The following is a 275,124-nucleotide window of genomic DNA, read 5'->3' as shown; positions in this document are numbered from 1 at the left end:
TTGAGTCCGTGGCTTATGTCTCTTTAGTGGCGTCGATCAGCCAAATCCATGATTTCAGTCAGTAATTGAACACGGATTCCAGTTTTCTCCAAGTTGTTGTCCATCCTGCTGTGACGCTCCAAACCCGCAACAGTTTGTGGTTGAGCACAGTCTGAGTCTGAGTGTTGGACATCCGCGTTATGCCATCCTTAGACCGGCAGCCTCGTCCAATAGAGCCGCTCCCGTCGGTTGAATATTCGATAGATCAGGAAACTGCTCACACCAAACAGCAGCATACCTGTTATCGGAAGGCCGAAAATGTAGATGTCGTCCAAATCCTCAACGGACAGTGTTGACAGGCACACAATTCTCCGCTTCCTCCAAGGATCTAGGGTGTACCCAGCATCAAAAGTCCCCGAGGGGCAAGTAGGCTCCCCACTGCCTGCTCTTCTCATCGAGAAAATGTTGTCGATGGCATCGAGAGACCAGCCAACCAATTCCATGTTTGTTTTTAGGATGAAAATACGACAGGAGGCTAGGAAAAGTCAGACAAAAGACAGCACAAGGACTGAGTGGCGAGCAGGGAAGGGTGGGGGTCGGGTGGGGGACAGCGCAGAAAGCAAAAGCGTCCGCCTTCGTCGAGAGCCAAGCAAGAAGTTATATACTGTTCCGCACCAGCATGCACACAACACTGTCCCAATATCATGTTCAACTGCAAAGTTAATAGCCGAATCCTGCTCGAAAGTAGATTTTTTTTCTTCATGTTGATATGTTTTTATTTCAGTATCAGTAGTAGTAGGAAGGCGGCCTGGTGGTCCAGTGGTTCGTGTCGACCTCAGAGTACAGAGGTACCGGGTTCGATTCCAGCTCCGGCCTTCCTGTGTGGAGTTTGCATGTTCTCCCCGTGTCTGTGTGGGTTTTCTCCGGGTACTCCGGTTTCCTCCCACATTCCAAAAACATGCGTGGCAGGTTAATGGAACACTTGAAATTGTCACTAGGTGTGAGTGTGAGCACTGATGGTTGCCCTGTGATTGGCTGGCAACAGTTTCAGGGTGTCCTCTGCCAGCTGCCCGAACACAGCTGCGATAGGCTCCAGCACGCCCAGTGACCCTTGTGAGGATAAAGCAGATCAGAAAATTGATGGATAGATAGTAGTTGGAGTACCGGTAATTGTAATATTAATATTAGCTTTTGGGCAGGTTTCATTCAAGTCAAATTGTTAATGGTTCAGAAAAAGTGTTTTTGTCATTTATCATAACATATGAAAACCTGGATTGTTTTACTTGCTGCTTTCAGAATATAAAGTAACTAACACATCAACTGCATAGACACACGGTGGCTTGGCTCTAAAACAATAGATTTTCTCTTCCCATTAACCTCCGATTCCCACATTGCGCTCACACACACAAAGTGGGTCCAGGGCAATCCAATCAATTGTTTGTCCAGCTTAGAGATGCTAATGAAAAGCTGGCATCTCACTAGCATAAACATCCGCCCATTTGAATTGCATTTAGTAAAAAAACAAAACAAACAAACAAAAAAAACCCCACCTTATACATAATTATGTAGATTGTGCTTACCGGTACGTTGTTCTGAGGTTGAGGGTTTAAATCTATGCTCCTGCCTTGCTTTGTGGTGTTTGCCTGTTTGAGAAATATATGCATTTGCACTTACAAAATGTCAATTAGAACCTGATATAATATTTTTTGCAAGGGGAAGAAGTTAGGTGCAAGTCTACTTCTCGACGACTGTCAAGATGCTCTCGAGCAAGGCCCAAAGAAGTGCAGCAGTGTTTGTACACCCCTCAACCCTGTTTTAGTATCGCAGTCTTGAGTTCAAAAGAATATGTAGAATATCCCGTCCTTAAATTCAATTGTGGGAAAACTTCCTGGACTAATTTTCCTTTGGGACCACAAAGCATTGAACATTCAGCAGTCAATAGGCTATTCCATAGGGACGACTTTAATGAGGAACATCAATGTCCTATTTACAGCCAATAACGCATACCGTACACTGAGATCAATGTTCAGTTAATGTCAATAAAAATTTGACATTATTTTTTTTGCCAACACACACTTGTATTGGATATTGGGAGCTTGTGCTCGGGGACCTAATGCCAATGGATGGTATATACAGTCCCTGTATAGATACTTTTTTTTTTTTTAGAGCTCAAACATGACATGGAATCACATCATTCCAGCATCCTTATTTAATCTCCCCTTCAGGGTTGATTTGAATGTTGCGTGTGAAGACGAGAAGAGCCCATCAAGAACTGGAAGGTGTGTGTTGATGTGTGCAAGGAAAAGGACCATTAGAAGTTCCCTGGGGAGTTAGCACATAGCATATTTGCCTTTGAATCCCACCCATGGGAAGCAATCATGCACAAATATACAGGTGCTTTTATGTTTGTGAGGGGGGGAAAAATATGAGGTGAGGCTAGTTTCTGAACACACGGATGAACAGCTGTCACACGGACACAAGCAATTTTAAATGTGCAACGCAATAACAGTTTTTATAATTAGCCATTGAATGTAGCCATTTGCACACCACATCCTTGGCTGCCTCTCTGTATGTGACATGTCGTTATGCTACTGCTTAGATTAAAATCATAATTAGCATGTAGTCTCATAAAGAGGCATGTTAGAGAAAAAAAACACTGTAATTTTTGTTGTGCTTCATGCTAAGATCGACACTTGGTTGGAGAATGGGAAAAATGCAAGTTTTTAACTCTGGAAAACTGTTGTTGCTATCCATTATGGAATTAGCTTCATGCTATTTACTGTACTTTAAGATACAGTATATATTTTTATTAGATGTAGTTGATATTCAAAGACCCTGCTAAGTGAATTAAAAATGTGTTTCTTTGTACATTATACACTTTTGAGGGTTGTTGTTGTTTTTTTTAACATTCTAGTTTACCTTTTGTTTTAGTTGCATCCCGCATGAAGTGCATCTCCCCCACTATAAAAAAACTAAGTCAGGCATCAGTTGGTATCTGGCGCAACTGCAAGTTCCGACATGTTTAGCTAGCTATTGTAACAGTCCACGATTATAATACGGTATCACGTCTTTTCTGTAATACACCTCAGCTCACACCACCACATGTTACACTGTCTCTACCTATACCCCCAAAACTTCAAGTCTCTTTTTAGCTACTGTATTTGGAATATGTTGAAACATGAAGCATGTTTGGTATTTAACTGGCAGGAAGGATGTGCTCAAATGTCTGTCATAAAATGTAAGGCACAGGATGAATATCGTGTGCCCACTGTTTTCAATAAATGGTTAAATTTCCCTCAAGCGTCTATGGTATGTGGCTCCACGCACTCAAAAAACAAGTGCGCCGTCCTATCATAGATATCCGAAGCCTGTTAGCCCGCAAGCTAGCTGTTGCCTTACGCGTCTCGTCACAGCCTGGACAAAAACCAGCGACGATGTGGTGCGAGATACTACTACCGCTCATAAAAATATATTTATTACGCCCTCCTCTGTTAGGCCTCGTCTATGTGTGCCCTGCGATTGGCTGGCAACCATTTTAGGGTTGGCCAAAAGCAGCTGGGATAGGATTCAGCACGCCGTGCCCCATGTGAAGACATGCGGATTAGAAAATGGATGGATGGATAGTTATTAACACCTCTGCAATGGTATCTAAAAGCACGAGGAGACAATAAAAACATGCAGAGTTGATCATTTAGAAGCTCACTCAGCTCAAGATTCAAAAGGATCAGCCATGAAGTTTGACATTCTGGACCCAAATAAGAATTTTTATAGCCTTACAATGTAAGTGGATTAATCTAAACTGAGAAATGCTGTTTAGAACTAAAAGTCACCAAATAACATTTGCCGTCACATGGAAAAATGTACTGCTTGCATTTGCTTGTATTACTGACTTTTTTTTTTCTAAAGCCGAGTGCATACAGCAGCCAATTCTCATCACGATTCCAGTAAAGTTCCAACTAGGGGAAGACAAAGGAAGCTGGCGGAACATTTTCAATCTGCGTCGGCATGGAATGTGTGATAATGGGCTTGGATAAATTGGACTTGTTTGGCAAGAAAAACGTCTGGACGGGAACGAGAGCAATAGGCGTTATCATGCACAGTCCTGTTGAAGCACATAATATCAACTCTTTAAAGGCAAACATATTGGGTAAGGTCATGTCGAGAGCCTCCTGAGTCCCAAACACTCCAATTTGCCACAGTTGGGGAATTACTGCGGTCTTGCATTCAGTCTGACTTTTCCACACGGGACCCGCATTATCCCCATAGCGAGCGAAATTGATTCAGCATGCCGTTGTATAGGTACTAAAAAACACTATAGCAATATAATATCATACAATTTATTGGGCACACTATAACTTTCAGCCTTTCCTCATCTCTTCATTTGCTTTTGAGATCACCTCCCTTTTCTTGTTTCATACGCGACATATAGTTGACCTTGGGGCTTTCAACAGCTTAAATTGCTGTCATGAATAAGAACTGCTACCCGAATCAAATGCCTTAGCAAAGAAGCTTGCCGGCATTTAATCTGGTCTTGAGCGAAAATAGAAAAGAAAAAAAAATTGAAAAAGGGTAAACACAGATGCAAGGCAAGCCTGAATTGGACTAAATAGCATTTGCTGGTGGCTGTGGAGGAGGTAGCGCTACACTTCAAGCTCTAAGGAGGACATTTATATCGACTTGTGCTTGCCTGCACGCACAGATGGTTTCATGACTGTTGTGTGTCTGCCAGGGGAAAGCTGGCACAGCTGCTGGATGCTGCACAGGATCTCTAATAACACCTTCAATATGGCGCTTCCCGATGCTTATGGTCGAATCGCAAAACAAAAAAAATAAAAATAAAAATTAAACCTGTTGTGCTCAGTAGGTTATTCATCGTTTGGTGGTGAAAATGATGCTCCTATATAGGTGACAGGTCAAATAAAGAAATACGTTGTTGGGTTGTATACACGTTTCACATGCTATCAGGTTCTTTCGATTAAAAAAAATAACAAACAACTTTTTATATCAGTTGCCTCATATGTGAAGGGTTTGAATTAATATATAATGATTTATTGGTTGGGATATGTTTATTTTCATGAAAAATGTCAAGCACGGGCCGCGTGAATAGCAGTTTAGCTAGCAGAGGTTTCTGTGTTAACTCAATGCAGGTTTTTGACCTTTCAATTTTATTTCAGACTTTTATGTACCGGTAAACGTTTTTTCCTTGGCCTCGGTCTTCATTAGTAGTTTTCCCAGGCCATTTCTTCCCTCATTATGTTTGCTAGCAGGATTACATGAATACCTCACAACCAATTGTACTGAATTCTTTATGGTGGAGTGTTTTCGGTGGCAAAGAAAGAAACACTTACATTTTACTGCGCATTTGAATTTTAAAAAATACTCTTAAGTTGGAACAATGGAACTGTTCCCACCACTCTACAATGCAAATGGTCCATCTCAAGTCTGTTCTAATTTGATATTTTACATGCCATTGCCCATGTGCTCATTTCTGTAGAAATTTGTTACTGTCGGATCCCGATATCGATCCGATACGATATCAGAAGTAATGATACATGGTATTGCTTGGTTGGTTTGGTTGCTTGCTTGCACTACTTGAGAAACACTCCACAGCCAATGTCCATAAAACGTTTAAAAAGTTTGTTCTTTTCTTTTTTTTCATCATTTACAAGCAGAATGATACCATTTACCCTTGCCCAAGAGAACAAATGCTCAACAATTGTTTTTTCATTTGTTCTAAATGAAAGTAGCCTGCCAGGTAACATACCGGTGGACAAACACTAATACGACGCTCCACAAAAGACGGCGCTGTGCTCAAGTTGGAGCTCACCGGTAGCTTTGTTTTTATAATGACCCTTTTTCCACAGCAGTCTGTACAAACCTGTAAAACATTTACTCACGGACACAGCGGGTTAAAACAAGTGAGTGGAAAACCAATGTCCACAAAACTTTGCTACATTTCAACAACAAATTGAATTTCAATCCATTTTTGTTGAAAACCTGGTTAACGGCGCAGTTATTTTGTCACCATTAGCGTCATTATGGTACCGTGGGAACCATCCAATCGCCAGGATGATATGGGAACCTCCAGGCTATACTTTATGAAGGCCAACTTGGTAATCATTTCGCGTTTTCCATATGCCAACGTTCATTATCTTTCCCTCCGTAAAGTTAAATGCAGCCACTTGAGATGCAGGGCAATTTTTGACTTCAAAAGCTGATGTGTTACAACGCCGGTTAGTCTCCTCAGTTCTCATCATTTACCTTCCACGGGAGCGGCCAGCACAGCTGGTGATGCTGCACTTGTGCTACAAGAACAGCTTGCAGTCAGACGTACAGGACAGCAATGAAAAGAGACGTCAAAGTCTTTACGGCTCGGGGTTTCTCTCATCTGCAGGAAGACGGTGTGGCCCGACATGCTCAACGACTGATTTCCATCTGGGATCGACACCTTTATTTCATCTCACATACACGGCGAGTGTTGGGTCTCAAAATGTAACATATACATTCACATAAGGTGAAAAAGAAAGCTCGGTAAGAAAAGTCCCTCAGTACAAAAAAAATTGAATTAACTCACCTGAATCTACCTGCTGCCGGGATTTGTTGTTCCTATCTAAATAATTATTGTGTAAAAGAGGTTACATTCCAATTTACCATCGAGCGTTGCCTTTATAAATAAATAAAGCCTAAACACGCGCGCAGATACAAGCGGGGCTTTAACAAGGTGATTCATGCTTGCACATTTTTTTTTCTACTGTTATTGTGTGCGCGTGCGTGTCAACAGAAAATGGACCAGCTTATTTTAATCTTGCTTTTTTTTTTTTTTGCTGGTTATGGGAGTGCATTCCCGCATACATTGTGCAGATGACAAAGACGGTGCCGCATTCCATTATCAAGCCCTTATTTGTAAAACAATGTCGAAAATAATTTGGTATTAACTTGTCGGGATGTCATTGGAAAAAAAAAGGGATTAAAAACCTCACGAGGAGTCAGCTTGTGGTTTGGACGGGAACAAAAAAAACATGCGGAAACCAATCATCCGTGTTTCTTCGAATGTAGCCTCCCATGAATGTCGGACATGTGACACCCACTAATTACCACTGCATTTGAATGACCAAATATCTGTTGTCTTAATTGACATATTTTCGAAAGTTTCTGGTGGTTTGGCAGTGTCAAAGTTTGGATGGCAAGCTACAACGGTAGTGAGTTAATGGACAGGGCTGCAGTTGAGTGGCTTTAAGAATGTGTTCTTTAGGTTTGAGCAGTTCCCTGACTGTCATTATTCAAAACAGATTACATCTCTAAATTGCCCGTCAAATGCTTGACAGTTGCTGATTCAAAAAGTAATATTAAATGCAGTCCATTGTTCATAACAATAAACATTGGAGTTAAGCTAATTGAACCCTTTCAGGGACCGCGGTCACGACAGTGGACAGTTTATCATGTTTTCAGGTTAAGGGGTGCTTGAAAGGGTTAAACAGGTGGAAGATGAATGCATCCGCATGCAGAGCAGCAAATCTTGAGCTGGGACAGTTGCCTGAAAACAGACGTGGACATCAGAGAGCTTTGTGAAGATTTGAAAAAGACCCTTGGAAAAGTCACACCTGCTCTCATTTAACAGACAAGTTAGAGTGTTTAGTCACAGCCTCTTCACAGACTGAGATTTTACAAAGACTGTGAATTTTGCAGGCTCATTCTTTACAAGACTATAACTTGAGAACGAGATTCTTAGGCCATTTTTATTCCCCCCCCAAAATGTAAATGTTTTCCATCGTGCTCAGTTTCCTGTTTCCGATTTTGGTCAAGGTCATCTCAAGGTTGTTGGTTGTGTCACGTCACTGTAAAGCCTGAAAGACTTTTGATAACATCAAACACATTTGATATTGTCCTTAGGCCAATGACATGGATCGAAAACAACTGCAATTACATCACTGCAGTGTTTAGTCTTTAGACTGTGAAACTCATGAGGTGTAAGCCCAGCTTTAGCCGGACAGGTGGCCAGACCGTCGGACTGAAAGACTGATAACAAATGTGCACAGATGGGAGTAGAGACAAGCCAGGCTGAAATGGAGATGGAGTAGCGGCTGGACTGGGAAAACTGGTCAGAGAACTGGAAAGCAAACGTGCAGCCTGGACTTACTCGACTGAAAAGGCCAGATGGGAAGATTGGGAGCACAACATACTGCATTGCTTGTATGATTATTTCACAAAACTGGACAAGGCAAAGGTTGGATACCGGAAAGACCTTGAATGGAACTGGTGAGCTTGATGATGAAATGAGGCAGAATTAATTTGGAGATGATACAAATGAAACCGGACAGAGTGTTCGGGGGCTTGCACAGGAAGCTGCACAGGCTCAGCAAGAGACTGGACAGATAAGTGGGTGCACTGAACCTGAGACTGGGAACGGTAGGCGGAGCTCGGACATTAGACTTGGTTGTTAGACCTCATGTGCTACCACAAACTGGAACAGACTCTTGAATTAATGCGGAGATGGAACGAGGGATGAACTCGAGGCTGACGCTTGAGTTTTATAGACTTGAGAGACTCGACTGTTTTGCTGCAATGAATAGTATCAACTTTATTGGGAAAATAGAATTAATTCCAAGGCTCTGCGGGATAGCACACGACGGCGGGAGATGAACCAGTAGGGTTGATACTGAAGGAGCCAGGTAGACTAATCGGAACAGCTAAAAACGGAGGACAGAGCCAACAGGGATGGAGCCCAATGGTAGCATAAAACTATCAATTAAAACGCCAGATGGGACTGTGACAGATCCTTTATTTACATCAACTTGCTGGTGTCGTTTATCCTGCGCGCTGCAATCGTATACAATAATAATACTATAATCGTATCTCGTTTCATTGCCTGCAGCGTGGGGTAATTACAAAGGAAATGAACTCGTGCCCAGTCCAAGCCCATTCATAATGCAGGCAGATATAATATATAGCAGGACACAACCTGTATTTGATGAAATTACTTGAGTGTCTGGCTGTAACTGTGACAAATGGATCACGCTTGGAAGTCTGCCCGTCCCGACCCCCCCTGTTCGTAACCCTAATACCCCGGTAAACACCGGCAGCGGGAAATGAAAACTTCAAAAGGGTCAATTCAGGAAGAGCTCCAAAAAAAAAACAAAGAAGGACCCCCGCCCCCCTGCAGTATGATACTCGCCTGGCAGTTGCCACATCCAGTTAGTTCCACGACTCTGACAGCTTGCTTAAATTTAAAACGTGTTGGCGTTTGCTTATGTGAGCTTTCGTGTATTTTATATTCCCCCAGTCTGATTGTGTTTCGCCGACGTGTTTTTCAGTATTACAGCAGGTCATTGCCTTTATCTCTGTATGTTAGTGCATCTAGTTTTATGGTAGCTTATTCCGAGGTGTGTGTGCGTGTGTGTGTGTGCCGCTAAATTTGACAGCCACCTGCTTTTTATCCCGGTGGTGCCACTTTCTCCTGCCGGCTGCACTGAGAAATGTCACCAAAAGGATCGCAGATGACTCCCGGTCCTGAACAATGACATTCTCATCTCCATAATCCTGCCATTCCAGAAAAAGAGGAGAGGAAGTGAGAAAGTGCCTCAGACAGGAGGAGCAGAGACGCAAAAGAAGGGGGGAAGAAGACAGAGAAAGAAGAGATATAAAGAGGATTGGGGGCTGCAGAAAAGTAGAGTAGCGGCAGGCGGAGGAACGCGGCAGATGAGTGGAGCGCAGGAGCAGGAAACATGAGATTTTAAAACACACACGACATTTAATTTTGGCAAAAGAAATGTGTCTCCATTCAGACTTTCTTTTTCTTGTCTGAGTGTAAACGATACGTCCAACGGAAGTTGTTTATCAACTTTGTAAAATCTTTGTGGACAATGACGAAACAAACAAACGTGAGTGACAAGCGACTGTAATTAACCCTTCAAGCACGCAATAAAAATATAAAACACTCTTCAGTGGAACCTCGAAAGCGTAGAACCCAGCAGTCGATTCGGAGTCTCGTGAAAATAAAGTCCCACCAAAACCTGCCGTTCGACATTTTCTTTTGCCATTACTTCTTCCATCAATCAATTTCTTTCCCGTTTCTCCTCCCCTGCAAAGGTTAAATTATGGCAACTGTTTTGGATGAAGGATTTTGGATGAAGGATTCTGCTGCAAACATTTATCAGCATTATTTTTTAATGTACTGTTGGAAACGAGCATGGAGTTTACAGTAAATGACTGGGCCAATCCCATGCTTGTGAAAACCAAGGAGTTGATGTTGCTGGTTTCAACAAAATAAAATAAAGTTGATTGACAAGGAAAATGCCCATTCAGGGAAATAAGTGAGGCGAAATGAATGAAGTGGGGAAGGGGACACGGCAAAATAGCCGCAGGGGTCAAAGAGATTAAAAAAAAAAGGAGGGGTGGAAAAAAGAGGAAACGAGCCAGACTGTAACATGCCGGACCGTAACGATGCCAATCAAGGTGACCCTAAAAATGGAATTTGAGAATTCTTTGAACTGATGGAAGAGAAGTTATGGACAAATATATATATATATATATGTATATATATATATATATAATATATATATATATATATATATTATCAACAAACAGCTTTATGAGGTTTTTACTTGTGCACTCCCCAAAGTGGGAAAATGGAAAATGCACACACACAAACACACACACTATACAAGAACAAGTAATGCATCGAATGTGTGATGTCGTTTGTCCCAAATATAAACAAAGAGCACTCAGACACATGCGCACACACACGCACGCACACACACACATTAGCACGTGCACATAGCAACCCTGAGGCAACTTGGCAAAGCTCCTATATAAGACAAAAGTAAGTCGCCTATACAGCATAGATATGCATAATACCGTCTGTGTCACTGCATCAGGCAAGTGTTTGTGACGACTTAGTCAACCGTTAAAATGCGACACGAAGGGTTGCACTGGCGGGGCGTCGGCAGACTTCTGCGCATCAAGATCAAGGGGAAAAGGGATGCGGGTGTGCAGGAGGATCAAGAGAGAGAAACGAAGACGATTGTGAAGAGAGTAATAAATAAATAAAAAAATAACTTTCAGATGTCGCAAAATAGCTGCTGGCATAAAGTGGGAGTGATGAGATTATGGGAGACATTAAACTGGTATGATCGGATGTTGGTGTAGTTTTGAATACAGGTTACAGTGGTTAACACGGCGAGATAAGACATTTTCAACTCTTGTATCGGTGATTATGCAATGAAATTCTTAAACAAAGAATAGTTTTAAGAAGGGGAAAACACCCAATAAATAAAGAAAAGAACTGAGACGTTGGAGGGTCTGAGGTGCTGTTTTAACAGTTGTCAGCAGTATTGACACGGTTCCTCAGAGGCTTACGAATGATCAATTAGCCTGTTAACACCATAAAGTTGGATTAACTAACACAAAGTGGCATTTAGACTACAATTCGTGATTGTGGAAAGGTCTCTTGTGTACGTCTGTGTCACCAGGAATTTATCAGAGTGGCCGCTTTTACAGCAGCTCCTATACTTTTTGTTCTTCTACTTTCTTCCTCTCATAACTTTGCTGCTTTAAATTGGGGATTTCTCCATTGTGAGACGGATAAAGGTTTTCTTATTTCTTATTCTTGCCCTGTAATTTTGCCACATTTTGTAGAGGGATGACATACGGGCATCGGAATACACTCTTAGAAACGTAACGGTGGCGGAGGAGATTCTGATGAAAGTATACGCGGCATTCAACAAGTTGATATTTCTGTCGCTCTCAATATCCTGCCTGTGCTTGTGTAGAACTGCAAGACAGGCCGGGATTAATTTAACCACAAAGTGAGAAGCTGATGTGCACTGACAAGTAGTGCTATAGGTGGAAATGTAACTTGATGACACATGCGCTTGCAGTTTCGAGTGTTTGGCATTCAAACCCCGTTTAGTGGGTTGGGGTTAAACTGTGCAGTGCTGACTCACAGTCATTCTCAGACCTTTCGTTTGATCCTCGTAGCATCAGTCACAGTTTGCACTGTAATGCAGTGGTTCCCAACCACCGGTCCGCGGACGGAACCCGGGCCTTGGCCCGTTTGGGACCGGGTCGCGCGGCGACAGAACTGCAAGCTGTGAGCAAATTTACTCCATCGGACGTGACGTGGTAAATGTGCTAGCTAGCTAATCGGTTGGAAAGTTGAAATAAACAGAATCCGCCAATAAATGAAAGAAGAAGCAGTAAACGGAAAGGAACGGTCACAAATTAGACCAAACGTACATTGAAACACGTAGCTGATGGGCAGCAATGACTTCCAAGGATGACGCTATTTTGGCAAGAGAAGTTCCTCCGCTGGCGGTATCTCCAATGGGACGTGGAGGAGGAAGCTGTTGTGCTTCCTGTGTCGTCAAAAAAAGGCAATACAAAAAAACAGTTGAATCATTTGATCCAGTGGAAAGCATGAAAATGCGAGCACGTAAACATTAGCAGTTTAGACGCAAATAATGAGCCGGGAGCCACCGAATGAAAGCAGTAATGCAAATAGCAATGATGCTAACGCCGTATGTAGGACTGTCACTTCAAAAATGATTACAAGGCATATTTATTATATGTAATTGGTGCATTTCTTAGTAGTTCACGGTGTTATGTTATTTCATTCTTCATTTGTTGTGCGGTAGAATAACACTGTTTGAAAGGAATGAACGTTAAAATGTTGAATTACTCTCTAATTAGCATCGTCTGTACCAATGCGTTAAAACTGGCAATTTAAAAGCAACGGAGGGAAAAAAAATGGTTGCCAGTTCGTGTACAGCATGTACTTGTCTCAACCGGTCAGTGACACAAGATTGAAGACGTTGAAGATCCCTGGAGGATAAGAGACACTTTCAAGATGGCATTTGTCTCCACATCCTGCGGTTAGGTGATGCTCGAGAAAATTTGCGGCGGTAAACAAATTGCCAATGAGAAAGTTTTCCTGTTGCCGCAGAGCCCCCCCTCCCCACACACACTACTTGATAGAGATGTCTCGGCGAGACACCCCCCTCCTCATTCTTCACCCTCCCGCTCTCCCTTGTTAAGAGTGTTTGGCGCTTGTCGATCTGTCTTTCTCCTGCCTTTAATCTCCTAATTTCCCAATTTTCCCATTTTTTTTCCTCTGTGGTAAACAGACTCGTTTCCCACTGTAATTCCATCACCCCCCCTCTCGCTCTCTTCCTCTCTCTCAGTCAACATCTTTTTCGTCACCCTCATTTTCCCTCAGCCCTCTCATCCTCCCCTGCAGACCCCACCCCCCCACCCCCAACCCCCCCTGCATCTTATGCTGTCCTACTTTCCGCAGCCCACGTTATGAATTATGTGCAACTAGCTTGCTTCATGAAAGAATCATCTCGGCCGATGAAAAATAGATGCCGAGGTGAATAGAAGTGTAGGTTACAAACTGTGTTTACCCTCGCTGCCTTATCGACTGTCTTATCAATTTTACGGAAACATTTGACTGGTTCATTTTATCAAGCACGGCTGATAAAAAAAATAAATCAGCGATGGAGAGAAGGTGCATTTGCTATTACTTAGTCTTTTATTATCCTGATCGTAAAACTGTCATGTAGTTTTCGTCAACCCTGTCTCAGAAGCTTTACGAGAGCCAGTGTTAGACTGTAAACAGACTGTACTGCAACGACAATTGTTTCTTCCTTTTGACATCATACATTTCAGTTACTCTCTCCATATGCATTACGGTGTAATTTAGTTGACTCTACAATGTAGGATTTTACCAACTTGTGCGATTGTGAGTCGAGGGGTTGGGATGGATCACTCTAGCTCAAAAAGTACCCAGAGAAAACCCAGCCAAGGGCATAGAGAACATGCTAATTCCACACAGGTGGCCCTTAGCTGAGATTCTAATGTACTGTAGAGCCTCTGAACCGCAAGGCAGATGTACTAACAGCCACACATCGGGCTGCCCACTCCTAAATGGAATCTTTTATGTTAATATCGACATACCACGTGTTTTGACAGCAAAGCATCCAAATGATGAAGAGAGACTGGTGCTGAAAGTCACTCCAAGTGATTGAGATAAGAATGGATGAGAAAGTCTGACTGCAGTTTGGGCAATTTATCTTTTGTAAAAAAATGAAATTAACATGCAGTACGAATGCAAGAGGATCATTCGGTGTTATCCAAAATGAAGGCCTGTGGTTACTAGATGTGAAATGAAGTGTTACATTTTAAGATTCTGTGTGAAGAGTATGCCCACTACATGTTTTTTTTCGGGCCCATGACTACGGTGACAACAATATGCAACAACTTCTTGCAGGAGGTTGTAATAGAGTGCACCTCATGAATATGTTACCAAATGATTCAACGAAGTAGTCAAGCCGTAAGGGTGACATAGAAAGGAAAAAAAAAAGAATGTCGTGCAGCCATGGACGGTCGCATAGTCTTGGCAAGCTAAGAAGGAGAAAGAGCCAGCAGTTACGAATTGTCTGGTAATTATAGATCAAGAGGACGGTAATTCTACTGCGCCTCTATCCCTACAGGATGGGTGAATAGAGGAGGGGAGGGCCGAGAGAGGATGGAAGGACTCAGGGGTAGTGTGAAGTGAGACAGTGGCAGGGGAACAGAATGCTAGTTTGAAAAGTGTCTAAAAGGAGAAAAAAAAGCGGGGGGGGGGGGGGGTATGGGTAGGAATTACGGAGAAAGAGGGAAACCGGAAAGAGGAAAACCTGGAAAAAAATGTCTGGGGATGTGAACAGTTGTCACATGGCCCCATCGAGTCCTGCAGCATCAACAGGGCGAAAATCCAAAGATGAAAAAAAGTGTATATGTATGTATGTGTGTGTGCGGGTGTGTGTGTGTGTGTATATGCATCCATCCATCTATTTTCCGATCCGCTTATCCTCACAAGGGTCGCGGGGGGGCCTTTCCCAGCCATCTTCGGGCAGTAGGCGGGGAAGACCCTGAACCGGTTGCCAGCTAATCGCAGGACACACAGAGACGAACAGCCATCCGCAATCACACTCACACCCAGGGACCATTTAGAGCAGGGGTAGGGAATTCCAGTTCCTCGAGAGCCATACCTTGCCTGTTTTAGATCCCTCCCAACATCAACGCACCTGATTCAAACAATCAGCTCATCAGCATGCTCTGTAGAAGCCTCAAATGATCATGAACAATTGAATCAGGTGTGCTGGATTTGGGAGAGCTCGAAAACAGGCAGGAGATGGTTCTCGAGGAACCGGAGGTCCCTACTCCTGATTTTAGATGATTCCATTAACCTGTCAGGCATGTTTCTGGAATGTGGGAGGAAACCGTAGGACCTGGAGAAAACCCACGCAGGCACGGGGAGAACATGCAAACAGGAAGGCCGAAGCTAGAATCGACCCGTGCAGATCTGCACTCTGACCATCGGGCACAACTAATTAACTAACTAACTAACTAACTAACTAAATAAATAAATAGCATTACAATTTGGGAGAAAGAAATTCCACCATGGTCTTGTTGATTGCTATTGGAAGACACATTACACATTACAAAACGTTTGAAAATAGAATTTCCGTGGTATGTTGCCTCCCATAAATGATTGGTGCACCACCATTCGCCCTCTACAAAAACATTCATTGTCATTCTCTCTCTGAATAGAATGCACTGGTTCATTGAATCGCCAAACGTTGTTTTCAGTTGTGACCCGTCTTCCACCGCAACTGGTTATAAATGGATTTTATCCGGGACCATCGCTCACCAGCATATATAATTAAGTCAACATCGTGATGGTGCTTGAAACCTTTGTGCAGTTGGTCCGCAAGCAGGTGCGCGCGTCCACTCAAAAGAGGAACGCTTGGCTGAGCAAGACAGATTGTTGACAAGTCTCACTTCATTGAGTATGACTTCATGCTCTGCATTCGATTAATTTCCCTTAACTGAGTCGTGACCCCTGCAGTTTGTTTATTGCGTTCGGTCTTGCAGTCAAATCACGTGCACGTGCACGTATAATGCGGTTTTCCTTCGTAGTCGCGAGGTCCATCCAAGTTCAACAAGGACTCAAATCCATACACAGGATGAAATCAGCAATAAACTGTTGCAAGTTCATCTTAGCGCAACCAACACCACGGATAAATCACTCAAGATCATTTCTCCGACACATATGATCATGTGGGCTTTGCCGACTTTGATCAGCTGGGTGGCAAAAATGCTCCAATTCAATTCATCGTATTGTGTGTTGAGTGGTTTGTGGTAAACCTGATGGCCTGATTGTGTAAAAAAAAATTAACTAGACTGTGCAAAGAGGTATCTGATAAATATTTTATGATGACATCGGATAAGATGAACATGAAGCTACATATTTTAGGAATGGGAATGTTACCGGCACCTTGCTTTGAAGCTGCAGTTTAGATCCCTCACACATTTTAAAGCAACACTGAACATGTTGCACACGATTACTGGTACTGTTGTTATTGTTTTGGTTTTGTTTTTCTGCAGCTTTTGTTTCAATAATGAAAGTAAATGAATTCTAGCGATGGCACAAAGCATAAGTTCTCGCATGTGCTATCAAATACTTCTGTAATAACACTTCTCTGCCGTGTTTGACTGGTCGAAGCATCACTTCTAATCCGTTGACTTCATTAAATGATAAAGAAAGCCGTTAATGAGGGCTTGGCTAACTTTTGACATACTGCCGTTGAAAAAGAAAGAAAGACAAGTTGCGAACGAGGGCCTGGAGTTTGAGAATAAATGGGCGCATGAGTATGTCACAGCTGAAGAAAAAAACAACGGGAAACCTCAGAGCTGCTGTTACACACTTCTATTGCAACCGGAAAAGTGGCGTTACTTTTACAGTAATCCCTCGTTTATAGCGGTTAATGTGGACCAAAACCACCCGTGATAAATGAAAATCTGCGAAGTAGCGACCAATTAACATTTATACAGGTAAAAAATAAATAAAATGTTTTGTTTTTTTAAATCCGCAAAAAGTCCGCAAACGATCCGTGAGAAGCTGCAAAACAACAGCGAGTCACATAGAGCAACATATACAGTCATGTATGTACTCCATGTATATATACATGTATATTTTTTAAAAAACTTTTTTTTTATATGTTTGAAAAAATCCGCGATGCACTGAAGCCGCGGTAAACGAACCGTGAGGTAGCGAGGGATCACTGTATATGATTTGAAGGGTATTCCAAAGGTGGTTTGGAATACCACGTGGGGTCAAATATGAACATTAAAAACATAAGGAAAGAACAGAAACTTCACTCTGATAAATTCTCTTATCGATGTAAATGAACACCCCCCCCCCCCCCCCACCCCCGACATAGTTAACCCTTTCAGGGACAGCGGTTACTACAGCGGACATCTTATCAGGTTACAGGTTATCATTATTTGTGCATGAAAGGGTTATATTGAAAAGATTTTGTGTCTGCCCAGTCACAAGAGTGGAAAAATTAGTGGACGTTTCCACACGCCTCATAATACTGTCAAGGGAATATTTTGGTTTAGACTTTACTGCTTTGTGGGGTTTGGTGCAACATAGTTGTTTACTTGGAAAAGGTACCGGTAGGCTCGATTTAAAAAGGTAGACTTTTGCTTCAGCAGCAGTTCCGTCCCTGTGGACAAGCGAGAAGGCTGCTGGAGATCAGCAAGGAAGCCAACATGCTCGCATCAAGTCGGCAATGCGGAATAAAAAAGAATGGGCACATGCTTAAAGCATATTTTTTTATAAGGAACCCGTTTTTTTTCTCATACGATATAAGTGTAATTTCTTGTGTAATTAGGAAAAGTTGAAATGTTAGCCCCGCCCCCACCACCACACAAAAAAAAAAGTTGTTACGAGATGGACCTCACATTATAAATAGAATCCCCTAAACAACTCCTTCACCCATCGGCAACAGTGCTTTGGATTTTTGCCAAAGTAAAGCATTTTTGTGGTCGAGAGTAACGCTTGATCGTGGGCAGTGAGCTATGGCAGGATTAGCCATAGGCACCGTTTAACGATTAAATCATCCTGGAGCATTTTAGCACTTCGGTTAGTGCCATTTGATGTCTGTAAGATTTTGTAAGTATAAGATACATCCAAGACACAACTTCAGTGATGAGCCTGAGATCATCGGGGGTTTAGGGTCTTCCAAAAGTATACCTCCTCCCGCAGGTGACCCAGCCAGGGTTTATCAGGCACCGGCTTGTGTCGGAATATGTGTCCAAATTTCCACTTTAATTCACATGAGAACCGGCCTAGCGCAGAGATGCCTTTTTACCGATGTTGCTCACAGCAAAGGTGAATCTGGGTTCAAATCTGGGGGGTTTCGACGAATATTCTGGCTCCCACCCACACACGTGCCCTCTAGGCGAATGTGAATCGTATTTTTACCATTTAATGGGCGACCAGCGGTTTGGCAAGCAATCTGTTTTCTCTCCCCAACACTCATAGGGATTGGCAACACACAACCTTGGTTGTCGGGGTTCAGAAATGCTTGCATGACGTATTGTAGTCATGAATCACTATTATTTGACTTGCAACGTCTTCATGACAACAAAACATTATGCTTGGTGCAGTTTTCAATACCAGACTAAATTATACAATTGAGTGACGAAACTGTCGCAAAGTTCATCAGCTCTGCTTCCATTTTTGTCCGAGCACGGCGCTTACATAAAAGACTGCAAACGTCAATCCACGCTTGATGTCCCCTCAGCCAGACCATGAAATACCTCAGTAGTCTGGATCTCAAGCGATAACACATACATTAATAGAAGTCCAATTCTCATTGTCAGTAGTAATTAGCAAAGTTAATTTTTATGTGAGTGAAGTCCCAAAAACGTGTGTGGCTGCGTGTGTGTGTGAGTGTGTGTATTTCTCTCTCTCTATCTCTCTCTGTCTCGCTATGTATAGATCCATCCGTTTTGTAATCCGCTTATCGTCATGAGGGTCGCGGGCGTGCTGGAGCCTATCCCAGCTGTCGACGGGCAGTAGGCAGGGGACACCTTGAACTGTTTGCTAGCCACTTGCAGGGCATGCAGAGACGAACAACCATCCACGCTCATACTCACAGCTAGGGACAATTTAGAAAGCTCCATTAGCCTGCCATGCATGTTTTTGGAATGTGGGAGGTAACCGGAGTACCCAGATAAAAGCCACGCAGACATGGGGAGGGCATGCAAACTTCACACAGTAAGGACAGAACCCTGCACCTCTGCACTGTGAGGTCGACATGCTAACCGGTGCTAACCAGTTTATGGAGTACAACTGCATTAAATGCGAAGCTGAAATTCACAAACATCACATTATCCAGCTCTGCGAGGTTCTGTGTGGATTGCAGTGTTGGAAAAGGGCGTCATTAGGAAATTAATTAGTTTGACATACTGGATGTAAAAATGATTGAATTGTAACGATTTTTTTAGCTTCCTTTTTGCCACTGCTTGCTGTTGTGGATCTATTTACGTGCAGTTTTGGCATTTGTGTCATTTTCAGAACACTTTCACTCTCATTCATTCTTTGGTGAGATATAGGGGAGATCAAAAGGAGTGTTAATGAGTGTTAATGAATTAAACTTCGCCGCAGTAACGATGGGTTGTAAAGGGAAGGGGAAGCTTGATTTTCTGAATGTCAGCTGGCCTGAGGTAACTCTCGTGGCCGCCATGTTTGCGTGCAAACTTCCACTTAGTGTCGGTGTTCACAGCAGTGTAAACGCGCAGGCCGGCGTAGGCCTGGGTGCGTGTATTGATGTGAGACTCGCAGCGAGTGTCTGTTTGGTCGGGTGGATGCATGCGCTCATGTTTTATTGAGGCTCCCTCCTCGGAGTGTGGCTAAAGCTGGCACGTCGTGTGCCTCGAGACAGCTGTGTGTTTTGGTTGAGAGGAACTGTAGCAATCACACACGGATAAAAACATCACAATATTGGGAACGAGGATACCTCAACACAGGAAGAGAAGTTTTAGGGAAGATGGGTAGTGGGGGGGGGGGGGGGGTGAGCGTGTACACACACATGCTTGAATGTGCATGCACACGCTTATAGCGCAATGTAGTTTTGCATACAAACATATCCTAATCAAAGATGCACTTACCCAACGGGGAGGTCAAACACGCATGCAAACATGTACTTTTTTGCCTGAGCATGAACAAAATAAACAAGTTATATCCCCGCCTCCCTCTCGTCTCCAATCTCTGCTTCAACATCTGCGATAGCAGCTGGGGGCAGATTCTCCCCCTGAAATAGCTGCCTAATATAATTACAGATAATAGCATTATATGTCACACTATTTGCATGCCGGATGAATAAATTATCCCGCATCATCATGGGTTATTTTTCATAACCCTCATCCATATTCCTTCCCCACCTTCGACCATGCCTTTATCTTTATTAAATATTTACTTCTATACGTTATATTTCTCTTCATCTGCCGACACGTGCTATCTCTTTCTGTCCTTGGATTAGCTCTAGAAAGCACCATCCTCTCTTCACTGTTTGCCAACATAGTCATCTTCGTCTCACTTATGCGCATGAATGCTCTCAAAGCTGTAATCAGCAAGACACAACATGCCGGGAATGCCTTTGCATGACGGAACGTGCACATGTGGTTTGAGAGTATGTCTGTATGCGTGTGTGCATGTGTCCTTGTCAACTTAATGAACTGACTCTCACAAGTCAGTACGTTGGCGCCATATCAAGATATCAGCTAACACGCGCAAGGATTGGCGTGCAGATTGTCACAGCCTTATTAGCCTGTAAGACCATCGAGACAGACTTCAAAGGATGACATGATATGTGTACATTTTAGTTCAAGATGGATTGCGGGGGCACATTTAAGAGTTCAAAGGATAACAACCAAAACTATAATACCGTATTTTCTATACTATAAGGCGCTTCGGATTATAAAGTGCACCTTCACTGAATGGCCTATGTTAATACATTTTTTTATAGATATGGTGCATTGCCTTATAAGGCGCACAGAATAGAAGCTACAAAAGTAGCTGCAGTTGTGCTATGCATCCACTAGATGGTGCGACGCTAAAGGGAATATAATACAATACAGCTTTATTTATATAGAGCCTTCACAACCGCTGCAGCTGTAACAAAGCTGTGAGAACTGGTCGCAAACACGTATACTAAACATAGAAATACAAATGGCATTATAAAACAATAAATGAAAGACAAAAGTTATGAAGACCATTGATTCGACAAAAAGGCACACAAAACCTCATTGGCCCACATCCACAAGGGGTTATATATTTAGAAGTTTTGCTTGTCTCCTTCTTCCTTCATATCGTCAGTAGTTAACTATGCATTGTCGTCTTATGAGAAAATTGAATGCTTTTAGGTGCACCTTATAGTGTGGAAAATACGGTACATGTGCATTTTGCATAAGAAACTCGCATAATGTAACACATTACAATAGTTATTTAAATACAAAAAAATTCACAAGGTTGATGTAATTGAACTGACTAATGCTTGGGGGAAACATAAAAAACCTGCAGGGTAGCGGTCCTCGAGGACTGGAGTTTCGCCGTGATCTGGACCACTTACTGTATGTCTTGATACTGTCACCAAAGTGGTTTGCGGTCTTTTGTCTGTATGTTACCACCAGATTTCTCTTTTTGTTTGTCTCTGTTACTGGAGAATGTTATTACTATACTCCTTACACACTAAGGAGCCATTTAATTCATTCATTCATTCATTCATTCATTCATCTTCCGACCCACTTCATCCTCGCTAGGGTCGCGGGGGGTGCTGGAGCCTAACCCAGCAGTCTTCGGGCAGTAGGCGGGGGACACCCTGAATCAGTCGCCAGCCAATCGCAGGGCACACAGATACAAACAACCACCCACGCCCACACTCACACCTAGGGACAATTCAGAGTGTTCAATCGGCCTGCCAAGCATGTTTTTGGAATGTTCGAGGAAACCGGAGCACCCGGAGTAAACCCACGCAGGCCCGGGGAGAACATGCAAACTCCACACAGGGAGGCCCGAGTTGGAATTTAAAACCCGGTACCTGTGCACTCTGAAGTCTACGTGCTAACCACTGGACTATCGGGCCGCCCAATTTAATTCATACTGTGCTTTATATTTTGTGTTGACCTCATTGAAAGAAACAGATCGCCCACATGGAGGTATGCAAAGGTAGATGTCAGGGTGAAAGGGTGCCATGCACCATGATTAAAATGGCATCAACACATCCTTAAACAACCAGTCAAATAGAAGTTTTACTTGGCAAGCCGTTCCCATCGCGAAAGAAAGAATCAATGAAGTTTGAATTTCCTCAAGTTTTGCTGCAGAGGGAACAGATGAGACACCAAAGTGCACGGAGATCGAGTGATGGAAGTGCACGTCATTCTTAACTCGGATTGAATTGTTTGTGAGTGCACAAAGAAGAGTAGCTAAGAACAGAAAAGCTGAAATAGCATGATCTATTATTGATACTGATGCAGCTCGGCCCATGTTGAAATCAATTTGAGGTTTTGTTTGTACGGCTATTGTTTGTCTCAGATGGTGGCCAAGGCGCAAAATGTACAGTTGTCTCCAAAATCCACATTAATTTTGTTGGTTGTTGTTTGTAGAGGTGTGCAACTGCACTGCATCATACTGAGAACTCTTCCAAAGGGTGAAAACTATTTTTATTTTTTGGGGGGGTATTTCCTCATGGAACAAATTGATGTAAGTGAAATATTAGACGCAGCTCTCCCACAGATTTGATGAGGCAGTACAGTGATGGGTTTCTGTCATTCAAACCGAAAGCATTCAACCAATCCTGCTGCAGCGCAGACACGAAAAGAAGCGTGTGCTTATTTTATCCGGTCACACAGTCGCAGGCATTGAACAGAAAAAAAAACATTTGACTGAGTCCAAACTATTCCAACCAAGACAAATTGAACCTCTGGAATATACAATACTGTATATGTCTGGCGGAAATAAACTATACTTAGTGTAAAAATAACGATGACAGCCCCATTCCACATCATAAAATAAGCGTCTTTTGACTCGTCATCTGGCTGAAACACACCTTTGTCAGCTCCATCCCCCTTTGGCAAAATCCCTTCAAGCAAGGCCACGTTACGTTTTCTGAACATCTTCAGGGAAGTGCATAAGATTCGATCCATTCCCCCGACATCAACCCAGTCCATGTCCTACTGGATTTGACGGAATTCAAAGTGGCTTTCTTTACAAGGTTGTAATAATTTGTTTGCTTTATGAAGTCTACCATATTTTCTTTATCAGGCGACATTCTTTGCATTCAGCCTACTCAACTTGCAAATTGTTCTTCACACATACTGACCCTGGCCTATACCATTAACAACATGTAGGATATCCTCTGACCGGGTCAGCACTAATGTGACTGATGACATCTCAAAGTTGCCTACATCCATATGTGGGAAAGCATCCACCCTGAGTCTGTCCATGGCTTGACCGGAGCTGAGTCCACTTTCCGCATACAGCCGCGCAAGTCGCCATAAGATCTTCCTTCTAAAAGGGCCTTGACAGTCGACACAATGCATGAGGTCAACTCCCCGCATATCTTGAGGTGGTTGCTTAAATGGCACCAGTCTACGCACTCCTGACTCCATAACCCTAGTGCTGTGTGCTCAAGTCCCGCTGTTGCGAAGGTGATCGTGCCACTTTTTTCGCTCCGGCGAATGCTTGGGAAATGCTGGGGGCATCATGTTGGACCTTACGTGTACACACTGTCGGGCTGAGACATCCCAGCATCAGGCTCTTAGCAATATAAGCATGTCTCTTTTTGGTGGGGGGGCGGGGGGACACTAACAACGATGTTGAATTTTTGCATGGAAGCATCTTTTGATTATATTAAGAAATAGAGTGCACACACCCAACACTGCATAGACAGGTCCAACAGACTATGGCTGAAAATGTGCATTTATGCTAAGTTTGACGCATTTACATTGACACCGTTTATTTATGTGTTGATTAATGCGAATGATTATTATAATTAATGAAATTGATAAAATAAAAATTCTAAATAAAATAAACACATTAATGGGTGCTATATTAATTTCAAATGTTTTTCATACTGGGGACCTGATTTACAGAAGCCCCGCCCACAAGAGGTCCCCATGAGTGATGATGGGAAAAATAAATCACATTTTATATGTATGCGCCCAAATTGTGAGAATACAAAAGTATGCACAAACACACCCATATCCATAAACAAACATTTCACCCCTTTCGCCCCCCCCCCCCAAGTTTGCGGGCATCGCCGGTGACACATTTCACCGTATGTATCGCCATCTGTGCATGTCTTCTCCTCCCTTTGTTTCATTCTTATGTTCCCCCTTTTGCTCCCCACTTTTCATTTCATCTCCTGGCCTCTCTTCCTCCAGCCTTGTTCCCGCATTTGCAGCCATCTGAGGTGAGCCCCAACTGTGAATTTCCTCCACGGCACGTTGTGTTCGGTCCCAGGTGAGTCCTCCTTATGTGGACTTGCCGACTGCCTTTGAGCTTTCCCTTTTCCCTTTCCTTTTGAAGGCCTTCTAGCGTCTCTGTGGGAAAATGTTAATTGCTTCTGGACACCGAGTGGTGTTCATTAAACACTCGCAGATGCTTATTCAAGGAGAAAAATTAGTTGCGCGTTGCTTGTTCTTTGTCAATAAGACAGTTGTCAATAAGACTGTTTGTGTTTGCAAATTACTTAATGTGTTTGATTCCGGAGTACTTTTCCTCGCGTTTAAATAATCAAGCCACCACAAATCAGCAGTGAAGAGACAAAGTGGAAAGCTGCAAATCCGTAATCTAAAAACCGGTCTGACCTTTGACCAGTCGAAAGCTTCACATTTGGAACCTTAACTACGTATTGATCAAATAACATGACAAACACATAAAACATGACAATAAAATATTTACATCATCTTCACTAAAGCTGCTGATAATTGGAATGTTTTTTGCTAGTTGTACTTGACTTGCTCTGACCAACCAGTCAGAAAGGGTTTACGGGTATCTCTACTGGTGTGTATAGGTGCTACTTATTGACACGTACTCATCAAGTTGAGTAAGTCTCGTCACACATGAAGTCGTATTGTCATTGCATCAAAGCCAAAAAGCCAGAAATCATTTGGGAATGGAGATGTGAACGTTAAAATGGACTTGTGCTGGGGAAACCTGTCCACCATCTATTAATACCATTCTCAATGGATGTGATTAATTTCTAGGTCAACTCTATCAAGAGTGCAGACAACGATGACGCTGAGGTCTGATTAGTGCATTTATGTCCAGGTAGACTTTAATGTATTACGAGTATCTAGCGCACAGTGGCCGCTGTCGTTATTAATGTCATCATACCCAAATGGCTGACTTCTGGGTCTCCCCAATTCCAATTCATTCTCCCAAGGCATAATTATCCACGAACCCTCCTCAGAATTGAAAGATAGAGCAAATAATGTGGACACGTCATATCCAATATATAATAAAAGGGAGTTATTTCAAGAATCTGTTTTTCTTTTTCTGTTCCCGAAATCCTCCAGAGCTCACCTGGTCTAATATACCGCTTCCCCAAGAAGCAAAGGGGTGAGCTGGGATGTTTCACTTGCAAGTATAACTTGTAAGCGCCAAATGGGATCTTGTATTTAAAAAAAAAAAATATATATATATAAAAAAAAATCCTCGTCTCACCCCTCGGGTGGTGTCCGCCCCTCATTCAGCTCGGCTCCACTACCAGAGGCCAGGAAGCTTGAGGGTTCTGCGCAGTATCCTTGCTGTTCCCAGCACTGCACATTTCTGGACTGAGATGTCCGATGTTGTTCCCGGGATCTGTTGCAACCACTCATCTAGTTTGGGGGTCACTGCCCCGAGTGCTCCGACCTACAAAGCAAATAAAGATACATTTAGAGCAGTATTACAAATGATGTCTAATATAGTTGCATAACTGACAATTTGGGTTGTTAGTTTTGAGGTTTTATTGTTTGTTGCGCTGTGGCTGATTAGTTAGTTTGATGAGTTTCTGGGCTTCAGCCTTCCTGTGTGGAGTTTGCAAGTTCTACCCGTGCCGGTCTGGGTGTTCTCTGGGTACTCCTGTTTCCTCCCACATCTCAAAAACATTGTCAGATTAATTGACGGGATGCAGTTGTCCAGAAATATGTGATTGTGAATGCTCGTTTTTTTTTTGTGCCCTTCAATTGACTGGCATTCAAAGACAGCTGCGCTATAATAAGCACCAGCGTTTAAAAAAAAAAAAACTGGATGCTTGAGCAAGATGAAATTCATAATTTACCCATTTTACCCGTGTCACGTGGTCTCTTAAGGTCTGGAAACTTTACATGAGTGATGATGAAAATGTTGAATTTTCATGAAATGTTCTGAGTTCCTGGCTGACATATGAGCGTATTGTTTAATGCAGGGGTGTCAAACTCCGGTCCTGGAGGGCCGCTGTCCTGCATGTTTTTCAAGTCTCCCTGTTGCAACACACCTGATTCAAATGATCAGATCATCAGCAAGCTCTGCGCAAGCCTGACATTGAACATGTTCATTTGAATCAGGTGTGTTGCAACAGGGAGACTTGGAAAACATGCCGGACAGCGGCCCTCCAGGACCTGAGTTTGACACCTATGGTTTAATGGAATGAAACTGCAGCAGCAGCAACAACAACGACAAAACTACAATAAAGTCGCCCAAGTGAAACGATGAAATTATCCAATGGAACCATGTACACATAGCGCCCCCACCTGGTTGCAAGAATTTATGAATAAAGTGCATTTATGAGCCACATTAAAAAAAAATTATAGCGCCCACCAGGATATTTTATTGTTGCTGCTTGTTATTTAGTCATATGGAGAGTTCATTATCAGTGAAGCCATTCAGCAGGGCTACTGACATAAAGCTCACTGACAATTTTAAGATTTGGACCATTGCTCTTTAATTGTGCTGCTGCCTTAGCAGGCGTAGCGATGATGTGATTTAATGGGCACCGCTCACAAGCAGAACAAGCTATGCAAAACAGAATCCATTTATATGCAAGTATTATGGATTCTCTGACATTTTGTCCTTAATTATAAGCACACTGCTCACAACGTGTATGCCCACCTTTTCACTCTTTTGCGATCAACAAAAATGAATTTGCCCCTTAAAACTGTCAGAAATATTTTTTGGACGTAGTATTCATTTAACCGTTGATACTGTTTGCATTATGATCGAATTTTCTCGGGGTGTTGCTTATATTTTGGCAACATAAATTAGCAAAGGCAACATGTTTGAATGGGCTTTTATAGCTTAGCAGTGGTAAAAGTGTATTTCTACTTTCCTAATAATTTACAAAAAGCTTTTTTTCTCCCTCCTTTAATGTTTTCATTGTGGTCAGTCCAAAAGAATAAGACGATGCAATTTCTGTATTGGCCAGTAGATGTCAGACGCAGACAACCCTTGAAGCATACTGCTTGCACAAACACCGATGGTGCTTTCACTTATTATTCATTTTTATCTGCAAAATGCCACAATATGATATGAGTCCAACGCCTTCTTGTATGCCTATTTAATATTCTGTGAGTGTTTACTCAAAAGGTTTGGGGTAACGCACATCAATTATCTGACTGATCAACTGATTCTTGACTTGAGAAGTAATGACAATAGTTTATCGCACGAGTAAACATACTTAACGGTAGTTTGATTATCAGCGCCACTCGGCTGGTATGTGAAAAAAAAGGAACATAGACATATTGCAAAATACTTTGTATGCTTGTGCGGTACTATTCGAAGCTCACGTCATGACATTTTTAGCGACTAGTTGATATGACAACTGCTTTTTCTCTGTTTACGATTACAGCGTGTCGCAACATGTGCTCATGTCAGCAGAGTTAATTGTTTCAATGATTCAAGTCTAATCGTTGAATGATGACATTCTTCAGGTGTGTGCATGGATGACTCGTCCAGTGGAATGTTGTTGTTGAATGTTGTCTCGACTGAAAAGCGTTTCATCACAGATGATTGACATTTTTACGGAGCCCCCTAAAGTGACGTGGAAGAAAAAAAACCCCTTTGCGTTCCATCACAGTTTTGCGTTCCTTGGCAAAGTTTGCGAGATAACGCGGTTTTTTCTCCATGTCACCTAAGGGGCTCCTTCACATTTAAACTAAGCAGGCGGCAAAAAAAAAAAAAAAAAAAACCCCACTACAGTCAGCCTACTCAACAGTGCCTTGCCAAATGGGATATATATATATATATATATATATATTTATTTTTTTTTACTCTTTTGGACATGGTGCAGTTTAGAACAAAATTGATAATTATAACCCCCAGTGTATACCAGAACAGATAAGTCCTATAACATCTTAAATGCAGCATGTTGGTGATGGAACTGTGTAGGTTTGCAAATGTTGAAAAAAAACTGGCACTGCTAAACGGTTTCCGTTCCCCACAGTGGCGATGTAACTTTGAATCGTTCATCAGTCAGACTGTGCCGTTGTATATCAGTATCTTGCGCTATCGTAAAGTCATAATTTCAGGAATGTATGAAAAGTACGCATGCCATAAAAATAACCAAATGACAAAAAAAAATATTGTAACCTGTCCTTACAGTGACACATGTTCATGTTGATGCGCAATCGTTCAGTTTGATGGGAAAATGGAGGTCACAAAAGCAACTTATGAACATCAACGTGAGGATGACGGCAAACCGAAGTGATGTCAAAATTCAGGAGCTCATCAATTATGCGCTGATTGCTTTTTCTATCTAGGCCAGGCGGCAAGTTAGATGACATTGAATTTTGGAAGGTGATTTAGTGATAACTGCATGTCAATGTTATTTGAAAAGGTGTGCCAAAAACAAGCTTTACTGGCACAGGCTACTGAACCTTTTGCTTTGACGAGAACGTAGTGTGTACATGTGTATGCTTGTACTGTATACGTGTAAATATCATCAGGGTACGTCCCGTGTCTGTGTGCTCTCTAAATCATCCGCCTTCTGCTTGGCTCACCAGTCCAAATGTCAATCCATTGCTGAGGGCTTTTTTTTTTCTCCCAAACAGCAATTATTCACAGTCTACTTCTTGTGTTTATTATCCGTGCGGTCCATATGTGGGTGTCCATTACAGAGAGCCGTTTCGATGGAACGTTAAAAAAAAAAAAACAAAGTAAAAGGGAAACAGTGACTTCTTCCCTGCCATCCATTTCCTCAGAGCCACCTCCTTTTTTTAAATTTTCTTCCTTCCATCCTCGCTCACCCCAACCACGCTCTCCCCCATGCTCGGCAGTCCACTAAATTCCGACTCTTTGAAGCCTTTTCCATCCTTCCCTCCCCCCTTATCTATCACCTCACACAGAAACAACAATCCTCTGTGCCTTCTGTCCCCCGCATCTGATCCCTTCTTCCCGCTCTCAGCTCCCCATTGGATTGACCCTTATCACTGCTCCCTCAGCCATTGTTTCCTCAACTCGTCAAGATAAAATCAACAGTGGCGATACACCTGACGGATTGAACCTGTTATCCTGAATGCATTTTAAGGGGGTGGGGTGGAGGCTCCCTTTAACCTCCGTGACCTGCATATGGAATATATTCTTTGCTTGTTTGTCTTCCTTCCCACCTTCATCCAAATACCGTCAATTACCTTCCAAACCCAATCCACGTCCTATTTATCCAACCCTCTAACAGTAACCTTAATCTAACCTTTCCCCGCCACAAATGTCTTCTTTTTTTTGTGCATTCCTTTCCTCCAGCAGTGTACTTCAACTCGGGTGTTCACATGCAAGCAAGAGGGGGTACATAATCCCACCGGGGAGATTGCAGCAGTATCCTGGGTTATACTGGGAAGGACTTGAGTGAAAACCCTCCAATGTGAGATATGCGGCACATCTTGAAGTGGAATCACTTCTGTCTGACTCCTAAGCAACACTTGCAAATATTTGAACAGACACAGTTTGAGCACCTTATAATGCTTGGCTCCCTTTGTTCAACAACAGACAGAGCATAAGTTCCACATTAGGTGATGGCTAATGCAATATACAGCTAACAATCATTGAAAATCCCATTACGGTAGATAGCTCAGGCATGGCTTGGAGCAAAGATACCATTGCCCAGTGATTCTTCATGCTGACAATCTTATATATTGCCCAAAGAAAATTTGTTGGGAAAAGAAAATCACAGACATCACTATGGCTAGTCTTCTTGGGCTCAGGCATAAAAGTTGGAATGCGTGAATGCAAATTCAATCGGCACCATGGGTGAAGTATCTTCAAATCATATGCTCCCAGTGCATTTGTACATCATGCATAAACTACCGTATCGGTATTCTGTATGGTGCTGATGGGGTGGGAGCAGAGTTGTCACCTTGTACTCGCATGGGTTACAGTAAATTATAAAACAACAGAACACCCAGAAAAACAGATACAGTGTGCTTATTACAGTATTGGCCAGAATATAAGACAGTGTTTTTTGCATTGAAATAAGACTGAAAAAGTGGGGGTCGTCTTATATTCGGGGTTTAGACATTATACCCATTCACAATGCTAGATGGCGCCAGATATCATTGAAGCGAATGCTGAACTTGACTCCCAGGCCAAAGTGAACGCCTGTCACGAAGAATAAAAATTAAAATAGCGGTAGCACGAAGAAGAAAAATAAAAAATAGCGGTAAGAAAGAAAAGAGAAGAAAATAATAGAAGAGATAACAGAAAATGGAGAAACGTAGCGACAATCTGGAGAAAAGTGGGTCGAAGATCAGCCAGGTTAACCGGCAGCTGAGAAGTTATGTCATTTACATTTCAAAAACCAGAAGCCATTCATTAACGAATGTGATTGCACTTTAGTTTACATATTTAAATGTTCAGATATTAAGATTTGAGTGAGGCAAAATAACATGCTTTTTCTCTCAAATACATTGTTATAATAATTTATTTCAGATGTACTGTCATTATTTTCTGTATAAAAAATTATTTGGTATTCAAAAAGTCTTTTTTAAAACTTTAGTCTTGAAAAAGAGGGGGTCGTCTTATAATCAAGGCCGTCTTATATTTGGGCCAATACGCGGCCCGGTAGTCCAGTGGTTAGCGCGTCGGCTTCACAGTGCAGAGGTACCGGGTTCGATTCCAGCTCCGGCCTCCCTGTGTGGAGTTTGCATGTTCTCCCCGGGCCTGCGTGGGTTTTCTCCGGGTACTCCGGTTTCCTCCCACATTCCAAAAACATGCATGGCAGGCTGATTGGACGCTCTAAATTGTCCCTAGGTGTGAGTGTGGGCGTGGATGGTTGTTCGTCTCTGTGTGCCCTGCGATTGGCTGGCAACTGATTCAGGGTGTCCCCCGCCTACTGCCCGGAGACGGCTGGGATAGGCTCCAGCACCCCCCGCGACCCTAGTGAGGATCAAGCGGTTCGGAAAATGGATGGATGGATGGACGGTCATACTTCTCTGGCAGTATCAGTTGAATCTGAGGACCATTGTTTGTGTATAAGCCAGTATTTAAAAAAGGAAAAAAAATACAACATATAATATCAATTAATACTGACCTCCGAACAAGATAAACCGTAGAAAATGAAACAATGAATGCACTACAAATGCTCTTATAACATAACTGTCAATCCAGTGGTTGCCAGCTAAACGCAGGGGATGGTCAATTTAGAGTCTTCAAATGATATTGGAAGACAGTTAAAAATAAATGCATTAAATACCCCAAATGTAGTAATAAAGAAATAAAATATCGAAAATCACATAGCCAAACTAAAAATGTTTACTGGTTTGCGTGTCATATTTGGACAATTTTAAAAAGTCAATAAGTAATGAAAACAATGCGTCTGAATCGGGACGAGTGATTCATGAGAGGACATTTTCACACTGACACCCTGGGGGTGGAGGGTGTGTGCGTGTGGAATAGTCGCTGACTGACCTAAACAAAGTGTACTTCTTGCAAGAAAAGAAAGTAAGCTCAAAAAAGGAATTGCTAATTTCTTAAATGAAATCAGTGATTTATGTAGAAGTGATTCTACTTGAAGCAAAAAAGGATCCGTGCACATGACATTCAGTGGCATGTGTGAAGCAGTGACCCGTCTCGAGCGCCCTCAAAGATACCCCAAAGCACATTAGCACGTATAAATAATAAAACATACAAAGTCACAGTTCTTCCAAAATCCACATCACCCACTACAACCCACAAGAGTGGTGACCCACATAAGGAAACTTTTTAAAAAAATCTATTATTTGGTATCTTTTTAAGGCTGACTGGTTGCCTGTGATGGTCCAGTGTGCCTCGCAAAAAGCTATTTGTGCTTAATTTGTCACAATGTCTCACTTTCCAGAATGGAATTACCGTGATTGCAAACTAACAATGTTCCCCTGGTGGAACGAGGGAAGTTCATTATTTATCCAGGTGGTTACATCGCGCGGTATCTCACTCTCTCTCTCTCTCTCTCTTGTTCTCTTGCCAGACCTTCAGGCCATTATGTGATTAGGTCGCATCGCGCTGATGACCGTTTGACTCAGATGCGCATCTAATGACCCCTCGTTTGGAGTCCTGAGCCACATTCAGACGGGCGCAACGCCACGAAGGGATGCTCACGTGCACTCGCTGCAAAACGCAAGATGTTGAAAAGCACACTCACGCAAACAAGGTCCGGGCCGAGGGACGCTCCTCTCATCAGGTTTTCTCGATGATTATATGTCAATAGTGTGCGGTCCTTTCAAAGTGGCGGCGAAGCTAATAAAATACAAGGGCGAAGGCTGCTCTTGTTCGAGGAAGCTGCGAACACTGTTGCAATAAAGTTGTAATAAAGAGATTATGACATGGCAGATTGTCATGGGCACAGCTGATTGTAGTTTGATTCACGGAGACTGATTTATCAAAGGCAAAGTTATGTGATGTGAGTTATGTTAGTACAGTACATTGCATTGGCACATATGCCACTTTGCTGTAAATCTAATTGTGCCATGAGCAAAATGTGCTCCCTGCTTAAATTTCTGCACATCACATATTACACGTGTGAGCAAAGCAGGCGAGCGCAACCATTTCAGTTCGCACTTGCTGTTAGGCCATGCAGATGTAATAGAAATGAGAGCCCTTTTGCTACGGGAAGAGGAAGTCAACAGTACTTCAGGATATTGCTGTTTCTGCACAGATCATGTATGCAACTTTTTAGACTCTACTTTACTTTTCAATGCAATAAACAGTTGGATTACTTGAAACGATAAAAACAAAATTGATGTAGCGATACGAAATAACTGAGATGTCCCGCTTCTCAGAATGCAATGATGCATTATTTATTTATTTTTGCAGGTCATGTATGTATGATGTTCTTGACATTTTTCCACATCTTGGAAGACAAACGGATGCACTTGAGAGCTCTTTGCATCTGTTGCTGGAGGTTAAGGCATTCGTGATGGTGACTTGGGAGGTTTCATCTTGATTGTGACTTCTGTTGGAAATCTCCAAAAAAGACACATAAGGGAAACCAGATAAGGGGAGACAGACCCAAAAAAAAATATGAAAGGAAATTGTTGGATGTACAGGTTTTGGGAGGGGCAGGAAAAAGTACACTCATTCTGTAAATCAACATTATTGTGCCGTTTGCCAATTAGACCAGGGAACATGATCCGAATTGATTCACATCACACTCAGCCATTGAGAGAAAACTCATAAACTGCAAATTAGAGTCATTGCCAATCACGCCAAAGTCAACGTTGTGCTTACACAGACTCAACACAAGAGCCTACGAGAGCCAAAGGTTCCCATAATGGGGTCAGTTAGCGGGGTCAACCACAGCTGGTAAACCTCTATGTGCAGAATATGGTTCAGACTGACCTTGTCCTTGTATTCGTGGACCAAAGGATCAGTGATTCCCAACCAGAGTGCCGTGAGAGATACTCGGTGATGACGTGGGAAATTATCCGATGTCACGTACATTGCCTGAAAATTCTCATCTATCAATTACCATTATATCTGTGTTCGTCTATCGATGCCGGCGACATATGCTGACAGGAAGAACAATGAAAAGCTCTTTGTATGGGATATAAGGATGTTGTGCCGTGATGTATTTACCAGCTTTATCGCCTGCTATTCATTTTTTTTGCTTGTTTAATGTAGTACAGCAGAATAGAAACACCTGATTATGGAAACGTCAGGCCAGCAATTAGTCTCCACCGAAGATCTTGGCAGAGTACCAAGTCATGAAGACAATGATCAGAAAATCCATGAAAGTCAATCACGCCGATCTCAGTGAAGGCTGGCAGCAGATCCACGGTTTAATGAAATTAATAAAAAAAAAAAGAGAAATAAGCAAAGAATGAAAAAAATCCTGGCAAAAGGCTAGAACGTCGTTTGGTTTTTAAGAGCCGAAGAGACTCTGGCAGAATCACTTCAATCATCGCAGTGCGGCATGAAGGCTCACAATCATTTATCGTTAATGCCAGCCAAACTCATCTTCGAAATTTGACAGAAAAATCCAATGAAGTTTGACAGCATGTAACTTCAAAATAAAATGAAACGTTATAAAAAAACATTTCATTTGCATGTTCCAATGACTGTGTGTAAGTAAGCCAAGTACTAAAAGAAAAAGTGAGGTATGATTCTTTTTTTGCTTACTCGTTTCCATACCAAAACAGTGTCTGAGGACATTGAAAGAAGTTCGACTCTTTGATGGGTTTCACCTGCATTGTTGCTGTGGAAGCAATTAGTTTAAAAAGGGTCTTGTATCGAATGGATTAACTGTGTGTGCATGCGCGTGTGTAGGTGTGTTAGTCACCTGGGTCGGTTTTCCTCTCCGTGCGTGTCCCTTTAATCATTTCCCTCTGGTAGAAGCTTCCAAATATGTCAGCACAAATATATTACATACACTGAAAAAAATGGTGTGTGGAATTTACTTATCTGGTGAAGCGGTTGTAAAAAAAAAGAAAATGAAGAAAAAAAATCAGAAATCACCTGCATCAAGATATTTTTTTAAGTATGGTCTACTTAAAATAATGTATCTGATTTCAGATGATTTATATTTCGTGCTCTCACTTAACAAAATAAGAGAAAATTTAACAACTTTTTTTCAGTGTAGATATACTGTATGTCACACACATGCAACAGAGGGACACTCATATACGGCTAGTCAATACAATATACGGTTCCAATGTCTTGTGAATTTGTTTTTATAATTGTGGCACAATTCAAGTTCGATACGATATATATATATATATATATATATATATACACACAATATATATATGTTAGTTCCTGAGTTTCATTTCATCTTGCGGGTTCACCAGTCTCTTGCCACTTTGTTGTCCCCACTAAACTTGCGACCGTTGATGCTCAAAGTATTAGCTGCTTGCTCATAACTAAAGCTGACAACTTTGCCTTTCACCGATCCAGTATTCAACCCATTGGGTAATCGTAAAGTTGAAACGTTTGGGATGGAATGCTCGTTGCTAAGAAGGAGCAAAGTATTATTAATACGGCCCGACGATCAACTTCTGGTTGATCGTGGAAGTTCTAACATTCAAGCTTCGATGAAGCAATTGTCAGAAAGACAGTTTTCGACTTTATAATGAGCCACAAAATGTTTCTCCCGACACCAAATCCATTGAGCGGGCTCGGGCTTTGGAAAACTAATATTTGAGGAAGGAAATCAAGCAAATGTCAGCAGTTTATCTGTGCACGGTTGTTCCTTTCCCCCCGGTGTTGCTATAGTGTGCATCAGTCCCCCTCCCAAAGTTATTAGTTAAGCCAGTGCTAAAAGGCGAAGCAAAAAAAGTCACTTCTCTATCAAAATGTCATACGCTGTAATACAGAGGGGGGGGAGGAAACAAATCGTGGGTTCTCGCGGCCCTCTTGCTCAAACATTAACGATTACACCATGGCACTCTCATGAAAGGAAAAATGTGGAATTATGTGAGGAAATAAAAGTCTGCGTCTTTGATGAAAAACCCCAGAAGTCAGGCGGCAGCACTAACCGCTTCTGGACTATCATTCAGCTTCACGATTTGATTCTGTAACATCAATGCCCGTCGGCGAGCAGGCAGCCAAAGAATCCGAAAGACAAAAAAGATCAGCTGCAACAGCCAGACAAACTTCCTCCCACCCACAAACCCGGCAAGGTGAAGCGGGAAGGTGAGCAGATAAGATATCTGAAAGGAATACGCGCAGCCTGACAGAAATGTAGTCAGTCAGAAGGAGAAGCAAAAAGATCAGGTGATGATTCTTTCGATGAGAAGAATTCATTTTGAACTGAGCAGCAAACTACCACTAAGAATGAGCAGAAACGGAACTGTCAAGAGTTCAGATTACTTCTTCTATTATCTACTTGGGTGGAATAGTTGGAAAGGAAGCATGAGTGGTTGTTTCAGGCTGTCTAATTTTGACCAAAACCCAAGAAAAACCAATGGGAACGGTACATGCTGATGTCTTCTGTGCCCGAAACAATCCATTTAGCATTTATGTCAATTAATCACACTGAGCAGAATTTCTCTCTTGCCCTCTTTTATATTTCAAAGGTGAAATTAGACTTTTATTTCACATCTATCATAGCCAGAGGGACATTGAATTAATTCCTACTTTCAGTCATTTCTCTGATTAATTGACTGACTTCTTTTAATGTACCATGTACCATTTTATAGCTAGCTAGCTAGATAGCTATCCAGATAGCCAGATAGATAGATAGATAAATAGATCGATAGATAGATAGTAATAACCCATTTTCAATGAATATTTTTGTTTCTATTAATATATTCAATTTAATTAATGCCATCTTTCTGAGGTCTTTCCACATAGCCAAGAATCTAAGTCTCAAAAGGCTCATTAAGTCACTTTGCATTCCATACAACTGGCAGAGCTGACAGTTTGCAAACTGATGAAGGGGTCGTGACCCTGTCACATTGCTTTGACAACTTCAGATGCCGGCCCGGGGCACCTGTGGGAATGTGATCGGGACTATTGGGATAGTTTGTGCTCTTGCGTGCATCGTATTCTCCTTGGGATGCTTCCGTCTGTCAGGTGAAAATAAGTAAGTGTCTCTTCGTGTGTATCACAGGGACAAAACCTCTGTGGAACAAAAGAGTAAGCTTTGGAATTGAAAAGGACTGCCAGGTGAGGGATGCGCTTTCATTCACACGAAATCTGTACGTATGCTTCTTGGAGTATTGCAACTGAGGGGACAATTCCTTTATAATATATTTGCTGTTGACGGAAAATACACGGTCACTGATGGAGATGTGGTTCACTGGCCTGACTCGACTTCCCAAACAGCAGAAAAGAAGATGGAGTGATCTATGAAACGATTTGGATTGGAACATCAAAATATGATTCCACTTGTTGCTAAGCAGGATTCATAACCCTCATTTGGGACCCTCACGATGTTCGGTGTGTGTGCTGTAGAATATGATGCGTGATTTTAAATACAGTACTGCCTCCAAAATAAATCACTGACAATTAGATTGTTCAAGGACATGCCGTCACCTTGGAATAAGAAAATGTCCTACCTTTTGTCAGTCTGAAACATCTTTGGGGACACCTTTTGCCCCATGTGCGCCATCAACAGAAATGTTCCAATTTGAAATGGCAAAAGTGACTTTTTGATCCCCTCTTGAGCTTTGCTCTGCCCTCTTGCACCGAGTGAGATGTCACTTTGATGACTAGCTACAAAGGCAGCATGTGATGTTTTGCTTTTTTTTTCATCTAAAGGACTGTCCACTGATTTCCTGGGCAAAAAATAAAAGTGACATCACTTTCCCAACGTGACATGGTCATTTATTTTAAAAGGGGAAAAATATAAGCAGGGCCAGTTTTGATCGTCTTTGTGTTCAATATTCCCGAAAAGTGACAACTGAGTCCGCCCCCCCCCCCACACACACAGACACACACGAGTCCTCAAGTAAAATATCTTCTTCAACGTCACCTTGAATGTCCCAGCTTTTCATTTTCTCACCCTGCCTGAAATCCACTCTTAAATCGTCCCATTTGGTTTGAAACTCTGGAAAGCTCTTTCAAAGGCTGTTACCTCAGTGGCCTACCAGGAATTCTCACATCCCGAAGGAGCATAAAACATCGTTAGGTTTAGTGAGACCAAAGTGAGTATGAGCCCACATGAGCACAAAAGCACACAAAAAGAATAAATCTGTGGCTTTCACAAATGGGGCATTATACAGCTCAGCAGCCTGCATGCCAATATGCAGATACCGCAGCACTTTGGCCAAAGCATCCACGAGGAAAAACGCAAAGGTTATACACAAACGCTAATTCACATCTCACAGTGTATTTCTCGGCATCTTGAGTCGTGCACTTGAACAAGCGCCACTTTGGCCCGCGTGCCAAATTGGATTTCAAATTGTCGCAGTCGGTCCCAATCATAAGGCGTTATCCATGACAGTGCAGATATTTTTTTACGCGGCTTTCGCAGGATGAGTCACAATCGCCGCTAATGGAATGGCTTAATCTGTTTCAAGAGCCACCTTAAAGCGCCATTATGTGTTTTTCCTGCGATATTAAATCTAAATCGAATAACGTTCTGTATGGTGCTGATGGGGTGGGAGCAGAGTTGTCACCTTGTACTCGCATGGGTTACAGTAAATCATAAAACAACAGAACACCCAGAAAAACAGATACAGTGTGCTTATTACAGTATTGGCCCGAATATAAGACGGTGTTTTTTGCATTGAAATAAGACTGAAAAAGTGGGGGTCGTCTTATATTCGGGATTTAGACATTATAACCATTCACGACGCTAGATGGCGCCAGATATCATTGAAGCGAATGCTGAACTTGACTCCCCAGGCCAAAGCGAACCCCTGTCACGAAGAATAAAAATAAAAATAGCGGTAGCACGAAGAAGAAAAATAAAACTAGCGGTAAGAAAGAAAAGAGAAGAAAATAATATAAGAGATAACAGAAAATAGAGAAACGTAGCGACAATCTGGAAAAAAGTGGGTCGAAGATCGGCCAGGTTAACCGGCAGCTGAGGAGAAGTTATGATGTCATTTACATTTCAAAAACCAGAAACCATTCATTTACGAATGTGATTGCACTTTCGTTTACATATTTAAAGATTCAGATATTGAGATTTGAATGAGGCAAAATAACATGCTTTTTCTCTCAAATACATTGTTTTCATTATTTGTTTCAGATGTACTGTAATTATTTTCTGTATAAAAATTAATTTGTTGTTCAAAAAGTCTTTTTTCAAACTTGAGTTTTGAAAAAGAGGGAGTCGTCTTATAATCAGAGCCGTCTTATATTCGGGCCAATATGGTATTTTTATTTGAGTGCAAATGTTTCTACAATAAGGCGCTGTGAAGCACAGGTTTGAAGGCACTTAGCATTCACACTTAGCATTCACACGTTTTCATAATCCGGCATGAAACACAGTGAAAATCATTTGCATAAGCACGAAGTGACAATGTGATTAGGCACCATTTGTGGAACTCATGCTTTCAAAACTCCATGAGACCGTCTCCAATTCGCTCAGAATGCTTCTGCTCGGCTTTTGTCCACATCCCATCCCACGTCGCTCCTTCATCCTCGCACTGGCTCCACTTTTAAGATGCACTTCAAAAATTTAAGAGTCACTTTGAGACAGTGTTGCTAATTTAGCGACTTTCTCGCTATATTTAGTGACTCTTTTTCCAAAAAAGCAACGAGCGACAAATCTAGTGACTTTTTCTGGTGTGATTGGATACTTTATTGACTGAATAATAGTTTTGCTTTGGAGGAAATCCGTAGCAGGCGGCATATACTGTATATGGATTAGTACTCCTCGCTCATTACCCGAGCCACTGCATAAGATCAGCAAAGATGCATGCCCCGAGAGCAAAGTGCTCTTGTGAGCATGTCACTCAATCCCTAAAATACAAAAATGGGTAAAATGAAAAGATAAGTGACTCATGGCTTCTGAAGAGGAGCCAGCTCCTGAATTAAAATCCTGTGTGAGCTTTTAGTATGCCGAACACATTGTGGACCACTCTCCAACTGCGTTGGCAGCCTCATTCCCTCCCTTCCTCACACCCAGCCTTTGATGCCAGCTGAGTGCGAGAAAGAGATGGGACATGAAGACATGGCGGAGAGAGGGGCGGTGGTGGTGGGGGGGGGGGGGGGTCAATGCAGATGTTAAGTGCAGTGTAGAGTCGACATGAGGTGTGGAAAGTGTTTCATAGGTTTTGCAGGCTGAATGGATAAAGAGAAATTGCTGGGAAAGGTAGAATTGGTGCATTACAATGAGCATGATGACTGGACAAGGACAGATGCTTTTTTCATATTTGAACTAAGTGAGGGAAATCTGACTTGTCCGCCCACCACTTGATTTGAGAAAGTTCGAGTGAGACTCACTGGATATGGAGACATTAAAATAGGCAGTGAGGAAAAGCCCCGGCACATGCTGTGTGGTCCTGCATTGGTCACGAATCCTTCTGCAGTTTCGAATCAATACTGAGCAATATTTGGATCACCTCATGTAACTTGCAGACATTTGGACCATATTGTCTCCACCACGGAGACCACTATTTATTTTTTTTAAGCTTCTAATAGTGTCTTTAAAGTAAATGAGACTTGAGAAATTTTGGAGGGGAACATGAGCCATTCAGAACGGCCCTGCTTCAAACTATAGGGCAGCAGGTTTATTGCAGTCGCTCCAAATTGAGGTTCCCTTTTTGTGTTCGGCAAGTGAAGAGTAGCAGTGCCAGTGTTGAAGTTCATAGTTATAGCCAATGGGTCAAGCAACATGGCTCATGTCACAAGATGTCAAATTGAGTATTTCACCATGTTATCTCAGCCTCTGGCCTTTCTCGACTTCCCACTCAGACCGTCCACCATGAGATGGCAATTACGACTGTGTCGACACATGCTCGCTCCCAAGTCTTATTTATTAATTTTTGTTTCTGTCCTTGAGCATCTGTCTTTCACTCCGCCTCTGTCCCCTTGTCTCCTTCCATCAGCGTCGTTTCTGTCCTGCTCCACTTCGATGAACGCCGCCTACCCCCCGACGCGTCTCGCAGCACCTCGGCATCCATGCCTGACTCATCCTCACTTTCAAGTTTGTTTGTGAATTGCCACCTATCCTCCCCGCCATGCGCTCTCCTCGACTCTCCCTCCCGAGTCCATTCTCGCTGAATCCGAGCAGCTGGTTCCAAGCCCAACTTGGCCTGTTTGGATTCCTTTTTACAATTTTTCATCAAGAGCTACACCCTCATCTAGCAAACACTCTCGGGAGGTGTGATTGCCAGAGCCCGAAGGAAAGGCTGCACTGCTAGCTTCGTGATGTCAAAACAGCCTAATTTTACACTACCGTGGGAGGTTATGTCGGGATAATGCATGGATCTATGGCAATTGTGATCTAAGCTTGAAATTCCTAATGACAGTGAAAAGTGTTGTTAATATTGTACCCTTTGAAAAATTAGACGTGTTTGACAAGCTAATGTTTTCGCTTGATACAAAGTAACTAATACTATTATTGAACGGTAACAGGTCAGGATTCACCCTTCCACCCCTTCTCCAAATGGCTGACACGTTTCCGTGAAATTATCCACCAATAAGCCTGTACAGGCTGGAAATTTCAAGGGTTTTTTCCATAAAGTCAACGCGTAAAAAAAAGGCATCCCTTGCCCTAAAAACTCGACATAAATATTACAAATGCAACATTATTGTTGAGAAGAACAGTTTTAAGCAATAGAATAAGTCATAGACGTACAGTATATTTGTGTTAAGAAGAATTTTAGTCATGTGTGAAGTTTAGTAGTGTGCTCATTCCATCTTTTTTCTGGAAATATTCCACAACGGTGACAGCCGCCGGCCACATTGCTATTCACATTCTAAACATGTCAAGATTTGACAATTGTTAGGAATATGGCAAAAAGTTATTCGTTTGAAAGTCGCAAACTCCCCATTCAATTCAGTGTATCATGCAAATCGATGTACACAATTTAACTGAGCCAAGCGAATATTTGGCATTCATTAATTTCCTGATAGGGAATTTACAGTTGATTTTCCAAATCCGAACATGCACTCGCTGACTGCAGCTTTAAAATCTTGTATGCATGCAGCACAGTCACAATCCACAATACAAAAAATGGAAGATTAACAGAGCCCATTGGGTAATTATTCAATTTAAAATATGTGGCTGGTTTCCCTCATAGCGGGATTAGTGCTGGAATGTGGTCAACATCGCAGACACACATGCACTGCATTGAAAAAAAAATAAGAGCGTCATCCTCTCTGATATACTATTATTGATGTCAACGGCAAATTTTTGAAATTCTAAACAAGTCGATGATATTTGCTTTCGAGTCACTCACATACCCCGGATTGGAGAGAACGAATTATTCACAAATCTTATTCAAGTTCATTTACAGTATTATATTTACAGCATATCTATCAAATGAGTTAAATGTGCGGATATACTGGCGCGTGACAATGGTTTTCCAACATTGCAAAACTGGGACAAATCACGTACTCTTGTGAGGGAAAGAGGCCTGCCTTCATTTGTATAATCCTGTTTGTAGTGTGAAGGCAGGTGCACCCAAACACAGAAAAACTTTAGCTTTTGACAGACAGGGGGTGGGGGGTGGGGAGTGAAAATGAACACAGACGCAAACACATTTGACAGTGTGGAGAACTAAACGCTAACTGACAAACAGGAAAAAAAAAACAAGGGAAGTGAATACAAACGAACTAATCACAATCTGGCAGTTGGGAAAGTGAAGAACCAAGCAGGGATGACATGTCTGATTCAGAACGGAGACGCAAGTGAACTACAACAATCTTGTGCAGAAAGAAACTTGGACGGATTTTCTGAAGAGCAGAATGTAAATTGAGATACACGTGTGTATGGGTCCATAAGACAAAGCTTACAAATTAAGCATCTAAATCACAGAAGGGACACATGACTGTGTTTAATTATTGCCTTCGCTGACAATTCACCCGGCGTCTTCATTGTGAGCTGTTTGCCACGAGAAATTATGGCAAAACAAGGCGACACTAATAAGGAGTAATTGCAAACAAAATGCGTATTCATTGCTGGCTGTCATACGTGAAGTGCCCTCTGATGCATCTCAACTACCTCAGAGTAAATCACTCAGCACAGTGTAAACACTGGCAGACACACACACACACACACACACACAGAAAAATTATGCAGCTCCGAGCTCTATTTTTGTGACCAACACAAGTATGGTGAGAGGGTCTAAAATCTGCGCAGGCTAGCTTTCTTTTGGTATTTTCGCAGAAGCGTGTGACTTATTTTGTTCATTTTGCGCCGTTGTGGGTGTGAACACAACCAACTTGATCCACCACCAATCAAAATGGCTACTTTCATTCTCCTTAAAATTGGCACATGACATGGCAGATGAAGAAACGGGTTTTCCGGAGTTCATGCAAGAGGTCAAACCTTATAAAGGAACTGCAAACTTTACAACGATGATGTAAAGTTTGCCAAAACGATCACGGATCAAATTGCCGACTGTAAATAAAATGTGACACTAAATGACTGTATCGTCAGAGCGGTCACACTAGTACAAATGAACTGTATATCCTGACAAACCGGATCCAGAACTAAATTTGTTGCAGCATCCTGACCATAAATAGAACTGAATGAATAACTTGCGTGACATAACGTTTAGATGCTGACAAAATTTTGCAGGAGACAAATGTTTAGCCCTTGGAAGAGTTCTTGAATCTCATTTTCTTTCTTTTATGTTAAATGTTAAAATTCAAGAAATCCTTGGATTTTGACCTCAACCTGAAGCTTTAAAGCTAAAAATCAGATTACTTGATGTACAAAAAGCCGCTTCTGAAGTTATTAAGATTCATTTGAAGTAGCCTACTATGTCAAATAGGTCTAACGCCTCGCCAAAAAGCCAGCCCAGCTTCAACAAATTATGTTTATTTGTGTAGTCAAGATATGCACTTTAAAAGGTTTGGCCTTATTTGTGTCAATTGATTTGAGCAGCCTTGTGTAGAAAGGATGCTGTCAAACAAATTTGTCAATATAGATTGAGTCTTTTGCTGATTGCTGTCCCCATAATGCACTGGGTGGGTTTTACTTACTTATTACATTCATAAGAGAGGCAAATATAGCAAAGAAAATATCTTGTCTGTTTTGTCAGTTTGCCGAGAAGTATTTTTTATTTTCAGATTCTGCCGAAAAAATGACAAAGAACATCTAATTTATTTTTACAGACATTTTTACCTCTTTATTTTTTTAAAAGCGCAACTGTTGTAAATCCATGTGTATGCATGCATTTTATGGGCATAATAAAGTTTAGAGTGTTATTGATTTGGACTTGGTCCTGACTCACTGCTATCAGCTTCATCACCACGCCGACCTGTATTGACTGCATTAATTCCAGCGGACAATAAAACTTAAACCGTTCCACTGATCATCACTCCGAGACTCAAAACTGATTGTTCTGCACTATTAGACTGGGGTGGGGGAGTGGCAGTAGAGGTAAAAATGTTGGGAGCAGGGTGAAGGTAAATGTAGGCCAAATACATGTATCTAGGACAGTACAAGAGTGCAGGCTAGCAGGATTTTGAGATGGAATGAATTGAAATGCTGAATGAGAACCACAAACTTGTAGATTTATATGCCCTCACGCACTTCCGTTTGATCGCTTAAACCAAACTCGCTAAAACATGATAAAGAAGATATATGCAGGTAGCCGAAATACGGATGTTGTGACAGAAATATATTGTCTATGTAAAAAGGGAGTGGCTGGTCGACTGGTTAGCTAGTCCACCTCAAAGTAAAGAGGTCGTGGGTTCGAATCCGCTCCGAGCCTTTCTGTGTGGTGTTTGCATGTTCTCCCCTCCCCATGCGTGCCTGGGTTTTATGCGGGTACTCCGGTTTCCTTCCACATTCCAAAAATATGCATGGTAGGTTGCTTGAACGCTGTCCGTAAGTGTGATTGTGAGCACGGATGATTGTTTGTCTATGTGTGCCCTGCGCTTGGTTGGCAACCAGTTCAGGGTGGACCCTGCCTACTCCCCGAAGACGGCCGGGATAGGCTTCATCACGCCTGCAACCCTCGTGAGGATAAGCGGGTCAGATAATAGATGGATGTCAAAGAGGCAAATGTAAAAGCAGGATGGGAGTAAAATACGCCCCCATTCAATGGTTATTCATGTGTAAAAAGATGGAGAGTGAGGACAGGAACGGCAAGAACAGACAAGGTTGAAAAATAATTTTAAAAGTCGGGACAAAATGATGGATGTTAACCAGTTTGGTCTTGGACTAACTTGAATGGACTTGTAGTATCAAAATTAATGAATAAAGAAATGAACGCCCTGATGTGAGATTCATGCAATTATTCTGAAGAAAAGCAACGGCTGGAAATGTCCTCAGGAAATAAAAATGACAACATTTTAGACCACCTGGCTCACCTCTCCAATGAATCATAACCTTTTATTGGGAATGCCTCTTTAAACTTCTTCACTGGGAGAAATTTATGAGGTTAGAAGATTTTAACGTTACTGTCGCTTAGCATTTGGCATTTTTGTGAATGGGATCCTTCGGTAGCTGCATCGGCGTGGTGTCAGACACAAATTGCGGCGCAGCTCTCGAAAAGAAAGGTACATGAGCACACCAAATGGTTTTACAAAAAACTAAATAAAATAACAATAATAATAATAAGAAGAAGAATTCTATAAGCTGATCACTCATTTCCACTTTGGACAAATTAAGCAGCATTTGATATATTAACCACCACAATATGAAGCCCGGCATTATAACGGTCACATGACCAGTGAGCATACCATACAGGAACAAAAATATCTCAAGGCACTTTACACATTGTGCAGGTCAAGAACCACACTCCTCATGTATTAAAAAAAAAATATATATATATGCTACAGATGCTACGATTGCAAGAAGCAATTTCGGAAAAGTTTTGGAAGTCTGATATGATCTCAACTTTTTAGCCGCCACGACAATCGTGTAATTATAGGACAGTGTAATCGCTATCATAGTGCTGAGCAGGTCGCGTATGCCCTTGTCATCTCTCACTCACTTAACCGGAGTGCTTAATGAAGCTGCAGGCCGAGGCTGTCTTGAGACTTCCCATAGTCTGACAATCACAAAGAATGAGAATAGCCTGTAGCCATGTTGACTGCTCTGACTGATACACCGACTGACACGTGACAAATCAATCAGATTTAAAACAATTCTTTCTTTTTTTTCCCCCCCCACTGAGTTGGTGACATATTTTGTAGCCTGCATATTACAGTGTGCACTTTTGTAAAGTATATGAATTGTTTCCCCCACCAACTATTTTAGCTTGCAAAAATAATAGTTTGCCCTTCGACTGAGAGGAAAATGCAATTATGAGGCATCATTCCTTCTGTCACACCGGATCTCCATCCAGACAGAGCAGAATCAACAATTGCCCAAGTCCAACATGTTGCAGAGTTCTTTGTGAATTTAACAATAAGTACCACGAGTCAACAAACAACTGTGTGTCTGTCATCGCATATCATTTGTGATTCCGCCATGTTCAAGGTCTAGGAGGCAGACATACACAACCAAGTCTAGTCTGAGGCTTCTACCAGACTCACTCAGGAAGAGGATGCTGCACCGCACTTTGCTAAGTGGTAAAAGAATAGCTTTCATTTCTTTTTCGGGAAAACTGAGCTTCTACAAACTGTCAAACTAGCACTTGTCATCATAAGACAAGTAGTTAGTAGTTCGCTGCAGTACGTTGTAACACCATGGAGCCATACCGTAATAGTGCACAATGCTTGACAGCAACCAGCAGTGGCGACTAATAATTTACCGTATTTTCCGCACTATAAGGCAGACCTAAAAGCATTCAAATTTCTCAAAAGCCGACGGTGCACCTTATAATCCGATGTGCCTTATATAGGGATCAATATTCTGATTTTTTGGACGTAGTATTTTAAATGTTCTGTAAAGCGCTTTGCTACAGCTGCACCGGTTGTGAAACTTCTCTATAAACAAAGCTGTATTGTATTCCCTTTACCTTAACACCATCTAGTGGATGCATAACACAACCGCAGCCACTATTGTAGCCTCTATTCTATATGCCTTATAATGCGGTGCACCCTATATATGAAAACAATTTTAAAATAGGCCATTCATTGAAGGTGCACTTTATAATCCGAAGCGCCTAATAGCGTACACGCTTGTGTCTAAACATTTTTCACCATTTCAGATGTGCTGATTTTTTGGGGGGAAATGGCGCCCACTGATGCACTTGGCTGTCCCTTATAAGATAAGATAAGATAAGATAACATAAGATAACATTTATTTGTCACACACTGGGGAAATTTGCAGTCTACAGCAGCAAAATTGTGGGGGGGGGGGGTCTGGGGGGAAAGAAAAAAACAAAGTGATTATGATTTGTTCCGCCCCCACACTACATCACAACTAAAAGTTATTTAGTTGTAATCATTTGGACCATTTCTACAACTAGACTATACAATTAAGTAGCAAGCCTACTTTTCCTCATTAGAATATATATTGCAATAATGTTGCTGTTTTTTGCAGGTTGGAATGAATTCATTACATTTTCATTCAAATCAGCAGGAAAATATGATTAGAGATATGATGTTTGTCAAATGTGCTTTGCACCCCTAATGAGCATGAGCGGAGTAAAAAATGGATGGATCAAACCATCCATTTTCTTAATGGCGTATCCTGTTGAAGGTTGCAGGGAGCTCGAGCCTTTCCCATCTGACTTTAGGCGAAAGGCATACTACACGCTGGACTGGTCGCCAGTCAATCACAGGGCACATAGAGACAGGCACATTCACACTGACATTCACACGGTCACTGAGTTGGAACTGAACTCACATTGCCTGCAAGTCAGGCAAGTAAACCGCTAAACCGTCAGTGACATGTAAAATATCCATCCGTCCATTTTTCTATACCACATCCTCATGGAGCCTATCCACTTGGGCGAGAGGCGGGTATGGCCGATCGTTGGCGACAAGGCATAGACAACTATTCACACTCACATTCACACATCAGGACAATTAAGTCTTCACTGAACCTGTCATGCATGTTTTGGGACTGGAGGAGGGATCCAGAGAAGAGGAAATGCAAAACACCAGACAACACATAATATTTTATGTCTATTAACCCTTTCAGAGACAGCGGTTACTACAGTGGACAGCTTATCAGTTTATATGGTGCATGAAAGTGTCGAATGTGAAGTCAAATAATACATTGATCTCTCACTTTTCGCGAGTGATACATTCCAAGCCCGGCACAGCAGGTAGATTTCTGCAAAGTCATGGTTGACTGAGTGTTTTCAAATTTTCGGGTGGGCCAGGGGGAATTTCCACCTCTATTAAGCCATTATGAATCCCCTTACACGGTTTCCACTCTCCAAAACAGCTCTTACACTTAATATATGTCATGTGTTGACAGATGTCTGATACATCTCTGATTCATATCCACCTTCCCTTAAGGCATAGGTGTCAACCTCAGGTCCTGGAGGGCCGCTGCCCTGCATGTTTTCCAAGTCTCCCTGTTGCAACACACCTGGTTCAATGTCAGGCTTGCGCAGAGCTTGCTGATGATCTGATCATTTGAATCAGGTGTGTTGCAACAGGGAGACTTGGAAAACATGCAGGGCAGCGGCCCTCCAGGACCTGAGTTTGACACCTATGCCTTAAGGTTAAAGGGGAAAAAAGACAAATTTCCAGGAAATATAGCCTCTGGGATTTTTATATGAGTGAGCTAAAAGAAAACAAAGCGGCTCAACAAATAGCAGAAAGTGATTGCATCCACTCCTCATGTAGCCTGTTATTTTTTTTTTTCTTGAGGTTGCAGTCTGTGCTTGCCGGATGAGGACGGGTCTGCAAAATAGCAGACTGAGTCCACAGAGTTGCCCGGCGCCTCTGTGAGATTATGGCGAGTGCAGATTATGCAAGCAAGGAAATCACATTAACACCTGACCTATTGTGGCAAATCCTGCTGATGCTGCAGGTAAGAACAAGAGAGAGAAAGAGAGAGAGAGAGATGAAGACAGAAGACCCATCGCCGGAAAGAGATGCAGAGAAAGTAAGGCTCCACCCAACGAGACATTTTCAAACCAAAATTTGCCCCTGAATTTATGACTGATTTTTCTCTCATGTCGCAGTGTTATTAGCTAACTATCTTATTTAAACTTTGTGCGTCCTTGTGGATCAGGCTAACTGCCAGAAGCAGATGTGCACGCGTATGCGCGTGTGCTTATCTTTATAATTTTGTACACCGAGTGTTTTGCTGAGCCTCCAGAGAAAGCAGACAAACTGACACCCAAAATGATAAGCGACAGTGACTTCCCTGCTCTTTTCAACCTTCACGCCGACCCTTGGGACACGCGCTTGCGGAGCTGCGTACTCCACGGTCGATGCGCACGTTCACGTTTGAGCTGTAAAGGCTGCAGCTGAAGAGACGACTGTGTGGGCGCGGTCATAATCTAAATCGGATGATTTTCACCACGTCAAGAAGAGTCAAAAACATGTTGTATTCCTTCCTTTTAAGTTTGTTCGCATTGACGTCACTCATTCAGCAACGTGTACGTTGTCAGGCACTGTACATTTACAGATGAAGCACAATGCAAACGTGATTCTCATTTGTACCGTATTGTCCCGAATATAATATGGTGTTTTTTGCATTGAAATAAGAAAAAGTGGGGGTCGTCTCATATTCGGGGTCTAGACATTATACCCATTCACGACGCTAGATGGCGCCGGGTATCATTGAAGCGAATGCTGAACTTGACTCCCCAGGCCAAAGTGAACCACTGTCGCGAAGTATAAAAATAAAAATAGCGGTAGCACGAAGAAGAAAAATAAAAAATAGCGGTAAGAAAGAAAAGAGAAGAAAATAATAGAAAAGATAACAGAAAATGGAGAAACGTAGCGACAATCTGGAGAAAAGTGGGTCGAAGATCGGCCAGGTTAACCGGCAGCTGAGGTGAAGTTATGATGTCATTTACATTTCAAAACCAGAAGCCATTCATTTACGAATGTGATTGCACTTTAGTTTACATATCTAAATGTTCAGATATTAAGATTTGAATGAGGCAAAATAACATGCTTTTTCTCTCAAATATATTTTTATAATCATTTGTTTCAGATGGACTGTCATTATTTTCTGTATAAAAATTTATTTGGTGTTCAAAAAGTCTTTTTTCAAACTTGAGTCTCGAAAAAGAGGGGGTCGTCTTATAATCAGGGCCGTCTTATATTCGGGGCAATACGGTAATCGTATTTTCGGTGCCAAGAAACATCACCACAGTTTCTCAGGCTGATGACTCTTTGAATATTCCTACACCCACACCGATCATGAAAAAAATGGCACCCCAATAAAAGTGAACTTCAAATTTGTGTTTTGAAGTCTGTCAGCCCATTAGTCTTTATTAACAGTAGCTGTGGTTTTACAAACCAAGGCCAAGTGCACTCACAACTCTGGACGTTGCTATTTCAATTGCAGATTCCGTTCGATTCCCCCAAAGTAAATCACATGGCAGTCGCTACCCCTGTCTCAAAGAATTTTTTTGAAACTGAAAGATCAATTCTCTTTCCTTCACCTGTCAACATGTTTAACTTGTGGAGCCAAGATCCAGGAGGTGTCTGCCGGTGCTGGCACCCTCCAGAGGCCATCTTAAGTGTCCTTGAACAGCGAGCTGTTCCCCAGCATTGTTCCTGACGCTGTGGCGACACAATGACAGGTAGGCTCGGGTTTGCAATGAACTATTCAGGTTGTTGACAGCATATTTGCCGCATGGACCGAACAGCAAGAATAGCAATGAAAGCGGCCTTGTTACTTTTGTGACCTTTTGGATGTTTACAATAATATTCATGACCACTTTCCTGACTGTTTCGGTCAGCAAATGAATCAATATAAATAAAGAGTGTAGATTTGTGAAATGGAGACTTAACGGATTTGGTGGTGATTTTAAGTGTATAAAGCATATCCAACAGTGAGGAGGCAGACATTCTGGGGAAACTAGCGGCATGTCTCACCACTCACCTGGAAATGCCTTGATTAGGATCTGTGGAGCCGATAGGCTGAGAAGTTTTTAGCCACTCTGGCTTGGAGTGAAAAGGCCATATTTCTGCGACATGCTCAATCTAATGAGATGGATAGAACATTGAAATGTCTTAGCACGGTTCAGTGTTCAAGATGCATGAGCGTATCTTCGCTTCTGCCTTCCTTCTGCTTATAGGGCTATATTTGAACACCCAAATGCTAATCCGATTGATATGAACCCATTTATACTAATCCGAGCGACCCAGCAAGGAACAGGCCATTAGTAGGGCAAAACCCCGCGAGCTCATCAAAGATGTCGTGACCACGTCGGACTCCACGTCATTGAAATCCTCTGGTGTCACGTGACAGACTTACGGTGCATCCTGGGAATGCGAAGACACTTAATAATGACATTGTGTGAACTTCCTTTGTCACTAATGAATTTAGTGACAAAGGAAGATGGCCCATCCTTTCATCACCCACATACTCAAACAACAGTCAACACAATAGCCTGAGGGAAATGAAAGGATATCTCTTGCACTAGATGACAATATACTTCATGTCATTTTTATTTATTTTTTTTACAATTAATCATTAAAAATATCTGAACTGGTGTTTGCTCCCCCCCCCCCCCCGTCCACATCATTTCAATTAAAGCTTCCTCACAAACCAAATGGACAGTCATTCTCCAGCCTACTGATTTATTTAAATTTTCACTCGTCTTACCTAAGCAACTTTGATGGATTAGCAGACATATGGATAGATAAACAAAGAAATGTCACACTTTTTATTCACCTTGGTTACAGTAATTCAACCCTCACCCCATAACTGAAAATCGAAAAGTCATTTGTCATCCTCTGTTAACTAGGAAGTGGCCTGCTTATACACAACAAGCAGATATGAAAATACGGACAAACCGTGATGACTACAGATTTTTTTTTCCCCTTCCCGTGGCTAAAGTGTGGCTCCACCGTTAAATGGGGGTGGTGTTGAATACCTTTGAAAGGACAAAGCAAGGTACAGTGAGACAAAGCGGGATCTAAATGACACGAGAAGAATGGGAATGGGAGTCCAAAAAGGGGAATGGGTGTGGGGGGGTGGAGGGGGGAAGCAAGAAAGGAGAAGAAGCAGGAAGTGAACGAGAGAGAAAGTGCTTGGCTGGGCTCGGCTTAGGAAGACGTGCTGTCACGCTGCATCACCATGACAGACAGCAGACCGGCCACGTGGGAGTTCTAAAACGACACACACCCACCCACACACACACACACACACACACACACACACGCACACACACGCACACGAAAGCTAACACGCTCACAAAATAAGAAATAAAATAACTTGAGCAGCCCAGCAATCACATACAAACATGCATCACATGGAAAAACGCCTGCATTCGAATGTTACTTAAGCAGATTCAGTGTACACTACACACACACACACTTTCACTGCGTTTTCCCAGCTGGCTGCCCTGTGCATAAGGAGTTGAAGTTGACACGCCAATTTGCCAATTTCCGACGCAGTCACAGAAGTGGAATGCCACCAGTGTGTAAGCAGAGTGTGAGGTTTAACACCCGAGACGCATGCCCTTGTCGCTCGGTGCTGCTGACGTGCTGACCTCGCCATGCATCTGATAATCTCAATGCACATCGTAGCAATGGCAGTGTGAGCGCACACTTCTGACACGGTAACTTAAGCCGACATGAAGGCAGTGTGAACGTTGCGGCAGCACACAGTTAAATGACCATTTTTATTCTTTATTCTTTGTTTTTTACGTGATGCACAACTCTCATTTATTGTGCAATAATCTAATTGTAACATGTATTTGTTACATAGTTTGATCCATTTTTATGCTTTCGAAAAGATTTATGTCTGAATTTTGGGGGGGCTTGGAACGGATTCGGGCATTTACATGGAAAACAAGTCTCGACTTACAAATTATTCTAGTTAAGACATTTCTTCCAGAACCAATTTATTTCGTAAGTAGAGGTACCACTGTAGATTAGAAAATAAACATGCACGGAACAAGAACTGTACATTGTGTGTTCGAATCAAAGATGTAAAACAAACTCAAAACTCTCTAAGTGGAGCATCCTTCGAATTAATGACTCATTTAACCCTTTAAGGGACAGCGGTTACTACAGTGGACGGTGTATCATGTTATCAGGTTACAGGGTGCATGAAAGGGTTAAAGAGATTTTTCAGCTCTTATCCTTTGAAAAATAATCTGTAAACTGGCGTGGTGCCCCTTGAGGCGCTCGAGGTTAATGCAAGCATCAAGCTCAAAAGGATGAAACACTCGACACATACTGTAATTGACATGCATGACTTCAACACCGAAAGGCACCAATGTCAAATGATTAAAAGATATTAATTAAAATCTGCCCAGATCAGATACAGTCACTATCATTTGCCTGATCGTGCATGACAGACAGAGCTTGTCCTCGCTGCTCTGGGTGACATGATCCCATGTGTGTCATGTATGTGTGTGCGCATGTACCCCATCCCCTGCCCTCTCTTTGCTTCTGATAATGATGACATGTTCCGCGTTGCCCTCGAGGAAACCTACAGCCAGTCAGTGCTCTCACAGCTCTTTCTGCCTGAGTGTGTCTTGTGGAAACCTCGTCAAGTCATTTGAAAAGCCACTGAGAGCCCTGGTGGAATGAGATTCTGATCCACCTACAATCACTGAAAATGGAAGAAAACATGGATTTGATCAGTAGTTTGTTTCCAGGCCTATAACAGGGGAGTTGTGCTTGTGCGTCTCATAACACAGACAGCATCAAGAGAGACGATCTCTGCATGGCAGCACAGATCAATAAGGACATCACGCTCCTGGTCTGAATAATGACATGTCATCTACCTGTCTGTCCAGCCCAGATATGCACAGATGTTCCCTTCTACAACAGAAATTCCCTGCAAGTGATGTTGAGTCAATTGATGACTTGAGGTTTCTGTCCCGAGCATTGTTTTCAGGATGCTCATGTATCTTTTGAGTGGGTGCTTAACCCTTTCAGGGCCAGCGGTTATACAGTGGACATCTCATCAGGTTACAGGGTGGATGAAAGGGTTAACTTGGGTCGGCTAGTTTCCAACAGTTTCTGGACCGTTTGGGGGAAGTGTTAAGGATGGTCATGGCTGATGCTTTAGAAACTTAAAATCTCAAAGTTGCACATTCACAACTCACAGGCTGGCCAGAAGGCATCTCTTATGGGTGTGAAAGGCTTTTAGAGGTGAATGACTCCAACTTGCGATTTGTACATCAACATCAGGCTCGGAAGGGACTTGACCAAGGTCGTGTGCTTGCTATGTGTGATGATGCAGATCATGAAAATCCAAACAGGTGTGGGGAGGACATCCCAACTCCAAACAGGAAGGCTGGAGCCCAAATATAAAGCCACAATCTCTGAACTGCGAAGCGGAAATGCGAACCTGTCAGCAACATCCATAATGTTTTTTGTTTTTTTTTCAAAATGACTCCTGGTCGACGTCACACAGTGGTTTATGATGCACTTGTCGATATTTGTTTTTAACAGTGTTTCAACAGCATGATTGAGGAAAAAGAAATAATCCATCCCCAGGCACAGCGAACAAAATTGTTTTATAAAGTGTCATTTTCTCCACAGTGCAGAGGGGACAGTCCAGGCACAACAGAATTTGCTGATATTTCATTTTTCCATCCTATCACATTTTTCTATCTTGAGGAAGTGAGATACAGCTTAGTTATTCAGATATATTCATTAAACCGTTATAGAGTCACCGCAGATCCCATTCTAGCCAAGTCTCTGCTTATATATACACAGTATTTTTTTTTCTTCACCTGTTCCATACGGAGATTGGACTTGTCCTCATTGAAACCCCCCTAACATTGTGCCCTTGCGTGCCTCATAGAAATCCAGCATGTCAGACAATCAACTTGGACTGAACACAAGGAGTTGTCTGTCTTTCTCACTTTCATTCTCCCCCGTCATTTTTTGTCATGTTGTTATGTTGCCTCTCTTAGGTTGTCCAAAGCATAACGGGCATCATCCATCTTTTTCCAGTGGCTGTCTGTAGCTTTCTTTAACAGGTTAATTATAGCGACCTCGGAAAAGATGATTACCGCCACATCCGGTTCAATGATCCCACCACAGCACTTGTAAACTTTCATTTCGTTTCTCGCGCAAATGAGAAAATCCGGACAATTAAAGGTGCAATGAGAATGCATTACAATACCCAACTGGGTACTGAACAGATTGAAGGTGAACTTTTTCTCTAGTCGCTGAACTGCTACCGTCTCAGCAGAAACATACATTCGCTATCTGTAGAGACAGAAAGGTTTTGTTGATGTGTGTGATGATGAAAGCGTGTCACTATGTGAATGGCAAACTGAGAGAACGGAACGGAAATGCAAAAACAGGTGTATAAAAACTGAGAGGACTTGATTTGTACCGTATTTTTCGGATTTTACATCGCTCCGGATTATAAATCGCACCAGCCAAAAAAATGCATAATTAAGAAGGAAAAAACAAATAAATCGCACTGGAGTATAAATCACATTTTTGGGGGAAATTTATTTGATAAAATCCAACACCAAAAACATACATGTCATCTTGAAAGGCAATTTAAAATAAAAATAAAACTAGAGAACAACAGGCTGTGTGTACGATATGCTAACGTTACATGACGCTTAAACAACGAACTGTGAATGTGCCTCGTATGTTCACGTAACATATTAAACATTATTTAGACAACTATAGCACAAAGAACATGCTAACAAATTTACCAAACCATCAGTGTCACTCCAAATCACGAAATCCAATGAAATCTTCATGCTCTGTGTCACTTTTAAACTACTCTGCCAACTCCGGAGGTAGAAGATGCAGCGCTTCCTCTTCTACGTCGCTTACGTCACAGAGTCATCGTCAGTTGTTTTTCTCAGTTTCCGCCAACGTGGAAAGTATCAACACAGGCCGAAAGCACCCACTTGCGCTTTAATGTGAAAATAACATGTGAAGTGTACAATGTTCAACCATTTCACACATAAGTCGCTCCAGAGTATAAATCGCACCCCCGGCCAAACTATGAAAAAAACTGCGACTTATACTCCGGAAAATACGGTACTCAATTATTTCATGGTTAAATTACTTCGCATACAGCCCAATGAATGACTGATAATCGACTGTTGGCTATTTTGGATGGATTTGTGGGTATTTCTGTAAATAACTCTGGAGTATGCCTCAGGTTGATAAGTGAGGTGGTTTCATGTATAAAAGAATGAAGACAAATTCCACCAAAAAGTTTGAACCATTTCAGATATCACTGCAGTGGGTTGGGAATACATCAATATACATATAAATAAAAAAATATTTTTGAGAAGGGCTGACAAAGCCTCTTGGTGATCGAGAAATGTGAAAATGGGGATTTCAAAACGGAAACTGTGTTTGTGACCATTTCAGGCCAACTATCTCGACGTGGGGGGATGGGGGTGGGGGGAAGCGATCCTGCCGAGCCAGTAATCCTCTGCCTGTGCAAAACAAAAAATAGATAAATCCTGAGAAATGAAGTACGTGCTGACTCGAGTGGCTCATTGAAATACGAGACACCACAACGTCATTGGCCCAGCTGACACTGCGGGTGTGCGGGCCATTATTATTAGCTATTTAGATGAATGTGGCAGTACCATGCAACGCTGTCACAAAATCCCTGCTGTGTGTGTGCGTTACGGTAAACTTATCCCAAAATGACATGACGTGTTTTACTCATAGCACATTGATGCACAAAATATAAACGATTGAAGCAAGATTATAATTTCCTTTTCCATACATAATCAGAATCATCATGAAGGGCTGAGCTCAAGTGGCTCTGGACTTTAATGTGTTCAGGTCACGTATTTTCATTGGTCAAATATCTTCCACTCAGCGGGAGAAGAATGAGCCGAAGGTTAGACCATTGCCGACTAATCCTTTGCTTTGTGACTTGGTTGCTAGGATGACAATCTGTTTTATATATACAGATAAAACTTTCCCTCCCTGCATCTCATATCCATCTTTGCTAATTTTACATTTTCAGGTTCTATGGATGGATTTTTTCAAATCATTTCCATCTACCCAAATCGCCTGAGATAGAAGAACATTTGTGTTAAAGTAAGGCAATGTGCTGCACACTGTACTAAAGTGCGAGCGAAACATCGGATTAGCATAAGGCTAACGTCAGCATGAGCTGAGACCACAGGTCTGTGTCAAGATAAACTTTTTCATTTTCCCTGCGAGATACGTCAGGTACACATGAGCCGGTGGAACAAGTGACTCACTTTGAGTTCCCTGATGTTTGCAGAAGCAATTGTAAATGATGATGGTTTAAATTCTAAATTTTGTCGGACTTATAGGACATACGGTATAGCCACCAATTTCGGGGCATTCGACCTTGGAGGTGCCATTGTTGTCAAAAATAAGCACTCACATCGACAAACTGAAATTAAAATCAATCCAAACAAAAGCAGCATGTAGGATTTCCGAATAAACTTCTACTTGATATTGTACCTTCAAATGAGGTAAAAACAAATTCAAAAAACTCATCCTCCTGAAACAACTGTGCTTCTCATTTTGAGATCGGAGTGAACGTTTTCTGCAAACATCCGCAAAACAAAATGTTGAAATATGAATTTGAAGCAATGAAAATCGAATTGCTCCCAGAGTAGACTTTCGCAAAACAACTCCGGAGTACAAAAATAAAAGAGCGGGAAATCGGAAAATGTTTGTTTCTAGAAGGCAGAAAGTAATTTTAAAGTTATGTTTGCAAAGCTAACCAATGAGACGGATTAAGCAATTAAAAGTCCGTGTTTACTCATGGCTCAACTGTTTTAGGGATTCCATGCAAAGCAAAGTTGTCCAAATAGCTGCACAAGCTATTATTTATACCAGATCTGCAAAGCAAAATAAAATGACCTCCAATTGAATTTTAGTCTCTTCAAAAAGATGTGTCCAAAGCATGTACAGGTGTTATAAATGTCACATTTTTAAGGCCTTGAGCTCAAATACTGTACATGAAAGAACTATCCAAGAACTTGGAGACCTTTCTTTGGTCATATAACCACCCCACTAACAACACACACATATACCCTGTCAGAAGATTTGTGTGTGGTTCTTCTCTGCTGAGCCATGCTTTGATCAAATGTGCAGATGTGCATCGCATAAATGCTCTGACCTTGAAGTTTATCCTTATATGCGCTTTCAAGTTTCATCTAGTCACGAGCCCTGACACCGGCGAGGGGAAATGAGCCATGGAAGAATTAGGATTGCAGGTGTAAAGGTCAACAGAGTCACTATAAAGCAAGAGGACTCACAGAGATGGTAAACTCTGCAATATATACCAAGACAACAATGGAACCTCTCCATTGGAATTTTGTAGGTCTACGGGCTGCTCATTGTCATTTTACAGAAGTTAGGGTCAGGTGTTTCCTTTTGACGTTTTTCTCTATACAGTTCTTTTTTTGTATGGGAATAACCAGAGGTGGCAATTTATCACTCATTCGTCATCCTTAGGCGGCCTTAGGCACCTGTCCATCATCGTCAGTCTGTCATTTTTTTTCAAGGCTAACTAGATTCGGCAGTCCGTCATGTTATTTAGCCGTGATTCCATCATCGCTTCCGTCAGTACATTTCACCCGTATGCCAGTCCGTCAATCGTCAGCCTGTCAAAATAAATAAATCCATCCAGACATACATACATACGTACAGTACATATTTAAAAACAAAAACGTCATAGTCCAACAGATAAAAATTTCAATTAGATGAAAATGGTCGATGGAGTGCACCGAATATCATTGCATCTACATCATACGATGGCCACCCACAGAGCTTTATAAGGCCTCGCATATTTATTTGCCAACATAATCTGAACTGTTTAGTACAGCAGGAGTACGCTGGTGGCTGCCTGCTGCTGTTTCAACTCCAAAACCGCTGTAAAATTTTCATCTAAAGTTTAAAATGACTTACCAGGATGAGTATTGAGGTCAAGGTTTGAATCCAAGCCACATGATCTGTCAGCCCGAATGTGAGTCTTGGTCATTGTCTTCTTCGCTGCCTTCTCTTGGTTTACTGGGAGATTATAATTCTTCTGTGCATACCGCCACCTAGTGTACAGGAAGTGCAAAGCATTTCCATATACAGTCAATGCAAAGGTAGACAAGGAAGAGACAGTGTAAAAATCTGACAAGTGAGACAAAGGCCAGGACATGAGGCAAAAGTAACAAAAGGCTAAAAACGGCTTCACCTACTCAGCAGTGGGATTAAAATGGGGGGGGGGGGGGTGATAGGATTAAAATGGGTGACCGCTACACCATAGACAGAGAGAGAAAGGATTAACAGGGAAAACAAAGAGTAAGGCGGTGAATAGATAAGGGTGACATGCCTTTTTTGTTCCAAGTTTTTAACTGTCATCGAACATCCACTAAGGCTTTTGTACGGTTTCTACTGTTTTGACAGTTATAAGCAAAAACAAGTAACTAAACATATAAGCCTAAACATTGTCTAATATTTCTGGAAGATAGTCATTGCATTCACTTTTTGTATGTTTTGTGACTTTGTGACAAACTATTATGTCATATGCTACAAGAGTCGATAACAGTGCAATGCGTCTTCTCGGTCCATGACTTCATTATGAGTGATGAATGAATCATTTCCGGCACATATCGCCTTCAATCTTTGCAGCAATTTTTGAGCAGTTTGTCTCTGCTTGGTCTTCTTCTCTTCGTACGTCTTCTCCAGATGGTCTTCAGAGCATTAACGTCGGCGCCAATGCATTTGGTTGCTTCCCTCAGTGGCCAGGGGCCCTGAGGGTGGTTTTGACAGTCTGACAGAAAAACCTTCCACCAGCAGCAACTGTCAAATCTGGTTGGTTGCCAGCATTCCTGACTTATTCTCGGCACTTGTAGCTGTCAGTGGCGTCACTAAGCCTCTAAAATTACACCAATACCAGCATTTATGACACAACGGGTGAATAAAAATAATAATCAGATGTGAGATCATAAAGCAACAAATCTGAAGAATACATTGTTCAACTTTATGGAATTACAGTGTGAGGTATCAGAAATCAATTTACAATTCATCAGGATAACGGGAAAACGTTTGTCATGTTTGATAGGATTGCACGATCGGAATTGTGGCAAATAGGTTTTGTGTTTCGACCAAGTCTATTGAAGTATACCATCGACCATCAGGCAACAAGGCCTCAGACAAAACCGGATCCCTTGTAAGGCTTCTGACAAAATAGCCTCGCGCAAAACGGCAACTGACAAATGCCTTCCGACTAGCCATTTAGCTTCTCCGTTAACCAATAACCGCTTTGTACAAATTCCACGAGGTCACTTCCAGAACTTCAATGTGAAAGCGTCCGCAAAATGCAGTGTAGATGTAATTCTTGACCACACTTATTTAACCAAAGTTGAGTTAACCTAAATTTAAGCAACGCACTTGCTAACATTAATTAGCTCGCTAGTTTTGCCTGCATCCGTGTAGTATGACGGTATCATTTTATGGACATGACAGATTATTTCCTGATGCTGTTTTTCCTCATCCTTGATGACAAATCTGACACCCGAATGACTAAAACCTGTTGCTTTTTCTTCGCATATCTAACACCTGAGGAAGTTCACTTTACGATCTGTCTTCTTTATTGCATTTCACGATCTGGTCCGAAACATGGAGGTCTGTGCTCCATCTGCTTGAGTTGAAAGATTGGATTAGGTGCCGAGGTTAGATGGTCGGAACAATGCCTGGAGCAGGAACTTCATGCGTGACATAACATGTCACTTTGCCCCCGCCAGACATGACAACCCGTTTGACATTGATGTCCGACGTGTGCAGCCATTCTTCCTCAACTGATGCCCAAAAAAGTCACCGTTGTTATTTGAATACATGATAATTAAAATTAAATAAGAAAAGGTTCACCTCTCACTGCCACGGCCCAATTTTTTTCCAAACAACTTTGTCTCGGGCAGCACTTTAAGTGGGAACAAATAGATGCCGGCATTCCTCTTATTCGACGGTTGCATAAATAACGGGCCAGTCAGACGGTCATCACTCCATATCTTCTGACACGATCTCATCATCATTTAGGTTATGCGGCCAATTGGGAGCCTGTATAGGGAAAACAAACAATTGATTGGCTGCACAACACGAAACATGCAAATGTACTAGCTCGTTATATTGAAAAGATTATGAGGCACTTGACATACCTTGAATATTGTCACATCTCAAATTATACCCCCCCCCTCACAATGTCAATTGACAAGCCAAATATACTTTATAATTGGCAGCGGGCTAATTTTGGCCTGAGAGCTGCACGTTGCCGACTCCTGCTATTTGGGATTCATTCGATTAATCCTTCAGTATCAAAGTACAGCCTTGAAATAAATATTGTCTTATAAACAGTGAACATTGAAGCATGCAGCCAAGTTTGAACACCAAGTTAATATACCGGACAAAGGTTCAGAGGAAGCACTTGTGGCTGGAAAACAGCTGAATGTGTCACAACCAGGTGTGCCCATTTTTTTTGGAGGGGGGCGGGGGGGGGCTCGTGTATATCTCGTCTTCGTCTATTTTCGGACACTACTGGGGTGTGTGGGGTGTAACGCCAGTAGAGGGTTAAACCTCCTTGCAATGAGAGCCAATCCACTGCGCTCTCGTACCCGCACCGGTGTCAGTATTTGACGAGGACTCGAATCTGTCAACACGCGCTCCGCAGCGGAAAATGTGTTTTGTGATGTTTTAATACCTGTTGAGGCTATAGGAGCTCCTGCACTTTGGATGATAATGGGCTATTTTTCTTTCTCTGCCATCAAGCCGAAAGGAGGCTGCCACTCTTTTGGAGTATGTTTCTTAATGCGCAGTGGACATATTTTTGTCTTTCATATCCTCCTCTTTCCCCTGCGTGTTCTTTCTCGTGTCTAACGCGTGAATTTATTTATTTTTTTGATGACACAACCTGTTCACTCGCCTTAAGGCTTGAATGATGTAAATCTTTTGAGATGAAAAACGGCACTTTGGGGGATATTTGCTTGCCTGCGCGCGGCTGCCGCTTGTTGTTGGAGTGTTTGGAGGAACGCGCAACTTTCCCGGGAGCTGCACTCGCTGATGGACGTGGAACCGGAGCTGGATCCGTGGCTGCGGTTGTTCTGAGCGGCTCGCGGGGGCGACACTGTGGGGCCCAAAGGAGCGGCCCCACTATTGTTCCCATCTGTAGCCTGTCCGGGCATCGGGTTAAGTTGTGGTTTGGAGAGGATGAAGATGGGGCCGATGATGATGATAGTGAATGGCAGCGGCTCCTCTCTGTGTTTACTGATGTGCGTAATTGTCTTTTTCCCGCGGTACTCTTACTCGCACCCGCAGCCGTGTCAGGTTCTCAAGCGCATCGGCCACACGGTTCGGGTGGGGGTTCTGCATGTGCATCCTCGCTTCCTGCCCGACACCGGCAGTTCCGACGTTTGGAATAACGCGGGGAGTCCACCGGAGGCAAGAGATGGCCGAGCGCATGCGGGCAAGCAGTTCCCAAAAAGTAGCGGGTTCGAGTTCCGAAGCCTCCGGAGTCGAGGTTCCGCTCCCAGCCAGCGCGGTGGGAGTCGGGCTAAAATCCACACCCGGCAGCGAGGAGAGAACGCGTCGTGGGATAATCGCTTCTTTGCACCCAGAGAGTCCGTCCTGCTGGCGGCGGAGGCTGTGAACCGAGCTGGGATTCTTCCCTTCAATTTGTCGCTGGAGCTCGTCATGGCGGTTGGTTCGGGACTCGGAGAGCTTCCCGCATTCTCTTTCACCTCGCCGGGCAGCCCCGAGGACGAGGACCCGCTGTCCTTTGTGGAGAGCGTGTGTCACACGGTGGTCGTGCAGGGCATCTCCGTCATGGTGTCCTTCCCTCGGAACCGCGACGAGTTTGTCAAGTTGGAGTTCGTGTCTCAAGCCCTTCGGGTGCCGGTCGTCAGCGTTCTGCCGAGAGAGTTTCAGCGTCAAAGTGAGGTAATAAAAACAGCAATATTCATAGAAAAAACAAAACAAAACAAAAGTTGAGTCGTTAACAACATTTACACGTACATAAACAACCAATATAGCTAATATATATCTATATTGATCATTTTGGTAAATATGTAACAGGATGTGTTATTTCAGACTGCAGTGGTACAGTGGCGGAGATAGACTTTTATCCTAAAAAATGACAGAAAAAAAAAAAAGGCAATTACCTGGCCTGGCACATGGGGGGCAAGCATATTTCAGGGGAGTGGGAATGCCCCCCACTGCCTCAACAGCACAGCAAACAAGTGTTTAGCACATCACAGTTCGGAGGGTGAGGGTTCAAATCCGGGCTCTGGGCTTCCTGTGACATGTGGAGTTTACACGCTCTCTTTGTGCTTCCTGTGGGCTTCAACATTCTCAAAACATGCATGTTAAAACTTGCTGGAGACTCTAAATGACTCCTGCTACAGTATACAGAGCAGTCTTCATTCCCCAAAATGTTTGAAGGTCATCACCCATCAGCCAGTGATTCCACTGTTGTGCTATTATAAGGCTGCCAAGTCTGTGGAAGATGAATGCACGCACACGTACCCACGTTGTACAGACTGTTGTGTCGCCCCGGGATGGGCTTTCATCTTCAGTATTGATCTCTGTTGCTTCCCTCTCAGGGATGTGTTGAGCGCTCATACAATTAGTTGATTTGTGATTTGTGTACGTTAGAAAGATGATGTCATTATTATGGTCAGTTAACACCATGCTCTCCAGGTAGTTGTAAATGTGTGCGTTTTTGCACGTTGAGGAAACACATTGAACGATCCACCAACTCAAAGATTTCATGTGCAATTGTTCAGCTTACCTTGTGATATTTCATTTGAAACTATTAATCACATCGGCAAACGATTAATTATGGGTGTTGTGCATTTGTGACCCGCTGGATGAGTTTTTCGACATACGTGGATCGGCCATTTATTTTATTTTTTTTCCTTTTACTTGCGGGCACAAGCATCCTTGCTGTTTCAAAAGGACCTTTGGCCATTTTAATTAGGTGAAGGGTGAACTTCATGTCCAATGCACCTGTTAGATTTTCAAGATGAAATTAGTTCAAGATGTTGATACATGTTAACAAAATCTTTACATTGTCGAATTGAATCACTTGAATGGTAATTTATTGCACGGTATCATCCATCCCGACTCGGCCACATAAACCAAATTGATTTATTGCACACTCTATGCACACTCCTAAATTGCGCTGACGGGTGAGTCATTGCAAATCACCGGGAGAGGTTTTGATATTTTGTGCACACAGCTCAAAACAAAACACATATACGCGCATGCACACACGTGCAGTGGATGACTGTTGGAATGGATGGACGGATGATGGACAGTAGTGGATGCTTGATGTATGAAAGGCTCGCCGAGTGATACTGTTGCGCTATGCAGAGTAGCTATGTGGTTGGATGGATGATAAGGATGGACACTGGATGGTTGGTTGGCTGGATCAACAGGTAGAGGTTGAACAGATAGATTGATGCCGCATCGGGGAACGAGCATGGGACACAGGACAGATGGTTGTATTGACGGAGGCGACTGATGGGTTGTTGTTGGACGGGTTGTCCATTGATCCAATGATTAATCTAACCTTTGCATGTATTTTGTACATCCTTCAGCCATCCATCGAGTAACCAATCCAGTTAAACAACCATTTACTGTATCCTGTGACTCACCCATCCCATCGTCTATCCACGTAGTGACAATTTTGCCAATGATCTATCCAGTAATTAGTTCAACTATCCAGTCATCCGGTGTCAGCGTATGGATGATGGATGGAGAGTGGAAGTGAAAAGGATCAGTGGACACTAATGTGTGGATGTATGATTACTGCATCGTGGTGAGAAAACGGATGGATGGGAGTGACAATGGTAATAAATGGATGGAGCATATACGGCCGGTGAAAGGATTGCTGGACGAATAAAGGAACGGATGGATATGAGACGGACAGATCAGTTAATCGGGAAAGATGGTTTGAAAGATGAACGGCACATGCTTAGGTGAATGGATGATGCCCGGATAGTGGATTGATACAATACATGGATGACCGACGTGGCAGAACGTGCAATGTCACTACAAACAGTCAGACATCATTTCTTTGCAGTTGTCAATCTATCACTCTCAATGTGTCATAAAATGATAGAAAGGAACCTGACTCAAACTTGAAGAAGGTGTTTTATGACAGCATAAAGATACAAAGTTTGATATGAACACAAACAGCGGAGGCAAGGTCAGGGTGAGGGCAAATCTGGTTGCCAGTTAACTGCATGGCACACAGAGACAACTACTCACTCACCGTGCATGTTTATGGAATACGGGAGGAAACCGGAGCACCCGAAGAAAACCCACACAACCACACAGGAAGGCGAAACGAACCTTGGATCTCTCATCCCATCACCATTTAAAAAGTTTAAGAACATTTGTTTTGATACTTATCAAGCAGCAAACATTAAGAAATCAAGTTTCATCATTTGTGACACTTTCAGGAACTAATCATCCAACATGGGGACAATGACTCCAAATAATTAGCGGTCTGATTTGTCAGTCTGGTAACGGCAAGTTCCTTCAGTGAGGCAATTGATGCGACATTCCCCTCACATCACTCACTTCACAGCTGACGGATGCGCTCTGTGGAAATTGATGGAAGGTAGCTCAGTGACAACACGTTGGGGATTTTTACATGCATCTCATAGGAGGACGTGAACAGGTATCTGCACTGCAGAGCTTTTCTTTCCCCCCCCCTCCACCCCCCCCGCCCCCTCCCCTATCTTCTTTTCATGACATCAACCAACAAATTTAGGTGCTCGCAGTACAGTGAGAGCTGAAACGGGACCGTGTATATTTAGGAAAGAGAGGTTCGTGCCCAAACCCCACACGAACCATCGCATCATTTGTTTATATTTGAAACAGCTCTTCTAATCAGGAAACAGCTTATTTAATTGCCGCAACTGACGCTTATATCGGGACAGTACAGAGAGCAGATGAAGAATCATGACACGCCTATGGAGTGACTAATGTGATTAAAAGCTTTGGGTGGCTCTGATAGGTTTTTGCTTTGCAGGTTGTGTAAAGTCGATTAACACCAGGGCATATAGGGCACGAGTGAAATGTGAAATAAATAATTTTCTACGCCAAATTATCGGCTAGGTCCCAAGACATTCATCTGGCACGGTGGTTTCTTGGATATAAAATTAGAGGCACGAGCTGGGGCATAGGTCATATTGATCATACATACTGACTGTTTTAACAAATATAACAGAAAGGGATTTTGAAGGTGAACGCTCTCCTTTGGCAACAACTAGAAGATATAAAGTATGTGAACAACATTTTCGAATCGGTATGTTTCCTTTTTTAGTGTGTTTTTGCCTTAGCAATAAATACATGGAGTGTAATTTGTGATGTGAGTAATGATATTCATAGGAGCAGGTAAGTGGAGGTTGAAAATCCATTCTCTTCACCTCGGTGTCTGGTCTCAAGGAACAAATTGAATTCAAAGAGGGAAAGTAATTCCATTGCTGGATTCATAACCCATTTTTTAAAATTTCCTCTTTCACTTCACTCCATCTGTTTTCGATGCCTCATCTTCCACCCATCGCTCGCTACCTGTATGCCATCTCCCGTACTGTTAACGTCGCCCCCTGTCATTATCTGTATTTTTCCTTCATCTAATTACACTTCATTTCTTCCTTTGTTTCTCGGAGTCCTCCCCGACGTCTCTTCCATGTTCTTGCCCTCTGTGAAATCCAAATGACCCCCTCCAACATTTTATCTCCCTCGTTACCATTTGTTTATGACTGCTATCATCTTAACATTGTCATTTGCCTTCCTTTGCATTCCTAATGGCCATCAATTTTCCAAATGTCTTTAAAAAAGTCCTCTCTCTCTCTCTCTCCACCTCCATCTCTTTCTGTCCCTTCTCTCGCCTTGACCTCACATGCACCTCCAAAAGCACATCGCTTCATTTGACTTAAATGTTTTTTTTCCTCCTGCTAATTCATCCCTACTTATGTCTTCTTTTTTTTTTATCAGAATCCTCTTCATTTCCAAATGGCCATGCGAACAGTGGAGGCCCCGGCCCCCCTTCTTCTCTACTCGCTTCTGATGATGAATGGTTGGTGGGACATAAACCTGTTGCTCTGCCAGGAATGGGACATAAGCGAATTTATTTTCCTCATCAAAAATAACACCCGTTTCCACCTGGGCGCTTTTGTCAACTTGACAACTTCAACCTCCGCACTGCCTTCGTCTTCTGTACCAAACTCAGGAGGCGCATTAAGTCTCTCAACAGGAACAGAGTTGTCATCATCAACATTTTCCCACCATTTGTCTTCATCTGCTTCGACTTCTTCCACCAAAACGGAGCAACAGCAAGCTCTCATGCGGCAGTTGGAAGCCCTGAGAGAGCCTTCGTCCACAGTTGGCGTGGTGACGTTCGGGTGCGAGATTCGCGAGGTACGGCGCCTATGGGCGATGGCCACTCGGATGACGCTTCCAGAATTCCACTGGATCTTAGGGGACGGCCAGAATGTGGCTGAGTTAAGAACAGATGGATTACCCCTTGGTCTATTGGCTCACGGAGTCATGGCGTCACCTTCTCTGGATCACTACGTCCAGGACTCATTGGAGCTGGTGACACGGGCTATTGGAAGTGCTGCCCAACAGAATCCTTCTCTAGCGCTCATTCCTGGAACTACAAATTGTATGGATGAACAGCAGAGCAATGGAAGCTCAGGGGAATACTTGACAAGGTAAGGAATTGTGGCCGTCGTGATTTTTGTCACCTCTACCGTGAGATCAACTTTAATGAGCATGTACAGAATGAAAGACTGTGGTGAATGCATGAAAAGGTTTGAAAATATACTGCTTCAGCTTTGCTGATGACAATTAAATCCCAGCCACGTGTAGAAAGAAACACAATCTGACAAACATCATCTGTTTGTACAGCACTTCATTTTAGTCCTGTCAGAATTTACCGAAAGCCACAAAAAAGGCATAGAAAACGCATGTAAAAAGAAAAACAATTTATATAAATTGTTTTTAAAATTGAGAACTGAAGAAGCAGAAAAAAAATATAAGACCTATAAAAATAAACTAGTAAATATTATAAGAACCAGTAAAAGAGATCATTATCATGCACTATTAGAGCAGAATAAAAGTAACACACAAGAAATATGGAAGATACTTAACCAAGTAATCAGAAATAGTCCTAAAAAAATGGATTATCCAGAGTATTTTATCAAAGGCAAAAATACTATTTTGGAAAAAACTGCAGAAATAGCAACTGAATTTAATGAGTATTTTGTCAACATCGGCAGTAACCTAGCAAAACAAATTCCTGATCCAACAAACTTGTTTGAAATAGATAGATATGTAGAAAAAAACTCCTACACGATGTTCCTTACTGCTGTAAAACAAGAAGAAGTATCAAATATTATAAAAACTTTTAAAAATAAAAAGTCAACTGATTGCTTTAATATTGACATGACAATAATAAAGCAGATTATAGAATATGTAGTGCGACCTTTCACGCACATATGCAACCTGTCATTCAAAGCTGGTATCTTTCCATCAAAAATGAAAATTGCTAAAGTTATTCCAATCTATAAAAGTGGAGAAAGACATCGGTTTACAAATTATAGACCAATATCACTACTACCACAATTTTCAAAAATATTAGAAAAACTATTTTCTCGCAGACTTGATAGCTTTATACAAAAGCATGCGCTGTTAAGTGAGAATCAATATGGCTTCAGGGAAAAGCGGACCACCTCAATGGCAGTTATGGAGTTTGTGGAAGCAATAGCCACTAATATAGACAACAAAGAATTTACTGTTGGGGTTTTCCTAGATCTAAAAAAAGCTTTTGACACAATAGATCACAGTATATTATTGAAAAAACTAGAAAGATATGGCATTAGAGGTGTAGCTTATAAATGGATAAAAAGTTATTTAGAAAACAGATATCAGTACGTGCAACTCAACAATAAAAAAACGAATCAACTAAAAATCACTCACGGAGTTCCTCAGGGGTCAGTGCTTGGTCCAAAACTATTCATCTTATATATAAATGATATCTGCAAGGTCTCAAAACAATTTAAATGTGTCCTATTTGCTGATGATACAACTTTCTACTGTTCTGGAATAAATCTGAAACAGCTCCTGACAACCGTAGAAAACGAATTAAACAAATTAAAAAACTGGTTCGACAGAAATAAATTGTCACTTAACCTGAAAAAATCGAAGTTAATTGTTTTTGGCACAAGACCAATCAAACACCAAGCTAAAATTATGGTAAACTCAATTGAGATAGAAAGAGCGTATGAAACCAAGTTTCTCGGATTAGTAATAGACTCAAAACTATGTTGGAAGCCACATATCGATAACGTAAAAAGAAAAATAGCCAAAACCGTAGGGATCCTCTACAAAACCAAGGAAGTGCTAAATAAGAGATCTTTGTACACATTGTACACTTCATTATTATTACCATATATGACCTACTGTGTGGAAATATGGGGAAATGCCTGCAAAACAAACACACTCCCTATTCTCAACCTACAAAAAAAAGCAATTCGAATTATTAATAGATCAAAATATACGGAACCCACAAATCCACTATTTATCAAATTAAATACGATGAAATTTTATGACCTGGTTGACTTTAAAATCGCCCAATTAATGTACAAAGCACACAATAACCTGCTCTGCCAAAACATTCAGAAGTTTTTCGAAATTCGAGAAAGCAGCTATGATTTAAGAGGTACCAACTTATTCAAAAAACTCAAAACAAGAACAAACATCAAGCAAAGAAGTGTATCTATCAAAGGTGTTAATCTGTGGAATAATCTCGAAACGGACCTGAAAATGAGTAAATCGCTTGCTGAGTTAAAAAACAAATTCAAAAAAATAGTACAAACAACCTACATCAATCAGAGTTAAAATGATAAATTCAAAACATTAAATATAATGATAAATCAGAACTAAGTTGATAAATAGAGAAAGGTATATAAATATCCATTATGAATTTAAGAGAAAATTGACACAAGAGTGTCAGGGTGTGGAAGTATATAATCCCGATACAAACCAAAAATTGTAAAAATATCACGGTTAAGGGTAAAGTATGAGCCTTAATGGAGACTTCTTTCTTCTTACTTTTCTGATTGATATAAAAATGATTTATTAGATACAATCACATAACGGGGTAGGACTAGATAAGTTTTTTACTTCTTCCTACTCCCTTGAACATAATAACTGTGTTGAATGAAGATTGATTTCTTTCTTTTTACTTTTTTTATCTACCTTATTTTCTGTCAAATTATTACTGTATATATGTTTTATGTTCAATAAACAAACAAACAAACAAACAAACAAACATTTTCTCAATACCGATGAGGACAGTTTGCAGATGTTGTGGCACTTGCTAATGATGAAGATGAACAATAGAAAATGTTATTTACATAGCACTGCAATTTAGCATCAGTTCCATTTTGACAAGAGACATTGATATAAAGTGTAAATAAAACGGGACCCAGTATGGACCCTTGGGGATGCCCATTTTGAATAAACCAAGGGTAGAAAGAAAACACCATCAACCCGAACCCTTTGTGTTCTGCCACTCGAATTTAAAGCATGTTTCTTCTTCTGAACTCATGACATCTTGGCTGGTTGTCAATGGTGCCCTAAATTTCTAGACACAATTGCTCAGATCTCTTCACCTCCTGTGTTCATGTTTGCCGAGCCAATTGTTTCTTGGCAGAATTAGAAAGCCCAAACACACAATTTGAAAGCCACACCCATGCAGCTGTTTGACTGCCGAATTAGGGCTGCCTGTCTTGGACAGAAAGATGGCAGGAACAGGAAGTGGTAAAAAATATCTCCAAAACCAGAGAGCCCTCGAGACATCCGCACTTAATGTTGAATCACCGCTTGTTTCAGGTGTCATTTTTGTGTACTTGGAGGTTTTTCTTCATGTCTGTTTGCGATATTTTGATGAATTTGAGCTAGATAAGTAACCTATGGATGTTTAACAACAAATTCAAAGCAGAGTTGTCAAGTAAATGACAAACATAATTACCATTGGTTTTCCTTAAAGTAATGACTTAGGCTATTTTGTTTCCACTAACTAGAATAGATCAGATTCTAAATGTTGCTATTTAGTGCTTGGCAGTGATGTACTGGAGTTCCCCCAAGGTTGTTTACACCTTTTTTTATAGCTTGCTTTTGTTGGAAGAAGACCCAGATGAGGGCGAAGGGGAACCATTACATTCTGGGACAAAAGCTGTTCAGTGGCGGCAATAATAATGCTAACCCATTAGCCTAGGCTGTCGCGGCGTTGATGTTTTAACGGCAGGTCAAAACACATACTGTAAACAACAGTTCAAGCACAGTCCATAATCCTGGTTACCTTCATTATACTTTTTTTTCTCCTCGCTGTCATCGGTTTCCTTTTGTGCTGGGATCAAAAATAACACAAAAAACCCCCAAAAGGAAAATCAAAACATCAACATGGTGGTGACGTGGTTGCCATGACTGCTTACAGTTTTGTCTTTTGAATCTCACCTCTGGCCTGCCTTTATGGGGTTTAGCCTCTCACTTGCTGTGAATGTGAGGTAAATGCTGCCTCATGACCCTGATAAGGACACGCGTAACAGATGGATGGATGAACGGATGTAGATAGCAAATACAAACTATACCTGCTGTATTGTGAACCAAAGTGATTCGATAAACTTTGGGAGGAAATCAGCTGTCCATTAATCAACTCATGAATATGAAAATGTATTATTTGTAATAGAAATGGAATGAAACTGTTTTGAACCACTTTCATGACAGTGTTATAATGAGCTGAAAAATGCTATTGGGAGGAATGGTGAATTCACTTTTATTCATGCAATTGCCGACATGGGAATGGACCACGCTTTTGATTCTGGACCAGAGGCAGAAACTCCATAATGACGCAAAAGGCACAAGCCAACCCAAAAGTACCAAGGGGGGGGGGGGGGGGGGGATGAACATCATAGTTTTGAATGAAGGGCAGGCGTCAATTCCATTCCAATGAAAACGACAGTAGAGAAGCAACATTGCGGCACAAGCCTCAGCTTCTATTAATATGTCACAATTCGTGTACCATACATTGGCATTTATATTTAAACTCAGAAATCTGCAAGGGCACATTATACCCGAAGCATTGGTTGTTAATCTTCCCCACTCAAGTCCATGTCACTTTGATGAGAAGGTGAAATGAACAAGCTGCTGCATTACAATCACAGTGTGCCTTTTCCTGCTGAGATTCCCCTTAAAACAACTGAATCAGCAGCATGATTATCTCAGGGAAGAAAGGCTGGGGATTTAGGCTTTTATTAACATTATTCCAATTGTAGCATCTCATGAATTATGGATTATTGTCACTTTGATTTACATATACAAACACCATTCACATACAAAGAACAGACAAGTTAAATTACAACCACCGTGATGTGATACCTCCCGAAAAGTTGACATTGTGTGTAATCACATTTTAAAGTAGTACATGAAAGGATTCTGTTCTGCAACTACAACTATTTCGTGTTTTAAAACACCTTGAATACCTGTTTTCGCAGAAAAAAAAGTCAGGCTTGTGTCTTCATGTCTCTCACGCTTGCAATGAGAGGACTTTTCTTTCTGCATCATTGCGTTAAGGTATCAGGTGTTTCAGAGGGAGGGTGAGGTGACCCGAAGAGAACTGTTGACCCCACACTCATGCTAAACAGAGATAATGTGTGACAGATGAGCGGCAAAGATGCTTTGACTGCTTTCAAGCTAGAAACAAACAAACAAAAAAAAATCAATTTCAGGAGCGGAAAAAGGAGGATGAATATAAGTAAAATGTTGAGGCTGCAACCAACGATGAGCGGACCCTCGCTCCCCTTTATTTATGAAAAATCTTTGAAATGATTCAACAAATGCTATGTCAGAGCGCTTCCCAACAAAGGCATGGCGGAAAGCGGGGTGCCGCTGGCGTTCCGTGCTGCTGCGTGACCCTTGACATCGAGCGAGTGTCGTGTGAAAAGTAATGCTGGACAAATGAAGCTTCATGAAGCTTATAACAATTTGATGGATTTTAACTCCTCTAGATGGCACTCTTGATTTAAAGATGCAGTGGAAATGCAATACATTTCCATTGCACTAGCCTCAATCTTTAAACCAAGAGCGCCATCTAGAGGAGTAAGAAAATATATCACAAATGCCTCATGAAGCTTCATTTGTCCATCACTCGTGAAACATTCTTTAGACCAAATTCTTCATCAGTACGGATAACTTGTGTGGAAATCATCATCAAAGTTTAACACCAGGCTACGCCCACATTATATGCTGTAGGAAATTTGTTCGAGCCATTGAATTAATTCAAAGTATTAGCTTTCAACCACATTGACCGATTTTACCTCGAGGAGGTGCTCATGAGTGATCTTGGGCGGAGGGGCAAATCATTAAAATGGGCGAGTTTGCAGTCACGTTGAGCCCACTCCACCCAAGGATTATTTATTTGCTGGAACACAGCGATTCCAAGAACACCGCCTGGCACTCAAGCCCTAATAAGCAGTAGCAATATGCAAATGTACAGTCACAAGCAGAGCAGATTGAATGGAAACACAATGGACAGTCTTGGTCCACCAATGTGGCTGTGACTGATGATGTCTGGTCACTTCCTATGGCCTATGTCCTGAAGAAAATAATTCCGCTAGCGCCTGCTATATTTTCCCCTGATACAAAAAGACTAATGTAGTAGAAGGACAGTGGAAGTCACAGTTGAAGCCTCAGCCACCATAAATAATGCAAGATGATCTGTGCGGATTAAAAATAAGAACTGTAGATACGAGCTCAAAGATAGAACTCACACATTTGATAGGAGCTCTGATAAGGAGAAGTCAATCAATTACTAAACTTAGTTGTGTAACAGGAAGACGAGATAGAGAGTGAGATGCATTTAGTGATTATGTTGGTTCTCTGGAAATCAGATATACAATTTGACATTTCTATACTCTAGTTGTCGTTAGCTTTGCAGCTGCCGCTACAGAGTTGATGATGTCATCTCAGTCGAATATCTCATAGTATGTCATCAATGGTAAAAATGTATCAAGTGGATCCGTTTATTTTTATTATTATTGTTATTATTTATTATTATATTATTATTAATTATTATTATTACTATTAGTTTGCTTTCATTTATTACTTGCACTCCTGTCTTTTGTTTTACCTCCACTGGCTTTGAGCAGGATACCACTTTATACCACCTTCTACTTACTTCTCTGATCTGATGGCTGAGCACCAAGTGCTGCATCGTTGAACGCTAATTCACTTGCTCCTGTGGGAAGATTCTTTCAAATCACATCACTTAGCATTATGATGAGGGGGGGGGGGGGGGGGGAGACGCTCGAAAGGGACACTGTGTATACCACAAGCAGCAAAGGCAAAGGCTGTCATCTTAGCGCCCCAGGTTCTAGAATGTACATTGAGCAAGATTCATCCACTGCGTGTGCGTGTGTGTCTATTTCATTTTCTTGATCTTCAAAAAAAAAAACATTCATTGTGTCCACAATTGGTTTCACGCAACTGTCTGAATGCATTTTTAATAGCTGACACAATGTTTCTTCCTCAATGAATGTTACCTGAGCGATGAGGACAGTAAACAAAATGCGTGGATATTACGCAGGGTTTTCTAAATCTATCCAACACTTTACACATGAATGTTTTATTTTAGTTCAAGGGGATGTTAACAGTGATGAATTAAACATCTACGAATGTGATTGGTTTGTGTTTCAGGTTGCAGGGAGAAGCTGTAATGTGCATTATTCATAAATTTGATTTACATTGACACAGCATGTTTAAGCGATGAAAGACAGAACTCATTTATAATAAATGTGACATTGTCAAAACCGCCAACAAATCTTGATCCACTTGTAACTCCTTCCCACCGCTGGCAGATACCGAATACATAATTTGAAGCAGTTTGAAATGTAATATTTTATTTTATGCTGAAATGTTACCCAGCAAAATAAGTAACTGATGATAATAATGTGTTTTTTTAATATACGGTAAGTGATAAGTGAAGACGTCGGTGAAATCTACCTGAAAAACATTCCTCTTCGAATGTCGAAGATCATTTCCACTTTTAAAATTCCCGTGATCGTAGGACAGGCTGAGAGGCGCTCATTGCTCCCATTCCTGCCGTCCGCTCCATGACACTCGACATCAGACAGGATATGAAATTTTTCAAGATAGTCAAAAAGTCAAAATGAAGCTGTGCTTGATTTTTACAGTGTACGCTCAAGTTTAGACAACGAGCAAAGGTGATCCTGACCTTTTTAAGCTAAACAAGTGTATTGATTTCTACTCAGGTTAAAAATAAAAATAAAAACTACAAAAATGCTGCGCTTATCATTTGTCGTTGATAGCTTGAACGTGCGCATCACCACACAGTCTCTGCCATTTAAGATTGACTTTTTCAAACAAATGTCAACGATTTTCAGCCGGCCATGTGCACCGGCCCTCGTAATAACCTGTTTGCAGATCATCTCGAGGATGATTTTGTCAGAGCTTTGGAAGTTAAAACAACTGATGAGGATTCATTGTCACTTTTTCCGCCTTTTTCCCCTTGAAGATGTTGTCGTAATCCAAACAATAGCTGCATTTACAGGTTTATATTTGTACTTTGTGGAAACTGCGTCAGGCATATCAAGTCACAAAAAGCGACGTGCTGTCTCGACACAAACTCTTCTACCGTTCGGTGAGCACAATGTGTCACATTTCCAGAAATAGTCTGGAAAACTCATAAAGTCCAACAGTTTGCTAAAAACACTGGATTCAATTAAATAAAAATAATATCTATAAATAAGTGCTTTTGAATAGTACTGCGGTATCGATCCTTACCGTTTATGCAAAGGGTTTTTTTCTCACTCACCCTTTGATGGTTTACCTTATTTTAAAGTGACATTTTCGACATGAAAGGCCATCATATCAGTTTATGCTATAAGGGCACACGTTCACTTTACTTTTCTTTTTCTTTTGAGGGATTGGAAGCCACATTTCCAACAGGCGGTATAGTCCCATTTGGATTATTGGATGAAAAGAGACGCATTAGCGACTCAAAAATGGTGACACCATAGTAACTCACAACCAATAAATTACATATATATATACTGTATATATATATATATATATATATATATAACTGTGTGGGTTTTCTCCGGGTACTCCAGTTTCCTCCCACATTCCAAAAACATGCATGGCAGGCTGATTGAACACTCTAAATTGTCCCTAGGTGTGAGTGTGAGCACGGATGATTGTTAGTCTCCGTGTGCCCTGCGATTGGCTACAACCGGTTCAGGGTGTCGCCCGCCTACTGGCCGAAATCAGCTGGCATAGGCTCCAGCGCCCCCCGCAACCCTTGTGAGGATAATGGAAATGGCTGGATGGATGCGTATGCAGTGATCCCTCGCTCTAACGCGGTTCACTTTCCGCGGCTTTGCTGTTTCACGGATTTTTTTAGTGCGTTTTTTTTTTTTTATCCTTTTAACCCATTAAACCAGAATGCGTTGGCGGCGCCGCATGTCGACAGTACAGTATTTCCAAAAACTATTATAGTTAGTTGTTGAAAACGTTTGTTTTTTTGTAATTGGGCCTGAAAACAGGTTTTGGTCTTTGATTTCATTGTATATATTGTTAAGTATTGTATAATAACTGTAAAAAAATAATGTTCACTACTTCACGGATTTCACTTATCACTGTTACTTTTTGGAACGTAACTCCCACGTAACACACGCACACACACGCGCGCGCACACACACACACACACTGAAGACAGAGATAGAGCTACTATCACAGCAATTACCCAGTTAAGTAGATTAGGGTACTGCCAAGAGAGAAATGCCGGCAGGTTATCTTTTTTTGTTGGTTGTTTCCACTTAACGGAGATGACCCCTATTTATAGTTATCACCTGACAGAGGTGTGTTTGTAGCCTTAATGCGCCAGCTCGCTGAGTTACAAAGATAGAGAGTACTACATAATAAATGTTTACTGCGTGTGTTGTACTGAAAGGTCCTGTGTAAGTCAAACACTTTCCTGCTTGCTCTGGAGGGTGTGGGATTGTTTTAAAGCCAACATAAAAGCTGCTGCGCTTCCTTCCTTTGCGTATCTTCTGGCATCAAGAACACATGAGGCTGCGTTGTGAGAAACAGATTAGATTCACCCCGCTGTCACTCTTCCGCTTAAAATATCAGCTTCTCTGCTCCGCTTCTAATGCCGTCAGTCTTCCATTTATGAATTGCACAGGAAATAATAAAAATGTCATTTTTATGTGGCGTGTAAGAGACATTGATGGTGGTGTCCCTGAAAAGAAAGTTCCACTTTATGATTATATGTGAACTTTTGAGTTGAGTTGTCTTTAAAGGGCGAAGCATACCTCAGCAATAAAATTCGCTTCCATGCAAATAAGTGAAATGAAGTCAAAGAATATATTGGCACTAAAATTCCATGAGCGGAGCATTTACAGTACAGACAAAATATGACAAATGTTTGGATTGGATTATGAGCTAGTTTCGAATGAATAATCTGGGACAGGGATCTTAATCATACCGGATAATTTTATTCAGGTCACGTCAATGTCAAAACCTGTTGAAAATGTGCTGTATAAGTGAAAACTCACTTTGATGTACTGCATGCTAATCTGCCTTTTCCTTTCAGTTGAATCATTTCTAAATTCATTTCTTAGTTTGCAATTTACTGTTGCTTTTTTAACAGACGTGCCGTTTTGGGGACCAAAATAAAAAAAAAAAAACTCTGTAACCTGATAACGTGATAAACTGTCCACTGTCGTGACCGCTGTCCCTGAAAGTGTCCAGAATTCCCATTTCTCTGTCGCCGTATATTCTTTCCCTGCACTCTATCTTTTTTGTAATTATCAGTCAGCGTCAACGCGTCATTGTAAATCATTTTCAGATGTCCACAAATTGCTTGCGATGTCATGCAGTACATGCAGCATATTGGACAAGCTACACTCTCTGAAAAAGAGGCTTTCGAGCGTGATTATGTCATCTGTAATTTCTAATTTGGGATCGTTTGATTTTCCGATTGAAGTCAAGGCCCCCCCCCCCCCATCCCTCCTTCAATCCCACCCCAACTAACGCCCTCTCCGCAGTAGTCAGTGCTTGCCTTCGCTGCATGAGAATGAGTGTCCCATTAGGTTCCACAAAACAAAAGTTCTGTGATATCAGCATGGACACACATCACACTTGTCAGCGAGACTCTTGATAGCAGGAGCCATTTTTTGGGGGGGTTGTATGTCACATTGCGTGTTGTAGTTGCGCGAGACAGCCTAATCAGGGCTGGCGTCGGAAATGAAAGAGACAACCGTGAGAGGCCAGCTTCCTAAATCGTGACTGTGTGTCATAAAGTCTACCAACTCATCTCCTTTCTTTCTTTAAGTGGACACCGTCAACAATTAAAGCATAGCAACACTTATTTCTGAACTGCAGTAATACAATACAGCTCAGTTTTAATTGAGGCTATCAAAGAGATGCAATTTCATGGTGTACCAGAAGATGGGTTATTCTCAGTGCAACTATTTAATGGATGCCAGTGGAGCCTTTGTCTGCCAGATGCTAAAGATCTCATCTGTCCAAAATGGTTGTTTGTATTTTGTACTACAACTTTTTTGGGGCCAAGACAACACATTTGTATTTAAAAAGTTATAGTTTTTACTCATGTTCGCTCACAACTTTTGCGACTTTTTTTAGAATACCGTATTGGCCCGAATATAAGACGGCCCTGATTATAAGACAACCCCCTCTTTTTCAAGACTCAAGTTTGAAAAAAGTCTTTTTGAACACCAAATACATTTTTATACAGAAAATAATGACAGTCCATCTGAAACAAATGATTATAACAATATATTTGAGAGAAAAAGCATGTTATTTTGCATCATTCAAATCTTAATATCTGAACATTTAGATATGTAACCTAAAGTGCAATCACATTCGTAAATGAATGGCTTCTGGTTTTTGAAATGTAAATGACATCATAATTTCTCCTCAGCTGCCGGTTAACCTGGCCAATCTTTGACCCACTTTTCTCCAGATTGTCGTTACATTTCTCCATTTTCTGTTATCTCTTCCATTATTTTCTTCTCTTTTCTTTCTTACCGCAATTTTTTTATTTTTCTTCTTTGTGCTACCGCTATTTTTATTTTTATTCTTCGTGACAGGGGTTCACTTTGGCCTGGGGAGTCAAGTTCAACATTCGCTTCAATGATATCTGGCACCATCTAGTGTCGTGAATGGGTATAATGTCTAGACCCCGAATATAAGACGACCCCCACTTTTCAGTTTTATTTCAATGCAAAAAACACCATCTTATATTCGGGCCAATACGGTACTTTGTTCTTCTATCACGTGACTGAGATGATCATTTCGAGATTGGCACATGCAGACATAGTTGTCTCTAATTTTCCATTCGTCTGAGCAATCACACAAACTCCCTGAGCATCCCATGGACCACGGAAAACAACATCAGACATGCATTCAGTGGCCAAACCGGGATCACACCCATCCAAAACCTGAGATCAAAACCTATTACACCATGACGGTATGTTACAAAAAATAATCCTACCTAAACAAAAAAATAGAACATACCATTGAATAGATATTAGTAACCCAAATAAAATCAGCCCTTCATTTGTTATTTTTATATTAACCATATTTAAGTCTCAATGTAATCAAGTTTGTGTTTGTGTGTGTCTGTACACACTTTGTACTGTTTGTTCGGATTAAATCTTCGTATATAAGTGAGTGACCTTTGTGCGGTCAGGTTTTTGAGCTTGGGGAAGCAGGGAATTGACTTCATTGTTATGTCCACTGATGTGATAGAAAAGATGACTGCGCGTGAGTGTGAGTGTGCGTGTCCGTTCTGGTTCCTGACACTCTCGGACAGCCAGTAGCATGGCTCACTGAGAGGCATGGCGTGATCATAGGGCCATGTTCTGTCCTCTGCTGTAACACTCACTTTCACACATACAGTATATACACACGCACACACACACGTTGGCACACACACATTTATGGGGAGGCCACCGAGACTGAACACCTCTTCTCAGTAGCCGGACGCCAGTATTTTTATCTACCTATATAAAAAAAGTTACAGATCAACAATCACGTGCATAGGAAACATACCCGTAAAATTTCTTTCACAATTTGGTGTGTTTCTCTTTTTTAATTCCAATTTGTCTTTTTACTGCACAAATGAATAATATCATGTTTGTGATGAAACTTCCTAAAATTGAAAGGGTAAAGGAACTGACATTTCAATTCCAACTGGCGTAACAAACATTTTACGTCCTGTAATGTAGATAATTACAATCAATGATTGCCTTGTGACCTTTTCATGTTTTCCTCATGAGTGGATTGATTGTACACTGCTGCAATGAAGTGACAGATGTCCACAAGGCTGAAAGTGACATGTTTAAAGTAAACAAGGATAAGAGGCCACTTTGCACACTGGCCATCCGAGCCTTCTCATCCGCTCGTTGTCCCGTGTATAAGTTACCGATTTAAGATTTAAGCTAACCAACAAATTTGCTGTCTTCCAAGCTTGTATCAGATGCTTAAAAGAAGTGGAATGTAGCCGGTGGAATAACCGTCATTCGAGATTATCATTCACGATTAATTTACGGAAAATTCCCTATGACGCTTCTGTGGTGATGTCACTACACTTGTAGCCTAACTCAATTCGAGCCGAGTATGTCATACTTGGGTTATGGGCAATGTCTCGCTTCAGTGACTTCTGTCTGAAATAGACTGCCAAATAACTCATGGCTCTGCTGTTATGCGTCTGAAACTGCAATTATTTGGGAATTTGGTGTGAAATTGGCTTGTGTCTGTTGCTGATGCTGTTGACAGCTCTCCATCTATTTTCTATACTGCTTATCCTGTTTACTGTCATGGTTCAGGGTGGTGCGTGTGTATGTGTGTCTGTGTGTGTGTATGGGGGTGAAGTGATAAGCACCTGATGCTTCGAGCTGGATTATGCATGTTCTCTTTGAACTTGCTTCTGCAATCCAAAAATATGTATCTTGAAAATTCAGATTTGCCTGGATGTGAGTGTAATTACGACTGGTATGGTTTTTTTTTTCTGGCAACTATTCCAAGATGTAACCAAATTTTTGCTCAACATTAGCTTGGATCGGCAAAAAAAAAAAAAAAGCCTTATTCATGAACTGAATAAACTACGGGCAATGAATGGATTCAAATCAAAAAATATTGTACTGGAGTTCAGTTCTGGACTTGGGTTGTTTCCCTCATCAAACTTTCTTTTCCTGCGAATAATTCATGCTTCTGTTTCTTTCCCTTCAGATTTCTTTCCAACACATCCTTTGAGGGCCAGAGTGGCTTCATATTCAAAGACCATGAGAGCCAAAATGTCATCTCCGAGGCCCATCACTACATCTGGTCCCTCCAGCTGGACCCTCTGGGTCAGCCAACTTGGACGAGACTAGGACGTTGGCGCCGAGGGAAAGTTCTGATGGACCAGGGGGCCTGGACGAGCCGCCAGGGTTCCGGAGGGGGAGGTGACTGGCGCAGACCCACGAGGCTGCATTTGCGGGTAGTGACACTGGTGGAGCACCCGTTTGTCTTCACCCGGGACGTGGATGGAGACGGCCTGTGTCCCGCTGGCCAGTTGTGCCTCGACCCACTCAGCAACGACTCATCGGTTTTACAGAGTTTTTTCCAAAATCTTGCAGGACCAAATGGATCTGTCCCCACGGACGCTAAGAAATGCTGCTATGGTTATTGTATTGACTTGCTGGAGAAACTGGCAGAGGACATGGGATTCAGCTTTGACCTTTACATTGTTGGGGATGGGAAATACGGAGGCTTTAAGAATGGCCGCTGGACGGGATTAGTGGGTGACCTGCTAAATGGTGCTGCTCACCTGGCTGTGACGTCTTTCAGCATTAATTCAGCAAGGAGCCAAGTCATTGACTTCACCTCGCCCTTCTTCTCCACCAGCCTGGGAATTCTGGTCAGTTGTCTCTTTTCTATTCCCGTTACGCTTTGTTCCATCTCTCTCTCATTGACCTCACCACAACCCACTCTGATCACCAAGCTGCTGGTTACCGTCTGCAAGGCGCCGGCTTTTTACTGCACACTTTATAATTCTCCGCATGAGATTTGACTGGTCGCCTTATTACAGCAATGATTTTATTTGACCTCGCTCGCTGACAGAAGCAATCGTTGTTACTCTGTCTTCTCTTACAGAAAGAGATGTTATGGTTTATTTTTCCTGGTGGGACTATAGCCTCACAAATCGATCCATTCCAATGACTGGACTGAGTTTTGACAACTCATCACATAAATCCGGCCTTACTTCATGATCTTCCGCATGCTGTCATTCAAGTGGGATTCATTACACTTGAAAAATATTGTTGAGGTATTTTTTTACTGAACTGTGACATCCATTTATCATGAGTTAAAATTGGTCAGAATTATGTAGTGACTTCCGTAAATCATATAACTGTTTTTTTTTTTGGTAACTCTTGTGAGATAACACTGAAACAATTACCGTATTTTTCAGATTATACGTCGCTCCGGATTATAAATCGCACCAGCCAAAAAAATGCATAATTAAGAAGGAAAAAACATAAATAAATCGCACTGGAGTATAAATCACATTTTTGGGGGAAATTTATTTGATAAAATCCAACACCAAAAACATACATGTCATCTTGAAAGGCAATTTAAAATAAAAATAAAACTAGAGAACAACAGGCTGTGTGTACGATATGCTAACGTTACATGACGCTTAAACAACGAACTGTGAATGTGCCTCGTATGTTCACGTAACATATTAAACATTATTTAGACAACTATAGCACAAAGAACATGCTAACAAATTTACCAAACCATCAGTGTCACTCCAAATCACGAAATCCAATGAAATCTTCCGCATGCTGTCATTCAAGTGGGATTCATTACACTTGAAAAATATTGTTGAGGTATTTTTTTACTGAACTGTGACATCCATTTATCATGAGTTAAAATTGGTCAGAATCATGCTCTGTGTCACTTTTAAACTACTCTGCCAACTCCGGAGGTAGAAGATGCAGCGCTTCCTCTTCTACGTCGCTTACGTCACAGAGTCATCGTCAGTTGTTTTTCTCAGTTTCCGCCAACGTGGAAAGTATCAACACAGGCCGAAAGCACCCACTTGCGCTTTAATGTGAAAATAACATGTGAAGTGTACAATGTTCAACCATTTCACACATAAGTCGCTCCAGAGTATAAATCGCACCCACGGCCAAACTATGAAAAAATCTGTGACTTATACTCCGAAAAATTCGGTAAGATTTCTGGTCAAATGAGGCAATCTGAGCTGTGCTTCAGCCCACTTGACACCAAACGTCCAGTGAATTTCCCTCCCTACTCTCTTCTCGAATGCTTGGAAGAGATTTTTTTTCATGCCTATGCATGTCATAATATGATCACTTCTATCCATCATAATCACAACATTTTTTCCAATTGAAATAAACAATGCAGGGTTATGTAATGAATAGGCATGTCTGCTTTGTAAAAGGGCAGAAGCCCGAAATGCTTTCGCAGCAAGGCGATGAGGAACAGGAGCAAATCCGGTTTGAATGGACGACGGTGAGTACATCCGAAAAGTCAGTTTTGACCTTGTGTTCTACATGTGTGTTTAGGTTCGCACCCGTGACACCGCAGCACCCATCGGGGCCTTCATGTGGCCTCTCCACTGGTCAATGTGGCTTGGCATCTTTGTCTCTCTCCACGTCACCGCCATCTTCCTCACCTTATACGAGTGGCACAGCCCATTTGGGATGACCCCACGCGGACGCAACCGAGATCGCGTCTTCTCCTTCTCCTCGGCTCTGAACGTGTGCTACGCTATACTTTTTGGGAGAACCGTCGCCATCAAGCCTCCAAAGTGCTGGACGGGCCGTCTGCTGATGAACCTTTGGGCCATTTTCTGTCTCTTCTGCCTGTCCACCTACACTGCGAATCTGGCGGCAGTCATGGTTGGTGAGAAGACCTATGAGCAGCTGTCAGGGATTCATGACCCAAAGGTATTAGTCATATTAACCCTTTCAGGGACAGCGATTACTAGAGTGGAGAGTTTTTGTTGTCATTTGGGGAAAAAAAAAACATCATTTAGATTTATTTTTAGATTTATATTAAAACTTGAATGTCTCCACTATCTTTCTTGCAGTTGCACCATCCCTCGCAGGGATTTCGATTCGCCACAGTGAGAGAAAGCAGCGCTGAGGACTACGTTAAAAAGAGTTTTCCCGAGATGCACGAGTATATGCGACGATACAACGTGCCAGCAACACCAGACGGCATACACAATCTCAAGTAATTCTGTTTTCTTGCATACCGGCACGAATGCCACTCGTGTATGTTATTCGTGTGTACAAACGTAATATTTGCACGGTCAGGATCCAGCATTTTTCTAAGGAGCTGGTTTATTGTCTTTGCAAATATCACATAAATGTCAAGTGACTGGCAATGAAAAGAAGAAAAAAAACAATGCTCATGTCATCTTCGATTGCGAATCTGCCTTCACTTCACATTCAGCTCCTATCTCCTATCTACTTCTTCTTCGGCACCCCCTGCCGCCACCATCGCTGTCACCCTAAGCCGCTTCGACATTCCACCGGCGTCCCCACTGAGCAAAGCAAAAATATAAAGTGAGAAATGCCACCTTGGATACAAACAGAGGTTGGAGAGAACACAATTTAAATGGATGAAACAAGTTTCTTTTTTCCAACTGAGCTTCTAAAATGCTGATTATGAGGCTCAACTGAAATGTCAACCTTAGAAAATAACAGCTCAGGAGCCGGAAATGCGCAACTTATGGATTCACGCCCCAAACGACTCATCATTCTTATCAGTCATGTAATAATATATATATATATATATATTTTAAATAAAATTATAGTATTCCCGTATGCTTGCCACATGATTGGCATTGTCGACTCAATTCTGCACTTATTAGGAGCAGCCGAAATGCAAAACAGTTTTTCACCCATTTTCCTCTTAAGAACAGACGCGACAGATACGAACGACAGCTAATTTGTGGTGCAATAACTGGCGCAACCTCAACCCTCATACAACAGCCACATCATTTTGGATGACATATTAGAGTGGCCGCGCTGATGTTATCACCTCGGTCAGGATTGAGATTTTCATGGCTCAACTCGCTGATGATGAATACAAAACAAAGCAATTTCAAGCACGGGTTCTTCTTATTAACCTGCCTGTAAGCATCCAGATGCAAATACGTTTTAGCAATCAACGTCAGACATGTCGCATGAATACAACCACTCACTCCCGCATTGTTCTTCGAACAAACAATGGGACAGAAATGTCGATGCAATTGGAAAACTGCGGTCACGGGCTGGCTATTTGTGTGTGTGTTTTGAGTTTAATAGCTCCTGTTAACAAGAAACAAAGATGTTTATTTTTGAAAACTGGGAAGACATTAGGCAGTTTATAAATGAACTGCTAAATGGATATAATGAGCACATGTTTTCCCCCGGGCATGAGGGCATGGACCTTATGTTCCGGTATTGCATGTTCCTTGATTTATTTTCCGTATTGATCGTCTGTATTAGAGTTGCGGGTGAGCCGGAGCTTATCTCAGGAGACTTGGTGGTGTACACCCTGGACTGGGCACCAGTCAATAACAGGGCACACTAAACAAACAGATTACCAAGACCGGTCATTTCAACACCATCCATCCATCTTCTGATCCACTTAATCCTCACAAGGGTCACGGGGGGTGCTGGAGCCTATCCCAGCCGACTTTGGGCAGGAGGCGGGGGACACCCTGAACCGGTTGCCAGCCAATGGCAGGGCACACAACCATCCACGCTCACACCCACAACTAGGGACAATTTAGAGTGTTCAATTAGCCTGCCATGCCTGTTTTTGGAATGTGGGAGGAAACCGGACTACCCAGTAAATGCAAAGAATCATGCTTTTTCAAAAGAGGTATCTTTATTCCGAGCCTATGTACGTAATCCTTTCTTTTATATTCAAACCAGGGTTAGTGTTAGAGTATATATATATATATATATATATATATATATATTATTAACACGCGTTTGAAAAAAATAAAATGACTACACCACATACGACTTGAGATCATTTTTAAAAGCACACAATTGCGTGCGGAGTTGTCCAGATTGACATCTGTTTTGAAGTGGCTTCACTCATGTACTGGAAGCTCACCAAAGTCATGCCCTATTCCTTATTATTATTATTATTATTATTTTTAATGTTTTTTTAAAAGAAATATAATGAATAAAAACTCATTCTCAGTCAGGTAAGTGCTAGGCAGTAACTATGACAACTTTTGCATTGTAAAATGTCGCGGTGGACAAAGATATGCACAGCGCAATGGGGACGTTAGCAAGAAAGTGTCGCAACGGATACCTGGTACATTAGAAATTTCCATTGTTTTCAATCAAGTGATACATTTTGACCATAAATAACAGATCCACGCAGATCAAGATTTTACAATTCACAAAAAGGACAAATTAACCAGGTCTAGTCTTATGATTAAGTGTGCTTTACTTAAATATAAATTGACTTCTGTTGGAAATGAATTTCGTGCATAGACTTTCTCTTGCTCCACTTCCACAACAAATTAGAGACAGCAGAGTGAAAGAATTCAATTCCAAATGATGGCGAGACACCTTGCACCGTATCGTATTTTTGTTGTCCTGTGTTTCAAGGGCCGATCCCCAGAAATTGGACGCGTTCATCATGGACAAAGCCCTGCTGGACTATGAGGTCTCAATTGATGCAGACTGCAAGACACTCACTGTTGGCAAACCATTTGCTATCGAAGGTAAGGGAACCTGAAAGTGAAACAAAACTCTTCAAGTTGTTTCCCCCCCTCCTATTCTCACTTTCAATCCATCAATTTTAGCAGAAGCGTCGCCGCAGGATCGTCCAGAAGCCAACCCTTAATATCAATCAGCAAGCATTTAACAGTGTTAATCTTGTGGGCTTTCAAAAGCTTGCAGTCCAGGCGGTGTCTTGTTAATCTCAGGCCCATTTAGGAAGCATCATTCACCCGCTGTGAGAACGTCCCCGCGGTGGTTAACGTTCCATTACAGGCCTCCGTTGTCCCACATACCGTTGCTGCGTTTAATTACCTTATACAGCCTCCATGTCAATTCAGTTCAGGGTGAAGTTTAGTAATTGTTGAAATTGCTGTTACGGACATTGCCACAGTTTGCAGGAATTCAGTGAATGCAAAAAAAACAAAGATAAACCAATGAATGTAAAACTGTTTTTGCACTCGCCCGGTCAGATTAGAAAATTGGCTCCAGCCAATTGCAAGCAAGTGGTTGAGAAGTGGTGGATGGATGACTTATATAAGCACTGACATCAATAGAAATGACAACAAATGTGACCCCAAAAAAAAAAGTTTATCGATTTTTGTTGTTGTTTTTTGGTGGTTTTGTTTGTATGCTCGCCGACAGGATATGGAATTGGGCTTCCTCAGAACTCTCCGCTCACCTCCAACTTCTCCGAGCTGATCAGTCAGTACAAGTCGGATGGCTTCATGGACATGCTGCATGACAAATGGTACAAGGTGGTGCCGTGCGGGAAGCGCAGTTTCGCCGTTACTGAGGTAAGAACAGGGCCACCTTCACCTTAGCCGTTGGCAGCTTTTCAATTAAGGCTTGTTGATGTCACCTTCATCTCTGTGTCATGTTTATTTTGGTTTGTGTTCTTTATATTCACCGGGGACGCGCTGTTGACTGCCACCCACACGGAGCATCGACGAGAGTCGATTTCTGAGTCTCTCTGCACTGTACCTCGATGAGCAACCGTGACCTGCCGAAATGATAAGCAGGATACCAAATTGCTTTTCTTAATTTAAAATTTCTGCAGAACTTTTTTTGGGGGGCGGGGATAAGAGCTATGTTAATGTGAAGAAGTCGTGTCCCTCATCAGAAAACTACCAACCCACTGTGAAACAATCAAGCAATGCTTATCTTCCTCATGCATCTTTAATGTTTAATTAGGAGGTCGGTGCAGGATGGATGTCAAGATCATTGACATTTAATTCGCCGCTAATTGTTGAATTCATGAATTTGCCCGATGGCGATGGTAACGTCTATCTCTCAATTCATCTCTTAAACTTACTCCACGGGGACGCGGTAGTTAGTCAGAATAAAGACAATCAACAACCTCTCTATTAATGGATCCATGAAATGAGCCTACGCCAGACTTTGGGTTTGGTCGGTTACGAAATGTGTCACACTTTTCATAGCACTCAGTGTTCTATATTTGCCAACAGTGAAATAAAACTCAACATCTTCCCAGTCAAGCTTGCTCAGGTGGCACCAAGAAAAGATGCTAACATCTATTGACCGGTTCTCCTGATGTGGGGATATAACATTCACAGCCAAGGTTACAGAAGCTGTTGCGACGAGTGTAAAAGTCAATTCTACTTGAATCCTGATTACAGCCATATACCATCCTCAATAATGGCTTTCTCTTAAATGAAAAAAAAGACCTCAGGAAGAAGGGAGTGCCACTAGGAAGGTGAAATTACCCGTTAATATCGTGGTTTAGCACATTTGCAGCACAGGTCAGAGGCTCTTTGTTCAAACCTCAACTCAGACTCTCATGTTTGGAATTTGTAGTGCTCGTGTGAATTTGGCTCATTTTCCAAAAACACCCAAATCTTTTTTTTTTTTTTAAGGAAACAAAAATAATACACATCAGCACGGCCTCACAGCTATGCCGCAAGTGTAAATCTGACTAACTTTGCCAGAGCGCTTGTCTGCTTCATTTGTGCTGTTCATGCAGGTGAGGTAATTGTGAATTTAAGCCTTGTATGTAGTTCTGCTTCCCAATGTACTGCATTATTGATACAAACTAAGAATAAAAAGGCACACGGATAGAAATCACTGTACAGGGGATATGGCATTTAAGCATTCCATTCCCATTGTGACCCAGAAATCCCAAATCACCGTTAACTAATCGCCGGCTCACAACGTGTCCCGTTTCATTTGAGGTAGCAAATTCTTTGTCTCGAGCATTTGTACACCTGAAGGTCTTCTATCAAACAGATACCGTCAGCAGATGTCTGTCTGTGGAGACACTAACTGACCCTCGCCACTATTTCAGGAGAAGCAGTAACTGCTCATTTACTGTAGTGTAAAAGTCAGTTTGTTCAGATAAATTCAAACTAATTTAAAAGAGCTAAGGTTTCTTACGGATTAACTCATTTGGTTATCACTGAAGCATAGTTAGTTTATGTGTGCCCTGCAATTGACTGGCAACCAGTTCAGGGTGTACCCTGCTCTACTGCCCGAAAACAACTGGGATAGGCTCGAGCATGCCCGCGACCCTCGTGAGGAGAAGCGGATTATAAAATGGGTGGATGGATGGATCATCAAAGATTTGTCTTGCCACCATCTGTTATGAGAACTGCATTTTACATTTTATATATTCTTTGATTGCTAGCTTCTTCGCTTCAGACTGTCTACATTGCTGTCCAGTCAAGGTCATTGTTTTGTCGAAACGTCCACTGCCATGTGTACAATAACTTGTAATTGAAAGTCTGCCCCCTGATCCTGCAGCTGTTAAACAATCTGTACGTGCATTACTCTGCTTTGTCCTTAGCAGTCAAAGAGCCCTCTGAGGTCCATCTTGTACTGTTGTGCAAGACAAGTCGGTTGTTTCAACCACCAGCTGTGATTTGAGATGTCGTAAAGTGCCTCCTTGCTTGGATTGGGTCATACAACCTTATTAGGCCTTCAAAATATGGATTTGGGACAAGTAACTTATTACAGTTCACAAAGCTCCACATTTGCTTTTCAACATTGCAAGATACTGTTATTTGGAAGAATATTGCCAACGTCCACCACCAAAACATTCAAAAATGTTTTTATTCAAAATAGAACCACATGTAATTGAAAAACAGTTTATAAAGTCCAACTCAAATATTATTATTGGATCCCAGTGGAGCGTTTGATTGAATCGATCACAATATACTGCTGAACAGGTTGGAAACTTGGGTAGGGGAAAAAAGTGAAACAGTGCTGAAATGGTTCAGGTCGTACTTCGGGGAAAGAAGTTATTTTGTGACCTTTACAATTTCTGAATGTAATCGAATGGCCATGACACGTGTTGTCCCTCAGGAGTCAGTCTTAGGACCCCTTTTGTTGATTATCATGGCTATGCAGATATATCTATACATTTCCTTCAGCTAAACCAAAAACAAAATGGAGGTTAATGTTTTTGGCAATAAAAAAAGAGGATTGCTGTGATTGCTGCAAAGCAAATTGAGTTGCCTCCTGTGTGCACTGATTGATAAACAACTGGAAAACATTGCACAACACGGAAAGGGAAATTCCCAAGCGGCACTGGTATACCTGTATGTAAATTGCATTTTCAGTGTTATACCGTTACTTTAAGCCAATTGCAATTCATGGTCGTAACAATCATCCTGAATCAATGTCTGCCTTGGGAATTTTCTGACATACAATAGTTGTTTTTCACTACGACAACGACCTGCAAGACACCTGATTCAGATGATGGCTCATCAGCCCGCCCTGAAGCAGCATCAGAACGACCCTGATTATTTGAATCAGGTGTGTTGTTCCCGTTAGAGCTGGAAAACAGGCAGGACGGTGGCCCCTGAGGACCGACTTTGGACACCCCTGCTGTAGGCTATACACTTGACCTTTAAAAAGTTCAGCAGTTTAAAAAAAATAATATTTTTGGGTGGGATGTCTTCAACACAAAAATATACTCTTTCAACTAGCTCAGACATTGAAGCAATGTTCTGCCTCAGTGTTCAGTCCATAGACTCAGTCTTAAGAGGACCGAATTGAAGTCAATATTTGTCATTTAGAAGGCTGAAATAGCCACCAACCATGCAGGTGCTTTGAATGTGACGTGTACGCAGGCTTGCACAGCTGATTTTGGAACAATGACAGTGTCTCCATCCGTGATACCAAAACATTTCGATTTTTCATTGAAAATTTAGAAGCGGTTTGTAAAGTGTTTCAAACACAGACTTTGCTGTTTCTCTGTTTCTCAATCCAGACCTTACAGATGGGTATAAAACATTTCTCCGGGCTCTTTGTGATGCTGTGTGTGGGTGTGGCTTTATCTCTGTTGACCACCATTGCGGAACACATCGTGTATAAACTGGTGATCCCGAGGGTCAAGGAGCCACGCTTCAAATATTGGCTGCACACCAGCCAGGTACTCTGCTCACTCACTGTACACTCCAAATGATCCATTCTGAACACGGCAGGGAGCTGTGACATTCATAATACGGTCTGATTACACGCTCTGGATCTTTTTGTGAGCACTCCCAACAAAGTACATCACTGGAACAAATCTATATGGACTCACAATGTGAGTCTATATAGATATTGGAAAACTAGCAATCATACTCACATTTACATCTATGGACAATTTAGTCTCCAATTAGCTTAGCATACATGGTTTATATATACTGTATACTGTATATATCGATATATAGCCAAAATATACAAAGATGTTGGAAATGCTGAGGAACAATTAATAACGATTGTGATAGGCTCATTTTTAAAACCGTTGGATAAGTATATAATTCAAAAAAACTTTTTGGAGCAACCCAAAATAAATGTTCTTATAATTACTAATCCCCCCGAGTTTGTTTGAGGCCAAAAATAAGTGACAATTGATATGTTTGCTTGCTCTCCAGAGATTACACCGAGCCCTCAACTCGGTCTTTGCCGATGACAAGCTGCCGACTGTCACCAAGCCTGAGAAGAGGTACTGTACAGAAACATTTTTTATATGGAAATGCCGGGTAGGAAGTGAATCGTAACAATGCAGAAAAAAATACACTTGAAGCAGGGAGCCACTTTCCTAAATCCTCCAGGATTGGATTGCTGAGATATTAGTCTGAGAATAAGTGACACCAATTAACATCCAAGTGGGAGTTTAGGGACCCATTTTAATGGGGAAGTAAATAAAACTGATCAGTCTTTTGGAAGCTAATTAGCTACAACGGAAATTGAGGTGATAACCATGTCATGTTTACATCCTGAAATATTGTCGCGGTGTGTTTGGTTATGTGACTGCCATAGAAACAAAACTCAAGACTCCTTTTATAGTTCTATAAATATACTTTTTTAATCTGCTCTTTGCCTGGATTATTTATGTTGCAATTTAGACAACAATATTTTTAACTTGGTGTCGGTCCGCGCTGATCCAAGTTTTTTTGTTTTTTTTTTTAGTTGAATAAAAAGCCATGATTCCATCATTGCCCCCGCTGTAGCTGTCTGATTAGGTACATTTTCTCATGAGTCAGAATGACTGGAGATGATCAAATAAGCATGATTCATGTCCTACTCTAGTAGCTCTATGATTTGAAGAGGGGGTTAAAGTGTCCATTGAGCTTTTGCTGAGCAAGAGTTCTGTTTTGTTCTTTCTCTTTAAAAAAAAAAAAAAAAAAAAAAAAAAAAAACGCTTTTATGCTCCTGTTTCAAATTTGTCCCGGCTTAGCCCTACACGCAGAGAGGACACTCCAAATCAAGAGGAATGTCCGAGTAATGAGGATGGATTACTCTGCCGGCGGAACGCCGTTCATTCAATCGGGCCCTTCTGCACTGTGCCGTTCCGATTGATATTAAGTCTGTCAACCCATCGGTGTGTTGCAAGAAAGAAACGTGTTTTCTGTATCGCTTAAATTAGAGTGAACAAAAATGAAAGATTTCTCAATTACATCACAAAGGTTTTAGGTTATAAATGTTATTAACCTTTGTTAAGAAAAGATTATGAAGAACTCTGGGCCACAAAAGCTTGAAGGAACGACAATTAGACGACTGATGCTGTGCTGTCAAAGCATCTCTGATTCATCAGTCTTATCAAATAAAATGGGAATATGCCCCAAAATAAGTTTTCGCGTAAACAAGTCATTGACTTTTGCGACCAAAATGTCAAAAAGTACCCAAAGGCAGCACTGGACAAGGTGATGAAGAGAAAGTTCATTGTTATAAGGTCATTGATACCCCATTTAGACTCTGTGATTGAATATTTTGTTTTGACGTCATATAGCTCAAAAAATGACATTTATGGAAATACACATGTAAGAAATTATAATCATCATTTTAGTGACAGTGATGTTTTTAAACTATTAGATGGAGGAACACTCTGAAAACCAACTGGTATTTTTATTTTTGTGTTTTGAATTGTTGAAATGTTTTGTTCTTACCAGGGCTTGCCATATGTTCATTAGTTGATGAACTTTTTGGACTTGGCTTTTAATCCTTATACTCGCCTTTATAATCCAATGTGCCTTATATATGGATCAATATTATGATTTCTTGGACGTAGTATTTTAAATGTAAAGCGCTGTAAAGCGCTTTATTACATCTGCAGCGGTTGTGAAAGCTCTATATAAATAAAGCTGTATTGTATTGTATTCCCTTTAGCATAGCGCCATACAGTGGAGGCATAACGCAAACACAGCCACTATTGTAGCTTCTCGCCTTTTAATGCGGTGCACCCTATATATGAAAATATGCTATTTATTGAAGGTGTGCCTTACCCTCCGACGCGCCTTATAGTGCGGAAAATACGGTACTTTAGGTCTGGTGTCGCTGTACTCCAAGATGTGTGATGGTTTAATGTTTCCCACTTTTTGGTTAGTAACACCTTCAGTTCTAAATGTGAGTCAATTGTGAAAAGCTGTGCAGTGTTGTAATGGCACAACAGGGGCCGGATCTTTGTCATTGGCTGCAACAATACCTTGATGCACAGCAAGCTGTAAGAACATTTGTAATACTTCGGAACATTGTCGAAATTAATATTTATGCACATCATGAACATGTGAATGAATAATTAGACGCAATGAGAGGGTGGGCAATCTCACAAAGTGCATGTACAGTATCTGGTCCAGGCTATTTTTGAACATTACATGTGGAAAAATTCTGAGAATGACCTCTAAATGGTACGGAAAAGTGTAAACCAACCATTTTGTAGTTGTGTCTAACACTTGTGAAACTAAAATAATTATTGCTGTTTGAATAATTAATGGTACTATAGGTTGACATCGGTTGTGTTTCATGCCTCACACATCCTGTTATATAGAATATTAAAACATGGAGCTCCGGCTGTATTTTTGTTTTACTACAGAAGTATGTGATGGCTACCTTGTGTAAAACACAATCAAAACTATCTTAAACAATTGAAAGACCGTTGCGGAGAGGCGAATGTGTAAAAGCAAATGAATATAAATCCACATATTGCGTTACAAGTCAGCATTGTTGCGTGTTGCAGTCTAAAACTGCTGAACAGGCCCAATTCATCTTGATTTTGGATCAAGTGGCGAGGATATGGCGAGGAAATGACTTAGACGAAGAGGAGTCACTGTTCTGTCAGAGGCTGCTACAGCTTCCGTCACAAACGATGTTCAACCAGCTCATGTTTCAGCTCAGTCACACATAAGGCTGCCAGGTCTGGTAAGACCTTCGTTCCTGGGCTAGAATTTCTCTTTGCTTTGAAAATCCGCCAGATTTATTTTGTTGGTCTGTAGTTTTAAATACTTTGCATTCTTTCAGATTTTTCTGCTGTCGGTCCTTATCTCCACCCTGAGGACTTGGCAATACGACAATACGATTTTGTTTTTATAGGTCACTGGAAGATGTTTATGTCCTTTCCATAATAATTTATTTATACATAGTATATTCATCCCTATATATATATATATATATATATATATATATATATATAATTCAGAGGCTAAGTAAAACTGTGGTTATGTAATCTGTATAAATGAGATGAGAGTATTGATTGGTGAAATTTGAGGTCACCATATCCCTGGCCGTGGCTTCCAAGAATCAGTACATGGACCGCATATTAAAGATGTTTGGAAAAAAAAGGGGGGTACGTTACATTTCCCTCTTTTTCTGCATCTTCAGGTGCAATGAAGGAAACAACCAGTCGGCATCCTGGAATCCCGCTGAGTCCTCTCTCTGCAACAGGCGTAGGGTTCTTCTGAACGAGGCGCACAATGACTTGGAGCGCCCGGCTTCCCAGGAGATTCCTCTTACTCTCCCACCGGCTTCGGCTCTTCCTCTTCACCATTCACTTCCTTTACTGAAGAAACATCTTCCCATTGTGACCACCACCAATGGGCGCTCCAACCTGGTGGGTCGCTTGTGTCCACAAGGATTGGGGCAAGGGCAAGGGTGCACCGCGCCAGGCATGACCCCAGGACAGTGTCTGGGTTTGGGTGTGGGCGATTGTGGTCCTGGGCTGGGTGTGGGCCGCCATCCACTGGCGCAAGAGCTGTCGGAACTGGAGAGTCAAATCTCTGCAATCAAGCAACAGCTGCAGTCGGCCATGAGGAGGAAGAGAGAACTTGAAAAGTACCAATCGGAAAACCCGCTAGCAAACCAGACTACACCAAGTCGAGCTACTGTACCCCAGTGTAACCAGTTGCCACAGTACACACAATCCCAGCAACAGACTAACCAACACCAAGACACACTCCCAGAGTTCTGAAACTTTTCCCTCATTTGTCCTGGGAAAACTTCCTTCATGTGGTGGTCGTGCAAGAGGACGTACTCCCGATGGATGCAGCTTGAGCATTTATTGGTGAACACTGTTTTAAGGCTGAGGAGGATCCCTGATCTGATCACTGGACTGAAAGGTTCTTTTAGGATCATATCTTGTGGTTAGCACCAAAAGAATCCGTCAATCAGTTCTTGACATGTGAATTGCATTTGGCAGGGAATAGTGGGCAATGTATGGTACCAAGCACCAAGTCAGTCCTTCCTTGCTTGTTTCAGTTTGTGGTGAGCTGTCTAAACCATCCCCTGCACTACCTCTTTACCCCCCTTACCTTCATTTTCTTTCATCCATTCCCTACTGCTTCCCTCTCTCACGCCTTCCCCTCTAAGCCTCGCCTCTTCAAAGGAACAGATTCGCTTTGCAGCGATTATAAGCCTGATCCCAGATACGAAGACGCATAGGTATTTAAGCCAAATGGGCCAAATCACCTGAGTCTATGTCCACGGCTCACTGGCGATGACCTGAGCTTGAACCTAGCCATGAAGTCTTGATGTCACTTAGATTTTGACATAACCTTGTCATGTTTACCAATGACATCTGAGCTTTGTAAATCTATTGGTTTCACTTGGGTCTCTTATTTTCTGGTAATCACGTTGTCAGTCTGTGAACGTTGAATGACATTTCGGTAGACTCCTCGGCAGAGTTTGACATCCGGTCTTGAGGTACTACTAGAGTACAATGATCGGGTACATAAGGGTTCAAGATCAGAGCAAACAGATAGTTTTTTTGGTCGTTGTTGTTCTGTCATGCTAATACAAAGCTCAAGAAATATCATCGCATCAGACAACCTCAAGTATTTGGTGTATTTTTTGTTGAATCTGACATCGGACACACAAAACACCACTGACATTTTTTTTAAAACCTTCAACATTTACAACTGAAATAGCCTCGCTGTGATGAAACCTGTTTTTCTTATTTGCAAGTTTTGGACTTCTGTCATTAAAGACTGACCTCTCTCCTTTGCACTTGTAATGATTTCAAAATGATGTCCACAAACTTCAGATTAAACACATGACCAACAATTCCACTAGAGGTGTTTACCTTTGTAGCACGGGCTTTAAGCGGATGCAAGGTTGCCAGTCCTTGTGATATATATTTGTGAGGATTGCTTGATTTCTCTCTCAGGTGCCACTAAAATTCACCTACAGCTACTTGACTCTCCAGTCTAAAAAAAAAAATAAACTCCATTATAGTTACAAACAACACCGTCGGCTACATAATGCCCTACCACTGCCTGCCTTGAACCGATCTTTGGTTATGGCACTATCCCTCACTTAGGTGGCTTGGAGAAAACAAAACGGAGTAAGAGGCAGTCTGGCAAAAGCCAAGTACTGCGACACGCACAAAGACTCGCGCACAAACATGCTCTTATATTTCAAGGTTTTAAATGCAGACTGTCACCACTGAAATGAATACCTGACAGAGCAGAAGGGCAAGTGCACTGCTCAGCAGCCGGCTTTCTTTGTGAATCTGAGACAGGGGGAGAGAGAAATCGAGAGAGAGAGCGTGCTGTGCTTTGTGCTGACATGTCTGTCACTAAAGTTGATAATGCCGTGACAGAATGACTTCAGTACAAACAAAACAGTGTCAAAGTGTCTGGTTTTCACCAATCTTGTGCTCTTGTGTTAATCCTCTGTCTGAGGAATGTCGATTGAAGAGGGAAAGCATCCCGTCATGCGACACGGGTGCATAATTTGTTTGCTAACAACACAAGTCAACATTTTGTTTGGACGATGCTTCAGTGCAACATGACGTGAAGTCTTCAGGCTGTGAACTGGTCAGCACATTTCCTCAACGCTACACGTTGCTGCTGCCAAGATTCTCTATGTCTCCTTTATATTTCAATAAAGCCAGCAATCTATGACCCCTTGGGTCCGCGCAGCCAATAGGAGCTCTCCTCTATGAAGTAACGCACCATTAAACTTCTATTAGTATTATCCCTCCGTGTATCCATTTTCAACACCGCTTATCCTGAACAGGGTCACGGCGAGTTGCAGGAGCCTATCCCAGCTGACTTTGGCGGAAGGCAGACCCTGAACCAATCGCCAGTCAGGCACAGGGCACATACAGAGACAAACGACCATTCACACCCGCATTATCCCGTCAATGCGCGGGAACCGATCCCAAGCTGACCGCACACAAATCCGGCGAGTGTACCACTACACCATCAGACTTATTATTGTTATTATTTTATATATTATAATTAGTATTCTGAAACACAAAATGAGATCTAACACTTAACCTTTATGAAATTATCATGACTTTCATGTTTCTGTTTTATGAATGAAGGTGTGTGTGTGTGTGTGTTTCTCCGGGAGATGATAGAAAACTCATTTCCTTTATTCGTGCACTGCGTCAAACAGCCCTGAGTTGCACATTGAGGTATAATACAGTATTCCTCTTAATAATAAGATCAATGCAACGCACAGCGGTCAGCTCGGCTCTGGCCGTGGAGTTTTCATGTCTCCACGTGCTTGTTTGAGTTTTGTCCAGGTAGTCTGGCTTCTTCCCACAATCCAGAAACATGCATGGGGAATTAAGTGGGGACTTTCAATTCTTCGCTGGTGTATTTAAGGCCACAGCAGAGTTGGTCATTACAAAATACACGTTTAATGCTTCTGTAATGGCAACAAATAAGGATGTTGAAGTTCTTTAACCCAAATTAGATTTGGAACGTTAAAATGCGATTTATACATCTTTTTGGCCTTCACTCTATACTGCACAAACACATACACAACCAAAGACATTTCAGATTTCAGGGAAAAACACACACGGGAGACCACACTGTTGCTACAGACTATTTCATTTGAGAACAAAACAATGAAAATAAAATAATGTGCAGCATTTTGAAATGAAACGAGTTCCTTTGAAACATCATAAAATACAATGATAATCACAATGTTGAAGCGTATAATTCAAATCCTGAATATTTATAAAACATCTTGACTTCGCTCTTCATGCTGGGCGTTTTTCTTCCAAGAGGAAATGGAGTCACAACATTGCATCACAATCCACTGGTGGGTGTGGGAGGGACACCTCGAGAAGGAAAGGTGAAGAAGGTCATTAGCCTGGTTCACAATTTTTGAAAAGGGCTTAGCCAGTTCTTAGAGCAAGCCATTTACTCTCCCAAAACATGTTTCTACAGTGTACAGACTGGGATTTCGTTTCGGAGTGGTCTGGCACTCGCGAGCCCAGCAGAACCTCTCCGAAAAGAAAATCCGATCAACAAAACCTGAATCCAGATACACTTAAAAGTGAACACTTCCAAAGGGTCCCTAAAAAAAACAAAAGACATCGGTAACATCATTTCATGTCTCACTTTGAACTTCATGTTTGTTTTGACACATATCGTTAAAATTTTAGGCCATTTGCTGAGATTTGTTATTTGAATATGAAATGATGTTCAGTTTTTAGGGATACCGCGTCGCGACATACACGTTGCTGGTGATCCAGCACTGTAATAGTACAGATTAACAAAACATCTTTACAAAATTCGACCGACTTGGTCAATTCATATACATCCATAATAAAAAAAGAACGATTCTCTTTCTCTCTTTTTTTTTCTGTACAAATGACAAACATCACAGAATGACAACATCGACATTGCTCGTGTTCCATAGCACATTTTCAGACTGATGGGGACAGGACTGGACGGGGACGTGGTGAACGTAGGGAAGTCACCTGACAGGATGTGATGCAACACAGAGGTGTGCAGGCGGAACGCTGTCAGGCTCGGGAAAACAGCAATCGCTCATACAAAATGTGCAAAAACACCAACCTCCAACGAAAAACAGAACACCTCGGAGGAACATAAATGCCCCAATGAGTTGTTATGAAGAAAAACAATCTGTGCTTGCGTTTGTTTTGTAACACGGATGCCCATCACAAAACATGGTGGATTTCGTCCCGCCGGGGGGGTGAACTAGACAGATAGATCAGGGTTTGATTTTGGTAAGCAATCGAAGTCACGTGACATGCGTCCTTCATTGTGTCTGGAAGTGCTGCTGAGACGCAAACGTGACCCGGTGCTGCCCCCTTAGTCATGTGACCTCCGTCATTGATGCCGAGTGGTTCTGAAAATGGTTGTGAAGGGGAGGGTGGTGGTGGGGGGGGGGGGGGGGGGTAAAGAGGGATGAGGACGGAGGAAGTTTTTAGGCACAACAAAAGGAATTGGGAGGGGGGACGGAAAAGGGGAGAGGGTGGAGGGTGGGAGGGTTGTGGTGAATGGAAAGAGGAAAACATCATCAGGTGAGTGTCAGGAATGCTTCTGTTAAGTGTTTCATTGGGGAGACGAGGACAAGGTACATGCAAACATGCCCGTGCTTTGTTGATGAGCCATTTGTAGAGAAAGAAAGAAAAGCTTTCTGTCCTAAAAATCAAAATCAATCACACACACACACAGACTAAACAATGGCAAATTGCAGAGCAGTTCAATGAAAATCTGTATCCTGAAAGCTTTGAGAGACTCAAAACAATGCAAAAGGTTGTACCTGTGCACTGAGGGTCTCCAGAGGACTCTCGACGCGAGGGAAAGTCATCAGGGGGAGGCCGCGGTAATCTTCGCTCTTCTGTTTGCTTGTGGCACCGTGGACGCCTTTGAAGTTGTTCACCACGCACACACCCTGAGTCAACATGAAGGCGAGTCAGTACGGAGCAGATTGGGTGCAAATGTGGTGCGCTGATCCACGGGGATCAAGTGACCTCACACATACGTCCGCACGCAGGCATTTAGGGGGGATTAGATACCAAAAAGAAGGTGTTCAGGGGAGACTATTTGAAGACCTCTTGGAAGTTGTGTATGCAGCTCTGTCTTGGCCAATCTGTAATGTTCCTAAAACAATGCGAGTGCACAAAGTAGTTAATAATACACCATATTCCCTGTCCATGTTTTTCATTATGGCAAAATCGAAAGTAATCTGGCATTTTCGATGCGGCACGCCAGGAGAAAATCTGCGGCAATTGTGGAGTGCGTTGGAGTAGCCCTCATAGTCGTCACTTAAAGAGTCTTCCAGAATCTCTCTCATCGGATATGAAGTTCACATAACGAGCAATACAATTTGGGACCTCCGGTATGCCAAGAGAGCTTTTTTTCGACACTGTATGGTACATCCATTTCATTTATTTTGTTGTTAATTGGTTTGTTTCATGTTTGATGTTATGTGCACTTGGTTACAGCCGCGGTTGTTGTTAAAGTGCTCCAAAAAATTAAAGTTCACTCAGAGAGAGGAAATATGGCGATGAAAGAAGTTCCCTTTTGTGATTTTATTAACATGTATATTGGAATTCTCCAAAAACAAAACATTCTTGGTCTTTATCAACCCATGCAGGGTGGTACCGTGAATCCAAACACTGTGTGTTCAATATTAATCCAGATGGTCACTTTGTGGTCATGACAGATCGTATCTGATTCTGTGCAAGAAACCTCATTTTAAATAAACCATCCACGCAGCGTCTTGTTTGAAAACTCCCAACTAAAGTGAGAGGCAATCTTCGCTCCGATTTGTTTTTCCTGTCACCCAAACTCAGCTGGATTGTTTATTTGGCAGCAACACAGAGAATCCAATTTAACATCTCCATGACGTTTTGTGCAGAGACGAAGATAATCGATCCTCTCGACCTGTGTCTGTGACACCAACAAATGGGTTCTACAGTGGCCATGAACGGGGCAGACAATTTATGATGATACTGAAGTCAAACAAACCTCAAGGTCCCGTTTAAAAAAGAAGGATGACAAAACGCGGCTCTGCATGAGCTAACCTCCCTCACTCTCTTGTCTTCCAGTCCGTCCATCTTTTCAGTTTTGAATTGTGAATGCTCATCTTGTTCAGGGTCACAGGTGAGGTGACTATGCCAGGACTCTTCAACACGAGGCCATTTTATTGCTGGTCAATGTCTGTTACATTCAGAGATCCATCTAGAAGGCTTTTTTGGGGTTTGTTTTTGTTGTGGTGTGAGAGGGTATTATAGTGTAGTATCGATCGATCTAGCAATCCATCCATCTAATTTAATCTACAGTACCGAGTTGCACAGACGGTTACAGCGGCCTTCGTCATTCGGCCCAGCATGTTCACCACGTCTGGACAAAAGACCAAAAATTGGACACGGAGTCTCCCAACACTTTCCTTGATTTCCGAAGCAACGAGTTGGACATCAACAGCTAAAAATGCTTTGTGATTAAGTACAAGCGCAGTCTTGTATTGACAGCAGCCCTGTGCAAGCTCCCCCCGTGAGGCAAATCAGCTTTTTTTGCAGTCAAACCAGTTTTTGCAGGAACTTGCTGACAGACGGACGAACAAACAGACGGATGCAGGTTAAAACCTTGGCAGAGGGAACAATCCAATCCCCTGATTAAAATGATGCTCTGTGCCAGTAGGGCTCCCGTTCCTCTGTCGTGTTGTCAGTCTTCGGTCTGTCGTCTCCCTCTTCTCCTATCTTCTCTTCAGCCATGAGGACCAAACAGCAATTACATCTAATGAAGCACTTGAGACTGTGGAACAAATTGGTTTTGAATTGGGAAGGGGGGTGGAGGGACCCTAAAACGGCGAGTGTGATTTGCCTTGCACTCAAAACAGAGATGGCACCAACAACAGGTCAATCCTGAGTTACAGAACGTGGTAAACCTTTGAATTAATAATTTAATTAGTCATTTGGGATTAGGCCTAAAAAAGGCTTCAGAAGATTAAAAACATATATAGAAAAAGGGAAATAAGAACGTCGCGATCAGAATCTATTTTCACATTTCTCTAATTCACATTGTCCTCACCAGAAAAAGTGCAACTGCTGATCCCAGTATGAATCCAGCCACCACGTCTGAACAGTGGTTTCGGTACTCTGAAACCCGGTTGAGTCCGGTGAGGAAGGCTGAACAGAGAGTGCCCAGACAAAGTACAGGCTTGGCCAAGCGACTGGACTTGGTCTTGATCGTACTGGTGATGTACATCTGGAAAGTTAAGATAGAAAGTTGTTTAGACTGCCATCGGGCCGCAGATGTTTCTTGTCAACACAGATTTTTCAATTTGAACAAAATGGTGTTGGAGGAATGGCCAAAACTGGCATCCTTTGAGCTCGATGACCTTATTAGCAAGAGCAGCAAATTATAACTCTGAATTGAGACTGTACAACATACTGTACATTGAAAAACACATTTGCTGGTAGTTTGCTTTCACGCCCGTGGTTTGATTTCCTGACATGATAGGTTTGTAAACTTGACTTGTTTATGCCCTGCATTGGTATATTGTGACACTTTAAAAAAAATCAAGGCAAAGCAAACCAAAATGCCTTGCCAAAATGCCAGAGTTTGTTGGGAACCGTACTGAGACCACCACAGTTTCGAGACAGATTAGGTCCGCACCTACGGAAATGAAAACAAATAGAATGCAAGCGGGAAGCTATCCATTGATGGAATATTTAGCCCTGTCCAAACTTGGGATACTTTCAAAACTCAAATGGCAAAAGCCTTTTGACCTTACAGTCTTTTTTGTTTTTTTTTTTGTCCTTAGGATGTGACATTTGGAAAACTTGCAATCTGTTCTGTTGTATTTGAACTTTATTTCACAATCAAAGATGCCTAATGATGTTGTCACTTAATGTGTACTGATTTCATTTTGTGAAAATGTATCACGCAATTTAAAACGATGTAAATTCATATTGGCTCCTGGGCTCTGTTGAGAGCAGCGCTGATGTAAACATATTACACATCTAGAAATGTGGGTTTTAGCATTCTGACAAATGGCTTTTCATGTGAAGAGCCTTGTTTTCTTTCCTCCCTTTGTGTGTGGCCGTCGATTCTATTTTCCCAGGAGCTAGGAAAATATATACCGTATATTCCGCATGATAAGGCGCACCTAAAAGCATTTAATTTTCTCAAAAGCAAACAGTGGGCCTTATAATCCGATGCGCCTCATATAAGGTTCAATATTCAGATTTCTTGGACATAGTATTTAAAATGATCTGTGAAGCGCTTTGTTATAGCTGCAACAGTTGTGAAAGCACAATATAAATAAAGATGTATTGTATTGTATTGAATCCCTTTAGCCCCATTAGATGTAGCCCCATCTGGTGGATGCATAACACAAGTGCATCCATTATTGTAGTTTCTATTCTATGCACCTTATAATGCAGTGTGCCCTGTATAAGAAAACCATTTTAAAATAGGCCATTCATTGGAGGTGCGGCTTATTCTCCGCTGCACCTTATAGTGCAGAAAATACGGTATATATTTTTTCAAATGTGGCCTTTGCACTTGGTGTTAGTGTTGAGAGAGGTGACCGGTTTGCAAGATTTAATGTTGTATGGTTTATTTCACAAGCCAGATGTGATCAAGGCAATGTTTTGAATTGTGACACTTTTTCAACCGTGTTTCAAGGGTGTATTGCTCTCCCCGCAAGAACAAACACCTCTGTGGATTGATGCTTCAGTTTATTAACACACACACACACACACACACACACACACACACACTATTTTGTAGTAGCTGAAAGGCATTTTGGTCAGCGAGACTACAAGTTGATGTTTTTCCCGAAAAGCCCTGCCTGGGAACAATCCTTTGAACATTTTTTTTAGGGGTCGGCTGGGTAAACAGGACCCAAAATGCCTGCTCCCTCCTAAAGAATACTTAAGTGGAGGCATGTAAACCTTCCAGCAGCAGTCAATATTTAAAATGAACACAATGACATGAAAGTAAAGGGAAAAGAAATCCCACCGTCAGGTAAACAGCAGAGTAAACGCTCAGGGAGGCGTCTTTGGATGGAAAAGAGCGGCGGGCGTTCCCGACAATGATCGAGTTGCCAGTACAGATGTTGCTGTTCGTGATAAACTGGTGGTTCAAACGGCACTCAGTGCCGGTGTAGTTCGGCTTGCACACGGACAGAAAGTAGGGCGAGAGACCACCCGTGACCACCTGGCCCGCATTGACGAAAATGTCTGTGGCAAACAGGCCAAACGCAAACACACCTACGGACACACAAAGAATAACATTGTGAAAAGTGGAAAAGCGCTGCACAATATTATGTAATGACAGGGTTGACGTACAGTGTGAAATTGGGCTACGGGCTCAGCGGCCCGGCCAAAATCAGCATCTCCGCTGCAGAAAACGCCACCATTTCAACACCTTTACTTAATTAAAGTAATAACCTAGATGATATACGCTCAAATAAATGTAGTTTACCCCACTAGATGCGGCGCAGTGATGTAACAGAAAGCCTGTGGCCCACTGATGAAAGCCCATTTTAATTTGCTGTTATGACACACTGGGCAAGTGCGTAAATAAATGCTTATTAGTTTACTGCTAATGAAAACTAAACAACTTTGTCGTATTCTCAATAAAGCCTTCATCTGGCAAGTGATTGGTTAGAATGATGAAGTTTGCAGCTATGTGGAGCATAGAATCCTGACATTTAACAAAAGGATATAAAACCGTTATTGGAGCATTTTCAAACAGTGTAGAAGTGCTCCCTCTAGGGGTATGAAGCACTGTCCAAGTTTAGCTCAGTTGTATTTAACTTTACTTAACTTTATATTCGTGCAATACGTTTACATTTAATTCTTTAAGAACTATTAATTTTTAAACTTTTATTTCAAGATTTTTTAAAATTATTTTACTGCAGTGTTGTGTGACGTGCATTTTAATAATCAGTATTCAAGTTTTTTTTTCCTGCATTAATGCTCAAAAACTGTTGCATAATGTTACAGTGGTAATACAAATACACACTACTAGTCAGAGATATCCAAACTTTCGATTTGTGGTGTACTCATTTTTGCAATCATATTACACCCCCCCCCCCACAAACACACAGCAAAACAAACAAACAAAACAAAACTATTGAGCATTTAGGCCTGCAGCCTGAATGTAACCTTGGAGAGCTAAGTGTTTTATTTTATTTTATTTTAGGTCAAACAGGGTGAAACGTTCGAGGTGTTAGCAAAAGCAAATAGAAAGAAGTCCACTAGCAAGGAAGGGGTTGAAGCATGCTTAAATGGGTTGCAAAATTATCGATTCAGATTTAATCGGCTTTATTGGTGCCGTTGAGTCGGTTCATTAAGATTAATTGTCGACTCCTTTTTTTGGGTGTGCGTGTGTGTGAATCTGTTTCGGTCTCCACTTGCTCTTCAAGTCTGTCCTTCTTCTTGCAATGTTGTGGCTTTTCTAGCGAATTCAAATAAATCCGTAATGATCAGTGTTTTGTTTATTTTCTTTGGATTAGATTTTGTTTAGTCATGTTTTCCCTGACTGCCTTTTTTTACGATATCTGGTGCCCGATAATCACAGTTAAATTGTGTTGAGTTGTTCGAGTTGCCGTCGGTTGAATGGTTGAATTTGTATTCTTATTCGTTCCTCATACCTTGTTTGCATTTTTTTGTTTTTGTGTGGAAAATAGAGTATGTTTTGAGATCTATAATTCCCTACCTTCCTGCTTTGCTTGCATGCATCTAGGTCCGCCTAACACACGCGGATACGTGCATGGCCAATATGCTTATTGCAATTGACATCTTCAGCCCAGTGAATCTTAGCAACACGTGTATTGATTTCACTGTGAAATACAACTGCTGATTATCAGGCTTGCTTAGCCATTAAATGACTTTGTCTTGTAGTCCCATCTGTTGTGGGACTGTTTTGGCAACGCAGAAGAAAGGCTGCAGACTGTGTGAGAAACCGCTGTATGAGGAACTGCTGAACAAACTGAAGGCCTCGACGACATCAGTTGAATCCAAGAGTTATTGGTATATGGAATTATTTTTCAAATGTATGCGTTGGCATCTACAGATGTGCAATTTGGAAAAAAAATTGTGAATATTGAATGCTTTTCCCCTTCAGAGTTTTACAGGAGAGAATTGAAGGACCGTATGTGGAAAAATACACAGGACAATATGCTGGAAAGTGGTGTCATTCTATTCATGGAAATTGGTGATTTTATTTCACGAAGCAATTAAATATAGGCTACATAAACAAAAAAATTAGTTAGGCGAGGAATTCAGGTGTTCCCAGCAGTATGGGCTGAAGCAGCACACGGTCCATTGCTTCCAAAATAAAAATACGCCGCCTCAGCCACTACTGTAGCTTCTATTCTATGCGCTTTATAATGCGATGCACCATATATATGAAAACAGTTTTAAAATAGGTCAGTCATTGAAGGTGCGCTTTATAATCCGAAGCGTCTTATAGTGCAGAAAATACGGAAATTTATTTAGACATATAAGAAAAAAAAAACCTTCAAACCTTCCAGTCCGGATGTAAATTTGTGTGATTTCTTGATTCAACAAATGTCATGTTAGGGTGCCTGTGAAATATAACTCCGTTTTCCCAAAACAGATTTTTTTTGGGAGGGTGTCTAAATAAATTAAATTGGTATTTATAAACTGCATTCTGTATTTCACGGGGTTGTCCCATTGTGATATGAAAATGGGTTTGATGAAATGAAATCGCCGTGTGTGATAAATATGCAAAGAACACAGAAATCAGGAAAGGGGCTTATACTTTTTTGCACTGTGTATGTGCAATGAATAAGTTAAGCTTCCAGGACCTCAAATATGAATTGCGGTTTGTGAATATGTGAGAAGTGTGACTTTGACAAGGCGTCCATACCGATGAAGCGTATGACGCGGCGAACAAGAGGGTTAAGGTAACAACAGTCGCCAGTTACGATGGTCTTCTCCTGGGCCAAGAGAGATTCCCGTGTGGATTTCATGGCGTACATGGACACCTCCCCAACGAAAATCTACAAACCCACAAAAGAGATGTGTTATAATACGGGCCAGAGACAACATTGAGTTCGCAGGCGGCTCTTGTGTACACAAGCAGCGTTTCTTAATGCAGTCTTTGCTCGGCTCTATTACGGCAGTGACATTTCATTACCTCTGATGGAAAAACCGCTGCTGGACACACGAAATGAAATTCCTCCAGTGAGCAAGGCTGCGGGGTGTGTTTGTGTTCATAACAGACTTCCCTCTGACCCTCACAATGTCCTTCACTGTTTTTCTTGAACGCAACCCCCCCTCGGAACAACTTTGTCCACGTTTGTGGAGATTTGCAGATAGCACCAGTTGTTTTATTCTTCATGGTGCTGTCGATTAAATGCAAGATTAAAGCCGTTAATCGAGCCCAATTTGCATCTGATTTACTCCTTTGCCATGAAAGTCAGCAAAGATACGATTGTCGGCTGTCTCCAAAACCACCTGTGACCGATTTGTCTGTGGTCTTGGGTGTGTTACTAATTCCTTCTCCCCGATCTATTTGGAGAATAAAGGTGAAGACAAAGGATTAATAGATGCCAAGAACAAAATCTTGAAGGAAGACTCTTGTCTCATCTTGGCTATGTGGTCATTTGGTGATGGATTTTTCTTTTTTAATAGTTAAGGCACACAAACTGTTGTGTTGTACATGTTGTGGCTCGGATTTGTTGAAGGCTTTAGGGCAGGTTCACATCCCATCGAGTCATCATCACGAAGGCTAAATCTTCAAATGGACGATGCCTGACAACCAGCGTGCGGCTCTCAAACTCATTGTGACATAAACACAGACCGGAATTGCCTGCCATAAGGTGAATACACATTCATGCATTCATCCTAAATAGAGAAACATGTGCCTGAACACATTTTGCTTGGTACACAGAATGAAATGATGTGACTTGTTCACATTTAACCGCAAACGTTCCCTGACGGGAAACACAAAGAGCAGCTTCATGTGTCTTCATAACACTGGCAGAGTAATTAACGGAAGCGCAGGTTGGCAATACCCTTGAAAGTCCATAAAACACTTCACCTGTGACATTAAAATGACGGATTGCAACCGGCCATCATATTCAGCCCACTCTTTTGGTGCATATCGACTTCTTCACACACTTAGTACGACATGCTGACATCCCTGGAGGGAAGCCACCATTGATGAATGTTGCCTTTTCCTTCCATCGTAAGGTGCTGCCAAAGAGCAAACCCTTTGTGACCACCAAACAAACTCAACTATTTGAGGCAACACAACATTCTTTGGGATTTTGTTTCTCCAACTTAACTCATTCAGTACAAGCCAATTCTGGACCGAGTCTGAAAAGACGTTTAAAAACGTCTTTGGGAGTGAATGAGTTAAGTACAGTGCACATATCATCCTTCGCTTAGCTTTACTGTTGCAAGCTGTGTGCAGGCGTGCAGCCAGCTGGATTCCAAAAGCCAGAAGTGGGATGCAATTCAAAATGATGATGGCAAAAAGTCATTTTGGTAACTGCTGATGCAACCAATCAATTCTGTGCGGTATTTGTTTTCTTGCACTGCAGCCTTTTGGCTTAATCTTGTCATCTAGCAAGATAATGCCCAAAACTGTGAAACAAATATGTCTCCCTTCAAGGAAGAAACAAATAACTCAATACATAAATCAGTTATGCATGAAAGCCCTTTCCCACTCTCATTTTACAGTGTTTTTCTTCAGGATTTCCTTTTTTTTCTTGTCGCCAGCCAATCGCAGGTCACCTACGGACAAACATTCACACTTGACTTTCCAAATACGGAAATTTGGAATACAGTAGTCAATTAGCCTCACGTGGATGTTTTGGGAAAGTGGGAGGAAGCCAGAGTGCCCAGAGAAACCACATGCAAGCGAAGAACATTTGAACCGAGATCTCCCCATTGTGAGGCTGTGAAACGTGCCCATTAGGATTTCATTTTCCTGCTCACTGGAATCCGCCGTCTTTTTTCATCTGATGGACTTTTAAAAGTTCTAATTTCTCTTCCAATGCCAATGACAACATAAATTCATTCATTATTTGTTATGAAACAAAACACATTTAAATATATTTTTGGCTTGGTAGCAGAATGCTTGATCGAGGTGATTGATCAATTCAGGGTCATGTTGAGATTTTCATTTATTTATTTATTTTTGCAGCAGCAGTCTTTTCAATAGTTTGAGTGCAGGTAACAAATACATACAAGCAAAAGAGAGAAACTCTCAGACAAGAGGCATTGGAGAACATTCCGGCTGTTTGCTAATTGGCTAACATCCCATCCTTGCCATCATGAGTTCTGATTGGCGTGGTTTCAGACGCATGAGGAGACGAGCGATGTGCAGAGTCAACTGTAACTCCTGACAAAGCACTTTCGGAGGGCACAATTAGGAAGAAGAGAAAATACATGTGTACGAGGTAAAAGAGGAAGTGATGAGTGGTGTTAAATTGAACACGGGCAGCTGACGCAGCACTCCTCGGGGGGAGAGGGGGGTGGGAGTGAAGCTGGCGGGGGACAGGCCTCTAAATGGATTCATAAGGTTTACGGATAGCTTTATGTAAATAATCACATGAAAAATGAAATTAGGGGAAAATGGAAAAAGGCCGTCAGTCATGAGCACTCTCCACTAATCACATTGACTGGCACATATCCTGGCCAATCACGATGCTCCTCTGGATCTGGTGTGTAGGAAAGCAAAGGACTGATGAGGCACAGTAATTAGCTAAGGTGGCAAATGGATACGACAAATTAACATACTTCCAGATCTTGTTTTTGTATATCACAAAGCATAGTTCATCGGTCAGTGTAACCTTGTGACGCATGACATTATTTTCATGAAAACGACCACGACGATATATGAATTTCCAAAATCCTTGAATACATCATTCATCCATTCCATCCATTTTCTGCATTTCTTGTCCTCACTCGTGACAAATGTGTGTGTGTGTGTGTGTGTATGTGTGCCTGCGCGCGGGTTGTTTTTACTGTACAACCAAATGCATATTGCTAGAAAATAGTCCACATTAGAACCAAGTTTATCACCGATGTCCAGCAAGCTAGACAACCAGAATGGAGAAAGACTGACACCTACTGGCAGACCTTTGCCACTTCTTTTTACGGCATTTGAAGCATGTGGCAAAAACGGTTTCATCGTGAAATCTCATTAAATTGAATGAAGCTGCCCGAGAGAAGTTAATGCACGGGCATTTTGTCAGACTGGCAATTAAAAGACACCAATTTCAAATAATTCAATCAACAAGCAAGGCACTCCATTCATCTTAACGACTCCAGCAGATTGAAATGTCTCTTAAAATAAAACATCCCCAAGACTGAGTGTCTGTGTTAGCTTTAAAGACCAATGATGCTTTGACTTACCACTTCAAATTCATTACTTTCGTTACATCTGCTCATAGAAAGCATTAAAAAAATGATTTCAATCACATTTCATCAGCTAACCGTGGAAATGTGTGATGAACTGAATCCGCCAGGTTGAATTGAAACCTGTCTTTTATGCTGTGTAACTGTGTGTAGCTTGCAGAGGAGGGAAACAAAGTAGCGGTAAATATGACAACACAGTCTCTATTTGAGCAATTCGAGCCTTCACAACAAGCATGGTCACCTCGGCTTTCTGACAGGTCATAGTTACGTTCATTTCTAATTATAGTGGTGTTGTCATCATCCTATGATGTCAGCACAGCTCAGTAAATATGTTTACCTGTACACTGTATGTGTCAAAGGTTTAAAATATGGTTTAGATTCAATTGGTAACTGCTACCAAAACATAACACATTTATTTCAGATCAAGATCTGTTTAATTTTATGTGCAGAATGATTAGAAAGCATCGTTTTTTAAATTGTCGTACCCTGGTATAGAAACAGAACCCGTATTGTTGTACAGTACAGGTCAAGTATATATATAAAATTATTACACTGGTTGAGAAACACCAGTGTGCTCTTAGTGGGTTCTCATACTTAGGACACGGAGATGTCAGAATCAGAATCAGAATCAGAATCAGAATCATCTTTATTGGCCAAGTATGTAGAACACACAAGGAATTTGTCTCCGGTATAACACGCTGCATTAGTATCATCGTATGTTTGCCAGTTGGCCCATTTCTGGAGAAGAGAATTTTTGTATCTCAAAGATGCCTACGGCCATACTAGCCCAAGAATGCCTAATCTCGTTTCGGCAGCTTGCCAGGTCAGTAGTTGGGTGGGAGGGCGCCTGGAATCTCAGTTGCTGTTGTGTGGAGTAGACCAAGGTTTTATATGCTCTCAGCTGACAGCAGAGGGCACCGTTTCATCCACCGTCCGCCCACTTTCAGATAAAAAATAACACATATTGATTTTATTTCCTTTGTGTGCTTTAGTTGAGGGGGCCCCAGAAAGTCTTATTCAAAGAAAGCTATTATAGCAGTTGTCTAATCGATACGTACTTTCGATTAGATTAGTTTTTATTCAGTCCCAAGATTTTCCTCAATATCTGTTCCAAGCTTGGTTGAAAATAGTAGAAGTAGAAAAATGTGATTAATCGTGATTAATTACAGATAATTAGTTAAAAAATGTTAATCACTTGACAACACTGATAAATATACACGATTACAAGCGCATTCCAGAATATATTAATGATGGAGTCACGTCAAATTATGTATCAAAATTGCACAAAATGTATAAAGGCAGTTAAATAAGTAAAACGTACCCTCCCACTGACGAAAGTATAAAGCCCACAGTGGTCATTGAAATATCTTGAAACTGTCAAAAGTTAAAATGAATATAAATCAAGCTTTTATTTATTCATGATCCAGTAGAATTATTGAAAAAAAAGATGCTAGCCTGGACAAAAAAAACACTTTAGAATGACTGTGTTAGTACACAACCTTTGAAGGCAATCACTGTCATCAAAAGATTTATGTAACCCTCGGTGAAACGTCTGCACCTGTTGACGACTTGGAGATTTCATTACAACCGGCACACACGCAATACATCCAGTGCTGAATTTAGCGAAGCAGCCCCAGAACGTGAACAAACTTCCTCTTGTTCCAAAGGAAGTGCAATATTTTTTTACACTTTTCTTGTATCTGTAAATACTGAGCTGATGTGATTAGCCAAAAAGCTCAGGGTGTGTCTCAATCTGTCCAAAAGATATTCACCGAAAAGCTTTTGCGGTCCACCAAAATTCATTTTGGTCAATTCCAGTCTTGTCACTTTCAAGATATTTCAATGACCGTTTTGAGTTTTTTCTCCTGAGATACGCCGCAGCACACCTGCAACCTTGGTGATGAAAAGCGTTATAGAAAAGACTAGTTAGCACTGAGCAAAAAGTTTTTGGCAATGAAGCACTTTTACTCACAATAGCGGTTGGAGCGGCGGCCACCACGCAGTACAAGATGAGTGGGGGTACAAAGCTAGCCTCCTCCGTCCCGGGGTACGGCTTCATTAATTCGGCGTCGTTGCAGAAGAAGCCTTGCACGTGCACGCTGAAAAGATCTGTGCACTCCATGTAGTAGGCCAGCAACACCGTGCCAGACATGATAACAAGCTGGAAGAAGAACATGTTGGAGTGAGCTCACGATGACCTAAGAATCTGTCATAATTGCCATTTCCAAAGTTGATTCCCCTAAAACTGGATGCAACCCTTTCGTCTCCTCGGCTGTGCTTGTCTAGCAAGCTTTGAACACCAAAACGCGCTCAGAAACAGTCTCTCTCACTCTCTCTCCTTCTCTTTCCTCCTCCTGCACCCCCTCATCCTTTTCATCCCTCCAACAAGAAGCTTTTGTCTTTGCTCTTTTTACCCCACTCTTTCCAGAATCAGCTGCAGGCGTGTTTGCTTCTTTTTATAAAGTATGGTATATTTAGTCTTGGGATGACGAACCCAGGCTCGAATGCAAAATGATAAGGCGTATCGAAGCGTTTTGGAAGTGGCTCTGTGAATAGCTTCCACATTTGTATTATTCACCGCTAATGCGCCAAAATTGTAGGCAACCTCCTGGCAATCAGTTGCGGGTTTTATATAGCAAACCAGTGTGACGATTTCACGTTAGCGCGCAAAGGATTTGGTCAAAATAGAAGGTCCCAATCATATAAATCCACGTAGCGTGAGAAACTGATCTAAATCCGACATACGGTAATACTGAATAATGTCAACACTTGATTTATGAAACCTAATAGTAACACGTCAAATTGCATCGTCGCTGTTTAATGTTTTATTGTGTGTGTGTGTTGGGGGGGGGGGCAGTGTGATTATATTTGTTTCTGGAGGAGACCGGTTGTTCTATATTACAAGCTAAATCTCTGCAATACCGATTGTCAACACTAGATGTCACACAAATTACTTCTGAAGGCTCACTTCAGCTTCAACAAGAGTACAAATCAAATTGCGTTTGAATGGAGTGGGGCTTTATTTTACAGTGATTTATCCACTTGCTTTTAATGCTTTTGTAAATGATACTGGACGCCATAATTCAGAAAAACACGGAAGAAAGCATTTCATTTGATATATACATACTTAAATATTAAACCAACTCTTCACTTGCACACAAATTGTGCAGAGCACGAGCTACTGTTCTTATTTGTTTTCTCCCCAAGTGTGTTTTGACTTAAATATACATTATATTAGGTCAGTGCACTTTCCAAATTACTACTGCACCTACAATGGAAACTGAACAATTTCTCAAGGATTTTTAATCTCATTAATATTTTCTGTTTGATCCATGAGGATTTATATCATGTTGTGTGAACCAGACTGGACTAAATAACCAGCAGGGTGCAGACTGAGAAAACAAGGATGCATGATACTTTGGCATCTATACTCCTCCTCCAGATGGCCATGTTGATACAGTGTGTGTGTGTGTGTGTGTGTGTGTGTGTGTGTGTGTGTGTGTGTGTGTGTGTGTGTGTGCGCGCGTCTCAGAGAGGCAGTTATTTAATTCCCTCTGCCATTGTAACCACTTTGTGGTATCCATCCAGTCATCCATTTTTTGCTACTTTTTGGCTGTGCGATTAACTGAAATCATATAAGTGCATCTGCCAACAGATGTATGATTTCGATACAACGTCATGTTTACTCAGGAAATGCCTAAAACCATCTTAGAATTCATATTCACGCCACTCAGGCATGTTTGTATCATTCATGTGATTGCATTTCCTCTCAACCTTCCATCAAATTATGTATGCAAATAGATGACAACATTATATCGTTTCATCATCATCTCCATTTGCTGCAGTGTTTACTCTTCGTAGGGTCATGATGAGATGTATTCGGTTGGGATATCTAACCTGCACAATTTACCGGAGAGTAGACAATCTAATTTGCATGTTTTTAGCCAGTGGGAGGAAGCTGCAGCGAACCAACGCAAATAACACACTAACTGCACACATATGAACCTGACTGCACAAGACGTCAAATAAACGCATGAGAAAAATGGACCAACTCGGCGATGCAGCCCTCCACATGCAGGAACTGTATGCGGTTGATTCAAAGTCATGTGGGCTCATGTGGCTTATTAATGTGACACCTTTCTACCTGGACAAAGGGTCCCTTTCTGTGAAATGTGTCGGCTCCATCAGATGTGCTTCTTTGCTGCCAGCGTCGTGCCTCCTCAACTGTGAGGAAGGGCAGACTGATGACACCGGCACTCATAAAAAGAAGCTATGAAGTTACTGCAGCAAGCCATTATGCTGAGTGACTTTGAAGGGCAAACCTGAAAGGGTACATTGGCCTCGTCATTTGTGTTTGTGTTTGTTAGCAGGATTAAAACTGATTCATGCATCCCCCCCCCCCCCCCCCCTCATTACAAAACAGTCCAGAGGTGTTGTAGCCTAACGTCGTCTTGCTTATCCTCATTAGTGGCCCGGTTAAGGCGGAACCAATCCCCACTGACCTCGGCAAATGGTTTTGGGTAGTATGTCTTGGACTGGTCACCAAACAATCAGGCGCATATCGGGAAACAAATCATTCACAGTCACATTCAAAACCGATGGGCAATTTCGACTTGAGAGTCCTCAATTAACCTCGCACGCGTGTCTTTGGGGCATGTACGAAGCAGCTGTGAAAAGCCACGCAAGCGCGGGCACAACACGCAAGAAGAGTCCCTCGGAGGGGACTGAGGTGTGCCTGCTGATTCGAGGATTGTCAAATACAATCAGCACGCTTAATGCATGACCTGCTTTAGAACAAACAGAAAGAAATTACAGAGTCAGTCCCCAGTTTCCTACCAAATTCGATTGTGACATCACCACACCGAGAAGGAAGTTCAGCATCTATCTTATTCTCATTGGGATTTGGATGCCTCTTTTGTCCTACATTATTTTTCAACAAAGAGGTAAATGGCAAAAGGCGGCAACAAACTTGCTCTTGAGGCTCAAGAAAGGAAGGAAGTCACAAATTGGCTATAAGCTGTCAACACTGCGCAAAACTTCACAGGCCAGCTGCTCCACTCTGTATGTGTGAAATTATTAATTAATTGATTGATTGATTGATTAATTAATTAATAAAAAAGACCCATGTGTTCCTGACAGGCAATTTCAGGGCGCAAGATTACAGCAGATCAGCAGCAACATCCTTTCATGCACTGGCAAATGTGGAACTATTTCTCTATCTATCGCGGATTCTGGAATGTACGCCCAATGAAAAACGGGAGCTCACTGATAACAATCGTTCTTGCTCCTTTGGGATATTTTGAGAAAATCTGATCACATGCATGTTAATTACAGACACGGGAACTGTTTTGACTGGTGAAAATGTGTGAAATATATGACATCCTCCAAGACTCGTGATAGGCCTGAGCGGTATGTGTGTTTTACAAGCATTCTGCTGTTGAGCATTGGGATTTATTTCAGCCTCAACACAGAATAATTTGAAGCTTTTGGCAGGCTTGACCACCTACGCTATATTACTCCGCGGATGTTTTCACCGACACAATTAACAGTCACTTACCGACCCCTCTTTTGTCGTCTAATACCCTGTAATGAGACGAATTGCACAGCGTTGATTAGCAATGTCCAAATGAACACTGCACACTGAGTTCAAGCCAAGACAACTGACAGTGGACAGTTTATCATGTTATCATGTTAGAGCAGGGGTGTCAAACTCATTTTTTGTCGCGCGCCACATTGTAGTAATGATTTCCCTTGGTGGGCCGTTACGAATTCTGGGAAACCAAGTGTTTAATCACCTCCCCATATTACATACACAACAAATTGATGGATTACTAGTTTTAAAATTAGAATTCAAAAACAATGTGGATTTCATGTGAAAATTTGAAATTTTGGTTCAGACTTTTGCAAGCATCATGAAACTTGACATGCTTGATTTGCTTTTGCGGGCCACGTAAAATGATGTGGCGGGCCAGATCTGGCCCCCGGGGCCTTGACTTTGATACCTGTCGGTTAGCAAGTGCATGAAAGGGTGAAATATATTTTTCAAGGTCAAATTGACCCACAGAGAATGAATAAAGTACAATTTATGAGGGAGAAAAAAAAAACCTCATGAACTCCCCAGTTTGTTTCTTTGGTAGACCAAAAATGTTCAAGGGTCAACGTGACTCATTGCAAAATAGTCAAAATAATATATCACAGACAGCTGGCGAGTTGGGCGTGACCCTTCACCTGCGCACCTGTCTCTCGTCATGCAATCAAGCACCAATATATTTAAGGACCGCCACAATCAAGCCTCCTTGTCAGATTGTTGCTCTTGATCTCCGAAATGCCATTTTCTAGACTCCTAGCTCTTGTTTATAGTTGTTTTTCTTGTCATAGCTTTGGTTTATGTGTACGTGTTTATCCTGTCAGAGTGTCACATTTCTTTTGGTTTTCTCGCTTGTGTAATTGAAGTATTTTCATTCCGTTGAGCGTGTATAGTCTTACCCCGCCTTTTGCTATCGCTTTTTGTTCTATGCTTAGTCTTTTCTGGTTTTTGTTGCCAGCGATTTATGTTGTTTACTTTGTTGGTATTTCACTTTTTTGTAAATACATTTTTTTGTTTGTTTACATCATTTACCTGAGTCTGCGCTTGTCGGATCCTACTTCCTTCTGGTCTGTGTTCAGGCCATATCAATATCATAATCAGTTACGAGGATGTTCTCACATCAATTTTGTAAGATGTGGAAATGTCATTCGCAGAAAAGAGACAAACACAAGTATGACAATTCTATTCATGTTTGAGTGTGAACATGCTGTGCAAAAATGAAGTCTTGCTTGCAAAATAGTCACAGAATGGCATACACATTTTTGGGGTCATATTTTGCGTTTTCATGTTATTCAGGTCCTTTGGTTGTTGTCCGGCGGGTGCGAAAAGAGATTCAGAAGTGTCATGTGATTCTTACATAACAAGTGCAAAGGCTGCCCTGAATACAAGGTGGAGCTCTGCAAATTTAAAATACACACGAGATGCGGAGGGATGACTGTCCGAAACTTAGAGGTCAGGCGAGGAGAATGCATCAGGTTAAATGGTGATCGCGCAGTCATATCACACCAAATTATGGAGGATTTCTCTCAGGGAAATGAGAATGTAACTACTATTTGGTGGTGGGGGCTGGAGAGAGAAGCAGAGAGTGTTGTGGGCGCCTTGAGACATCCCTCTGATTTCCGAGCCTGCGCTACAAGGTAATTAAATATAGAGGATGGCACGCGCATTCTGCTTTCCACTCATCCCGATACTTCATGCTCCACTTAGCCGTTTAAAATTTACCGGACAAGGTCATTTTGCTAGTGGTTAAATAATTCTCCCATGCACATGCATCTCCCGATTCTAGATTAGAATTCCTTCACATTCAGTGTGTAGATTTTCATGCTCTGTGTACATGTCGTGCTTCTTGCAAATTCTCACCTCTACAAATATGAAACACGGAATGATGGAGTAGCTTCGTAGGATGTGGTTGGACGCCATCTTGTCTCCCCCTCAGGAGCCCTCTCCTCTCAGGATTCACAACACCTCACCCTGTAAAAGACATCACATGTCACTGCGACGCTTGTTGAAAAGTCAGACATTGCCCAGGAGGTTAATTTTATTCTGAGTAGTTGCTTGGGTTGGAGTAGTGTTGAAAATCAGCTTCGAGCCCACAGTACCCTCACTTGTTCTATCTCTCTCTTGCGCTTTGAGTTACACTCCTGTCCCTCCTAAAGCAAGTCCAGCGTATGACAGAAAAAGGACGTGAAGAAGAATAAAGAGTGATGACTGTAAAGAAAATAGAGCAGGTAGAAATTTCGACATTTGTTGAAAACATTACAACCCAGAAACGTAAGATTGTCTCGAAAAGGCCAAAAAGAGAAAAGAAGAGGCGGTGATGAATTAGGGTGACGATGACATGATAAGTAAGCTGGTGTGGGAACTTCACTTATTCGAAAAAAATATATATATGTATGTATATATTTTATATATATATATAATATATACATATACTGTGTATATATATATATATATATATATATATATGCGTGTATCAGCAGTCGAACAACTGAAGTACCCACACTTTTTTTGTATCTACGAACCACCAGCTCGATTATCGTGTCATCCCGTGTCTGTGTGTTTGTTTATATTTAAATAAATAAATATATACTGTATATATATATATATATATATATATAGAGAGAGAGAGAGATAGTCAAATAACTGAAGTACCCACACTTACTCCTCATGACAGCTGAACCCAAACCTCAAAACAACGCGCGATATACACAGACGATCCAAGTCAGTAGTTGGCCCGTTTTTTTCTAATGCTTAGAAAAGTTTCATTTGAAAGGAGGAGATGTTAAGCTGTCTAAAATTTCCAATCCCGGATACTTATCTGTTTGATCAATGACAAGGTCAGCTGATTATTTTTGATGTGAAATTAAACGACAACCAATTAGAAAGCTCTCTGGAGCTGACACTGTCGCTGGACGGACATTTGCAAGTGGTTGTATTGAGTGTTTGTTTGAATGAGTTTCAAATCATTCGTCACAATAAAAATGACAAGAAGCGTTCTCAGTCACGTCAGTGACCTTGAAACCATCATAAAAGGCCGACCCAAACATCTGTGCGCTAACATTTGAGCTGCTTCTCCTCTGTCTCAGTGGCACAAAAGAATAAACAGAGCAGCTCAAATGTCCTTTCAACTGAACTAATTTCCTTCTGGGGACTCTCAAGAGCTTCCCGGACAGCTGCAAGATGTCGTCTTGCAATCGTGCTTTACTTGACCCTAGGTCATCAACTTGGACCACCTCTCACTAGAATGAACACCCCCACCCTAAAAAGAAGAATTCAACTGAGTAAGCTGGAGGTTTGACTTGAAATCGGTCGCAAAATGGCATTGTAAGGGTTCCAGATAGCCCAGAGCAATGTAGCATACCAAAGCGTAACAGTATGTAGAAAAAAAGAAATAGGAAAAAAACACACCAATAAGAGTGGAGCATATACATAAGTGTCATCGCAGCATTGTTTCATTTAAATCCTGCAGCCAAAGAAATTATGTAATCACTCTTGGATGCTTGTCAGAGAGTTATATATTTTTTTTCTTGGTATGAGCTTCTTTTTGGAGCTTGAGGTTTTTTGTTAGCCTACTTAGAAAGGAAAGCAAGAGGGAAGCGTTCCTAATTCTGCTTTTCCTTACTTCATGTTTTATTTTTCTTGTCAGCGGCTTTCTGCCGAGAATCACTTAAAAATTACTTCTTGCCACTAATAACGGAACAAAATTTGTACAAGAGCCTTTTTTGTTTTTGTTGAACACCATTTTGGTCGCAGTTCGACAAACAATAGTGAACTGCATCCCCCCCCCCCCCCCCACCCCATTCCATTGAGTCATTAGATGCAGGCGAGACAGTGATGATGATGAGGCTTAATCAGTCCCTAAGTGCTTGTCCCATCTCATCGCAACGCTAAATCCGAGAACGCCACGATGACACTGGATGGCGGCAACCTGACCGTCGCTCTCACATCTGTCCCGATGCTTCACTCAGTGAGACAAAGCATCGAGGATACAAAACGTCTGCCGATGTCAGCGTTGCCGACACCCGCAACTACAAAACATCTGGCCAGGTCACACACACACGACAGTAATTGTCACACGTGGACAAATAGCGTGGCCGATTATTAGATTTTGTCATTTCAGTTGAAAAGTGGCTGGCAATGCAGAGCTTGTTCATGGATCAAGAGCGCTTCAGCTGTGACCTTTTTCTCCCAGTTCACTAAAACAGCAAGCATTGGCCCCAAATGACATGTCAATTGAATTGCACTCCGCAAATTCTTCGAAAATGCTGCTGTAGACATTCGCTCGATCTGTCTCTGCGCATTTCAACAGTGTAATCGGCCTCTCGTGGCTCACTGTCTATTAATATTATGGCAGGTAGCAATATGAGTAGGAGTGCCTCTTGTGCTTTGGGAAAACTCTGCTCCTCCTACTTCAGATGCAACCAAATGCTTTAAATACTCATTTGTATGTATTAATAAAGATATGTATTAATATAAGGGCGGCCCGGTAGTCCAGTGGTTAGCACGTCGGCTTCACAGTGCAGAGGTACCGGGTCGATTCCAGCTCCGGCCTCCCTGTGTGGAGTTTGCATGTTCTCCCCGGGCCTGCGTGGGTTTTCTACGGGTGCTCCGGTTAAAAATATGTGTGGCAGGCTGATTGAACACTTTATATTGTCTCTAGGTGTGAGTGTGAGCGTGGATAGTTGTTCGTCTCTGTGTGCCCTGCGATTGGCTGGCAACTGATTCAGGGTGTCCCCCGCCTACTGCCCGGAGACGGCTGGGATAGGCTCCAGCACCCCCCGCGACCCTAGTGAGGATCAAGCGGTTTGGAAGATGAATAAATGAATGAATGTATTAATATATTAATATCCTCTGTCAAAATGACTTCACAGTTGGAAAACAAGCAGCATTTTCCGTCTTTTTGTTTTCTTAGTATGTATTCAGTGTTGGTAAAGTTACATCCAAAAAACTATAAGGCGCATCTAAAAGTATTCCATTTTCTCAAAAGCCGACAGAGCGCCTTATCATCCATTGTGCCTTATATATGGATCAATATTCTGAATTCGTGGACGCAGTATTTAAAATATTCTGTAAAGCGTTTTGTTACAGCTATAAATGAAGCTGTCTTGTATTGTATTCTATTATATTCCCTTTAGCATAGCTCCATCTAGTGGATGCATAATGCACCCGCAACCACTATTGTAGCTTCTATTCTGTGTGCCTTATAATACGATGCGCCCGATATATGAAAACAGTTTTAAAATAGGCCATTCATAAAAGGTGCACCTTATACTCCGAAACACCTTATAGTGCGGAAAATACGGTAATCTGAAATCTCCTTTGAACGTATCTATTTAATTTCTAAATCCACAGTTCAAAAGACAAAAAAAAAAAAACGTATACTTGAAAGAACAAAACAAAAGCATGTCACCTATGCTTCTAATATGCCTTGCCATCATCAACTTTCAGAAGCTGTTCAGTATTTTGGCTAAATAATCTTAATTTGCCCTGTTCAAACTTTTAAATCAAACTAAAGTCAAAAAACAAAAGAAGATGCTTAGCATGCACAGGACATACAATGAGTGACTTCACAACCAATCAGAGGCACTGCAACTCTTCAACATTCGCTGAAAAGCCAGCAAATGACAACAGTCACACTCGAAGAGAAACCCAGCTCACAGAGAAATGAGTAACGTGCTGAGCAAGTTAAAGAGATAGCAAATAATATCAAGATTTCACTTTCACTGAATATAGAAGTTGGTTGCACATAAAACCCTCTTAGCCAACATTCAAATTGTGGCTAGTGGAACCGCCGAGTCGCTGACTTGAGACGCCACTTGACACAGTTTGACACTGGCCGATGAGCAAAAAAGTTCAAGTCAAAATGCCAATTTAACAGTTGAACAGTATGCTTTGACTGGAGGGTGTGTGACAAATTAGTTCAATCAGAGAATTTGTGGTGAGGGTCCACTCACCATGAGTGAGCTCACACTAACTTCAATAATAGCTTCAAAACGAGAGCAGCCTCCGGGTTCTGATCAAGTCACAAACGTGGCACAGTCGCACTTCACCGTAGTGAGTATTGACATATTTCTTCTACCCTTCAACTAACCTTCGAGACATCACGAGGCTTAAAACCAAGAGCCCTTTTTTTCTTTAAACCGTCGGGGCTGAAAGGTGATCAGACAGTCGTCCCGGAGGCGAGTTCATCAAACCGGGGAGCCTACAGGCGCTGTCACGATTCATCAGTATGTCCTGCGCGCTCAGCCAAGCTGCAACGACTTTGTCAAAACGTCGCTTAGCTCCTTGTGAAAGTGGGCCCGGACTGACTTTAAAAAAAAACAGAGTGAGGAAATATCGCATTCAACAGCTTCTTATCTCTTTATCTTCATATCGAGAAGATTTAAGATTAAACTGCCACAATGACGGAGCTTCCTGACGTTTCTTTTTTTTCTTCTTCTTCTTCTTTCTCCCTCTTTTTTAAGGAGACATTCTGCATTTATTTCATGATTTAAAAAAGTTCCCCAGTTGGCTAAATGACATCTCTGTGACTCTGACACGCTTCTGCCAGCATACCTCAGTGACCAGCAATTATATCACTCTTAATTCACTATTTCTTGTCGTGCTCAAGTAGCTTGTCTGATAGGGCGGCCCTGCCTCACGCGAGTGATCCAGCCCCACATATTGCTGGGCCAATGGTAAGTACACCATCCGTAAACATGACAACTGAGTCAAGGTAGTTGGACATTCCATTCCAACTTACTGCAAAGCCAACGCCGGCCCCATAAAGACAGAGTGGAGGCTATTTTCCCTCACGGAGGCAGCACTTCATTACCAAACAAAATTTTCTTTTTTCTTTTCTTTTTTTAATGATTTCAAGGTGATGTCATCATATTGGTTGCTTGATTCAAATTCCTTCAAATTCAGTGTGTAGATTTTCTTGATGAAGTCTTTTGTTCAGCTCTGCGTGCACCTGCTGACTGCGATGTGTTTGATCTCTCCACGCCCAGACTGAAAATGCATTCTGTGTAAAGCCACCCATTGGCTAATTTAACAAAAAAAAAACCAACAACATTTTGGGCTGTTTAAAAATAAGAAAAGCTTTTTGTGACAAAGGAAATGTATTCTGTCGGCTATACATTCAATGTGAGATAATTATATGGGAGAGAAATGTCCACAAGTCTTTTTCCGTTTCTCATTTGCACTTCACACGTTCTTGTACAGACAGAACTGTCCCATGGCTGCCTCTCCTGCCAATGGAGCATCTTTGATGCTATAAATAGTATCTTCATTCCTCCCCTGTGCTTCTCTGATTCATGTTTGTGTATTTTTCACACCATGAGGCCAAAAAAAAAAGTTTGCTTCCTTACATTCCTTCTTAAAGGGAAAGTCAATCCCCAAATTTTCTTTACAATAGCTTGCACTGCACTGTGCAACAAACAACAAGCACAATGGCACAGAAACCCTCATTCATTCGACCGTGAGTGTTAATTTGTGCGAGCGAGAAAGACACGACTGCAAAGTGCTTTGAATTCCATGTAAGGAGACATGAATGTAGCACATGAAAAATACATGACAACACCGAGTCTAGGGGGGGGGGGGGGCAGCAAAATGGATGGGAATAATATCGCGCACAATCACAGGTAGGTAATGAGGAAAAATTTGAATCTAGACGTGACAGATATAAACATTCAAAATGAGGATCCAATATGGCTGCTGTATTGTGTTGTATTCAGACGATCGAATTTTGTGGCGTGAGCAGTCAAATAAATCAGAAAGGTGCTAGTCCTGCATATCCCCAAATTATTACCGGTGAACAGCCGCAGATAGGTTTGCATAATGTATGAATCAAATCAAAATAGGAGGGTGGGGGGATGACTTCCCTCAAGCACTCAAAGTCCAGTTATTTATGTCTTTCCTCAGTGCCGGCAGATTATTTACAATCTGCCCTGGAACTCCTATGAAGAAGTTCAATCAAACTCTCAGCTACTTGTCAGCTCATCAACAACACAACAGCGGCTGCACCCGCATGCCTGGAAGAGATAAAGACTTATATCCTCTCAAATCGACGCACTTTATTAACCCCTGAGGGTGGCTAAAGAGACTTTTTTTTTTTTATGAATACTTTCATGTGAAAAAAGAGAGGCATAAGATGCAACTTTCTCTCATTGTGCTGTTCTCTATCAGTTGACCAACAGTTCAGTTGTTTTTTCACAAACAGATGGCAGTAGTCACGTTGTTGGATATTCGACAATGCTATTACATCTAATGAACATGTTGTTACATAAATAAGTGGGTAGAGACCCATGGGCTTGAGGAAAAGAAAAATAAAGATCCTATCCATTCAAGAGACCCAGAAATTGTCAACACAAAATTACCTATGGCGCATTCACATTCCGTAACACATGTGATGCTAGTTTTCCTCCTTTCCTCAAAAAAAATTGACACATGCAAATAGCCATTTCAAATATCATTAAAAAAAAAAAATATATATATATATATATATATATATATATATATATATACAGTATATATATTAGTTTAGTCATATTGGAAAAAGAATTGTGACAATGCTTGAGTCTTACTGCTTTAAATTTATAGTAGGCCCTCTTACGTTCTCCCTCAACTGAGCTGAGCTGAGCTCTTGTGAGTTGAGTTGACCTCACTGAGGTCCCATAAGATATCCTGCCATCATTTTTTTTTTTTTTTTTAGAATGAGCACTGAAAAAAAATAGCAAAAAGCAAAGCACACAGAATGAATGATCACTCACCAAGTTGAGAAAGAGACATTTGACCTTGGCAAATTCTATTGCTACACTCTGCTGTGGGTTGTTAAAAACGTGCATTTAATTCTCATTTTTAATTCTCGTGCAGTCATTCTCAGGTTGTGGCAGTTGTCATTACCTTCCATCTATCAATTATCTTCTCCTTATTTGGCTTGGGAGTGGGCAGCCCATCACCGCCCCAATTGTTGTTACATGTGTTTAACGTGAATTGAACGTCCAGTGTGCAGTCACAATAACCATCAAAGTCGTTGTAGTCAATAACATTGTGACTATTGTAAAGCTTAGATTTGATCAATATTCCAATCCACCAAATATAATTCACAGAATATCAAATCAATCAAGCCAAAACATGACTGGGAAACCAACGAAACAATTCCTAATTTGTTCTTCTTCATTTCCTTCTAATATACTGTATATATGTATGTATGTACACACACACACACACACACACACACGCACACAATAAGTAGTAGTGTGGGCAGAACATTGTCATTCCCCACGAGCAGTTATTATCTTATCTTCGGGTCCATCAATCCAGCCAGGGATCGCTGACTGATCTATTACCCAATCAGGAAACCTCGACTGCCCAAATCGTACTGCCCACCCCCACACGAACATCGAGAGGTAATCAAATACCTGCCATCACTAAATCAGTCGTGTGTGTGTGTGTGTGTGTGTGTGTGTGTGTGTGTGTAATGTAATGCGTGTTTGTGATCAATAACCAGACTCTGTGAGGTCAAAAGTCACTCCTTCCTGCAGTCTCAATACACTGTGTGTGTGTTTGTATGCGTGTGCATGTGTGGTTGTGAGTGCGTGTGTGTGTGTGTGTGTGTTTGTGGTGTTTTCAGGGACACAATGTATTATCCTGAGTAATACAAAGCACTTTTTTCCTAGTGAGTTTTTTTTTTGATTGTTCATCTAGTGCATTCTAATATACAAGCCAGCGGTTGATATCAGTTGGCACGTACAATGTACACCGTGCATTTTATAAAACTGATAGCAAAGTATTGGGCCAGGCCAGGCGTGAATCTTGTGACTCAAGTGAGCAGGTGATGCCAGAGCTCATTCGAAGCCATGATGAAATGACTTCTTTAAAATTGTCTTGCATCCATCCAGTATCATAACCGTTCTAAGACCAAACATTCACAGGGTGTTAACATTTTCCTTGGTCCTAAAATAATAGGCACAATAATGGAGATGATTTGCTGGTAACTGCGTGAAGCTCAAATGGAATGTACAATAGACAGTCTAGTCAGTGGATGGCAAGCGATAGAGATTTTGTGGTCCATATATTTATGCATCACCGTCAAAAAGTAACACGTAGCTTAAAGGAAAGTAGCATTTGCTATTTTTACAGCTTGCAAAGTGACAACATACGTGCACATTCTGTTGCATTTTGCAAGAAATTCATATTTAAGAGATGTCAATTACTCGGGTTCACTGTAGTCTAACCCCACACTGACACATAAATGTGTAATTATAATTTTTTTTTTAGTGTTCTGCTCATACTCATTCGTTATGAGCAACTTTGTATGCCCGCTAAAAAGGAAAGTAAATGCAATGCTATAAAACATACATTTGCATCACGGCGCAAAAACAGAAGGCGCACATGTGCGTCACAAATCTGAAAATACCATCAAGATCTCATCAGCTGTTCAATGAAGAGGAGCACAAATGCAACGCGCTTTCTCGCTGAGAAGCCGCAAGAGAGGGTGATGCCCTGAATTAATTCCAAGGTTACAGCTCATGGATTCATCTTAAGAGGCGTGAGATTTCAGCCTCTGAGTGATCCGAGAGGCATCAACAGCGCCTCGAGTCCACAATGGGGGCGGGGGCCGGGGGGCTGTGTATGAGGGGGAGGTTGGGGTAGCCAGCCTCGAGTGTTGGGGGGCGGGGAAAAAGGACCACATTTATCTGCATTTGCCATGCAAGAAAGGCGATAAATGTGCACCGAATACGTGCGAGGTGTGCACACGACATATTAACAATATGTCGAGACTGCAATTCTGGAAATGTTTTGGGCGTGTTGTGGGGCACGCAACCACGGCCACTGTTGCTGGTACAGAGACAGGTGTCTTCCCCTAAAATACCAACACGACCGTTACAATCATTCCAACCCGATTCTTTTTTTTTTTTTTTTTAAAAGACGGTCGACACTCTTGAAAAGTGAATGTGTTTTACGCACCGAGGCATTTTCATTGCAAGCAAAAGAGACCCTCGCGTTTCAAAGCCCAACTCGCCTCGAAATCAGACAATAGCGCCACACCAACCCTTCTGCGCGTGAGTGTGTGCGTGTGTGTGTGTGTGTGTGTGTGTGTGTGCGCGCGCGCGTATCTCTCCTCCACAGCACCCCCACGCGACGTACCCGCGCACACGCACGCACGCACGCGCTCGCTTACCGCGATGGGTTGGAGCAATATTCCCGAAAAACGGCGAATCCATGAAAGAAGAGGAAGGTGTGAAGAGCACTCCCGTACTCCTACTACCCCGGCTACTACTATTCCATGGGTTGCTCTGCGTGGATGTGAGGGGCATCACGCGGCGTGGATGAGGACGGATGCTGTGCTTCGTCGGAGGGCGGGGACAAGACGCGCAGTGGGCTCTAGCGGAGCGTGTATAACTCGCTGGAGGGACCTTGTGTTCGGTGCAAGTGGGCTGTCTCGTGCGTCCATTCCCAGCCAGGCTGCCCTTTACAACCCCCACGAACATTTCTTGGTTTTATTCCGGTCTGTCTCGTATTTATCCATATTCATGTGGATTCACACAGTGGATGAGAAACTTGTCCTCCTCAAAAATCATGAGAAAGAAGGCAGATTTCAGTGACAGGAAGCCTGAAGTGATTATGAGGTGCAACAGACGAAAATGAACACGAGTTGCTCTTGGATTTTTTTTGACAGCATGGGCCCAATGTCTACGGGACATTTGTCGCATTGAGACTGAACACACACAAAAAAAATATGTGATCAATTACAGTATCAGAGTCTGAAGGATAGGCTATATTTCGAAATCAGATGCCTATTGCAGCAAAAAAAAAAAACAACAACAAAAAAAACAAACACAGATGATGAGATGGAAGAAGAGATTTTCAGCCGTACAAAAGCACTAACTGCAGTTTTGGTTCCATCTCCAACATTTGTGAAGTGGTATTTTTTGCAACAATGTCATCCAAATCCAAATTGTGGAGTACATTGGACAGGTAACTCACTTCTGGTGTCATTGTCGTCCATTAACCTGTTCTGTGGAGTCATCAAAACTGTCATGATTCTGTTTGTGACCAACAGGTGGCACTGTAGGGCTCCCAAGCAGCTGCACACCTGTTGGTCGTTATGTAATTAGCAGTATAGGACTCCTGCCCGACCACTCATTGTCGGGTCATTGTGTGTTTGTTTGCTGCTGTCATGTTTGTTCTGGCCATGTTTCGGTTTTTGATAGTTCCCGCTTCAGTCAGAGTTTTTGTTTGATACTTTGGATTCGTTTTGTTTTCAGGACTTTGTTTTGAATTTAGTTTTCTGTGTTTTTATCACTACAACTCGTCAAGTTCACCCTGCTCCTCCCTCCTGCCTGCTTTTTGGGGTCCTCCACCACCTCGCAATGTGACAAAAGCTACATAAAAAGAACATTGGCACCCCAAAAAAACAAGATTCAAAGTAATAAACCAAAGCGTAAGACGCTACATGACATGCTGTGACTTGGACTTGGTAATGTGACAACGAACAGTAAGCATTTTCTTCATATGCCTGGCAGACGGAGAAAATACATCCCATAATAGAAGATAATGAATGTGATTAAAACTGTCAGAAATGGAGTGTGACCAAAACATGGAAGACTGTGACGCACGTTGACGCCAAAGCGAAGAAAACATTGGTGTGTTCAGTGATCTAGATTCTAGATGGCACGCTACATTACACTCTGTCCTCTGTCTACCCGGTCTTCCGTCTTCGGCTTTTTCCTGCCCGGCTCACTTCTCTGAGGGCTCCCGTCACGTTAACCAAACGCAGCAGAAAACATTTGGGAATTGATGTTCAAAAGGAGTTGTGCGGCATCAGTCGGCGCATTATATTTGGTCTGAAGAGCAGATCTGGTGCAGATTGTGCAGGTACCACTGGGTACACTCACATATGGGAATAAATAAATAAAACATGTTATTTTAGCGAGCGGCCCGATGGTCCAGTGGTTAGCGCGTCGACCAAACAGCACAGAGATACCGGCCGGGTTCAATTCCAGCTCCGGCCTCCCTGTGTGGAGTTTGCATGTTCTCCCCGGCCGGGCCTGTGTGGGTTTTCTCTGGGTACTCTGGTTTCCTCCCACATTCCAAAAACATGCATAGCAGACTGATTGAACACTCCAAATTGTCCCTAGGTGTGAGCGTGAATGGTGTTTCGTCTATGTGTGCCCTGCGATTGGCTGGCAACCGGTTCAGGGTGTCCCTTGCCTCCTGCCCGAAGACAGCTGGGATAGGCTCCAGCACCCCCCGCGACCGTTGTGAGGATAAACGAATCGGAAAATGAATGAATGTTATTTTAGCCACATTTTTTTTTTTGTTATATATTTCCACAGAGAAATCATTCTGCATTACTTGCGAATGTTTTGAAGGCACCCCCGGAAGAAGCCATTTATTAGATGTATTCCACCGGCGACATGATGGTATTCTCCCTTCCGTATAAGCGCTGAACAATTGCTCACGATAGCTTGAAGACGGAGGCATTTGTGTCCAAATAACTCAGCGGGAGTCAAGAAGAAAACATTTAAACCATCTACGGATGTTTTTTCGCTATTGCTTTCCAAAATAAAGGTCATCTGCACTCACGCGGGCCTTTGTGACACTCATTTGAAAAGAGAAAGGTCACTTGGGTGCTGTCCAAATAACTGTAGATGACGGAGTCGCAAGTATGCAAACGCAGTATCCTGGTGAAAGAGAGGAGCTCTGGGGGTGGATAAAAAAAAAAAAAGATGGGCGGAACAGACTCCAAGACACAATCTAACCTCAAAAATGATACTGATGCCTTTTTTTTTAATAATTACAAATGACCCCACATATGCAAGCACTAATTTTGGAGTTTATTGAATTATCAAAAGCCTCGGGGACTACACAATATATTGTCGTGCACGCACACACAGAAATATCAGCTTAGACCTCGTCTCGGAGTTTGTCATCCACTGGAAGCTTGGCGTTAGTCTTTTAATCTGCTAACAAAGCTTCACTCAGACTCAACGGCCTCGTGTAGAGTTTCACTTACATGACGAGGAGTAGAACAAAACGCAGGGAGGCGTATTCATTATGCGATCCGCTTATACTTTATTTCGAAATGTCTTCTGTTCAAAGTCAACCGGGACAGGCTCCGGCTCGTGGGTGAAGATGTGCGGTGTAGAAAAGGGATGGATGGAAGGATGAACTGAGCTTGTCGTGTTTTTTGGACTTCCGAAGTATCCATCCATCCATTTTCCAATCCCCTTAAGTCGCGGGGGTGCTGGAGCGTATCCCAGCCGTCTTCGGGCAGTAGGCGGGTGACACCCTGCCAGCCAATCGCAGGGCACGCAGAGCCGAACAACCATCCGCACTCACAGTCACACCGAGGGACAATTTTGAGTGTTCAATCAGTCTGCCACGCATGTTTTTGGAATGTGGGAGGAAACCGGAGCACCCGGAGAAAACCCACACAGGCCCGGCCGGGGAGAACATACTCCCAAAGTAGATGAACAAAATTCATTACGTGGCATACATTTCTTTGAACATGTTTTGTTACTTTGACTTGTGTGAGAGACTCAAAAATGCTCGCTGCACAATGTGTTAAATGTGGTCGTTGAATATCTTACCGAAGATGAGCTCCGATCCACTTACTGCAGGAAACTTGGGCAGTTGCACAATCCCGGAGTTGCCGTATCGCATTGTGCTCCTCTGGGCTTTGTGCGTGTCCATGGCCTCATTATCGGAGAGGTGTATTGATCAGACGGTCTTTGCTTTCTCAGAGTCTCCTAAGCTTGTGCTCACCCCATTTCCATGGCAACGGAACAGACTGCCCCCGGCCTCGGTTGTGATCGGCGTTCCCGGGGAGACTTTGCAAATGCACTTTGCAAACATACACTCAGGCGAATCTCATGCATGCAATGTATTTGCTTGATGGCCGTCGTGATTTGTGTTTGTAAGTGGGTGTTATTTAACAGAATGACATGCTTCGGTTGTTATTAATTGTGTAGATATTAGCATCTCTTTTCCCGACAAATGTTTTTTTTTTTGTGTGTGTGTGTGTCATTTCCTTCTACGTCCGCCTGAGAATGACTGCATGCTGAAGGCTATCCCAGTTGACTTTGGGCGAAGAGGCAGGATATGGGAACAGAACACACCTTCACAAAATGTCTGGTGAAGTGATCGGTTATTTGCGGACCTTGACGGGATTATTGTCTGGTGCTAATTGGCGTGGACGTGAGTGGGTGTCTAATGAGCAGGACGGTAGGCCTGAAGGAGACCAGCGGCTCAAACTTTAATAAATCACCTCGAATTTTCCATTACATTAGAACACCGTATATCATGAATCCGTTAATGAATCCAATTTTTGATTTGATTCACTTTTATACCACTGAAATCGATTCACTATGACTTTGTTCTTAGTTCTCTGTTCAGATCCTGTTCCTCTGAGGTGAGCTCACACACTTTGAAAAAACAAAAACAACAATGCATCCCATCACAGTTTTCACTTTTCGTGGGAGTCGTGCCGATCTGCTGCTATAAATAACTAGGCTGCATGGTTGCCCGGGCAACCAACAAACTGATGCCAGTGGTGGGAAGGCTCGGTTCCCTCAGAAGAAGCTCATTCGGCAGAGGGAGAGGCAGTAACCAAAAGAAGAATGTAAAGGGAGATGTGGTGCAAGCAAGGGAAACAACCCACTGCAAATTCCTTTCTACAATGAGATGTGATTACCAGACGCCTGCACTATATTTTCATGACACTGTGCTTCGTCCTAATGGACAACAAAGCTCACCCTCATAAAAACAGATGTTACCAAGAAGTAGCCCGGGAAGCATCAATAGCGGCTATGATGTCACAGAGGAGTTTTCCATGGTTGCCATGGCAACAACAAGTAACACTTGTCCCCATCTGAGTGTGAGGATTTGTTTTTTTTAATAATAATAATAATACATTTTATTTATAACCGCCTTTCAAGACACCCAAGGACACTTAACAATAACAAAAAAACACAAAACAATACGGGTTGAGCAGCGGCAGCCAAAACGCGCCAGCGTTCACTCAACCCGAAAAGGATGTCATTTGTTTGTTTTTGTATTTGGATTCCCAAATTATTTTGTCAGCAGCTTATTTTCATATTTGTATGTTTTCTGGATGCAGAGCTGGATGGATGCGCCTCAAATACATCAAAAAGATTGATAACATTCAGGTTTGTGACCAGTTTTGAGGACACTTCTGAATGATAGCAACAGAAATACGTATAAAATATAGTGTCACGCAAGCCCAAATCCATATGCGGGCCTCCGAGCGGTCTCTCAGAATTTTACATGGGACAAAAGGTGAGCGTGGCGGCCTATTTGCGTGATTAAATCAGCGATGAAGGTGGAGGCGACATTCATCTCCATTAACGACTCGGAGGGCTAAATGCTTAGGAGGCAACGTGACTCAACATACACAAACACACAAACTGAGAGAGAGAGAGAGAGAGAGAGAGAGAGAGAGTTGCTCAAGGCAGTGTAGTGTCAAACTGAGAATGATACAAACAGAAGGTCCATGTGGACTTACATTTGTGTATGTGTACACTTCTATGATTTGAATGAACATGTAAAAAATAAAATTAAATAAAATATAACAGATTTCGGTCTCCACTCAGGTATTTTGGTGGCCTCAATGATAAATCATGTAAATTCGCATGTATGGAAAATGTACGCTAAAATATGACACCCACGTTGGCTGGCTTCTTTCCGCTTCTCCCTCTACGAGTGTCCTCTCGGATCTCTTCGCTCTCACTCTCTGTGTTGTCTCCTCTCCTCCCTCACAGCTTTTATAGGTCAGTGAACACAGCATCGCCGCAAATGTAAATGCAAATGTAATGGCCGCTCATCCTGTGCACCACTGAAAATACTTGCGAGAATCGCATGCCAGCTAAGTCAAGTCAAATCATAATAAAGCACAAATCTTGTTCGGGAAGGCATGCCTTTGTATTTTATGTTAGAGCCTCACCTCCCTATTCCGTGATGGTGGGAATTTGTCTGTGAGCGATTGTTTGTGACGATAGGGTGAAGTGGTTGACATGTCTGAGCAGGTTGCTCGGGGCAGAGGAGCAAATATTATCAAATAAATCATATAATCTGTCAAAGAAATCTAAAGGAAGCCGGTGAAGGGATGCCAGAGTAGAAGTTACGCCGCTCCCTCTTATGAGCACCAGTCAAGAGCCGAGCAGCAGCATTTTGGACCAACTGGAGACGCTTAATGGAGGATTGGCTGACTCGTGCATTACAGTAATCACGCCGAGACGTGACGACGAAGGCATGAACTATGTCATCCTTATGACAAAGAATCTGGAGGTTGAGCTCCTGTGTTGAGCTTCACAGTGACTGTGAAGTCATTATGCTTCCAGGTTAATATGACATCAAATCTCAGTGTGTTTCATCTGCATGCCTTTAATCTGCTTTCAGGTACAAAGTAGGATGACCTCACCAAATGATGTGTTAGCACTGTGACGTCATTTGTGGCACCGATGTGTGTTAGCATGTTTCTTTATTCAATTTTTTTCAGTTTGTTTTTAGCTATGTATTGTTCTGAGCTTGGAGATTCAGACTCATCGCTGGATCAGTCCGATTGGTTGGCCTTTTGTAGTAAGTGATGAATGCTTCAAACCAAAAGAGACATCATTTCTAACTTGTGGTGCATGCACACACACACGCGCGCACACACACACACACACACACACGCATGCATTTAATCGGACTGCATTCACACTGACATGCACACACTCTGTCCCTCGGGAATCGTATCAATGTCATTAGGCATGGCTTAGACCAATCAGAGTGCTGAGTTAAATTAAAAAAGGGAAAAAAAGACCGTAACGACCCTTCTGTGGAGAAGCCCACATCACCCCAAATCACTAGTGTGTTGTTTTTCTGTGTGTGTGTGTGCATGCGCACGTGTGAGTGTAGATGTGCGTGCGTGTGTGCTTTTGTGTGTGTGTGTGTGTGTGTGAGTGTATATGTGCGTGCGTGTGTGCTTTTGTGTGTGTGTATGTGTATGTGTACATGCGCCGCTCTCCATTTTAATGGCAATTCCGACAGAGCCTTTCTCATCTCCTCATCACCATGGCAACCAAGCGGGTAAGCGACCACGTTTGTCCCGGGGGCCTTGGCCTTCTTCTACGTGCCATAGCCCCACGTGCACACGCGCGCACACACATTCCAGGATACGCACACTTACCCCCACGAGACCTGCAGAAATCCCAATTATTGATATCTTCAATTGCAGAAGAAACATTTGTCCTCACACGCGCGGCTTCGTCCAGTGTGCACTCACAGCCCCCCCCCCTCCAACCTTTGTGAACAGAGTGCTCCCTAAAATGAGTCCATCCTCCCCCCTCCTCCCAACGACTGCTTGGGATTTCTGAGTCAGTCGCTTCAAGGGCTTCCCCAGTTATTTTGTCCTTATCAGAAATGCCTCCTCTGCCACATTTATGCCGGTCTAATGGAGCTTTTGGCAGGTTTTGTTAAATGTCTCTCCAATGTGGCCAGTGGGGCAGAATTAAATATTAAAACTTTTTTTTCTCTAGATGCAGAAAAGCATTTGGATAGTCACGATGACTAATCAGCATCTGCTCTGATTCTGACTTTAGCCTCATGTCACCTCAAACACACCAGAGCTAAAAGAAGATTTTTTCCCCAACTGGGTAAGTGGTTTAAATTGGGATATGAAAACAATTGCTGAGGTTGTCCTGCTCGAAACAAAAAAAAAGTTGTTTAATCTTTAATTTGTTTCAATGACTTTGCACCAATAAGAAGAAAGTCATCAGGCTTTATCTTCTCCAGAGTTCTGCCTAAGACGTTGGTGAATTTTTCATCAGCACATATTTACTCAGATGAAGTGGGTCGCACAGCTCCACTGTTCATTGCGTGCTGGGATAAATGCTCCACACTGGAATGCCACTGACAACCGGTGTTTTTTTATAATCATGTGAAGGATTTCCCATTCACATTTGAAATATTCCTCTTATTCAAATCACCTTGAGGACAATTTCCAACATTCATTTCATTCCACCGTACCAATGTTTTCCCATTTTTCAAAATTCGCAAAATCACCACCAAAAAAAATATAATTGTTTTCACCTGATTTCTGCAATCAAATTATGCACTGAAATGTATTGATTGATCAACATTACAATTGAATAAAATGATTTTGTTTTCAAAAAAGTTCACTTTTTAAATTAATTTATTTATTTTACAATGTAGCCAGACCTAATGGACACGGTATTTATTTATTTATTCAATGCTGCTAATAGATTTGCATATCTACAGGTAAGGCCGGTTTGCTTTCCGCTTTAATTTTGCATCGACCTGAAACTCTGAATGACAGTGCCCTCTAACGGTGTTCTTCTGTTAGTGCATGTTGTTTTCATATGCACTGCATTGTAACTACAAGTTTGGCAACATTGAGTATTTATTTTATTTTTTATTTTTTGGGGATAACGAAGATTGATCTAACATTAACATTAGTTGTCAGAATCATAAAACTATGAAGTGATACCACTCTGATCTAATGTAAATTCCATTTTATTTCCACGGATGTCATTCGTGCAGATGTAAAGAATGTATTGACTGCAGTCAGGATTACTTGAAGACGATGGAACAGGGGATCATCAACAGGCTGCTTCACAGAGCAAATGTGTTGTTTCAGGATTGTGAGTCTGTTAGCTCTTGTAATTACTCAGTAGGTAAGAAGCACCTCTCACTTTCAAAAAGGTTTGTCACTTATTTTGTGCACAACGATCCACAAGAGGGCACTGTTTTCCTTAACCAGCCATATTGGGGCTGCTGTATTCACTCCCCCTACCGTCAGTTTTTTTTTTTGCTGTCTTTCACCGCTGTGACTTTTTCAAATTTCAATCCGCAAAATAATTCATTTTGAAAAGATATTACTTGTTGCCTTACTACAGTTGAGTCACTTCATAAAAAGTTATCACATGTTCTGTGAATATAATGCAGTGTGCAGGTGTGCGAGCACACTGACTGCATGTGTGCTCGCCATGCAAGGTCACGACCTTAGCTTGAGGAGCGGCCACATGGATGAGAGCCATGGAGGGCACAGAGAAGAGACAGATAAGACTAGAAGAAGAAAGTGACTCCTGAGGACTTGATATCAAGTGCGCGTCACTCAAGAATGTGAAACATTTTGTGCTCACCAAAACCTCTCACGTGGCTTTCACTCAAACTTCTCACTGCGGAAATGGTGTTCACTTTTTCAAAATAATATGAGAATTTCATTGTTGGCTACTTAGAATTCCGCAAATGGAACTCCATGTGCTCGAGCTTGGGATATGCTAACAAATTCAGCACAGGAAGGCCGCAGCCAAGTGTTGCAACTGTGTTTTGTGAACGTGACGATCACTGTTTCATTAAAAATGTATTTTTCCGATTTATTTCTAAAAATGATTGTAGCTTTCATTTGCTGGATTTCGTCTCAATGTGATTTCATGTGGTTTAAAGCAGAATCAACTGCTATGTCATTAAATACATCAACAAATACATCCAATATGAAGCATTCCTCTTTGTGGGACGCACTTACTGTATATTGTGAGCATCAAACATTTTTGCTACTAAAACAGCAGCTCCAAGTGTGGTGCAGGCTGTAAATCTTCAACCAGATTATGTTTGTGTGTTTCCAAATTAGTTTCGTCTGGCTGAAGTGGCCACATTAGTGGGGCTTGAAAAGTTCCCCGTTGCCTAAAGATGTCCATGTGTTGTTTATTGCTCATCCTGGACAGATCGAGAAGTGGCTTCTGGACGGCTGGTTGGTTAATCTGCCGGTAATCACCGGGCACAATGAGTATTAGTGTATTCTATATATTTATTCTGCATATCCTTTGGCATAGATGTGACCCTGCGAAATGCTTTTTCTCTCATGCACGCACACACACATACACACACACACACACACACACAGTATGCTCCACTCCATCCCTTCGAAAGCAGGGCGATGCAGGGTTGCCGGAGCTGCGGCAGCTTCACTGACCGATAGCGTGACAAACACTCACTAAAAAGGCAGGAGGAAGGAGGAGGAGGAGACGCTGTGGAGGACGGGGAGGAGGAAGAGGAGGAGGAGAGGGCAGGAGGAGGAAAGGAAGAAGAAAGACACCTCCGTCAAAAGGGACGGCGGCGGACAGGGGACGGAGAAAGGGGCGGATGGAGAAGAGAAGAAGAGCCGAGGGTGTTGCGGCCATGATGTCGGACGCACCGTTGCAGAGGAACGGCATGGCGACAGTACGGTGAGTGGACACTTTGCCATCTCTTTCCTGGCAGGCGTCTGTCTCCTCTCTCCTCCATTTCTCGCCCCTCCAATTTGACAGGGGGTCGTCATGGGAACCAGAGCCCCGTCATGGTGAGCTTGCTGCTCAGTCATGACTGGAGGAGACACGCGGAACACGGTGTACACTCCTCCCTTGCCTTATACCCTCGTGCACACTCGCTCTTCCTCTGCGGCGCACTGTGCAATCAGCAAAGTGTTCCATAGAATCTGTCACCATCGTTCATCACGTGTACATGTACGGCTCCTCCTTTTCTTTGGGGTGTTTTTTATCCTCAAACTTGACCACAATAATTCTGTCCGGCGCAGTCAGTGATATGTGATTGAGGGTGTGTGTCGTGTTGCATGTTCGGCATTGACAATGTGCAGGCTTGCAGTTTCAATCCGACCTTCTTGTGTCAGCACATCCGCAGGCCGCTTCATGCGATTCATACATGTTTTAAAGTGGGTGTCGACCTTAAAAAAAATCTTGAGTTCCATGCAGCCCCACTAGTCTAAGCACTTGCATTCTGATTCATATTGCATTTGTGTAATATCTGTAAAATCCAACCGATTTTGTCCAGCTCAAGGGGCGGCCATTTTACCACTTGCTTTCGACTGAAAATGGCATCACAGTTGCTCAGGGCTCAGGTTACAACCAATCATGGCTCAACTTCAGAAAAGAGGCCAGAATATGACTGTGAAGAACATTTTGGAGTTGATGTCCCTTTTAAGTACATGTATTTTTCCCTCCAGTCAGCGACAGACTGAGCATTGGGCCAAAGCAGTAAATCCCTCGTGGCCCCAAGAAATCCCGGGGCCTCGAAATGTCTCCAGTCACATGACGCTGTGTTGACGCTTAATGGTCGTTACCTGAGCCCTGAGCAGCTGTGATCATTTGTCATTTTCAATCGACGGCAAGTGGTAAAATGGCCGCAACCCTGAGATGGATACAAACCGGTGGATTTTGCTACCTCATCAATATTCCACAAAGGCGATATCAAACAGAATCGAATCACAGCATTGAACATATTACAAAGAGCACGTTTGATTTGCCATGTGTTTCTTGAACCCTTTGATGCACCTTGTAACCTGTTTACATGATCAGCTGTCCACTGTAGTAACCGCTGTCCCCGAAAGGGATGTGATGTCCATCCAGTCATGCATTTTCTTTTTTACTGCTTGTCCTCATTTGAATCACCAAAGTTGAGCCATAAATGGAGCCCCCCCCCCTTCCCACCTCCCCCATCCCCGTGCATAAATAACTTCTCATACCTACACAGAGACACACTTTGGTATGTGTTTGACAGTGTGACTTCTTGGCCGTCAACATTGTCCATACCTTATAGCCTACCTTATAGTAGGCCTACAATTTTACACCGGAATCAATGTTCTGACCTTGACGCTAATCCTCTACTAAGAAGAGTCCATTTTACAGGCCTGGATGTGTATGTGTGTATGTTGGGCACAATTGAAAGTAGCTATTTTGCATTGCATACATTGCAAGCCAAAAAAAAAAAAAAGTCAAATGAATGCTTCCAGATTTGTTGAAACTTTCTGATTAGGTTTCAGTATACTATGAAAGCAGAGAAGATGACATGCAGGCTATGTCACATGTAAACAACTAGACCTCCCTGTTACATTAAATATGCATGTGATCAAACTCTGGCAGTCTCATTAGCAGAGAAATAGCTTCTTGAGGTTCAGCATTCACTCACCTCACGTTCAAGCTGTTCCAATTTGCTTTATTTGTGGATATTTACTGAGTCGCCCTGCCTTCGTTCCACTCAGTGGATGTTGTTATTTTCCTCAATGTGTGCGTGTGGGTGTGTGTGGGTGTTATTCTGCTTCTGGTTCCACATCTGGAGGCCATTACATCTGAGTCGGGATTGAGGGTGGGCGGAGCTGGGCTGACTCCGCAGTGAGGTCATTGTGTCGCCGTGGCGATGCAGACGAACAATGATGCCGTTGTCTCTGGAGGTGGGCAACGGTGAAACTGACCTGAATGGATCGTGGGGGGTGGCAGAATTTTCAGAGGTGACGAAGAAAGAGGGCATGACTGTAATGGAACAAAACAATGCGGTCTGAGGAATTTGAAAAGGCTGTGATGAATAAAAGAAGCATGTGGAGAATGACAGTGTGTACAGGCCGAGCAGACTCATGGTGATATTGGTGTTACTCCAGGTCGTAGAGAAAAGACAGACTTCAAGCCTTTGACTGCTGCGCGCTCTCAAGGCAGACAGCTGCGCAACTCTGTCTGGCTACAGGACACCAAATAGTCTACATGTGCATGTGTCTCAGTATGGGTACAGTTTCATTTGTCTCATCAAACGTGAACTGGAGAACTTTATATGGTCACTTTGGAAAGCAGATACGGTGAACATGTTTGAGAAATTTGAAATGATGATTAATGGTAAGAGATGTACGGCTCAAATGTCAAAGAATTAACACTCAACTCAACTTCACTCAGCTCAATTGTATTTATGGAGCACTTTAACCCTTTCATGCATCCTGTAACCTGATAACATGATAAACTGTCCACTGTAGTAACCGCTGTCCCTAAAACAACCACCGCTGGATGCAAAGTGCTGTACATCAGGTAAAAATAAGTCATACAACAACAATCGCTTAAACAATATGAATAATGAGGACAGTAAAAAATAAAAAAAAAACAGGAAAAGTAGAATCAAGTCTCAGCCTGACTCAAAAGCCAAAGACTAAAAATGAATTTTAAGATGAGTTTTAAATATGGGCAGGGGTTTGGGGTGGAGGAGCTCAGAGAGGCAAGCTGGGGCAAGACCATTTCAAGACTCGGAAAGAAAAAAAAAAGAATCTTAACTCTTTCATTCCACAAGACGTACATGTACGTCTTTTTAAAATTAGGCCCCGCCTACCAAGGATGTACTTGTACGTCTAAGTCTTTTTTTTGCGTCATAGAGAGGAGGAGGGTCTGACGCAATCTGTGAATGAGAATAAGATGTTTGCATTGTAAATCATGGAAAAAAGCGACCAGTAGGTGGCAGTGGTGCCTCACGTGCTTGAAATGCATGCTTTTACAAAAAGCTCTTTTTCTCCATTTTTTGCCCAGGAATCGCCATTTTCATGAAACTTAGCCATTTTTAATGCCTATTGCTGAAGAATGGAAAAAGATAGAAACAAAAATTCTTTTTTTCTGCTGAAAGAAGAGAGTCCAAACTTTATTTTAGTAGGTTCCATGTTTATATAGCATTAGAACCAAATATTCTGAGGGCCTTGCAAGATCAGTCAAAATCCAGTAAAACATTGGAATTGAGGGGGTTGCTCCAGTGAAAATGGCTGGGATTGAATGAGTTCAAATGAACTCTGAAATGTACAGTGAGCCATTAAAGGGCGGCGCCAGAGTAGGAGTTATATGCTCCCTCTTACGGGCACCAGTTAAAAGGCAAGCAAATAGAATGCAAATCTCTTCAAATTTATTTTCAAACTGTAAGAAGCACTGACAGAACATTTTTCATTTCTTGGTCCCAAGCGGCAGCCCAGTAAGATGGCAACACCCATCCAACCGTTGTTACATTTTATATTGTTTTTCTTGCCGCCCAAATTCCGTTTATGCCTTGAGCGTGTTTGCATCTACAGAGCAGGTATATGTGTATGCATGTTACATGCTTCTGTATTCCCCAGTGAATCCACCGGCATGACTGCTGGAGTTTTTTTTTTCCTTATATGGACGTTCGGCTCTGCAAGGAAGCAGAGAAAGTAGGGAGAGGAATGAAGGAGAGCAGAAAAAGAAAGTGTTCGGAAGCAAACGTTTAGGAGGAGACGCAGGCTGACGAGGGAAGGATGTCGTTGAAAAAGTATCCAATGACGGATATGGTGGGCTCAATGAGGGGTTGTTTCTGAGGTAAAATCACCTCACGTACACTTTTATGCAAATACGAGCCTGTCTGGCACTTCCATTTATTGGCTTTTTTTTAATTCACCGAAAAATTTGGAGGGCCCATCCTAATGACATCACCCCGATGAGGTTGTTGCTGCATCTGGAAATGGTTGTACACGTTGTTTTGGGGAACAAGAGTGGCGTGTTCTTTGTAAAACTCGTGGGATTCATCTGAGCAAAGAAAATGCAGGCAATGAGTTGCTTGGCTGATCATTAACGGATGACCCTGATCTATCGATGTGACACTGAATGACACATTCTTAGTTGCGTGTTATTGATTGGGTCTTTTTTTTTAATACCTGGCACAAAGGAAAAGTACACTAATAGACATTGTCCTGTTTGAAAAAAAAATTGAAGGTGGCACTGGTGTCTTTCTTTCTAATCTAACATCGTTAAATGTCATTGAGTTAAGTCAAGGCTTCCATGCACAATTTCTTTCTTGACAGCAGTTCATACTCAATAGCTGAACACAGTTTTGTGTAAAATGTTGGTCGTTCTCAAGCACGCATTTGATTTCACGAATGGAGAATTTTCAAATGAATTCTTTACCGATAGTTTTTGTTCTCAACACGGGGCGACGGCAAGATTTCGTGTTCAGTCTTTCCATTGTGGAAATGCCAGATTGATGAGCTTGTGTTTTGTCCAAACCGCTCAAATAAGTAGAAGCAGAAAATATGCTGTGCATCCTGGAAAGTAGATTTTGGATGGGGGGGAAAAAGCCAGTGGATGTCACTTTACGTGGCAAATGATGGGGGCAGCTGATACATTGATCCAGTATCAGCTCAGATGGGAACTACAAAAATTTTGCCCAATATCAGTTTACTCTTTGTGACCCTTAGCGTCCGTCCCGCTCCCTCACATCTCACCCTGTCCCATACGCTGTCACTCCCTCCCTCTCCCTCAGCTGCTCCTCCCAGCTGTTTAATCACACACACGGTCTCTTGCCTAAAATAGAGAGGGAGGGAAGCAGGGGGCGAATGGGAGGAGAGACGGCGGGCCAAAAAGAAAGAGCGGTTGATCACGACAGAGAGTGGGAGGCTCATGGCCAGTGAATGAGAGGTCTCTGCTAGCTGTCTCCTGCCTGTTGGATTATTCTGGAGGAAGCACTTGAACCGGCCACCCTCCGTGCTCTCTCTGCTCGACCCCCCCCCCCCCCCCCCGACCCGCCATCAGAGTCTCTCGCATTTAGGAGCCCCAGCTCTCCCGAGGTCTCACCTCTCGTTCTCCTTTCACCCTCCCCACCTCCCCTCTCCCCTGCTCTCCCCTCTCAGGATGTCGTGTGAGGAGGCTCAGCTCCACAAAGAGAGGCTGCAGGCCTTGGCGGTAAGTCAAAGTGTCTTCAAGCTCTCTCAGCTCACTATTTTTATTTTATTTTTGGTGTGTTGCCTTGGTCATGCTTGTTTGCCTGTGATGTGCTCAAATTCATCGTCAGAGAACAGACAGATGACTCACTTTTCATCTGCCCGTCTGTTATTCACTTTGCCATCGATGAATGCCACCTTTCAAGTCCCAAAGCTTCTTTCACCAACGTGTGTCTCATCTACCGCAACATTCATTCACATTTCATCTGCTTCCATTTGATGCGATTATTCAGTGTAGAGAACAGATAAAATGGAACAAGGTGCGGGTTAGTGTGCGTTTAGTCAAGAGGGCATCTGTGGTAAAACAAATGGCATCAATTGAGCAGTTTTGATTAGACGCTACCGTCAAAAGTTATGTATCGTCACTGTCTGATGACAAACAGAAGTTTGCATGTTTGCTGGTTTTATAGGACCAGTTTTTAATGATTTGATATTCGCGCGTGTACCCCGCCTCCTGCCCGTAGACAGCTGGGATTGGCTACGGCACAAATAAGTGGATTAAAAAATGGATGGATGGTTGGATATTAGCAGTGCAACCAACGATTATTTTAATACTCGATTAAAAAAGCGGATTCATCAATTAATCAGCAGATTAATTAATCAAGAGATTAATCGATGAATCTTTTTTTTTTTAAATTGGATATTATTTCAAATTGTCAGTCCAGAAACTGCACAAACATCAATTCATTGTCATTCAGTTCCAGTTTTGGGCCGTGTCATGGCAGAAAATTAGCATTGTCTTAAACGATGATGTCATCAACTAAGCCATCACCGTATGTTGCACATGTACATGTATCATTTTGAAATTTATAAGCAGTCCGCAACGCCTGTGTCCTAAATGGAAAATGTGCCTCGTATGCAGCCTCCAATTACAAGTGAATACATCGGTATAATGACACATGTATACAATGTTATCAGAGTAATGAATTTTATGGGCAACGGATTTTTTATTTATTTATTTTTTGCTTGATAGGAATGAACTAAAGGTTTTTACGAACAACAACTTTATGATTAAGGACAGAGGCATTTGCTGAAGTGTCAGGCTGCCTGCTGATAGGGCTTGAGAGCAACAGTCAGACCTGGGTCCGCTGCCTGTGACTAAATTTGGCACCAGCCTTAACCAAAGCATACCACACAGACACATTCCCATAACACAAGTAAGGGGAACAGCAACAGTGGCTGGATGGAGACGCCATCTAAGCCACATTGAGACACTGCAGCCATACCAGGCCTCGTTTATGTCCACCAGCTTGGCATGTCAAAAAGTAGAAAGTTCCCAGTGTTGAAAAAAGAGATGGACACATTTTGTAGTTTGAAACTTTGAGGTGGTGCACATGGCCAAGAAAAACGATTTTTGCATTGCATGCAGATTATGGTGGCAGCTGTTGTAGACTTTCCCCTACAAAGAATTGTGCCATGTAGTCACTGTAGAAATATCTTCTTTGAGGTTCTGCTTGAGGTGCCAAAATCTGTGCTCGAGAGAACATTGTGCCGTTAGATGCTGGTAAATCATTTGAGCCGATCTGTCTTGTCTCCCAAAGTCAGTAACAGCACTAATGGCTCGAGAGCAAGCCCACCAGAGGGTTACCATTACACTGCTGACAATTCTCTGAGGTCGCTAAGCACTCTGTAAGCCTTAAAGTGTGTTAAGCATCGCGGGTCGAATGTAAATACAGGAGCCAATCAAGTGGATGAGGAAAGATAACACTAATAAACTGCAAGTATGCCCACAGGCATACTGGAATTTAAGAGATGTCAAGTGAATACAATATGTACACATTGAACTCTCACCTAATACGTTATTTTTCTGTCCTTTTACGATCATCCACTTGTGTTCGACCAAGCATCAGCGGACCCTTAGCAGGAGCTTTACAGTGCCAGCGCTCTGCAGCTGACTAGCCAATGATTGCATCAATAATTCATTGGCTAAAATTTAATTATCGTTCACATCAGTGTGTGTTTTCATCACTGCTTTAGCCAGTTGGAAGATTTATTAAGACTCAGAGCCAAGCACTGAGACCAATCACCTCTCTGGTGAGCTCTCTGTCACACATACTGTACATAAATCTGCCTTTGAGTGAATTTGTTCAATTTGTCGCTCATTATAGAGTCATCCATTTACTGACGCTAATCCTGTTCAGGGTCTCAACTGATATGTACACCCTGGACTGGTTGCCACTCGATCACAGGGCGCATTGACAGGAAACTTCCGTATATTTCGGACAACAAAGTACACTGGATTATTTGGTGCAATGTCAAGGAATGGGTCTATTCTCAAATATTTTCATCCAGAAACACACCTGGGCTATAAGGCACGTAATCTTTGTGAAGTCAATCTGATGACCAGCGGTTGTGTCATTCATACCTTTGGCTGTGTAAAGCTATCTTGGTTGACAATTCAATATTTAGTCAATAAACTCACCAGAAACATTAACTTCCTCGCTCGCCATTATCCAAGCCTTTGCTGGGTCCCTGCTGCTATTGGACGCTGCCCCACAGACCGCAATGGTCGTGCCCTGCATTGTAACATTGGAAACCGACAGAAACGATTAATATCCTACAGACAGGCCAACACTTACTCTGCTCCATACATTCACCGTAGCACTGCCCATTTTGAATGCCGATCAAAGGGATTGACCAAAACCCACTTCCGTCCTTGCTTAGTTCGTTTAAAAAACTTCTAGTCCTCTGTCCAAAAAAATAGGCATCCGTCTGGGACGCACAGACGGACTGTTCCATTCCGGGGATGGAATGCTCATCTCTGCTAGTTGGACTACATTTCCCAACATTCATATACACTGAAGCAGGGAGTACGCCACGTTTCGGGATGACGCAAACATACACGGCTGCTTGTGATTACATGCGGTTGACGGACAGGAGTACATGAACATAAATGTGAATAATAAATATGACGGAAATTGAATGAAAGACAAACTGAAAAATTGACATCTGTCGATTTTTGAGAAAAAAAATTAGGGTAGGGAAACTCTCACATTCAAACTTATAAGCAATGGTGTACCTACAGAAAACCCACACAAGCATGGGCAGGGTACAGGAGGGCGGAAGCCAAGATTCAGACCAGTGTCAGGGAAATGCGCTAACCACATGTACCAGCGTGCCGCCAGACCCTTGTCATATTTCATCCATTTAAATAGAAAGCTTCTGTGAGGGAGCAAACAGCTGCAAGCATAATGTCCACGGACTGCAGAGGCTACATCATGGTGGGCAACTCATGAATAAAGCTGTGAGCTAATGGTCGATCGAGTTTAGACTCACGATTTCCTGAAAATTATGACATAACAATCATCACTATTAGAGTATGTCATTGCAGGATTTCTTGGACGAGGTAGCGCTTCAGATTTTAGGTTCCAGTATATTACTAGAGTGTGGAATCCAACTGTAAAGATTGGGAAACGCCAACTCCCTTAGCTGTATGGCTTCAATCCCATACATCACAAGCTTTGAATATTACATGAAAGAATAACAGTTTTTGGAAAAGGGTTTGGCATTGTTGCTCCTTGCAGTTGGCTGGCAATCAGTCCAGGCCTGACCCCTTCCTGTGCTTTTAATGGATGGATGAATTAAAAGTACAAAAGAATCATTTGAAATATAGAAAATATATATTATATTTATGTATTTATTTATTTATTTATTTCCCAAAATAATTATAAAATGTCTTGATAATGTCTGTGACCTACTTTTGTCTGAATACTCCAAGAAGTACCGTGCTGCACACTTTCACCCTTTTTTTTTTAAAAGCCCTGCTGAAATCAGCCAGTCTCAAAGGGGTTGTGTCTCATGCAAATCAAGCCCTGCTCACATGTCTGCTGTGAGGTGTTCCAAGGCTGAGTATAGCTTTCATCACCATGATGATTGGATGGGTAATTGTGCTGACACAGCAACATTTAATTTCCATAATTTTCCCCCTTTTAATATCACCAAAAATTCTTGTGGGGAACCATGCCAAAGATTTAGACATGCACTCTTTGGATAATACAGAACCAATTCTTGATCCCGCTGCCCAAGCCGCCACCCCCTTTTAACATACTTCAACAGTATAATTGTTTTAATAACTATTTCATGGACATGTGCTACACGTCTGAAAGCCACATTTTATTAAATCACGACACTCAGAAGATTATATCAGGGTCATGTTGAGAGCAGGGGCGGTTCTGGATCAATTTCACTGAGGGGGCCGGGCTGGGGCCAGGGGTTTTGATGGGGGGGGGGGCACATTCAACCCAGGGCTAAAAAGACAGATTCGAAATCTTATTTGACTTTTTATTTCTTCAGACTTTGAAATTGTAGCCATAACATTACAGTGATAAGAAAAAAACAGTATTAGGAGGGCTAAAATGTCTGCAAGCGTAACAATACGTCTGTTGAGAATATTCAAGCCAGGGGATGATATGGTACCAGTCTGCCGGGGACAAAAATTGCAAATACACTGAAGCTAGATGTTTTACATGCATATAATTATCCAAATGTTAAAAGGCAATGCCTTATATATTGATCCTGTTAAATAAAAATTAAAATAAAAAGGGAGACTAAAAAAGTTACACACACATGCGCACACACACGCACAAACACGCGCACGCACACACACGCACACGCGCTCACACACTCACGCACACACACACGCACACACACAAACACGCGCGCACACACACCACACACACCACGCACACACACACAAATAGCACTCGTGTCGTGGTAATTTCCTTCTCTGCGGACTGCTTCTCATTTTCCCGCTCATTTTTAAATGGCGCAGCGCACTAAAGGGTCCGACTAGAATGTTAAATCACGCACTTTGGTTCCACCTTTCGCGTCGGCGACTCGGCACGACTGCGTAATCTGCGCTCGGAGGGGGGGCCACAGGGGGGGCCAGAATCGGTGCTACAGGGGTACTGGCCCCCGCTGCCCCCCCCCCCAGAACCGCCACTGGTTGAGAGCATTATTCATTCAGCGCAGCAGAGGATGTGCTGTGTTGTGTTGTGTTCATCAGTCTGTTGGCTCTCAAACACACAAACAAGACTTCCCACTGTCGGAACGTGATTATGGCCTATCGGATGCTAACGGTGCCAGTTTCTGTGGTTACTAATTGGTCAGATTAAGTTGATGTCATGCTCTTAAATTCAGGTCTGTAATTGGCATGGTCCTAACTTGTAATTATAGTCGTTGGGGGAGTAGAGTCTGGTCAGGGTTTCCAAAAGAACTGATTACACGTGTGGCTCAGTGTATGTTTGTATATGTGTGTGCATGCATGTCTGTGGTTTCAAGATGAACCAATGACTGGCAAGTGCAACAGCTTTCTAATTAGCCATTGCTCATGGCGCGAGGAGCAGCGCGGGAGGTTATACTGCAAATCCATGGCTAACGTGTGAACACGTTGCTCCTACTGCTGTGTCTGGGGCATGTTTACACAGATGACCTCAGCACTTTGGACTTTCAGCTGCCCTCAAACATGCCACAATCCTTTTTCCAGTGTGTGAGTATGTGTGCCTTTTTTGGGGGAGGTATGACGTCTGCAGGCACTGGCCGCAAGACAGGAACTACGGCGGATCAAAGTTTGAGATCAAAAAGCCAACCTCTGGAAAACTCATTTTTACAATCTTGTAAAAATAATGACGCTTTAACTACGAAAGCGCCCGGGTTCAACCACAGATTGCTCCCAGTCTGACTAAAAAGAAATGGTAACGGATGCCGAACACTTTCTGGATCCACTTAGTGGGGGGGCTTAGAGCGGGAAGTAAGTGGATCAGAGTGAGAAGGAGGGGGGATGTGAGGAGCACCATTGGCATGTGCTGAGATTTGTGACCGGTCTGCGTTTGTTGGCGGAGCGGCATAATGGACTGCGTCAGAAGTAGTAAAAAGAAATGGGGGGCTATGCTGTCAGCAACACTGTGCTGGTTACTTAATCACAATTTTCTCCTTTCCATAAGTCACTTTTTCTGTATTAAAATGTTCTAAATCATTTTTGAATAAAAAAGTATCGATAAGTGAACCGTTCGGTAGACTCAGTGTCATCATATCAATGAGCCAAAAAAATGCAAAAAAAAAAAAAGAAATAAATACCAGTACCAAACCAGTATACTGAAAAACATCACTCTGACAAAGCTAAAAGATGTATGATGCATCGTCCACATGATCGCATCAATTGTGTACATCAGAACACAGTGTCGCTTTAAGGTCATTTTGAATAGCGTATTTTCCGGACTATAAGTCGCATTTTTTTTCATATTTTGGCCGGGGGTGCGACTTATACTCTAGAGCGACTTATGTGTGAAATTATTAACACATGATTGTCATTTTACATGTTATTTTCACATTAAACCACAAGAGGGCACGCTCGGCATGTGTTGATAAATCGACGATGAGTCTGCCGCAAGTGACGTAGAAGAGGAAGCGGTGCATCGTCTACCTCCCGAGTTGGGGGAGTTGTTTAAAAGTGACACCGAGGATGACGATTTCATTGGATTTTGTGATTTGGAGTGAAAATGATAGTTTGGTAAACTTGTTAGCATGTTATTTATGCTGGAGTTATCTGAATAACTCTTAATATGTTACGTCGTTACTGACATTACCAGGCATGTCAGTCATGTAACGTTAGTATACCGTACACTTATTCAGCCTGTTCTCTATTTCATTTGATTTTAAATTGCCTTTCAGATGACATATATGTTTTTGGTGTTGGATTTTATCAAATAAATTTCCCCCAAAAATGTGACTTATACTCCAGTGCGACTTATATATGTTTTTTCCTTCCGATTTATAATCGGGGGCGACGTATAATCCGAAAAATACGGTAGATGTGGTCAATAGGTGGCAAACTAGAACAAGCAACTGAACCGATTGGATCTTATAGTCGCAGCAACGCGTACATGGTAATAAGATGCTCTCATTAAGGGCATTATGGGAGTCTCTGGATAGGGTACAGGCAACCGGGATGGGCTGGGAGGTAGGTGTATTAGGTCGTAGGGGGTCCCAGACACGACAGCCATGACATGCCATCCAAAATTAGCCGCAGCTGTTTTGGCCCAAAGGAATAGTCGCGTCTGCGAATGTGATTGGGCTGCATGTAAATGACACGAGAGGGAGTGGAATGCTGACAGATGGAGCCCGGATGGTGTATTTATTTGGGTATTTCCATGATACTTAATATTACGGAAAATGTTAGTAGGTAGCTTAAGGTCTGATGAAACCAGCAGGGGGGTGCGGTGGGGGGGGGGCTTGTTGTCATTCGATACATTGTGAGCTTTATAGACTGTACCACACATAGCATGTTCAAGAGATGTGAAAACATACTACATGATGAGAACAGCCATAGAACGGGATATGAACGGTCCGTTTGAGCTGCGTGCCTACGCCGATACTCAGTACCGTACGGCATTTGGCTGAATGGAAGATGATCTTCGTCAGGGAGATGTTTCGTTTGGGTGTGTTGGAATGTGCAGAATGTGAGGCATCTGTTGTCGTACCTCTGGTCTCTTCACGATCAGAGGTACAACCTTATCTCGCTTGACGGTTTGTATAATGCAATATTCTCTTGCTGAGATTTGGTGCAACCGCCAAGGCGGGTTTCAACTTTATGACCAAATTATAAGCGCAAACTTTACTCAAGGTACTTTATGTTCCAACCTTTAAATGATTATTGATGGGACATTTCATTCCCTTCCAAAGGATGATGTGACTGAGGCATCCTTACCTGAGAAGGGAACACATTATGTATGTGTATAGTCTACTTAAATTTACTTAAAAATTTATCTGGAACCAGAATTAAATTTTTTTTGTGCAACCACTTGACATGTGTTTAATTTTATTTCATCAAGAGATTGCACAAAATCAAATCCTCTGGATCCAGAAACAGTTTTTTCAACATCTCCTTAAAAAATGTTACGAAAGCCAGATGATTTGTTTGCGTGTGGCTACATAATAAAATAGAGTAAAATCAATGCACCTTTTTTTTCAGTGGATCTGTCAATCTAGTACTAGTTATGGAATATCCACTGATGTTTTCTTGATGACTAAGATGGACTTGAAGTTTTGTATCAAATTCTCATTTGATACTTTTTTTTTCTTCTTGAAGTGTGTCACCAGTAGCACAAGTGATTATCTGTGCATGAGGGTCAACTGTTGCTACTGCAGGCCAAGTTTAGACAAACCCTCACTGAGTCAGATTGTGGGAAGCTATTAATGTGTCTTCAAGAATGTCAACATATTTTCCCGAGGAGGAGGATGGTGTGCGCTCTGGGACAAACTACTGTCAGTGTTGTGGATTTGCTTTTAAATCAATTTCAAAACACATAATATCTTAATATCTCCGTAAATGTTCAAAATACACTATATGTTGTTTCTAGAGGTGACCACAGAAGAGGTCTCCTGTCCTAATAGTTTGGATGAGACTCCGAATGACACACACACACCCAGTGAAAATAATGGTGTGTAGATGTATAGTCTACGAAAAAAAAATGGATCCAGAAGATTTTATTTCATGCAAACAGTTGATTAGATAAAAGCGAGTAAATTTAACAAAAAAACAGTACTGTACAGATCAAGTGCTCCTGGCATTTTTCTTTTTATTATTATTTTTTTGCTACCACTTGGAAGAATGTCTTTTTGAGTATGCGTGTGTGCGTCTGTGTGGATTTCTGGTTTTGGTGCAGATTACGTTGCATTGTACTGCAGCCAATGTAGACGCAGTGTCAATTTTTCCGACAAGACTACCCCTTTGTGCCCCCCCCCCCCCCCCCACCGCACCTTGGCGCCACATACCCTCTGTTGCACTCTCATTCCATGATATCATGGACCGTTTTCCCGGCAAGCCTGATAAAGCCAGCTTGTTTTCACTTTTCTCATTGATTTGTCCTATCCATTGTGTTAAGTTTAAGCAACGGCAACCTGTGTCCATCCTGAGTCTGTTGGCCAAAGGGCGAGCGAAGGCAAATTAGCAAAAATGTACTATGTCGGGGGAATAACAAAACATACAATTTGAGTGCAAAATGAAAGGGTGGGAACAGCAGACTCAGCACTAAATGTTTTTGTCCAACCATCTACACTGATCTTTTTGCCAGAAATCTTACCAGAGTCAGAATATTGCAGAAAAGTTCACTCCATGTTTTTGTATATCATCTGTTCTTAACCCTGGAGAACCCACGGGGTCAAATTTGGCCTTTTATTTTTCTCATAAAGTTGTTTTGAATCTGTTTCTTGGACTGTAGGTTTTTGCTCACTCCACACATGGCTTGAATGTTCATGCGCATTTCGGGGGGTTTCTGGGATCATTTCAAGCAAACAGGAAGTGTGTGAGTACGAGAGAGATGTCCACAAACTCCCATGCCCTTCTACCCCACGCAGGGCTACGCCATCTTGTTTACGTTCCCATGTATTTTTGTCGACAGCTGCTTCACATTGCCATCTTCGACTGCATTTTCCTTTTCCATTTCCTTTTTTTCCACCCTTGGCCTCACCCCTGTTAAGGACCTCTCTTGCCAGTTCAAGGTCAAGCACTGGTTTCTCTCTTTCGAGGACTGAAGAGGCTTATTCCTCTCGAGATAACAGGTGAATCCTTAGCCCTGTCAGTTTTTGAACGCGTTTGACCTCCAACTGGGCTAAGACTTCACTTCCATCCTGCAACAATTTACTCACTGTCATGTGGGAAGTGAGTTCATTTGCTCTCATTGTTTCCATTTGCTGTGTTGTTGAAACAATTCGTTGGACCCACGTGGGGTTTGCGTGTTCCCCCTGTTCAAAGAACATGCTTCTCAGGCCAGTTGAAGACTCTAAATTGTCCGTCAGTGTGAATATATACCCATCCATCCATTTTCCGAAAAGGGTCCCAAGGGGCGCTGGAACCGATCCCAGCCGTATTCGGGCAGTAAGCGGGTGACACCCTGAACCGGTTGCCAGTCAATTGCAGGGCACACAGAGACTAACAACCATCCACGCTCATATTTACACCGAGGGACAATTTCTAGTGTTCAATCAGCCTGCTATGCATGTTTTTGGAATGTGGGAGGAAACCGGAGTACCCGGAGAAAACCCACGCAGGCCCAGGGAGAACATGCAAACTCCACACAGGGAGGCCAGAACTGGAATTGAACCCGGTACCTTTGCACTGTGAGGTCGACGCGCTAACCACTGGACCACCGTGCCGCCTCCGTGACTCTATATTTATTCTATATTTGCGATTGGCGGGTAATCACTGCTGAGTGTAACTGGCCTCTTGCCCAAGGTCAATAACATAAAGGCTTGCAGCTCAGACGAGAACCTCATTGAGGACAGGCGGTATAGAAGAGTGATGGATGAATGGAACAATTGTTGGATTTTAATATTCGCTGTTTTGTGTTACGCAGGAAAAGCGAAAACGTCAAACCGAGATCGAAGACAAGAGAAGGCAGCTTGATGATTTGGTTTTGCAGCTACAACATCTCAAGGTGAGTGCGTGTTTGAAACATTCATTATTCACTCAAATGGGAGCTATTTATCTGTGGGAACTGGGCGGCTATATGGTTTTTAGTTTTAAAAATACCGGTAGACAACAGAGCGTAATTTAGATTGAGCTCTTGAACATTGCAGCTAGTAATAAAAGAGTCCCGAGACCTCAAGTCACATGATCAGAACGTCAAATATACGGTCACAAATCACATCAACCTTAACTCCCGTTAGTACTTATAGTCCGCCATTTCGAGTTGATGTGACATCAGCCTGGATTACAGTATCTGGACATAGAGATTCAGCTCCACTACTGTGAATTCATTTCAAATGCTGCTGAGATGTAGAATGCGTGGGAAAATGACCTAATGTTGCTGCTTTGCCATAATTATCCAGCCAGTGGAAATAAAATACATTCCTTTCCCGAATGAAAGAGCTTGGCTTATAAGAGTCCTTTATTAGGAAATTTGATTCCTGACTACTGATGGTTTCCAGCTTTAAACACCCAGTTATGGAAACATTGACAAAGGATTCTTGATTGAAGCCATGCGCACCTTCTGTTTCTGGCCATTAAAGTGCCGTGTTCAATGCACCGGAGTCCTTCGTGCTAATACGCGCATCAAGCGTTGTGCTCTCACAAGAACTTACTATTAATAGATGAAACATAAAACACGATATTAAGTTCATATGAATTGTTTTCCAGCAACATAAGCTCTGTGCGTAAATGCACACCCACCACAGGGAGGTCCTCCATTATGTTTTGCCCTCACATAAATAAATGAAATGTATTGAGGATTTCCACCCCCCCCCCCATTGCTACTATCAACTCCAACAAAAGCTTTTTCAAGGTTACAAAAAGTCTTTGCAAGTTTTTCTCAAGCCAATGTTTGATGACATCCGATCCATAAAGGCTTTGTTGCAAGATTTTAAAACGCCGAGTCTGCATACATTGAAAAATATAAGGCCGAAATTAACCTACCGTTTTTCCCTCATTATGTAATGGCGCACCAATAAAATGATCTTTTTTAAACCAACTGATGAAAACAATCAATAGTGTTGTGAAGGCGGAATCTGCACTATCGGACACGTCGCTTTATTGAGCGCAACAGCCCTCTTTGAGTCAGCACTCTGCCGTGTTTACCGTTCATGCATACACCAACCAGCAGCCGACTTGATGTAATCAGCATCTGGTCACACAGTCCCATCAAATGGCCATTATGTCTGAGTGCCACACAGCCAAGTGGCATGAAGCAAGCTTTGTAGTACACCCTCCAGGGGCTTGGTGCCCTGAGAAAAGAAAACTAGACTACAACCCAATGATTTGATAAGGACAGCTGGGCCTCTGTGATTGGATGCACTGGTCTGTGAACAAGTTATGTCGTTATATCGAATTTCATCGTCAAGTGTAGCCTGCACCAGTGTTTTTGTTTTTTTTCCCTTTTTTTTTTTTTTACCATGAGCAGTAAGGAGGGTCTTTGTTATCTTACTATGTTTTTGGAGACTTAACCCTTTAACTCATAGGTATCAAACTCAGGTCCTGGAGGGCCGCTGTCCTGCATGTTTTCCAAGTCTCCCTGTTGCAACACACCTGATTCAAATGATCAGGTTCAATGTCAGGCTTCTGCAGAGCTTGCTGATGATCTGATCATTTGAATCAGGTGTGTTGCAACAAGGAGACTTGGAAAACATGCAGGGCAGCGGCCCTCCAGGACCTGAGTTTGACACCTATGCTATAAGGGACAGCAGCTACTACAGTGGGCAGCTTATCATGTTATCAGGTTACAGGGTGCATGAAAGGGTTAATGAGTTTTCAGGTCGTCAACTCAACAGTGTGAGAGAAATAGCAAAAGTGTCTGGAGAATCACAAGAGGAAATAACAGCTGTGGCCTTTTCCATCTGACTTTGGGCAAGAGGCGGGGTACGATGCTGGACTGGTCGTAAGTCAGTAACAAGGCACATGCAGAGAGACAAACAACTATTTTCATCGATGGGAAATTTTGAGTGGCCAATTAGCCTAACGTCCCTGCTTTTGGAATGTTGTTTTGTATTCAGAGAGAAAAAAAAAACTACGTCCACAATGGAAGGTCCCATCCCAGATTCAAATCCTTTAGATTGTGAGGCAGTCAAATGGAAAGAAAGGCTAAATTAAGGGCCAGTCATCCATCAGCAATTGGTAAAGTTTCATTATGTCTAAAAGGTATTTTAACACACTGTGTTGATTGAATTTGGTAGAGAAAGACCATTGTAATGCAACTTCAACCATGTGGCACGCCACCCTCGGCAGATGTGGTGTGAGGTTTGCTTGTTTGTCTGTGAGGGAAACAATCACAAATATGCACATGCAGACAACCAAATACCTCAGCTGTCGCAAACTGACAGCAGGTGGTATAATGTCACGGACTCATCTCAGCATTGTGTGCGGTGACTCATATGTGGATTTGTTTGCGCACTCATTGTGTGTGGACATTTTTTGGCAGTCATTTCGAACATTTGGAGACAAGCAGCTCATTGTGTGACGGTAAACGTCCATGGTTGAAGCAAAGTGTTCATGGTGGACTCTTTTGGACTCCAGCTGACTTTGGGCGAGAGGTGGGGTACACCATGGATTGGTTGCTAGCCAACTGCAGCTTTCATTAGATGTTTGGATCCAGTTAGTCTTTCAACTGAGATGAAAAAAATGCATTTCAACACCACATTTTTTGTTTTAGATGGTGTGGGATCGATTTCCATTGCTCTATGTACAAAATCACTGCACGTGACTGCCGACCATACACCGGTTTAGTCTATCCTTTGCACTAATCAGCTCAAATGGATTTGTGTCGGTAGCTTGATCAGCGCATTTTAAAATGAATTCATGGATGTTGTTCAACGGGACCAGAAATAGTTCATGGAAGTGTGACAGCGCGAGGATATACAGATTGAAACATAGTTCCCAACTCTCATCTGATTACCAGAGTTACATCCGGGATGTCAAAGCTGTTTGACTCTTCAGTTGCTTGTTCAAGACAAGAGTGCCATGTTCTCCCTCGAGTCGAGCTGAAGAGGAGCTCTATATTTAGAGACTTACCTGAGATATCTCTGTTTGCAGTCCAAAGCCATGCGGGAGCGATGGCTCCTCCAGGGAATGGCAGCAGAACAAGAGGAGGCACGGCGGAAGCAGCTGCAACTGGACGAGGAGCACGGGAAGAGGCTCGAAGACCTTATACAGAGGTACTGTTGTTGTTTCACCTCCCCAATGTGTTTTAATCCTTGAAACATCGCAAGTTTCTTGGTCCGAATGGATCAGGCCGTGATGCGGAACAGATGCAAATAGGATCAGATGATTGCAAGGAGAGTTTTGTAGTCTTTTAGTTTGATTCTATGTAAATTGGTCCTGTCTCCTGTCCTCAGCTCGGCCAGACAGATTCTCTCACTTCGTACTGCAGTACATCAAATCTTAACAAACGGGGGCCACGTGCCTCACTTCGATTGCATCGGTCACATTTGAAGTGTCAAACAGAGTCTTAAAATAGAGCCCTAATTTTGAAATACTCCACAAACATTCCTTTGTCTGCAATGAATAAATTGAACACCAACATACGAACACGGTAGAAAATAGTTCAGATTTTTTTTGAGTATTTTTAGCATCAGCTTTGCGAAGCAGAAGCCACAAAGGCGGAAGGACAGAAAAAAAACAAGAAGCATGATGTAAGAGAGACAGGGCAAAGTGGGATGAAATTGATCCAAAAGGGAGGTGCTATGAAGATTGAACTAAAGGGAGCGGGTGATGTGACTGCGCGCTTCCTGCATTTGTGTCTTCGGGAGAAGCTTCCTGATTCCCATCAAGCATTAACGTGGGATCGGCACTTATTTTCAGATGAAGTCGGGGCATGAGATCACTTGCGCTATGAACAAAGTGCCAGGCTTTTTCGTCATAAAAACACTTGGCTGTAATCGGCTTGGAGCGTTGTCCTCTGGTTAGATGTGGCCATTTCCACATACATTTGTTGTCATTAATCGAAAGCAAGCGTATGCCAACCGCTCAACCTCTGAACTAATGTGCAACTTGTGGGGCTCGGCAACAAGTTTTATAGACTGGCTGACGTTCAGTCCAGAGTTTTGCTGCGATCTGGAAAATGGTACGGATGGAAATATGCAATTCACACGAGCTTTCTCACACACAAAAACGACACACAAATGTTTGCAGGTTTTATGTGTAAGCTTTAACAGTCGCACCGTGGTTTTGCTGTTCAATTAAAAAAAAAAAAGATGCACAAAAATAAATAAATAAATAACTAGCCAGTTCAGAGACACTCTCATTAACATGTAACTTTTGAACTCTTTATAATCCTGATCGTGGCACTTACCCAAAGAGTCTCCCGGATTACTTCGTCGTCCGTCATTTGACGCCGTTTTCTTTCTTGTGATTCACATTCCAGTCATCCGCGTTGTCTCTCTGCAATGGGTTTGGATTAGGGGTTGAATGTTTTCACTGCGGGTGGTCCGTTGGGACAGTGGTTAGCACGTCAACCTCACAGTGCAGAGGTACCGGGTTCGATTCCAGCTCCGGCCTCCCTGTGTGGAGTTTGCATGTTCTCCCCGGGCCTGCGTGGGTTTTCTCCGGGTACTCCGGTTTCCTCCCACATTCCAGAAACATGCATGGCAGGATGATTGAACACTCTCAATTGTGAGCGTGGATGGTTGTTCGTCTGTGTGCGCCCTGCGATTCGCTGGCAACCGGTTCAGGCTGCCCGAAGACGGCTGGAATAGGCTCCAGCAACCCCCACGACCCTCGTGAGGATAAACGGATCGGAAAATGGATGAATGGAAGGATGTTTTCACTGCCATCGGGAAATGACGTAACGATTTGGTGTGAATAACTTTCTTGCGCTTGCGAGGTGGATGTCGTAGCACTTTGAGCCCATTTGCTTCTGTCTATCAATGTGCATACATGAAAGAGGCTTTGTTAACCACTAGCGACTGCCGCTTATCAGTGGTGAATTAACGGAAACCTCACTAGTGGCCACAGACGTCGGCATAACACTGGCACTAAAAGGTAAACAGCAGTCGTGAATGGTCAAAGCACTGTGGAGCAGACTTGGCACTTCCCTTCAGCTCAATAGTCTTGTTGTTTGTTCCATTTTTTTTCACAGGAGATATCCAATTTTGCGGTTTGTTTTACTTTCATTACGAAATGCACAAAGGTGACAGTTTACGTCTGACATTCTTGGATCAGCATTAACTCGTTGCTTTAAAGAGTGCTGTTTTCAAATCCTGTCTTATATGATGTCACAAGGTGGCGGTGTCGACATAGCAGTCCCAACTACCATATACTGCACATGTAAGCTTCACATAAATATTGTAAATAAAGCACATCTGTAACCAATAACTCTTTACTGAGCTCAGGAGTCCTTTTCGCTCCTTAACGCTTTGTGGCTTTACAGTATCCCCCCCCCCCCCCCTCATCCCCCAATGGGACACAGCAGAATTTTCCCGTCTCAAGGCAGAAAAAGTTTGTGTTTGCAATGCATAACCACAGTTACGATAAGCAACAAGAATCATGGTGGAGGATTCTGTTAGAAAGGAGAACCAAAATGGTTTCCACGGAAGCTGTTGTGATGGCGTCTACAATTTCCGATCCCCAAATATCCTGTAAACTCAGCAACCGCTACAGATTGGATTTCGGGATTGATTGCAAGGGATAAGGTATGACCACTCACAAATCCTTTTCCTTGTAAACATTTTCAAATGAGCCCCCCCCCCCCCCACGTTCTTACTAAATGCACAGAAGCCCTGGAGGCCTCCTCTCCCATCTTCTTTTTACAACTGTTAAACTCAGAACATGTGCGCCGGTGGACACTTTTATGATAGAAAGTGACTAAGACAAAGCCGAATCTTTTTTTAGGGGCCCTGGTGCCTTTTCACAGCCTACTCAAGAGCAAAGAAAGACTGTCAAGACGTCATTTTGTTTTAAAGAAATGGCAAAAAAAATACCATGAAACCAGAAACAAATCAACATTTAGCTTTTCCATAGAGGAAGAGGCAAAACAAATATTTCAACGGTCGCGATGAAAAAGATACATCAAGACAGGAAAACAACGGCATCTTTGTGTGAGTGTAAACCTTACGCTGGAAATAACAGAAAAGCAAGAGGAACAGCACGATCTTTGTGCTATCCACATATGGAAATCCCTCCTCCCCCTCGCCACCCCCAAAAAGGTCCTTTCGCACGATATTTTGGTCATAAACCAACTCGGGAAGCCTACAAAAGCGTCCCGGGTGGTGAAGAAAGAGGAGTCATTGTGTGCAGCAGAGGACGCTCACACTGCCTGAAGGACAAACTCGGATTGCGCGAGTGTGGCGGCGGGAGTTTTACAAATATCCCTATCATTACATGGCCGAGCTAAGTAAACAAGAGAGAGATGAATACAGTGTAAAAGGCCCTTTTCACAATCTGCAAAGGCATTGACCCGACACGTACCCGTGCTGTGCTACATTTAGACTGCTGCTATTTCATGTTTTATTTAGCCACACTACAGAAGAGCAGAATGGTTTATATTTCCATGCAAATGTTGGATACCGTATTTTCCGCACTATAAGGCGCACCTCCAAGCATTCCATTTATCTCAAAAGCCGACAGTGCGCCTTATAATCCGATGCCCATCTGTATGGATCAATATTCAGATTTCTTGGACGTAGTATTTTAAATGTTCTGTAAAGTGCTTTGTTACAGCTGAAGCGGTTGTGAAAGCTCTATATAAATAAAGCTGTATTGATTTGTATTGTATTCCCTTTAGTGTAGCTCCATCCTGTGGATGCATAACGCAGCCGTAGCCACTATCGTAGCTTTATGCGCCTTACAGTGCTCCCTATATATGAAAACAGTTTTAAAATAGGCCATTCATTGAAGGTGTGCCATATACTCCGAAGCGCCTTATAGTGCGGAAAATACGATACTATTTTTTTTTCATATACAACTGTCAATACCGTATCCCTGCACTGATCAGCTACGGCATTAGGATACGGCACCACTCAATGACATTCAAGGCAAGAGCTGTACAGTTTCAAATGTCCAGTTTTTACAGAGATCGGCGGGTTCTCAGTTTTCATTCCCTGATGTTTTTTTTTAACTCTTGTGTATCCAAAATATCAGACGCAGCTCCAATAACTATGAGTCATTTTTCTCGTTGATGTTTTCCGTCATTCAAATGTTTCAACCAATCCTGCTATGACAGAGACGTGGAAAGACATGTTTAATTTTATCTGACCATACAGTGTGCCATTGAACAGAATCATTTTAGCTTAATCCAAGCCATGCCAAACGAGACAAATTGAACCTCTGGGGTCCGCATGTGCGGCAAAACCAAACTATACCTACTGCAGGAAATAACACGGAAACATTGCCTGTTCCACTTTACATAAGGCTTTGGAAATAATCATCTTTTTGCCGCCACAGTGTGAAGCTTGCATAATTTCTCAGTTCGCTGCTTGTCAACCATTAAAACTGCTTCCAAATGTCAATGTTTTGGGGTTTGCGGGTCAGCATTTTGTGTTCTCATGTGACACGGGACGTTTTTATGAAACATAGCAGAAGGGAACGCAAAAGCCTCCAATGGAGTTAAAAGTGGTTCTTTAATGTCCGCTTACACTTGAATCTTGCACTGAAAAAGAAGCTACCGGTACATTTACCCTTTCATGCACCCTCTAACCTAACATGATAAGCTGTCCACTGTAGTAACCACTGTCCCTTAAAGGGTTAACATAGACTACTGTAGGTTTTAAAAAGATGAGACTCCGTTTTGATTGAAAACTGTCTTAGAGGCTTTAATTTAGGATTACCAATACAGTAAGGGAGAGTAAATGTTTCTCCATCACCACCAGTGGCTTAAGCAAAACTTAAATGGCGGTCTTGCTTTCATCCGTGCTCGCCCTCCTTCTGGTTGACTAAACTGCTGTGTAATTTGGACAAACTGATGCTGCTTGTCCTTTTGAGTGCGTTAGAAATAACACTGCAGACCAAATGCAAGGAGTCAAGTAATTTCCCAGGAGCAGGCGGCTTTATCTGAGAAACAAATGATCTTTCCAACCGAATTGGCAAAGAAATGAAAGAGCGATAAGCAGAGTGCAGCTAAGGCAGAAAACAAAGTATACTGCAGTGCGCTTCAGACATTATGTTTTAGAACTACTGGAGGTAGGTGACATTTAGATTCATGAGGACTGCGTTCTGATTTTTAGTTGTTACCTCGTGAAGGAAATATCCCATCACCAAGCGAGCAGGTTTGAATAATGCATGAGCGTTTATTATTCTATAAAGCTGTGGTGTGGTGCGCAAGATTAAGTGCTTCATGGTGGTCTTTTCTATTAATTACACATTTACGAGGAAAAGTGTGAACGTAATAGGTGGGTCGCTTTCTGTCAGTTTTATAGGTCGTGAAGAAGGCGAGCAACAGATAAATATGCTACTGAAAATGTGAAGTGTGTTGGGCCGGAGAGAGGGGGAAAAAAATGAGCGAGCGAAAGTAAATAAGACTTTTAAAACATCTGTGTGAATTGAATGAAGGCCAAACATACACTTTCTTATTTCTTTTTAAGAATGTGGAAAACAGCTACAGTATGTGTATGGATGATATTATTAGTAGTAATGTTTTGAAAGCTTCCTCTGACATTCCAAAAGCATGCTAGGTCGGTTCATTGAAGACTCTAAAAGCATGAGTGTGCATACCGTAGTTGTCTGTTGATATCTCACAATCAGCTGTAGAATACATTTTAAGGGTCTATAAATAACAACTGGTTTGCTACTTAAACATATTCAGGAAATGCTAATTGAATATAAACCCAGTTGGGTTTTGAGGTCTGCAAATTTTTGAGCTTTGGGCTTTGAGGTCAATGAGTGGAGCCCAGGTTTCAATGCAAACATGGTGAAGCAGCATTTAGCTGCTAGGCTGTACGCAAATGGAATATTGTACATTGGCAGAAGTGACGTTAGACCCAAATATAAATGTCTATAAATCCGATTACGAGATTTTCAGCATTTTTTTTCTTTTAGACATTTTAATAAGCTACCTTTATTGTCTTTGCTTTGCCTTTGAATGTCTTCAGCTATTCAGTTTTCAAATGGTTTAAGGTGCTGTGCTTGTGGTTTTGTGAAGCACGTTGAGTTACCTTGTATATGACATGTGCAATATAAATAAAACTGCCTTGCCTTGCCTATTTTGTAAGTGGCCTGTGACTGGCTGGTGACCAGTACAGGAAATGGATGGATGGAATATCTGATGAACCAGCGAAGAAAAGGTTCCCTTCCAAAATGTGAAAGTTGATATATTGATGGAAGGGAAATAGATTTGAGACTTTTACAAGAGCAGAAAAGTCATCTTCTTTTTTCTTTTTTCACTTGTGAAATTCTTGGGCACATGTTGGCTCACTGGCACCGCTTGCTGAGGCTTACCTCAACCAATGTGATCTTTCCAGCAGCTCCTCCGCATCTGGGAAACAGGCTCCCAAGAGAAGAAGTACACTCAGAAGGAAGGTTCACATACAGCACACATGAATTACGGTGTAAAAATACTCGCTTCTTTACCGCGTGGTTAGAGCTTCCCCTTCTTCCTCCGTAGCGTCAGTCGTTTGGATCGCCTGGGAATCTTCAACGCATGTGGGCATATGCACACACTCCACCACCACCACATAAAATCAGAAATGCACTCTTCCTTGTCCTTTATGATGTGGAAATCTGAGCGTATCCATGGCACCTAGCCTGCGGCTGGCTCTCAAGGCGGGACGGTAACGTTGACACCGGGTCTGTTTTAGCATTGCCGCTGCTTATACTACACAAAATTGTAGAAAATCATCCGTCCTAACTGGACAATGATCGAAAGAGTACTGGAAAATAAAGTAATAATAAGAAAGATGAGAAATGAGTAAACAAGACCCTGGAGGATGACAGGACAGTGTTTCCTCAGCCCATTTGCTGCTATGCAGTCTTGGTCATGTATCTTGTGTGGTCACTAGGGGGTGCTAGTCGCAAATCATAGTCAACTATGTGCTGCTTAGTCAAGGACCATGGAGGGAGAAGAGTCATTACTTGTGATGCAGTGCGAGATGGAGGCATGAAGCCTGTGGTTTTCCAAGGGATCAGCATTTTTTTTTTAAACAAAGCACAGCATCAAAGAGGTCTTTCCCAACCTTTGCGCCACATGAGAGATCACCAGTGGTGACCTGGGAAGTGGTCTCATAAATTGTCCAAAAATCATTTAGCAGTTAAAATATATTTGTATATGGGTGGCACGGTGGTCGACTGATTAGTACGTCGGCCTCACAGTGCAGAGGTGCAGGGTTCGATTCCAGCTCCGGCATTACTGTGTGGAGTTTGTGTGTTCTCCCCGTGCCCGTGTGGGTTTTCTCTGGGTACTCCGGTTTCCTCCCACATTCCAAAAACATGCAATGGGAGTCTAATGGAATACTCTAAATTGTCCCTAGGTGTGATTATGAGCATGGTTCTTCGTTGGTTCTTTGATCTCATTTCTTAAAAATAAAGTAAAAAAAAAAAACCTTGTGCGAGATAAAAGAATCAATGAGTTTAGTTGTTGCCTTAACCTGCTCACGAACAAACAAAACGTACCTCCTTGGTTTATAAAGAAAGCAAGAGGAAAGAGAGAACCAAGGACAGATGGCTTAAGTGCCTATAGGTGACTCCTTTCCAACTCAAGGCACGGGGGCCAGATCCGGCCCGCCGGATCATTTTATGTGGCTGGCAAAAAACAAATCATACGTATCAACTTGCTAAAATCTGTACCGAAATGTCAAATTGTCATGTGTAATAAATAACGTTGAGATCTTGCAATCATTTTGTTACCCTGTTTACACTCACTTTCACAATAATTGAACAAACTCTTATAATTGACTTGACTGATATTTTCAAACTAGTAATCTATTCATTTGTTTTGTACAAGTTATAATGATGTGGTTTCACTGTCATAACGGCCGTCCGAGGGAAGAGGCAACTCCAAATTGGCCCATGACTAAAATGAGTTTGGCACCCCTGCTGTAGGTAAATATAGTCCTGCTGTCTTTGAAAGATTTGCATGCTACTCATTATACTTGTTTGGGATTCTAAAGTTGGCTCGCTGCTCATTTTAGCAGCAAGTTATTGCGTCCATTATCCAACAAAACCGGGTTTCAAACTATTGTTTCACTGCAGTGCCACCGTCTAGAGCTGAGGAGACTTCTCATTTTCTTTTAACTGCTCTGGAATACCAAAGCCCAGAATATCGAGTCCATTTAGTTTGTCACAAACATAATTACGTGATGCTTGACCACGAAACCATCACCCTGATGTCTCTGAAAAATGTGACGGATAAAACTGTCCGTTGAATCGAAAGCCTGTCAGATCAACACTGAATAAAACTGCTTAGGATGCCAAAATGAAGGAATGATCTCCGCTTCTTGTGGAAAAAAAATGAGGCAAGAGCAACAGTTTATGGTAGTGTGATGAAGCCAAAAGTCTTCTTTTTGTCACAGAGAGCGATGGCACGCATTCACATTCTTTGAATCCCAGTGGAGTGTACGAAAGTGTTGCAAGTGCTGGCAGTCTGTGAGGAAGCAACGGCGGTTCTCCTCCCTGACCGTTTCCTCCTTTTGTTGTTACATCCATCATGTCCCCGCGTGTGAGTGTGTTTCATGGCTCTGACACGTCAGCATCTTACAACTGACGAGGACTGTGTCCTAAATGTGATCCAGAATTCTCTCCGTTTGGAGATGTCGCCATAGTACTCATGCTGCAACATGAAGTCGAATTTCTCGGGTTAAACAAAATCCGTTCTGCGATGCCTGCTACGTTGTGTTCATCCGACCTGTAATTGACTGGCAACCCACTCCAGGTCAATCCACCGTCTTTTCCCCAAACTCAGCTAAAAATAGGCCGCAGCTCACTTGCTCGTGAAAATGGATGGATGGAATACTTGAGAGGTTGCAATGTGTGTCAAGTGACTTCCTCCAAATCTAAACTGGTACTTAAGCTCTGATTTACACTTTGAAAGATAACAAATGGGATTAGTACTGCAGCATGATTTGGATGAATCGTGTAATTGTTGAGCCGTCATGGAGGATTAATTCCGTCTCTCTCAGGATAAACAGTTTTGAGCCTTTACAATGCGATCCTGCTGTTTGACAAAATATGTTTTTGGCAACTTCGGCTGTCTTCCTGAACAAGCGCAATAAATGCAATCTTGCCACAAGAGCAAACTGTCAAGCATAACAGATTTTTTTTTTGGGAGGGTGGGTGGGGGGGGCAGGGTGACATCCAAACGTTTTCATGTACAGCAAAATCGAAGTACTCAAAGGCCACTGACATTCATCAGCTTTTATTTATGTAGCATGCTAAAACTCATCCATGAGCAACGTCTGTAAATGATGCTAATTCGACCGTGAGCTCTTATTATGTAAAAGAAAAAAGAGCAAGGTGATTTATGAAAAAGTCAAGGATTTTTGGGGGATATTGGGGTGGCTAGCGTCCCACTAGATGAGCTCCACCGATGAAATGAACTGCAGCACAGTCAAATTTTCACATTGGTAACCTAAACAAGAAGCCCCCTAACCAAGCTGACATTGACACAGAGCAGAAAGCGGTCCAAATAATTATAATTCCTGCCCTTTGTGACTATTTTAGATATAAATGGTTAAATATGTGTTAGTGTGAAGCCAGAAAAGCTCGATATGAAACTATCTAGAATTTAGACCGTGTGCAAAAATGGAGTTCGTCTGTACAATCCGACCCTGTATCATACGTGCTGAAAATTAGTCCAGATGTCCCCTCTGCAGAGACATATCTTTAAACATCACGTCTTCAAGTAGGAACAGAAACTCAGAATATGTTGTTGACAGTGAACTCAAGTGCAAGTCACTATTATCGGAAATTATGATGAGACTTGGTATGCTTGACAGTGGGATGAAATGTAGAGCCAAGTTTTACTATCATGATTTTCGGTTCTCGATTTGTGTTGAGTTGATTTTAGTTTTAAGAAGCCACATGATGTGGGTCAGAAGCAGCAAATCTCACCATTATCGACTCAAAGTGTGCTATTTGTTTGTTTGTAGGCTGGAATCTGAAATCAGTACGCTTGAGAGTGAGGAATCTCTGATCTCAGCTAAAGAGAGGGCTTTACGGGAACGCCTCAAGGAGACGGAACGCTCAATAGAAGACCTGCAGAAGGTACGAAGCATGAACGTACAAATATACAGTATATATATATATATATATATATATATATATATATATATATAAAATAAACATTATAGGATATGTTTTCATGTATTTATAGGTATATGCTAACTTGCAAAGGCTAATTGTGACATGTATATTGTTTCAATTGAAATTTAACCCAATTGAGCACAATAGGTACAATTTACTGCACAATCTTAACATGCTCTAGTCGAGGAGCTGTGGCCATCCATCCATCCATCCATCATCTACCGCTTATCCGGGGCCGGGTCACGAGGGCAACAGCTTTAGCAGGGAAGCCCAGACTTCCCTCTTCCTAGCTACTTCTTCCAGCTCTCCCCGGGGGATCCCGAGACGTTCCCAGGCCAGCTGGGTGACATAGTCTCTCCAGCGTGTCCTGGGTCTTCCTCGGGGTCTCCTCCCGGTGGGACATGCCCGGAACACCTCACCAGGGAGGCGCTCAGGAGGCATCCGAATCAGATGCCCAAGCCACCTCATCTGCCTCCTCTCGATGTGGAGGAGAAGCGGCTCGACTCTGAGCCCCTCCCGGATGACCGAGCTTCTCACCTTATCTCTAAGGGAGAGCCCGGACACCCTGCGGAGAAAAGTCATTTCGGCCGCTTGTAACCGGGATCTCGTTCTTTCGGTCACGACCCATAGCTCGTGACCATAGATGAGGGTTGGAACGTAGATCGACCGGTAAATTGAGAGCTTCGCCCTTTGGCTCAGCTCCTTCTTCACCACGACAGACCGATACAACGTCCGCATCACAGCAGACGCTGCACCGATCCGCCTGTCGATCTCTCGCTCCCTCCTGCCCCCACTCGTGAACAAGACCCCAAGATACTTGAACTCCTCCACTTGGGGCAAGATCTCCTCCCCGACCCGCAGGGGGCACTCCACCCTTTTCCGACTGAGGACCATGGTTTCAGATTTGGAGGTGCTGATCTTCATCCCAGCCGCTTCACACTCGGCTGCGAAACGCTCCAGTGAGAGTTGGAGAGCCCTGTTTGAAGGAGTCAACAGCACCACATCATCTGCAAAAAGCAGGGATGCAATACTGAGGCCCCCAAAACGGACCCCCTCAACGCTTCGGCTGCGCCTAGAAATTCTGTCCATAAAGGTTATGAACAGAATCGGCGACAAAGGGCAGCCTTGGCGGAGTCCTACCCCCACTGGAAACGATTCCGACTTACTGCCGGCAATGCGAACCAAACTCTGACATCGGTGGTATAGTGACCGAACCGCCCGTATCAGGGGGTTCGGTACCCCATACCCACGAAGCACCCCCCACAGAACTCCCCGAGGGACACGGTCAAACGCCTTCTCCAAGTCCACAAAACACATGTAGACTGGTTGGGTGAATTCCCACATACCCTCGAGGACCCTGCTAAGGGTGTAGAGCTGGTCCACTGTTCCACGGCCGGGACGAAAACCACACTGCTCCTCCTCAATCTGAGGCTCGACTTCCTGACGGACCCTCCTCTCCAGCACCCCTGAATAGACCTTACCAGGGAGGCTGAGGAGTGTGATCCCTATGTAGTTGGAACACACCCTCCGGTCCCCCTTTTTAAAAAGAGGGACTACCACCCCGGTCTGCCAATCCAGAGGCACTCTCCCTGTTGACCACGCGATGTTGCAGAGGCATGTCAACCAGGACAGCCCCACAACATCCAGAGCCTTGAGGAACTCCGGGCGGATCTCATCCACCCCTGGGGCCTTGCCACCGAGGAGCTTTTTAACCACATCGGTGACTTCAACCACAGAGATAGGAGAGCCCACCTCAGAGTCCCCAGGCTCTGCTTCCTCCAAGGAAGGCGTGCTGGTGGAGTTGAGGAGGTCTTCGAAGTACTCTGCCCACCGGTTCACAACGTCCCGAGTCGAAGTCAGCAGCGCCCCATCCCCACTGTACACAGTGTTAGTGGTGCACTGCTTCCCCCTCCTGAGACGTCGGATGGTGGACCAGAATTTCCTCGAAGCCGTCCGGAAGTCGGCTTCCATGGCCTCACCGAACTCTTCCCACGCTCTGGTTTTTGCCTCGGCGACCACCGAAGCTGCGTTCCGCTTGGCCAGTCGATACCCGTCAGCTGCCTCTGGGGTCCCACAGGCCATAAAGGCTCGATAGGACTCCTTCTTCAGCTTGACGGCATCCCTTACTGCTGGTGTCCACCAGCGAGTACGGGGGTTGCCGCCACGACAGGCACCAACCACCTTACGGCCACAACTCAGATTGGCCGCCTCAACAATAGAGGCACGGAACATGGTCCACTCGGGCTCAATGTCCCCCGCCCCCCCCCCCCCCCCCCCCCCGGAACATGGGAAAAGCTCTGTCGGAGGTGGGAGTTGAAACTCCTTCTGACAGGGGATTCCGCCAGACGCTCCCAACAAACCCTCACAATACGTTTGGGTCTTCCAGGACGGACCGGCATCTTCCCCCACCATCGGAGCCTACTCACCACCAGGTGGTGATCAGTTGACAGCTCCGCCCCTCTCTTCACCCGAGTGTCCAGAACATGCGGCCGCAAATCCGATGATACAACTACAAAGTCGATCATCGAACTGCGGCCTAGGGTGTCCTGGTGCCAAGTGCACATATGGACACCCTTATGTTTGAACAAGGTGTTCGTTATGGACAATCCGTGGCGAGCACAGAAGTCCAATAACAAAACACCACTCGAGTTCTGATCGGGGGGGCCGTTCCTCACAATCACGCCCCTCCAGGTCTCACTGTCATTGCCCACGTGAGCATTGAAGTCCCCCAGCAGAACAAGGGAGTCCCCAGCAGGAGTACTCTCCAGCACACCCTCCAAGGACTCCAAAAAGGGTGGGTATGCTGAGCTGCTGTTTGGTGCATATGCACAAACAACAGTCGGGACCCGTCCACCCACCCGAAGGCGGAGGGAGGCAACCCTCTCGTCTACCGGTGTGAACCCCAATGTACAGGCACTGAGCCGGGGGGCAATGAGTATGCCCACACCTGCTCTGCGCCTCTCACCGTGAGCAACTCCAGAGTGGAAGAGAGTCCAACCCCTCTCGAGAGAACTGGTACCAGAACCCAGGCTGTGTGTGGAGGCAAGTCTGACTATATCCAGTCGGAAATTCTCTGCCTCACACACCAGCTCGGGCTCCTTCCCTGCTAGAGAGGTGACATTCCATGTCCCAAGAGCTAGCTTCTGCAGCCGAGGATCGGACCGCCCAGCTCACATTGCACCCGACCCCTTTGGCCCCTCTCATGGGTGGTGAGCCCATGGGAAGGGGGACCCACGTTGCCTCTTCGGGCTGTGCCCGGCCGGGCCCCATGGGTGTAGGCCCGGCCACCAGGCGCTTGCCAACGAGCCCCACCTCCAGGCCTGGCTCCAGAGGGGGGCCCCGGTGACCCGCGTCCGGGCAAGGGAAACCTTGGTCCATATATTTTTCTCATCATAAGGGTCTTTGAGCCATGCTTTGTCTGGCCCCTCACCTAGAACCTGTTCGCCATGGGTGACCCTGCCAGGGGCATAAAGCCCCAGTCAACTTAGCTCCTAGGATCATTGGGACACACAAACCCCTCCACCACGGTAAGGTGACGACTCACGGAGGGGAAAATAGTTATAATATAAAGATGTACTTAGGATTGAATGCCTGTATTCTTTCACTTTTTTTTCTTGGATTTGAATGAGTTCATTCCATGGATGGTCAGATACAATCTGTTCAAGGGTGCTGGTTCACCTCCGATTGATACTTGAGAAAATGTGGCAATTTTATGTGTATGGAAATAATCTATTCTACAAATGATCAAACTATTGTCAACAGTGCGAGTAAACTGTGAGTAATTGAATGAGCTATTAGGGATCTAAGTAAAATATTGCAATCTTAGTTAATCAGGCATGGCATGGTCACCAATTTGCATTCAATCTGGGAAAGTGAGCACAATTTAGCGCTTGTTATTTGAGATATTAATAAATCAGCCCCTATAACCAACAAAACACTCCAGCCTCTTTATTCATGCCCAATGCTAGTGTAGCGTAAAGTGCAATCCAACTGTACGGAAGAGTGGAGCTTTATTTCCTTTGGCATTATTGTGTGTGTGTGTACATATATATAATCCATTGCTTAACACCCGTCGTTGATAACATTTCTTTGGAATATGTGTTGCAAAAAGGCCCAAAAAGCCAAACATCTGCATTTTAATTATTGACTCAAGGCATGTTTCATTTGAAGTTTCATGCGACTTTCAAGATACAAATTCCATTTTATTACATGTAGCAAATATGCTTATGAAGAGAACAAAATTACAGGGATTGATGAGGTTCTTGTTCTCTATTTCAGAGTCTGATGGCCCATGATGGAGGTATGATCAATGACACACACACATGCACGGGTTTACACCTCAATTCAACAGACCCCGATTTGACGGATTCTGTATTTAACGGATACAAAACAGTGTCCGTTCCTATCAAAGGCAACACATGGACACACCTGTATGTGGCGGCCATGTTAGTAGGAACAACAGCTCTTAAAAATTGACCAGCTGGATGCCATTTGCCCACTGAAGGACCAGCAATTCAAGTTTGGATACACTTTCAAAGTTTCAAACAGTTGTAAGATTTAAAAATATATATATTTATTTCGAATAGCTTAGTACCATACTAGAAGTTTTTTGCTTGCGAAAAAAAAAAGTTACAAAACAAATTTGGAATGTATTGGGCATTTACATGTAATGAAACAAGTCGATTTCAATTTAACAGACAATCAGCTTTTATGGGCGACCTTTCCCCCTATTGGTCCATTCCTATTCCGCTGTACACACTATCTGCACATAGTCACCTTTATAGCATAGTTGTTCCTCTCAAGGGTGTCACTCACTGTTGTTTCCAAATGTGTGTGCATGTGCCAGTGTGCCTTTGTTTGGATAATAATCTCGCTGAGGCAGGAGCAATTCGGGCCAGAGAGTGCCCATGAACTTGCAAACACACAATCCAATTGCCACGGATAGAGCACATAGACATGCAGTATAGAGTAACGCTGTATACTAGCACTAAAACACAAACACACACACACACACACACACCATGCTCAGCAAGACTATTGATGCTCAAACTCACACAAGGCCATGACTCTGCAGCCTGCAGTCGCTGGCTTTATCCCCCCACTATTCTCCAAAAAGCCCTGTGAGCCCCTGCCGCTTTGTTCTTCCTATCACACGCACATGCAAACACACACACACACACACACACACACACACACACACACACACACACACACACATTTACATTTTTTGCTGCATAAGCACATGAACCTCTGGGGTGCTCCAGTTGCCGTGGACACAAAAGTGAGACGTGTGTGTGTGTGTGTGTGTGTGTGTGGTGAGGCAGTGCATAGTTTACTTCATCACTTGTGTTTATTTGTGTACCCAGTGTGTGTGTGTGTGTGTGTGTGTCTCTGCCCCCAACATCACTGACAGTCTTTCGCACTGACCTCCCTCCACCCCCTCCCCTTTGCGCTCGTGCTCAGTGGAGGCCACCGACTGTACATCCGCTCCTCTCTCGGGCGGCGCGGATCTCGATCGCGAGCAACTATCCCTGGCCACGGAGCCCCGGAGCAGCCCACCTGAGCCTGGAGAGAAGGCAGCACCGAGACCCGGTAAGGATGGAGACGATGACAAGGGCGAGGGGACAGGAGCGGAGGGGAGGGAGGTGGTTCTGTGAGGGACGATGAAAGGGCATCGACGGTTTGGTAGAAAGCCAAGTTGGATTAGACACACACAGGGCACAAAGACAGACAGGTTAGTACCTAAGTATACATGCTAATTAAAGTCAGGCATCATACTATGCTAAATAAAAACCTTGGAACAGCAGAGCTCGCACATCCTCAGTCGGTGACAGATTTTTCTCATTCCTACACTTTCCAAAGGTTTCCTGGTGGCTACTTATCATTTGTATATTTCAGTTAGTGGTTTCGCACAAGCGTAACTATAGCAACACCATGCAAGCAATGTTTTCATTACTTTTTTTTTTCAAACGTTTCTCAAGTTGTTCATCTTATAAATCTTAGAAACATAGAATATAGAAATTGCCTGAATGTAATTAATTGCAAATGTTTTTATTATTATTATTATTATTTTGCGTTGTTTGATAAAAGTACGCTTGATGGACTCGTCTTGGGGCAATTCAAAAGTGGTGTGAAACAAATCTCTGCTTTCAACAATTTGGGGACACCACACAGGGCTGGTGCCCAGCGCACAAAGCAATGTCCATGAAGGGCACGCTTTGATGGCGAATCATTTCAGAGCCCTGACCACAACCCCATCAAAAAAAAAAAAAAAACGACAAAGATTGGTGCAACATTAAAATAGTTACATGAGAGAGTCAAATATTGGAAGCGAGGTAACTATACACATCACACTTTTTAACATTTTAACTGTCAAAATTAAGTGTGTTGAACTTGACTAATACCACACAGCACGCACTAAATATCTCTGCGACTATCATGATGTCTGTTGTAGTACCTAAACTGACCTGTGAGAGGTACTATGGTGCCGCCAAACATCCGGGCTAACAAAAAATACCAAGAAGAAGAAATAGGAGAAGTTGGGCAAAGTGTTAACTCGGGATTCCATTTTAGGAGCGGCTGTTATTACGTTTGTAGTACAACTCTACACTGACTAAGCCTCTCTGACTGTGTCAGTTAAAACTAAATTTTATTATATTTGTAAAAGTAATAATTTGATACACTTATGCTTATGCAAGCGGCCTTCAGGCTAAGCATTGTAACACTGTGAAGGTTTTTCAGTCTCCTGTGTGCTCCCATCTTCACGCTTCACTCCTTCCACCTTCTCCCACCCCGCACTCTTCCTTCAACCCCCCCTCACCCCTTTCCTCATTCCCTCCCCCCCCCTTCTAACAGCAATGTTTGCCATGGAGATCAACGTGCAGCACGACCCTCAGACCGGCGAACAGCGTATCCTGTCAGCGAACCGCATGAACCCGTCAGAAGCGGGCTCGCGCGGTGTCAAGATCTACGACGACGGCAGGAAAGTCGTCTACGAAGTCACGACCTGCGGGGGGGTGTCCACGACCTCGGTGGAGAACGGGTGGAGCTCCTCGCGGGTCGACCAGCTAATCCAGAGAGCGGCTAGATCTGGCGAAGGGGAAGATGAAAGGAGGGCTCAGGTATTGGTTACCCCCGCTGCCCCACAGGCCTATGCCTCGCCGACAGCTACGGACGATCTGTCCCCACCATCCTGCGCCCCGCCCTGCATCCCACCGAGCCCGCCTGCCCAGGTCACCCTGCAGAGAGAGACTCGGCTCGGCATGATGCCCCCATCCTCGGCTCCTATCGTGACGCAGCCTGGCCCATCAGCCCAGCCGGGACCAGAAGTTTGCTCTGTGCCCCGAGCCAGCGCCGAGCATCCGGTCACCATGGTGTTCCTGGGCTACCAGGACCTGGAAGACACGAGCGAGAGCCGGCGGCTGCTCGGTTTCGACGGCGCCGTCAAGGCCGAGGTGGTGCTGATCGATGAAGATGACGAGAAGTCCCTGAGGGAGAAGACGGTCACCGACCTGTCCATCATCGACGGCACGGCAGCCGACCTCGTGTCGGGCCGGCCGGTCACATCCGAGGCCGCCAGCACAGAACTCTCGTCGGACGGCCGCGAGCACGACAGCGCCGCCTGGCCACCGCCAAACCCCGAAGCCAACAAAGCCCCGCCTCCCGGTCTCACCCCTGCCACAGGTACAGACAAGAGGAAACGCTGCAGGTGCTGCATAGTCATGTGACTGAATCTTCTGCTTCCTTTGTATTTTTACCCACAACACCCTTCTTTTCCCTCTGTCTTTGGATGGCTACTAACCGAAGCCTCTTCTCTACTGGACTCTGAGCGGCTGCCACAGACACGCACACGCACACACGTTAAGCCTTCATTGAGCCGTGCATTTCTGGAGTTATTTTTTTGTTTTGTTTTTTTATCCTTTGTGCCAACACGGTGGCTCTGACCTCCTGACAGATTAATTCAACAAATTCAAACCAATCAGCAGGAACTCATCTGTTATAATGCTGCTACGTTCATGGCGAACAAAGACAGATAGATGGAGAAACTTCCATGTTTGTTTGCCAAGCAAGGCTAGAATATGCTATTCCAGCCTCGATTTCACAGCTAGCTAGCTGTCGCGTTACTAAGCAAACACTATCGAGCCACACAAGGACCTTCAGCAAAACAGGTCATAAAACACGAAATTATAATAATAATATAATTAATATATGTCACTCCCCCCCCACACCCCCATACTCTCATGTCACTTGAATTCCTTTCACCCAAACAAACACACTCACGATTTAAAGAAACAGAGTTGCGCAGATAACGTGTGTGTGTCTGTAGTGAACAAGACGGGTGAGGGTCCTTGTTGCCTTGGTTTCTTCATGTGCCTCTATTATTCTTCCACCTGAATAGTCGTAACCAAACAACTCAACAATTAGGTTTTCTCTGATAATATTGATTTTAGTTAGCTTTTATCTGAATAGTTTTTATCTATTTGTTTTGGAAAACCAAATCCAGATCATTTTTGGAGATGCTTCTTTCGATACAAAAGTGAGGTTCAACGAGTTGTTTCTTGTTCTTTCCACCAACTTGAGCTATTCCACCGATGAAGTTATTTCCTCCCATTCAATCCCTTGCTATCTCAGCAGCCAATAAGAAGCCATGAAATACCTTAGGAATTGTGCAGCCATTTCTGTCTCGGTGTATATGATACTACAAATTCATGTCCATGAACAAATCCCACTGGTGACTGCACATCAACCACCTGAATGGTGGTATTGTGGAAAGCACGTCTCCGTCACAGGATGAAGCAGAAACATGCATGTTAGCTTAACCGAACACTCTAAATTGTCCATAGGTGTGAATGTGAGTTTCAATGATTGTCTATGTGCCCAGTGACTTGAAAGGCGATCGAGGTGTACCTAACCTCTCGCTCAAAGTCAGCTGGCGATTGGCGTCCATTCGCCACAACACCAATGAAGACAAACGCTGTAGAAAATGGATGGATAGGGAACCACCGGTCTTGCGTAAGGCGACTTTTAATGTCATTTAAGTTGTCCGCCAGAGCTTCAGAGGACCACCACGACACTGCCAGATCGTCGTTTACATTGGTGCTACAATAACGTGGTCTTGGATGACATCTTTTATATTCATACAGAGTACACAGTACAGCTGATTGTCTTGGTTGGAGGCCAGCAGAACTTGCAAAAGCAACAATCATCCACATTGTGTTCAGGGTTAATTAATTCATTTCAGTACCAGCCAATTCCGGACCAAGTCTGAAAAGACACTTAAAAACGTCTTTGGGAGTGAATGAGTTAACTCTAATGTGTCAATGCAAGAGCAATACTCTTGCAGTACAAGTGTCGACACACTGAAATGGTGGCCACTGCTCCACTTGATGACGAGAATCAATTCATTCATCATCAAGCTAAATAAACAACAAAACATGATCGACCCCTCAGGAAAATGCTAACTTAGTAACACTGCAAACGTTGTGTTGAATTTACTCCATTTTTATTTCGTCAAGTGCTTAGACAAAATCATCTGGATCCAGATACATTTTAAAATACATGTTGTCATCATCGTAGAATGAAACGTATATGATTCAAATGCTGTGATAAGATATTCCAAAATCAACATTTCTCTAAATGGACCTGCTATAGCTGAATAGTAGTTTGCCTTAAAGTAAACATGCTCTGTTTCGTGCGACTGGCCACTCTCGCTGATTAGCCGCGCCTTGTTTTGAGGTTCCTGTGTAGTTAAAGAATGTAAATACTGAAGGCTCTATCCAGAAATGACTTTATTTTTCACATATATATACTGTATATAGTACACTAAAGATCACTATTATAGTCATTTTATGTCCTATGATGCGATAGGACAAGATTTTTCTAGTTTTCATCCCTCTTCACTGCTTAATGTCCCACTTAAAACACGCCCGACTATTGTTTTGCTCCCACAAGCCCGTGCAGATTCCTCCTAACAGCTAATTCCTTCTGCAGAAGTGTCATGCTGACTCCCGAAGGCATGCGAGGATGTTCAAAGATTTTGCAGAGACGGGATCCTAAAACTAACCCTCTCAATAGATGTGCATGGTTGCCCATTAACTGCATGCTGAGCAAGCGTTTCATTTCCCTCTCACGCAGACCACCAATATTTTTAGATGCGCTATTCTGGCAACCATTGGAAATGCAATTCAATGAGTAGTAGAAGCTGTTATCATTTCAGAAGTAGAAACGGTTGAAATTCATGCAATTAATGGCAACCAGTCCATGATGTCCCCTACGGTTTTTCCCTATGTCAGCTGGGATGGGCTCCAGCTTAAACTCGCCCCTAATGAGGACAAGTGCTAGAAAAGACGGATGGGTGGATAAAATTCATCTGCCTGGTTTTGATCGTGCTATCGGGTGATAAAAATGATTTTGAACAAACACACTCGATTTGTTTGAACGCTCTTCAGCATCGCTTCAACGTTTGTCTCCTGATACTGTGGAGGCTGTGCAGAGAGTTTCTCATCAAGCAGCATTAACAGTAGGAAATACAATTACGCGATCCCAAATAGCTTTCGGCACAGAAAAAAAAAATGGAAAGCTGAGGGAGTTGATGAGCGGTTTGCCTTTCTGGTTTGCTGCTTGTTGAGCTTGCAGCCACACTGCCACTCAGTGAAGTCCTACTTGAGCTCTCTAGGGGGCGCTCTTTCTCCCCCCTCTGCCTGCCCTCATGGTTGTATGGACTGTTCATTAAAAAAAAAAAAAGACAAAGAAAAAAAGGAGCCATTTTCTATTGTTCACATTTCTCTTTCTCTTGATGGTTCTTCAGTGTCACGATCACATCCTCCCCCACCTCTTTCTCTGACGTTTGTATCCTCTCACTATCTTTGGACAAATAAAGCTGAGTTTCTCCAGTTCAGCCCCTGCTGTCTCTTGCTTATTGTTCTTTCCGTCTGTCTCTCCATTTAACATTAACTGTTTCATTGGCTGCTGTCAAAAAATAAATAAAAGGATCACCAGCTCTCCTCACTGCACCCATAGACCTCTTCCTCTAATACCCACTGCCACTAACAAGTGCACTCTCTCTGGCCACAAAACGGCAGGCACACCCAAGTAGGAAATGAAAAACAAGTATGAGGGGGAAGAATAAAAGTGGAATGACATCAGAAAAGGAGGTATTTTTTGTCAAATGGGTATTAATCTCACAATGCAGTATGCCAGTGCTGTCGACCGGCACTCCATCATCGTGGGAGGTGATACGGTTTTGGCTTTCCTTTAAGGTCAACACTTATCAGTGTGACAAAAACCACCCAAATGAAAATGTTAAATGAACATCTGTCGTTAGTGTCAAACATTTCTTCTCTTATCGTATACCGTACTGTTGACTTTGTATTAAAACATCTCACAAGTCAGAAATGATTCGAGACAGAAACGGGTTCAGTTGATCAATATGGCTTTAAAACCAATTACAAAAACGTCAATCCAGCAGAATCCACTCTAGTGGGAGCACTTTATTTATGCACGCACATAACAGAAGACTAGAAACCTCTTATGAGTTTACCGTAATCTGCACAAAAACCATGAGAGGGCAGGTAAGTGGCAAGTAAGAGAAATTGGGAGATAGAGAGCAAGTCTAGTCCCATGAAGAGGAAGCAAAATTGATTATTCTGCAGCTATTTTGTATTGTAATTCATTCATAACTCAGATTAAACTGGAAATGTATGGCGGAGTGAGACTCTAGCACAAATATGACGCACACCGTACAGAAGACGTAAGGATATGACGACTCAACATATGAGAGACACCATGACAACCGGAAACGAGGCCGCACATGCATTCGATTCCTGGCTGTGTAATCATAAGCACCATAATCAAATGATCCCGGGATAATGACAATGTCATGTAAAGCATCTGACTGACTGCTGATTTCTACGCCATTTCATGATTATTGCTCATGTTTAAGGCATGGAGCTGTAAAAACACAGTGGGTAAATCCAAAGGCTAAATCTGCTTTAATGGGAACACATGGAAGGGGAAAAAAATGATTTGAGGAAATTAGGATTGCTCAATTGAGTCATTTAGAAAAATTACTTCCAGAACAGAATGGACATTTACAAATCAGGTTCTTACTCGGTGCGGGTTTATGCATATTCGTTCGTACGCCAGAATTATTATGTTCAGGAGATGCTCCAACCTCGACAATACTATCACAAATTTTCCAAATGAGTGCCACAATGCTGCTTTGTAGACATTGCATAAATGGAAGCATTTTGCAATGCTCCCGGATTTAGGAGGAGTCTACCAAAATATTCCATCCTTGCATTTGTTCAATCGATTGTAGAATATGGCTGCTAATATAACTTATCTCACTGTATTTTTTATTTTTTTTCCTGAAAGTCTAAGCCTTCTGTCAAGAGGCGACTGAACAGAAAATTACTGAAAAGTACTTTGGGGCGGGGCTTAAATAATGTACGGTGTATACATTCTTTTTTATTGTTTTTATTTTAGACTGTGGGGTTATCGGAACAACAACAAACGGACATCAGGTGGAGATGCCGAGTAGATATCCTCACACTGCCATGGTGAGTCAAAGCATTCATATGCATGGAATTATAAAATATTCATTTATCTGTCGGATTTAACTTGTTGAGCGATTATGAAGCACTCTTGGGCTGGATCTGCTTTATCTCCCTGGGGTGGGGGGTGGGGGGGCATTTCTCGTGCAAATTAACTCACCCCGCCCCCCATATGGCTTGGATAATGCCGTGTACATGTTTTGATGCCATTATGAACACAGCACAGCAAGGGCTACACAGTCTTTCCAAAGTTGGTGCTCTATTTATCAACTTTTCCAACCCTTTTGTGACTATTTCTAAAAAAGCAACTTTGGTGGTGTTATTGGAGACTTTGGAACACTCAGAAACTCCAACCAAAACAGATGTTCTCCCATCTCTGAAGCCTAATTTAACCATATTCCACTGCATTATGCAAGTCTCCATGATGATTCAATTGTATTTTCTTTCACGGGGGGCAGCACTTCATCACCACACAATAGAATTCAACTTTGACCTATGCAGCGGACATAGTGCCAAATAACTCGCGGCTTTATTTGGATTGACGGTCTTAACGACCCTCTGGAGGAAACCAAAACTGCGACAAAACTGAGTCGGAAATGCATTTAGTAACTCTTGCATGTGGACGGCCCCACTGACCGGGTTGACTTGGGCTCCCTAAATGACTAGCTACGCACCACAACTGGTTGTGCAACTGAATAAATGTAGCAACGTTTTAAACGGAGGCAAACTGATCCGCTCGGGGTCGGCTCCCATTGTGCTGGCCGGCCGCTGGCGCTCTGATTGTCTGATTGTCTCTGGAAGGCCTCCGAACACACTCTCGCCAAACCAAATGCATTATTCAGCATGCGTGTCGAGAGAGAGAGAGAGAGAGAGAGAGAATAGAGAGGGGCAGCAGAGGGAGGGTGAGCGAGCAGGAGAAGAGCACAACGCACAAGAGAACAACCCGATGCTCAAAACTGGCGCGTGCCGCTGGCTGTGAGTGCGAGACGGGGGAGCAAACCGAAGGAGTAAACAATCGACTTTTCTACCACATTGAACAACATTAGTGAAGCTATACAAGACAAAGTGGAAAGAAGAGGTCACGGCCAGTAGGTGAGCGTTCGGTCTCTGTCACCGAATCCCGGTCATTGTTTTCCTCTTGTGTCCTCCACTCTGAGTGAAAGGCACTCAAGCCTGGACTGTAGCTGTCCTGCGGTTTATGGTGTTTTAACCATAAACACAAGAACAGTGGAAGACTATAAACCTGTGTGTCGAATCGTACAAGATTAGAATGACATTGATTGGCTTTTAAGTGTGAAGGACACTGGATGCCGCAGCCCTTGAGAGCGGTGGGAGGTCAATGGACTAGAAGCCCCACTGCAGTCTTTGTGTTCCTTCTAGATCAGAACCTCCCATTCCAATGTGAAAAATCAGGCATTTTCTTTGTTTGTTTGTGTTAAAGTACAGCACAGGAAAAACAAAATCGCAGATTGAAAATGAACGAGTGAAAGAGGAATACGGTTCTCCCGCCACATCACTTTGACCTACATTCGGAATGACCTTAACCCACTTTTTTTCAACTGGCACTCGACACAGTTAAGAGACGACTGCATGTGACGGGTTGTCTTCTGTGTGTGCTATTCAGTGTCATCATACACTTCGAAGCGCGGAATCAAAAACTAGAAGTTTCCAATCTGGCATGAAAGGGACTATTGGTTGGGAATTTATAGCAGTTGTGTTTGCATTCAAAAGTATTCTCCACCTCAAAACTGCTTATTATCGTTGTAGTTTTCATTAGTAAGCACTCGGCATGAGCCGTGACTAGATTCTGATGGAATGATAACGGTGAGCACAAATATCCCGGTGTCACAGGATTGAAATGATAGCTCTAAAATTACCATGTAGAAAAAAGTTCAATGGAGGCTTTTAACTTCAAAGAAGTGTCTTGTTGACTCCACTCTGCAAGAAGCCAATCATCTTGTGCCCTGCTAAGACGCCCCCACCCAAAAAGGAAAGAATAGCTCATTACCGGTGACAGAAAGTATTAGCGTTGACTTTTTCAAACCACGGTAACCCGTCAAACCGTTAAGTTGGCCCCTGAATAGTAAACACGCCTGCCTCTCAGTTCTGGGAGTCTCCATTCAAATCTCGGTTCTTGCTTTCCTGTGGGGAGTTTGTGTTTTCATCATCCATGTTGCAGAGCATAATTTGCAGTCGAGGTAAAAAAATGTTGACCTGTGTTTAAGTAATTTGTGTTTACCGACAGTATATCCGCATTGCTGTCAGGACACCTTTTTCACCTGCCCGGGTATTATTTCTCTGGCTGTTAAAGTGGTTTCGGTATGAAGGATCGGAGGATTTTGTTGTCCTAAATTTACAATGCTTTCATGTTTCGAGTGTAACTTCCAGTGCATTTCCATATATTTCCTTTCCCACCCTTCTCTGCACCACCAAGTACAAGATCACAGACAGGAGCGAGAACGTTTATCACTGCTGTCTTCTTCTTTCCAAACCCCTCCCTTTTCCCAGAAAGCTTCACACCGGCATAATCATAGGTTATACAACAGCTGTGTAGCCGATCGGGGTGAAGCGGAGTTCTGCAGGGGGAACGGATGAGAGGGACGGACACGGTGACGATAACATAAAGCTCCAAGGAGAGATAAAGGGTGGTCCAGGTGCGAGAAGGGTGTAGTCGCCAGCAGTTAACTGTAAGGCGGGTGAGGGAAACAGGAGGGGGTGGGGGCGAGGTCGTCCAGAATGCAAGGAGGAAGTCTGTTCAGCCTCACAAAGCTCCAAGTGTCGTTGACATGAACAGCCCGCTGGCCTTGCAATGGCCCGTCTAATGATGCGCCGCCACTGGCCGCCATTCAGGAAGGAATTGCATTCACTTTTAAAGGCAGTGATGTTACCTGATGTGTACGCTTTATCCATCCATTTTCCGATCCGCTAATCCTCACAAGGGTCATGGGGGGTGTGGGAGACTATCCCCGCCGTCTTCGGGCAGTAGGCGGGGGACACCCTGAACCGGTTGCCAGCCAATCTCAGGGCACACATCAACGAACAACCATCCGTGCTCATACTCACACCTTGGGACAATTTGGAGTGTTCAATCAGTCTGCCGTGCATGTTTTTGAAATGTGGGAGGAAACCCGGAGAAAACCCACGCAGGCCCGGGGAGAACATGCAAACTCCACACAGGGAGGGCGGACCTGAAATTTAACCCACGACCTCTGCACTGTGAAGTCGACGCGCTAACCACTGGACCACCGGGCCGCCGCGTACGCTTTATGTTGGGATTTTTCTACAACGCGACTCGGATAGGCTGAGCTCTCAAAAGTACTGTCAGCTGATCATAAGTGGAGAAAATGAAAAGGAGAACAAAAAAAAAATTGGCATAGCAGAAAGCATGTGAGAGCCCTTCAGGCAAAACAGAAGCCTGAATGTGATTTTCTTAGATTTTGTCTTTCTGTGTTTGAAGGAGCTGCTATTTTAAGCACGGTGGCACTAAAATGAGTCAGTGTCACATTGTGTCCCTTTTTATGTGGGTTTTTTTCCCCCTATGGATTTATCTTTTTTTCCCCTGATGGTTCCTGTTCCAGGTTCGTGTCCCAATTTAACACAATTAAGCACGACAGTGTGAGAGATAAAGAGGAACATCAAGTTGAGTCTGCCAAACTGCCACGCTGTTTGAATTTCACAGTTTGGATTTTGTCAAACTAAAACAAAACCAAACCATTTTGTTCCACTTCCAAATATACTGAGACACGTGGCGAATCGTCGTTTACAAATGACTCATTTACAGTACTGCCGCTTTCATTCCAATGCCTATGAAATGACAACGAGAAAATCATTTTGTCATCCGCTCTCCAACTGAGCCATGACAATATTGCATCGAATTGTAATCCTGCTGAATCGAAACCCACTCGAATTGTTTAAAATTGAACCTCCCTGAATCGTATCGAGATACTGTACATATCGAATTGTCATATATTGGAGGAATGCACACTCTTACTCGCCGTTTTACAGCATTAAGACCTGCATTGCCTCATCAATTCCAATACTAGCAAGCTTGTTGTGACCGCTTTCTAATTTCTTTCGGTTTTTTTCTCGTTCATTGGGTTAAGGTAGCATTTCATTTGAATGAATGTGCTTTGCAAGTTATTTTGGGACGGCGTTCTTTTATCGGTGTGTCGTGGTGTAGGTCTTGCAGAAACCTTGTTGTTGATGCTCACTGCCATAAAGATTTTAATGGTGTATGAAGTGAGTTTTTTTTTTTCTCTCAGAGAATTTAGGTTAAATTCCAAATTGTGTGACATCAGAGGTGTTGGAATTTAAGCATTCCATTGTTTGATGAACCGCAAATACTTGAACATGAACATCACCCATCCATCCAGCCATTTTTCAATCCGCTTTATCCTCACAAGGGTGACGGGGCATGCTGGAGCCTATCACAGCCGTCTTCGGGCAGTAGGCGGGGGACACCCTGAACCGGTAGTCAACCAACCACAGGGCACAAAGAGACGAACAACCATCCGCGCTTACACTCACACCAAGGGACAATTTTGAAGTGTCAATCAGCCTGCAATGCATGATTTTTGGAATGTGGGAGGAAACCGGAGTACCCGGAGAAAACCCACAGGCACGGGGAGAACATGCAAACTCCACACAAGGAGGCTGGAGTCGAAATCAAAACCTGCACCTCAGCACTGTGAGGTCGACGCGCTAACCACTGGACCACTGTGCCCCCTGAACATCACCCCCCCCCCCCAAAAAAAACGAATCGACCTTATTTTGGAGAGATGGAATCGATAGGATCTTGAACTCGAACAAATTCTTGGAACCCGAAAGAATACCCTTCGTTACTCCACTATGCTTGTCGAGTGATTGAAACAGCAGTGAAAGTGAGTCTAAACGAAGCACGTAACATTCTCATTTGTTTTGCATTGCGTCGCACTGTTTTTTGGTATTTGTGATCCATTGAGGCAAAGAACAATAGCAGATGCGAGAAATCAAACAATGCAAGCTGAATACGTGACGGCCACCATCACGCGACTCGCCACCGCTTGCTATTGTCCACTGCCTCCACCTTGCAACTGTTGTGCGGGGGGCTGCACCACTCATTGATTTTCCACACAAAGCAAAATGCAAACACAAGCATGCATAAAGAGCGAACAAGCAGATTTCCGTTTTTGTTTTTTTTTCCTGGAATATGTCAGGTTGTGACTTCATATAATGTGTCCCACTCAGTTTTCAGGGATGAGGCTTACCTCAAACATGAACTATACAAGGTGACAAAAAAAGCTAGGAAAATGTCATCTCCTTGTCAGCCACCGGACTAATTTTAGAGCCACGCTTTCTGAGAACTGCCGCACATTTATTGAGTTTATCAAGAAAAGAACATTCAGCTTGACTTGCTTTATGTATACAAACTTTTATTATTCCTAACCCAACTGTTCATGTTTTGAGTTTCCACCACGCGGGATAGCTACAGGTTAGGATGTAGACTTGGGCTGAGGTTAAAAATAGGTCAAGCGAGAGGGTCACGGGGTTAAGTGTCAGACTCTTGTCAATGGAATACTGTATGACCTTTTCTGTGGTCATCTCAGCAATGCGCTTATGCAGGATATCATGTACGGTTTGAGTAAGAGATTGGGGTTGCTTAAGACCACAGGTGTCAAACTCAAGACCCGTGGGCCAGATCTGGCCCACCACATCATTTTAGGTGGCCCGCAAAAGCAAATCAAACATGTCAACTTCCATGATGCTTGCTAAAATCGCGACCAAAATTTAAAATTCTCATATGTAATAAATAAGGGACATATTCGAAGCATTTTCTTGTTCCCAAACCCCTCATTACCATTACTTAAACGATAGTTGAATAAACCGTTATTATTGAGTTTTTAAAAAGGTTTCAGTCATAACAGCCCTCCAAGGGAAACGGTCACTAAATTGTGCCCCACGACAAAAATGAGTTTGACACCCCTGCTTTAGACGATAAACCTCTTTGTTGACTTGCAGACTTTTCCCTCCAAGATCTTTTGCCAATGCAGCAGACAGATGGCGGGACCATTCTCTTGAAATAAATCTGCAGCTCAGACATGTTGGCCAGCAAACTGTTTTCTTCCTTCGTGGAGCCTCCTTCCTCTATCTAAATTTGCAGGCTTATGAGCTACTTTCCCGAAATAGACGACAGGTGATTAGCACGATGCTGCTCTCAGCGTAGGCTGCAGCAAAGTGACTTAATGCAGTGAGATTGCACGGGGGAGAAGTTTCAACATTTTCTTGGGACTGAGAAAGCTGTCCAACGGTATGGACAGGGCGGGATTGGGAGGTCCTTCCTAGGATCAGGTCGTATGTCTTTCCTGCCAAAGAAGAGCACGTTGTGGATGGATGATCAGGTCAGATTCCACTTTCAAATATCAGCAATCAGACATCAGATTTAATAGCTATGTTCTTAATGTTTTGTTTTGCTCTGGACGGGACTTAGGGTTGTTTGCACTGCTTTAAAAACAGCATGGAAAAAATATCGGGTATGTAATTAATCATATAAGTCGTTTTAAGTGTGAATGTGACTCGGAATTGATTTCTGACTTCTCAAATTTGTACTGGGAGAAAAAGGTGATTTCAGTTTGAAATTTCTCATTCACGCACTGGGGTTTTCTAATGCTTCTCCAGCTAAGTATCTGCTATACCACCTTAATTCATGATATAGCCTCTGTTTTGGCAGATGTTGACACAGAAAATGCCCAGTAAAGTTTTTCCTGTGTTTTTCACAGATTTTCCCAACGAAAGCAAAGATCAATAACCTCTCGTTTTCAAGTCTACCATTTGATGTTGAAATAGTACACTGAAAAAAGGTTTTCCTGAATGTACTCAATTTGATTTCATCAAGTGGTCTCACGAAATAAAATCATCTTATTTTATTTTGTGCAGCCACTTGACAAAAGATTTTTTTTTCAGTCTACACAAATCCGATATTATTTGCGACGGCGTCCGACATGTCTGCATTCACCACCTTGTCTGGCGATAAAGCGTAGTCTGTGGTGTGTTTTGCAAGGTGCATTCATCTATAACTGCTTCAGACAACAAAGTGTATGCAGAAAAGTGGTGAAGATTGCACGACTGTCTGTGTCCTATGTGTTGTGCTGTGTTATTTTTGTTATTTCGACTTCAAAATGGCGCCGCGAGAGTGGCTGCCTTTCCAGCAGCTCCTATATTTTGTTGTTCTACTTCTTCCTTTCATAACTTTGCTGCTGTGAATTGGGAATTTCTCCATTGCGAGACTAATAAAGGTTTTTCTTATCTTATCTTATCTTATCTTTCTTATCTTAAGCTGTCTAAACATAGCCGGTATCCTGTTGTCACTAATCTAATCTAGCAGGACTCTGCCTCAAGTAGTTCATTTAAGACTAGGCTGATGTCAAGCGGCCAATTAGAGTTTAAGGATGCTACGAGGAGACTCAACACCGGAGTTTGGGAGAGAGTGGCTGTCTGTTCACCTTGCTCGTTCAATGTAGCTGTGAAGAAGCGGTAATGCTAATATGAGTTTGGAAATGACTGGTCACCAAGGAACCCTCATAAAAACGAACAAACCTGCCCTGAAATCTAATTAAAATGAATAAAACAAAAAAAAAAACTAACTCAATACAAAATAAAATAAAAATAAACTATTAGAACCTTGGCCCACTGGTCGACTGGTTAGCGCGTCAGCCTCACAGTGCAAAGGTGCAGGGTTCGATTCCGGCTCCGGGTTTCCTGAGTGGAATTTGCACATTCTCCTGCATGGGTTTTCTCCGGGTATTCCGGTTTCCTCCCACATTCCAGATCTTAAAGCGACTATTCACCATGAATGTTGCTATCATGATGCTGCACCGCCTATAAAAACAATAGCATTCATACGGATATCGAGAGACATCGACACCCCCTATATCGGTGAATTCGTACTAGTAATATTTAGATTCCGGTGATCGGTGGTCAGTACACAACCGAGAGTATTACCTATTAAGGAAGTTTAGAACGCCTAAAAATTGTTATCATTCCTGAAGCAGTAGACATTAAACGAAATCATCACATCACCATTAATCAACACAGTATGCAGTGTGACTGTGCAGCCATGTAAAGTTTGTTCCTAATCTAAATTATTGTTCTGCAGAGAGATGTGGTCTCCAGCTGCTACGGACCATGACATCATCAATGTAACGCGGCTGCTGAGGGTTATCCCCGACTTTGTTGCGTCCCAGTTATCCATGCGCTTGTGTTCTTGTCATGATTCTGGATCTGTGTCCAGTGCTCGCCGTGCCAATGTATACAAACGGTCACTCTGTGTTACGGCAGCCCTTTCTGCTCTAAAAGAGCACTCCAACGCTCGGAGTGTTCAAGTGGAACATTAGTATTCAGCCTGGAGAGTCTCACTCCTTTTGCCTGCGCGTTGGAGCCTTTGTTGTTGTTTCACCGAGGGGTCTTCTGGGGGTAGAGGGTGTGGGGGGTTCTGGGTTGTGTTGCAAAAAAACAGTGAGCCATGAGTTCAGTGCATTCCTCTGTCACAAAACTTCAAAATTTGTGGTCTGTTCTTGTAGCCTCCAGCGGTGGCTAAGATTACCTTGCCTGAAATTAATTTTTGGTGGTGGTGGGGGGGGGGGGGCGGATTGCTCCAATATGCATGCCGTTATTTAACCCTTTCAGGGACAGCAGTTACTACAGTGGACAGCTTATCGTATTATCAGGTTACGGGTTATTGTTATTGGTGCACGAAAGGGTTAAAGAGGTGGATTATGTCACTAATTACCCACTGAAGGCCCGGATCAGAAACTCAACGCCTGCCACTGGGTATCACCAAGCGTTTAATTTCCCGTGCGTCTGTCAAGATTAACCCAAGTCTCATCTGCAGTGCTGAACGATCTTATGGATGAATGTGACTGAACAGTGTTAACAGTCACACTCTGATATCTTCATGACATTTTTGGAAGGTGCAATTTTTCGCTATCGGGTGTGCCAATACATGTGTGCAGATGGTGTATGAAGTGGATGCATTTCATAAATTCGATAATGACATTTCCTTGTGGTTTATTTTGGGGTGTCCTGATAAAACGGAGCTCTGACAACGCATTGTTTGTGTCGGTTGTGTATGTTAGCGCAGGTGGCCTTTTGTTTCCTCTGCTTGGGGGGGGGGGGCATATCCGCAGTTCGCAGAGGTTTCCTGTTTAGAATACGTCATGTGGGATCGGCTTTTATCCGATTTGTGCAAAACATGGAATCGTTTTTATTGTCTAAACTAAATTTCAGTTTTCCATGGCCCTATTCAAAGACGTGAAGTGTGATTTGTGTTTTATTGTTGGGAAGATGAATAATACAGCTCACGGAAAAATAGATTTGAATCCTCCTCGACATGCCTCTTTAAACCAGCTCTCAAAATATGTGATGGTGAATAAAGATTTGACCACTAGATGAAAAGCGATGAGACTTCTTGCTATGAAATTCGATTTGCACCTCTGAAAGGAAAAAAAACAAAAAACTTGCAGTTGCTGAAAGCATGTGAGTTGGTGTTGCCGATCAATCGTGACCAACTTCCATGACACAAGACCGCTCAGGGCGCTGCTCTGTCCTGACCCGTGAGCCCTGACCCAGTTGCGCAATCACGCACATGAATAAAACATCACATGTGCTCCTGTTGCCTTTTACTGTATGTCTGCATGTCATTAGTATTTCCTTGTCTCATTTCCAATCAACTGACAATCAGACTGCCAAACTCAGAAAAAAAGTTGCACTACAAAGGCACAAGAGTGTAAGATTTATTTTTTTTTCTTTTGCACGTGTATTATTTTCAGAAAATTGAATGCATTGTTGGCAAGGAAGGAGATTGTTTGTCATTCATAAAACAATGCCTTGGCTTTTGAAACCCTGAAGAAGGATGTGTTTTGGACAATTTCTTTTCGATTATACGACAGTGGAATCGAAACAGGATTCAGAGCTTTGAGAGCGTGAGAGGGTGAAGAGGGCAGATCCCTTCCTCTATTAGATGCGTTTATTTATTTTTCTCTATAGCCATCAAGGTATTCTAAAGCCGTCCCTAAAAACGATTCGTAAGAGCTGTGCTGTGTTTTTGACGAATGCTGAGCCATATATGAGATGAGATTTTTGTCATATTTAACAGGCAGATTATTGAAGATGAAAATGTGTTTCAGGCAGTGTATCGTGGTTGGAATCCGGTTGCAGTAGTTCAGAACGGTTACCTGCTGTGTTGGGTGGTTAGCTTAGAGGCTTTAAAAAAAGTGTTTGCAAATATTGCCTTAATCTTAAATTCATGTTCCGTTTGACTGCATTGATGTCACATTTATTGTACAACAACTGGCACGGCTATTTCCACCCAAGGCAATGCACATTGTTGTTGGAAAAGCTAGACTGATGATTCACCGCGCTTATTCTGATATTTCTTCCTGACTTCAAACTGCATATTTGTGTGTGGCTCACCATCTTTTGTACATTCAACGAAAACGTTTCCATGTTGAGCGAGTGCTCGTAAACGGCCAGAGAAAGTGAGCCCATGATTCCGTATCTCTGGTTTCCTTTGTTGTGATCCCGTTACCAAACATGGATTATATACTGTATATATTTATATATATGTACATACACACACACACACACTGTATTTGCGACTGAGCCAACAGTGCCTAAAATAATGACGATGGCCGAATAAAATGCCATTCCCCCTCTTATCATCTCCTCCACCTTTCATCACTCATCATATGTCCATTAGGACAAGGTAGGAGGGGCTTGGTGTCAGACAGGAAGGGAGGTGAGGGCAGCAATAGGGAGGATGGATGTTTGCCGGCCCGTCTGCACAGAAGGCATCTTTGTGCGTGAGGGCATCTGGAGGAGTGGGCGCGCACACATACGGACGCTCGTGCGCTATGACATCACAGCTCAGCCGGCAGCCCGGGAGGAATGCTGCTGAGAGAGGAGAGGCTTTGTGGAGGAGAGGAAAGAGACGGGAGGGGAGGAAAAGGAGGGGAAGAAGAAGAGGAAAAGGCTTGGCCAGGGAAAAGTCCGGCACTCCCACAATTTGGAGCAGGAACGAAGCAAGGCTGGAGTGAGCCGCGCTGAGAAGGATCAGACGTGATAGAAACTAGTCGAAGGAACTCTTCTAAAATTGAAGGAACCTTTGGACAATTTGTGGATTAAGAGTCACGGAGACAGACGGAGGGAGCAACAGGTGAATGGGGCCATTTTCAAACAGCAGATGTGGTGAAGACAGTGGTATGAGACCATTCGATTCTTATGATTCATTGGATACCAAGTCCGTCGTTCTGCGTTTTAACGTTACATTGAATGCAAGTGTCATTGACCGGAATGATGTCTCAGAATTTTAAAAAAAGGACGTGACATCACATGACGGATAAGTCAATTGTAACCGCACACCCACAATGCAACTGTTCAAGGAGATGAAGTGCCGCAAGTATAACTTGCAAAAAGGTGGCGCATGAGCACTGACCTTAGAACACCACCAAGCAAGTGCCACTTACTTGATAGAATCGGAGAAATAAAACAAGGATCGGGGTGGCTGAAACTGAGTGCTATCGCTGGAATATGTCGTCAGATGTTCATTTTCACATTGTTTACGGGAATCGAAAGTAAGACAGTGTGTTCTTGTGGGACACTTTCAGTCATGTGTTCGACACTCCACCCCCACCCAGTCTCAGGCATGATGCGCTGAGTATTAAAACTAAATGGTCTTGACGTGCGTGTTTGTGATTGCAACTTTTGTGCGTCACAGTCAGAGCGTTAAGAGTTTCCAGATGTGTTTGTGCTGGTGACAGCCGGGGAGAGAACCAGCATTTAGACGGCAACAGCTGACTCACACGGCCACACACATGAACCATGTGCGTCTTTATTTGTCTTGTGATTCCTTCCCACTTAATTGCCTCCCTCGATATTCCTTCAGAGCATCCTCCGCTGAGCTGGACCAACCATATGGAAAATTCTCTTTTTAGTAACTGCATTCTCTGGGTCTGGGCCGCCTTTTATTCTTTTCATCTTATTTATGTAGCTTTCTTTTTTTTTGTTTTGGTTTCATCTACTAGGCTTTTTTTAGGCATTATTTATTTATTATAATTAGAATACTTATAATAATAATAATAATAATAATTGTTATTATAATAATAATAATTATTATTATTATTTGAATTTATTTATTTTATTATTATTATTATTTTATTGTTAACCACATTTTAAAAAATCATAATTAAAAGCTCAAGTCGTTAGAAGTTTCTCAAGCGTTTGAGCATCCAACAGTACGTTATAGAATGGTATGTGTTTGACTTTCGTTCAAATTAATTTCTTCCTACATTCCAACACTCATGCGAGAGGGCAATTTGGACCTTTTAAGCTTGCAAAGGGCACGCATACAGTGTCCTTCATCACATTCAGTGGTTATCGGAGCTTTGAGCTTGCTGCAGTATGTCTGGAATGTCAGCTCACGTCAAACACACATGGACACACACCTGCTGTATAATGGCACGCGCGGGCGCGCACACACACACACATGCACACACACTCATCCATTATGTTTTTGCTCAGGTTTGTGCGGCAAAATCGCAGATGAGACATTCCCATTATAATGCTTTTCCTCAGGCAGTAACGGGATATCCTCCCTGTTCGGCTCTGATACACACTCCTCCTACACACACATTCTAAATGTAGACACGTGATCAGCCACAACAAGATCAAAGACTTGGAGTTAACAAGTGACGGTAACAGTAATACGGTGAACGGTGGAAAATCATTTTGACTTGTTGATATGTACCTGTGAAGTTGGAGGAGTGTCAGAGCCACTTTTTGTTAAAAAGTTGTTGGCAATGTTTGCTTTTGTACTTCTCAAAGCACTCGGTTGATGAAGTTTCCATCATGACGTGTTGGGCACCTCGCGGAATGTCGGTGTAACCCTTGGGTGTGGTTGCACCTCAGTTGTGAGTGCCCATTATGTGCTGTGACGCTCTGGAAAAACGGACCAAGGGAACACAGGAATATTTGTTCCCATTAAGCGTCGTAAAAATCTCGTCAATATAACCTGAGTGATCCCACTATGCTTGTAGGATGTTCTAGGTTTCACCGGCAGGCTTTACCTCCAATTTCAACACGAATGCTCCTCTGCATCTGAGCAATTACGCTACAATGACTTTTGTAACACCGCTTCTTTTGAAATTCCATTACACTTCATTAGACGGGATGAAATCTCACATGACCGAGCAAAACAGGACACCAAGATGCCCGCCGGGGGTGGGGTGGAGGGGTTTGATTTGTCCTCAAAAGATAACGAGAACAAGAAAAAACTTACAGGAGGCTGTTGTTAAGTGTATGGTGGAGAAAACCAGCGTTTATAATCCGCCATGTGACTGCACTGTTTCCTTCATAATCCTTCAGAAAGTAGGAAGGAAGGAGAAGAATGAGCTCAGCAGGAGAGCGGACACGAGCCAAATAATAGAAAGGGAAGGACGGGGCATTAGCCTGTTCCCTTGAGGCAATGCGTCCTTTTTCAATGGATTTTCCTTCAGGCGTTTTTATTTATTTATTTATTTATTTATTTATTATTGGCAAGTGGGCTTTCAGTGTTTTAAAACTGTTTTCAATTTCCAGTTCAAGGACGACATGAAAAATGTCCCCTCCCAGGACGCAAACTTTTTTTTTTCCTATTTTGTTGATATAGAACACAAATTAATCAAAACACCTGCTTGACCGCAAACAGATGGTGAACACCAAGCCACATACCCTTGAGAGTCAACAACTGCAAAAAATCTAAACTGGACTTGTTTTGGGTCAGAACAAATCAAATATGTGTGAGTGACCTGTGTAAACACGTGAAAGCAATTTCAGCACCACTTGAACACAACTTGAAGCGTAACAGGAAATCTCAACTCAACAGTGACGCAATTCACTGAGGTGATGCTCATTAAAGCTCCGAACGCAAATAAAGGTCAGCGGAGGCTTTCTTGTGAAAGTCACCATATCCTAAAAATCGAGTGGAAGAACACAACGCAGATGACCAAGAAAAGCCAACAGAGTTGTTTGTTGTTCTTGTAGTTCATGACTTGCAGTGAATGAAAAAGGTCCACAAGTGGGCTTTTGTGAAGTCCGCAATGTGTTGGATAAAATATTATTATGTTATGTGGGTTTGGATTAGATTGCTATGTTGTCATCATTGTGGCTCATTGCTATAGTTGATGTTTGTTGATAAAGGCGTAACGTCACAGTCATTGTTTCCGCAAGAAGCAGTCATTTGTTATTTTCAAGTGAATAGATTAGAAATCACATTGTGGCCGTTTTCATCATGTCATGACACATAATTTTCTTTTCTACTAACTTTTCAAGACTGATCGAGCCTGATACTGCTACACACCCAAAATGATGTAAACTTGAGATTTGGCAGTTATGCTGGAGAATCGCAAATTCAGTGCAGAGATTTGTTTCGAGGCACTATTTAGTAACGCATACTAACACAGTTGTCATAAAGTGGCTGCTAGGAAGGCTCAGACACAGACCACATTAATTCGAGTGATGTCTATTCTTTGAGTTACTAACAAATCTGAGCTCTCAGGATTGACCGTAACGGGTTTCTCAACTCATGAGGATCATTTGACTTACAACGTGCAGCTTTCAATTGTTGCTCCATCTTTTTCTTTGTTTCACGCAGAAATCGTGGCAGGCACCCGAGGATGTCAGTGGCGCAATACCTAAAGAGCGAGCCTTAAAGAGTGTTACTTTCCAAGAATCAGTCAGCATCATCACTGACGGACCGCTCATCATGGAAGTGGAGAGCCAGCAGATTCAGCATGGCTGCCTCAGCAGATCAAGTGTCCAGGGCCAAAGTGCCGTCGAGCTGAAGACAGTGACATCCGACAGTGATGTCGAGCAGGTATGCAAAATCTGCACTCAATGTGTTTCAGTTCATACCCTCAAAGTGAGGCTCCATCTAATGTGGATTTCAATAAATTGACGGCCGGAAAAATGAGGCCTTTTCATCAGAATTCATAAAAATATGTTTGTTCAAACAAATTCTGCATCTGTGGTAGCTGAGATCCCTTAGATCAGGGGTGTCAAACTCATTTTTGTCGCGGGCCAGATTTTAGTTACAGTTTCCCTTGGAGGGCCGTTATGACTGAAAACATATGAAGAAGTCAAGAATAATGGTTTATTCACCTATTGTTTAAGTTACTGTAATGAGGGGTTTGGTCACAAGAAAATGCTTACAGTATCACTCTTCTTTATTCCAAATGAGAATTCGAAGTTTTGGTCGAGATTTTAGTGAGCATCATGAAAGTTGACATCTTTGATTTGTTTTTGCGGGCCACATCAAATGATGTGGTGGGCCTGATCTGGCCCCCGGGCCTTGAGTTTGACACCTGTGCCTTAGATGCTTACGAAGCTCTGCGGACGTTTGCTTGAAAGATTTGACCACAAAAGTGTCACATCTTACTTGAGTTTAATCAGAATCACTGAAAATGGCAGAATAATTGACTTGCTCCTATTTCACGAGTTCAAATTTGATTTGTCAATTCTGAACACAGCTATGTCCAATTATCAACAATTTTCTTCCGATGAGGGTTTTTTTTTTCAAGGTGCACAGGCTATCGAGCACACTAAGAGTAGAAAAAGTTCCGAAATTATTTATGATTTTATGTGTCTCGTTTTTACATAACAAAAATGACATTTCGACAGAGGTGTGTCAACTTTTTGGATCCACTGCAAAAATTGTTGACTTATATATATATATATATGTATATATATATATGCACGGCGGCCCGGTGGCCACCGGTTAGCGCGTCAACCTCACAGTGCAGAGGGTTTGATCCCGACCTTCCTGTGTAGAGTGTGCATGTTTTCCCCGTGCCTGCGTGGGTTTTCTCTGGGTAATCCGGTTTCCTCCCACATTCCAAAAAACATGCATTGCAGGCTGATTGAACACTTCAAATTGTCCCTAGGTGTGAGTATGAGCGCGGATGGTTGTTTGTTGATGTGTGCCCTGCGATTGGCTGGCAACCGGTTCAGGGTGTGCCCCGCCTACTGACCGAAGACGGCTGGGAGAGGCTCAAACACCCTCCGCGATCCTTGTGAGGATAAAGCGGTTCAGAAAATGGATGGATGGATGTATATACACATTTATAAACACTCGAAAAATTCAGAATACAAATGATCATATTGCAACAATCCACATGTGGCAAGGAATAGCATGAATGTAATGCAAAACTTCTTTAAGAAATAAATGCGACAGCACATTAGATTTTTTTTTTTTTTAAGTCACAATTATATCCGTGTAAGTTTTTTGTGACGTGTACAAATGTTAGCATGTAACATTTTGACCATATTCTTCTGAAACTGACTGTTTTGGCAACTCTTTCAAAGGAAAGATGACAATAAGAATTGTTTGCAGAATGGATGACATTTACGATTCAAAGTCCTTCTCCTTTATCAACAAGCCCCTTTCCAGGCTTTATGGATCACTCAACCGGAACCATTTGATGATTATCCCGACGTATTTCGATGAATTCCTTCTTCAAGTCCCCCCACATTGTCTCATTAAAAACCAGATCGTACGTGTCCTCTGATAAAGTGTCGCTGTCAATCTTTTCATCGCTGTCATCAGACATTGAGTCGCTCGTGTCGTCAGATAGCGACTCACCGGAGGAAAATGAATCACTCAGGTCCATGGGATTTCTATTGCCGCTCTTCATCATAAACCGACACCCGACTTGAAATTGATTGGTGACTTGCCGCTGCGTTTCGCCGTCGAGCGAGATTCCGTCGTCGTTCTCCCTGACGATTTTGGTCCTCAGACGCTTTTCCCAAAAGCTACTGTATCCTGTTTCCTGCGGTTTTTCAGGCGCGCTGTCCCCAGCATCTTTCTTTTTACTCTCCGTTTGGACCTCATTGGTCAAATATTCCACCTGGTCCCAGAGAATCTTGTTCTCCTTCCCCTCCGACTTGAGCTTGGCGGACAAGTCTGCTAATTTCTGCCCTTGACAGCTAATCTGTTCCTTTGCCATTCTGAGCTGAGCTTTCAGGTCTTTGACTTGATTCTCCAGTGACTTCTTTCCCTCCTCATGGAAAACATTGAAGAGCTTCTGCTTGGCAGAGTTATACCTGCCGCAGGCCAATTCCCTCACTCGTGACAACATTTTCTCTTGCGCTCACATGAACATGTTGAATTGAATGGTTATAAAGCATTCCGGGTGAACTAATTTGGATCTGTCAGCCATTGCTGCAACATGTAGCGTTTGGCACATGTCGCACGTTCGCAAAATGTGTGAAATGCATACAGAGCTGTGATGTCGTCATACAAAGGGCATCCCAAACCTTTGTGAAGTCATACTTTCTCAGTTCCATGGTTTCACTGGCATCACCATGACAACTGGGAGCTGATTAAGGCTGGCACTGTGGTGCCCAACGTTTAGACTTTGATCAGCTGGGAGCTGATTAAGGCTGGCACTATGGTGCCCAACGTTTAGACTTTGATCAGTCTTTGTGGTGTAGTCGATCGCTGCTTACTCAGGGTGTAGCACCTGCAGATTTGCTTTGTGGTCAATAATTCTTTGTAATAGTTTCTAAAAAAAAAAAATAAATAAAAATCTGCTTTTGTGTTGAAACCATTAACCTTTTACCAGCGTATTTTGGAAGAGTTGTTTAGGTTTGTGAAAACGTTACGTGGATTTTCAATATTTGAGGATTTTTTAAAAAAATTTACCCTCAAAAGCTGAAACTCATGGACCGCTTATTGCGAACTTTGTGATGAAATGCGATGGCTTAATCTGCAACTGTGCCAACATTAAATCAAAAATCTAATAATGATTATCCTTTTTTTCATATGTCGATCGAGGGTCCCAAAGGAAGCTTGGCATTGTGTAGAGATGTAAAAATGCAGTCTAACAATCGTTTCCCGATCACAAACTTTTAAAAGTTTTCCCATCACTCAATCGGAGCCATCTGGCTATGGTCTTGCCACATTTCTGCCACTTCTTTTTGTAATCTACCCCACAGGCATTTCTCCTTGGAATCCAGATGTGTGTCCTCAAAAAAAAAATGCCTGGTTCCACTGAAAAGCAAGCTGTTTTCATCTATTTTCTCTAAGGCTGTAGAGACATTTTCATAAAGCTGCCTTGTTTCCTGTCATATTTGAGGCAGGCTCGCCTCATTCTCCTTTTGACTTGCAGTTTTTACCTCATTGGTTAACCCTTTCATATACAAATAATAACCTGTAACCTGATAACATGATAAGCTGTCCACTGGAGTAACCGCTGTCCCTGAAAGTGTTAAATATTCCACCTGGTCCCAGAGATATTTTTTTTCTCCTTCCCCTCTGACTTCAGTTTGGCAGACAAGTCAGCTAATTTTTGTCCCTGACTGCTTATCTGCTCCTTTGCCAACTGGAGCTGAGCATTAAGGTCCTTTACTTGATTCTTTAGAGCATTTTTCTCCTCAAAGAAAACATTGAGTTAGCTTCTGCTTTTTCACATGGTACCTTCCCACTGCTGCCTCCTTCATTCGTGACAGCATATTGAATTGAAGAAGACTTTTGCCAGGTGAAGCATCTGAAATTAAGGCACAATGTACAATGAATGAAAACCGGGACTTGCAGAGCCAGGACGTCATCCCGCAAAGGGAAGATCTTCACAGCAGCTTTCACCACTGCTGTGATTGCTTATACAGAAAGTTGTTCAAAATTGACAGATTCAAGAGATTGCATTGCCTTCATAAGCTCTTACTCATTTCCATCTTTAATTTCTCCTCTGTTCTCAGGAGATCCGCTACCTGGATCAGGTACTGGATGCAGCCTCAGAAACACCCAGTAATGGAAACTCCTCCCCATCTGCATACACCAAACCCATCAGCGTAGATGGAATGTACTCGTCTGTGTGTGTGTCCAATTCCTCTCCTGGTTGTCATCAGCCAATCTTTGTGGAGGGGCAAAGACAAACCACCTTCCTACATCAGGATGAATCCAGTGCAAAAACCAATGGGCATATGCCAACGGAGGAACCGAGCCACAGCGGTGCAAAATTTGAGCTCAGAGCTTTCCAGGAGGAAAGAAGGCCGGCAAAACTTTACACCCCAGGAGAAGAGCAGCACGTCAGAGTGACGAGGAGACGAAATCCAGATGAGGTCAGTGGTCATGTAATCACTGCAGAGTTAAACTCCGATCGAGCTTGCGTTTCGCTTTGTTGAGAGTACCGTAGATAAGGAGGAATGCAGCATGGTGCATTACTGTGCCCTGACATCATTTTTTTCATCGCAATCCACTGGATTTAGTAAAATGGCACATTTGTGTTCTTCTTGTTCCAATGACGCTTCCATGTGCTAAATCAACAAAACAAACTCTACCCAACCATTCTTTCCTCGTGCAGTTGTTACCCTGATGGCAAGTGTACCTAAAAGTGCAATACCATTGAATGTTATGGTACTTTTTAGAAGGGAAACTAAACTGAACCAGGCCGCAAATGGGTTTTAGGAAAAACAACAGGACCAACGTAGTTTACTGTACTGTGCTTTAGACATGCTCAAAAGACTTTCTGGCAGGTCCAGGAGTTGGAGCGTGAGCGTCAAGAGCTGATCCGAGACCAGGCAGTGAAGAAAAACCCTGGCATCGCTCAACGTTGGTGGAACCCCCCACAGGAGGTAGTTAACGACTCAATGTTTGTTGATTTTGTAATATTGAGACACTCATCGAACAAAGCCCTTTGGTTGATTTCCCCGTTTCTTTAAGGTTCCTTTGGAGGAGCAACTGGACCCCGAACAGCTCGAGTCTCTCCGAAAATACCAAGAGAGAAAAACGCAGAAGCAGAATTCATCTTATTCATACACACAGGTAGCAGACAAGTACACAAACGCAATAAGCGCCATACCGCATGCTATTCCCATCGAGACAGTAAGGAATGTGATCGGGGCTGCTGGGTAAAAAATACTAATAATAATAAAATCAAATCAAAAATAAAATAACTGCTAAATATATGGGATATTGGATGCATGGTAAGTGCCAGATTCCTCTCTCCTGTTAAGAATGTGTTGACCTTTTTGAGTCGATGGTGATTGCTTTCTGATGTTCAGTCTTCTCATCCCTAATGGCAGCCCCAAGTTACTGGACCTCCCACGCTGGTGACTTTTGACCCAGAGTTAATCAGGAAGGAAGACATTGTGGAAAACAAGATTGACTTCTCATCTGCCAGAAAGCAATTCCTGCAAGCGGAAGTGACCAAGAATTCCATAGCTCCTCACATATACTCTGCCAGACCCTTTTCCAAGTCCAACTATGGGAACAGCAACACTGTTCCAGAAACCGGAGAGTGTCATGTGACTTGGTCTGATGAAGGCATTTCAGGAGAATTTACCAGCGTTCGTGCTTTCATGACAAATGTAAGTGATGAAGAGGAAGGGAAGAGCCAGATACCCCAAGGCTATCACCCTGAGGAGTCAGACTCGGGACTGGAAGAGTTATCAGTTCGCTCTCAGGACACAACAGTGTTTAGCTTGGATAGCGTTTCAGACAGTGGGGCCTCACTTCCACCGACACCGCTACCACTTACCCCAGTGTCACCGTCTACCCCTCAGCTCACTACGCCAGTCAACGGGCGAACCACTGGCAGTGCAGCGGAGCATGAGCTTGAATACCAAGCAGAAGTCCTTGTCCAAAATGTGATCCAAAATGCCCTCTCGACAAATGGAGATGACTGGCAGTCATCTCTCCCGAACTTAGATTCTTCACAGATGAGCAGCCCTGTGTCTTCACCCTTCGCTTCAACAAGTAGTCCAGTGCCAGTATCTTCCTCCCCTGTGTCTTTTGGGGAAACTGACCATCTACAGTCAGCTGACCCCGCCAGAGCTGCTACATCTGATGAGCAGGTTGCTTTCCAAGAGAAGCCTACAAAAACACAACAGCAACAGTCAACCTCATCCAGTCTGACTCAGTCATCGCAATCCTCTCCAACTCCTTCTCAGCCTATCTCTCCACCACAGAGACCCAAAGTGGGAGGACCGAGGATCAAAATCCAGTCTTCTTACACGAGAGCACTTGCTTCCTCGGCCCCAGTTGCTGCGCCGGATCCTTGCCCTGTGAACACGGCCAATGTACCCAGGCCAGCCACAGTCTGCCGTCCCCCTTCCCCTCCAAGTCCTGAAAAGTCAGAGTTCAGCTACTTCAGTAAGTATTCCGAAGCGGCTGAGCTGCGTAGCACAGCAGCGGCAACAAAAGGCCCTGAGGTGGAAGTGGCAAGCGGACCATTCCGCCTTCGCTCCAAGAAACAGCGTACGTTGTCCATGATCGAGGAAGAGATCCGAGCAGCTCAGCAGAGAGAGGAAGAACTGAAGAAACAGAGAGAAGCGCAACCTTCTGCCATTCCTCAAATTCCTGCAAGAACGGGAATACGGAAAACCACCATATCCCCGGCAGACAAGTTGAAGAGCAACAGCTTGCCAACAAGACTCACACTGACATCAAGGACAGCACCAGGTTAGTTGACACGCTTCCTGTGTGACACCTGGTACGAGATGATTGACTAACTAAGCCCCATGGAATTCACATCAGGGTTTATGTTAGTAGAGTAAATTTATGATAAAAATAAAATGGGGTTATTCGCAGTGGCGATCCCTGAATACGGGTTAAACCAGGGGTGGGGAACTCCGGTTCCTGGAGAGCCATATCCTGCTTGTTTTAGATCCCTTCCTATTCCAACACACCTGATTCCAATGATCAACTCATCAGCAAACGCTGTAGAGGCCTGAAACGATCATGAGCAATTGAATCAGGTGTGTTGGAGTAGGGAAGGATCTAGAACGGGCAGGATATGGCTCTCCAGAAACCGGAGTTCCCTACCCCTGGCTTAAGCCGTTAGGGAAAGAAGTAGGTGTTGAAACAGTGAGAATTACTGTCCCAGTTGGGTATTTCAAATGAAGTGTCGACCCGGTTGTGTGCTTCATGTAACCATTTAAACTATTACGCCATAGGAAAGATCGAGAAGATTCGACCTGCTCCGCCTGTCTCACCTTCGCCGTCAGAAGGGGCGCTATCTGACGCCGGCAGTGAGGATTCCGGAGGATCTCGGCCCAAAAACTTCATGCAGACACTCATGGAAGACTATGAAACACACAAAGTGAAGAGGAGGGAGAAAATGGAGGACAACAGCGTAAGTATTCAGATGCACATGCAAAGCCAGGTGTTGATAAAGAGACACTTGTTTCCGTGTAGGAAGTTAATATTCACAGCTGTGAACTGTTACAAAATGCAGTGCCCAGAGTGTGATTTGCACAGTAATTATTTCAGTTAGGCTTAGTCTTGAAACTATCTTGTCTCTATGTGGATTAGGCAACACTCCAAATGCCAAATGCTCTCTGGACAGTGTTGGGCTTCATAAGGATTCGTCATTTCACTGACTTCACTTTCATTTCGAGTCTGCATGCGCCAATACGGTAGCAAACCAGGGGAACATTTCCAATCTCGAAGCAGGAAATGAAAGTAAAAGTAGAAGACACGGGGGCGGTTGTACTGAATTTTTAATAAAACTGTTGCCATGCCATTTTATTTAGATACGGTATGTAAGATTATTGTCCATTGTTTTTGTTTTTTTGTTTTTTTCCAATGTGACGTGTGTTGACTCTGTGTACTGTTGCTTCTCTCCTGCTGGTCGCTCAGTATGCCCGTTTGTTGCTGGCTAACGAGGTAACCACCGAGGTACCTGACGCACACCAAAAACCTGATCACTACCTTTGCTCGCAGACCTGGGTAGCAGTGCACTGAATCAAGAATATCATCTCAGACGTATTAATGTCCTGATTTTTTTAAATAAATGAATGCCTTCGTCTAATTACACTCGCCACAAATCGGTATTTCTCCTATTTATTTATGATATCTTTATTCCAGGGGTGTCCAAGTGTGGTTCCATCTAAAACAGGCTGTGTAGGGACTCTCAAGGACCAGACTTGGACACCTCTGTTTATTCAGTCTCCTCCACATTAAATCTCTGCAGTGAAAATGGATGAATTTGCTTGTAGTGAATATTACGTCTGTCTACAGAGCCAAATGTGTCCCAGGTCTGTTTGTGATCTCACTGTTACCATTCCACTGCGGTGTTGCTGATGCATGTGCTTGTTGTTGATTAGGAAATACCTTTTACCCACCACACCCCACTGAATGCACAGTAGAATAAGATTAAACCAGCCGTCGCTCTTCCTTGTTATTTACATCACAAATAAATATCTTTATACAGCAGTCTACTACTGCTTGAGGAGGACATGTGGCAATGTAAGGTTTGTGGCTTGTTCCTGGAAAGTCATCAAGTGTTTTCGAGACCATGAATCCACCGTTAGGTAAACATGGATTCCTGCACACTTTTGCTGTCCTTGATAGTACGCGTGTGTGTTGGCCTTGGCACGTGTGTGTACGTATGTACGAGGTGCACCTGATCAAGCTTGACGTACTTGAAGGGCGCTGATCAAATATCTTGTTTTGATTGTCAAATACAAAGGGGGAGTTTTATTATTGGGAAACAAATGCTGGGGGCATCTTTGTAAATTAGAATGCGGAAGGCTTCAAAAAGGGAAGCTCACCGAGGCACAATAGCGCAATGGTTCGCACAGCCGCCACACGGTTCTGAAGTTGAGCGTTTTGAATTATAAAAGCATTCCTTTTAGGTTCATTGAAGACCCGAAGGTGTAAATATAGTTGTGAATGACTTGTCAGATATAAGTGGTTCAGAAAATGATTGAATGGGTCCCACCCCTCTAGTGCCTCATGCTAGATAGTGAACGTTTGTCCAGTGAACCAAGAGCTCCCTCTGTGGTTGGCAATGCATGGTGAATTCAAAGAGGGCATGTCGAGTGGTTCCATTCTGCTGCCAATAGAAACAAGCATTTAACGACAAACATTTTTTTTTCTCTCTTCATTTCTTTTTAACAGGTCTTGGAGGCCACTCGCATCACCCGGAGGAAAAGCGACATGGCGCTGAAGTGGGAAGCCGGAATCTACGCCAATGAGGATGGTGAAGAGGAGGAAGAAGAGGAGGAAGAGTGAAAGTAGGATGGGAAGGAAAAAGGACAAGCAGTGGAAGCAGTATTTGTTTTATTCTTAGTGTTCTGATGATCAATTCTGGTCTGACCAGTGGAGCTCAATGAAGACGTGTATCAATTTCTGGACGGGGATTCTGCAAGTGTAACAGAATGTTGGTGATGCGAGAGCATGAGACGAAAAGAGGTGGATGCAAAAGACAATTTGCATTCAAGATGCAAGAAGGAATCGTGGATATGTCAATTTTCTTTTGGAGGGTTACCTGAAAGTCACTGAAGGTTTTGTGTGCTTGACAGCCACCAATCATCCGCTGAATATGTTTAAATATGAGTCCGGCATGTTCGTGAGGCCTCACATATTCATCATCAATATCCGGGGAGGCTGCGTTTCCAAGATTTGCAGCTGTCGACAGCCATTCAGGCAGCCACGTTCCATCATGAGATACTCCACTGCCTGAGACTGGCGGATACGATTTCATCTCCAATCCCATTTGGCCACAATTTGATTCAGAGAGTGAGCAAGAAGCAACAATAGAACGAAGGTTGTCAATATTCCGTCTCATTTAGTGACTTTGTCTGTGTGAGGTTTTAACAGGAAGGGGAAAAAGTCATGTTTGTGTATCAGGAGTTTTTGAGCAGGCTGTAGAACAGTATTGTACACCGTATATGTCGCGGTCCTGGAAAATCACTTATTTTACCATTGGTTTGTTGACGGTGTCTTTTGTAGGCAGTTGTTGTATCATATTATGAGGTAGGATTGTGTATTTGACAGATGCACATTTATTCCCAGTGTACTTATTATACTCGCGAGCTGACCACCGTGTGATGGCAAATGTTGAAAAGAATGAACCTTTTTTTTATAAAAAGCCGTGAGAAAAAGAGAACCAGTTTGCCTCTTTAAGACAATGAATATTCATCACTCGACAGCAAATCATGAAACCGACTCGACAATGATCCGGGATGAATGTAAGTCCCGGCCGGCTACGTGTTCAAAAGAGTGAACGAGAGCACAAGGAATGAATTCTATTCACAAGTGTTTATACTTTAGTGTGTGTTTCTATGCCACTTGAACTGAAAAGTAGCAGTAACGGTCTACTCTTCGGTTTTTTTTCAGATTTTTTTTTTCCCCCCTCAGCATGCGAATGTCAAGAGGATGGTGAGAATGCTTTTAAACCAAAAGGTCACAATTTTAATCTGCCACAGTGTCTTGCTCAAAGTGTCCTTCAGCTCGACACTGACCTGTCCGTACCCTCGACCTCACTCAACTCGATCCTCAGCAAAACATTCAATGCAAACACAAACTGAGGTAGTGTACTCACTACGGTGAGAATTGTGGTCAACTTAAACACAACACGACCTGATTGTATTCATAACTATGATCCCGTGTCTGGAAATGATTCTTTGTTTTATCTGTTCTGTCAAACAACCAGGATTGAAAGCAAAGAATGTGCCGAGATGTTTTCTCTCAAAAAAAAGGAAAACAAAAAAAACAAAAAAAAAAAAAGCTCGGATTGAAAAGCTCCCTTATTATTGGTTTTACACATGAAATAATATATTTAAATTATGGATCCCTTTTGCGGTAACGCTAATGCAATATGACACAGGTGCAGGACAAGGGGCAAAATGAAGCCTGTCAAGTGTTGACAAAGCTTTCTTAAAAAGTAGTTGAAAGACTTGTTGAGTTGGTGTGCTACATAAAAATAAAAAATAAAAAGAATGCACTCCGGGATGAATCTTTTGCATTGCATGGTAATTTTATTGGCTTATTTAAATGCACTCAGAGCATCAGTTGCTTCGTACGACTGACTTTGATGAATATGCGGCTTTTTCGTTTGAATTCTTGATGCAGAGATGATTTTATTTATCTTTTGAAAAGCTGGTAGCTTGGTTTTTACCCATCCTGAGTCGCTTCAGTGTGTGACGATGCAATTTTATGGTCGAGATTATAACCTCTGTCCTTATGCAGTTAACCACTCGTATGTTCATATTGATAATGTGCTCCACTTTATAGCACGTGTACGGCTCACAGTTATCCGCCTGTTATACATATTATAAATATTTTCTCATTAAATACAAAACCTGACAATTTTCTGAGTGGTTATTTGTGTGTGCCAGGACGTCTAACGGCCTTTTGATTGCATTCCGATTCTGAATAATACAGCTGATTCTTAAAAACCGGATGGCATGAAATTACTCACAATTACCTTATAAATCAACTTTTGCATGAAAAAAAATTGATCAAAAGTGACAATTTCAGAAGACAGATGATGTTCTTTCATGCATTTTTTTTTACAGAATATTTATGTACATATATACAGTATTGTCAAGGTAGTTTCATTTAGTGGACAACAGCACGCTGGTAATATTGGTCATATTTTGGTTACCCCATTAATATTGTCCATATAAACATTGATTTTATTCTTTATTTTTTCATCATCATACATGTCTAAGTGCATCTTTATTTGCTGTATTTAGGAGCCTACTGTGCATTGTATGAAGGTGGTGATAAAAAAAAAAAAAAAAGAACAACTACACTGTATAAATCAGGGGTGTCAAACTCATTTCACATGGTGGGCCACATACGGCCTCGGCAGATGTCAAGTGGGCCGGACCATTGAAATGATACCATACTTTGCTATAAATAACCAAAACAACATGTCTTTCCTTTGTTTTGGTATAAAGAAGCACAAGAACATTCGGAAAATGTTGAAATTTAATGAACATATCTTTTACAAAACATTTCATGAAGCACCTTACATTTCCTTCGACAAATGTGCAATTTACTTTTATCATTCACATATATGCATTGCAACTGATCCCACTGATTGTACACATTTTAACAAGTCATTGGTATTGAAAAATACAGTAATGTACTTTAAGATTAAACGAGATTTAAAAAGAAAGGACGTTTTAAACCATTTACTGTACACATGCATATAAAATCTAAATGTAATCCCTGCCTACACCTTACAAACTAAGGAGAGTGCTATTAAATGTGTAAATGTGAGAGTGCTATTGATAGCGTCTGCTGTCATGGGTCTGTCTCAGTGACGGACTGAGGCTGCTGTTGTCTACTTCTCTGATTAAAACAGTGTCCCCTAGCGCAGAGGTCCCGAACCGCCGGTCCGCGGACCGGTACCGGTCCGCACAGAAAGAACTTGCCATAATTCCGTTTTATTTATTTCGGAATACGAAAGATGTTTTATTTTGAAAAATTACCGGATTCTCCGTTACATCCGTCTGTGTCACGCTTGACACACGTCAAGCCACGCTTCTGCGTCACGTGACCGATTACGCTAAAAACACAATGAGTAAAAAAACTGCTGGAGATCGCAAATGACGGTGACCTTAAAAGTACGTTTGAGCCAACTGGATTAAAGTTATGTTTGAATATTCTGAGATCGCCACAATAGCACTGTTGCTATTTCAGACATGCTACCTGTGTGAGGCGGGGTTTTCTTCAACAACGGCGACTAAAACAAAATTACGAAGCAGACTGGACATAAAACACACACTTGAGGTGTCATTGTCTCCTATTACCATGAGATGGGACCGTCTGGTTGCAAAAAATCAAGCTCGGGGCTGTGATGAGTCGTCATTTTCATGCACTTTGAATTTGCATTGTATCGTATTTTGAAGGCATTAAACATGACCATCGCGATATGAGTGTTGCGGCCAGATTAGACGCTCCTTGTGTTTATTATTATATTTCGAAAACACCACCGTTTTCATGCAGCTCATACCATATTATTTTGTCGTATTATTTCCGCCACACCTTAAATGCCGGTCTCTGAAAATATTGTCTGACATAAACCGGTCCGTGGGGCAAAAAAGGTTGGGGACCCCTGCCCTAGCGGATACTCAATGAATTGAACCTTATTAAAAATATTAAGTCTGTGTCTTTTATGCATTTTTTTTCACTTTTAAATTATCCTGCAGGCCTGATTGAACCTCCTTGCGGGCCGGTTCCGGCCCGCGGACCGTATGTTTGACACCCCTGGTATAAATAAAGATATCGTGCAACAGCTCTGATCACAAGCTGCAATTGCAGACTGCTCAGCGCCAACAACTTCCGGTGATGCGCTGTATTAAAGATTTACCTGTTTTATTTTATTTTTGTCATACTTTTTGTGAAAATGAGACTGATAGGATGATTAGGGTGCAGTGTGCTTGTACATTAACACACAAAACATTTATTACTAACATGCACAATGGCACACAAATGGTTGTTTGTTTGTTTTATTTCACCTCTACAACCCTCGCGATCGACTTGGGACCAGTCCGTGATTTACCGGTCATCGCGATCGACGCAATGATCACCCCTGATGTACAGTATACAGTAAAAATAAAGTGCACTTTTATTGCTTACATAGGATATCAACCTCTGAATGATTTACGATAAATTGCACTTGCAGTAATTTAATGACCAGAATGAGGAAGTGGAACTCTCCCCTCACAAACGGTTTTGTCCTCAACTTCCCTGACTGCATTACAACCTCCTTATTCCTATAACGTCGCTTTTTAAATCATGAACACTTTTTAAGGACGCATGGCGACGCGGAGCTGGTGTGGAAGCGCTTTCGGCGTGCTCCGCCGAGTTGAGCCGCTCGTGGTGCTCCAGCAGCTGGGCACCTCTTTGTTCAACACCGCTCTGCTTATGGTGGTCAAGGACCGGTGCACCAACGCCACCTTCCCGGGCACCGCTGACACTCGTTTCTCCGGGGAAGACGAGCAGCAGCGAGCCATGTCGGATTTCTATTTGGTCAACAACCTCATCGTCCAGCTGACGCCTATCGTGCCCGCTCTCCTGCTCGCCAAGGCGGGCGACCGCGGTTGGAGGAGAGCGCCCGTCTTGGTACCCCTGTGCGGGTACCTGCTGTCGAGCGTCACCCTCCTCCAGGTGGTTCTTTTACGGTTGCCCATCCAGGTGATGTTCGGATCGGCGGCTCTCTTTGGGATATCAGGCGGCTTCTGCGCTTACTGGCCCGGCGTCATGACGTTGGCGTCGCTCGGCTCCGACGCGGAGAATCGCTCCAAGGTTAGAAAACAATCTATTTTTACTGTCAAAGGTCATCTCGTTTATTCATTTAGGTTGAACAATTTAAAAAATGTAGTGGACGTTGCATTTTCGAGATAACAATAAAATGCAACAAATTAGTCATAAAATATCTTTAACTTAACGCAAAAACAACCATTTTTTTTCACCTATATTGGTTTACTTTACCCCATCGGTTTTACATAACGAATGAACTAAGAGAAGTGGTAAGGCAGCACGGTGATCGACCGGTTAGCACGTGCGCCTCACAGTGCAGAGGTCTCCGGTTCGAATCCGGGCTCCAGGCTTGGTTGTTCTTCTCTGTGAGCCCTGTGATTGGCTGGCAACCAGTTCAGGGTGTACCCTGCCTGCTGCCCAAAGATGGCGAGGAGGATGAAGCGGTTCAGATCATGGATGGATAGATGTATAATCCAAAATAAAAAACACATGTTCAAATAATTACTTCAGAAAGGGTAAGTAAAAAGTAGGAAAACCCACTTCAATACTGAATGACTGATGAGTAGCTAATGATTTATCCATCCATCCATTTTCGAAACGGCTTATCCTCCTGACAAAGCGTCTCGGGCGTGCTGGAGCCAAAACGTCAATAAAATGTGGTCAATTCAGCCCAAAGAATTTGTCTTGTGCTATTTGGCTTCCACTCAAACAGCACAATAGGCTCGCCGGGCAGAAGTTAAAAAACAGGAACAATATGTCATGATTCTGTTTGGATTACATTTGGTTTTGTTTCATGTTGTATTGTTTCTTTGTGTTCTTTTATTTTTTAAATATATCTCCCCCCCCCCCCCACACACACACACACATCTGTTCTTGTCATCCTGGTTCCTTGTGTTAACCAATCAGCTCCCTCCAACCTTTCGTGTCGTCCAGGTGTTTCTCATTGTCTCATCAGTTTGCTTGTATTTAGTTCCCTGCTTCCTGTCAGTCTTTGTTGCTTCATTACATTTGTTTGCTGTGCCTAACTTGTCGTGTTGCCATGTGCTGTTTTGTTTCGTGTGATTGTTGTGACTTGGTTTAATGTTGTCTTGTTGATTCCATGTGTTATTTTTGGACTTTTTGTTTTCTTTTTGGAAAATAAATGCACTTTGTTTTGAGTTCATCCTGCCTTGCGTTCCTACATTTGGGTCCAACTTTTTGCCACCAGCACAACAACCCGCAAATAATGACATGAGGCCGCTCGGCAGTGGATATTAAAAGTGTACAAAGTGTAGAATGCAAAAAGCTGCCAACAGAATAGAAGTTACCCCTGAATGTAAATGATTTTGAAACCCATTGAAAAAAAATGCTACCGCCTACTCCCACTTATGATTAAGGCCTTTTAAAGCATGATCACATTCTTCTAATAATTTTAGTCAATTGCTTTTAATTTTTTTTACTTTGCTTTTAAATGTCTTCAACTATTCCGTTTCCCACTTTGCTTTTCAATGTCTTAAATTCTTTTGTTTGTCAATGCTTTTTGACTTTTGTACTTTTACCAATGTGAACCACATTAAGCTAAAGATGTCCTAAGCTAATGGCTTCTATAAAAAAAGCTGCCTTGCCTGACACCCCCCCCCCCCATCAAAGCTGTTAACGATATACAAAAAAGACACCAAGCTAAATAATTTCAAAACGTTTCCCAACATTAATGTGACCTGTACTACAGTGTACTCGATGTTAAAACAGTAAAAACGTTTCAAGAGGGAAAATAAAATTGTATGACATGTCTAAAAGCAGAACGGAAAGTACATCATATCCACAGCAGATGAAGTAGAAGGCAATGTGGTTAAAAACAAAAAAAAAATCTCCTCTCTATACACACACACCGTATTTTCCGCACTATAAGGCGCACCTAAAAGCATTCCATTTTCTCAAAAGGCATCAGTGCGCCTTATATAGGGATCAGTATTTTGATTTCTCGGGCGTAGTATTGGAAATGTTCTGTAAAACGCTTTGTTATAGCTGCAGCCGTTGTGAAGTCTCTATATAAATAAAGCTGGATTGTTTTATATTCCCTTTAGCGTAGCTCCATCTAATAGATGCATAACACAACCTCAGCCATTATTGTAGCTTCTATTCTATGCGCCTTATAATATGGTGTGCTTGTATATGAAAACAGTTTCAAAATAGGCCATTCATGGAAGGTGCGCCTTATAATGTGGAAAATACGGTTTATATATATATATACTGTATATAATTTTGTCCAATTTTACTTCCTTTTTAACTGGGGACTTGCATAACAATACTCGGGCCCATTTTGAGCCCGATTCCCCTCTTCCAGTCAAAGGCTCGATAATCGAATGTCTCAAAGATTATTGTGACGTGAAACAGAATGATAGCCAAATAGGAAGTGACCTGAACCTCCTGAGGGTTTTTGAGTTTGATTAGTTTATGGGAGTAATTTGTGTCTGTTCCAGGCGATGATGAGAGTGGAGCTGATGTACGGAGCGGCGGGCCTCCTGGGCAGTCTGCTGTCAGGTCATGTGTTCCTCCTGTATAGTTCTAGTGTTGGACATGGAACTGTGCTACTTTGCGTCTGCACGCTTCTCCACCTGCTCAGCCTCACTCACGCCGCCGTGCTGCTGCAGGTCTGTGTCTTTGGAACTTCTGCATGTTTGACACAATAAAACTGGATTAAAAATGAAGCCAACTTCCTTAAACAGCTTGACACTATCACTTACATTCCTGCACTTTAATGAAGTTTTATTCAGTGATGAGAAGTCATGAAGTCCGTGTAATTTCTGTACGTTCAATTATATTTTCCAGTTGACTGCATTTTACTTGAGTGTGAGTACTTGTCACCCAATGTTGGCCATTTTCTGACTTAATGAAGGTAAAGCAAGTATCAAGTGAGCCTGAGGAGCGCAGCCCCCTCCTCCCCGACTCCTCTGCTGGCGTTCCTGCAGAGACGTTCAAAAGGAAGAACACGGTAAACGTGGTTCTGCTCTTCTCCGCGGCCATCTTGTACGGCTCCTCGGTGGGCGGAGCCGTGGAGATCCTGGGCGTCTTTGTGATGAAAGAGCCACTCAACTGGAACGCTGCCCAAGTATGTGTTCTATCCAATTGTGTACAAGCCATTAAAAGTCAAATTCCTCGATGTTTGTATTAAATTACATTTTTCAAAAAGGTGTTTAGGGCGGCAAGGTGGTCGACTGGTTAGCACGGCAGCACATAATATTTAAACCCTGATGTGCGAGAGAAAAAAAAAACAAAGGCAGATTCGGGATCAGTGCAAAAAATTCATCTGGAAAGGTTTACTTGCATCCCAGATTTAAAAAAAAAATGTTTACCATTGTAATCGTTAAGAATGACACAGATTCTTTTGATTTTTGATTTTTTTTTTTGCTCACACTGTTGCATGTTTATAGTTTTTAATATTACGTCTTATTTTGCCTGTTCTCTTTTCTATTGTCTTTTACTATGTAAAGTGCCTTTGAGTGGTTTTAAAGCGCTATAAATAAACATATCTAATAAAATAATGATATAAATAAAATTGATTTTTATTTGTATTGTTATTTTTATTATTATTATTATTATTATTATTGCTATTGTTATTATTAATATTACTGATCCAGCCTCATCCAGTTGTGTGTCATCCAAATGTGTCGAACTTTTGACAAGAATTTCATTCACTCCCAAAGACGTTTTTACACGTCTTTTCAGACTTGGTCTAGAATTGGTTGGTACTGAATGGGTTAATCTCACTTTGTTGTGGTTTGCATTGATAAATGCTACCTACGAGTTCTAATCACTGAAATAATCATTTTATATATCTCATGTAGCATCAAAACATCCGAAATGTCCTCAGACATTGTGACCTCCTAATGGTCATGTCTTACACAAATTCTTGAAATCTCAGCTCTCACCGCCCTGTGGTCCATAGAAACAATATCCCAATCGGGGATTACAAATGAAATGTACCGGTGTGTTAAATAGTTTGCTCCTCTAGGTGGGTTACGGCAACGCAGCGGGCTTTGTGATCTTCCTCAGCAGTTACCTCGGCGCCGTTGCTTTTCGCCGCTGCGTGTGCGACGTCACGCTCATCCTGTTCGGCATGCTTTCATTCGCCTGCGGGATCTACTTCATGTCTTTCGTCACCGCATCTTACATGTTCTACCTCGGTAAGCGTCGTCTTCTGCTTTCTGACCTGCTCCCGTATCGGGCGACCGTTCTAATATCGACATCGTTTCTCCACAGCTCGCTCGCTCAGCCTCTTTGCCCTCATCCCGCTGCCTACAATCAGATCACTTCTCTCCCAGCAGGTTCCAACATCCCTGTGTGGTGAGGAGCAATTGTTTTGCTCGTCAAACTCCCAGAAACATGTGCGTACACGAGACCCCATGTACCTTAGCGTCCCCTTTGTGTTCTGCCTCATTGCCATCAGGCATCACTTTGACAGCTCTGCAGCTGGCGTTGAGGTTTGCAGCTCTGGCGTACATTCCTGCCTTCACTAAACTCTACCAGAGAACACTGGGCTGGTTCCCAGGTTTCGTCTTCACTCTCTCCAGCATACTGGCAGTTCTGGGAATGATTCCCATCAGGTGCTTTTCACCTCATTTGTACGTATGAAAAGTATCGCTATGTTTCAAAAATCTCAACCGCCTTTGTGAGGTGTGTGTGGTTGACAAGGGATCCGGATTATGCATTTGGATATGCGCTACCTTTACTGGTGAACCTAATTTGACCTTCTTCCAACTGTTTGTGTCAGGAGACTTTGCACAATTTGATAGATCCCTAACAAGGACCAAACACGTTCTAATTTTTTCTTTTTAACTGAAACACTCAACAATCGAACTTGTGCATTCAAAAGTTCAGACAATGTTAAATAAGGTTAACCGGTCAGAGTGCACACAGGTTCACCCACAATAATTCTTCTTTTAAACGGATTATTCTTCCTCCCTGCAGTGTCGTGGGATGCAGACGGTCTCAGCCAAGATGTCCCAAAGAGATGGACACGACGGTCGAGACACGCCATTCGGAGAAGGAGAACTGACGCCCGCTTCCCCTAAAGATAAAACCGTGAACACTTCGGAAAGGAAAGATGAGCAGATGTGTGTTTTACGTCACACAGCGTGCAGCCTTTGGAATAACTATAGTGTGGAATGAGATCTGATGGGAAAAAAAAATGGACAGCAGACATCTCGAAACTCTCACGGCCTGACCAAGGTTGTATTATTTATAATGTCTTTAGATGCTTTTTATTAAATTTCAATGAATGAAAATTTGCTTTTTCACTACATTATGTTAACAGAACTAGGAATAGAGGACAAACTTCACAGATAAATATCAAATCAATTTATTTTAATATTGGTCCAATATATCCCAAAATAGTTTGAGGTAAAGGTAATTGCGTCAGAACAACATCAATATCCAGGCCTCATATTTATATCTAATTACAAGATGTTCAAGTCTACAGAATGGACCAAAAGTAAAAATGTAAACATCGGGGACCAACAAAATAGAACAAAACTGAGGTTATTAGCAGTTAGCTTAAAAAAAAATCATGGTGAGTTGATCCTATTTCTGTTGCGTTGCAATGCAGGAAATGATGCGGACGGTTGGACTTAGCGATTTTTTTTTTCCAAGATGAGTACAGTACATTCAAAATAATTATTGATACGGAATATGTTGGCAGCTATCATCTTGTTCCCATTCGGGCTTTCAACCTGTTGATAAACATTCGGCAAGCAAGATCAAAGCACAAAAGCAAAATCACCGCCAGAATTGATACTTTTGTCAAATCAAAAGACATTTTCAAGAAAAGGTTCAAGCTGGGATGAATCCTATTGTGCATTAACCAGCAGGCAAAAACTCGACATGAAGCTCTACCAAAAATAGACACTATGCTGTTGAGGTTTAAAAAAAAAAAAAAAGTCAATTCCTTCAATATACAAGCTTCATATTGTTAGTGAGATTGTGTCATCCCTTCTTAATGCTTCCAGTTTCACATTAAATGGATCCTCCGGCAATTTCTCGGTTGTACATTTGGGATCATTCACACGAAACAAAATCATTTTACTTGAAACAATTATCATTTGTTTAAATATTAACCACTGCCACTTTTGCTCAAAGGCATCAATAGATGTCGACGCCTAACTAGATTCTAGCCAAATGCAGCAGAACATTTGCTTGGGATACAAGCCGACTTAGGATCAGGCACATCCCTAAGCGGTACGTAACCTTAAATATCATCACTACAATCCTGAAATTACAATTCCCTCATACTTTTTTTTTTTTTTTTTTTAAGTTCATACAGCAAGTTAGTATGCCTCCCAACAGGAATGGACCAGGCAATTGACTTCGTATCAGTCATGTACAGTTGCACACAAAATGAGTCATTCTTAATATCGCCATTAAAAAAAAATAAAAAATCAGGCCATTTTTAGTCGCCAAGGAACAAACTTGCAGAAGTTTGCCAGAAATCAACAAAACAAGAATAAATGAAATAGCTTAACGCAGCTGATGTTGCAAGCCGTCAGTGTTCATAATCCTTTTTTCTTACTGATGCAAACATACGCATGCAGTTTTTTCTCTTTTGTTTTGCTTTGTTCTCCCCCCCCCCCCCAAATTTATACTGCTTCTGTCTATCACATCTATCAAGTGTGAAATTACTAACATCATATAGATGGACTTTTTCCTGGAAAGCACTGTCCTTTGAGAAGCATTTAAAGACAACAAAAAAATCCGAGATACCAAGCAAGACAACATGTTCTAATTGGTCAGAGCAATTTAGTCCCAAACGAATGGATCCGATAAGGCTCAGTCTTCAAACTCTGCGCTTTCATCGCAAAAAACTCCTTCTTGCCCCTTTGAGCTGAAGTCAATGACCGGTAAGGGATGAGAAGGGATGAGAAAGCTAACGTGCTCATCTGAGCTTATTACGCAAAGTTGCCACAGCACTTTCACGGCCGTGTAGTGAAACGCGGGTGCCGTGGCAAATTTCACCTTTCTGTAAATAGATTTTTCTCGTGAACTAAGTCGAAGGACACAAAAATATCTGCGAACCCTTGCAAAACAATCTTGACCACGATTGGAATGAGCCTGTGGCTTTATCTGAGAAGCTGACTGACCAAAGGGACCAAAAAAAAAAGAAAATAATAATAATAGTACCCTTGTCTCACACTGTAAAAAGGATGAGAAAAAAAAAACACGTCTCCTACGCGTGTGGTTACGTAAGCAGCATTGGCAACTGTTAAATGATATGATGTAGAAAAAGAGCAACGGCATGAAAAAGAATGGCTGTCGATAGAAAGTCGCCGCTCTATGACCAGTTGACACGTACACATACTGTGTACGCTGCGGTCACAGCTTCCGGGAAAGGTCCGATGATGACCGTCAACTCTGGAAAAAGGGGGACACGGTCCTTCATTTGGGAGTCCAAAAGGCCTGCTCGGTCCTTGGCGTGAAAAAGTGCGTGATGGACAAAAGTCACCAGGGCGAGCGGGTTAAAGGCGCTTGCTTCAGTCCGTCTCGCTCGTTTGGTCCTCGGTCTGTTTGTCCTGCAGGACATTGATGAGCGACTCCCAAGCTGCTTGGCACTGCAGAAAAGCGCAAAACAACTTAAATGGGTCGTGTTTTTTTTTTTTACAGTTGTTGTTTTACAGTCTGACAACGGTCACCCTAATAAAATCATCTCATTTCTAAAGCGCGTGTGACAGGCAGGGAATAGCAGGAACCCAGGGCCAAAGGTGTAGCGCTTCACATCACGTCACATTTCCGGTCGTACTGAAATCTACTGTCGCCGTCTGACAAGGTTTTTGGACGCTCCGGGACTGTGCAAGGCTATGATACAATGCGTACCTTCTCGTAGTAAGTGATGTTTTTGTCGGCCATGCCACCGAGAAGCTGCTTGAAGTCCTGTCGCTTGTTGCTCTGCCAGCGCTCCCAGTCGGCCTTCAGGTCGGCGTTGAAACACTCCACCTTGTCCTGGCACCGCTCCACCTCGAGCGGCATCTAGCGGGAGACACAGAAGCACTACTGCGCTACAAGGGGCTCTAAATGCTACGGCGTACAGAACGGCCACTTGGTCACGTTACCGCGGACGACGGTTGCAAAATGACTCGGCCCACCGCAGAAGGTGGGAGGTGCCAAACAAGATGAACAATGACGATGCTTACAGGCGTTCTGTCCTCCTGTTTGCGCAGAAGGGCGGCTTCCAGGCGTCCCTCGTACTCTGCCTGACTTTGGTCGCGCTTCTTCAAAACATTCTGCAAATAATCAATTTTATTTTTTTTTTCCAGTGCTGTGATTTGTTATACGGGCGAGGAAATTGAGAACATTTCCATCCGTCTCACCTTCATGGACTCGATGTAGAGCATATACTCTCGCAGTACAGGTAGGAAGTCCTGGCCCATGTTCTCACACAGCTCATCCATCGCCCCGCAACACGTCGAAACGGAACTCGCCAACCCCTCCAGGGGGCGCTGCAGTTCCCCTTCCGAGCCCGTCCAGCTCGAGTACACGGCGCCATAGTCGCGCAGCTCAGTCAAGTGCTCTAGCGAGGTTGAGATGAGCGTATAAAGAATCTAGTCATCAGTTCGGTTCAGGTTTATAAAAGTAATCCGTTGGTGATTCTGAGCTGTGTTATGCGGAGGATTCAAAGGCCGTAAACAGAACAGCTGACTACGGTTAAAAAGAATACAGAAGTGGAGGCAAAAGGTTGTGTTATCTCTGCGTTGCTTCCTGTTTCACAACATCGAATCCGACTTCCTCACTGACAGCGTGGCAAACTGTGCTGGAGTCCGACACGTTTTGGACCCTTCTGTCGCGATAGCAACAGCACAGAGTGGCTTTGGTGTCCTCATCAGAATCACGACATTATTTAACAGAAAAATCAAAGTCTCTATGCGCACATCACAGTAGAATTGATGAGTCTCAGAGTACAACTCGTCTACTTCTCCTCGCATCTTGATATTTCGTGATTGTCTTAAATGCCCTTGTAACACGGTGCTGCCTCCCAAAGGTCAGTTTTGGTACTACATCTTGGTTGGGGGAAGGAACTCATGATTGTTGAGCTCGGTTGTGTGTGTGCTGTGCTGTGCTGTGTTGGTCATCAGGAACACAAACCATCCATGCCTGATGAGCGTCTATTGCGCTAAAGCGTATGCGAAGCCGAAATGACTTTTGGTGACCGGCTTCAGTTTGTTACCTGACTGCTCTTTGAGGATCCTCTGAGCAATACGGTCGATGGTGCCCAATTTTTGGCTAAAAGTGTCCAGGTATTCTCCCATGGCGCAGAACTCGGGCGGCCGCGCTCGCAGCTTGTAGCCTCCGGTGACGTGCTTCACCGACTCGCCCACCTTGGTGAGCAGCGCCAGACCCTGCCGCTTGTTCAGATCCTGCAGACGAACAATACGCTCAACGTTGCAGTGCAGCGCATGTGGGCCACATTTGTCCTCTTTCAATTTTACTGAACTCAATATTGAAATTGAATGTGAGCATGAGAGTGAAGATTGTCCGGACAAATTTGATGGATGACCGCTTTATTGCATTCTGGGAGAGGCTACTTGTCGCCTCCTGGTGAGAAAGTCAATGCAATTTATTTGGGATTTGCATCCATTGTAATTTTTTCCCCTGCCACTGATTTATTGGGGTTGCTGAACAGCTGATGTTTGCAAAACATTTATTGTTGAATTAAAATGTGTCCCGCTCGCTGGTGGTCTCACCTTAGCAGACAGGAAAGCATTGAGATGCGGGTTGAAGGACAGGACTGGGTGGTCTGCAACCCGCTTCAAGAACTTGTCCAGCGCTTTCATGCGAGTTCCGACAAACTCTTCCGAAAAACGATCCACCACGCCCTTCATCACAAATTTCTCCGGCAAAGGCTGAAAAAGAAAAAGAGGGCGAAGAGTGTGAATGGAATGGTTTGTAGGCGATCGGCGGTGCGGTTGTTGTGGTCAATTTACAGGGATGAGGTGGGTGGGCTGGCTGTCCTCCAGTTTGATCCTCAGCCAATCGAAGTCTTGATAGCGGCGTCGCACACAGTATTCCGGAAGGTCAAATTCAATCCGCGTTGTCTTGATTGAACAGATACAAAAAATGGCGGTGATGGGGAATGTTGTTTTTCACAACTTTTGTTCTATCAGACCAAAAAATGTTGGTTTTTAATCCTTAGGTGTTATATGTTAAAGTTTTGATATTATTTCCCATTTTTACTATAAGGATTTTTTTTTTTTTTTTTTTTAAACAAGGGTGTGCTGACTTTCATTCACGGATGCACATGAGGGCTCATGTAGAGCCCACCGTGCAGTCTTGTTGACAGGCCACTGTTAAAAGACCTTGCATCCGCTCTCTTAATTAACACTCAGCCTTTATATTTGACGGTGATATTTGTTCAAGCTTTTTCGAGCACTTAAAGCACATAGCGACGGTTGCCCTGATGCCAGCGGGCGACTCGTGGCATTGCCTCCCCACCTCTATTTCATTGCAGAATGGAAGTGGCCTGTATGGCGATGGCGCTCTCAAGTCGGCCAAGCAGGGCGTCGGTCCGGTAAATCAAAATGATCAAATTGATCACTGAATCATTTTTTTAACTCATTCACTCCCAAAGACGTTTTTAAACGTCTTTTCAGACTTGGTCTAGAATTGGCTGGTACTGAATGAGTTTTAATGGAATGAAAGGAAAAGTACTTTCCCAAAATTGAATTAATGTATTCCCAAAGCCATGCTTAGTTGATCATATTCTGATGCAACTTGACCTGTTGAGATGGTCATGATTTTACAGCTTTCCCGCTTAGACGATAAATATGCGTCTTCATGTTCAAATCAAAACAAAAGCTGACAATGATTGCAAATCATTCACAAAATCACCAATAAAAAAATATGATCCCTTTATATGGTGAGATCAACTCGCGATCCAAAATGGATGTTCCACACGGGACAACATCCAAAAGCAGACCTTGGTGGACACTCTGTAGGTGATGTAGGTCTCCATTGTAGAGACGTGCTTCTTCGGGTCATCCACCGTGACAAACAGGTCCCGCGTTTCGGTGGAGTCGTAGTAGTCCCGGGGGTCTGACTCGATGTCGTCGTCCAGCTGCAGCCTATTGAACAGCGAGGATGCTGAGGCGGGACTCGGCGTGTCCACTGGCGTGCCATTGGACAGTCCTGCCTCCTGTGGGGACAAAAGAAAAGAAAAAAATCAAGACAAAGAAGTGATAGAATGTTGCAGTTGTTTTTCTCTGTGAATGAGATTATTGTGGAGGTCGCGGCTGCATGCTTGGACCACCAAATCATGTGACGCAACATCTGCATACACTGAGTTGAATGCTGGGACGATGTGAGCCCAAAATTTGCGCAACACACTGACAACAGCAGCTATTTATACCAAAAGATAATGTTGTTGTTCTTGTATTTGTTTCATTAGGACTGAAAGGTAAAGTCTCTTTCACAGGCACAGTAGCTCATTGTACTAAGACATGCATGCTTACGACTCTCTTTAAGGTTAGATTTACACTGCGGGGTTCAAGTGATACAATTCCAATCTTTGGCTCTCAAGATGCTTCATTTCACACTTCTACCTTGAGGCAGATGTTACGGGCATGATGTAGCTCGAACAAAACACACAAACAAGAAGCTCCTATCCACACAGCATCAGAATCTTGAAGAAACAACATATGATCAAGAGCATCCAAGATTTTTGGAATCCTGATCATGCTTGAAAGTTTACACAAGACTGTGCAAAACCTCTACAACGTCCATCCATCCATTTTCCGAACCGCTTGATCCTCACTAGGGTCGCGGGGGGTGCTGGAGCCTATCCCAGCCGTCTTCGGGCAGTAGGCGGGGACACCCTGAATCAGTTGCCAGCCAATCGCAGGGCACACAGAGACGAACAACCATTCACGCCCACACTCACACCTAGGGACAATTTAGAGCGTCCAATCAGCCTGCCATGCATGTTTTTGGAATGTGGGAGGAAACCGGAGCACCCGGAGAAAACCCACGCAGGCCCGGGGAGAACATGCAAACTCCACACAGGGAGGCCGGAGCTGGAATTGAACCCGGTACCTCTGCACTGTGAAGCCGACGTGCTAACCACTGGACTACCGGGCCGCCCCCTCTCTACAACGTGTTGTACTTAAATGGCTGAATGCCTACGTTTTTTTTTTTTTTGTTTTTTTGCACATTACATTCCCATGCGCCGGCTCTCTCCTTCGCCCTCTCGGCGCCAAGCCGAGCTCGGTCTTGGTTGTGACTTTAGGGCGTCTTTTCTACACTGCGGCGCAAAGCCTAACTTGTAATAAAAGCGCCCATAATTGCATTGGGTTGCATCATTGCATCGCAGTGAATGGACAAGCAGGCCTCATTCACTCAGTTCAAAAGAAGTAACACACAGAAACAAAATGATCCTGATCTGGGCTTGCTAATTTACAAAAACTGACCGATGTGTGAATGTCGATCCTGTATAGTTATTCAGTATCTGGAAAATTAGAATAATACTTCAGACTCTACAAAGAAATGAGTTTTCTAAAATGTTGACCAATCAAAGAGTATACACGTGAAAATATGTACATGTACAGCACTCAATACTTACTTGGAGCTACTTTGGCCTGAATTACTTAAGCAATGCAATGTGGCATGGAATCGATAAGCGTGCAGCACTGCTCAGGTTCCCCAGACCTGAATCCAGTTGAGCACATCTGGGACATGATGTCCTCGCTCCATCCACCAACACTACATTGCACCACACCACTGTCCAGGAGTTGATGGATGCTTTAGCCCAGATCTAGGAGGAGATCCCTCAGGAGACCATCTTCCACCTCATCAGAACCATGCCCAGGGGTCGTACGGAGTTCACACAAGCATGTGGAGGCCACACCCACTACTTTTTGACTTGTTTTAAGGACAGTACATCAAAGTTGGATGAGCCTGTCGTGTTTTTCCACTTTAATTTTAAGTGTGACTCCAAACCCAGGCCTCCATGGGTTAATACATTTGATCTCCATTTTGGTGTGATTTTGTTGTCAGCACATTAAACTATGTAAAAAGAACAAAGTATTCAAACAGAATATTTCATTCATTCGGATTTAGGAAGCGTCATTTTAGTGTTCGCTTGTTACTAGTGTCATCATCGTTACAAATTGGTTTTGTGTTCATCAGATCCACTATGATCATGAAAATCAAGAAACTCGCAGAATGTCTGCCAGTACCGTTGTAGTGTTAATTATTCTGTCGCTGTCTTAAAGCCCTGCCACTTACCTTCCGAGCATAATAACAACATTTATAAAGACTGAACAGAGACTGGTTTGTTTTAGTCCGTGGTAATTGATTGGTATTTGAAAGTGGTAAGTTTTCAAATATTCCCCGCATTCAATGTGAACAACAGGTTACGGGAAAAAAACATCCTCGCTGCTTGTTTTTGTGTTATAACGACCAGGCACGGCTGGGTCCAGCCTACCTTGTCGCCCCCGGCGGTAACGGTGACATCTGGCCCGGGGGACAGCGACTCGTCGGCGGCGGACAACGGGTGTAGAATCTCAGCGATGTGCTTCTGCCCCGAGCTGGCCAGGCCTCGCTGGGCGCCGACGTTCATCGTGCAGTCGGCGCGGGGGCTCGCCTGCAAGTCGCGGCGAGCAGCCGTCCAGTCTACGTCGGAAAGTTGCGATTGCGCGGACAGGGGAAAGGATTTTGTTGTCGTCTTGTAGTTAGGAACGGAGATTGGAAGCCGCTGTTTGGTCGTAATAGTCAGCTGACACCCACAGCGCAGATGCGGAGGTTAAAACTACGAAAACCCGGAAGTAAACATCGTGTGTGACAACAGGACGTCTAACGTTCGCTTAAAATGTACAAGCATGCAGTTAATCATTTGTGCCTAATGGGTATTCATCGACATGAACACGTTTGCATAAAGGCATAAAGACCGTTATGTAAAGACTTTGTGTCCAACATTAATGTAACATTTTGATGTACATTACTTTTATGTTGTTTTGCAATGTATATTTGGTACCGTTATAAGTATACATTAATGTAAATGATTGTTTTTCTTAATTTTGTAAAATGATTTACCGTTTGCCCCATTTTGTTCAGGCATTAGCACAAACACCTCACTCGGGCGCATCTTCGGCGTGTTGTCATACACGAGTAGGAGCGCCGGGTCGACAGGGGGAAACGACCACTTATATTCACTGGTATACGGTTATTAACTTTATTTGTCGTTGTTTTGTCATCGGCAACATGTCTGCTAATCCTTCGGGGCCAGGTAAATTTACCGTTTTTGTGAAAACTACGTTTTAGCGCTTTGTCTTTCCGTAGCCTCGCTTCGCGGTGTAGGGTAATTATCTTGACCTTTCTGCTCGTGTAACTGATCTCAGTGAAATCTTTAAGCAGGCGGCAAATCATCTGCAAATGTTTCGTGAGCTGGTGAAAATTATTTGTATTGTATACTAAAGAACTATACTTGATGAAAATGCTAACATTGTGCGCTACGACCAAAATGTTCGGGTTCATCTGGTCACTAATGCACCAACACATGACTAACTTCCCAAAACAGCGAGGCTTTGCACATCATCGGTGATGTCATTTTCATATAACGGATCATGCATTAATACGCGTTCGTAAATTACTTCCTCGGACCAAAATGTCCCAACGCTAATGTGATAGAACATTATGTTGTAGTGGTGTAATTGGAGATTTGTGAAAACGTTTCAGAAGTCTCCACTTGCACCACAGAAAGTCACTGGATTCATTGCTTATGGTTGTGAAAGCCGTACCCCGTATCTGCAGAAGACAGAACCAAGTGAGGCCACATATACTTGACTTTTAAGATTTAAAAGTGTAGGTTTAATAGTCTGTGCGCGGCATGCTTTAAATAATTGTGGATGTTGTAAATTTCTCAATTTGCCTTGGAGTGCTCTTTGTTTATGAGTGATGCTCACTGGTGCTGATTTGCCTTCCTTAGTTGTGTTCCTTTACTCCACACAGGCTTCCAGAACAAGGCCCGAGTACAAATCCTGGCCGAGCTGGAGAAAGAAAGGGAGCGCTTAATGCAGAATCAGACTGTGAGCACTCCAGGAGCCAGGTAGCGCGACCGTTCCCAACAACTCGCAACCGAGGATATTTTACTGCAGTATTTAGTGCTTGAAGTCCAAATGGATCAGGAAATGGGTCTTGGTTGGTAGTGAAGCATTTCAAGATTTCCAAAATGCATTAAATAAGTACGCCTACACAAATGACTCCAGTTGGCATTTTCTGTGTTGACCATAACGGTAATAATTAAGGATCCACTGGCAGGGATTTGATAATCGTCTGTAAGACTCCACTGATAAGATGCTCTCTTCCATTAATTTCACAGCATCCCAATAGCCCGTCACAGCATGAAAGACTTCCGGGATAGCGCTGAACAGCAGCACATTGTTGCCCAGCAGAAAGCTGCCTTGCAGGTCAAACATTAGGAAGCTCTCACACGAAAAGCTGAAAGTGTAACCCGGAAGTAGTTTACAATTTGCTTATCTGCGTCTTTTCCCGCAGCACGCACACGCACACTCGTCAGGCTTCTTCATCACTCAGGATTCGTCATTCGGCAACCTCATCCTCCCTGTGCTTCCTCGCCTGGAGCCCGAGTCGTGACCGTTGGCCACAACGCGGACGCACGTGAACCACGTCTCACTTCCAAGTTTCCTCTTTGGGTCTTTATCCTGACACTGATCTCTGGGAAGTTGGAATCCGTTGCAGTTATTTTGAAAAAAAAAACAACACAAAAAGTTCCTTTCGACATGTTTTAACACTGATTTTATTCTTGTATACTGTGTATGCAAATATGTGACACCTTTTATTGGCACGATTCACATGATTTCCAAATTTAGGGCTCATTTCCTCCATCTTCTTTTAATTGTTTGTCATGCTGTTTGGAAAATAAAATATTCATACTCAATTGACTGAGTTTGTTGATTTAAAAAAGATGAGCAGAGGTGTTGGGTTCGATTCCGGCTTCCTGTGTGGAGTTTGCATGTTCTCTCCGTGCCTGCATGGGTTTTCTTCGAGTACTCAATTTTCCTCCCATATTACCAAAAATAAACATGCATGGAAGGTTACTGGGACACTCTAAATTGTCTCTTCGTGTGATTGTGAGCGCCAATGATTGTTTGTCTATGTGTGCCCTGTGATTGGCTGGCAACCAGTTCAGGGTGTCCCCCGCCTACTGCCCGAAGACCTCTGGGATAGGCTCCAGTACGCCCGCGATCCTCGTGAGGATAAATAAACAGGTTTGAGGATGGATGGCTTGCCCATCAAGACCAACAACAACAGCTTACTTGAATTTAAAAAGTGATTTCCGGTGTAGTTTGACCTGATAAACACTGCTCAGTTGTGTTTGTTTAAATCTACAAAATGGAAAATGTCAAGTAAAGGGTTTTGTAAAACCTATATTAAAAAAGTGCAAGGTGGATAGAGTAGCCTCAAAATTGTATTCCCGCAAGAGGACGACTGCTCTTTTATTGTCCAGTTTTTAAGCACACTGTTACTTTTTAAACAGCGTAATTTCACAGTACACGTACACTAATATTAATTAGCCTCTCATTCTACTGTATTTTAATGTTGGGCAGAAGGGTGGCACTTAAAGCTAATTTTTTTTTTTGTTTGTTTTGTTTTTAAGGTGGTCAAGTTTGTCAACCACTGCATCTGGTCATAGCTGTAAATAACCACTAGAGAGCAGCATCGGGCTCACCTCAGTCCGTCCGCCCCACGCCTCCATACCCCCCCCCCCCCCTTTCATTTTGATGACATTTTTCTGTCCTAGTCTCTCTCTTTCTCTGGCAAGAGTCAGTCCTTCGCCGGTTTGCCGGTTGTGGATGATCCAGCTGGAGTAGGAGAGCATCACAACACAACTGGATGGGAAGAAAGGAGGCGAGGTGCCTGACACAGGTGAGTGACTGACCTGACATTCTTTATGCGGACGAGGGTTGGGGTGTGTGTGTGTGGGGGGGGGGTCAACTTAAGAAGCATGTGCAGAGAAAGAAAAAGTCATTCATTTACAAAGCAGTCTTTAAGTCTGCATTCGGAAGAGAAGTTCAGTGTCGTCTCTCAATCAACTTCCAACGTTTCTACCGGTGCTCTGTCCACTCTTGTACATATTATTGGTGTCTGTTTTACATTTTTTTGTGCAACATTGTCCTATTTGTTGCTTATTGATGCCCCACAGTAGTGATGGACATATCTTGTCATTTAAATTATCATCACATGTGATGATCACAAATGTGAAGCAAAGATGCTTTCCAATCAGACAAGAAGTATGCTCTATATTTGTCATGCAGGTGGTAGACAGCTCCGAAAAGAACAAAGTGCAGTGGTGCACACGAGAAGAGATTAATGGGCTCCAAGCAGAGCCGGTTTCATAAAAAAAGTGGAAAGGCTTTTCAGTTTTATATGGGGCTCGCCTTCATAAAGTTGTCCCCGCATGGCGTGCTTGAACTGAAGGTGACCTTTTTTTGGGCTTACCTATGTTCTAGAATTCTTTTAGTAGATGTTTGTATTGGTTAGCATGTACACAACAGGGTGATTGTGAAACGAAATGAGTATCTCTCTTTTTCAGAAAAATTACTTGTCAGTTTTGTTTGGGGTTTTTTGGTCTCCCAAATGCCCTGTCAAGTTGCATCATCCGATGCCGATCATTTGATTCTCGCTGCGACCCCCGTTATGCTCATGCAAAGCAAGCGCGAGCAGTATTTACAATCACACGAGATGCTGGCATTCTGCATGCTTCTGGTGAGGAAGTATCGAGCAAAGGGTTGTAAAAGAAAATGCAAAAGTTCAGGATAGGTCCCATAAAGGCACAGATGGCATGAGAACCAAGCACGAGGTTGTAACATTGAAATGATGTAACTCTCAATTCAGAAAAGCACACATGAAAGTGCCCGTGAAAAGTAAATGATGACCATGTCGGAGTCGCTAAATAATGTTAATTGCCTGATTTTACACGTTAATTTAAGATAACGGCATCCTTTAAACCGGCGCAAAAGACTTTGTGTGTGTGTATGTGTGTGGCTAATGTTTAAAGAAAAAAATAAATCAAGTAATTCTCCATAGGTGTGAATGTGAGTGTGAATGGCTATTTTTCGAACATTCAACGTGATTGGCTCACAATCTGTCCAGTGTAAACGTGTTTTGAACCAAATGGACGTTTCGTCTGTTTTCTAAAGAGCTTTCTTATTTTGACCATTGCCAAGGTCCCCTTGAGCAAGGTACTAAACCCCCCTCCGGCGAATCGATGAGGTCTGCCATCTGTCCTTAGGTCACGTCATTCTTAGTTGCCTCGTGACATCATTTCTGAGGCGTGTTGTGTCAGTATGCTGTAAAGTTCCAAATTATTATGCTACTGATGTTTCGCGAAACACTAAATGAATCCGCGGGTTGGAGTTTATGACACCAAGTCGCCTCGGTGTTATCCATGCAGCGACAACGAGACGTGCACGCACTCGCGGCCAACTACGTGGTGCTCTAAAGCGGCCACGCCGATGCACTATCCAAAGGAAAGATGCATTTCCGGGTTGTAGGCATAGCTAGCTAGCTAAATGCTTGTCCCAACTGCAACAGTGAACCACTGATGCAATTCACTCAACCCAAGTGCGTCTCTGGGGCGCTTTTTAGCCTTGCCCCAAAAATGCGGAACACCGTAATGGTGAAAAACAGTTTACCGCAACATCTCCACAATTATTGTACGTCTTTGGCCATAGTTATTAATATTTTCAGCAATTATCTTCAAAAGTGAATATGTTTCGCCCCCCCCCCCCAAAAAAAAACATTAAAAAATGCAAATATTGCTGCATGGAGTGGAGCTTAATATTTCACCACTAACCTGAAAGAAATGTGTGTGTTTTTTTTAATATTCACACAAATAATAAATGCTTCCCTCAAATAAGACAATTGTCATTTTCCACGATTCATTTTAAGAGGCAACACAGCAATTCTTGTAAAATACATCGCGCTAATTTAAGATAAGAGATAAGAGAGAAACCTTTATTAGTCTCGCAATGGAGAAATTCCCAATTCACAGCAGCAAAATTATGAAAGGAAGAAGTAGAACAACAAAATATAGGAGCTGCTGGAAAGGCAGCCACTCTCGCGGCGCCATTTTGAAGTCAAAATAACAAAAATAACACAACACAACACATAGGACACAGACAGTCGTGCAATCTTCACCACTTTTCTGCATACACTTTGTTGTCTGAAGCAGTTATAGATGAAAGAGGAGAGGATCAAAGTGTCCTTTCACCAGTGGATCAGAGACGTCATGCTGAAAATGTGCACACGTCTGCTACAAGCTAAGTAAGGAAAGCAAACACGAAGCTGTAGCGTCCATTGACGAAAAGAGATCCGTTCACTTCTCCTGTCCCACGTAATCCGCTTCAAACTCCAAGCCGCGACTCCCAGTTCCAAATCCGCATCGGCGCTCCGCGCTAACGCTCCTTTCTTCTCATCGTCGGCTCCTCAAGCCTTACATCCATCCAGACGCAGACTGTTCAACAGCACCGATCTCTCCGCTGAACAAAGCGGGGCTGTGAAAAATGCTGCCCATTCCAGGCGCAAGACACAAGCGCCCCGGGACTGTCCAGCAACGACAGTCAAATGGCGCCGACATTCTTCCCAGTCAAAAACAGTGCTGGTATACCCATGCTGCCGAGAAGGCGCACCACCAAGCACAGAGTCTCCTCCTTGATGAATGTTGTGGCCAAAAAATGCTGAAAAAAGTCCACATCATTTCCACACGACGTAACAACAAACACAAAGTGACAAAACAAACACAAAAGCAACAAAAAAAAAAGCAAGGCTCATGAGAGCACTTGCTGACGGCTGCCTACTCGGGCGCCATCTTGACTTCAAAGTAGCACATGCCAGGATTGGAATAAAAACAATTAGAAAACGAGTAGAGTAGCATAGAGTTTGTACGTGTTGTCAGTCTTACCGTACTGGCGTGAGAAATGTGTGTATTTTTCATCTGTTCGGTTGACTTTCTGGGTGTGTCTACATGTTGTAATTATTTGATCAAACAAAAACAATCTATTCCTTTCACCACCTTAGGCTGGGGCAAGCAGTGAAGTTTGCTTTGCACCTAATTAGCAAAATGGGCTCAATTGCACGCATTCAAATGCCGCTAGCCGGAATAAATACCGGTGAAGAACAATATACTAGCATCGGTATGAGGAAATGGTGCTTTGTGTTGGTTGAACTTGCACGCACAGATATTCCTTGGAAAACGGTCATAAGGCACTTGTGGGCTCGGTTGTCAAAGAGTCCAGGAGCATCGCAACTGTCCAGCTACAACTTTGATATGTTTTGAGATCTTACTGCCATACTTGGATTTCGATTGATTTGTCCAGTGGGCTGCTCGCTGATTTCCTCGATACGGTTTAGGTCTGGGGATTGACTTTGCCTCAAAATGTACACATTACTTTTTACTCACGTAGAAGGTTAATTTTGGTCTTCCCAGGTGATGTCGACTTTTGACCACGACTTTGCCCCGATGAGACCAACCTAAAATGGGCGATGACTGAATGTTTTACTCCCCGCAGTGTGCATTCGTGTCTTCATTATTTTCCAGTCATTCCGAGCCCCATCCAGCGTGGCGGTCAGCGTCATGTGACGAGCTCTGCACGCTCGATTAGCCCTCTCACTTGACATTTCACCTTCAGCCTTGCTACTTTACTCACCAGACATGCTCCTTTTCACCGCGGGGGCGTTTCATGATGCTCCATTTATGCATGTGTAACAGAGAAGAGCGATATTCGCATGCACGTTCATGACTACACTGTGGCGAAGGCAGGGAAAAGTTCACCCTCCCAAACGAAAAGCGACCCTATGAATATTCAGTACGGTATAGTCACTTTTGCGACCACTTGATTCAAAAGAAGTTTTCAAAGATGTTTTCTTTTTCAGAATTTACAGATTTAAAAGTATTTCAAGATACGGCTTCTGTTTCGCCTCTTTAAAAAAAAAAATAGACGCTAACTTACCGCGATGACGTTTACGAGTGACGGTTAGTTTTGCTGGGTATGATTGCAAACGGGATTTCGTAATGAACACGTTTTTAGACGTTTTTCCAACGTCTTGAAATCGTCACTGTCTGATCATTTTAGTGTGTGACAGCTTGAATGCGTGTTCGCCCACCAAGTCCAGGTGGAGTTTTACAGAAGTGAATCAGAATGGATATTTCGGTCCCCCAAAATTCAGCGTAATTGTCCCCAATTAAGTCTCTGGCTTTTGACGCATCGGCTTTAAAAATATTCTTATTGCCTTCTTCTGCCTCTACCAGCAGTACTCGCATAACACCGTTTGAATATCTCAAGAATTGGTTTGAATCAATGACCAAAAATGCTGAAAATGGATGTGTTTTACAGCTCACTGCGTTCGTGGCAATTTAGAGCAAATGGAGGAAAAGAGCGAACAATCTGCCGGATGCCATTTTCTCTTTGCTTTGACAATGCCAAAGCAAAGAGAAAATGGTCAAAATGCTCCATTTTCACCGACCCAGTCAGTCAAATAAGATGGGTTGCATTGCTCAGGAAGTGGTCAAACAAATCCATTTGCACAGGAAATTGTTTCACAGCCATATCTTTGCTCACATTTTCAGCTTGTCCAAAAATGTGTTTGTTCTGTGGCTATTAATAGGAATCAGTTAAGATTTGAGGAGTTTCTATTCAATCAATCTCTCTGTTTGGAACTCTGTCTGCTTGCAATTTGAGCTTCGGGTAAAGAGTGTTGCTTTCTCACTGATCCTTTTTTTTCTTCATTCATGAATATTAACGTAGTCTGGTCTGACCTTGTTTGGGTACGCTTACTATTGAATGAGTAAACATTCGTTGGCGCTGCACACTCATAACAGTAAAATGAAGCAATTATGTTCACGTCACGTTGAGCGTTCTCGCTGATACTTATTTCAAAAGACAAGGCTGACATTTTCTTGCGCCAGCTCAATAAAATGCTGCAAGTGTACTTACAATTGTGGCCAGTGAGTATATAATTCCACCTGTGTCACTAGAGCTGCTTGCTACACTGGCCTCACACGGCTGTCTAAAATCGGCACAGCAACGCGATCGGAATGAGAGGAACAAAACCGTAGTTAATGGATCACAATTTTGACTGGTTTAATTTTAGCAGATGCCAAGATTAGCTTTGAGATTTATAGCCCAGGGAACATTCAGTGAATTGCGTTTCAGAAAATCCCGGCCCTCCGGAGAACGCAATCCGTTGTATAGCCTCACTGGGAGGGAGGGGGAAAAAAATCGCAAATATCTTTCTATATGACAGCTGCCAAATATGGTCTTTAGGCAGACTAAAGTGTCTCCAAATGCTGCCTGCTTGTTCCACGGGCATTAACTGTCCTGTTTGCGCATCATACGCTGCATCTACGGAGCTTATGTGGGCTCGCTCTCTCTCTCTCTCACACACACACACACACACACACACGACCCTCCTGCGCCCTCCATCCTTGGCTCGTAAGCTGTGTTTTTGATTTGAAATCTATTTCTCCTGCCAGCTGTGGACCTTTGCGTCCGGTAATAAATATATTCCCTGCAGAACCTCCGCGGAATATCTGTCCTGGCCGATATAGGGCCATTGTCCACTGAGGATTGAGCGCTTTATGCACGTTCCTGTCTGGTGGGGGGTGGGGGGGGTCTTTGCAGTCACCAATGTTGTTCCAAACAAACCACAAACCATGTTTTGTTTTTGTGTTAACACAGATCAAGCGCTCTATTTTCATTTTTATTTTTTGGGCTTTTGACTCAGAATGAGATTTTTAGTTTGACTGTTTTTGTGCTTTGGACTGTCTTTGTCATTCATGTCATGTTTTGTTGGTGGTTGTTGTATGGATTATTGTTTATGCCGCGTACAGCAATATGTATACAGTGATCCTCGCTCTAACGCAGTTCAATTTCCGCGGCTTCGCTGTTTCACGGATTTTTCTTAGGGCAGTTTTTAATGCTTTTAACCCTTTAAATCAGAACACGTCGGCAGCGCCGCGTGTTGACAGTACAGTATTTCCGAAAACTATTATAGTTATTTGTTGAAAACGTTTTTTGTTTTTTTTTTTGTAATTGGGCCTGAAAACAGGTTTTGGTCTTTGATTTCATTGTATATATAGTTAAGTATTGTATAATAACTGTCAAAAAATAAAGTTCACTACTTCACGTATTTCACTTATCACTGGTTCTTTTTGGAACGTAACCCCCATGATAAACGAATAATTACTGTGGTTGTTTGAAAGTGTTTGAAAAAAACAGTTGAGTTGAGTTAGATTGTGTTGCTACTCTTCTGCAAGTTTGTTCGTGACAGTGTATTTGTATTTAACTCTTTGAGGGACAGTGGTTACTAGAGTGGACGGCTTATCATGTTATCAGGCTACAGGGTGCATGAAAGGGTTAAGTACTGACTTAACTCATTCACTCCCAAAGACGTTTTTAAACGTCTTTTCAGACTTGGTCTAGAATTGGCTGGTACTGAATGAGTTAAGAATGTGAGCCAATCACAACCATGTTCCATTAAGATGGAATAGTATTATTTATCACCGTGAGCCAATTTGTTATTTCATTATTATTATTATTTTTAATGGGCTTATATGCATTGAGTGCTCCTCTCGTTTTGTCTCAACTGGTATATTTTCTCTCAATATAAAAATGTGGATGGAACATGCAACTCACAGTGGCGTCGACAGCGCCAGCACGCAGTTTTTTTTTCCTCATGTTGACTCCACTGAACCTGCAGCTGCTTGATGACTAATTGTACTTTGCAATTTGTCGCATTGACAGGGGGTTCAATTTTGCCCTAAATAATGCAGTGGTTGAACGGCATCGCTGTTAATCAAAGGTGCAGCGGTCAGGAAATGATTGTTGAAGAAGCCCTGCCTTGCTTTCTTGCTTTCTTTCTCTCTTTCGTTCTTTCCCTCCTCTCCTCATGCACGCCACTTTTGTGTCGGTCACACGTAACACAAGAAACGATGAGCTGTGAAAAGACACCTCCATCTCTGACCATCCCACGAGAAATCTCACTTTCTTCTTCTCGTCATTCTCCAGCACACACGTATTTTTTAACGTGTTTTTTTTTCCCTTTCACGCTTGATGCCATGTGGAAATTGAAGGCAATGATACAACGGCTGAGTATGAGAGTCCAGTGATTTCTGATCAAAAGCCAAGAAAGAATTGTGGGCCCCCCCCCACCTCCTCCATGTAGCAAAGCTTAAATAGAGCAAAGATAGATAAAGTGACTCATGAAAGTTGAAAGCCTTCCAGCGTAACACGGTGGGGGGGGTGGTGAAATGATGCTTGTAAATGGTGCTCTATCTGCAGGAAGTCGGTACTCACAGGATCACCGTCTGTCACTTTGAGGAGCATTTTGTTGACACTTGAGCGCGATAACGCCTCACTAGGATCATAAAGAAAAGACACATATGAAGTCACTCGGCACTTAAAGCCGATAAGGCGGATGAACAAACCCCTTTGTTACTCCCAAAATTAAATTGGAGCACTGGGCCAAAACTCAGCTTGAGGACAAAATCCTGCTTTATAACAATTTGGGACACAAATTGGGATGTGAATAACGCCAAATCACTTCATTCAGGGTGTGCACTGTGCAGGATCTGATTATCTTGTTCTGTTGACTGTGAGTGTGTGTGTGTGTGTGTGTGTGTGTGTGTGTGTGTGTGTGTGTGTGTGTGTGTGTGTGTGTGTGTGTGCAAGCATGATTCCAAGTCGCTCACGTTTTAGTACTTCCTCATTCTTTCTGTGAGGTGTAACCTACTGTAGTTAGTCAAAAGACGACTTGATGGAAACTGAAGAGGAAACACTGACATGAAGCTCATCTGTTGGGGTGAAGGTCACACAATAAAATTGTGATCAATTACCTTTCGTCATTCTTTTCTTTCTTTCTTCATCTAATTACTCCCATATATTTAAAGGGAAAAAAAGCAGAAATTAAACTGTTTCAAATGATATGTCAGAAATTCAGTCTTTCTGGTGATAATTTTAAAACGTAATTTTCCCGATTGATATTTTGATTGACTGTCATAAAGAAGTATGACCGGAAATATATTTATCATGATTCTACTTTGCCAGTAGTGTAGAACAAGATTAATGACCTTATTAAGGTACATGAGAGAGTCAAAAATATTGAATTATTCTTTGTTGTGGTTGGTTTATTTGACATATTCACACACTTGTGATTGTTCATAAACATCAACAAAATGTTGCAATTTGTGTCATGGAATTTGGAATCGGTCAATCGACTGGATGGTGCTAGTGTAGCTAATAATACGGAAAATGAGTGTATAAGTACACTCACGTTGTGTAAAATTATCCATCCATCCATTTTCTGAACCGCTTTATCCTCACAAAGGTCGCGGGGGCCTGCTGGAGCCTCTTCCAGGTGTCTTTGGGCAGTAGGCGGGGGACACCCTGAACTGGTTGCCAGGCAATCGCAGGGCACACAGAGATGAACAACCATCCACGCTCACACTCACACCTGGGGGCAATTTAGAGTTTTCCATTAACCTGCCATGCATGTTTTTGGAATGTGGGAGGAAACCGGAGTACCCGGAGAAAACCCACGCAGGCACCGGGAGAACATGCAAACTCCACACAGGGAAAAAAAACAACCTACCATTAGCTTTGCTTTGCAAAGACCACCTAACACACAGATGGATTTGTGATGGAGGCCTGCATAATATATCAAACATGGAACAACCCCAGCATGCAGTTGATTAATAGTTCCGGTACATCTCGTGTTTTTGACAGCTGGTCAGGAGAATGGGGTGAAGAGGATTGTCCTCAGCTGACCTCGAGGCAGATGACCCGGGATGGACACAGCGTCACCTCCACTGTAAGTGCCGAGTTGACATAAAACATAAAGCTCTGCTCCCGCAACCCCCCAGTTCCGCTCGGTAACGGCATCCTGATATGGATTTTGAAAAGCAAAACTTCATATTTACGTTATGCTTCCTAATACCGCTGTGAGGGAATTCACAGTGTGAACTCACCATTGGTTGATTTTCCTTTTGGGCAGTTTGAAGGGCGACGCGACAAATACGGACCATCAACAACCAGAACGAGAGCAGCAGGAGTTCCTGAGGTCATTGGAGAACATCCTGCTCACCATTGCGCTGTCCCTCATAATCATCATGACGGTGTTTGGCAACCTCCTGGTCATGGTGGCGCTCTGCAAGGACCGACATCTACGGTGAGACTTGTATTATTATTATTTTTTTGTCTGTTTCAATTGGTTGTTCTGTGTATCCACTGAGAATGTCTCTAAACACAATAGCGTGAACAAATCCGACCCAACCCTTGGACCAGACCAGTGTCAGTGAGCAGTTAGCTTAGCTTGTTTTATTTCTTCTTCTCCTATGACTTTTATTCTTCTTCTTTGTATGTTTTGGTAGTCAGGATACCTTTAAGAAGTTAAAAACTGGTCAGCGTCCTCAAGGCAAGCTGCCATCCTATCATTTTTTTCTCTTCCTTGTCACACCTCAGGAAGAAAAAGACCAACTACTTTATTGTGTCACTGGCCTTTGCTGACTTGCTGGTGGCGCTGGTCGTGATGCCCTTTGCGGCCATCGAACTGACCACCGGCGTGTGGAAATACGGCGAGATTTTCTGTCTTGTGCGGACGTCGCTGGACGTCCTCTTGACCACCGCATCCATCTTGCATCTCTGCTGCATCGCACTGGACAGGTTTGTTTGTTTGTGTTTTTTTGGGTGTCAACGAATGGAAAAAAATAGGTCAGCCATCATTGGGCGTGTGCGCGTATTGCAGGTATTACGCTATCTGCTGTCAGCCGCTTGTGTACCGACACAAGATGACCCCTCTGCGAGTGGCGGTGATGCTCGGTGGCTGCTGGCTCATCCCCACATTCATTTCCTTCCTCCCTATCATGCAAAGCTGGAACGCCATTGGCATCGAGGATATAGTAAGTCCTCACTCACTCGGCACGGTGGCAGTGGACGAGGTAAACGACTCACAGAGAGAAAAAAAAAATCATCCCGGTCCAAGGTCAACTAAAGATAGAGTGGCGAAGAGTCGGTATATCCTCCTTAAAGAGGAAGATGTTCTTTCGGCGAGGACAAACGGAACATAAAGCTCCGTAGCCTCACGTTGCGTGATTTCTCATAACATTTTCAATCCCTCCAACAATGACACAGTAATGCAGTGATCACAAAACAATTTTGTCCTCAGCAGAGGCTCACCGGCTGCGAGCAATGACAGCACTTGAGCAGACGATTTCTGCAGGTCCGCTTGTGTTTTGCGGGCCAGGTTGTTTCGGAGCTACATTGAAAGGAGCCACACAAATCCCAGAGGGGGGCGGGGGCTGGACTTATTCATTCAGCCACGTTTGATGAAATACATGTCTCTTTTGCTCTTTCCCTAAGCCACAGGCTGCTCCCAAACGACGTATATGTCAGGAATACGGTGGACAATTAGATCAGGTATACATATGAACGGCGTTAGAATTTGGAATTCAGGTTGTTAAAACTCATTCAGTACCAGCCAATTGTGGACCAAGTCTGAAAAGACGTTTAAATACGTCTTTGGGAGTGAATGAGTTAAATGCCAAACCAATTGTGCACTTTTGCTATAAAGGAAGACACAAATGGTCGGAACTACTGGTATTGTTAGTTGCAGTAACAAGTACAAACTGTTTACAACATACGATCCATCCATCCGTTTTCAACTGCGCTTATCGTGAACAGGGTCGCGGGGAGTTGCTGGAGCTAGCAACTTCGGGCGGAAGGCAGACTAAACCCTGAACTGGGAGCCAGTCAGTCGCAGGGCACATATTGAGACAAACGACCATTCACACCCACATCCACACCGTCACTGAAGTGGCAACCGATCCCATGCTGCACACCCACAAGTCCGCTGAGTGTAACGCCACGCCATCGGCGATTCAAAATGCTATCATGCGAAAGGAAAATGCAAGGATTCAACCATTGCCAAATATTAAAGTTGCATGCACCGGAGAGGTCTGATTTATGAATACATCAGAACCAAAGGCCGACCGTACTTCACCACACGCTGAGATTTGTGGCTGGCAAATTTCACTTTTTGGCTCGAGCGCACCCACAGAATGGAAAAGATGTGCAGACGTTTCACCTTTACTTTCTGAGGACACGGTGTACCTTTGTGAGCTAACGTCCGTGGAGATAAGATCACAACGAACCTTTTTTGGGTAAGACGCGGTGTTTCAAAAGGGCGGAAAATTTCCAGTTAATTCCAGTAAACATTCCGGAAACATCCAATCCGCAGTTCAGCAGGGGGAATTTTGCTAATAATTCCAAGTTGGTCAATTTCCATGGAATCGAATAGGAATGTGTGGAAATGAAAGCAATCTATCTCTCAATTCGAATAGGAATATTTTGTTCTATCATGAGCAAATTTGTATGTTGAATTGAGCTAAGTTCATTCATTCGACAGAAGTTTAATTCATTGCATGGTATATGGCCTCACTAACACTTTTTTTTATTGTCCCAAATGTGAATTCCACATAATATGCTCAACCGTTTATTACCTTCATCTCTCACTCAAGGTTACTGATGGGATAAGCTCGATAGAAAACGGATAGACGGATAGTCAGCAGTATTGGGCCTTGCATACGTTAGCCGGGGCCACCAGTGGGGACAAGCCCAACCTAATCCACCTCTAAATACTGCCACTGTTGTGTTGCAATCATAGACAATACTAGACAATAAAGAAATGTACAGTAATCCTTCATTTATCGCGGTTAATGGGGACCAAAACCACCTGCGATAAACGAAAATTCGCGAAGTAGCGACCCCCCCCATATAGGTACAGTACATGTACATAATAATTATAAGGCCAAATTTAATGGTATACATGCATGTAGAAGTAAATTTTGAAGTAATTAACATGACTTAATGCTGTATACTAATAGATTTAAACATGTATAAGTTAGGTTAGTTTATGAATAACACAATACAGTAAATATATATATATATTTTTTTAAGTCCCCAAAAAATCCGCAAACGGTCCGCGAGAAGCTGCGGAAGTCAGCAAAACAACAGCGAGTCACATAGAGCAACATATACAGTACTGTTCTACATGTATGTATGAATATGTTTGAAAAAATCCGCAATGCACTGAAGGCACGGTAAACAAACCGCGAAATAGCGAGGGATCACTGTGACGGCATACAACTGAAGACAAAACATCGACTTCATAAAATGTATCTGATTGATTTTGTGTAGCCACTCGATGAAAGAAATTGGAGTAAATTCAACACGTTTTTTTTTTGTCTGTGGAGTTGAAATTACGTAGGCCAGCACTGGTGATTAGACTGACACGGAAGCACATTGTGGTCGAATTCCGAGTGGACACAAAAAATAAAAATAAAAATTAACATCCACATACCCGCTCTGGGAGGAGTGTAGGTGCTCGCGCACAGCTGACTGATGCATATATATGTATATATGGTGAATACCACAATATTTGGGAAGTAATGAGAGTTCACGTGAAGACCGGCCCCATGCTTGTCCTGCATGATATTTTCTCTTTTCATCCAGATAGAAGAGAGGCGGATCTCACCAGGTGGCTCCAACGAGACGAGCTGCGTGTTTCTGGTCAATCGTCCCTACGCTCTCATCTGCTCCACGGTGGCCTTCTACGTGCCGCTAGCCCTCATGGTCCTGGCCTACCAACGCATCTACGTGACCGCCATGAGCCACGTGAAGCAGATCGAGACCCTCCAACGCGCCGGCTCGGCTCCGGCCTTCGGGACGGAGGCCCCCATCGCCACCGCAAGGTCATCCACGTGCTCGGATCAGGCGGAGCACGACCACCTCGGGACAGCCGGAGGAGCGCTCTTCCCGGAGCCGGCTCCCGTAGCCAACAGCCGCATGCGCGTGGAGACAAAGGCGGCAAAGACACTGGCGATCATTATGGGCTGCTTTTGCCTGTGCTGGGCACCGTTCTTCATCACCAATGTGGTGGACCCCTTCATTCACTACTCTGTGCCTTGGCAGTTATGGACAGCATGGCTGTGGCTTGGCTACATCAACTCGGGCCTTAATCCTTTCCTGTACGCCTACCTGAACCGAGCTTTTCGGAGGGCCTTTCTTGTGATTCTTTGTTGCGGGGACGAACGCTTTGTACGGCAGCGGAGCTTGTCCTACGGACCTACCCACAGAGTGTGCTCGCCAACATCCGTCAATGGGACGTCGATGGCATTGAGGTAAAGAGTCCAGTTTCTGTTTACGTTTGACCAATGTCGTGCAAGTCATCCACCTCAGGCTGATGAAAAGCAGGATGAAAAGCTGAAAGAAAACTGCAAATTGTAAAAGCACATTTAGTGGCAAGAAAATAAGCCGCTGATTAAAAAATAATAATAATAATAATTAGGATGAAAACAAAGTAGTGACGCATTAACATTTATTTATTTTTTGCGAGTTTTAAATTTATAAAACCGATCTCAGGTGTCTATGAACTTTTCTCCACAATTGAGGAGAATGGAAACAGAATGCTTCTTCACCTCAGGAATGGTGCTACACCAGGGTTAGGGGCGGTCGGGGGAGGGGCTGGGTGTTTGGGCCCCCATCCGAAACCTGTGTAGCCCCCCGTTAAGCCCTTTCATTTTTTTAATTCGATATTCTAAAATATATTTCCAAATGATTTTCTCAGCCTCCCTATTGGTCAAGCCCCCTATAGGAGCCAATTTAATATTGGTCAATTTTTGTAGTGTGCTCCAAACATGCAATGTTGAGCTAATGTATTTGCATATTTGATCATGTGTGGAGTTTGCATGTTCTCCCCGGGCCTGCGTGGGTTTTCTCCGGGTGCTCCGGTTTCCTCCCACATTCCAAAAACATGCATGGCAGGTTGATTGGACGCGCTAAATTGTCCCTAGGTGTGAGTGTGGGCGTGGATGGTTGTTCGTCTCTGTGTGCCCTGCGATTGGCTGGCAACTGATTCAGGGTGTCCCCCGCCTACTGCCCGAAGACGGCTGGGATAGGCTCCAGCACCCCCCGCGACCCTAGTGAGGATCAAGCGGTTCGGAGAATGGATGGATGGATGGATAGTTCATAATCATCGCCATGATTATTTTACGCATGTATTCGATTTCACTTGTTTAAAATATACAAAGACACTTCATGTAAAAGTAGTCCGTTGTTGGAACTATTTGCTAGCAAGGCATGGCAATGATTATGAACTACAGTCACATGAGGCTCTTGCAGCTAGAGCCTCACGTGACTGGCGAGAGTTTGGAGTTAAGAGGGAGTGAGTTGGACGTCAGCTCATGAGAGAAGTGACACCGTTTTTTTTTTTTTACCAAACTAAACAAAGAAATGGGGCAAAGAAATCCTTTTTTTATGGAACCTTTTGTTGATTAAATAGTTCAGACTAAGTCATTGTCCTGTCATTTGCGTTCAAGACTCAACGTTACTCTGGCCTCAAAGGTGTTTTGTCGTTGTGGAATAACACCAACACCCCCCGAAGAGAAAAAGGCCTGCAGCTGTACCTGCTTGACTTCGTTTGGTTCTGGTCCAGTATGTCATTTCAATGAATAAAATATCAAGTTAGACCCCAGGCAAGGTCCAAGATCAACTTCTTTTGTTCTCTCCTGCATCGTCATCTTTGTATTTATTTAACTTTGAATTGTCTCATGGTCCAAAGACACTTTTGCAATAAGGAGATAATGTCATTCGGGATACATGGGAACAACAGTTAAAATATATTTACAGTACTATGTTTGAATTTTTTTATGCCTACAAAAAGCCACTAGCTGAGATTTTGTTGTTGTTGTTGTTGTTTTTAATATAATACTATTTTTTTCAGTCGCTTCTTCTGCGGTCATTGCATGCCAACACCACAACTCATTTCTTGTAATATCACTCGGTGTGTGCGTGTGTGTGTGTGTGTGTGGGTGTGCAATAACTGATGCAGCAGAACCTGTACTCGTCACCAATAACCTCTGATTTCGAGAGATGATGATTACTTGGACAAAGCGATGTGAGTGACATTGCGGTAGCTTCAGCTGGCCAACAAAGACATCGTGGGGGGGACATTGAAAATGCCAACACATGAATAAACATTTTGTGCGAAACAATAACAAAATGTCCGTTTATAACATCATGTCATTAAATAAACATTGATCATTTCCGCGTGCATCTACACTGCACACGAATCTGAAGAGTCTCTTTAGCCCTATTGCTAATGCTAACCTAGCATGATACTTGTCCTGGCCTTGCTGGTCCACCCGCCCTAGCCCGTTAATTGTGGGTTGCCATGGCAACAGTAGAAATATGATTCTCCTCATTTTTCAACCCCATGTACCTTCATCATAATTACAAAGCTCTTTCTATTGTAAGGTATTACGTATCTGCATCTCCATATTTCACATTCTAGGATAGAATAGATGACATTTTTCCATCATAACAATGACCATAAACACCACACTGGGTTTTTGTGAACGTTAGTAGCGATGACTCAGTTGACAGCTGTGTTTGCGTTCCCTCCTTCAAGTGGGGAGAGGATGATGGAGGAGGCGAGCCGCCCGCCCGCGTCTGCATTGTTTAACTTTTGAACACTGACACTCGAGCGGCGCGGATGAAACAAAAGCAATCGCACGCATACATGCACATTCCTCAAGAAGAAAGATGCTCGTACCAAGCATGTATGACCGCAGATACAGGGATTTGAATGAAAGTCTGGTTGGCCTTGATTAAGTTTGACATTGTGAGCCGAGAAATCCCAGCCTCATTTTATTGGGAAGGCCGCATGTTCTGTCACTGCCTTTTTAGGCTGCGCGTCGCACATCATGACTGACGCCTCCAACTAACTCACCAAAAATGAGGGAAAGCTTACCTCACTGTAATTGAATGAAAAGACACATTGTGTTTATATACGAGACACTTTTGTTGTGTATTTGTTTGGATTACATTTGGGTTTCGTTCCCTCGTGTACCCTTTTTGTCCCCACCTGTTCTCATCACGTGGGTCCCTTGTGTTGAACCAATCGGCTCCCTCATCCCTTTGTGTCTTGTCCAGGTGTTTCTCGTTGTCTCATCACCTCGCTTGTATTTAGTTCCCGGGGTTCTGTCAGTCTTTGTCAGATCGTTGTGTTCCTGTCATGTTGTTTGTTTCTGTCATCGGGTATTTTTTTTTTTTTTTTGGTTGTTTGCTACTTTAGTTTCAAGTGGCTTTCAGGACTTTGTATATTCCAATGTACTCCTGTTTGTTTTTTGGAGTTTTTTTTGTGAATACATTTTGTTCAGTTCACCCTACTCCTCCTGCCTCCCTGCTTTTTGGGGTCCTCCACCTATACCATCATGCAAAACGTGACAACTTTACTCTCAAGTCAATTGGATAGAGCAGCACTATCTATGAATTTACTCAACTTTCGAGATTCATTGAATTTAACAAGCCCATATTGGTTGTATGTGGAGTTTGATAAATATAAAATGACTTCTCCGACTGACTTAAATAATATTTAAATGAAGCACATTTTCTTCATAAACAACAGCAGCCCAGTAAAATCTGCCCTCAGGTGCTTTGGTGTTATCTGTGGGATTCTATCAGCAGCTTCCGCCATGAGAACCGAAAAGAGTGGGAATGTGCGAGGCCGAACTGCACGACAAAAACACAGGTTGAACAAGAATGATAGGTGCACTATAAAAAGTTAACTGGAAATTTAAGCATGTAATGTTAAGCCAAAAAAAAAAAAATGGCTCAAGCGGCCTCTCCCGTGTGTGTCACATTTCTGCTTGGAAACATAACAAACTACAACTCAGTGTGTCAAATTCTTCCATCCATCCATCCATCCATCTTCTACCGCTTATCCGGGGCCGGGTCGCGGGGGCAACAGCTTTAGCAGGGAAGCCCAGACTTCCCTCTCCCTAGCTACTTCTTCCAGCTCTCCCCGGGGGATCCCGAGGCGTTCCCAGGCCAGCTGGGTGACATAGTCACTCCAGCGTGTCCTGGGTCTTCCTCGGGGTCTCCTCCCAGTGGGACATGCCCGGAACACCTCACCAGGGAGGCGTTCAGGAGGCATCCGAATCAGATGCCCAAGCCACCTCATCTGGCTCCTCTCGATGTGGAGGAGAAGCGGCTCGACTCTGAGCCCCTCCCGGATGACCGAGCTTCTCACCTTATCTCTAAGGGAGAGCCCGGACACCCTGCGGAGAAAACTCATTTCGGCCGCTTGTATCCGGGATCTCGTTCTTTCGGTCACGACCCATAGCTCGTGACCATAGATGAGGGTTGGAACGTAGATCGACCGGTAAATTGAGAGCTTCGCCCTTCGGCTCAGCTCCTTCTTCACCACGACAGACCGATACAACGTCCGCATCACAGCAGACGCTGCACCGATCCGCCTGTCGATCTCTCGCTCCCTCCTGCCCTCACTCGTGAACAAGGCCCCAAGATACTTAAACTCCTCCACTTGGGGCAAGATCTCTCCCCCGACCCGGAGGGGGCACTCCACCCTTTTCCGACTGAGGACCATGGTTTCAGATTTGGAGGTGCTGATTTTCATCCCAACCGCTTCACACTCGGCTGCGAAACGCTCCAGTGAGAGTTGGAGAGCCCCGTTTGAAGGAGCCAACAGCACCACATCATCTGCAAAAAGCAGGGATGCAATACTGAGGCCACCAAAACGGACGCCCTCAACGCTTCCGCTGCGCCTAGAAATTCTGTCCATAAAGATTATGAACAGAATCGGCGACAAAGGGCAGCCTTGGCGGAGTCCTACCCTCACTGGAAACGATTCCGACTTACTGCCGGCAATGCGAACCAAACTCTGACATCGGTGGTATAGTGACCGAATAGCCCGTATCAGGGGGTTCGGTACCCCATACCCACGAAGCACCCCCCACAGAACTCCCCGAGGGACCCGGTCAAACGCCTTCTCCAAGTCCACAAAACACATGTAGACTGGTTGGGCGAATTCCCACATACCCTCGAGGACCCTGCTAAGGGTGTAGAGCTGGTCCACTGTTCCACGGCCGGGACGAAAACCACACTGCTCCTCCTCAATCTGAGGCTCGACTTCCTGACGGACCCTCCTCTCCAGCACCCCTGAATAGACCTTACCAGGGAGGCTGAGGAGTGTGATCCCTCTGTAGTTGGAACACACCCTCCGGTCCCCCTTTTTAAAAAGAGGGACTACCACCCCGGTCTGCCAATCCAGAGGCACTCTCCCCGTTGACCACGCGATGTTGCAGAGGCGTGTCAACCAGGACAGCCCCACAACATCCAGAGCCCTGAGGAACTCCGGGCGGATCTCATCCACCCCTGGGGCCCTGCCACCGAGGAGCTTTTTAACCACATCGGTGACTTCAACCACAGAGATAGGAGAGCCCACCTCAGGGTCCTCAGACTCTGCTTCCTCCAAGGAAGACGTGTTGGTGGAGTTGAGGAGGTCTTCGAAGTACTCTGCCCACCGGTTCACAACGTCCCGAGTCGAAGTCAGCAGTGCCCCATCCCCACTGTACACAGTGTTAGTGGTGCACTGCTTCCCCCTCCTGAGACGTCGGATGGTGGACCAGAATTTCCTCGAAGCCGTCCGGAAGTCGGCTTCCATGGCCTCACCGAACTCTTCCCACGCTCGGGTTTTTGCCTCGGCGACCACCGAAGCTGCGTTCCGCTTGGCCAGTCGATACCCGTCAGCTGCCTCTGGGGTCCCACAGGCCATAAAGGCTCGATAGGACTCCTTCTTCAGCTTGACGGCATCCCTTACTGCTGGTGTCCACCAGCGAGTACGAGGGTTGCCGCCACGACAGGCACCAACCACTTTACGGCCACAACTCAGATTGGCCGCCTCAACAATAGAGGCACGGAACATGGTCCACTCGGACTCAATGTCCCCCGTCTCCCCCGGAACATGGGAAAAGCTCTGTCGGAGGTGGGAGTTGAAACTCCTTCTGACAGGGGATTCCGCCAGACGCTCCCAACAAACCCTCACAATACGTTTGGGTCTGCCAGGACGGACCGGCATCTTTCCCCACCATCGGAGCCTACTCACCACCAGGTGGTGATCAGTTGACAGCTCTGCCCCTCTCTTCACCCGAGTGTCCAAAACATGCGGCCGCAAATCCGATGATACAACCACAAGGTCGATCATCGAACTACGGCCCAGGGTGTCCTGGTGCCAAGTGCACATATGGACACCCTTATGTTTGAACAAGGTGTTCGTTATGGACAGTCCGTGACGAGCACAGAAGTCCAATAACAAAACACCACTCGAGTTCTGATCGGGGGGGCCGTTCCTCCCAATCACGCCCCTCCAGGTCTCACTGTCATTGCCCACGTGAGCATTGAAGTCCCCCAGCAGAACAAGGGAGTCCCCAGCAGGAGTACTCTCCAGCACACCCTCCAAGGACTCCAAAAAGGGTGGGTATGCTGAGCTGCCGTTTGGTGCATATGCACAAACAACAGTCAGGACCCGTCCCCCCACCCGAAGGCGGAGGGAAGCAACCCTCTCGTCTACCGGTGTGAACCCCAATGTACAGGCACTGAGCCGGGGTGCAATGAGTATGCCCACACCTGCTCTGCGCCTCTCACCATGAGCAACTCCAGAGTGGAAGAGAGTCCAACCCCTCTCGAGAGAACTAGTACCAGAACCCAGGCTGTGTGTGGAGGCAAGTCCGACTATATCCAGTCGGAACTTCTCTACCTCACACACCAGCTCGGGCTCCTTCCCTGCCAGAGAGGTGACATTCCATGTCCCAAGAGCTAGCTTCTGCAGCCGAGGATCGGACCGCCAGGGTCCCCGCCTTTGGCTGCCGCCCAGCTCGCATTGCACCCGACCCCTTTGACCCCTCCCACGGGTGGTGAGACCATGAGAAGGAGGACCCACGTTGCCTCTTCGGGCTGAGCCCGGCCGGGCCCCATGGGTGTAGGCCCGGCCACCAGGCGCTCGCCAACGAGCCCCACCTCCAGGCCTGGCTCCAGAGGGGGGCCCCGGTGACCCGCGTCCGGGCAAGGGAAACTGAGTGCCATCGATTTTGTCTGTCATAAGGGGTTTTGTGAGCCGTGCTTTGTCTGGTCCCTCACCTAGGACCTGTTTGCCATGGGTGACCCTGCCAGGGGCATAAAGCCCCAGACAACTTAGCTCCTAGGATCATTGGGACACACAAACCCCTCCACCACGGTAAGGTGACGGCTCCCGGAGAGGTCAAATTCTTCCTGTGACACTAAATCCGCTTCTGTGGCTCCCATCCTGAATTTACCTTCCGTGTCGCAGTGACATCTTCGCCCACATCCTTGAACTTCCTGACTGCTCTTTAGTGGTGGGGGGACACTGGAGAGTCAGATTCAGATTGGAAGCAGATCTCCAATTGCAGTAAAATAGAAAAAAAATGCTGCCTTTTGTCATCAAAATCAAGCAAGTAAAAAAAAAAAGTGGAGAAAAAAGTCATTAAGTTGTTGCTATCGTTCACCATGTGTATGTCCATTTATCCCTTTCAGGAATTCCCGTCAATTTCAAACAACTCCTCCTGTGCCCTCGAGCAAGGCAACCCCCCCCCCCCAACCCACTCCTCGAATGCATTGTTTGGGCCCCTTCATTCCGACACCTCCGCTCCCACGCCTGTGCGCTTGTGTGGTCTGCTCTTCTGTGCGTGACGGTGTCCTCTGTGTCTCGAGGGATTATCATCACTATGGTTAATTCATGGACTCGAATCCTGAAGTGATGAGTTAGGACGCGATCGCACGAGCAGTTCATGGGATATGATGACGGCACATTTGATGACATCTCGCAATGCCCCAAAAAAAATCCGCTATGCGCATTTGACCATTTCCGTGCCACTTAACCAGAGTTAGGCCACGGGGAACTTATAGCCGTGTAACCGTGTGATGGAGAAACTGTTCACCTCTTGTGTGTTGGGGAGCACGGTTGCTTGGATGAAGCACACGGGCCGCCCTTGTGTAAACGTTGCAGTCGGCGATTTATTATGAGACATGTAGAATTTATTGTTGTTTGATTGAAAGCAAAATCCTGTCGCTGATCCACTGTAAATCTCACTCCCTCGCTCTGGCTTGCTCAGATTTCGTCATCCTTTTCTGCTTCTGTTGAAATATTCTGAAAATGTTGCGCCGACAATTAGTTGCAGTGCAAGGATTGAAAAAAATGGGAAGCTTCGATTTCCTTGTTTATCTTCAATTGATATAATGGACCCCCCCCCCCCCCCCCCAAAAACACGTTATATTCACAAACTTCTGCTACTTTGGAGCGGCGCTAATCTGCCTCACAGTTTTTGAGGTTAAGTGTTAAAGTTTGCAATTGTTCTCTATGCTTGCGTGGGTTTTCTCCGGGTAGTCCGGCAGTCGTTTCAATATGTTCAGAATGAACTTAGTCATCCCTCTCAAGTCTCATGATTAATCGGATCAAAGCTACAGCCTCTGCGAACGCAGCCCCGGGACTTTTGCCTCAGCCGACCGATGGCCCGAGAGATACACTGACGAAAACAACACGGAGGGCTAAAATAAATCCCAACTTGATTTCAGCCTGTTGAAACTCCGCTCGTTGCATCACATCTCTTGCCAGGCTCGAAACGGGGGGCTCTAAGGGGTTTGCGCTATCGCACTTTCCCATCGTTCGGTGAGCGGCTGGAATTACCGACGCCGCTAGCCTGCTCGTCTCTCGCGGCTAATCTCATTAAGAACACAAGCGGGATGAGCAGGAAAAAAAATGTGCGACCAATTTCAACACATTGAGGTCTGTACGACTGGAGACGAAACGAATAACACAAACTGTAAGTCATATGTGGTGTTTTGGATTTGGTGATTGACCTACCTCCAGTCCCATTAACCCTTTTGGTAACTTTGTTTGCGATATAATGGCAGAGGGCGGACAAGGGTCCTGGTGTGATATCAAATGTGCATGTGACATCATAAGCTTGGGTTATTTCGGTGCAATTTTTGCTTTTGATCGGGTTTGGGGGAAGGTGAAGTTTGCTGTCAATCACCGTGAAGAGAACAGGTTAGAACTAGAAACCTTCATTTTGAATTAGACTAGTGTAATAAGTCACTTGTTTGGATGAATGACGGTCATTGCGCCTGTTTCCTGTTTTTTGGTCTTTTTTTCTTGTATGTGTCAGTTGGAAAGAAAGTGTTTCCAGTTTGATAGTCTTACCACTACACTTCGCGAAAGTAATCAAGAACCACTTTTATTTTGATGGGGGGTTTTTTCTTGGCTTTTGTGCGGGTGTGTCTTTTTGTGTCTATGGAAACTTTTGTCGACGACAACGAAAAATTCTCATAGAAATCATCAAACTGGAAATGGAGCTTATTGTGACATAGTGGTAGAATGTTTCTGTCCTGGCATCTCAGGACAATTTGGCAATGAAGAGCAAAGGGCATTGGTTGAATGTGAACACATCTCCTCTTGCACGGTTGTAATTCTGGCTTCGCAGTTAAGGGTAATGAAACAATTTTATTTCGTTGAGACTGTTAAAAAGCTTATGCATCCAGTTAAATGACCAGCAATGCTCCAACAGTTCCAAATATATCTGCAAGTGTACAAAAATGTGTGTGTGTGTGTGTGTGTGTATTCTTGTGTTTCGCAAAAGATCTGCGATCCCTAGGCTCAAAGGTGCGGATCAAACCGTCGCCAATTCCTAGTGGATCGCAGTGAAGTCCGTAAGGGAGCCTCCACGCCGAATTGACGGGACTTTCCATCACTGGAGAGTTGGTGCGAAGTGGTAATGACCTTCGGGTCAGCAAAATCCCGCGGGACCGCGTCCGGCGGTATACAAATCCACCACAGTCCTGGCGTTAAGCGCCTAGCAAGGTGTCGGACCGGATCCCCAAGCCGACCATCCCCATGGGTTATGAAGGAATGCCCACCCTTCAAAATAAAACACCGGGCCCGGCGCATCCACGGTCCAACCTCGGGTGCTGCAGACCCCCTGGACCACCACCGTCGGCCACCGCGCTGCCGTGGACCCTGGCCACGGGGTCGAAGTGCGGGGGCGGGGTTGCGACCCGTCCCCCTCCCTCACGCTACATAGCCCCCAGGATGGCGATTCTCCCCCCCCCTCTTCCCCTCCCCTCTGCCCCATCAACCCGTTTCCCCCCTCTCCCGATCCCCCAACCTCAAGAAGTCCGGCGGCGATGGCGCGGGGTGTCGGGGACAGGCTCAGATGAGGGCCCACGTCCCTAGCTCCACAACCACACGTCGGCGGCCGTGGCACGATGGTCGCTCCCCTTGCGAACTGGTGATGGTGCAGGGGAGAGGCAGCGACCACGGTGGCGGAGCAGGACTCTCTAGTCGCAGCGCTGCTCCCCTCAATCCGAGGAAGGGCCAATAAAAGGCGGCCTAAACACGCCCATCACCGCCATCGATCGGCTGGAGACCCGCCTCCGGCAGATTCATCCTTTATGCGGGCGAAACAAATACAAATATAAAAACCGGACTGCTTTCCTGGAAATCGGCGCTTGGAATGTACGAACCCTGATGGACAATGCAAGAGCAAAGAGACCGGAGCGCAGGACTGCCCTCATCGCCCTTGAGATTCAGAAGCTCGGCCTGGACATTGTGGCCCTCTCCGAGACCCGTCTTCCTGGTGCCGGGCAGCTCGAGGAGCCTCGGCACGGGTACACCTTCTTCTGGAGCGGACGAGCTGTGGAGGAGAGAAGAATTCACGGTGTAGGGTTCTGTGTTAAGTCACGTCTGGTTAGGGATCACAACATCATCCCCGTAAGAACTTCTGAGAGACTCATGTCCATCACCCTACCTCTGTGTCAATCCCAATCCCTTGTCATCATCAGCGCCTACGCACCTACCCTGGACGCCTCGGAGGAGGCGAAGGAGTCCTTCTATGCCGCGCTGCGTGGCCTGATCCTCCGCGTCAACCCCCGGGATAAGCTCTTGGTTCTGGGGGATTTCAATGCGCGGGTGGGCCGGGACCATCAGCTTTGGGGAGGGACTCTGGGGAAGGAAGGCGTTGGCAACTGCAACGAAAATGGAGAACTACTCCTTGGTCTCTGCGCAGAGACGGAGATGGTAATAACCAACACACTGTTTCGGATGGCCAACAAGCACAAGACCACCTGGCAACATCCAAGATCCGGCCACTGGCACCTGATCGATTACGTCCTTACCCGAATCTGCGACCGATCCGACGTCATGGTCACGAGGGCCATCCGCTCCATGGATGACGGATGGTCCGATCACAGGCTGGTAGCCTCAAGACTTAGGCTGAAGATCGCGCCTGCGAAAAGAAGGAAGAAGATCCCCAAGAGGATACGTTTCAATGTTGGGCTGCTGAGGAATCCCCAAGTCCTCGAACAGTACCAGACGTCCCTCGCGGACAAACTGGACACTCAACCTCGGACCCTTCCTGCCACTGTCCACTCAGACTGGGAGCACTTGAAAACTGCGCTCACCAAATCCGCGGAAGAGGTCCTCGGTGTCCAGAAGAGGAGAAATCCCGACTGGTTTGCCGAAAACCTGGAAGAAATTGAGCCACTGATTTCAAGAAAGAGAGAGGCTCGCATTGCATGGCAGAACTGCGTTTCCTCCAAGAGACTTGAAGAAGCCTACCGGAGAGCCAAGAGTGAAGCACAGAGAGAGATCCGGAGGATCCAAAATCAATGGTGGGTCAACTTTGCCCACCAAATGCAGAGTTCCGCTGACCGTCACGATACCAGATCCTTCTTCGAAGCAACGAGGAAGATCATCGGTCCGGCTCACAGTCCTCCAATGGCTGTGAAGGCAAAGGACGGCACCATCCTGCAGGAAAAGGAGGATACTCACCAGCGATGGAAGGAGCATTTCATGGAGCTCCTGAACCGTCCGACATGCGCAATAGACGGCTTCCTCGATCCTGTCCCCCAGCTCCCCGTGCAACACTGGATGACGGAGCTGCCGACTCTCCGGGAGATCTCCGGAGCCCTGAGGAGGATGAAGAAGAACAAAGCTGCTGGAGTCGACGACATCCCCGTAGAACTTTTACAAGCTGGGGGTGCACATCTCCTCACCCGCCTCCACACCTTCATCCTTCAATGCTGGATCGAGGAGACGGTGCCTGGGGAACTGAAGGACTCCGTCATCGTCACGATATTCAAGAAGGGCGACAAACTCGACTGTGGAAACTATCGTGGAATTTCGCTGCTGTCAACTGCTGGAAAACTCATCTGTCGTATACTGGCCGACCGACTCACCTGTCTCGCTGAGCGGGTTCTTCCGGAGTCCCAGGCGGGCTTCCGTCCAGGAAGGGGAACCGCGGACATGGTGTTCTGCGCCAGACAGCTCCTGGAGAAGTGCCGGGAGCAGCGGAGGGAGTTCCACGCCATCTTTTATGATCTGGCCAAAGCGTTTGATTCTGTGCCCCGAGCAGCACTCTGGAAAGTGCTGGAACGTCAAGGCTGCCCCCCCAAATTCATATCCCTCATCCGGATGTTTCACGACGGCATGAAGGGTTGCGTCCTGACTCAGGGCGAAATGACTCCCCCATTCCCGGTTCGGACCGGAGTCAAACAGGGCTGCACGGTGGCACCGACGTTGTTCTGCCTCTACATCGCCGCGCTCATCCACCACGTCACCCCTGTCCAGGAGCACGGAATCACTCTACGCTACCAAACTGAAGGGTCGCTCTTCAACCTCAGCCGTTTGAGGAGCAGGCGGGGGACCATGGTCACGACCGTCAGCGAACTCCAGTACGCTGATGACAATGCTGCGGTCTCCAACTCCTCCGGGGGCCTCCAGCTCATCGCGGACGGCTTCGCCGCGGCGTACAGGGCCTTTGGCCTCTCCGTCAACACCAAAAAGACAAAGACCCTCCACCTGATCCATCGTCCACCCCAAATCTCCATAGACGACGAACCCATCGAGCAGGTCTCGGCGTTCCCTTACCTGGGCAGCATTATCCAGGAGGACGCCGGCCTCACGGAGGACCTCACTTACCGTATCCAGGCAGCCCACACAGCCTTTGGACGCCTCGGTCGTCGGGTCTTCAGGAATCACGCCATTTCCACCAACACGAAGATCATGGTGTATAAGTCTGTCGTCCTCCCGACCCTTCTCTATGGCGCCGAATGTTGGACCCTCTATCGGAGCAGCATCAAGAGGCTCGAGAGGTTCCACCAAGGACGACTCCGATCTCTCCTCAACGTTTCCTGGGAGGAGAGAGTGACTAATAATGAGATCCTCACCCGGGCTGGCCTCACGAGTATCGAGGCCATGATCACCCTGGCCCAACTGCGGTGGGCCGGCCACGTGCAGCGGATGAGCGACGACCGTCTCCCGAAGCAGCTCCTCTACGCGGAGTTGCTGGAGGGCACCCGTCCCCGCGGTGGCCCGAAAAGACGATTCAAAGACCAGCTAAAGGGTCATCTTCAGCGGTGCCGGATTCCCCCGGCACAGTGGGCTGACCTGGCCGCGGATCGGGCGGCCTGGCGTGGGGCTGTGCGGGGCGGGGCCCAGGTCCTCGAGACTCGACGCGTCGCTGCGGAGGAGGACCGGCGAGCGCGGAGGAAGGAGAGGGCCCGGCAACCGCCCGGCCCCCCAACCCACTTCTGTCAATCCTGCGGGCGGGGCTTTCGGGGAAGACTGGGCCTCTACAGTCATCGGAGACACAAGCACCAGGAGCCGTCGCCTTGTCCTGGGGGCCGCATTCCTCGATAACGAGGGCCTTCACCGACCGTATTCTTGTTTTCTTTTACCTCCGGGGTCCCCAATCACCCTGTCTTCATCCAAGAGTTCCTATTGGCTCTTCCCCATTTGTGAAACCAACCAAACATATTTGATCAATTATGTGTATGTGTAAAAGCTAATATTTCACCTTAAGGGTGTCCTGTCGCACAAAATTGTTTTTTAAACAATGTGTGCTGCTCTTACTAAAGATGAGAGACATGTTTTTGGTATAACGTGTCATAGATGAGATTCGCAGGCCCAGATTCTTGTTAAATTGAATTGTCCCGTTGCTGGGATTGAAGTGGCAGCAAAAGATGTACAGTGCAGGCCTAAACATGCAGTAAGGACCGTGTACTGGGCTATGGGAGAGGAAATTAAAATGTAGCAGAGGCCAAGCGGGGTCACTTGTCATCCCAAATGTTTATTAGCAGGTGTCACGCTTGCTTTATTACCTGCCTCAGCAGTAGCAGCAGCACAAGGTGAGAGGCATCTGTTCCAAGTTCTTTGCTCTTGGCTTGTTTATTCACAAGGAGGCATCGACGTTGCCCCTTTTTGCCCTCGGCATTCTGCAGTTGGCCGAGTACTGAGCCTTGACGGATTTCCGCTATAATTTGTACTAAATGTAATTACGGGAGCCATGCCCCAATTAAATTGTTGCGTGACATCTATTTGACTAAATAAGGTGACTCATTTACTCGTCGTTAAAAAAACTAACACACAAACGAAAAAAAAAAGTGCCATGACCTTGTCTACAACTAAATGGATAACAGATGTAGTCGATGACATTCTCAAAATGCAAATAAAAGCCCCGGTTGGAAAAGCCTTACCATTTAGAACATGTTTTTTTTTGTCTGTGTGTATTGTTAGCGTTGCCCAAATAAATAAAGTCTGTGTCACTCAACTCTTGTCACTTCAAAATACAAAATGTATTTTTAGGTCTCATCCTAACGTACACGTAAAGCCATCACGACTTGATGGGCTGCTTTCCTCCACCAGATATAAAATCCAAATGAATCACATTTCATTTTATTATTAAATAGTCGATCATTCATTTACAGAATCAGAAACGAGAATGTTTTGAAGAGCTGTCCCTGAAACAGGGGATATTACTCGGGGAATAAAAATCATTTCTCATTTTTCAATTCAGATTTGAAATCACATGAAATAACTGTCCGTCGTTTGTGCAGGTATGTCATGTAAAAAGAAAAAAAAGAAAAAACACTCACATAGGTTACATTGCGATGATTGAGCTACTTTGAGAGTTCCTGCTTGAAACGAAGCAAAAATGACACGTGGGGGACTTTGTGTCCTAGAAACCCAGAAAAGGGTTCTGAAGAGGCTGCAGGACATTAGTGTAAGTATGCACTTTGTAGTTCGCACGGACACACATTACACATTCACAAACACACACACACACGCACACACTTGTATGTTTTTTTACAGTGTGTTTGCTTTGGTATTTGATGACAGCATTTGTCCTGAGGTTAATTGTCTCCGTTTATTTGGATAAGAAGAGATTATCTGAACATTGTATCATGTTGACACTCTTTGGAGATGGTGATTTTACACTCCCTGACTTTTTGTTAGTGTGTTTTGTCGTCCATTTGGTTGTCATGCTCTTTGGCTAAAATTGTCCCTTTTTAGTGTACCGTATTTTCCGGACTATAAGTCGCAGTTTTTTTTGTAGTTTGGCTCGGGTGCGATTTATACTCTGGAGCGATTTATGGGTGAAATTATGAACACATTATGATATCATTTCACATGTTATTTTCACATTAAACTGCAAGAGGCCGCTCTAGACCTGTGTATAACCACGATGAGTCTGATGTAAGCGACATAGAAGAGGAAGCGCTGCATCTTCTACCTCCGGAGTTGGCGGAGTTGCTTTAAAGTGACACAGAGGATGAAGATTCCATTGGATTTAGTGATTTGGAGTGACATTGATGGTTTGGTGAACTTGTTAGCATGTTCTTTATGCTGTAGTTATCTGAATAACTCTTAATATGTTACTTGAACATACCAGGCATGTTCTCAGTTCATCGTTTATGCGTCATGTAACGTTTGCATATTGTACACTTATTCAGCGTGTTGTTTTCTATTTTTTTTTTTAATTGCCTTTCAAGATGACATGTCTGTTCTTGGGGTTGGATTTTATCACGTAAATTTCCCCCCAAAATGCGACTTATACTCCAGTATGACTTATGTATGTTTTTTTGGCTGGTGCGACTTATAGTCTGGAAAATACGGTACAGTGATCCCTCGCTATTTCACGGTTCGTTTATTGCGGATTCGGTCATTGCCGATTCTTTTCAAACATATTCATATTTTTTTTTCCATATACGTGGAGTACAGTACTGTATACTGTATGTTGCTCTATGTGACTCACTATTGTTTTGCAGCTTCTCACGGACTGTTTGCGGACTTGAAAAAAATGTATATATATTTTTTAACCCTTATATGTTAATTGGTCGCTACTTCGTGGATTTACGTTTATCGTGAGTGGTTTTGGTCCCCATTAACCGCGGTAAACGAGGGATTACTGTACATGAAGATGTAAATGAATATGAACCAGCGGCAAGAGTGGTCAGTCGCGGTAGAAAGTGATGAGTACCTGTGACTCTACGGGCCAATATCAAGACCATATTATGCCCTCTCCTTACTTACATCCACCGAACACATACGTGGGAGTGTTTGCACTACGATTGGCTGCCGATCAGTCCACAGTCTGCCGGGATCGACTCCAGCTCTCCCGCGAGCTTAACGTGAATAAGCGCTATGCAAGATGGATGGATGGGCATACATCTCGAATTGATTGCATATTTCATCTTAACCCTTTCGGGGACAGCGGTTACTACAGTGGACGGCTTATTATGTCATCAGGTGACAGGGTGCATGAACGGGTTCATAGTAGAGAAGGCTGGATTGATTAGCTTTCCCAATGGGATTGTTTGCATTTGAATGTAAAAACCGGAGACATCCGCACAGCCACGTGCTATAGCAGCCAAGTGTTTTCCCCTTCGCAGACCAGTGGTCCATTTCTAATAAGGATGACCTACTTCTACCACACAGTGCACAACAGTGTCCTGTATGGACACTGCTGTTAACGCTTTTAAGGTACGGTATATATTTGTTGCGTGCACCATTGTGTCGGCGATCACATAGCTTGTTGTTTTGTCTTGATTTGCTTATCTTTCACGATATGTAATGCTTAGTAATTAAACAACCAAGCATAATTTGGAGGCTTTTTGTGACATTTTTGTGTTTAGTTGGGCTTCGGAAAGGGGATGAGTGTTGTGCGCTGCTTTGGGTCAAATGTTTCGGTTTGGGTGCCGATCATACAGTGGGCACACTGGATGTAGAACACATCAGCAGATGTTTATTATCTCTAAAGCAGCCAAGATGAAGCCTTAACTCCCTGTTGGTTTTTCCAAGATATTTCTTGTATGGAAAGACGTCCAAGTCGATCTTCTGTCTGTTCTATTTTGGACGTGTGCGTGCGTGTGAGCACAGGAACAGGAACATATGAATGTTGTCGCTTCTGAGGGGGGGAAAAAAAGGTATATTCTTAAAATTGATATTTTGCTTTGTAAAGGGACTAATTATTGTATTGAAATTCCCTAAATGAATCACAATTTTGAATCTTAAAAGAGACAACAGTGTAACAGTTGTCTCTTCCATTCAGCCCAGCCAACGATGGGATTTAAACTTGCAACTTCCCTCGTAACGATTCCGGTGGGAAACGTGCCTTATCATCCATCCTCATCAAGTTTTTCACTTCTGTAGCTCCAAAAGACAAGGAGATAAGAGTGAAATTTGATTATTTAATGTCCTTAAAGGATATTAGAAGCAAATGGAGGGAACACACACACACACACACACACATATCTCATATATCCTGTGTTTATCTCTCTTGGGTCACATGCTTTCAGTCAAATGCCTTACAGCATTTGAGATGTATCAAAACAATCCACATGCACTTCCACTGGGGAGACAAATTTGTATTCCCCTTTGTGTTGATACAAGGACAAAACACTGCCAGTATCAAGTCTCTGGACTAAAGCTAGTTAAAGTTCATCCAAAAATAGAAAACTACCAATTTGCTGTGAAGAAAAGCCTCATTGAGTTTGCATTTCATCTTCATGACGTAGCGCAGACTCCCAAATAGCCAGTATGGGACATATATGTGGAAAATAGCCTGAAGCAAGAGGGGTTGTTTTGACAACACAGTTAGCTAAAAGATGCGAAAATAACCGACCGACCAATTGACTGACCTCGCGCAGTCAATTCAACTGTTCTGAAGTATAACTTGTGCGGAAGTAAAGAAATATCTTCTTAATCTCAAAATCAGGATTATGCCACATTTCAGACAACCAATAGAGAGCTAATTCAGCGGCCGCCAGACTTTTCACCGGGCAACAAAAACGGATGCAATTATCTGCTTCTTCCAACAGTTGAGGCGTTTAGAACTTAATTGTGCTGATGAATGTGAGTTTTGAAAATATAGCGCAATTACAGTCTATTTGTTCTAATTCCAGCAAAGAGTGATGCTCTTCATTAGGGTGTATCCGGTTGATCGGGCATTATAATTGGCTAGCTAAATAAGAATGGCTCAAATTGCCTTCATCGGGGCACTTTTGTTTTCATGCTTATGAAGGGTGGATAGACTATCTATCTGTCTAGTGTGAAGGAATTTAATCCTTATTGTGATTTTTTTTTTTAGCCCCTCTCTGTTGTTGGTTCTGTTCAAACATATGAAATAAAAAATGTAGAATGCTGTTGAAGGTATTTCCTGCTTACTGTGATTACAATCAGCTTTAGTGTCCCTTGACCTGGACATCGGGAAATTCCCTGAAGGTCCTCAAATTCCCCCATGGGATAGATCTGGACTTTCCCAACATGCCAAGATCGAATTGCATCGACGTTTCTTTGTTTACGGGATTTGCATGGAGGCGTAACTCCCCGCCTCTCATTATCATATTGTCTCTATATATTCTCATGATTGTAGTTTTTCTGGGCTTCCTCAGGAAATCTGAAACTCCCAGGAGCCCTAATCGATTCGTAAACTGCAGAAAAGAAAAATAAAACCTCCGAAGGTACTGTTCATTGCCTCCAGCCTGTATTTAGATAACCAACATCCTCATCATCCGAAATTAACGAACATGCGGAGGAAGAGAAAGGCCGACTCTCCCCTACCATTAGCTGGCTATCTATTGTTAGCAATAAAGCTAGCTAACATAGTAGGTTTGTTAGAATTCATATATTTTCTGTCCTTGGTCTCAAAATTCCAACAAAACTTTCCAGTGGACTTGACTTTTTTTTTTTCCAGCGGGACAGTGAAGGAGTAGATTCGTAAAAAAGCCTCGGTGGGGAACAAGAGACCAAATGACACGAAACGATCAAACTATTTGATCTTATGTGATTGGTTTTCATTTATGAAAACAGCCCGTTTTTACTTACTGCTACAGCATGTCAGTGTGAAGATGCTTGTCGGAAAAACATCTTCACTCAAACCAGCAACGATATACACTTATGTAATGTATTACACTCATACCGTATATTCAATGTGTGCAGAATGACTTTTCGTTGGATATGTCTGCTACTCAAAACATCTGCCTAGGCCTTAAGGGCACAAGATGTTCATCAAGTCTAGCCAAGAATCATACCATATATGTATGTTGACTACACCACTGACCTAGATCTCAACTCAGCCTGAATGAATTTAAACTGATAAGAAAAGCACAAGTGAAGGTTAAATGTGAATCACTCTTGAAGCTATGCATTTAAGTGAATCGAAATTGTTCCAAAGAATTAAGAGTGCTTGTCATGCTCAATGGTGGTCGACTGGTTAGCGTGACTCAGTGCGGAGCTACGGGTTTCGATTCCAGCACCGGGATTCCTGTGTAGAGTTTGCATGTTCTCTCCTGGCCTGTGTGGCTTTTTCCCTGGGTACTCCGGTTTCCTCCCACATTCCAAAAACATGCATGACAGAAGACATGCACGGTTGGTTAATTAGGTGTGATTGTGAGTGTGGATGGTTGTTTGTCTATGTGTGCCGTGCGATTGGCTGGCAACCAATTCGTGGTGTATTCTGCCTGCTGCTGCTCGAAGACGGCCAGGATAGGATCCAGCAAAACCGTGACCCTCGTGAGGATAAATGGATCAGAAAATGGTTGGATGGACATCATGCTTATTTATAGAAAGGTGGATGGATGGACAAATGAATGGTATGGTATCTCTGAATAATCTCGCGCCACCTTACCTCTCTGAGCTCATCCGCCCCTACACACCTGCCCGGCGCCTCAGGTCTGTGGACCAGACTTTATTAGAAGTACCAAGAACTAAACTGAGGCTCAGAGGGGATCGAGCCTTTTCTGTTGCTGGTCCCTCTCTCTGGAATGACCTCCCACTGAACATTCGGCAAGCCTCCTCGCTGTCCATCTTCAAAACCCTCCTCAAAACTCACTTGTATTCTTTGGCATTCGACTCAGCATGACTTAGATTTGTTCTTGGTTTTACTGTTTGGTGCTTTCTACCGCCTTATTACCGATTTGTCTTACTGTTTATTGTGCATGTTAAATTGCTCCATGTACAGCACTTTGTATGCAGCGATGGCTGTTTGAAAGTGCTCTATAAATACTGTTGACTTGTTGACTTGACTATATACCAGAGGTGTCAAACATACGGCCCGCGGGCCGGAACCGGCCCACAAGGAGGTTCGATCCGGCCCGCGGGATAATTTTAAAGTGAAAAAAAATGCATTAAAGACACAGAGTGAATATTTTAAATAAAATTCAATTTGTGGATTATCCGCTAGGGGGTACACTGTTTTGATCACAGGAGAAGACAACATTGTTTTGATCGGGGAAGAAAACAGCAGTCTCAGTCTGTCACCGAGATAGACCCAACGTAGCAAATGATATGAAAGCGCCAATCAATGCTTCTTGAGACCAAAACAAAGGAAAGAGATGATATTTTGGTGATTCATAGCACAGTATGGTATAATGTTAATGGTTCGGCCCACTTGACATCTACCGAGTCCGTACGTGGCCCACAATGTGAAATGAATTTGACACCCTGGTATATACTGTATAGATTGATGGATGGATGAGTATGGGTAGATGGATTGGCGAATAGAGATGGATAGATATAGACAGATGCGCATGCATCAAGTGTGGAAGGGGTGGCCACTGCCATAATCCGGTTTTGAGTTTGTGCACCACAAGTACAAAATGACGTTGAAAGAGATGAATTGGAAGCGTTCGTGGAACGCAAAGAAACATTTTTACTGTATTACCAAAAATACATCTATCCTTCTCGTGATTTGGTGAAAGACAGCAACCACATAAATACCATCATTTGTGTGACTTAACTTGCCACACGTACTTGGAATCGAGACGTCGAGGGGAAACATTGTTTTTAAAACAGCACACCATAAAAAAAAACTGCTGTCAAAGTGCCTCGCACCAATTGTCACAGTGAGCTGATGTGCCCCAGATGCATGAAGATGCAAAATTTGGAGTCAAAAGTCACATTGCATGACTCCTTCTTGTGTCTGGCTCTAAGTTGGATAGATCATTTGGAAGCTCCAAAATTGTATTGCTGAATAAACACTGCAATAATTGAGCATGTCCGCTTGATTCAACCGGCGCAAGTTTGTAAATACCTTTGGACTGTTCAGCAGGAACCCTGAAGAAAATATGATGCACACAAACCTAATATCAATGCTAATATTCCAGACCCTGCCATAATGGTTCTATTTTTTTTTTGTCCTAAATATGTGATGTCTGTCCAGTACTTTGGCACCACTGGGGTACAGTCACTGCCATGTTTTATTTATGAGCACTGTTCTTGTCAAATAAGCTCATCAATGAATATTTAATAGACCTAAATTCTGCAACTGATATGCGCTAAATTGCCTTTGACTCATTTGCATGGGGTTCGATGCCGATTTCATACGTTTCACTCTTTCGGGGACAGCGGTCACTACAGTAGACAGCTTATCATGTTAACGGGTTACAGGGTTCATGAAAGGGTTAAAACATCCGATAGAAACATGACACAAGACACTTGTTGAGATTTGTGTCAAAGAGACCTGTGGCCTTACACGTATTCCTTGTTTTTCTGTACTCAAACTCCCACCACCATGAAATTTGCTCGCAAAACTAGTAGGGCGGCATATCGTCGAACACTAAATCCTCCAAAGCGTGTATTGCTGGAGGTCTCAACTTGTTGAGAGGAGGACAAAGACGGGGCTTTGTTTGGACAGCAAACACACTCCTTGTCCAGAAAACACACACAAAAAAAGAAAGAGGAGCCCAAGTTGAAGAACATTTCTGTTTTTCTTTTCCTCGCAAGGGCTGGCCACGCCCCCCTCATTGTCAGGAGTGCGCATGCTGTCAATTCAATGAATCATCTCTTCATCACCTGGATTGAAGGATGTAAACTTGTGTTGTAAAAGAGAGGAAATGCAGTATATACTGTGTACTAATTATATTAATGATAACATGAAATGTTTTATGTCTGTCTTCTTCAGATTGTCCTTCTTGCCAAATCGAAGCTACTGTGACAACAAAAGAACCATTCTGGCCAACGAGCAGGAGTCCCAGGACTCCCTTGGACCTCTATGAGGAAGACACTTCTCCAATTGGAGGCATGCCCCGGTGCCAAGTGTCCTCTGCGACGTCAACTGCTGTCAACTCATCTAACCTTACTACACTGGTCCTTGATGTCATCTTACCTGGATATTTAATGAGCTCACATTTGCTGGTGGACATTCGAAACTGTTCTTAAACCAATATCTGGATGATGGGATGTAAAGACTGCAAGGTGCTTCGTTGTTTTTTTTTACATGGTTTTCAGAGTTAAGAGCCAAATGTGGGTCCAATTGTGTGAAAGCTCAGCTTTAATTATTCTTTATTCACCATCCTTTGATAAACAACGCTCTTCGTTAGAAGCATGGAAGCATTCCCCCTTTTTTGCCATCTCACTTGGGTAAAAAAAAAAAACACAAACGTACAACATGAATTGGTCTGGATTAATTCCTGTAAGAGTACAAACATGTTGCACTTTTACTGAATCCAGTAAATCAGTTCGGTATTCGACGAGAGGTCATTTTCCAGTGTTTTTTATCAATATGTTGTTGTGAAGGTATTTTATGATGAGATTGCGTTTATTTTTTTGTCCTTCAGGAAAAGTCACCACCAGCAAAAGGAAATACATTGTATCCTGCATAATAAATGTATTTAACATACTAAACATGCACACGAGCAAACAAAGTAGTTTGGATACGGATTTTTCTTTTCTTGGCTGCACATGACAATCAAAACAAAATTTGCAATTTTTGTTGCAATTACATTTTGACTACATGCTAAGAAGAAAACGTTTTCACCAAATATGACAAAATGAAACATTCTATATCGACAATTCACTGTACAGTATTACCAACACAGACTTTCCTCAACATTGCTGATATAATAGAAGACATCCTGTCACTTGCCATTTAAGACGCGCAATGTCGTATTTTGACCACAAGAGGGCAGATCGCTCCTTCGAGGCAAAAAAAAAAAAATAATTAATTTAATGCCTTTACAAAGGTGACGATGTCATTGAGGTATTACTGTAAAAATATTTTTAATATTGAGGTTGTAGTTCAAACTACATCATAATGAAAGCTGTTTCTAATAATATAACCCGCCCCTCTTGTGTAGCTAAATGATAGTATGGGATAAAAACCTTTAGATATACCGGTATATTTATTTCCATGTTTTGTTGTTTGTTTGTATTTTTCTGCATATGTAAAACGACTCCAAAGGATTTTAGCCAGCTTTGAGGTGGAGTGAGGAAAAGTGTTGACGTCCATCGTGATAGTGGGCCAGCCTTATCACTTTTGTTTACATGTTCTTTTACTTGTTCGTGCAGAATGCGCAAATATTACTGTTATAATTCAAGCGTATGGAGGCCATTTTGTCATCTTTCGAAGGACATCCTTTTAACTCATTCAGTACCAGCCAATTCTGGACCAAGTCTGAAAAGACGTTTAAAAACGTCTTTGGGAGTGAATGAGTTAATATTGCTTTTACTGGACCACGTTCTGTTTTGATTTCTCGCGGTGACTCTGCAAATGTTCATCTTCCTCTCTTCTTATGTCTTGTCTCGTTGTACCTTTCCCTGTATGAAAGAAAGAAGTACGAAACTGCAGACAAATGTCTTTCTACATTGTTGAACATTGTGTCATTTTTTTCTACGTTTTTTTTTTTTTGGTGGAGGTTGAAATAAATGGACAATTTCTAGAATATTGCCGTAAATTTACTTTTTTCGCAACCGCGCCTCCACCATCCTCCGACATCCAGTTCTGCACGGTTTCGTATCTTCGTCTTTTCTGTGTTTTAGTCCTCACTCCTCTCTTTGAATCAACATTCACACGAAGTAAAATGTCTTTTCAGAGGACTGTGTGGTTATGTGTGGGCCGGAGACACATTTTTAAAATGGTTTAACAGCGCTCCCACACAAAAGGCAACGTCGTCACGCAGAGCCTTTTCAATGATGGCAAACACTAGAATCAACAATCAGCCACTGGCATTGAGCCTGCCATTAACCAATCAGTGGAGGAATTTGTTCTTTTTGTCAAGCCTCTCGAAATGCTCTTGCTGTTGAAAAGAAATTACATCGAGATTTGACTTTTGTGCCAACATCACTTATGTTGCTGAACGTGTATCCTCTCCATGCCACCTTGTGTGTGTGTGTGTGTGCGTGCGTGTGAGGAATGACTCATTGCCTGTTTCTCATAATCAGTTTTCCCCGAAAAGAGGTGTCTGTGGAAGGCAATTTGCTGTAGGATTTAGATTGTTTTGTGAATAAAGGCTGAGGGATTTCCTGACTTATCTGCTTTCATGTGGAGCTCAGAGGTCCCACTCACCATCAAAAGCCGTAACACTGAAGGAAAAGTGCCGTGCGAGAGGTCAGTCATACTTTTAGATTGCCTCTTAAAATAGATTAAAGTACAACGTAACACCACAAGTCATTGAATCGAAATATGTTCACTTATTTTTGCCTCGGACATTGTACAAAACAACAAAATCAACTTTAATGGCTGAGATGCTACATACATTCCAACCACTAGATGTCAATGTATGACAATCAGTTATTTTTGCTCCCCCCCAACCCCCCACAAGGAAAGCAAATAGCGTTGGATGATTTCAATTGAGTGGTTTCACATGGCGTTTGGGGTTGAGCAAATTACCATCTCTAGCAGTCATCCAAATGATTGACCCCGCCCCAAAAAAAAGGTTTATAATTGCCTATAGATGCCACAATATGGTGACAAAGCATACATTTTTGTAAAGTAAACTCCTAAACTTCAAAATAGAGTAGTATCCGAGCAGGATGATTCATAAGTACTTGGAAAAAAGGTTTGTTCCAATTCTAAAAAGGCTTCCAAAAAGTTCCTTCGAGAAACCTTTAACTCATTCAGTACCAGCCAATTCTAGACCCCCTTTTTTTTTTTTTTAATAAGTATCTGGGGTCGAACGTGCGGAGTGTGAAAAGCCATAAATATGTCTTTGGGAGTGAATGAGTTTTAATAGACCTTAAGCCCAGGTTACTCATGACCATCCCTTACAAAAGGATGTCACTCATAATCCTTTATGGCTGAAATATTTCAGGCAAGGAGCCACCGATGCAAAGACGCTACAGAACAGAAGCCAAAGTAGAGACCAAGATGCCATAAGACATACCTGTCAACTCATACGGTTTAGCCATAGTTCATACGGATTTTGTTGTGAATCTTACGTATATGGCCGTATCGCACAAATCATACGGATTCTGAAAATTTCTGGGGTTTTTTTCACCAACTCCAAATGATTTGGAGTTGGTGAAAAAAGTAACGCAGGAATACAACTCTGAACACAGTAATGCCACGCAGTAGAATGATGATCAGACATTGTATTATGGAGATCTACAATAAATATCATTGAAAATTTCGTGGGGTTTTTTCTGCCATTATTTTGATATATAAAATGCTTTGGTATGTTATAAGGATTTTTTGGGTAGTTTACACAGGTTGGCACTCCGAAAAGTTGATCTTGAGTAAGATGCCGACAGCAAAGTTGTACATTTATTCTTTTCTGTTATTGCTTAGGCCTGAGGACAAAAAGCAGCAAATGGGGGGGGCGGGGGGGTTCAGTGAATTACAGAATAAAAGAATAGCATATGAATTAATAGATGTCCAGTTGTAAATTTCCAGTAGCTGGCTCTATTTTCCTTCCTTGCTGATTGGTGCTGTTTCTCCCTATTTGCATTGTTTGTTCTTTCTGCCGAGTCAGCAGAATGCCTTTTTGACCTTCTGCTGGTCATTCACTTATCAAGATGATTAAAGTGAGCCTCCGCCACCTAACCCGCATCAGATGACAGCCGTTTTCTTTGTGATCATGACTTTACCTTTGTCGCAGTTAATACGGAAACACGAATGTGCTTCCGAGGCTGTTAATAAGTAGAAGATAGTCTTTGGGTGTTGTAAGAGTTGAAGAGGTTAACTGCTGGAACTTTTGGGTTCATTGGGGCAGACCTTAAAACATGTCAAGCAGAGTTGCAGTAAATTCATTTCTGTTTGAAAATCCAATATTTGAACGAGGATATGCTTTCTTCTACTTTAGTCGAGAATGTGATACACATGTGGATGTTTTCCCCATGAGGAGAATGCCTGAGATAGCTCGAGAATTATATCAGAGAAACGCCTGACTGGCATACCTGAACGTCATTAATGTTATTGAGATCATGGTTGAACTGTGATGCTTCCAGGCCATCTGAAAAAAAAAGATGCATTTTTTTTTTCACTAAACATTTTCCAGGTACCTTTGTGTGATATTTGCGAGGGTGGCATTGCAAGTACGGTTTTCATGATGCCAGGGCAGTGCTAGCGGCGGCTGCGCCAAATCAGAAGTGCTACAGAATAGGGATCCATGGCTTGAAACATTTCTTTCAAAGACATCAACAAATGAGCAGATGTTACATGGCAACCACCATCCAACCACACTCCCGCCTCATCTTCTCTCCCCACCCCCTCTCGCTCTGCTCCAGACGGCATATGGGACCGAGGTTGGATATGGGAGGGGGGAGGGGCATGACTGAGTGACGGCTCCCATCATGCTTTGCGGTCGGAAGCAGGAAGAAGCTTGAATGAGATGAAAAGATGTTGGATGGAATAACGGTGCGGGAGGAGACAGGATGTCCTCCACGTGCCATCCAAGGTGCACCCCCTCTCAGGGTGAGTCTTCCCTCTCGTGACTTCCGAACATCACATCGAGCTGATGGAGCTGGTGCACTTGGCGGGAGCGAGGATTGAAAGAGACGATGATGATGATTCACAATTCCCAATTCCAAAAAATGCTTCTCCCGAGAGTATTGTGGATGCTCGGCATGTGGTCCCAATGAACAGGCTGGCCACGGCGCATCAAGATTTCACACTCTCCTTTCTCTCTGCAAATGGAACTGATATCATTAATTGTGTGGAAATGAATTCTATTCTTGATTAAATTTGATTGGTTTGTTCACCGAATGACTGGTTGTACCCAAGGTCAAACTCGTTAGCGTGCATGTAGTCATTGTGTCTGTGTGAGCTGCAAACACGCTTGACAGCCTGACATACTGTAAATATTGCACTTCAGTCAAAAATTGACTTGTTAAACCTCCTACACAAATGTAATGCGTCATGCAAATGAGGACAAGCCCCGCCTACTGCAAATGACCAAGCCAGTAGAAAAATGTTTGCTCAAAGGGCTGCTCTTAGTTCATTCACTCAGTAAACACAGAAGACGTTGTCACATCAGACTTTGTGTTGCGGTTCGACTTCTCCAGGTGAGTACAAGTGCGAAGGGGAAATTTCCTTGACTTTCGGAGTAAGCGCGTTTCAATGTTAATGGTTTATAAATGTGTTATTAACATGGTATAAAGCATCGTTAGAAAGAAACAGTACGGGGTACCTCCTGCATGCTAAAATAAATAAGCCCTTGTTCAGCTTTACTGCTTTGACAGTTTGCTAGATAAAGTATCAGTTCATTATGAAAAAAAAACAGGATTTGTTTCGCACGTTGCAACGAGGCTTCCGTTTGCTATCAACAAACAGTAAGATTTGATGAAAATCCTTTCAGGTCCGCAAGGCGTATCCACTTGCCAAAACACATTGCCCAGAATTGTTGTACATTGTGTCACGTTTTGCGAGATGGTAGTTGTAGGACCCCAAAAAGCAGGGAGGCAGGGAGGAGCAGGGTGGATTGACCAAAATGTATTTAACAAAAAATACACACAGGAGTACAATGGAAAAAACACGAAGTCGAAGTACTCAAAAATGCCTGGAAATCACAAGTATCAAACCAAATTACAGCAGGAAACAAAACATGACAGGAGCACATGTATGCTCACATACTCACAGCTCACAATGACCCAACTAAGACTGGCAGAAACTCAGGGAACTAAATACAAGCCAAGTGACGAGACAACGAGAAACACCTGGACAACACACAAAGGGTTGAGGGAGCTAATTTGTTACACACAAGGAACACTGATAACGAGAACAGGTGGCGAAAAAAAGGGCACATGAGGAATCAAAACCAAACGTAACCAGATCGAAACATAACACATTGTCCCTTACAATTGTTGATTAATTATTTACAGACACTTGGACAGTGTAGTTATTCAAACAATTGATTGCAAAATGTTTGCAGGGGAAACATATATCCGAAAGTGCTACCTCATTTATATATGACAATAAGTTCTGCCCCCAAAGTTGTTCGCTCCACTTGGGTTCTTCACATCACATGATGACGAGCAGGACAAATTGCTTTGAGGGGAACAGAGTTCGGCCATTGTTTTCGTCCTTGACGTGGTGATCAATCTTACCGCTGCTTCCAAAATATTATCCATCAGGGGGGTTCCTCCTATACTCAGCCATTCATCCAGTTCTTCTCCAATGAGTAAGAAAGCCCAAGTTGAGCCAGAAGCTGCCATTTATTGAGAGTCTTGTCTCTTCAGGATCTGTGCCAGAACTTTTCAACCTTGCTTGTGTCAAATCACAGAGCGAAATAGTCACCGAACTTTTTCCTATCACGTCTTGAGATCTACTATCAACCTGTAAAAAAAACAAAAACAAAAGGCTTTCACGTGATCGTCACGTCACATCTCTGCTGCCTCAGCATTCATGAGTGCTCAGAATAACTGAGAAGCGGACATGTTAGGAGTTTATTACTGACTACTTCCGTGGCTTAACAGTCCTTAAGAGCTACACAACACGTTGCGTAGCACTCTTGTGATCGTTAAGATAAAGGATGACAATTGCTGCTCCTGAAAGCAACAAACTTTTAAATGAAGCACACATTTGGGATGTCGTTACATAGGGCAACATTTAGGGAATTGTCAAGTTTCACATTAACTTTCTGGAGTGCAATTTTTAATTTTTTTCAGGGATTCGTCCCAACTAATCAAACCTTGTTAATTGAGCAACGTTTAAAAAGAGAAGCCAAGTTCCGGCAAATCACCCAATAAGTAACAACAGGTTACAAAGACGGCAAGTGTAGAATAGAATGAAAAAGACATTTTGTTGTTACTCAGGGTCACTCATGTCCGAAGATATGATATGACATAATATATTGCATCCATAAATTTTATTCCAATCTGGGCTGACAAGTAAGTGTGACCTTTGTACTACTTGACTAGGCCTGCTCGTTTTAGCTTTCATGATGGACAAATCGCAAAAAGATTGATTCCTTGGTTGATGTTGGTCCTACTGAATACGGTCGCATTCGATTTAATCTCTAACACCACCTTTAAAAATGCAATGTCCCTTACGTCACTCAACACACTGACACAAAAAATGAAGGCACTGCATTGTCGTAAGCATAATCATCAAGTCTTTAACCCTTTCAGGGACAGCGGTTACTACAGTGGACAGTTGCTCATGTTATCAGGTTACAGGTTGCATGTAAGGGTTCATATAAGTCACGTTATATTCAGTTCCAGAAATGAACATCTTTCGATAATTGAAATCAATTCAATACTGGTGGAAACTTAGAATAATATATTAAGTTAATTTTAATAATTATAAATGTGTTTGAATTATGTTAGTAGAGTAAAACGACATATACCGGTACTTTTTTTTTTTTTTTTTAATGACATGGTTTCTCGACCTTAGCAGGATCAGAGGTCGTGGGTTTGATCCCGGCTCTGGCCTTCCTTTGTGAAATTTGCACGTTCTCCCTGGGCCTCTGTGGGTTTTCTCCGGGTACTCCGGTTTCCTCCCGCATTCCAAAAACACGCATGACAGACTGATTGAACACTCTAAGTTGTCCTTCGGTGTGAGTGTGAGCGTTGATGGTTGTTCGTCTGTGTATGCCCTGCAATTGGCTGGCAACTGGTTTAGGGTGTTCCCCGCCTACTGCCCGAAGACGGCTGGGATAGGCTCCAGCACTCCTCCGGGACCCACGTGAGGATAAAGCGGATCGGAAAATGGATGGATTTGTCTTGCATTTTCACCTTTAGCGGGCAGGTCTGGAACCTATCTTCGGAAATAAATGGGGATTCACTCAGGTTATCTGAGGGATACATTTTTTAAAACGGTGTCATGAGTGTGTAACGTGATTATATTATTATCTACTAGCATAACATCTGATATCCTCTCTCTATGTGCCTTTCGCCCCCGGTTCGTTTTTCACGATGATCTGCAAGGAGCACAGCTGACAACGCCGTCATTAAGCCCTCTGCCCTTCTCTTCATCTGCCACACACACTCCCCATCTGAGGCCATGGAGGAGGTCAATCTGCGCAAAGAAAGCGTAACAGCCCATCCACCATCTTTGCTGGAGCGGAAGGCTCGCCATGCGCAACCCACACTCTGGGTCCTCAAATCCAAGCTGCAGCGGAGTCTGAGCTGCTCCATGCCCCGAGTACGCTCCACCTTGTCTGGCTTCTTCCCCGTTGTGCGATGGCTGCCCAAGTACAAACTGCAAGAGTACGTGTGGGGGGACGCCATGTCCGGCTTGATCGTTGGAATCATTTTGGTACCGCAGGCCATTGCCTACTGCCTGCTGGCTGGAGTCGAGCCCATCTATGGATTGTACACGTCATTTTATGCCAATATCATTTACTTCCTCATGGGGACATCCAGACATGTTTCCGTTGGAATCTTTAGCCTGATGAGTCTCATGGTTGGACAGGTGAGTCTTCAGCCTGGTCTCGTTTTAGTACCTATTACTGTAGTAACAGCCTCTGCTTTTCTGCAGGTGGTCGACAGAGAAGTGTTCCTAGCTGGTTTTGACCTAAACGAGGAATTATACGGTCCTCCGGAGTTCAACGATTCATTCAGCATCAATCTCACAAGCAGTCAAACTCGGAGTGTGGAAATAATGGGTGTGCAGTGTGGGAAGGAGTGTTACGCTATTAGCATTGCTGCTGCTCTTACATTCCTGGCTGGTATCTACCAGGTAAAGAAACAACCTCCATGTTCCCCTACCTGAAACACGTCACAGACTGTAACATTGCTTAGACGCCAGTTAACACATGACTCGACTGAGGATAAGGAGAAACTGAATGGACAGATGAGAGAATTTCATGTCAAGATTGGAATAGAACAGATCACGATATCGTTTTTCCGACCGAGTACATAGGGCAATCTTTGATTTATGAATATAAAGTCGGACAATCGCCTCCACAGGTCATGATGGCAGTGTTTCGGCTGGGCTTCGTCTCAGTCTACCTTTCGGATCCCATGTTGGATGGTTTTGCCACAGGAGCCTCGTTCACTATCCTGACCGTCCAAGCCAAATACCTCTTGGGTCTGAAGATTCCTCGCCATCAGGGCTATGGCACTGTTGTTGTAACCTGGATCAACATCTTCGCCAACATTCACAAGACCAACATATGTGACCTTATCACGAGTGCCATCTGCATCACTGTCTTAGGTAAATGTGGACCAGAACTCTTTGGATTGTGCGAAAATATAGATAAGGTGGTCATTACATTTTGGGGCCTGGGTGTTTTGGGGGTTCTGTAGTGGCAGGGAAAGAGATCCAGGAACGCTACAAAGATCGTTTAAAGATCCCACTACCGACTGAACTGGTCGTGGTTGCCGGAGCGACGCTGGCCAGTCATTTTGGGAATCTCAACCATCATTACGGCACCAGTGTTTCAGGTCACATCCCCACTGGCTTCATCCCTCCTCAAGTGCCCAGCTTTAGTCTGATGCCAAGAGTAGCACTGGATGCCATTCCTCTGGCTGTTATCAGGTGATTTTTTTTTTTTTTTTTAAAGGTTCATGCTGTTTTTGTCCGGTAGAAACAGCAATGACAGACAAAAATTTGTCCTAATGTAATCCTGAAGAATGGATTTTGACTCGTGATTTGAAAAAAAAAATGTTTTATTTCCTAGCTTTGCCTTCACCGTGTCACTGTCCGAGATGTTCGCCAAGAAAAATGGCTACACGGTTCGACCCAACCAAGAGATGCTTGCCATCGGCTGCTGTAACATCATCCCCTCCTTCTTCCATTGCTTCACCACTAGCGCGGCTTTGGCAAAAACGATGGTGAAGGACTCAACGGGCTGTCAGACGCAGGTGACGTCCGAACCGAAGAAATGCATGACAGAACAACACGGTTTTCTCGGAATGTAGAAATCGAAATCCTGAGTGTGTTTCCATCAGGTGTCAAGTCTGATCAGCGCCTTGGTCATCCTGCTCGTCCTGCTCTTCTTCGCGCCTTTTTTCCACGCTCTCCAGAAGTGCGTCCTGGCCTGTATCATCATTGTCAGCCTTCGCGGGGCACTCAGGAAGTTCAAGGACGTCCCTGCTAAGTGGCGAGCCAGCCGTAACGATGCCACGGTTTGGCTGATTACCATGTCGGCCACGGCTCTGATCAGCGTCGAGTTGGGACTCCTTGTTGGCATCACCTTCTCTCTGATCTGCATCATCTATAAAACCCAGAACCCTAGGGTGAGTGACAGCAATAGAACTGAATCGTACAACATTCCTCTCTAGTAAGTATAATTGGTCAAATTGTAAATATAGAAACGCAGATGTTTCTGATACCTTAAAAATCGTAGGTCAGATGTGCTTCATTGTCCTTTCTGTAAAAGGTCTTATGATATACTGTGTGTTGAGGTACAAAAGTTCCTTGTTGTACCTTAACTCATCCAGTACCAGCCAATTCTAGACCAAGTCTGAAAAGACGTTTAAAAACGTCTTTGGGAGTGAATGAGTTAAGGGGCACAATGGCTTGTCACTTGTGAGGTAACCACAAGTGTATACTGTTTTGTACCCATTACAACTTGGGACCATACTTAGTTGGACCTACACTTTATAAATGTATACAGGACACAAACATCTGCAGGTCACTGCAGTATCAAATTTCATTTTACCTACAGTGCGCGCAAAGAAATGGACTCAGACTAGCCATTCTTGACAATCTTCACAATCTTACAGATTGGAGGAAACGGTAAACAGTAAAAGACAATTTCATTTTTGAGCTAATCCAACATCTAACATTAGGTCTCTCTCCTGGGCCGAGCCGGCGACTCTAACCTTTATGAGGATATGGAGGAATACCAAAACCTCGTCGCTCCAAGCCGAGTGAGAGTCTTCCGCTTCCAGGCTCCTCTCTACTACGCCAACAAGGACACCTTCCTAAAAGCCCTCTACAAAGCTGTCGGTGTGACACCTTTCTTGGAGATGACCAGCCGGAGAAAGGCAGAGAAAAAGGCCAAAAAAATGTCCGTGACCCAAGCCCAGGCCAATGGGGACGCCAACAACGGAGACGTCGTCGTGGCACTCGTTCAAAGACAACTGGACTTCCACACCATCATTTTGGACTGTTCTGCCATACCATTCCTAGACTCCACCGGCCTGGTTGCCTTTAAGGGGCTGCTCAAGGAGTTTGCGGAGATTGGTGTAAGAGTGGTCTTTGCCTGCTGTAACACCTCCCTCATAGATACCTTGCAAAAGGGACAGTTATTTGGGAAGGGTGACAAAGACATGAGCAAAATGCTGTTCCACACAGTCCACCATGCGACCCTGTACGTAAACATCCAGCAGCCCGACAAGAGCTCAGAAGACTGTTCTGTAGAACTTAATGTGTCACCAGGTCTTGCGTGAGTTTTCTTCTGGTATTCCAGTGTACTGCCCTTTCCAAAAAACATGAATGTCAGGTTCATTCAGGACTCAAAATGTTCTTGCATGGTTGTTTGTCTAAATGTGCCCCGCAGTTGACTGGCAACCAGTCCTGTGTGTACCTCACCTCCAACATAGCGTTCCATCACGCAATGTTCGCATCCACACACCTCTGTCTGTCTGAATCTGTATGAGACGGACCAAGACCAAAACAAACCTGTTGGCTAATCATTCATCGACATTTTAATTTATTGATCACCTCGTTGCCTTAAGTTCCACTTTTCGGATGGAGCACTTTGCTAAAACACTTTTTGAGCCTTTTAGACTGCCGTCCTTCTCACTTGTGAACGATACTGCTGAAGTGAGACGAACAAGGCACATTATAAATGCATAATATCAGATCGCAGATAATAATATAATAATAATGCATTTTATTTATAAGCGCCTTTCAAGAAACCCAAGGACACTTTACAATAACAAAAACAATAAAACACAATACGGGTTGAGCAGCGGCAGCCAAACGCGCCAGCGTTCACTCAACCCGGAAGTCAGAAAGAAACCACAAGGGAGGGAGAGGGGGAGAAAAAAACCCCACGCTCGAACTATCCTCATTTTGAGGATAATTTGAGTTAGGCAAAAAAACCTCCTGCACAAGCATATGACAGTTACAACAGGTCACAAGACATAAACAACCATAACAATAGTTTACAGATGATTCACTAAGTGTGTAAAGTTAGTTTTCAGTGGTAAAACTGATGTGTTGTGTTGTGTTATTTTTGTTATTTTGACTTCAAATGGATAGATTTGTGGTAGTACAGCATGAAATATTCATTCTTCAGACAACGACAACATAATGTACGAAGCTGTAAGAGAAGGTAAAACACAATTGAGATCAAGACAAAACTAACCCGTCGGCACCATCAAGCAAATGATTGTCTTTTCCTGAAGTGCCGCTTTTACCACGGAGCACTCTGCCAATACACTTTCTGACCTTTTCGGGCCACCACAGCTCACATGCTCAGTGGAACCAAAACGTGAGCAAAACAAATCCGATTTTTCATCGATGTGATGTCGTAGAAAATGATTCCGTGGATTGATGCAAATACGTCATGGGTGTCACATTGCGCAATTGTCTGTCCATTCACATACAGGCCTTAAGGCAACTAAACACTGTTGAGGAGCCTGTGATAAAATAATACTTTTTTTAATTTATTTTTTTTACAAGTATGACTTTTATTGTTACAGTAATACAATCCTATTTCTTTTTGGCTATGAAATTTTGCAACTTGGGCGGCGCCAACGCCGTCACCCACCCACCCCGAGCTATACCACTGACCCAAAGCATATATATATATATATATATATATATAGTATATATACCAGATAGCTCGTCCTGCATATACCCTAATATAGTCCGACAGAATCATGCATTGCTCATTGAAAAACAAAGGAAAATTTAAACACACACACGCGCACACACACACTTACAAATGGAGTGTACTATCTAACGCCAGGGTGTTCTGTCAGTGTACATAAAGTCACTGCTCATGTTCATGTTTTTAGTTTTATCATATCTGTTAAATGTCTCGCTAAGGTTTATTCATTTCCTGAGTTTGGAAATGCCTCGCTAGCCTTCCTCAGAGGAACAACAACAGTAGCCATTCAAATGGGACATTATTTAAATTATGCAACAGCCATCATTCCAATTTGAGATGAACTGCTGCTTTTAAATATCCGATGGCCTAATTTATTGGCTGCTATGTAAAACAATCGAATGGGTGTCTCAAACCTCTCATCTTTCTTGGTGATGATATAAACACATGAAACCTGATCAATTTCACCCCAATAAAGATATTTCTTGTCGATGGTGACTGATGTTTAGTTTTCTTCATCCTTCACGATGCATCCAAATATATAATCAAATGGCTGCATTTACACTTATAGCAAATATTTAGTTGATTATTTGGACCTTTGCTCGACGTGTCATTAATCACACTAATCCAGGTGGCCAAAGTCTACACTTAATGATTTAACCAACCAAAGCCAATTATTACCCAAGACGTCAAAATCATTTCTTAGACGGTTTAAACTCTCAACTGTGTTCCCTTCAAAACTTTTAAGTTGAACCATCGCCACTGTTTGTAATAGCTGCAATTCTCTTAACAAGCTGCAATTTGTTACTTTTTTGTTTTGATTTTTAAATTTGCCTTGTTAAAATGTGAAACTGTCTCAAACATTTATTTCATTCTATTGTCAAATGGGTTTTTTTCTATGCATTTCTAAAACTATTAAAAGTCGTATGGCTGTCTTTTGAGCATTCCTTTTAGCAGTCGTGTTGGACATTCGTGTGGGAGCATGTTTAATACTTGAAATAAACTCTGAGTAAAATATCTTGATGGCATGTAATTATGATCATGAACCAAATATATAAAATAATTATTTGACCCTGGTTATTACTTTTGGGGGGTAAAACTAAGGCCATTGCATTTTTGGACACATTTTTTTTAAGTAGACCATACATCTACTCATTTTATTTCATCAAGTCATTGCACAAACTAAAAAATCTCACGTGTTTGTCTCGTCTATTTTAAAAAATGTATCTGGATCCAGGAGATTTTATTTTGTGCAGCCGCTTGACGAAATAAAATTCAACACACCGTTTAGTTTAGTTTTTTTCATTGCATGGCCAAATGCCATCTTCAGTGTCACGTTTTTCAAACTGGGGAGGCCAGTCTATTTTAATGCATCTGGAAAAACACATACTTTGTTGACCGGGGTAGGGTTGGGGGGTGCTCGTCTAGGAGTGTGATCTGCAGACAGAATTGTTCCAAACTAACTTTATAGCCATCGATCACAGCGCGATGCCCCTTAAACATGATCCTTCATCCACGATTAAGTGGGTGCTGTGGATGCTCCCCAACTTGGACCTGCATCCTCAACACGTGCCTGCTTTGAAACATTCACTTGAAACCTTAACCTGAGTTTGAAACTCCAAACATAATTTAAATCTCTCGTTTGAAAACCTAACGCTATTTCATACACTTCTTATAAACATAATACTCGATAAAAACCCTGCAGTGAAACTCTTAACCATGGTTTAAAGGCCAACTTTGAAACCGTAACATTGTTTACAGTAGAGCTCCAACTGTTGCTCCCTGATTGGCTGCCCTCTTCCCCGACTCAAACCACCAATCAGTGCCACGTTTGAGTGTCCTGATTGGTAATTGGTTTTCAGAAGTGCTACCAGCTGCAGTGATTGACCAGCATTGCTAAATAGGATTGTGTTACCTTTAGGAGTGACAGGCTTTGTCACGTTGTATTTTTGTGCTGCTGTTGTTTTTTGTTTGTCCTGCATTGTGTTACGTGTCCTTCGCCCTAGCTATCACAAAGTGTATCGTGACTTTTGGCACTCCCTGTACATAAATATATTTCTGATGTCCTGAGTCATCCAGTTGGATAAATTCAGCGTTATCCAAAAAGATGAGTACACC

The 275,124-nt window shown here is 43.1% G+C and overlaps 9 protein-coding genes across 17 annotated transcripts; 6 read left to right on the top strand and 3 right to left on the bottom strand.

The window, feature by feature from the left end:
* Nucleotides 1–61,486: 61,486 nt before the first annotated feature.
* grin3a (glutamate receptor, ionotropic, N-methyl-D-aspartate 3A) lies at nucleotides 61,487–96,486 on the top strand. Its single transcript, XM_086135426.1, has 10 exons — nucleotides 61,487–62,773; nucleotides 66,845–67,563; nucleotides 81,191–81,860; nucleotides 83,536–83,919; nucleotides 84,063–84,208; nucleotides 86,596–86,711; nucleotides 87,352–87,503; nucleotides 90,938–91,099; nucleotides 91,587–91,657; nucleotides 94,810–96,486. The coding sequence occupies exons 1-10, from the start codon at nucleotides 62,045–62,047 to the stop codon at nucleotides 95,393–95,395; spliced, it is 3,735 nt and encodes a 1,244-aa protein (XP_085991552.1). The 5' UTR covers nucleotides 61,487–62,044; the 3' UTR covers nucleotides 95,396–96,486.
* Nucleotides 96,487–98,249: 1,763 nt separating this feature from the next.
* plppr1 (phospholipid phosphatase related 1) lies at nucleotides 98,250–134,388 on the bottom strand. 3 transcript variants are annotated; one of them, XM_086135148.1, is made up of 8 exons: nucleotides 134,314–134,388; nucleotides 117,996–118,106; nucleotides 112,521–112,709; nucleotides 107,046–107,178; nucleotides 104,166–104,416; nucleotides 102,228–102,404; nucleotides 99,955–100,086; nucleotides 98,250–98,500 (listed from the first exon to the last, which is right to left on the bottom strand). In XM_086135148.1, the coding sequence occupies exons 2-8, from the start codon at nucleotides 118,053–118,055 to the stop codon at nucleotides 98,456–98,458; spliced, it is 987 nt and encodes a 328-aa protein (XP_085991274.1). In that variant the 5' UTR covers nucleotides 118,056–118,106; nucleotides 134,314–134,388; the 3' UTR covers nucleotides 98,250–98,455. The 3 variants fall into 3 exon arrangements, with proteins under 3 accessions (XP_085991274.1, XP_085991273.1, XP_085991275.1); XM_086135147.1 differs by lacking the exon at nucleotides 134,314–134,388 and adding an exon at nucleotides 127,300–127,508; XM_086135149.1 differs by lacking the exon at nucleotides 134,314–134,388 and adding an exon at nucleotides 127,300–127,507 and having other exon boundaries at nucleotides 98,250–99,537.
* A 2,764-nt stretch (nucleotides 134,389–137,152) lies between these two features.
* palm2akap2 (PALM2 and AKAP2 fusion) lies at nucleotides 137,153–205,041 on the top strand. 2 transcript variants are annotated; one of them, XM_086134697.1, is made up of 17 exons: nucleotides 137,153–137,371; nucleotides 142,576–142,627; nucleotides 153,018–153,098; nucleotides 156,185–156,306; nucleotides 166,165–166,279; nucleotides 170,597–170,618; nucleotides 171,782–171,910; nucleotides 173,174–174,001; nucleotides 178,805–178,878; nucleotides 193,535–193,756; nucleotides 197,635–197,997; nucleotides 198,412–198,510; nucleotides 198,599–198,700; nucleotides 198,961–200,338; nucleotides 200,833–201,011; nucleotides 201,518–201,556; nucleotides 202,781–205,041. In XM_086134697.1, the coding sequence occupies exons 1-17, from the start codon at nucleotides 137,289–137,291 to the stop codon at nucleotides 202,892–202,894; spliced, it is 4,002 nt and encodes a 1,333-aa protein (XP_085990823.1). In that variant the 5' UTR covers nucleotides 137,153–137,288; the 3' UTR covers nucleotides 202,895–205,041. The 2 variants fall into 2 exon arrangements, with proteins under 2 accessions (XP_085990823.1, XP_085990825.1); XM_086134699.1 differs by lacking the exon at nucleotides 201,518–201,556 and having other exon boundaries at nucleotides 137,158–137,371; nucleotides 202,781–205,035.
* A 2,318-nt stretch (nucleotides 205,042–207,359) lies between these two features.
* slc46a2 (solute carrier family 46 member 2) lies at nucleotides 207,360–213,144 on the top strand. 2 transcript variants are annotated; one of them, XM_086135235.1, is made up of 7 exons: nucleotides 207,360–207,925; nucleotides 210,340–210,510; nucleotides 210,756–210,968; nucleotides 211,872–212,043; nucleotides 212,120–212,203; nucleotides 212,307–212,463; nucleotides 212,828–213,144. In XM_086135235.1, exons 1-7 carry the CDS (start codon nucleotides 207,437–207,439, stop codon nucleotides 212,913–212,915), a joined length of 1,374 nt encoding a protein of 457 aa, XP_085991361.1. In that variant the 5' UTR covers nucleotides 207,360–207,436; the 3' UTR covers nucleotides 212,916–213,144. The 2 variants fall into 2 exon arrangements, with proteins under 2 accessions (XP_085991361.1, XP_085991360.1); XM_086135234.1 differs by having other exon boundaries at nucleotides 212,307–212,481.
* Nucleotides 213,145–213,202: 58 nt separating this feature from the next.
* On the bottom strand, nucleotides 213,203–221,639 carry snx30 (sorting nexin family member 30). Of its 2 annotated transcripts, XM_086135236.1 has the most exons (9): nucleotides 221,322–221,636; nucleotides 218,820–219,035; nucleotides 217,828–217,938; nucleotides 217,588–217,746; nucleotides 217,071–217,260; nucleotides 216,217–216,416; nucleotides 216,040–216,129; nucleotides 215,723–215,875; nucleotides 213,203–215,460 (listed from the first exon to the last, which is right to left on the bottom strand). In XM_086135236.1, exons 1-9 carry the CDS (start codon nucleotides 221,454–221,456, stop codon nucleotides 215,383–215,385), a joined length of 1,332 nt encoding a protein of 443 aa, XP_085991362.1. In that variant the 5' UTR covers nucleotides 221,457–221,636; the 3' UTR covers nucleotides 213,203–215,382. The 2 variants fall into 2 exon arrangements, with proteins under 2 accessions (XP_085991362.1, XP_085991363.1); XM_086135237.1 differs by lacking the exon at nucleotides 213,203–215,460 and having other exon boundaries at nucleotides 215,774–215,923; nucleotides 221,322–221,639.
* A 317-nt stretch (nucleotides 221,640–221,956) lies between these two features.
* On the top strand, nucleotides 221,957–223,793 carry inip (ints3 and nabp interacting protein). The gene is made up of 4 exons (XM_086135238.1): nucleotides 221,957–222,122; nucleotides 222,845–222,941; nucleotides 223,215–223,302; nucleotides 223,391–223,793. Exons 1-4 carry the CDS (start codon nucleotides 222,098–222,100, stop codon nucleotides 223,487–223,489), a joined length of 309 nt encoding a protein of 102 aa, XP_085991364.1. The 5' UTR covers nucleotides 221,957–222,097; the 3' UTR covers nucleotides 223,490–223,793.
* An 872-nt stretch (nucleotides 223,794–224,665) lies between these two features.
* Nucleotides 224,666–260,502, top strand: LOC147192069 (5-hydroxytryptamine receptor 4). Its single transcript, XM_086135708.1, has 7 exons — nucleotides 224,666–224,782; nucleotides 233,641–233,725; nucleotides 233,909–234,082; nucleotides 234,376–234,576; nucleotides 234,659–234,812; nucleotides 237,424–238,091; nucleotides 260,025–260,502. Exons 2-7 carry the CDS (start codon nucleotides 233,703–233,705, stop codon nucleotides 260,116–260,118), a joined length of 1,314 nt encoding a protein of 437 aa, XP_085991834.1. The 5' UTR covers nucleotides 224,666–224,782; nucleotides 233,641–233,702; the 3' UTR covers nucleotides 260,119–260,502.
* LOC147192070 (uncharacterized) lies at nucleotides 247,913–249,752 on the bottom strand. Of its 3 annotated transcripts, none has more exons than XM_086135536.1 (7): nucleotides 249,614–249,752; nucleotides 249,401–249,513; nucleotides 249,244–249,307; nucleotides 248,959–249,068; nucleotides 248,637–248,785; nucleotides 248,308–248,477; nucleotides 247,913–248,231 (listed from the first exon to the last, which is right to left on the bottom strand). In XM_086135536.1, exons 4-7 carry the CDS (start codon nucleotides 249,007–249,009, stop codon nucleotides 248,227–248,229), a joined length of 375 nt encoding a protein of 124 aa, XP_085991662.1. In that variant the 5' UTR covers nucleotides 249,010–249,068; nucleotides 249,244–249,307; nucleotides 249,401–249,513; nucleotides 249,614–249,752; the 3' UTR covers nucleotides 247,913–248,226. The 3 variants fall into 3 exon arrangements, 2 of the variants coding, with proteins under 2 accessions (XP_085991662.1, XP_085991663.1); XM_086135537.1 differs by having other exon boundaries at nucleotides 249,401–249,510; nucleotides 249,614–249,751; XR_015103554.1 differs by lacking the exon at nucleotides 249,614–249,752 and having other exon boundaries at nucleotides 247,915–248,231; nucleotides 248,641–248,785; nucleotides 249,401–249,500.
* Nucleotides 260,503–264,647: 4,145 nt separating the features above from the next.
* On the top strand, nucleotides 264,648–273,940 carry slc26a1 (solute carrier family 26 member 1). Of its 2 annotated transcripts, none has more exons than XM_086135587.1 (8): nucleotides 264,648–265,342; nucleotides 268,205–268,691; nucleotides 268,758–268,958; nucleotides 269,189–269,435; nucleotides 269,528–269,759; nucleotides 269,902–270,085; nucleotides 270,173–270,460; nucleotides 271,016–273,940. In XM_086135587.1, exons 2-8 carry the CDS (start codon nucleotides 268,281–268,283, stop codon nucleotides 271,616–271,618), a joined length of 2,166 nt encoding a protein of 721 aa, XP_085991713.1. In that variant the 5' UTR covers nucleotides 264,648–265,342; nucleotides 268,205–268,280; the 3' UTR covers nucleotides 271,619–273,940. The 2 variants fall into 2 exon arrangements, with proteins under 2 accessions (XP_085991713.1, XP_085991715.1); XM_086135589.1 differs by having other exon boundaries at nucleotides 264,649–264,752.
* The last annotated feature ends 1,184 nt before the right edge of the window (nucleotides 273,941–275,124 follow it).

This window comes from Hippocampus guttulatus, chromosome 17 (genome assembly GCF_054856545.1).
Source record: "Hippocampus guttulatus isolate MCC_2025c chromosome 17, RoL_Hgut_1.0, whole genome shotgun sequence".
Classification (NCBI taxonomy): Eukaryota; Metazoa; Chordata; class Actinopteri; order Syngnathiformes; family Syngnathidae; genus Hippocampus; species Hippocampus guttulatus.
Note: the sequence above shows the minus strand (reverse complement) of the source record. Positions and strands in the feature narration are given on the sequence as shown.

Bases quoted from the DNA above. Each gene is read 5' to 3' on its own strand.
- grin3a (XM_086135426.1), top strand. From the start codon at position 62,045: ATGAAGATGGGGCCGATGATGATGATAGTGAATGGCAGCGGCTCCTCT. The intron at 67,564-81,190 runs GTAAGGAATTGT...CTTTCCCTTCAG, and splicing joins TCAGGGGAATACTTGACAAG to ATTTCTTTCCAACACATCCT. The intron at 87,504-90,937 runs GTAAGAACAGGG...TTCTCAATCCAG, and splicing joins GCAGTTTCGCCGTTACTGAG to ACCTTACAGATGGGTATAAA.
- plppr1 (XM_086135148.1), bottom strand. From the start codon at position 118,055: ATGGCGTCCAACCACATCCTACGAAGCTACTCCATCATTCCGTGTTTC. The intron at 112,710-117,995 runs GTGAGAATTTGC...TTCTTCTTCCAG, and splicing joins CGTGTTTCATATTTGTAGAG to CTTGTTATCATGTCTGGCAC. The intron at 98,501-99,954 runs GTACAACCTTTT...TTCCTTCTCGAG, and splicing joins TGGAGACCCTCAGTGCACAG to GTGTCCCTCCCACACCCACC.
- LOC147192070 (XM_086135536.1), bottom strand. From the start codon at position 249,009: ATGGAGCGGATGGCCCTCGTGACCATGACGTCGGATCGGTCGCAGATT. The intron at 248,786-248,958 runs GTAAGGACGTAA...TTCCTTCCCCAG, and splicing joins CGGATCGGTCGCAGATTCGG to AGTCCCTCCCCAAAGCTGAT. The intron at 248,478-248,636 runs GTGCGTAGGCGC...TCTCCTCCACAG, and splicing joins CTCCGAGGCGTCCAGGGTAG to CTCGTCCGCTCCAGAAGAAG.
- slc26a1 (XM_086135587.1), top strand. From the start codon at position 268,281: ATGGAGGAGGTCAATCTGCGCAAAGAAAGCGTAACAGCCCATCCACCA. The intron at 268,692-268,757 runs GTGAGTCTTCAG...GCTTTTCTGCAG, and splicing joins TGAGTCTCATGGTTGGACAG to GTGGTCGACAGAGAAGTGTT. The intron at 270,086-270,172 runs GTGACGTCCGAA...TGTTTCCATCAG, and splicing joins CAACGGGCTGTCAGACGCAG to GTGTCAAGTCTGATCAGCGC.
- LOC147192069 (XM_086135708.1), top strand. From the start codon at position 233,703: ATGGACACAGCGTCACCTCCACT. The intron at 234,083-234,375 runs GTGAGACTTGTA...GTCACACCTCAG, and splicing joins TGCAAGGACCGACATCTACG to GAAGAAAAAGACCAACTACT. The intron at 234,577-234,658 runs GTTTGTTTGTTT...CGCGTATTGCAG, and splicing joins TGCTGCATCGCACTGGACAG to GTATTACGCTATCTGCTGTC.
- slc46a2 (XM_086135234.1), top strand. From the start codon at position 207,437: ATGGCGACGCGGAGCTGGTGTGGAAGCGCTTTCGGCGTGCTCCGCCGA. The intron at 210,511-210,755 runs GTCTGTGTCTTT...GACTTAATGAAG, and splicing joins ACGCCGCCGTGCTGCTGCAG to GTAAAGCAAGTATCAAGTGA. The intron at 212,044-212,119 runs GTAAGCGTCGTC...GTTTCTCCACAG, and splicing joins ATCTTACATGTTCTACCTCG to CTCGCTCGCTCAGCCTCTTT.
- inip (XM_086135238.1), top strand. From the start codon at position 222,098: ATGTCTGCTAATCCTTCGGGGCCAG. The intron at 222,942-223,214 runs GTAGCGCGACCG...TTAATTTCACAG, and splicing joins GTGAGCACTCCAGGAGCCAG to CATCCCAATAGCCCGTCACA. The intron at 223,303-223,390 runs GTCAAACATTAG...CTTTTCCCGCAG, and splicing joins AGCAGAAAGCTGCCTTGCAG to CACGCACACGCACACTCGTC.
- snx30 (XM_086135236.1), bottom strand. From the start codon at position 221,456: ATGAACGTCGGCGCCCAGCGAGGCCTGGCCAGCTCGGGGCAGAAGCAC. The intron at 219,036-221,321 runs GTAGGCTGGACC...TTGTCCCCACAG, and splicing joins TTACCGCCGGGGGCGACAAG to GAGGCAGGACTGTCCAATGG. The intron at 217,939-218,819 runs GTCTGCTTTTGG...TGTTCAATCAAG, and splicing joins CCTACAGAGTGTCCACCAAG to ACAACGCGGATTGAATTTGA.
- palm2akap2 (XM_086134697.1), top strand. From the start codon at position 137,289: ATGGAGAAGAGAAGAAGAGCCGAGGGTGTTGCGGCCATGATGTCGGAC. The intron at 193,757-197,634 runs GTATGCAAAATC...CTCTGTTCTCAG, and splicing joins CCGACAGTGATGTCGAGCAG to GAGATCCGCTACCTGGATCA. The intron at 201,557-202,780 runs GTACCTGACGCA...TCTTTTTAACAG, and splicing joins CTAACGAGGTAACCACCGAG to GTCTTGGAGGCCACTCGCAT.